The following is a 256,734-nucleotide window of genomic DNA, read 5'->3' on the forward strand; positions in this document are numbered from 1 at the left end:
ACTTTTGTGCAACCCTGAACCTTCAAGGTTGCAGAGGTTTGCACATTTTGCTTCTTGAACACTCACATCCCAGATACAGTGGTGGCAGTCCCTGAAATCTAGAATTGTGCACGGCAGGTCTATTGCCTTGGCCTCTCTCCAAGTCCAGATATATTTCTATGACAAATCTCTCCAATACTCTTAATTTGCACGATGACATACTAGTCCACATTACGTGCCTTGCCTTTTGAATATAGAGACATCACTACACTTGTTTTTTGCTGCATTTATTACCATTATAGAAAAGAAATTAACATTTTTATGATAAGATAATTGTTTTGTACTCTGAATGAAAATTGTGACATTGTTGATTTGTAACTTTCATTTACTACTTTATCTCACAGTTACATTGCATATCAAGGCTGTGTATCGTCGCCGTTTTAAAGTTTATAATCAACCATCATTCTTTTTCAGTATTTTCGGTGGTTTTTTAATAACCTTTAATTTTTGTTGTTATCGTTTTTGTCATTTCGTTTTTGTTTTTCATCTTCCAGTTACTATCGAGGAGGGAGGAATTCAGATGTATGAAAATTATGCAATACCAACTTTTGCCTATGTAGGTAGTGCTTATAGATACGGCAACTATTAGAGGCTAGTTTGGAGACTATTGTAATGCATTTATTTTGTTGATATCGTTGTTTTTGTTGTTGTTGTTGTTGTTGTTGTTGTTGTTGTTGTTGTTTTCCTTTTTTAATTGACCAAAGCGGGGACTGCTTTCTATGCAGTGTATGACAAGGTCTTTTTTAGTGTACTGAGAGATGGAGAGACATGTTTCAGTGTGTTTTGAATTCTTGGTGGGGGAGGGAGGGGGTCTTTTTTCTAACCTTACAGTTTGCCTATAAAGAATGCACCCGTTGGTCTCGTATGGCTGCAAAGTCACTGATCTGTCTACTGTGACAAAATCTACTCTTTTCTTTCAACTTCCCATCTGGGGTGCTAGCATGTGACATTGACTAAGCTCATTTTCACAGGAGAGACGGCTTGACTTGAGTGTGACAATCATTTCAACAAAAAAAAAATGTTCACATTCACCTTAATCAGACCCGCAATTTCAAACTGAAATCATACTGCGTACTTGTGAAAAGCCAACACTTTGCTCATACTACTTGTATGCAGGAAGCTATATTAGCATTAACCCTTAACAATCATCGGTGCCATTCTATCAGTCGCTGTGTGCAATTCCCAAGTAGATGCCTTAAACTATATATAAAGTTACCTGTTACACATGCGCTACAATCAACAAACCGACAAATGCTTGTGAGACCGGTCAAATCAGTCTCAAGAAAGTATTTGGAAGTAGTCAAATTTATGCACTCGATCTGTATAAATCCCAGGGATAACTCTACCCATTCGGGGGAGTTATTTTATCGCTATAGGGAGCCTTGTATTTTATCATGTAATAAGCTATGGACTACAGAGGAAGGATATCTACTATTTTCCTTGTACTCTGTAGGGCCAGAAGAATAAGAACAAAAATGGAGCCCTTGCATAGCACATGGGCATTGGTTAATCGTCTTCCCCAAGTGTGTTGTGTCAAATATATAACTCGTACATAATAAATAATATAATAAATAATAATAAAAGATAAAAAGTCGTACATATAAGAAACAAAAACAAAATCTCAGGCGTTACGGGGCATTAAGAATTCCAATGATAACTCTCCCACTTTGTAATATGAGAAACTACTTTTATAACTCAAATAGACACTATCCACAATGATGTTTTGTTACCTGTTGCGCTCCATCCCAACAATTGTGAAAGTTCTTACCTGCTTAATTCGAAGAAAGGTACTGTATTATATACCCAACACTTTTTGAGAGGCCAGAAAGCATATAAAACGCATTAAACTCAAGTCAAGCTTATTCTCTCCTCCTTCACCAAGATACTTATTCTGATATTGTGAAGAAAAAAACATTACAAAAACAAAAGCCACCCCGTTCCATGTGCACTGTTCTGCCTTTTTTGTGTGAAAACGTAAGTGCTTTGCAGCCTCTGGCCATTGGAGACCCCACTGAAGGGCATTTTCCCTGATAGAAACGTGTCAGATGCGGTGTTGATATTTTGGGTAGAAGACTGTGTGTATATAAAGGTGAATACTGTGGTGGCGTCGATAGCAGTAGTCCTTTGGGGTCAGTTTGTGAGTAATGTGTGTTTTGAGAATGTGTGAGTATGCGTGTATGTGCTTGTAAGAGAGAATGTATGAGGGATAGAGAGGATGAAACTACACAACGAGCGAAGATGAGGGTATTTCTATTGAGAAGCCTGCCTTATAGGCAGGAGTTTGTACACTGTAGTCTTTTTCAAGATTTTTCTTTGACGCCCTTGTTTGTAAATGTTTTCAAACATCTTGGGGAATATTAGTCAATTCCATTTTATGAAAAAAAGAAAAAACAATAAATTGGTTGCGGAGGCAGGACTTGAGTTACAACTCTCCAGCTTTCCCCAAATAATCGAAAATAAAAGTATTTTATCAATTTTCCATATTCCTGTATTTAGGGGAAGTATCCTATACAGAACCCTAAAATGTAAAAAAAAATATATGTTTTTTTAAATTGTGTTTAGTGCTTATAAACTTTCCATTTTGGAAACATTTCAGTAATATTTTAAATTCTTGTTTTTGTTAGTGTGGCCATAGTACAGAGTGTGATGTGATTATGTGGTTTTGAATCCATGTCGGAGAGCGAGATAAATAGAGGTTTGATTGGGGTTCTATGTTTAACGGTAGGGGATATCTATTCATGTCACTTTACAATAAAGTCACCTGATTTGAGCCTACCACCAGTGAATACCAGGGTAACGTCTTAAGTGACATCATAGGTTGTTCTACTGTGCTAAAGTGTGTTGTGTCAATCGTACGTAAGTCCTCCTTTAGAAATGTGCCGTATAGCGTTTCATTCAGAAAAATCGTAATTACAGGATGATGCAACAATCCGTGAGAAGTTTGGCGCTAGCATTTGACAATGTTTTGATATGTCTATTAGGGTTTTGGAACAGGCATGTGTATGCAACATCAAGCAAGTAGTTCCGCTGTGAGGATTGGTTGATGTAAGTCCCTTGTGGCCCCTAGGCATCACACATTTTTGCACTTTCTATAATTTAACCTACATTTGATTCAAGCCCTTCAAGTACTCGTATAGAAATTGCCCTTAGATTCTCCAGACCTTTTATATCAGTGTTTCACTCATGGTATATCTTTCATAGAAATACAGGTATTGGCAGTTTTTTTAGTTGCGCACATTTTTTAAGGTAATATTTATTTTCAAAGGGCTACTTTAATTTGATCATCTCTGGACAGTATGTACACAGGTGAAACCGTTTTCACAGAATGACATGTAGGCCTACGGATAAGAAAGGCTTGGTAGATGAGTATTATTCAATATTCAGTTATGATTGTTGAAAGCTATCCATGGTCAACCGTTCAGTTAGTACCTTATGCAAGGAGGACCAGTGGCAATCATGCAATATCTGTGTAGTTCTAGTTACTGAAGGTTTTGTGCTCTAGGGACTAAGAGGACAGATGGATGGCCGAAAACGCTTTCAGGAGGTGTGTTTTTACGCAAGCAATAGACGTGTTCCATGTATTGATTATTAACATCAGGTTGTTGTTGTAAGCAGGAAACATAAAAACCAGCATTTTATGTATTATTAATCACCAAACAAAATATATTATTAATTCAGTGCCTGTTCAAGCTCACCGTGTCAGTGGAGTGTCCATTGTTAATAAATCTGAAATCTGAAAAAGTTCAACAACTTAAAATGAAGCGGTATGTGTGGGGCGCCTTGGCGTGTTCTCCCAAATCTTTGGTTTTTGTTTGTTGTTTTGGTTTGAGCTTCATTTTTTTGTGCTTCATTCATTTGAAGGTCTTGGTCAACTGGGTGCGCACGCCTCATGCTTGCTCTTTGAGGGGAAAAAACTATGTGTACACGTCATTTGGACAGTGTATTTATTTGGATTGTCAATTGCTACATTATGTAAACTAATGTCATTTAGAAACGAATGCTTGCCAACTTCTCCGCAGGGTTGACTTCTTATGGGTCTTGTGGCACTTTTACTCCCGCTGCGCACACATTATTACGATGGCGAATCACTTCAAGGTGAATTAAAAAACACAACAACAGCAACAACACCAACGAAATAATGTAACAGTCTCCAGTAGTGAATTGTAGTAACACTGCAGGTGTGTGCAAAAGGTCTATGTATGTATTGAATGTACGTTTTAGAGAATTTTTGAAATCTTTTTGTTTATATCTTGTTATTTTACAGTTTAGGAACCACAGGTATCCATTGTGAACTGTATAGCGAAGGCCTTGATATCCCTTCTTTTTTTATTGATTTTAGAACATTAAAGCAGTAGGCAATGCCTTTGAGATGGTTACATTTGGTGCAGGGGCTAAAATTGCCACAAGATTAAAATCAATGTAAATAAGGCTCAACATTTTTTGTGATTGTTACTGTAATATCCAGCCTATACTGCTAGCAGCTGTTTTTACTGCAGTCAATTACTGGAAGTGGATATATTTCCTATGCAAAACTGTTTAAACAATAAAATGAGCTATGCTACAAAAATGGCTGTTGTATTATGTCTTCTCTGTGTCAGTTAAACATCTCAGGACTACATACTTCCATATAACTGTACATTTTTCTTTTGAAATAGTTACTTTGTTTTAAGTCAACAATTGGAGACACTCACTTTGCTAAATGACAAAACTCAAAGCGTAATAACTGTTCTGTGGTTGAGACATCAATCACAATGAATGAGATAACATGCCTAGAGCCTCAACTGACTTCATCACTGCATTCAAAAGGGTTGCAGGCATTTTTATTTTATGAAACAGGTTGAGAGCAAGGAAAGGGGGAAGATTGGCATGGAGAAGTTGTATGGTTATATTTCAAGCTAATTGTTTAACTTTGTCTACACATGGGCCTTTTAACTTGGAATATTCTGATATATGTTGAGTTGGGAGCTGACTGCAGACAGAGGAGCTAGGGATGTATTTCCCCATGTGGGTCACTATGACACGACCAGTCGTTACTCAAAAAAAGTAATATTACCTATTACTTGTTATTTCTTTCAACAATAACAAATTACTTGGCTTACTTGACTGGGAAAAGTAATTAGTTACACTAATCGTTATATTACTTTTACATTACACCCAAAATGTTGCGCGTCCTCACTCAGTAGAACAATGTCAATGTTATGTAGGCCTATACACCAACACAAGTAACCTAATAATGACAGACACAAAATATACTACACACCCAGCTACAAGCTTGTTCAGCTTTCCCTGGGTTACAGCCTTGGTTGTTTGGATGAGGTAGGCCTACAGTTATCTTCAGCAGCAGTGATCAGGGGTCTTTCGCTACGAGTTTTGTCTTGGCGTGTTACTTTTGCAGGTGCTTCAAGAGATTGGAAGTTGTGTTTCTAGCAGTGGAGAGGTGTTTCTCACCTGGGCACCGTTGTAGTTTAACAGTTATGTTCAATTTGTCTTCTTAACAAATCAAAGCAATGGGAGTACTTCCAAGCGGAGAAAATGTTTCAGACACCATTTTTTATCTCCCTTACTAAAGCAGAGTAATGCGTGCGTAAACCGGCACTTGGCGAGAGGACGTCAGACCTAGGACGAAAACAATTAGAATCTGGGGCGGGGGCGTTTTAAATATTGCACCAACAGGGAATAATAATCATCACAAATATGTATTTGGATCAATAACTGTAATAGGAAGGGAATGATAACAAAAGTAACAAAGTAACTACAGTACAACCTATCTTTGATCAGTAACTGTAATATTATTACTCAAACTGAAACAGTATTCTGTTATATTATTTGTTACAGCAAAAAGTAATATTATTATTGTAACGCATTTCCCCCAACACTGGTCATGACTATGAAACATTGAACTCCTTAGCCCTTCACACAGACCTAATGGGATTCTGGACATTGCATAAGGCACAACGCAGGAAAATACTCCAATTAACTCCTATTAAAGCCAACCGAAACACCATTGCTATGCTCTACAATATCATCTGCCATCAAAACCCCCATCGTTGTGCCCACAAGATAAGCCACTGCAAAAACAAAAATGGCTGCCGCCGCATTTCCTCTAGGACAGGACGCTGTGGAGACACACATGCCATGGTTCTGATCAAGGTGAAACTAGCACCTGGCCTTGAGCACTCATTTGGTCTATAAAAGAAGAACAACATTGTGCCGGACTGATAGAAAATTACCCCGATGTATAATAGTAATCATTATGCCATTTATCAAAATTGCCCAGTTAAAGTCAACATCTGGCTTCAATAGAGGAGCTACAGTCTGAAGGGTTTTGGTGGTTCTCGTATCCTACATATTTTCCATTCTTTTTTATCAAAGCCTGCTGTCAGTGATTTGAAGAAACTAAATAGATGGCGATTCGCTCTTATTAGGTTTCTCGGGCCTCAAGTAAAGGGGATTTCATGATTGCCTTTGTTTTTGGCCTTTTTTCTTCCGGGGTGGACCTTTGTGGAGCCTCGTGAAACATGAAGCTCTTCCCTGAGCGCTCTCAGTAAACTACTGCAGTGTAAAGAGAGAGAGAGAGGGAAGGAGGGGAGGACGGAGTTACTTCAGCAAGACAGGAACAACCAGTTCTCTAACACAGACATGTGAGTACCTACAGGAACTAAACCCTGGGTGCAGTCAAACAGAGAAATGTAAAATAATATGTTTACAGTTCATTTTGATCATACTTTCTCTGTTTTTACTAACCTTGCCTCACGGATGTATTGTTTCATCACTACTCTTACATACTGTTTGAGATGTAACTACTTGTATCATGATCTTCTTGAAAATGAGACGCTACACATCAGGACATTATTCTGCATAAATATCTAAACAGAAAGGTAAGGTTGCTAGTGAAAGTGTACACACTGTTTCTACTGATCTACACAACCTCAAATATGTATATGTTTTTTTCATTACAACTGTGAATAATTTTGATTAAGATTCTACCAACCTTGCACAACTCTTAGGGCAACATATGTCCATTGCTTTTGACAAAATTGCTCAAGCTCAGTAAATTCGTTTAGGAATCATTGATGGACAGCAATATTCAAACCTTGTCTCGGATTTTCAAGTCAGGACTAAGACTGGATCATTCAGGGACACCTCAACTTTTCCCATGGTTAGGTTTTCCGAAAACCACGGCGGGTTTTCCTTTTTACCAGGGCTTTTCTCCTTTTTCTCCTGCTGTTGACAAGCATACCCATAACATGATGCTGCCACCACAATACTTGAAAATACAGAGGATCAACAACATTGCATTCACTCCACATTACTGGCCTGTGTGACAAAGTGAAAAGATGGAAGCCGGTGTTAAACAATCCACTCCAAATCATCCATTCTGTTTACAACAAGGCCGTTAAGTAATACTGCAAGACAAGACAGCAAATAAATAAACATTTTGGCCTAAATGAAAAACTACAGGTTTTGGTCAAATCCAATCCAATCCAAAACAGAGTGAAACCCTCTCTATTGTCAAGTATTGAGGTGGCAGCATCATGTTATGGGTATGCTTGTCAACAGCAGGGATGGGGAGTTTGTCAGGATCAAAAGAAATATGAAAAGAGCAAAGCCCAAGTAAAAATTTGGGATAGAGTTGTATTTTTCACAAGAATGGCTTTCCAAGAGATGTTGAGTGTTCCTGTCCATTCTCAGTCCTGACTTAAATCTGCTTGAAAATCAGAGACACGGTTTGAAAATTGCTGTCCATCAATGATTCCCAACCGAAGTTAGCGCTTGAACAATTTTGACTAAAATAATGGATATATGTTTCCCTAAGTTATAAAAAGTAGGTTGAATCTTATTAAAAAGTATTCACAGCTGTAATGGCTGCCAAAGGTGCTCTCACCAAGTATTAACTCTGGGGTGTGAAGACAAACACAATCAAGACATCTTGTTTTTTACATCTTCTTGTTACATCTTCTTATTGGAAAATGCTTAATCATTTTATTTTACTTTGAAAATGTTGAGGGGTTGTGTAGATCTGTAGGCAACAAATAATATAGATAACAGTTTACAGCAACAAAATGTATAGACGGAGCGAGGGGTGTGTATACTTAATTAACTAGGCACTGTAAGTATTTTTTTAATCAATAAAACCAATCATAGCTTCATTATTTAAAAAAACCCACTGACAATTCCCATACAAATTGTCTTCCATTTCCTAATCAAATGTTTTTCTTTGTGGTATGACATCCACAATCAACACACTGAGGCCAATTAGTGTGGGACATATAGGTTTGAATGTTCTTCAGACCGTGGGATTTACACACATATTGATGTGTGGAATAGAAACAGGTGTTCGGCTGTGCGTGTTTGTGTGTGCTTGTGTGTGTCAGGAGGGGGTTAAATGGGGGGGTTGTATTGAAAAGTCCTCCTCTCCTAGACTCTTCAACATGGTGGATTAGCTCCACCAGTTTCCCATGGATCGTCTTGCGCAGCCCCCTGCCTATTTGCATAAGGCACAGACAAGAGAGATATGACAAACAAACCTGGCACAGAGTACCGGCTGGCTTTTTCATTAACTCCCTCCTCTCTGAAGAACCGTGCCGAACACCACACAAACACACGGTCTCTCTCAAACTGTCACACCATCGTGCATTCAGACAACAGGGGGCGCTTTAACTCAGGAGACGACAGAAGATACTGCCTGTCTGCTATAATGGGATTGGAGCATAGCTGTACAGCATGTGCCAAATGACAAAGTCCGACCACAGTAGAGACATGTAGGCCTATTCTTCATTTGATCATAGTGATTTTCTAGTGAAGGAATGTCAACAGCAGGATCCCCAGGAGGAGGTGAGACAGGTTGGTTTTCTTTGTTCTGCCATTTCCCCCAATTCCTTCTTTGTAGGAGACCTTGTCCTTATACCTCTGTACAGTACATCCTCGTTCACGGTGGTAATGTTCACCTTAAAACATCTTTACCATACAGTGTACATCACATAGCTGTGCTGCACTGCTGTCGGGCAGCCAAGTTCCTATCAAGGCCCAGATTTATGGCATGAGATGCATTCCTTGGCTGCGGCGGGGACCGTTTCGTTGAAATATGAGAGGAGATGCAGGGAACACAGTCGGAACACAAATGACAAGCTTCACTTCGACTTACCCCTTGTACTGTTACTGTAAGCCATGTACAGTATATTTTGCTATAACTGCAGCAGGCAAAAACTAAAATGTTATAGTGAGTGGAGTCAAACATGTAATATATTATAATACAGTAGTTGAATGTGTTTGGGTGAAAAACTATAGCATTTTTCTGTGTTATCGAACAATCATCTTCAGAGGAGGAACTATTTCAGCTATGTGCCGTCTGTCCACCTCATCAGCGCGGCTTGTCAGATGATAACCAAAAAAAAAGAGTAACTGTAACCCAGCTGTCATGAAAACCTTTCAAGCGACCACAAAACCCTCTTTTGTTACTGCTGACATGCAGCTTTCACCCTCCTAAATTACATTGGGATTAAATATGTTAACCAAGACTCCTTCCCTCTCCCTCTCTACTCATGTCCAGTCAAATTGGATGCAGGTGTAGGCTGCAGGAGGAGAAAAGGAAAACCAAACTTGTTTGTATTATTCTGGGGCACAAATATGGCCGACAGATATTTGATTTATTTGATTTATTTCACCTTTATTTAACCAGGTAGGCCAGTTGAGAACAAGTTCTCATTTACAACTGCGACCTGGCCAAGATAAAGTAAATAAGTGCCACACAAACAATAACACAGAGTTACACATGGAATAAACAAGCGTACAGTCAATAACACAATAGAAAAAAAGAAAGTCTATATACAGTGTGTGCAAATGGCGTGAGGAGGTAAGGCAATAAATAGGCCTTAGTAGCGAGGTAATTACAATTTAGCAAATTAACGCTGGAGTGATAGATGTGCAGATGATGATGTGCAAGTAGAAATACTGGTGTGCAAAAGAGCAGAAAAGTAAATAAAAACAATATGGGGATGCGGTCGGTAGATTGGATGGGCTATTTACAGATGGGCTATGTAAATCAAATCAAATTTATTTATATAGCCCTTCTTACATCAGCTGATATATCAAAGTGCTGTACAGAAACCCAGCCTAAAACCCCAAACAGCAAGCAATGCAGGTGTAGAAGCAGGGTGGCTAGGAAAAACTCCCTAGGAAGAAACCTAGAGAGGAACCAGGCTATGAGGGGTGGCCAGTCCTCTTCTGGCTGTGCCGGGTGGAGATTATAACAGAACATGGCCAAGATGTTCAAATGTTCATAAATGACCAGCATGGTCAAATAATAGTAATCATAGTGAACAGGTCAGGGTTCCATAGCCGCAGGCAGAACAGTTGAAACTGGAGCAGCAGCATGGCCAGGTGGACTGGGGACAACAAGGAGTCTGTACAGCTGCAGCGATCAGTTAGCTGCTCAGATATCTGATGTTTAAAATTAATGAGGGAAATATAAGTCTCCAGCTTCAGCAAAGTCATTGGCAGCAGAGAACTGGAAAGAAAGGCGGCCAAAGCAGGTGTTGGCTTTGGGGATGACCAGTGAGATATAATACCTGCTGGAGTGCGTGCTACGGGTGGGTGTTGTTATCATGACCAGTGAGCTGAGAAGGCAGAGCTTTACCTAGCATAGATTTATAGATGACCTGGCGACAAATATGTAGCGAGGGCCAGCCGACTAGAGCATACAGGTTGCAGTGGTGGATGGTATATGGGGCTTTGGTGACAAAACGCATGGCACTGTGATAGACTGCATCCAGTTTGCTGAGTAGAGTGTTGGAGGCTATTTTGTAAATGACATCGCCGAAGTCGAGGATCGGTAGGATAGTCAGTTGTACGAGGGTATGTTTGGCGTGAGAAAAGGAGGCTTTGTTGCGAACTAAGAAGCCGATTTTAGATTTTATTTTGGATTGGAGATGTTTAATATGAGTCTGGAAGGAGAGTTTACAGTCCAGCCAGACACCTAGGTATTTGTAGTTGTCCACATATTCTAAGTCAGAACCGTCCAGAGTAGTGATGCTAGTCGGGCGGGCGCGGGCAGCGAACGGTTCAAAAGCATGCATTTAGTTTTACTAGCGTTTAGGAGCAGTTGGAGGCCACTGAAGGAGTGTTGTATGGCATTGAAGCTCGTTTGGAGGTTTGTTAACACAGTGTCCAAAGAAGGGCCAGATAGAGAATGGTGTCGTCTGCATAGAGGTGGATGAGGGAATCACCCGCAGCAAGAGCGACATCGTTGATATATACAGAGAAAAGAGTCGGCCCGAGAATTGAACCCTGTGGCACCCCCATAGAGACTGCCAGAGGTCCGGACAACAGGTCCTCCGATTTGACACACTGAACTCTGTCTGAGAAGTAGTTGGTGAACCAGGGGAGGCAGTCATTTGAGAAACCAAGGCAGTTGAGTCTGCCGATAAGAATACGGTGATTGACAGAGTCGAAAGCCTTGGCCAGGTCGATGAAGACGGCTGCACAGTACTGTCTTTTATCGATGGCGGTTATGATATCGTTTCGTACCTTGAGCGTGGCTGAGGTGCACCCGTGACCAGCTCGGAAACTGGATTGCACAGCGGAGAAGGTACGGTGGGATTCGAAATGGTCAGTGATCTGTTGGTCAGATATCAAGCGCATAGATTGAAAGTGGTGGTTCAGTTGGTTGTCCCTTTTTGTGATAAAGTATGTCAAACTGCATGACCCATTCACTTTACACACTATCAAACAATTTATCTAACTGGCTTTATTTTGAATCAAAAGGTAGAGTACATAGAATGAAAGCACAACTGTAAATAAACACTTTTTCCTCTAATCGTTTTGAAGCAGGCATAATCAACCAGACATGCCTTGAAAAGACGAATAAAGACAAAAGGAGTACTCCAAGATTAAATGATTTAAAGGTATACAGGTCCATTAATACTTTCTATCCACTTTTAATCGTTCCAAGTTCTCTGAAGATGTTTTCTCATCCCCCAAAATTGTAATCCAAAGATTTAAAAAACAATCAACTAAAGCACCTATGGGCTGCCTTTCATAATAGCTTCCATATGAGTATGACTACTGTTTCTTATCATATATTAGAATCTTCGAAACACAAATAAATAGGGTCATGACCTAACAACCACAACCCCAAGCTCTTAAAGATCATCTCAATTCTGACGCATCCATAGAACTTGAGGCCAACCGTTAACAGAACAACCATAAGGATCCATATCAGAGAGGTAGAGAATGCAAACAGGTATAGAGTTTTGTTGCAGTACTCTGGGTTGGTGATGGACTGGTTGTTGCTCCCACTGCAGAAGGTATGGTTGTAGCTCTCGTTGGCAATGGTCTGGTTGGAGCTCCCGTCGCTGAGGGTCGGGTTGTAGCTTGTTGTTTGAAATACAGCGAAAACAACCCCACTACCTATAGTAGATAAAGTGGTAGGGAAATAAATGTATAAATATAATATATTTGTATTTATAATATTATTATTGACAGAGTCCAAGCCGGTGCCATAATACCACCATCAGTTGAAATTGGACTCACAGCTCTTGGATCATGGTGGATCCCTAAAACAAATTTCTTCCTTGTAAGGAGAGGAACCTATGTATCAAATTTGGAGACTCTATGAGTCTAGTGGGGTGTTTACATGCTGTTGGAGTGATTGTAAGTTTGGATTTCCGAATTGGAAATTTCACATGAATGACCCTCCAAGTCGTAATTACAAATGGGAAACTGGGAGAACTGACCTTTCACCACAGACCTTTCACCTTTTCAACCATATGGATAATGTAGCTAGCTGTACCCGATTTTCAATGTTAAGCAAGATAGCTAACTTTATTATTAGCAATGTAAGCTAGCTTATCAAATTTGTGCACAACATTTGAGAGAAATAAGCTTTTTGTGCGTATTGAACATTTCTGGGATCTTTGATTTCAGCTCATGAAAGATGGGACCAACACTTTACATGTTGCGTATATATTTTTGTTCTGTATACTGTATTTTTGTTCAGTGTATAATAAACGTGTACATACAGCTTTTCATATAATAAACTGTTATATACAAGACCCAGGTAAGGGAGTGCCATGATTGTTCCTTGAAGGAAGGGAGAAAGGATGCATTTTCAAAATAAGTTCAAACAGTGCCACATATGTCTGGACTGGGAATCTCGCTCACCAGCAAAGAGACAGAACATCAGAATGAGCAGACTGATCCTTATGACCCATGAGCAGAACCCTTGACAGTCTTTGATGGCCATAAACATAGACAGTAACACCAGGACCACATAAAAACATCCCAACCCTATCAGGTAGATAGGGATGAAGAACATAACAGGGCAGTCATTGAAGCACTCAGCACCTAAAGATAGAGAGGTAAGGGAATTTTAGAAGGGTAGCTTTTGCAATAATGTTTTTGCGAAATGGTATTTCTTCACTACTACTTACCTATGACAAAGTGGACCAAGGGGATAACTGAAACAATAATTGTAACAACACAGCGGATGATGAGAAAGATCAATGCTGGCGGAGATAAAGAACAAGGCGTATCAGAATTTTTTCCACGATGGAGATGCATTCACTATTTGTTTTTCATTATTGACATTATTTGTACAAAGTGTATTTCATTTCAAAGTAACTTCTACTTATGTAACGGTCGTCTTGTGGTGAATGAGCGGACCAAGGCGCAGCGGGTGATGAATACATAATGATTTTAATAATAATAACGAAGACGAAAATACACTTGAACAAACTACAAAACAACAAACGACGTTAAACAGACCTGAACATGAGAACTTACATAACACGAAGAACGCACGAACAGGAATAGACTAAACAAACGAAACAGTCCCGTGTGGTGACGAACACAAACACGGAAGACAATCACCCACAAACAAACAGTGAGAACAGCCTACCTTAATATGGTTCTCAATCAGAGGAAACGTCAAACACCTGCCTCTAATTGAGAACCATATCAGGCAACACATTTAACCCAACATAGAAACACATAACATAGAATGCCCACCCCAACTCACGCCCTGACCAACTCAACACATACAAAAACAATGGAAAACAGGTCAGGAACGTGACAACTTACCTATAATAATATGGGCGTAGGGGATAATTGAATAGATACTGGAAATGATAATGACACTGATCCATTCTGGGGGAATACATGACAAAACGAATTAGCATTTTCATTAGCTTTATCAGCATTTTATATAACAATACAAGATAGGTTCAAATGAAATCCCAAGTTCAAGAAACATTGGGAAATGTGATAATGCCTTCGAAGCCGGTGTTTGGAGGATATATTGGTGAAAGTAAATATATTTTTATTCATCCTAACACCATATGATATAGTCATGGCAAAAGTCAGTCGTTAGTTCTGAGATTCTGAAGTTGCTAGCCAAACATGCTGATTGCTATCCCAAAAAATGTATAATATGGTTAATGATTTTGATTTTTGCAATTTTTTTTGCAATTTTTCTAAGTCCCATCTAATGCCGGCTCCCTCCCTCTCCCGTCACTCAGTAAATGTACACACCATAAGTTCCAAACAGTCCCACACCGTTACAAGATTCAATATGCCGGCAATTAGAGCCGGGGGACAATGTTACTAGCCAACTAAAGCTAACACACAATCACAGCAAACTGTGCCTTTTCATTTGCCATTTCCTGGATACTGATAAATGAATTTGCCTGGCTCAGAGAAGCAGTCAGTCTCGTCCACACATATTCATTCTCTATGGCATGATGGAGATCGCAGAACAATAAACTGCAACATTGCTGCGCAGGTCAGAGAATCTGAGCAGCAAGGTTTGGACAAACCCCAACTGTTGCTAACCAAATGCTAGCCTAGTAGCATGGGGAAATACATTTGACATTTTCCAGGGAAGATTAAGTTTATGCATTGACTGGCTGGGTTGTGGGACAGTGAAGGCACATTGATAATTTAAATTATACTTTTAACAGCCATTACCTGGGGATTGTGGTGAATAACTCCCTGCTATCAATCAATAAGCATCCAGGATCAGAACAACCCATTTTATAATATTGTATACAATTTCTTAGCAGTGGCGAACCGTAATTATAGGACCTTCAGAGGGACAAAAAAATCTTCCAATATGAAATGTTAAAAAAATTATCTAGATAATAACATCTTAATGCGCCCAACATTAGATCTTCTGTAGTCAGACCATTCTAGTTCTAGAGAAGGAGGAGCAATTATTTATGATGACATTATGAATGAATCCGACAGGCTTGTCGACGCTTCGGGCTGGCACACACAAAGAGACAGAACCGGCATGGACACAACATGACCCACAGCATAAAATAATGCACTGTTTACACAACATATGGTAGCCAACACCACAATCAATAGCATCAACAACAGTGTCACATCAATGGTGACAGGCTCATGGTGCTGAAAGGACAGCGACTGTAATACCTGTGCACTCCATGGCGCTGAAGGAGAGACCATTTTGTTCAAACACATAGACACGGCTGATAGACAGGAGACAGCAGTCACACACAACATCAAATAATGTTAAAGAATAAGCGGCCCATTCACTCCAGTAGTCCCCATGAAGTCAGAACAATACAAAAGCACCACCATTCCATGTCCAAAATTAAATTGACAAACCAGCTAGTACTTCCATTTGCAAATATATTTGATCACTTTCATCTTTCATCTAAAGTTTAAATGCTCAAATGTTTCACAGAGATAGCTAACAGCAAGCGAACTGCAACAAAAAACAGTGCAACTCACTGGGAAGTCCTCCCTTCAGCAACAATCTCTTGGTGTCCAACCCACACTTATACATACATTTTAAAGAATGTTGTTTTGTTACAGCCTGAATTTAAAATGGATTATATCAAGATTTTTATTCACTGGCCTAAAAACAATATCCCATAATGTCAAAGAGGATTTATGTTTTTAAAAATGTATACAAATTAATAAAAAAACAAAAGTTGAAATGTCTTGAGTGAATACGTATGCAACCCCTTTGTTTAGGCAAGCCTAAATAAATTCAGGAGTAAACAGTAACATAATCATATAATAATAAGTTGCATGGATTGTGCAATAATAGTGTTTAACATGGTTTTTCAATGACTACCTCAACTCTATACCCCACACATACAATTATCTGTAAGGTCCCTCAGTTGAGCAGTACATTTCAAACACCGATTCAACCACAAAGATCACAAAGACCAAATATTCCAAAACATGCATCCTGTTTGCAACAATGCACTAAATAAAGTAATACTGCAAAAGAAATTGGCAAAGCAATTCACTTTTTGTCCTGAATAGAAAGTGTTACAATAAGTTTGGGGCAAATCCAATACGACACATTACTGACCATCACCCTCCATATTTTCAAGCATAGTGGTGGCTGCATCATGTTATGGGTATGCTTGTAATTGACTGGGGAGTTTTTCAGGATAAAAAAATAAACGGAATGGAGGTAAGCACAGGCAAAATCCTACAGGAAAACCCGCTTCTGTCTGCTTCCCACCAGCCACTGGAAGATTAATTCACCTTTCAGCAGGACAATAACCTAAAACACAAGGCAAAATATACACTGGAGTTGCTTACCAAGAAGACAGTGAATGTTGTTGCCGAGTTACAGTTTTGACTTAATTCTACTTGAAAATCTATGGAAAGACCTGAAAATGGTTGTCTAGCAATAATCAACAACACATTTGACAGAGCTTGAAGGATTTTGAAGAGAATAATGGGCAAATGTTGCACAATCCAGGTGTGGAAAGCTCTAAGAGACTTACCCAGAAAGACTCACAGCTGTAATTGCTGCCAAAAGTACTTCTGTAAAGTATTGACTCAGGGGTGTGAATACTTACAGTACCATTCAAAAGTTTGGACACACCTACTCATTCAAGGGTTTTTCTTTATTTTACTATTATCTACATTGTAGAATAATAGTGAATATATCACAACTATGAAATAACACATAGTATCCAAATGTATCCAAAAAAGTGTTAAACAAATCAAAATAGATTTTATATTTGAGATTCTTCAAAGTAGCCACCCATTGATGACAGCTTTGCACACTCTTGGCATTCTCTCAATCAGCTTCATGAGGTAGTCTAGTCACCTGTAATGCATTTCAATTAACAGGTGTGCCTTGTTAAAAGTTAATTTGTGGAATTTCTTTCCTTCTTCATGTGTTTGAGCCAATCAGTCGTGTTGTGACATGGTAGGAGTGGTATACAGAAGATAGCTCTATTTGGTAAAAGGCCCAGTCCGTATTATGGCAACAACAGCTCAAATAAGCAAAGAGAACCGACAGTCCATCATTACTTGAAAACATGAAGGTCAGTCAATCCGGATTTCAAGAACTTTGAAAGTTTCTTCAAGTGCAGTTTCAAAAACCGTCAAGCCACATGGCAAGGGTCTAGAACACAGGTACGCACCTTTAAAGTCCATTGTGAGAGAAGCACACAGACCTGAAAGAAGACACAGGCAATGTAAAATACCCATCATAGCGTATTACATACTTAAACTGCGTACTGTTTACTCATCGTCTATTAAATTTAGCACCTACTGTTAAGTAAAAAGTTAGTAGTATGCCACAGAGGCAACGCAGAAGTGCCTCTTGATTGGCTTAGGTGAGGCGGGGCCGAGTGCGGGTGGATTTTTCTTCGCATGAACCCGCATTAACCAGCCTGATTATAGCTAATTTCAAATTTGATTAATTTCTCTAAACTTTGAATAGAATAGGAATTTAGTTATAGGTCTACTCAGGCTGGTTATAGGCGGACTATCACATTTGACCTATACCGTAGTAGACCATATATCCTATTTTAAAATGACAGAAGATGACAGATATTTTAAAATGACAGAAGACAGAAACAGATACAGTACTTTGGTTCCAATATATATATATATATATTTTTGTTGTTGTTGTATTTTTCACCCCAATTTCATGGTATCCAATTGGTAGTAGTTACAGTCTTGTCTCATCGCTGCAACTCCCGTATGGCCTCGGGAGAGGTGAAGGTCAAGAGCCATGCGTCCTCCGAAACACAACCCAACCAAGCCGCACTGCTTCTTGACACAATGCCCATCCAACCCGGAAGCCAGCCGCACCAATGTGTCGGAGGAAACACCGTACACCTGGCAACCGTGTCAGCATGCACTGCGCCGGGCCCGCCACAGGAGTCAGGAGCTAGTGCACGATGAGACAAGGATATCCCTGCCGGCCAAACCCTCCCTAACCGGGACGACGCTGGGACAATTGTGCGCCGCCACATGAGCCTCCCGGTCGCGGCCGGCTGCGACAGAGCATGGGCTCGAACCCAGAATCTCTAGTGGCACAACTAGCACTGTGATGCAGTGCCTTAGACCACTGTGCCACTCGGGAGGCCGCAGTTCAACATATTTATTAGTGAAACCAAAGTGCTGTAACATACAGTACCATTCAAAAGTTTGGACACACCTACTCATTCAAGGGTTTTTCTTTATTTTTACTATTTTCTACACTGTAGAATAATAGTGAAGACATAAAAACTATGAAATAACACATATGGAATCATGTAGTAACCAAAAAGTGTTAAACCAATTAAAATATATTTTAGATTTTAGATTCTTCAAAGTAGCCACCCTTTGCCTTGATGACAGCTTTGCACACTCTTGGCATTCTCTCAACCAGCTACACCTGGAATGCTTTTCCAAGTGCTGAGCACTTGTTTGCTGCTTTTCCTTCACTCTGCAGTCCAACTCATCCCAAACCATCGCAATTGGGTTGAGGTAGAGTGATTGTGGAGGCCAGGTCATCTGATGCAGCACTCCATCACTCTCCTTCTTGGTCAAATAGCCCTTACACAGCATAGAGGTGTTTTGGGCCATTGTCCTGTTGAAAAACAAATTATAGTACCACTAAGCACAAACCAGATGGGATGGCATATTGCTGCAGAATGCTGTGGTAGCCATGCTGGTTAAGTTTGCCTTGAATTCTAAATAAATATTTGACAGTGTCATCAGCAAAGCAGCCCCACATCTCCTCCTCCATGGTTCACGGTGGGTCCTACACATGCGGAGATCATCCGTTCATCTACTCTGCGTCTCACAAAGACACGGCGGTTTGAACCAAAAATCTCAAATTAGGACTCATCAGACCAAAGGACAGATTTCCACAGGTCTAAAGTCCATTGCTCGTGTTTCTTGGCCCAATCAAGTCTCTTCTTATTATTAGTGTCCTTTAGTATTGGTTTCTTTGCAGCAATTCGACCATGAAGGCCTGATTCACGCAGTCTCCTCTGAACAGTTGATGTTGAGATGTGTCTGTTACTTGAACTCTGTGAAGCATTTATTTGGGCTGCAATTTCTGAGGCTGGTAACTCTAATGAACTTGTCCTCTGCAGCAGAGGGCCATCATAGCGCTTGATGTTTGTTGCTAGCACTGTCCATAGATCTGTCTATTTGAGAGTGGTTACATTTTTACAGCCCTATCCCTCAGCTGTTAACCAAAACAGTGGCGGGGTTCCTGGTTTGTAATTGTTTGAACTACAGATTGCCCCTTTATTGCTCCCAGTCATAAAAGTAACACTCACAGTAATAATGAATGATAGTTCCAAAGTCCTCCCAGTGTTGGTGCCACCGTTTCCATGTAATAAATCTGTGCGGCTCTCCTTTGAATTTCGAAATCTCGATGTGGCCCTCGAGACAAAAAGTTTGCCCACCCTTGGGCTAGATGCTTCACAAATTATTCATTATGTTAGTGCATTATAAATGCTTCAGGGTTTAACGCATTTTTATTCACTCTTTTAATTGACTGAATAGACAAAATAAGCTGTCTCAGAAAAAGGTCAGTTCTATCAATATGCCTTAAAGAGGCTTTTCTGCCCATATCAGATATGTCTATGTCCTGGGATATGTTTTGGTTTCTTACAACCTCATGCTAATCACATTAGCCTACGTTAGCTCAACCGTCCCGCGGACGGGACACCGATCTTGAAGAAGTTTTAATTAAAGAGGCTATACATAACTTTCCCAAGACAGGCTTGCTTTTTAACCTTCCATGTTTATCTTTAAATTAAATGTTATTGTTCATAGAATCATAGTATATGCCTAATGTGGGATAGGCGGCGATTTGAGACTGCATTTAATTCAAGTTTTACGGTAATTCAAACATTCTAGAGCGCATAAATAATTTGGTAGGTTCGGCGCTACTGTAGCTTGGGTCTCCAAATTTCACCCCTACAAGTGATAAGGACATTCAATTTAAATTCTGTATAACGGCACCGCATTTCATACTTCACTGTGGGAAAGGGGAATATACCTGTCATATTGACATGCTTTTTTGTTTGTTTCCATGACTGGTTTCACATTTGTTTCCAGCGATCATAAGGTAAAATAGATATAAAACAATTGTCATTCATATTTACAAACCCCTTATCCAAACGGATTACTAATTTACCTACAGTGCCTTCGGAAACTATTCAGACCCTTTGACTTTTTCCACATTTTGATACGTTACAGCCTTATTCTAAAATGTATTAAATTATATGTTTTCCTCATCAATCTACACTCAATATCCTAAAATGAAAACAGGTTTTAAGAAATTTGTGGAAATTTATAAAAAATAAATAAATTGAGCTCAGGTGCATCTTGTTTCCATTGATCATCCTTGAGATGTTTCTACAACTTTATTGAAGTCCACCTGTGGTAAATTGAATTGATTGGACATGATTTGGAAAGGCTATATAAGGTTATATATAAGGTTCCACAGTTGACAGTACATGCCCGAGCAAAAACCAAGCCATGAGGTTGAAGGAATTGTCCGTAGAGCTCTGAGACAGGATTGTGTCGAGGCACAAATCTGGGGAAGGGTACCAAAACATTTCTACAACGATGAAGGTCCCCAAGAACACAGTGGATGGCCCCCATTATTCTTAAATGGAAGATGTTTGGAACCACCAAGGCTCTTCCTGAAGCTGGCCGCTTCAATTGAGCAATTGGGGGAGAAGGGCCTTGGTCAGGGAGGTGACCAAGAACCCGATGTTCACTCTGATAGAGCTCCATATTTCCTCTGTGGAGATGGGAGAACCTTCCAGAAGGACAACCATCTCTGCAGCACTCCACCAATCAGGCCTTTATGGGAGTGGCCAGACGGAAGCCCCTCCTCAGTAAAAGGCACATGACAGCCCGCTTGGAGTTTGCCAAAAGGCACCTAAAGACTCTCAGACCATGAGAAACAAGATTGTCTGGTCTGATGAAACCAAGATTGAACTCTTTGGCCTGAATGCCAAGCGTCACGTCTGGAGGAAACCTGGCCCCATCCCTACGGTGAAGCATGGTGGTGGCAGCATCATAATGTGGTGATGTTTTTCAGCGGCAGGGACTGGGAGACTAGTCTGGATTGAGGAAAAGATGAACGGAGCAAAGTACAGAGAGATCATTGATGAAAACCTGCTCCAGAACCCTCAGGATCTCAGACTGGGGCAAACGTACACCTTCCAACAGTACAATGACCCTAAGCACACAGCCAAGACAACGCAGGAGTGGCTTTGGGACAAGTCTCTGAATGTCCTTGAGTGGCCCAGCCAGAGCCCGGACTTGACCCCGATCGAACATCTCTGGAGAGACCTGAAAATAGCTGTGCAGCGACGCTCCCCATCCAACCTGACAAAGCTTGAGAGGATCTGCAGAGAAGATTGGGAGAAACTCCCCAAATAAAGGTGTGCCAAGCTTGTAGCGTCATACCCAAGAAGTCTCGAGGCTGTAATCGCTGCCAAATGTGCTTCAACAAAGTATTGAGTAAAAGGTCTGAATACTTATGTAAATGTGATATTTCCATTTAAATTTTTTAAATAAACGTGTAAAAATGTATAAAAACCTGTTTTTGCATTGTCATTATGGGGTATTTGGTGTAGATTGATGAGAGAAAAAAGGCTGTAAGGTAACTAATTGTGGATAAAGTCAAGGGGTCTGAATACTTTCCCAATGCTCTATAGTTCTTATCAATAGCAATTGTCAATTTATACACTTCTGTGCATGGAGAATGGTGTTATTTCTATCTGGAGAAAAATAAATCCACTTGGAACTGGCAGGTTGCTCGACCTTATTCATGGTTTCCTCACCTGTAAAGTCAAATTCAGATTACGGTATATCTGTAGACATACATCCGCCACACCTTCATTGATTCGATCTCCACTGCCAACGAATAGCTAGTGAATAGTATGCTATTCTCATGCTTAAGTTCAAGGTCCGGAGAGAGAAAAGTGCATATTTTAACTTTCCATTTATATTTCTTGAAATCAACTTTGATTGTTGGTACATGCATAAACACCATCTGTAGTCCTCTCTTACCTGATAAAGCAACAGAATCCTTTAGGTGAAGACAGACCAAAATAACTGCTACTGAGTGCCTCTGACTGGATTGTCTGTCACGGTCTTGTACTTTTTTTGATAAAAGACTTACAGCCACGATCTTATTGGCATTTCTTAGTTTTCATTTTCATGGGGGGAACCGCCCTAGCACTCTGATTGGCTTATTTGTCTCAAAGACTTGAACTATGACTAGCCCTATCTGATTTGATGATATTTTGCCAGAGTCTGACCAGGCAACAAAGGAACGTTAGAAAAACAACCGCACCAGAAAATGTTGATGAGCAGGCAGGGCAAAAAAATAAATATATAAATAAATGGGTAGCACTTGTCGCACACACGAAGCCATCTGCCCGGTACAGCTGAAACTGGGTTTCATCCATGAAGAGCACAGCTTCCCTGAGACGGTTTCTGACAGTTTGTGCAGAAATTCTTCGGTTGTGCAAACCCACAGTTTCATCAGCTGTCCGGGTGGTTGGTCTCAGATGATCCCGCAGGTGAAGAAGCTGGATGTGGAGGTCCTGGGCTGGCATGATTACACATGGTCTGCGGTTGTTAGGCCAGTTGGACGTACTGCCAAATTCTCTAAAAATGACGTTGGAGGCGGCTTATTGTAGAGAAATGAACAATACATTCTCTGGCAACAGCTCTGGTGGACATTCCTGCAGTCAGCATGCCAATTTCACGCTCCCTCAAAACTTGATACATCTGTGGCATTGTGTTGTGTGACAAAACTGCACATTTTAGAGTGGCCATTTATTGTCCCAAGCACAATGATCATGTTGTTTAATTAGTTTCTTGATCTTGATATGCCACACCTGTCAGGTGGATGGATTATCTTGGGAAAGGAGAAATTCTCACTAATAGGTATGTAAACAAATGTGTGCACAAAATTTGAGAGAAATAAGCTTTTTGTGCATATGGAACATTCCTGGGGTCTTATATTTCCACTCATGAAACATGAGACCAACACTTTACATGTTGGGTATATATTTTTGTTCAGCATACATTGAAAATTGTACACTGTCTCCTTAAAAATGTCAGGTTTGTAATGATGACAGACAAGAGATCTGTCATGCATTGCTATGATCATTGATCTCCTGAAGAAGCTATCCCGTTTCCTTTCTTTCTGTGCCCTGAAATGTTTGGATATACTTGTAAAGTTACAAGGTTGTTAGCTAGCTAGCCAATGATGTAACATGACTGAACAAAGTGTAAACAAATGGTTAACGACACGCGAATAGTTTTTAGAACGGCCCACGACATGGTTTCTGAATGTAAAATGTGGTCCTGGAGATTCGCTAGAGGAAGAAAAATGATCTGACCCATATTACCGGAGAAACATTGTTGACCTGGTTGAGCGAGAAGCATGCCGTTTCTGCTGTAGTAGTGGTGCAACCATGACGCCAACAAATCTGCACACCCTTGTTTCTGTAGGGCACTTGGACACAACGGTACAGCGAAACCTTATCATTAAAACTTTTGAGCCCCGTGGGCAGGTGTCCCTTGGGCTGATGTCTTTCTGTCAAACACACAAAAAGATTGACATCACCAGTTTCACACACCTTTGAAAAAATTCCACAAATGGCTTTATTTGATTGAAAAGTGAATTCCTTTCTTTTTTAAAGCAGAGGTACAGTACAAAGAATAAAACCTGTAAGAAAATACTATTTCATTGCAATTTGTTGTACAATCTTTGGAATTTGGAGAGCGCAGCCTGGACAAAAGCTACATGTTGATTTGAGGCAATCTTTCTGTCACTAGATATGTTAGTAGAATGCCATTGTCATTTAGACTCTTCATGGCGTTGAGATGTACTTTTTGCTCGTAGATGTTAAAATTTAGCAGGCTCAAGTGATGAATCATGTAACCTAGTCGGACAACGCTCCACCCATGCTAGTTATTTTGTAAATTGTGCCAGAAATAATTTAACTTTCTCTGCTAGTTCTTCACTGGGCAGACGTGAGAGAGGATAGTGTTTATCATGTTCTTAATGATTGGAGGGTGCGGGTGGATATTGTGTGGGAGGTGGTGGGCAAGGGTCATCTCCCAGGCATCCACTAACTTGATATTCAGGCCCCTGAACATGGCCTTGATCACCCCGTCCAACTGAACCGAAAACCAGTCACTGACGATGAGACTCTCTTTTAGGCTTTGGGCCCGGAGGTTTGCCGAGCGCACCACTACCACAGTCCCCGGAGCCCGGTTCAGAAGCCGCACCACCGCCCTTCGAATGTGGCGGAGTCGACGAATGTAAACCTGCACAGGGAAGGTACAGAAATGGGCCCAAACACTGATGACTACAACAGTGTCTGAGCCCCCGGCCAGGCCATCCAGCTCATTAGCTACATAGCGCAGCTGACTGATGCTGAGAGGGGTCCAGGTGATGGGGGGCCCATGGCTGCGGTACTTCAGCAGAATATTGTGGGGGATGTCCACCGCCATGAAGGGCCCTGCCTTCCCCGGACTTCGAAGGTTGAAATCCTTCAACTCTGTGACAGAGAGAGAGTGAGATTAATGTTGCGAGATATATATGTGACAGAAGCCATGATTACACCTTGCATAAACATGGTTGTCGCCATCGCGATCAAGATTTGATCACTGTCTGATCGAGATTCGTTGTCTACACTTAATTAAATATGTCTCTTCTCTACCCACTTCGTCTGTATTTTGACCAGATTTCCTGGTCCCTACCTGTATGCAACTTAATCGAACCTGCCTTGGACCTCCCATTATGACACAAGCTGTGTAAATCGACAGAAAACGGCACACTTTTATAGACAATAGTTTTATACTCACATCATTACAGCCTACTTTTGTTATCCAACGATTTAAGACTGGGCGCAATAGGCTACTGTCCCGATAACCTCAACCTGTCCACAGCCATACAAATAAATATTCAGTGAATCTCTCCCATCCCTAAAAAGGTCACCACATCTGGATATGTGTATAAAATACAATTATTGCACAGTTTTTACCTCAGTAAAAACAGAAACAGGTTAAGTTAAAGAGTAGGATACAAATTGCATCTCTGAATGGCGCAACATATTATCCAAACATGTCTGGACAGGGTTGTTCTTTACGCATGGATGTTTACATACATTGTCCTTATATTATTGTAATCTTGTATTCTAAATAACCTTTAGTATAGGACAAATCATTGATCATTCGCTAATGGAACCTCAATAATTCTGATAAGCAAGATGAGTGGTCAAATTCTGAAAATGCATGGATAAAAGCAGCAATTGATAAAAAGTGCAAAGAAACATGCATGTAAGTCAAGTGGCTTTATAAAGGAATAAAGTATAAATATAAAGGTATCTTAAAGAGGCCTTCATATTGAAGCCTGCAATATATTGGATAATGGCCTCGCTCATGCTTGCTCATGCTTGCAGAAAGCTACGCGCCTTTACGCATCAGTTTGGACATCTGCTGCACTTTACTGACAGCTGGAAAATGCTCAAAGATTCACAGAATACTATAGAATATAATAGAATCGAAAAGGATTGCAATGCTAATGTATCATTTTCATATCTGATACAGCAACCGAAATAGACTAATCACCACCCATCCACCTTTCATTCTGGCTCGATCTAAAGGTAGCCTACAGGTGGAAAATTAGGCCATACGCTTGTCATGCATTTCTTCTGCAACTCCATCATACTCTGTCCCATACATTCCCAATACATTTGTAGTTCAGTTTAAACTCAGTCCTTGGCCTTTATGTAGCCTACGATGTTTTTGATTTTGCACTGGCATTGGACGTGGGAACGGGATAACTATTTTTTCTCTCATTCGGGAAGATATCTCTTCATAAATAGTTGTATCTCTATAGGCCCATTTTATTCAGGGATTGACGTGGTATGGACTGTGGCATCCGACCACATTGCCAGTAGGCACTTGGCTTCTAATGAAGACCATGATCTTCATTCAACTGGCTGGTGTGATTTATTTTGAGAGGGCGGGACAACCGTGACATTGGACAAATTACACTTTAAAGTGCTTTCAGAAAGTAACAGCAAAACACACAATAACCAATCATGTCAAAGTGGAATTATGTTTTTTAAATGTCTTGAGTCAATAGGTGAAATGAAAGGCTGACATGGCTGGAGTCAATCACTTTGTTATGGCAAGTCTAAAAAAGTTCAGCAGTACACATTTGCTTTTCAAGTCACATAATAAATTGCATGGACTCTGTGTGCAATACTAGTGTTTAACATGATTTTTGAATGACTACCTCACCTCTGTACCCCACAAATACAAATATCTGTAAGGTCCCTCAGTCAAGCAGTGCATTTCGAACACAAATTCAACCACAAAGACAAGGGAGGCTTTCCAATGCCTCGCAAAGAAGGGCACCTATTGGTAGATGAGTAAAAAAAAGCAGACATTGAATATGCCTTTGAGCATGGGGACGTTATTAATTACACTTTGATGGTGTATCAGTATCAATACACCCAGTACAATTGAAGTCATTAAAACTCATTTTTCAACCACTCCACAAATTTGTTGTTAACAAACTATAGTTTTGGCAAGTCAGTTAGGACATCTACTTCGTGCATGACACAAGTAATTTTTCCAACAATTGTTTACAGACAGATTATTTAACCTATAATTCACTGTATCACAATTACAGTGGGTCAGAAGTTTACATACACTAAGTTGACTGTGCCTTTAAACAGCTTGGAAAATTCCAGGAAATGATGTCATGGCTTTAGAAGCTTCTGATAGGCTAATTGACATAATTTGAGTCAATTGGAGGTGTACCCGTGGATGTATTTCAAGGCCTACCTTCAAACTCAGTGCCTCTTTGCTTGAAGTCATGGGAAAATCAAAAGAAATCAGCCAAAAAAAACTGTAGACCTCCACAAGTATGGTTCATCCTTGGGAGCAATTTCCAAACGCCTGAAGGTACCACGTTCATCTGTACAAACAATAGTATGGAAGTATAAACACCATGCTGCACGCAGCTGTCACACCGCTCAGGAAGGAGACATCATCTTGAATTTTCCGAGCTGTTTAAAGGCACAGTCAACTCAGTGTATTCTGACCCACTGGAATTGTGATACAGTGAATTATAAGTGAAATAATCTGTCTGTAAACAATTGTTGGAAAAATGACTTGTGTCATGCACAAAGTAGATGTTCTAACCGACTTGCCAAAACTATAGTTTGTTAATAAGAAATTTCTAGAGTGGTTGAAAAAATAGTTGTAATGACTCCAACCTAAGTGTATGTAAACTTCCAACTTCAACTGTATGTACATGAACTAGTGACTAGTCATCAGGATAGATAACAATAAGGTATTTGAGGTAGACATGTACATGAAGGCAGGGTAAAGTGACTAGTCATCAGGATAGATAATAATAAGGTATTTGAGGTAGATATGTACATGAAGGCAGGGTAAAGTGACTAGACATCAGGATAGATAATAATAAGGTATTTGAGGTAGATATGTACATGAAGGCAGGGTAAAGTGACTAGTCATCAGGATAGATAATAATAAGGTATTTGAGGTAGATATGTACATGAAGGCAGGGTAAAGTGACTAGACATCAGGATAGATAATAATAAGGTATTTGAGGTAGATATGTACATGAAGGCAGGGTAAAGTGACTAGACATCAGGATAGATAATAAGGTATTTGAGGTAGATATGTACATGAAGGAAGGGTAAAGTGACTAGGCATCAGGATAGATAATAATAAGGTATTTGAGGTAGATATGTACATGAAGGCAGGGTAAAGTGACTAGGTATCAGGATAGATAATATGAGTAAAATAAAGAACAGAGCAGCAGCAGCGAATGACGATTATGGAAAGTGTGTGTGTGTGTGTGTGTGAGTGTGTGTCTAATGTGCACGTATGTGTGTTTGTGTTATGTCGGTCTGCGTGTGTGTGTTATGTATGTGCGCATGTAGTGCATGTGAATATGTGTGGGTTTTGTTTAGGAGTGTCAATGTAGTGTTTGTGTATATATAGTCTAGTGAGTGTGTATATGGTTTGCACATATAGTCTAGTGTGTGTGCGTAGGGTTCGTGCAAAATAGAGTCAGTGCAGATAGCTAGGGCACCATTAATTGACTATTTAGCAGTCTGGCAATTTAGCAGTCTGATGACTTGGGGGTAGAAGCTGTTGGTCCGAGAGCCGATGCTCCGGTAACGTTTGCCGGATGGTAGCAGAGTGAACAGTCCATGGCTTGAGTGGTTGGAGTCTGATATAGAGGTCCTGGATGGCAGGGAGCTTGGCCACAGTGATGTACTGGGCTGTCCACATTTGCCATACCATGTGGTGTTGCAGCCAGTCAAGATGCTCTCGATGGTGCAGCTGTAGAACTTTTTGAGGATCCGAGGGCCCATGCCAAATCTTTTCAACCTCCCGAAGGGGAAGAGGTGCTGCCGTGACCTCTTCATGACTGTGCGGGTGTGTGTGGACCATGTTAGGTAATTAGTGATGTGGACGCCAAGGAACTTGAAGCTCTCGACCTGCTCCACAACAGCCCTGTATAAACGGATCTATAGAGAGAGAATTTGAACGCACCTGAAACAGCTGAGTGTGAGATGTAATAGGTTTGGCAAACAGCAGTCACCTGGCAAGAAGCTGATGAGGAACTCATAGTACTGTCTGACGGTGGAGTCTCCGTACATGTACACCACCTTGCCCTTCAAACACTGAGTAATGGCAGTTGGATCATTAAACTGGCGCATCACGACATCACCCAGGGACTGCCATGACCCTTGGAAGTAATACCCAGAGGGAGTGGTCCTGACAGGCGCTGGCTTTGCATGGCTGCTTTCCACCTCTGGTTTGTCTGAAATACGAGAGGAAACATGATGCACCAGCTACCATCACTGTACATACACTCTCCGATTTGTCTTCATACTGCAACAATTTTTCCTACCTTCCTTCTTAGGCAGCACAGTGACACTGTCAGACCCCTTAGCCTGAATATGTGTCTTGAGGTTTACACCACTAAAAAAGTAAAATAATAATTTGAAATGTTTAAAAGCAAGCAATAACAATCACCTGAACAACATTCTGTAATTGTATATTGGGAAAAAGGCTGCATAGGTCTAAGGTAAAACATACACTCATTCCCACGCACACTATTTTTTACGCCACACTAACCTCTGGAAGAGCAGTGCTTCTTTGTCGGTTATCAGATCTTTCTGGTAGCCTGCCTTGAAGTGGTTGATCCGTGTGTCACAGCTCAGCAGCTGCTTAGGCTTGTAGCAGTACCAGGGTTCACCCGTGTGGGGGTCTGTGTAATTGCACAGCGGTTCCTGGTTGGTCGGCAGACAAAGGTTACACATTGTGGTCTCAGACAGTAATCCACAACGGAACAGGCTCTTGTAAAGCACCCGGTTGGGCCGTTCTTCACGTAAGTTTCGTAGAACAGCAACTGCCTCACTAGGATGAACCAGTGTCACCTCCACTTGTACGGACCCCTCCCACAGTAACAGAAAAATGGCAGAGTAGGTCCCATTCTGGTGGTCCAACACCTGTCCTGCAACGCCTGCCCCCAGCTCTGGGGAGTGCAGCCTAGCCAGCAAGAAGTCCCCACCATGGCTCTTGGGACGTCCCTGGAAATCTTTCATAAGGACCAGAGACTCCAGCTGGTCCCCCACGTGCCACTCTCTCCCACCCACTGCTGGCAGCACTGCAAAATGGCTGTGCGCAGGGTCACTGGTCTGTTCCAGGGGTATAGACATGAGCTGGGGCGGAGGCTCTGGCCAGGCAATGGACTCCAGGAGGTAATGCTCCTCCAGAGCTTCCTCAGGTGTGCGCTCCTGGCCCAGGTGGTTACAGCTTTGATTGTGGTCCAGGGGAGTAGGGCCCTCTGAGTGGTTGCTGCATAGTTCCCAGATGCATAGGTCTAACTTCCACTGTGGATGAGAGTAGAGGTCACTGAGGGGAAGAAGGTCGTAGAGTAACACAGGTAGATTGTGATGGAAGTAAGCTTGGACTTGTACTGGGGGAAGATCACTTTCCTCCTCACCTCCAGAATGCTGATGTTGCGGAACAGGAAGAAGAAGCCTGACAGGGTCAGCAGGAGGAAGATGCAGACATATTTGGACAGGCACTTCCACATGGCCCCAGTCTCCAGTCCCCTTTATATGGACACATAGAAGCTGGTAACTGTTAACATGCTTCTCCAATTACCTTAGCTGTATTTGATATCCCAAAACACGGTGTACGTTTATCGGACCTAGACTAGACCCCATACAAATTCATGTTGATCTGGGCGAGGCACACCAGATTAAGAATTTCATCTTAATTTCATATTTTCCCATGTGACTATTGCTTTACCCATTTCGAAAGAAAGTGAGCAGAAAAAAGTTGATCTTCTTGTAAAAATACTATAACAACCTAGCCTCAACAAAAAAATTGCATTTATTGACTAATTAGGCTAATGTCTCTTCTATTCAACTTGATTGCGGATCCTGCAGCACTGACAGCTATGGATCAGGTGACAAAAGCATTTGTTTTGATTGACTGTTGCTTACAACTAGTTTCCCAAAGTAGAAGTTTTTGCAACCGGATGCAACCAAGTTGCAGAGTAATTGCTTATCAGTCGCTTGGGGTGTTACATGAAGCAATCCAAATACAACATAGTTGCAAGCAACTAAATTATCAGGAAAGCTGTAACAAATCAGATCATACACCGGTTTACTAGCTGATTAAACTTTTTTTTCTCCTACAATATTATCTTGTGATTTCACAAGCCTCTGGCTGCTGGTGGGGGAGGCTGGAGGTGTCCCAGGAAAATAATACTTGTGACGCCACATGGCAAGAGTCGAGAACACAGGTAAGCACCTTTTACAGTCCATTGTGACAGAAGCACATAGACCTGGAAGATGACACAGATTACATGGAAATAGCCATGGCACACGTCTGTAGCCATGAAGTGCTTTGAAAGGCTGGTCATGGCTAACATCAACACCATCATCCCAGAAACCCTAGACCCACTCCAATTCACATACCGCCCCAACATATCCACAGATGACGCAATCTCTATTGCACTCCACACTGCCCTTTCCCAACTGGACAAAAGGAACACCTACGTGAGAATGCTGTTCATTGACTACAGCTCAGCGTTCAACACCATAGTGCCCTCAAAGCTCATCAATAAGCTAAAGACCCTGGGACTAAACACCTCCCTTTGCAACTGGATCCTGGATTTCCTGACGGGCCGCCCAAGGTGGTAAGGGTAGACAACAACACATCTGACCCGCTGATCCTCAAAACAGAGGCCCCTCAGGGTTGTGTGCTTAGTCCCCTTGTGTACTCCCTGTTCACCCACGACTATGAGGCCAAGCCCGACTCCAACACCTTAATTAAGATAGCAGACGACACAATGGTGGTAGGCCTGAACGACAACGATGAGACAGCCTATAGGGGGGAGGTCAGAGACCTGGCAGTGTGGTGCCAGGACAACAACCTCTCCCTCAACGTGATCAAGACAAAGGAGATGATTGTGGACTACAGGAAAAGGAGGGCCGAGCACGCCCCCATTCACATGCATTAGTGCAGCAGGACAGGAGCTTCAAGTTCCTTGGTGTCCACATCACCAACAAGCTATCATGGTCCAAACCAACCAAGACAATTGTGAAGAGGGCACGACAATGCCTATTGCCCCTCAGGACACCTGATTTTGCATGGGTCCTCAGATCCTCAAACCTCTACAGCTGCACCATCGAGAGCATCCTGACTGGTTGCATCACCACCTGGTATGGCAACAGCTCGGCATTTGACCGCAAGGCGCTACAGAGGGAAGTGCGTATGGCCTAGTACATCACTGGGGCCAAGCTTCCTGCCATCCAGGACCTCTATACCAGGCGGTGTCAGAGGAAGGCCCTACAAATTGTCAAAGACTCCAGCCACCCTAGTCATAGACTGTTCTCTCTGCTACCGCACGGCAAGCAGTATCAGAGTGTCAAGTCTAGGTCCAAAAGACTCCTTAACAGCTTCTACCCTCATCCCTCAGCTTCTACCCCCTGCTGAACAGTTAATCACATTTGGTACAAATCATGCCTTAAGTTCTAGACCTCAGCTGAATCTGGTAATGAATGGTGTGGCTGTTGAACAAGTTGAGGAGACGGAGTTACCTTAGCTTCTTATGGCTGCAGGGGGCGTTACTGAGTAGCCAGCTAAATCGTGCCCATTTCAAACGGCCTCGTACTCAATTCTTGCTCGTACAATATGCATATTATTGTTATTATTGGATAGAAAACACTCTCTAGTTTCTATAGCCGTTTGAATTATGTCTCTGAGTGAAACAGAACTCATTCTACAGCACTTTTCCTCCCAGTGTGTCAGATTTCAGACATCTTGGCCTCTGGTTCCAGATCAGTTTTAAAAGTTTCTGTAAATCCTATGAGGATACAAACACTGCCCACGCCTTCCTCTAGATGTCAGTAAGTGGTGACAATTTGAATGGAGTCGATTGCGCAATCAGTGCCTCTATAAATGACCAAATACCGGAAGTAGCGTTCTTTTGGACCCTGCGCTCAACGCAAGAAGGACGTCGGACTTGGCTTTTTCCAAGCCTTTGTTTAGCCAGTAATATAGCGCCGGTCATGTTTTTACCCGTTATAGGTGTTAAAAACATCATACGTTAGTTAATTTAAACCGTTTTATAGCAATTTATATCCGTTTAGTGCGATTTTGAGGAAGTTCTATGTGATGCTCTTTGAAGCTTTGGGCACGTTTCGGGGTCCCGGTCGAACGTTAGTGGGCATTTCGACGGACAGAGGACATCTTTCGACCAAAAGAAGATTAGACCCAAGAAAGGATACATTGCCCAAGAATCTGATGGAAGATCACCTCACAGTAAGAAATATTTAATATGATAATTCGTTGTTCTGTCGAAAAATTTTAAACGCATATTCCGCCATTTTGTTTGCTATAGCTTCGCTTGGCGAACCCTGTATTGCACAGTAAGGATAATTTTAGAAATGTAAATCAGCGATTGCATAAAGAACTAATTTGTCTTTCGATTCCTGTCAACCCTGTATTTTTTAGTCAAGTATATGATTAGCTATTGATTAAACTAGATCACTCTGAAAGATGGCGACCGACATTTTCAGGCATGTTTTGCTACTATTTTCATTGTATAACCACGGTTTTTTATGGCTAAATATGCACATTTTCGAACAAACTCTATATGTATGTTGTAATATGATGTTACAGGAGTGTCATCGGAAGAATTCTGAGAAGGTTAGTGAAAAAATTAATATATTTTGGCGATGATTACGTTATCGCTCTCTTTGGCTTGAATCGATGCTCTGGTAACGTTTGCACATGTGGTATGCTAATATAACGATTTATTGTGTTTTCGCTGTAAAACACTTAGAACATCTGAAATATTGTCTGAATTCATAAGATCTGTGTCTTTCCATTGCTGTGAGTTGTGTATTTTTAAGAAATGTTTTATGATTAGTAATTAGGTAATACACGTTGCTCTGTGTATTTATTCTAGTCGAGTTGTGATGGTGGGTGCAATTGTAAACTAGGATTTCTACCTGAAATATGCACATTTTTCTAACAAAACCTATCCTATACAATAAATATGTTATCAGACTGTCATCTGATGAGGTTTTTTCTTGGTTAGTGGCTATCAATATCTTTATTTGGCCGAATTGGTGATAGCTAGTGGTGGAGAGAAAAAATGGTGGACAAAGAAAAATGGTGTATTTTGCTAACGTGGTTAGCTAATAGATTTACATATTGTGTCTTCCCTGTAAAACATTTTAAAAAACAGAAATGATGGGTTTATTCACAAGATCTGTATCTTTCATCTGGTGTCTTGGACTTGTGATTTAATGATATTTAGATGCTACTATTTAATTGTGACGATATGCTAGCGATGCTAATCAGTGTGGGGGGGGTGGGGGGATGTTGTCATAGGTGTACCGATATCGGGCTTGCAGCCATAACAGGTTATTAAATTGAAACTGTCATTGTCAATGCAGGCTCTAGTTTTGTCTAATCTTGATTATTGTCCAGTCGTGTGGTCCAGTGCTGCAACGAATGACCTAGTTAATCTGCAGCTGGCCCAGAACAGAGCGACACATTTTGCTCTTCCTTGTAATCAGAGGGCTGATATAAATACTATACATGCCAGTCTCTCTTGGCTAAGAGTTGAGGAGAGACTGACTGCATCAATTCTTATTTTTATAAGAAACAATGTTTTGAAAATCCCAAATTGTTTTCGTAGTCAATTTACACACAGCTCTGACACACACACTTATCCCACCAGACATGCCACCAGGGGTCTTTTCACAGTTCCAAAGTCCAAAACAAATTCAAGAAAGCGTACAGTATTATATAGAGCCCTTATTGCATCTCATGTTGCTCAAATAAACAGCAAACCTGGTTTCAAAAAACATATGAAGCAACACCTCACGGCACAACGCCTCTCCCCTATTGGACCTAGATAGTTTGTGTGTATGCATTGATATGTAAGCTACGTGTGCCTTTTGAAAAAATGTATGTAGTTCTGTCCTTGAGCTGTTCTTGTCTATAGATGTTCTGTATTATGTCATGTTTCATGTTTTGTGTGGACCCCAGGAAGAGTAGCTGCTGCTTTTGCAACAGCTAATGGGGATCCTAATAAAATACCAAAATACCTGGCTTATTTGCATTGACCCCCCGTTTTTTTGTTTTTACACTGCTGTTACTCACTGTTTTATCTATGCATAGTCACTTTACCCCTACCTACATGTACATATAACCTCAATTTCTTTGACTAACCTGTACCCCTTCACATTGACTTGGTACCGGTGCCCCCTGTATATAGCCTTGTTATTGCTATTTTATTGTGTTACTTTCTTTCTTTAGTTTATTTACTAAATATTTTCTTAACTCTTATTTTTCTTGACTGCATTCTTGGTTAAATCAAATCAACAGATGTAGACATTACAGTGAAATGCTTACTTACAGGCTCTAACCAACAGTGCAAAAAAGGTATTAGGTGAACAATAGGTAAGTAAAGAAATAAAACAACAGTAAAAAGACAGGTTATATACAGTAGCGAGGCTATAAAAGTAGCGAGGCTACATACAGACACTGGTTAGTCAGGCTAATTGAGGTAGTATGTACATGTAGATATGATTAAAGGGATGCATATATGATGAACAGAGAGTAGCAGCAGCGGACTTGTAAGTAAGCATTTCATGGTGAGGTCTACACCGGTTGTATTCGGTGCATGTGACAAATAATATTTGATTTGATTTATTCTCTCTTGAAATAGGAGTTCTCATTCCTTGAGTTTTTAGGCTAGGCCAGTGGTTCTCAAACTGTATAGCCCCGTAGCCCTTCAAACATTCAACCTACAACTGCGTACCCCTCTAGCACCAGGGTCAGCGTACTCTCAAATGTATTTTGCCATCATTGTAAGCCTGCCACACACACACACATTATACGATACATTTATTAAACATAAGAATGAGTGTGAGTTTTGTGACAATCCGGCATGTGGGAAGTGACAAAGAGCTGTTATAGGACCAGGGCACAAATAATAATCAATAATTTTGCTCTTTATTTTAACCATCTTACATATAAAACCTTATTTGTTCATCAAAAATGGTGAATAACTCACCACAGGTTAATGAGAAGGGTGTGCTTGAAAGGATGCAATGTTGGGTTGTATTGGAGAGAGTCTCAGTCTTAAATCATTTCCCACACACAGTCTGCGCATGTATTTAGTTTTCATGCTAGTGATGGCCGAGAATCCACTCTCACATAGGTACTTGGTTGCAAAGGGCATCAGTGTATTAACAGTGCGAATTGCCAAGGCAGGATACTCTGAGCGCAGCCCTATCCAGAAATCTGGCAGTGGCTTCTGGTTAAATGTAATTTTCACAGAACCGCTTGTTGAAATTTTGATGAGGCTCTCTTGTTCAGATATCGGAAAGTGGACTGGAGGCAGGGCATGAAAGGGATAACGAATCCAGTTGTTTGTGTAGTCCGTTTCGGGAAAGTACCTGCGTAATTGCGCAACAAACTCACTCAGGTGTTTTGTTATATCACATTTGACATTGTCCGTAAGATTGAGTTCATTTGCACACAAAAAAAATCCTACAATGATGGAAAGACCTGTGAGTTGTCCTTGTTAATGCAGACAGAGAAGAGCTCCAACTTCTTAATCATAGTCTCAATTTTGTCCCGCACATTGAATATAGTTGCGGAGAGTCCCTGTAATCCTAGATTCCTAAAAAACATCACCCAGATACGCCAGTTGTGTGAGAAACTCGTCATCATGCAAGTGGTCAGACAAGTGAAAATTATTGTTAGTAAAGAACTTTAAGCTCGTCTCTCAATTTAAAAAAAAACGTGTCAATACTTTGCCCCTTCATAACCTGCACACTTCTGAATGTTGTAAAAGTCCGTTTGATGTCACAAAGCTGTCCAGTACTTTAAAAAATATCCTCTCCTGGCTTCCAGTGGTTTTCAGAAGAGGATGTCTTCCTTAATTGACCTCCCATAAATGTAACGTACATATACCAGGAGCTGTGCCAGGCCCGCCACATCTGACTCATCCAGCTGTAACGCATAGAATTCACTGGCTTGTATGCAAAGCAGTAATTGTTTCAAAACATCTCCTGCCATGTCACTGATGAATCGTGAAGCAGTGCCGTTTGATGAAGGCATTGTCTGTGTAGTTTTATTAGCCTTTTCCCCCTGCATTGTCCCAGCCATATCTGAGGCAGCAGAAAGAATTAAGTCCTCCACAATAGTATGGGGCTTGCCTGTCCTAGCCACTCGGTAGCTTACCATGAGATGCTTCTAGCCCCTTCTTATTAATGGTATCTGTTGCTATACATGTCTTACTACTCGAAAGTCGTCTTAATTCTCGCCAAAAAAACTCCTGTTCTTTTTTTTCAAATTGGCATGTTTCGTTTCTAAATGTCTGCGCAAGAGTGAAGGTTTGCCGTGAGAAAGTAACGGATAACGTGACTGGATGTTAATTATTTGACTAGGCTACCTGTATTTGACATTGTGTTGTTATTTCGCTGAACACCTAGATGGTTTAATTTTATTTTTGGCAGTAAAACGAGGCTACTCAGGCAAGAAAAAAACATCACCCAAATGTATAGCCTTGTTGTAAAATCTAAACGGACTGTTATTATTTGGCGTACCCCCGACTACATTGCGCGTACCTCAGTTTGGGAATAGCCGGCCTAGGCTATATGCCTATGATCGAATCCAACACAGGTACAGTAGGCGGCATTGTTTTCAAATAGGACAGAGGTCAAATAAACCATAGCCTATACAGCCCAATACAATTGTTAGCCAACAACTTAACTTAGCAAAGTTGGGAAGATCATAACAATTCCTCTAATTCCCTTTCTACAAATGACCCACTCAATCTCTAGACAAGATCTGATTCACTCAATACCCATGCACTTTGTTTGAACCTTGTGATAAAATCGTCTGTAAGCAGCAACGGTAATACTGCCAAGACAAATGACATTGACAACGTGATGTAATTGTGAAACACAACCCAGTTAATAAATGTAGAATGTAGTTGCATTTATGCATTGCTACGATGTTTTTTCATGACCACTATAGCCCATACATAACGCTGGCTTGCAGTTAAACTTATCAACCCTAAAGACACTTTCTAACATGACATTTCAGAATTCCAAAGGTAACAGTGCACAATTTAAAAGCAATTTTTTACCAGCATTGCTCCCGTAGAGGTCAGACAAATAGACTTCCTAATTTGACAAGCTACAGTACAGTTGAAGTCGAAGTTTACATAGATACACCTTAGCTAAATACGTTTAAACAAATCCTGACTGTCACGCCCTGACCATAGTTTGCTTTGTATGTTTTATGTTTTGGTTGGTCAGGGTGTGATCTGTGTGGGCATTCTATGTTGTATGTCTGGTTTGTATATTTCTATGTGTTTGGCCTGATATGGTTCTCAATCAGAGACAGGTGTTTTGCGTTGTCTCTGATTGGGAACCATATTTAGGTAGCCTGTTTTGTATTGTGGGTTGTGGGTTATTGTCTATGTCATGTTGCATGTTAGCACAGTGTTTATATAGCAGTCACGTTCGTCTTATTCGTTTTGTTGTTTTTGTTTAAGTGTTCTTCATTAAAAATTGAAGAATGTATTCAAACCACGCTGTGCTTTGGTCCGATCCTTACTCCTCCTCAGACGAAGAGGATTACGACGTTCGTGACAGAATAACCCACCAAAATAGGACCAAGCAGCGTGGTAACGGGCAGGAGCAGGAGAGGCAGCGATGTCAGGAAAAATGGACTTGGGAGGAGATTCTGGACGGTAAGGGACCCTGGGCACAGGCTGGTGAATATCGCCGCCCAAAAGCTGAGCTGGAGGCAGCGAAAGGGGAGAGGCGGCGGTATGAGGAGGCTGCACGTAAGCACGTCTGGAAGCCAGAGAGGCAGCCCCAAAAATTTCTTGGGGGGGGTACACGGGGAGTGGTGTTAAGCCAGGTAGGAGACCTGAGCCAACTCCCCGTGCTTACCGTGGAGAGCGTCGTACCGGGCAGGCACCGTGTTATGCGGTGGAGCGCACAGTGTCCCCGGTGCGTGTGCATAGCCCGGTGCGGTACATTCCAGCACCTCGTACCGGCCGGGCTAGAGTGGGCATCGAGCCAGGTGCCATGAAACCGGCTCTACGCATCTGGTCACCAGTGCGTCTCATTGGGCCGGGGTACATGGCACCAGCCCTACGCATGGTGTCCCCGGTTCGCCAGCACAGCCCAGTGCGGGCTATTCCACCTCGCCGCACTGGCCAGGCTACGGGGAGCGTTCAGCCAGGTAGGGTTGGGCAGGCTCGGTGCTCGAGATCTGTAGTGCGTCTCCACGGTCCGGTATATCCGGTGCCTTCTCCATGCACCAGTCAGCCTGTGGCAGTCCCTTGCACCAGCCCAGTACCACCAGTGCCAACACCACGCACCAGGCTTCCTGTGCGTCTCCAGAGTCCAGTACGCCCTGTTCCTCCTCCCCGCACTCGCCCAGTGGTGCGTGTTCCCAGCCCGGTACCACCAGTTCCGGCACCACGCACCAGGCCTACAGTGCGCCTCGGCAAGCCTGAGCTGCCCGTCTGTCCAGCGCCGCCTGAGCTGCCCGTCTGTCCAGCGCCGCCTGAGCTGCCCGTCTGTCCAGCGCCGCCTGAGCTGCCCGTCTGCCCAGCGCCGCCTGAGCTGCCCGTCTGCCCAGCGCCGCCTGAGCTGCCCGTCTGCCCAGCGCCGCCTGAGCTGCCCGTCTGCCCAGCGCCGCCTGAGCCGCCCGTCTGCCCAGCGCCGCCTGAGCCGCCCGTCTGTCCAGCCCTGCCTGAGCCGCCCGTCTGTCCAGCGCCGCCTGAGCCGCCCGTCTGTCCAGCCCTGCCTGAGCCGCCCGTCTGTCCAGCGCCGCCTGAGCCGCCCGTCTGTCCAGCGCCGTCAGAGCCGCCCGTCTGTCCAGCGCCGTCAGAGCCGCCCATCTGTCCTGAGCCGCTAGAGCCGCCCGCCAGTCAGGAGCCGCCAGAGCCGCCCGCCAGTCAGGAGCCGCCAGAGCCGCCCGCCAATCAGGAGCCGCCAGAGCCGCCCGCCAGTCAGGAGCCGCCAGAGCCGCCCGCCAGTCAGGAGCCGCCCGCCAGTCAGGAGCTGCCAGAGCCGCCCGTCAGTCATGAGCTGCCCTTCAGTCATGAGCAGCTCTTTAGTCATGAGCTACCTCTCAGTCATGAGCTGCCCTTCAGTCATGAGCTGCCTTTCAGTCATGAGCTGCCTTTCAGTCATGAGCTGCCCTTCAGTCCGGAGCTGCCCCTCAGTCCAGTGGGGGGGGGGGGGTACTGTCACGCCCTGACCATAGTTTGCTTTGTATGTTTTATGTTTAGGTTGGTCAGGGTGTGATCTGTGTGGGCATTCTATGTTGTATGTCTGGTTTGTATATTTCTATGTGTTTGGCCTGATATGGTTCTCAATCAGAGACAGGTGTTTTGTGTTGTCTCTGATTGGGAACCATATTTAGGTAGCCTGTTTTGTATTGTGGGTTATTGTCTATGTCATGTTGCATGTTAGCACAGTGTTTATATAACAGTCACGTTCGTCTTATTCGTTTTGTTGTTTTTGTTTAAGTGTTCTTCATTAAAAATGGAAGAATGTATTCAAACCACGCTGTGCTTTGGTCCGATCCTTACTCCTCCTCAGACGAAGAGGATTACGACGTTCGTGACACTGACATTTAATGCGAGTTAAAAAAAACGTCTTAGGTCAGTTAGGATCACCACTTCATTTTAAGAATGTGAAATGTCAGAATAATAGCAGAGAGAATGATTTATTTCAGCTTTTATTTCTTTGATTACATTCCCAGTGGGTCAGAAGTTACATACACTCAATTAGTATTTGGTAGCATTGCCTTTAAATTGTTTTACTTGGCTCAAACATTCCGGGTAGCCTTCCACAAGCAATAAGTTGGGTGAATTTTGGCCCATTCCTCCTGACAGAGCTGGTGTAACAGAGTCAGGTTTGTAGGCCTCCTTGCTCGCACACGCTTTTTCAGTTCTGCCCACACATTTTCTATAGGGTTAAGGTCACGGCTTTGTGATGGCCACTCCAATTCCTTGACTTTGTTGCCCTTAAGCCATTTTGCCACAACTTTGGAAGAATGCTTGGGGTCATTGTCCATTTGGAAGACCCATTTGCGACCAAGCATTAACTTCCTGACTGATGTCTTGAGATGTTGCTTCAATATATGCACATCATTTTGCTCCCTCATGATGCCATCTATTTTGTGAAGTGTACCAGTACCTCCTGCAGCAAAGCACCCCCACAAAATGATGCTGCCACCCCCGTGCTTCACGGTTGGGATGGTGTTCTTCGGCTGGCAAGCCTCCCCATTTTTCCTCCAAACATAACGATGGTTATTATGGCCAAACAGTTCTATTTTTGTTTCATCAGATCAGAGAACATTTCTCAAAAGTACGATCTTTGTCCCCATGTGCAGTTGCAAGCCATAGTCTGGTGGTTTTATTGCGGTTTTGGAGCAGTGGCTTCTTCCTTGCTGAGCGGCCTTTCAGGTTATGTCAATATAGGATTCGTTTTACTGTGGATATGGATTCTTTTGTACCCGTTTCCTTCAGCATCTTCACAAGGTCCTTTGCTGTTGTTCTGGGATTGATTTGCACTTTTCGCATCTCTAGGAGACAGAACGCGTCTCCTTCCTGAGCAATATGATGGCTGCGTGGTCCCATGGTGTTTATACTTGCATACTATGGTTTGTACAGATGAACGTGTTTTCCTTCAGGCATTTGGAAATTGCTCCCAAGGATGAACCAGACTTGTGGAGGTCTACAAAGATTTCTCTGAGTTCTTGGCTGATTTCTTTAGATTTTCCAATAATGTCAAGTCTTGAGTTTGAAGGTAGGCCTTGAAATACATCCACAGGTACACCACCAATTGACTCAAATTATGTCAATTAGCATATCAGAAGCTTCTAAAGCCTTGACATCATTTTCTGGAATTTTCCAAGCTGTTTAAAGGCTCAGTCAAGTTAGTGTATGTAAACTTCTGACCCACTGGAATTGTGATACAGTGAATTATAAGTTAAATAATCTGTCTGTTAACAATTGTTGGAAAAAATACTTGTGTCATGCAGAAAGTAGATGTCCTAACCGACTTGCCAAAACTACAGTTTGTTAACAAGAAATGTGTGAAGTGGTTGAAAAATGAGTTTTAATGACTCCATCCTAACTGTATGTAAACTTCCGACTTCAACTGTATATTCTCGTGGCCACTGCTTTTCTCTCAATCACTGCCATGCATTCTATTTCCAGCGTAAGCACACTCGTTCACATGCAAATAAACAAACAATCATTAACAAACCAAGTTTGGTTAGACTTTGTTACCCTCTGTCTTTCAATGTGCAATTTGCAAAACAAACAAAGCTTGACCAACAGTGTATTCGGAAAGTATTCAGGCCCCTTTACTTTTTCTACATTTTGGTACATTACAAACTTATTCTGAAATGGATTAAATTGTTTCCCCCTCCCCCTCATCAATCTAAATACAATACCCCATAATGACAACGCAAAAACAGGTTTTTAGATTTTTTTGCATATGTATGTATATATATATTAAAAACGTAAATGTATATTAGTATTAAAACCCTTTACTCAGTACTTTGTTGAAGCACCTTTGGCAGCGATTACAGCCTCGTGTCTTCTTGGGTGTGACGCTACAAGCTTGACACACCTGTATGTGGGGAGTTTCTCCCATTCTTCTTTTTAGATCATCTCAAGGTCTGTCAGGTTGGATGGGAAGCGTCGCTGCGCAGCTTTTTTCAGGTCTCTCCAGAGATGTTAGATCAGGTTCAAGTCCGGGGTCTGGCTGGGCCACTCAAGGACATTCAGAGACTTGTCCCAAAGCCACTCCTGCGTTCATTGCTGTGTGCTTAGGGTCGTTGTCCTGTTGGAAGGTGAACCTTCACACCAGTCTGAGGTCTTGAGTACTCTGGAGTCGACCGATTATGATTTTTCAACACCGATACCGATTATTGGAGGACCAAAAAAGCCGATACCGATTATTGGAGGACCAAAAAAGCCGATACCGATTAATCGTCCGTTTTATTATAATTTTTTTTTTTACATTTATTTGTAATAATGACAATTACAACAATACTGAATGAACACTTATTTTAACTTAATATAATACATCAATAAAATCAATTTAGCGTCAAATAAAATTAAACATGTTCAATTTGGTTTAAATAATGCAAAAACAAAGTGTTGGAGAAGAAAATGAAAGTGCAATATCTGCCATGTAAAAAAGCTAACGTTTAAGTTCCTTGCTCAGAACATGAGAACATATGAAAGCTGGTGGTTCCTTTTAACATGAGTCTTCAATATTCCCAGGTAAGAAGTTTTAGGTTGTAGTTATTATAGGAATTATAGGACAATTTCTCTCTATACGATTTGTGTTTCATATACCTTTGACTATTGGATGTTCTTATAGGCACTTTAGTATTGCCAGTGTAACAGTATAGCTTCTGTCCCTATCCTCGCTCCTACCTGGGCTCGAACCAGGAACACATCGACAACAGCCACCCTCGAAGCAGCGTTACCCATCGCTCCACAAAAGCCACGGCCCTTGCAGGGCAAGGGGAACTGTCACGTTCCTGACCTGTTTTCCTTTGTTATGTATTTGTTTTAGTTGGTCAGGGCGTGAATTGGGTGGGTTGGTCTAGGTTTCTATTTCTATGTGGGGTTTTGTGTTCGGCCTGGTATGATTCTCAATCAGAGACAGGTGTGTATCGTTTGTCTCTGATTGAGAGTCATACTAAGGCAGCCTGGGTTTCACTTGTGTTTTGTGGGTGTTTGTTCCTGTGTCAGCGTTTGGGCCACACAGGACTGTTGCAGGTTAGTCACGTTTGTTGTTTTGTTAATTTGTAGTGTTTGTTGGTTTGCCATTAAATAATGAACACTTACCAATCCGCATCTTGGTCCGATCCATGCTCCTCCTCGTCTGAGGAGGAGAACGACATTGACAGCCGTTACAGAAACACCCACCAAACCAGGACCAAGCGGATTGGAGAAGGACGGAGAGAACAACAGCAATGGGGAAAAGAGGAATGGACTTGGGAGGAGATCCTAGACGGTAAAGGACCCTGGGCAGAGCCAGTGGAGTGTCGCCGCCCCAAAGCGGAGCTGGAGGCAGCGAAAGCGGAGAGGAGGTTGTATGAGGCTAAGGCAAGGCAGAGCGGCTGGAAGCCCGAGAGGCTCACCCAAAAATTTCTTGGGGGGGGGGGGGGGGGGGGGGCTAAAGGGGAGTGTGGCGAAGCCGGGTTGGTTACCTGAGCCAACTCCCCGGGCTTACCGTGGAGTGAGAGGGCGTCGTACTGGTCAGACACCGTGTTATGCGGTAAAGCGCACGGTGTCCCCAGTACGCGTGCTTAGCCCAGTGCGGGCTATTCCACCTTGCCGCACTGGGAGGGCTAGGTTGGGCATCGAGCCGGATGTCATGAAGCCGGCCCAACGTATCTGGCCTCCAGTACGTCTCCTCGGGCCGGCGTACATGGCACCAGCCTTACAGGTGGTGTCCCCGGTTCGCCTGCATAGCCCAGTGCGGGTTATTCCACCTCGCCGCACTGGCAGGGCTACGGGGACCATTCAACCTGGTAAGGTTGGGGAGGTTTGGTGCTCAAGAGCGCGTGTCCTCCTTCACGGTCCGGTATATCCGGCGCCACCTTCCCACCCCAGCTCAGTACCACCAGTGCCTACTCCACGCACCAGGCTTCCAGTGCGTTTCCAGAGCCCTGTTCCTCCTCCACGCACTCTCCCTATGGTGCGTGTCTCCAGCTCAGTGCCTCCAGTTCCGATACCACGCACCAGGCCTACTGTGCGCCTCAGCAGGTCAGAGTCGGCCGTCTGCCCAACGCCGCCTGCACTGCTCGTCTGTCCAGCGCCGTCTGAACTGCCTGCCTGCCCAGCACCATCTGAGCCATCCGTCTGCCCAGCGCCGTCTGAGCCATCCGTCTGCCCAGCGCCGTCTGAGCCATCCGTCTGCCCAGCGCCGTCTGAGCCATCCGTCTGCCCAGCGCCATCTGAGCCATCCGTCTGCCCAGCGCCATCTGAGCCATCCGTCTGCCACGAGCCTTCAGAGCCGCCCGTCTGTCCCGAGCCATTAGAGCCGTCCGTCAGTCAGGAGCCGCTAGAGCCGTCCGTCAGTCAGGAGCTGCCAGAGACGCCAGCCAGTCAGGAGCTGCCAGAGACGCCAGCCAGTCAGGAGCTGCCAGAGACGCCAGCCAGTCAGGAGCTGCCAGATCCGCCAGCCAGTCAGGAGCTGCCAGATCCGCCAGCCAGTCAGGAGCTGCCAGAACTGCCCTTCAGTCATGAGCTGCCCTTCAGTCATGAGCTGCCCTCCAGTCATGAGCTGCCCTCCAGTCATGAGCTGCCCTACAGTCATGAGCTGCCCTACAGTCATGAGCTGCCCTACAGTCATGAGCTGCCCTCCAGTCATGAGCTGCCCTCCAGTCATGAGCTGCCCTCCAGTCATGAGCTGCCCTACAGTCATGAGCTGCCCTACAGTCATGAGCTACCCTACAGTCATGAGCTGCCCTACAGTCATGAGCTGCCACTCAGTCCGGAGCTGCCACTCAGTCCGGAGCTGCCACTCAGTCCGGAGCTGCCCCTTATCCTGGTGCTGCCCCTTATCCTGGTGCTGCCCCTTATCCTGGTGCTGCCCCTTATCCTGGTGCTGCCCCTTATCCTGGTACTGCCCCTCAGTCAACTGCTACCCCTCAGTCTGTTACTGCCTTTTGGAATAGCGGGATTGACATGGAGGGTGAATATTGGGAGGAGGCCACGGAAGCGGGGGTTGACTATGGTGGGGTGGGGACCACGACCAGCGCCAGAGCCGCCACCGTGGACAGACGCCCACCCAGACCCTCCCCTAGACTTTGTGCTGGTGCGCCCGGAGTTCGCACCTTAAGGGGGGGGTTCTGTCACGTTCCTGACCTGTTTTCCTTTGTTATGTATTTGTTTTAGTTGGTCAGGGCGTGAATTGGGTGGGTTGGTCTAGGTTTCTATTTCTATGTGGGGTTTTGTGTTCGGCCTGGTATGATTCTCAATCAGAGACAGGTGTGTATCGTTTGTCTCTGATTGAGAGTCATACTAAGGCAGCCTGGGTTTCACTTGTGTTTTGTGGGTGTTTGTTCCTGTGTCAGCGTTTGGGCCACACAGGACTGTTGCAGGTTAGTCACGTTTGTTGTTTTGTTAATTTGTAGTGTTTGTTGGTTTGCCATTAAATAATGAACACTTACCAATCCGCATCTTGGTCCGATCCATGCTCCTCCTCGTCTGAGGAGGAGAACGACATTGACAGCCATTACAGGAACAACCACTCCAAGTCTCAGAGCGACTGACGTTTGAAACGCTATTAGCGCGCACCCCGCTAACTAGCTAGCCATTTCACATCGGTTACACCAGCCTAATCTCGGGGGTTGATAGGCTTGAAGTCATAAACAGAGCAATGCTTGAAGCACAGCGACGAGATGCTGGCAAAACGCACGAAAGTGCTGTTTGAATGAATGCTTACGAGCCTGCTGGTGCCTACCATCGCTCAGTTAGACTGCTCTATCAAATATCAAATCATAGACTTAATTATAACATAATAACACACAGAAATACAAGCCTTAGGTCATTAATATGGTCGAATACGGAAACTATCATCTCGAAAACAAGACCTTTATTCTTTCAGTGAAATACGGAACCGTTCCGTATTTTATCTAACGGGTGGCATCCATAAGTCTAAATATTCCTGTTACATTGCACAACCTTCAATGTTATCTCATAATTACGTAAAATTCTGGCAAATTAGGCGGCCCAAACTGTTGCATATACACTGACTCTGCGTGCAATGAACGCAAGAGAAGTGACACAATTTCACCTGGTTAATATTGCCTGCAAACCTGGATTTCTTTTAGCAAAATATGCAGGTTTAAAAATATATACTTCTTTGTATTGATTTTATGAAAGGCATTGATGTTTATGGTTAGGTACAGTCGTGCAACGATTGCTTTTTTCGCAAATGCGCTTTTGTTAAATCATCCCCCGTTTGGCGAAGTTGGCTGTCTTTGTTAGGAAGAAATAGTCTTCACAGAGTTTGAAACGAGCCAGGTTAGCAGGCAATATTAACTAAATATGCAGGTTTAAAAATATATACTTGTGTATTGATTTTAAGAAAGGCATTGATGTTTATGGTTAGGTACACATTGGAGCAAGACAGTCCTTTTTCGCGAATACGCACCGCATTGATTATATGCAACGCATGACACGCTAGATAAACTAGTAATATCATCAACCATGTGTAGTTAACTAGTGATTATGATTGATTAATTGTTTTTTATAAGATAAGTTTAATGCTAGCTAGCAACTTACCTTGGCTTCTTACTGCATTCGCGTAACAGGCAGTCTCCTCGTGGAGTGCAATGTAATCAGGTGGTTAGAGCGTTGGACTAGTAACTGAAAGGTTGCAAGATTGAATCCATGAGCTGACAAGGTAAAAATCTGTCATTCTGCCCCTGAACAAGGCAGTTAACCCACCGTTCCTAGGCCGTCATTGCAAATAAGAATGTGTTCTTAACTGACTTGCCTAGTTAAATAAAGGATAAATAAAGGTGTATTCGGTGTCCAAAAATACCGATTTCCGATTGTTATGAAAACTTGAAATGGGCCCTAATTAATCGGCCATTTCCGATTAATCGGTCGACCTCTACTCTGGAGCAGGTTTTCATCAAGAATCTCTCTCACTTTCCTCGATCCTGACTATTCTCCCAGTCCCTGCTGCTGAAAAACAGCCCCACAGCATGATTCTGCCACCGCCATGCTTCACTGTAGGGATGGTGCCAGGTTTCCTCAAGACGTGACTCTTGCCATTCAGGCCAAAGAGTTCAATCTTGGTTTCATCAGACCAGACAATCTTGTTTCTCATGGTCTGAGAGTCTTTTTGTGCCTTTTGTCATAATCCAAGTGGGCTGTCATGTGCCTTTTACTGAGGAGTGGCTTCCATCTGGCCACTCTATCATAATGGCCTGGTTGGTGGAGTGCTGCAGAGATGGTTGTCCTTCTGGAAGGTTCTCCCATCTCCACAGAAGAACTCTGGAGCTCAGTCAGTGACCATCGGGTTCTAGGTCCCTTCCCTAACCAAGGACCTTCTCCTCCGATTGTTCAGTTTGGCCGGGCGGCCAGCTCTAGGAAGAGTGTTGGTGGTTCCAAACTTCTTCCATTTAAGAATGATGGAGGCCGCTGTGTTCTTGGGGACCTTCAATGCTGCATAAATGTTTTGGTACCCTTCTCCAGATCTGTGCCTCTGACAGAATCCTGTCTCGGAACTCTACGGACAATTCCTTCGACCTGATGGCTTGGTTTATGCTCTGACATGCACTGTCAACTCTGCGACCTTATATAGACAGCTGTGTGCCTTTCCAAATCATGTCCAATAAATTGAATTTACCAATGGTAGACTCCAATCAAGTTGTAGAAACATCAAGGATGGTCAATGGAAACAGGATGCACCTGAGCTCAATTTCGAATCTCATAGCAAAGGGTCTGAATACTTATGTAAATGAGGTATTTCTGCTTTTTTATTTTTTATAAATTAGTAAACATTTCTAAAACCTGTTTTTGCTTTATCATTATGGGGTATTGTGTGTAGATTGATTCGTATTTTTTTGTATTTAATGCATTTTAGAATAAGGCTGTAATGTATGTGGAAAAAAGTTAAGGGGTCTGAATACTTTCCAAATGCACTATAAATTATCATTGGGTAGGATAGGCAGATAGGGTAAATTTGAGCGCAACCCTTCATGTTTCATGTTGAAATCATCTAACAATTAACATTATTGAGCAACACAATCCATTTTAGAAATGTTGGTATAATTTGGACACGAAACATGCTAATATGTGGGATACTGATTTACATTGAATTTTGGGCACACACAAATAATAAAAAGTTAACATTTGGAGATAGTGGTTTGTTTGTAATTTGGGTGACATTTTCCCTTTAAAGAGGCTATACATACAGTTACTCTATACATCATTTTTGGTTATTGAACAGATATTTCACAGCCGTTTAAATTGTACAATGATTCTCTACACTAGTTTTGTGACATAAACTGAAACCACGCAAACTGCTAATAATCCATACAACCAGGAAATGGCTGAGCAATTACTTTTGTACTTTAACTTTCCATTTATATTTCTTGAAATCAACTTGTAATGTACCATGCAATGTACCTCTGTTACCTGATTTAGCCACAGAATCCTTATAGCGAAGACGGACCAAAAGAACGCTACCGACTGACTGGGTTGTCTGCTGCAATCTTGTACTTGTTTAATTAAAATACTAATGCGGAAAGGTAATAGTAGAACAACCGAACCGGACGATGTTGATTGGAAGGTGGAAAGGCGCAATCATATCCAATGAGGTTACTAGGTAAAAGTGTGAGAGCAGGTCTCTAGACTTGAATGTAAAGATTAACTACCTGTCGATTTGGCTGTCGCCAGACTGGGCAAAGCACACACTACTGTTGTATTGTACCTGCGATCAAATCAAATGATTGAAAATACAATTTTATTGGTCACATACACATATTTAGCAGATGCTATTGTGGGTGTAGCGAAATGTTTGCGTTCCTCGCTCTTCCAGGTAAGAGTTTTTACACCCTACACGCCTCTCAGGCCAGTGTTTACAGAACATTTGGCGCTGTGTGATTAGAATATAAGGGTCTGATATAGAGAAGACGAATTAGACATATTTTCTCTGCTTCTGTGCTGAATGATATTCTCTCTGTTTGCAAAAAAACTTGTAAAGCAGGTTGATTTGATTGCCTTTATCAAAGTGCTCTCCTTTTTGGTTCACCTGGAAATTCCTGTTACACTCATGGATTTCAGTTAGTATTAACTGCTATATGAGTGTAATTAAAACTAACTTGTTGGCTTTTTTAAGGTAGTGACTGTATTGGCATTTTCTGGAACAATCTGGAATATTTTCTGCTATTCAATGTTAATTTCATCTCGTGATCTACAGCTAACCCATTTATTCTTGAAGAATAACTTATAATGCACCGCGAGCTTAATGTCTTACCCTGTCATAACCCAAAATAAGGTTCTGTCATGTCAACCGAATAGATGTTCTCATCACATTTCATTGAACATAACATGTGAATGATAATTTAGTATTGTCGTTTAGGCTCTGCTCCTTGAGGTGGTCCCAACATTAGGAAGGTGCTCAGCTAATCAAACTCAGCTTGCCAAATTATAACAGGGTTTTTTCTGGATAAAAAAAATGGGTTTAGGTGGCAGGATTTTTGAGAACATAGAGGCCCCCATGTCGTCGGTGTAGAGACATTTTAGAATTTTAAAGCTAATTTCCTGCAATTCTGCACATTTTGACATGGAGCTGAGAGAAAATGTTGAAGTTTTAAAGCAAATTTCTTGCAATTATAGAAATGTTTCCATGGTTAATGCTGTGTTCTTTTGCTCCAACATATATACATTTCAAAACCAATACTGCTAAATTCATTGTTTTTGGGAATTTTCAATTCGCCCTGTCTATCTTTTATTTTGGTGATTGTTAGTCCTCAAAGATTATTTATTTAAACATATAGGTCCATTATATTTTGTACTATCCTATATCTAGTTTAGATTGTTTAAGTTTACAGTGAAAGTGTTTTTCCATCCCGGCCTGAAAAAAATGCTTAGGTGGCCCACCCAAGGATTACAAGTGCAGAACTATCCCTGTACAGGTAGGGAGCAGAGTTTCCTGCTATCCCCGGATAGGCAGAGGAGTAGACACAAAAGCAGATGGAGACTACTGTGGTGGGCAGCAATGCGAAGGAAAATATTTGCTGAAAATCATTTGCTGACTGGTCCAACTGGATGAAGAACCATTATGTGTGTTCTATGTTGTTCTGTACAGTGCCTAGTTTCTTCTTGAGGGCAACCAGTGTCAGTGCAATCACCACAATCCACAGCACACAGGTAGTGAAAGCAAACAGGTATAGAGTTTTAAGTCGTTTGGGTTGGTAATTGTCTGGTTGTAGCTTCCGTTGGTGATGGTTTGGTTGTAGCTTGTTTTGGGAAATTAATTGAGCTTTGTAGCTTTGTAAAAAACTAAAGCTGAACAGTCCTTTTAGCCAATTATCACAGGAATGTAGAAGTCAAAGTGTTTGGAATTAAAATAAATGTATAATTAGATACATGTTTTGAATGTTATGACACAAGTAGGAGAAAGACATGGCCCTTTTCCGTCACATTAGAAATGCTTCCTTCCTTCCTTGTTGATATTTCCAATCACATACAAATCTGTGATTATCTTAATTAACAAAAATATACATTTAAAAAGTAGTTCAAAAAGGTCCACGTGTGTCTGAATTAGGGATCTCACACACCAGTTATGATCCAGCAGATCAGAACGATCACACACACCCCCATCCAGAACATGAAGCAGCAGTTTTGCTCCTCAGTTTTGGTCCTCTGCAGGAAGGCAATCATAACCAGTAACATCAGGACCAGAGCCAAACATCCGATCACTAATAGGTAGCTACTGTAGGGATAAAGGGCTGGACGGGGCTGTCAATGAAGTACAAACCACCAAGAGATAGAGAGGTGAAGGAAGTTTAGGAGAGTCGCTGTTGCATTATGGCGATGCATATTGTTTTTTGTGTATTTCATTTGGAAGTAACTTATCCATGATAATGTGGATCAAGGGGATAATTACACTGATGCTAATAATGAATCAATTCTGGGGGAAAACATGACAAGGCTTATGTTACAGGCTTTGGTTTTTCTATTTCGAGGTTGGACGCACCAATTGGTGTCACCTCGTTAGTCAGTGTGTGTTACACCTGTGCTGGCTTGTCATGTCGTTAGTCAGAAAGTGTATCACCTGTGCTGGCACAGGTAATATTTAAGAGCGGCTGACCCAGTGGGCTTGGGAGATGTGGAGGGTTAACACCTTTTAGTTGGCGCTCCCTATTTTTAATAAAAAAAATAAAAGATCCTTTATCTGATCTTCCTTTTTGTTTTGTTCTACTTGTTGCTTTGCTTCCTGCCTTTAAGGTTTATATGGGTTTTATTTAGTTTGCCTCTTCTTGGGCAAATTTAGTGGGCACTTATGGTGGGTGTCTTAGGGCCCAGTTATTGCTAGGCATCTTTCAGTGGACACCCCCCATGAGTGTTTTTCAGAACCCCACCTGTTTTGTTTTGGTTGTTAGTAACTGTTTGTTAGTTCCCCCTTGGCGTTCACGTGCCACTTCTGGGCAAGACGATTGGCCCAGTATCTCAAATTGTCGTTCCAGTCACACTTCGACAAGAGATACTGAGGTTGACTCACGACGGTAGTATGGTAGGTCAACAAGACATATGTCTGTATTTTGCGTAACTCATTTTGTCCCTGTCTGAAACAGGATGTTGAAAGGAAGCTTTTGAGACGACAAAGACCCTTTTGGTCTCTGCAGAAGATGTTGAGCAACCTGTGGGGTACTTTTCAAAGGAATTGGCCATATAAAACAACTGTACTTGACTATCGAGAAGGAAACGCTCGCTTTGGTACTGGCTCTTCAGCACGGAGGTTCATGCATCGGTCTCTACCCCTCTGGTGGTCTATCATCATAATCCTCTCATTTTCCTGCAAAAGACGAGCTCCAATAATTGCTGACTCCTTCGCTGGAGTCTCATATTGCAGGAGTTTCCCTTTGAAATCAGACATGTCCTTGGTAGGGACAACTCGGTTGCTGATTGTCTTTCAAGGGTGGGTTTTGCTTTGTTTAGCCAGACTGTAGCCCTGGCACACATTTTGTTTTGACTGCATGTTTTGCCCTATTGGAGATTAGTTGGCACTCCCTATTTTGATTTGTAAGAAACTTAATGATCTTCTTTTTTTTTTTTTTGGTTTGCCTCCTGTCTTTAAGTTTGGGGTGGGTTTTGTTTGCCCCTTGGGCAACTTTAGTGTGTGCTCATTCTGGGTGTCTTTTAGGGCCCAGTTGTTGTTGCTAGTCAAATTTCAGTGGACATCCCCATGAGTGTCTTTCAAAACCCCTCCTAGAACACCACCTGTTTTGTTTTAGTGACTATTTGTTAGTTCCCCCTTCTGTTGGGAGGACAATTTTGGGTTTCTTGCTGGGGAACGTAACAACTTATTAGCATTTTGGTAACACTTTTTACAGCATCCAGGTATGTTGTTGTACTGTCCTCCATATGCGTTAGTGTGCATATTTTGACAACAAGAAACTCCTTCACAAAAATAATCCCCAAAGCATGATCTCCATGTTCACAAGATTCATTGAGTTGAAATTGTGTGAAACTGAAACAAAGGCAATATTGTCTGCATAAGACAATGTAATCTGTCCTAAAATACAAACTAGATATGAATGTAACCTGATATTTTGCTCACACTGACAATAAGCAACAGCTAGGCTAACATACTGTAGCAATTGCTAACATACTGTAGCTAGTGCTGTCCATCTAGTCCACAAAGTAAACATACACATCCAAATTTCACAAGTAATGCTCTGAAACGAAAGATATATGCAAAAGGAATGAAAATACTCACTGACAAAGCTTCCTATGGCATACAACGTAAAGGATGGATGAAGATTGTTGGCAGACAACTGAAACAGAGCACTCTGAACTCTACATGAGGCAACAATGACCAACTTCCTCCTAACAGGTCACATGACAGGTAATTTTCTAGCTTTACATAAGTATTCAGACCCTTTGCTATGAGACTGGAAATTGAGCTCGAGTGCATCCTGTTTCCATTGATCATGCTCATTTTTTCTTCAACTTGATTGGAGTCCACCTGTCTTAAATACAATTGATTGGACATGATTTGGAAAGGCACACACCTGTCTATATAAGGTCCCACAGTTGGGGGCCTCCTGAGTGGTGCAGTGGTCTAAGCAGGGATGTCCTTGTCCCATTGCGCACTAGTGACTCGTGCGGAGGGCCGGGCGCAGTGCACGCTGACACTGTCGCCAGGTGTACGGTGTTTCCTCCGACACATTGGTGCGGCTGGCTTCCGGGTTAAGTGGGCATTGTGTCAAGAAGCAGTGCGGCTTGGTTGGGTTGTGTTTCGGTTGCAGTGATGAGACAAGACTGTAACTACCAACTGGATACCACTAAATTGGGAAGGAAAAAGGGATACAAATAAAAATAAAAATGTCCCACAGTTGACAGTGCATGTCAGAGCAAAAACCAAGTCATGAGGTCGAAGGAATTGTTCGTTGAGCTCCAAGACAGGATTGTGTCGAGGCAAGGATCTGGGGAAGGGTACCCATTTTTTTTGCAGATTAAATGTAGATGTTTTGTCACTGGCGTACACACAATACCCGATAATGTCAAGGGGGAATTCTTACAAATTACAAATGAAAAGCTGAAATGTCTTGAGTCAATAAGTGTTCAACCCCTTGGTTACGGCAAGGCTAAATAAGCTCAAAAATAAAATGTGCTTAACAAGTCACATAATACGTTGCATGGACTCTGTGTGCATGACTACCTCATCCATGTACCCCACACATACAAATATCTGTATGGTCCTTCAGTCGAGCAGTGAATTTCAAACACAGATTCAACCACAAAGACAAGGGAGGTTTTCCAATGCCTCGCAAAGAAGCGCACAGTAAACATTTAAAAAGAAGACGTGGAATATCACTTTGAGCATGGTGATGATATTAATTAAACATTGAATGGTGTATCAAAACACCCAGTAACGACAAGGATACAGTCGTCCTTCCTAACGCAGTTGCAGGAGAGGAAGGAAACCACTCAGGGCTTTCCCCATTAGGCCAATGGTGACTTTAAAACAGAGTTTAATGGCTGTGATAATAGAAAACTGAAGATGGATCAACAACATTGTGGTTACTCCACAATACTAACCTAATTGACAGAGTGCAATAAGGCACTAAAATATTACTGAAAAAAAAGAGATTTACTAAGCAAATAACTTTTTTCCTGAATACAAACTGTTATTTGGGTCAAATTCAATACAACCCATTACTCAGTACCACTCTATATTTTCAATTATAGTTGTGGCTGCATCATGTTATGGGTATTCTTGTAATCGTTAAGGACTGGGGAGTTTTTCAGGATAAAGAATAAACTGAATGGAGCTAAGCACAGGCAAATCCTAGGGGTGTAAATACTTATGTAAATGAGATATTTCTGCATTTCATTTTCAATACATTTGTTTCCTTACCTTAAATACACTCTGTGGACAAGGAGAAAGTGCAATCGGTACATTGGTTTTGTTAAACTAACCCGTGCCACCAATAGCTAACACGATCATTTACCCTTGTCTAGCAGATTATGTTGTTTGAAAAATGGAGACTCAATTCCAAACAAAGAGGAAGTACCCTAAACATGTATTTCACTCTAACCACAAATGTTCTCACATGCATAATTGTCAATATGCAATTAGCCACTTGGACTGTGGTTTATCAAGGGTGTGAGAGTGATTTGCAAACAAACCAACAAACAATATGAGTCAGCCTGAACTTGGTGAGGCATTTGCCATGAAGCAGAACCAATAGCATTTCTTAAAGGGGCGGGTATTGGTACATATCTTTTTTTTGACTTCTAAATTAATGATAGCCATTGATTCTTGACGAATAACTTATAAATGCCATATAAGATCATCTTAGTTCAACTGTCTCACTCCATCACAGGCAAGTCGAAGCTTGTTTTACTCCATTGTAATTCCAAACAAACACTTTATTTATTTTTCAAAATATGGTCCATTTATGTAGTGTTGTGTACGACCCCACAGATATCAGACAGAATTATGAGTTAGATCTGTCGTTCTCATTGAAAGCAAGTCTGATAAGCTGTAGGTACTTTCTATGTGCGCTATTTCTATTCTTAAAGGGACAATTCACCAAAATAAAATTGTCCTTAGCATTTTTGCACCATTAGTAACTTCATTGAGTTACACTATCCATTTTTACATACTATAGGGTGATTTGGACATGAAACGCAAAAATGTGATTATAGGTACCATTGTCTTGCATTGGATTTGTTCCACAAGTGCTAAAAAGTTAGCATTTGAAACAGTGGCCAGGTAAACAAAACCAAATTATCGATTGCTGTCTTACCTTGTCCATAGACTGCTTACAGGATAAAGAAACCAATATTTAAGTTTTGTTTTTATTTTCCTTTTCTTCAACAGCTGACAATTTTGGTTATTGAAAATATATTTTATGGCATTTTAGATGATTTTTGCTACACTATATATGTTGTGTCACATAAACTATTATTAGGTGGACATTTTATAATTCTTTAATCCAGGAAATGGTGGAGCTAAATTCTACATATAGCGCCTTTAACATAATGATAACATTGTCCAGATAGGGCAGTGAGATGGTGATTGCATATTGGGGCGGTATGCACATTTGAAGTGGGTCTAGGGTGTCAGGTAAGGTGGAGGTGATTATGATCCTTAACTAGCCTTTCAAAGCACTTTATGACAGAAGTGAATGAAACGGGGTGATAGTCATTTAGTTCAGCTACTTTTGCTTTCTTGGGTACAGGAACAATGATGGACATCTTGAAGCAAGTGAGGACAGCAGACTGGGATAGGGAGAGATTGAATATGTCCGTAAACACTCCAGCCAGATGGTTTGCGCATGCTCTGAGGATGTGGCTAGGGATGCCCTCTGGGCCTATATAAGACAACTGCTGGGTCTGCCCAGGCAGAGCTCCTGATTGACATGTGTACTATGGTGCATTGAGTTGGTTTAGTGGTTAATACTCTGTTTGATTTAGAAGTGTGGAGTCTTTTTATTTGGTTTTAGTGAGTTTTTCACGGGTTAGAAATGAAGATGTACACAAATGAAAGTTTATATTGTCATAGTTTTGGTGGCACATATTGTCACGTGTGGTCACCAGGCCGTTCGTTATGGAGCACACCTGTCACCATCGTTACGCACATCAGCGCATTATGACACTCACCTGGACTCCATCACCTCCTTGATTACCTGCCCTATATACATGTATGTCCCTCCCTTTGGTTCCTTCCCTAGGCATCATTGTTTCTGTTCCAGTGTCATGTCTGTGCGTTGTTTGTGTTTCTTGTTTTGTATTTAGTACATTTATTAATTAAAACACTCAGTCCCTGAACTTGCCTCCCGAATCTCAGCACACACGTTACACATATGTAAATTCTGTTGATTAGAAGACATGTACTGAAAAACCTCATGTAAACCTGATACACAACATTTTGAAATATCTTTAAATTATGTCTGAGCTCCAGGAAAACAAACACTCACTTAATAGGGCTGACTGACCTTTGACCTCTGTTCTGACTTCCTGGTGAGGCCTGATCACCCTTACTAGGAAGACAAAATACATAGCCCATAAAAAACGATCTAAAAACAAATAATTAAAAAGTTTATAATTTATCAATAGTCCTATGTGTGATTCAGACCACGAGAAGGACAGAGAGAGAAATACCTGTCTCTAGTCTATTTCACCATTACCTTATTGGATACAAGTATTTCCTTATGGAGTTATCAAGAGATAATTTGATTAGATTTATTATTCAATTTTTTTTTTTTCCTGCTTCAATAACACATCTCATTAGATTGGGCCTGCTCGATGGTTGTGATTTCTCCCTAAGGATTAGCCCTCTGACTCCCTGACCTGTAACGCCGCAATGAGATCGTCAAGATGTCAGGGGAGCCAATTTGAGGGGGGGTGTTGTCAACTGTGTGTTGTTATTCTCTAAGACATTTGTCTTAGAAGTCCGGATTTCCTGAATTACAAGTGTCCTAACTAAACTGTCTGGTCTGTCCTCTCTCAAGGTTATTGCGAGGTGACCACAGATGGTATCTAGATGCATGGAAAATAATTAGGCCGATGAACAGTGTGAACCTCAACACCCCCTCTAACCGGCTGAAAATAGTGTTCAGTATCCTTCACCACTTCTACCGTGAGACCTGAGTCTGAGGCAGCAACCTGTACACAGCAGTCGAAGCGTTCAACTGCCTTTTCTCTCATGTTTTTTCTCTCCCGAGTACACATGGGTGCATGTGGAGTGAGCATGGAGAGAGATCCAGTCCAAACTGCTCTCATGCTGCTGGAGTACTGGTAGGAAAATGGACAAAGACATAATGACTGTAAAGGAAAGGTGAGAGACATTATCAAGGGCCATCCACTTTGAACATGTGCCATTTAAAAGAACAAACTGAAACACTATCTGAAGAAAAACATGAAGAAACACCAGGAAGGATGAGTGCCAGGGACCGAGGGGGGTGGTCAACCGTGCCATAATTGATTTAGGCTTGTCCAAAAAAAAATATTTGGGGTATCTGGTTGATTGTGGAGATCTGCACACTGCATAATGTATAGTAATTTAGACTAAGAATGCATTGAAATACCAATATGTCATTACCACAAGGGATGAGAAAAGTGAGGGTCTTAAATTAAAGTGATAGAGCCAACGTGAAGCACTAAGGACTGTCATTCTAAATTTTGGGTTGGATAATATATCAATAATTATAATTATGATTTGAAAAGGCAAAGCTTCTAGAGTCCCGAGCTGTGCCCTAAAAATGTGAGGAGAGACACTAGATTGTACCTTGGGCTAACCTTGCCCCAATCTCATTCTTAGCAAGGTTGGTGTGAAACTGTTATAACATGTGTTCTCTTTCTCCTCCTTGTGAAATGTTATTAACACGCTGTAAGGAGATCTGTGCCTCTCTGGCTGATAAGATTTCAGCAGCTATCTTGTTTTCTCCTCCTCCAGAGGATGGTGAAACAGTTAGATGCCAATTCTGGATGAGCTCCCATTTCCCCTTGTAGATATGGACGATGAGTAATGATTGAAGGTTGTTGTTTGTTTTTTTACAATTTGAGATTAAGGTCATCTAAACCCTTAACCTGTTTACGTTATGTGGAACACTGAGCTGATGAGCAAGTTAAACAACTGGGTTTTGTATTTTGACTAGGTTGATGTTCCAAAGACAGTTTGTTACGCTGGTATAAATGAATCGGGAGACAGGCGCAGGAATGAGTAATCGGGTGTTTTATTACGCCACAAATTACGGCGTGCCGTGTAAAGGCATGGGGACGAAGACCAAACAAACACGTAACAAAAACACAAGGTTGAAACCCAAACAAAAGAGTGAGGAGTACCTCGAATAAATACACAATGATTAACACACGGGACGAGACCCGTAATCATCTGCACAATCCACAAGGGCACGAAAGCCCAAAACACAGCACAGGTACTCACACGCACCAAAAGACATTGTAACAATAATCGACAGCACCATGGTGAACAAAGGGCACATATATACAAATACAATCAGTGGGAATGGGGGCCAGGTGTGCGCAATAAAAGTTCCAGAGGGATCTGTGACACAGTTAGTGAAAACATAGGTCATTGCAACCCGATTGTGGTAAGAAATATAGAAATAATGGTTAAGATTGAGAGATTTATTCACCTCTGAATCTACATATCCGTTGTGTATGTGTGTGCATTTTTGATGCTCACTCCCATTAATAAAGTATAACCTTTATTATGATTAAAGTATTACCATACTATGTGGATTGTACAACCCAGAATGAAGGGTTTGAAATGATGAAGTGTCTGTTTTTTTCTGTGTTGATTTCCCTTACTTAAATAGTATATAATATTTTGATATATAAGCTAAAATCTAAATGCTTACATTAAAATGTAATGAGTATCACACAAGTGAAAAGAGGATGGAATGTAATAGATATTTTAATGTTTGTACTGTTCTATAAACCAATTTCTGTGTTCATGCAAGTGGTTGACTGAACAAATCCTTCTCAGTAGCTGCAATTTGGCATAATGCCTAGACCTTGTTTTGAGAACAAACAAAAGACATCTTAGTTTCAAGGTCTCAGCTTAGAGGAGAAGCTTCGTGAGGTGTTGGTCTGTCACATGTTATGAAACGGTATTGGTCAGTCACATGAATGAAACAAAACTGTATTGGTAAATTAATTATTCTAAATCATGCAAATATAACTTGTCTGTGTATAGCCATATATAAGACAACTGCTGGTTTTGCCCAGGGAGAGCTTCTGATTGACATGTGTACTATGGTGCATTGAGTTGGTTGGAACCTCTCCAGCGCGCTGACAAATAAACAATGAGTGTCCCTGAGTAAGAATTTTCACGACAACACGCTTAAATGTCTTACTCACGTCGGCCACAGAGAACGAGAGCCAAAAGTCCTCAGGAGTGGGCCGCGTCGTTGGCACTATGTTATCCTCAAAGTAGGCGAAGAAGGTGTTTAGCTTGTCTGGGAGCAAGACATCAGTGTCCGCGACGTAGCTGGTTTTACCTTTGTAATCCGTGATTGTCTGGAGTCCCTGCCACATACGTTTCATGTTTGAGCCGCTGAATTGCGACTCCACTTTGTCTCACAGACAGTGTGGTAACGAAGGTGCAACAGCGCCTCTTCATCCTCTGGAGGCCCCTAAGACCCTCATAAACTTTTACAGATGCACCATTGATAGCATCCTGTATGGCTGTATCACCGCCTGGTATGGCAACTGCACTGCCCGCAACCTCAGGGCTCTCCAAGAGGGTGGTGCAGTCTGCCCAACACATCACTGCCTGCACTCCAGGACACCTACAGCACCCAAGGTCACAGGAAGGCCAAAAAGATCATCAAGGACATCAACCACCCGAGCCACGGCCTGTTCACCCTGCTATCTTCCATAAGGCGAGGTCAGTATAGGTGCATCAAAGCTGGGACCTAGAGACTGAAAAACAGGCTATCTCAAGGCCATCAGACTGTTAAATAGCCATCACTAGCCGGCCTCCACCCAGGACCCTGTCCTGAACTTAGTCACTGTCACTTTTACTATTTTCTACATTATAGAATAGTAGTGAACACATCAAAACTATGAAATAACACATATGGAATCATGTAGTAACCAATAAAGTGTTAAACAAATCAAATATATTTTATATTTGAGATTCTTCAAAGTAGCCACCTTTTGCCTTGAGGACGGTTTTGCACACTATTGGCATTCTCTCAGCCAGCTTCATGAGGTAGTCACCTGGAATGCATTTCAATTAACAGGTGTGCCTTGTTAAAAGGTAATTTGTGGAATTTCTTTCCTTCTTAATATGTTTGAGCCAATCTGTTTTGTGGTGACAAGATAGGGGTAGTATACATAATGTAGCCCTATTTGGTAAAAGGCCAAGTTCATTTTATGGCAAGAATAGCTCAAATAAGCAATGAGAAATGACAGTCCATCATTACTTGAAGACATGAACGTCAGTCAATCCGGAAAATGTCAAGAACTTTGAATGTTTCTTCAAGTGCAGTTGCAAAAACCATCAAGCGCTATTATGAAACTGTCTCTAATGAGGACCATCACAGGAAAGGAAGACCCAGAGTTACCTAGAGTTAACTGCACCTCAGATTGCAGTCCAAATAAATGCTTCACAGAGTTCAAGTAAAAGACACATCTCAACATCAACTGTTCAGAGGAGACTGCGTGAATCAGGCCTTCATGGTCAATTTGCTGCAAATAAACTACTACTAAAGGACACCAATAATAAGAAGAGACTTGCCTGGGCCAAGAAACACAAGCAATTGACATTAGACCTGTGGAAATCTGTCCTTTGGTCTGATGTCTCCAAATTCAATATTTTTGGTTCCAACTGCCGTGTCTTTGTGAGACTTATAGTAGGGGAACGGGTGATCTCTGCATGTGTGGTTCCCACCGTGAACCATGGAGGAGGAGGTGTGATGGTGTGGGGGTGCTTTGCTGATGACACTGTCAATGATTTATTAGAATTCAAGGCACACTTAACAAGCATGGCTACCACAGCATTCTGCAGCAATACGCCATCCTTTCTGGTTTGCACTTGGTGGGACTATCATTTGTTTTTCAACAGGACAATGAACCAAAACACACCTCCAGGCTATGTAAGGGCTATTTGACTGAGGAGAGTGATGGAGTGCTGCATCAGATGGAGGGTTAACATCTTTAGCTGTCGCTCCCTGTTTGATTTCTAGAAAAACATTCCTTTGTCTGATCTTCATTACAGACAGACCTCTCCCCATCTTTATAATTATTTCATACAGCCAGCAGGAAAAGTCCCAGATTGTGCAGCAGTCTACAACACATGAGAAAAATCTTAGCACATGGGGAACTTGGGCTGTGGTTTATCAAGTGTGTGAGAGTGATCTGCATGTCCCACATTTTCACACAATGCTGTGCCAATAATAAACAGTTTGAGTTAGCCTGAACCTCTATAAGGCAATTGCAAACAACAAGAAGAATTTAACTGTGATTTTCTTGAAAAAATATAACGTGAGATTACACAAACCTCCATGTGAAAATAATATCGATCGCAACGAGAATAATAAACCTCGGAGATCAGAGTTGGGATCAATTCAATCAATTCAGGTGATAAACTGATATTCAGATGCAAATTAGATTTTTCCCTATTGCTTTTAAATTATCAAAATTTGCCAAAAATATCCCAGAGTGGGCCATTAATATAGCCTTAATAATCCCTTTAAGGACTACACACAGTGCCTTCAGAATGTTTTCACAACCTTTACTTTCCCCACATTTTGTTGTGTTACAAAGTGGCATTCAAATTGATTTCATTGTAATTTTTTGTCAATGATCTACACAAAATACTTTGTAATATCAAAGTGGAAGACAATTCTTTATTTTTTTATTATGAAAAATTAAACTCTCATATTTTTCTTAGATAAGAAATTCAACCCCCTGAGTCAATACATGTTAGAATCACCTTTGGCAGCGATTACAGCTGTGAGTATTTCTGGACACCTGGATTGTACAGTATTTGAATGTTTGTATTATTCAAAATCTGTTAAATTGGTTGTTTATCATCAGCCATTTTCAAGGCTTCCCATAGATTATTATTTTGTATTTTACCCCCTTTTTTCTCTCCAACTTTCAATCTTGTCTCATTGCTGCAACTCGACAACGGGCTTTGTATTCAGGGCATAAAGGTTATTTCTTTGCCACATTTATTGCTGTTTTACTTTAGTGCCTTATTGCAAACAGGATGCATGTTGTGTACAGGCTTCCTTCTTTTCACTCTGTCAATTAAGTATTGTGGAGTAACTACAATGTTTTCTCCTAGCACAGTAAAGTGTTGGTCCCATGTTTCATGAGCTAAAATAAAAGATCCCAGACATTTTCCATATGCACAAAAATCTTATTTCTCCCTGTTAGTGAGCATTTCTCCATTGCCAAGATAATCCATCCACCTGACAGGTGTGGCATATCAAGAAGCTGATTAAACAGCATGATCATTACACAGGTTCACCTTGTGCTGGGGACAATAAAAGGCCACTCTAAAATGTGCAATTTTGTCACACAACACAATGCCACAGATGTCTAAAGTTTTGAGGGAGTGTACGATTGGCATACTGACTGCAGGAATGTCCACCAGAGCTTTTGCCAGAGAATTTAATGTTAATTTCTCTACCATAAGCCGCCACGTTCTTTTAGAGAATTTGGCAGTACGTCCAAACGGCCTCACAACCGCAGACCACACCAGCCCAGGACCACCTCCAAATGTGGGATCGTCTGAGACCAGCCACCCGGACAGCTGATGAAACTGTGGGTTTGAACAACCAAATAAATGCTACACAAAATGGGAAGCTCATCTGTGTGCTCGTCGTCCTCACCAGGGTCTTGACCTGACTGTAGTTCAGTGGGAAAATGCTAACCTTCGATGACCACTGGCATGCTGGAGAAGTGTGCTCTTCATAGATGAATCGCAGCTTCAACTGTACTGGGCAGATGGCAGACAACATGTCTGGCGTTGTGTGGGCGAGTGGTTTGCTGATGTCGACTTTGTGAACAGAGTGCTCCATGGTGGCGGTGGGGTTATGGTATGGGAAGGCATAAACTACGGACAACAAACACAATTCAATATTATCGATGGAAATTTGAATGCACAGAGATACCATGACAAGACCCTGAGGCCCATTGTCGTGCCATTCATCTGCCGCCATCACCTCATGTTTCAGCATGATAATGCACGGCCCCATGTTGCAAGGATCTGTACACAATTCCTGGACACTGAAAATATCCCAGTTCTTCCATGGCCTGCATGCTCACCAGATATGTCCCCCATTGAGCATGTTTGGGATGCTCTAGATCAGGGGTGTCAAACTCATTCCACGGAGGGCCTAGTGTCTGCAGGTTTTTGGTTTTTCCTTTCAATAAAGCCCTAGACAACCAGGTGTGGGGAGTTCCTAACTAATTAGTGATGTTAATTCATCAATCAAGTACAAGGGAGGAGCGAAAACCCGCAGACACTCGGCCCCCCGTGGAATGAGTTTGACACCTGTGCTCTAGATCGACGTGTACGAAAATAGATATGTCGCGCTTCATGAAGCAAACGGTTGTCACACCAGATACTGACTGGTTTCCTGATCCTTTTTTAAAAAGTTATCTGTGACCAACTGATGCATATACAGTATATCACAAAAGTGAGTACACCCCTCACATTTTTGTAAATATTTGAGTATATCTTTTCATGTGACAACACTGAAGAAATGACACTTTGCTACAATGTAAAGTAGTGAGTGTACAGCTTGTATAACAGTGTAAATTTGCTGTCCCCTCAAAATAACTCAACACACAGCCATTAATGTCTAAACCGCTGGCAACAAAAGTGAGTACACCCCTAAGTGAAAATGTCCAAATTGGGCCCAATCAGCAATTTTCCCTCCCCGGTGTCATGTGACTCATTAGTGTTACAAGGTCTCAGGTGTGAATGGGGAGCAGGTGTGTTAAATTTGGTGTCATCGCTCTCACACTCCCTCATACTGACTGGTCACTAGAAGTTCAACATGGCACCTCATGGCAAAGAACTCTCTGAGGATCTGAAAAAAAGAATTGTTGCTCTACATAAAGATGGCCTGGGCTATAAGAAGATTGCCAAGACCCTGAAACTGAGCTGCAGCACGGTGACCAAGACCATACAGCGGTTTAACTGGACAGGTTCCACTCAGAACAGGCCTCGCCATGGTCGACCAAAGAAGTTGAGTGCACGTGCTCAGCGTCATATCCAGAGGATGTCTTTGGGAAATAGACGTATGAGTGCTGCCAGCATTGCTGCAGAGGTTGAAGGGGTCGGGGGTCAGCCTGTCAGTGCTCAGACCATACGCCGTACACTGTATCAAATTGGTCTGCATGGCTGTCGTCCCAGAAGGAAGCTTCTTCTAAAGATGATGCACAAGAAAGCCCACAAACAGTTTGCTGAAGACAAGCAGACTAAGGACATGGATTACTGGAACCATGTCCTGTGGTCTGATGAGACCAAGATAAACTTATTTGGTTCAGATGGTGTCAAGCGTGTGTGGTGGCAACCAGGTGAGGAGTACAAAGACAAGTGTGTCTTGCCTACAGTCAAGCATGGTGGAGGGAGTGTCATGGTCTGGGGCTGCATGAGTGCTGCCAGCACTACAGTTCATTGAGGGAACCATGAATGCCAACATGTACTGTGACATACTGAAGCAGAGCATGATCCCCTGCCTTCGGAAACTGGGCCGCAGGGCAGTATTCCAACATGATAACGACCCCAAACACACCTCCAAGACGACCACTGCCTTGCTAAAGAAGCTGAGGGTAAAGGTGATGGACTGGCCAAGCATGTCTCCAGACCTAAACCCTATTGAGCATCTGTGGGGCATTCTCAAACGGAAGGTGGAGGAGTGCAAGGTCTCTAACATCCACCAGCTCCGTGATGTCGTCATGGAGGAGTGGAAGAGGGACTCCAGTGGCAACCTGTGAAGCTCTGGTGAACACCATGCCCAAGAGGGTTAAGGCAGTGCTGGAAAATGATGGTGGCCACACAAAATATTGACACTTTGGGCCCAATTTGGACATTTTCACTTAGGGGTGTACTCACTTTTGTTGCCAGCGGTTTAGACATTAATGGCTGTGTGTTGAGTTATTTTGAGGGGACAGCAAATTTACACTGCTTTACAAGCTGTACACTCACTACTTTACATTGTAGCAAAGTGTCATTTCTTCAGTGTTGTCACATGAAAAGATATACTCAAATATTTACAAAAATGTGAGGGGTGTACTCACTTTTGTGATATACTGTATGTATCCCCAGTCATGTGAAATCCATAGATTATGGCCTAATTTATTTATTTAACAAGACTGCAAACATTTAATCATATTTGATAATAACTAAATGAGATCAGTCCTAACCTGTTTTCTAGGAGATGCTGATGGTTGAACAATGTGGGTAACAGTCCAAATACATGTTTGAAAAAAGGAAGTAGCGTAAACATTTGAAAGGAAGACATGGGAGTTGGCTTGTCAAGGATGTGGGAGGCCGTTTGTAAATAGGATTTGCTCCCCTCCTGCATCCTCTCTCCTCCGTCCCCTCTCGCCTCTTTTTGAAAAAGGTCAAAGTTAATCGAGGAAAGTCGGCGAGGAGAGGGACCGTGGATGGAAATGCGCTTGCTTGAAATGAGACGGTCCTTCTCCACTCGTGGGTCATTAGGCAAATTACGTTTACAGGGGTGGATCCCAAAATAAATGTGTAATGTGCTGGAAACAAATTAAGTTAGTTGTGCAATAGTTTTTATAGATAAAACAATAAGTAGTATAATGTTTTTAAAGGTGTGCATGTTTTTCTCCTCTGACAAAACAAAAGCTGATTCAGAGGGGTTGTAGCAGATTTAAAAACTTTTCCGAGGTAGGATACAAATGAGTATCCTTGATGAAAAGGTGGCTGTCAAGGACAGGAGGACACTCTTCCACTTGCCTACTAACCAATTGACACACTCCTCAACCGCTCGATCACTTATTGGTTTCCGGTCACGGAAAAGAGAGGTCGGATGACGAACTTTTGCCCAAACAAGAAATCCCTACAGCAGAGGTCTCCAAACTTTTCTTGCACGAGAGCTACTTAAAAAACAATAAACATGGTGCAAGGTAGTCATTTCTTTCTAGGTAAAAAAAAATGGCACTTTCTTTTCTTCTCCTCTAGCCTGCAACTCTTCCTTGGGTCCTTAATTTACAAGAGAAAGTAGTGCACTGTTTTCTGTCAATATACCTGGTAAAATAAAGGTTAATAAACAACTCCATGTCTTCCTATAAATCTGAGATTTTTCCCCCCAAACTCTGTTTTACTTTACCTGGTTTTGTATTGTTTTGTTTTTCACTCTCAAAATTACAATTGTTTATAGAGAAACAACAAAATAGCATGTTCTGAGTCCATGTCAATGCATACATCACATCAGATTAACTTTTGTTGGCGGTTCTGGAAGAAAACAAACATTTAAAAAAAAGTTATTCCCCTTAAATTGCACATCTAGCCCTTTAATTGAGCATCTAGCGCAATGGTACTCAATGCGTGGCGAGCCCTTAATTTGCGGCTCGTGGTATTTTCCTATTTTCCATTCATAATACATAAAAATGATACCATTTCAATTCAATGTGTTTAATGCAGGCCTGAATCACTTCATTGAATATCTATGGTTCTCTGGACGGCAGATAGATGGCAGTATAGCGCAGCTGTTGGACAGAAAGGCCGAAATAGAACGTTTGCCGAAATACAATGCAACTGCTCAGCTACAGCGACCGCCACATATCAGTTTGCATCTATCTAATTTTGCAGTCTGGTAGACATGGATCGATTTATTGTAAAAAATATACATAAATCTATTGACAATGAAAAGGAGGGGGAAGAGCTGAAGGACAACGTGACTGCTATGAATGAACAACCACTGGAGAACCAGGAAAATCAGGAAGATGGTGGCGGGGAAATGCAGCTAGCTAATGTAGCTAACGTGGCTCCGGTGAATAAGAGAAGGAAACGATCGATTCAAGAAGAACACAGAAAGTTTCAAGAGAAATGGACAGACAAGCCATTTTTTTCTACTGCGTAATGGGACTAGCTCACTTTGTTTTATTTGCCAGAAGGCAGTCAATTGTTTTAAACAAACAAATTTATAGCAACATTTCCAGTCACACCATGCCAACTTTGACAAAACATATCCACCACAAAGCAACCTCAGAAACAGCAAAATAGCACAACTCAAAGGACAGCTCAAAGGACAACAACAACAAATGATGAACAGATCTAGCATTGTTGCAGAGAAAACGACAGTGGCAACATATGGAATTTCTTGGATACTCACGAGAAACAAGAAGGCCTTCGCAGATGCGGAGATTGTCAAAGAATGTTTTTGGCCTCAGTCGAAATATTGTATGCTGATTTCACAAACAAGGAAGCTAATTTAAAGCAAATGAAGGGACTGCAACTCTCAGACTCGAACATAACAATACACAACTTGGATTAGTTAACACAACGTGCAATTGAAACACAAGAGTGATGTTTGCTGATAATGGGCCTCTGTACGCCTCTGTACGCCTCTTTTATTTCATAAAAGATTCGCCGTTTCCAGCTACAATAGTCATTTACAACATTAACAATGTCTACACTGTATTTCTGATCAATTTGATGTTATTTTAATGGAAAAATGTTTGCTTTTCTTTCAAAAACAAGGACATTTCTAAGTGACCCCAAACTTTTGAACAGTAGTGTACGTACTCATGATATACTTCTGCCAGGATAGCCTACTTTGCAGTTAACATTTAACTGAGAAGGTTTTGGGGAAAAGTATTTCTGTCAACCCACAAGACAGTTATCACATCAACTGAGTGATTGACAAACACGCGCACCACACAGACAGGCAGGGGCAATGTTGCTGGAAATTCATTGGCAGATATTGTGTTAGGTTCGGCTAAATAGTTACTTACCAGGGATGGGATAATGTAAACGTGGCGTTGATTAGGTTGTACCTGAGAGTTTGCGGTGTCTGATACTTGTAAGCTTGTTTATGACAGTTTGCGGGGCAACACTTGAAAAATGCATGTACTTTCAGAATTGTTTGGAGAGCTACTCATAGGTGGGCTGCGAGCTGGTAGCTCACGATCGACCTGTTGGAGATGCCTGCCCTAAAGTGTATGTCTGCGCATTCCTAATTTTCACAGTGCCAATATTAAACACTAGTGGTTGGTTTCCCAGGCAGAGATTAAAGCTGCAATATGTAACTTTTTGGGCAACCCACCAAATTCACATAGAACTGTATGTTATAGATCTGTCATTGTCGTTGAAAGCTGGTCTGTTCAATGTGCGCTATTTCTATGCTTCCCATTCTTAAGTTTCATTTTTGCATCTTTCTCTTTCGTTTTTTTCTACACCAGCTTCAAACAGCTGAAAAAACTATATTTTTGGTTATGGAAAATATAATTCACAGCAGTTTAGATGGTACAATGATTCTCTACACCAGTGGTTCTCAACCTTTTTCAGTTACTGTACTACCAACTGAAGTTTGCTCTGCCCAGAGTACACCTGAAGTACCCCTTCATGTGCATTCTACCAGTAGGTCTATGGTCTCATGAGTCTTCTCAAGTACCCCCTGTTGATAGGCCAAGTACCCCCAGGGGTCCTAGTACCCCTGGTTGGGAACCACTGCTCTACACTATACTTGCTTGTTTTGTCACACACTGTTATTAGGTGAACTACTAGAATTTTAGCAACCAGGAAATGGCGGAACAACTTCTGTGTAGTGCATCTTTAAGCCTAGTTCTGGACTAAAAGAGCATGCTCAATGGATATTCTCCTTTGATATACATTTTTAGTCGAAGCACTAGGCTTCACTAACCTGGTGAAACCAGTCAGTTCGCTGCTTTCACCATTATTTTCATGTATCGTGCAGTAGAAAACAAGATGTCAATTGCCTTAGTTTAATACAATGGGCTCAACAATCACGTCCAACAATTGGCCGTCACCCTATGAGTAGCGCGCACACACTCTACATCTTACTTAATAAAAGTTCGGACACAGAAATGGTTGCTCAAGAGCAGAAACGCTGATAGAAAAAGCGCCACATGTAGGAATATTCTCGTTGAATCTAGTGGCACCATTTTGTTTCCCAATGAGGTGAAAGATAACAAGGATGAGTGTATGTTGATGTGCTTGAAGCAGCAGACTCATAATTCCGTGGAGCTGTATCATTAATACTTAAGTATGTGTGCATTTTGTATGTTTATAGACAGATTTGGTTCTGTGGCACGCTGGCACCTGCACTATATTACACACAGAAGCTTGGCTAATAAGCTGCAGGTGCGAAGCTTGGCAAATGGAGAAAGGGGACGGTCATCTCCTGTTTTTTTGTTGGCGTCGGCAGTAGCAGCTATGTGATGCCATCCTGGCTGGCCCAAGCGAGCTGGCAATAGACTCCATACATACTTTGCTCCAAAACAAAAATTGCCTCATTTTGTCTCAGGAAGTGGGCTTAAAGGGACTCTATCGATAAACCCTTTTCCCTGAAACCCAATTGTTTTCTTTCTCTCTCTGGCACTGTCTCTGGTTATTAGTGTCAATTATCGTAGAATCTTTGTTGCGGTATTGGCAGGTATGCAAAGAAATGATGGGGCGAGATAAAATAACTAAAAGAGGGGGAATGGCGTCTAAACCAGGCTTTCATTTGCTGACAGCCGTGAGTTAGTGACAGTTGATGAGGAACTTGACTTCAAAATGTGATAAACAGCCCAACGTATAGCCTCTGACGCACTCATATTGCTTTGCCACTTGGGAGAAGTGTGGGGAGTCGTATCTTTGGCACATTAAAGGGTAACTCCCAACCCCAATTTCAGCCTTTGTCCAACCACTTCACATTGGAAAAAAAGGCATTCAGGTGAGAAGTTGTAGTTGGGGGGAATTGCTCATAAATATTCCTTTTGGGGGTGGGTAAACCTAGTTGTACCTTGTCCCAAAACTTTCTCACTAAAGCATACTTACCAGAAGCCCACTAGCACACTCTGATAATAAAAGTATGTGCATCGCAAGCAAATATGTCTCTGGATAGTTAACTCACAGTGGTAAGATGCCAAGTTCCTGACATCTATTGTCACTTGCGGTGTATATTAGAATACCCCACGTGGCGCAAAAAAAATATTTGAAATGTCGGCTCACATTTATTGCAGTATTGTGTTGGCAAGAAGAGTGCAATCATTGCCTTGAAAATGAAGATTAGGGGCTCAATTCAATCCAACCCGCATTGCAGTATTTATGCAGCAGCTCTTTTTCCAATGGTCAAATTAACTCATAGATTGGTCTTGGGTACTGTATAAAATCCGACAACTACTACCAGGGAAACCGCTCTTACAGGTATACTTTCACTTTTCAGAATAAGAAGTGGAGGGAGGAATATTGTAAATAAAGGATTGAAAAAAGAAGATATGTGCCCCATGTGGGATTAGATGTCACAATCGTTGAACTATGAGCCAACTGTCTTAGCGAACTGCACCACTAATCAGTCATAGTGGTTGGGGAAAAATACAACGACTTCACATGACCACCATTGTCATCTATTTCTTGTTAGGATGGATGTAGCTACGAATATATGCGTATAATCTTCATACTGTATCGTAAATCTTGAGGTGGTACCACACAGCACATCTACAAGGGAGTGTATTTTATACCAAACCCCTCCCTTGACATCGCGTAGAGGATTTCAATGGTAGAGTTGAACCGCTAGGGGCAAAAAGAGCTAACTAATAGGCCAAAAATACAGTGCCTTGCAAAAGTGTTCATCCCCCTTGGCATTTTTCCTATTTTGTTGCATTACAACCTGTAATTTGAATAGATTTTATTTGGATTTCATGTAATGGACATACACAATATAGTCCAAATTGGTGAAGTGAAGAAAAAAAAACTTGTTTCAAAAGATTATTTAAAAAAAAAACGGAAAAGTGGTGTGTGCATATGTATGCACCCCCTTTGCTATGAAGCCCCTAAATAAGATCTGGTGCAACCAATTACCTTCAGAAGTCACATAATTAGTTAAATAAAGTCCACCTGTGTGCAATCTAAGTGTCACATGATCTGTCACATGATCTCAGTCTATACACCTGTTCTGAAAGGCCCCAGAGTCTGCAACACCACTAAGCAAGGGACACCCCCAAGCAAGCGGCACCATGAAGACCAAGAAGCTCTCCAAACAGGTCAAGGACAAAGTTGTGGAGAAGTACAGATCAGGGTTGGGTTATAAAAAAAAATCTGAAAATTTGAACATCCCACGGAGCACCATTAAATCTGTTATTTAAAAAATGGAAAGAATATGACACCACAACAAACCTGCCAAGAGAGTGGCGCCCACCAAAACCCACGGACCAGGCAAGGAGGGTATTAATCAGAGAGGCAACAAAGAAACCAAAGATAACCCTGAAGGATCTGCAAAGCGCCACAGCGAAGATTGGAGTATCTGTTCATAGGACCACTTTAAGCCGTGCACTCCACAGAGATGGGCTTTGCGGAAGAGTGTCCAGAAAAAAGCCATTGCTTATAAAATAAGCAAACACGTTTGGTGTTCGCCAAAAGGCATGTGGGAGACTCCTCAAACATATGGAAGAATATACTCTGGTCAGATGAGACAAAAAATTTTGGCCATAAAGGAAAACGCTATGTCTGGCGCAAACCCAACACCTCTCATCACCCCGAGAACACCATACCCACAGTGAAGCATGGTGGTGGCAGCAACATGCTGTGGGGATGTTTTTCATTGGCAGGGACTGGGAAACTGGTCAGAATTGAAGGAATGATGGATGGCGCTAAATACAGGGAAATTCTTGAGGGAAACCTGGTTTAGTCTTCCAGAGATTTGAGACTGGGACAGAGGTTCACTTTCCAGCAGGACAATGACACTAAGCATACTGCTAAAGCAACACTCGAGTGGTTTAAGAGGAAACATTTCCATGTCTTGGAATGGCCTAGTCAAAGCCGAGACCTCAATCCAATTGAGAATCTGTGGTATGACTTAAAGATTGCTGTACACCAGCAGAACCCATCCAACTTGAAGAAGCTGGAGCTGTTTTGCCTTGAAGAATGGGCAGAAATCCCAGTGGCTAGATTTGCCAAGCTTATAGAGACATACCCCAAAAGACTTGCAGCTGTAATTGCTGCAAAAGGTGGCTCGAAAACGTATTGACTTTGGGGAGTAAATAGTTATGCACGCTCAAGTTTTCAATTTTTTTGTCTTATTTCTTGTTTGTTTCACAATAAAAAATATTTTGCATCTTCAAAGTGGTAGGCATGTTGTGTAAATCAAATGATATAAAACCCCCCAAAATCCAATTTAATTCCAGGTTGTAAGGCAACAAAATAGGAAAAATACCAAAGGGGGTGAATACTTTCGGAAGCCACTGTGTATCACTTTTGCAACAAACTGTCAAAATGAAGACCAGAATTGATGTGTTTTCACAATAACTAAGCCAAAAACATCTGGTTTTCGATTACTTTTTTTTTTCTTCAAGAAAGATACTCCTTAACAAGCTTGGGGGGGGGGGGGGTCTGTTTTGGAAAACATTTAGATTCACCCTATGCATTATTTATGTTTGCTCACATACCACTTCCCATCCTAAGGTGGTGGAACTACCCCTGGGGTGTGTTCAGGAGAAAAAGCAACTTGATGCCAAAAGAAACAACCACATAGTTTCTAAACCCAATGGCACAACATCCTGAGACTTCCGGGAACGCTTACGAAACAGACCAAACAGACTAGGCTTGGGGTTTGGGGTTTGAGAAGTCAATAAGAGAAGTGAAAAATGATTCCTTAGTTGTATATTTTTCTCAAAATCTAAAGGCACAACCTAGATTCTAACCAATGTCTTAAGTAGTTTAATATGTTATTACTCCAACCTCGTAAAAGTGACAAACTGACACGTTTTCATTTTCGTCAAAAACAACTTTATGTCGAAGGAGTGCCTTTGATTTGATGGCCTGCGCAAAATAATAATTCATTTAATTTGTAAATCGTTTTTCTCAGACACAAGCCGCAAAAAAATGAAATACTTCAACTAATAATAATAACAATCCAGAACATAGAACACAGACAACAATCAAAGCTATGTACATTTATTTTTGCTATCTCTAGATTTGATAAGAAGTAACCTAAACTTTTACAATATCCCTAACCACGATAGATAATGTTTTCGAGCAACTATTTGTGTAGAAGTATTTTTTTCTCATATCCTCAGCAGCATTATAATAATACTCACATCATGCCTCCCAGCCTTAGAGTTCTTCACCTGCTGAACATTTACTGTACCTTCTGCTGAAGCTTCACTAGGCCTAGCTCTAATGGCTTCCAGAGCTCTAGCTTAGTTCTGACTAGAGCGACTACAGCTACGAACAGAAGTGACTTTTAGTAGTTGGTTAGGAGAATTTACGCAGCAGGTTAGGATCATTAACGTGGCAGGTTAGGAGACTTAGGTTAGGGTTGGGAAAAGGGTTAGGATTGGCTAAAATGCTCTCCGAACCTGCTATGAAAAGTCACTTCCTATCCTAGCTGTACTCTCTCTAGTCACAACCCTCTAGCCTGGCTGGAGCACATCATTATGAGAGAGTGAGAATTAGCCCCTTGGCACTTTCCAACTTTATCTCTAACCCATGTCTATGAAATTAGGTTTAGGGGATGGTTACTGTGGCTGTATATATAAGTAAAATGGCATCCTGGTTGTGTGCAAAATTGGTTGAAAAGACATCAGCCTGATGTTTTGTGACATTCTGGTCAGGTCGTATTGTCACGACTCCCACCGAAGGGGGCTCCCCTGCCTGTTCGGGCGGCGCTCGGCGGTCGTCGTCGTCGCCGGTCTACTAGCCGCCACCGATCCCCTTTTCCTTTTCTGTTTGTTTGGTCTTATTGGTTGCACCTGTCTCTTATTTTGTTTTGATTCAGGACTATTTAAGCCGGTTAGGCCCGCCTGTTTTTGTGCAGGCTTGTTTCTGTTAGTCGAGGTTGTGCGTGTAGTGTTCCTGCCGTTTGTGCCCTGTGTTGGGTTGGACATTTTTTGTGATTATTTCGCCTGTTGTTTTGGGCGTTCACATTGGAAACCGAAATAAAGTCCGGTTTCTCTAGTATCCTCTGCTCTCTGGGCTCCGCACCCACCACTCCAGGCTCTGTGACACGTACGCTGGGGTAGTGCAGTAATATTTATCATATGTATGTTATACATTGCCAGAAAGTATTCATACCCCTTGACTTATTCCACATTTTGTTATTTTACAACCTGAATTCAAAATGGATTAAATACATCTAAAAAAATCACCCATCTACAGACGATACCCCATAATGACAAAGTGAAAACATGTTTTTAGAAATGTTTAAATGTATTGAAAATGAAATACAGAAATATCTCATTTACATAAGTATTCACACCCCTGAGTCAATACTTTGTGGAAGCACCTTTGGCAGCGATTACAGCTTTCTCTAAGAGTCTCTAAGAGCTTTCCACACCTGGATTGTACAACATTTGCCTATTATTCTATTCAAAATTCTTCAAGCTCTGTCAAATTGGTTGTTGATCATTGATAGGCAACTATTTTCAGGTCTTGCCATAGATTTTCAAGTAGATTTAAGTCAAAACTGTAACTCGGCCACTCAGGAACATTCACTGTCTTCTTGGTAAGCAACTACAGTGTAGATTTGCCCTTGTGTTTTAGGTTATTGTCCTGCTGAAAGGTGAATTCATCTCCCAGTGTCTGGTGGAAAGCAGAGTTTCCTCTAGGATGTGTTTAGCTCCATTCCATTACTTTTTCCCCCTTAAAAACTCCCAAGTCATTCACGATTACAAGCATACCCATAACATGGTGCAACCACCACTATAATTGAAATATGGAGAGTAGTAAACGAAACCAAGATCGACCACAGCCTCTAGTTTCAAATGGGAACAAATTAGTCATACTGGGCAAAACACGCAAGGAGGGGTGGGTAGAGCCAAGCACGAGCTAGCGAGATCCTATTGGTGTGTTCTAGCATGCATTTGCGTTATGGATTGCCTACTCTGTGAAGTGCGCATGTGCAGTAACTGAATTAGCCTTTGCACTTCTAAACAACACATTTCTTTTTAACTTTGGCTAAGGGTAAAGCCTACAAAATATAGTCCTCTCTGTTCATAAGAGATTTTAGTTTTGGGAACAAAAAACTGGATTGAGATCAAATATTTCATTAATGAGAAAATTAGCAGAATGTGGGCCAAAATCCATCACGTTCCATCTTCTCCATATTTGGTAGTGAGTGGAAACTCCTAGCGGATGCTTCACATTTATACATCCGGTGAAATATCTGTCTCATTGTTCTATCTGTTGTATTACTTTAGTGCCTTGTTGCAAACAGGATGCATGTTTTGTGATATATTTTTATTCTGTACAGGCTTTCTTCTTTTCACTCGGTCAATCAGGTTAATATTGTGGAGTAACTACAATGTTGTTGATCCATCCTCAGTTTTCTCCTATCACAGCCATTAAACTGTAACTGTTTTAAAGTCACCATTGGCCTCATGGTGAAATCACTGAGCGGTTTCCTTCCTCTCCAGCAACTGAGTTATGAAAGACGCCTGTATCTTTGTAGTGACTGGGTGTATTGATACACCATCCAAAGTGTAATTAATAACTTCACCATGCTCAAAGGGATATTCAATGCCTTTTTTAATTTACTATTTATTTATTTTATTTTTACCCATCTACCAATAGGTGTACTTTTTTGCGAGGCATTGGAAAACCTCCCTGGTCTGTGTTTGAAATTCACTGCTCGACTGAGGGGCCTTACAATTATCGGTATGTGTAGGGTAAAGAGAAGAGGTAGTCATTCCCAAAAAATTATGTTAAACACTATTTTTGCACACTGTGAGTCCATGCAACTTATAATATGACTTGTTAAGCAAGTGTTTACTCCTGAACTTATTTAGGCTTGCCATAACAAAGGGATTGAATAAATATTGACGCAAGACATTACAGCCGTTCATTTTTTATTAATTCGAAAACAAATCTTAAAACATAATTCTACTTTGACATTATGGGGTATTTTGTGTAGGCCAGTGACAAATCTTAATTTAATCCATTTTACATTCCGGCTGTAACACAACAAAATGTGGAAAAAGTCAAGGTGTGTGACTACTGTCTGAAGGCACTGCATATATACCTCACATGCGACCCGTGATATTTAACAAAGTCTATTAAATGAATTATCTGACTCCATCAAGATGATTAAAATCTATAGCATTAGGCAATAAGTTGATGTTGACTAGCAACAATTGGCCTGAGAGTGGAATACTAAAGTCAAAGCGATTTATTTACATTGTAAAATTGCACACAAGGCATAAAGCTTAACTTACAAGGCAATACTGACACTAACATAGCATTCACAATCTAGGCATACAGATCTTACGGTTACATGACAGAACATTAACAAAGAGATGCCTGTTAGGCCAGAGGCCTAGTAGCCTCGGAAATGAGAATTTCTCATACTACATTTCCGTAGAGTGCGTAGCAGGACAAAAGAGAAAAGAAAATACTTTCATTCCATTTATACCAGATCTAACTTGTTTATATTCAAAAGCAATTGTTGACCAATCCACAGACCAAACCAAAGGTAATAAAACGAAGGTATCCAATCAGATCGAACCAGCCAACGTCCTCTAGGAAGGCGGTCACATCTATGTGTGATGAGCTGAGGGGGTGGGCTGGGAGCAGTAGAGAGACAACAGCATTCCTGAGAGGACAAAAGAGATCCTTGCATACAGTGTCGTCAGGGTTCATTCTGAACGACTACAAGTAACCACAGAGATCATACATCCGTATAGATGACATCTAAGTTCTCTTCAGAGGACAAGTTTCAGATAGGTGCCGAACATGGCTGCGATAGCATCACTTACGAACATTGCAATAGTCAGTCCGCTGGATACTGTGTGAGAGAGATACATTTTGGCCCATCAACAGGGGGAGGGTTAACTAGCCCCTAAAAGTCTTGAGTCATTTGCCATGCAGCCAGAGATGACAGAGAGCACCTAGTTTAGGGCCAAGCCTACACTGATTTTTTTATTGGCAAGAAATCTACATTTTTTTTGTGGTTGTAAACTGGAATCTCTTCAACCCGAAAACCAGCTTTCAACCAGAAAATGACATCATTATGACACCCCATGCCAAATGTTGCCCACTGGGGTGTGTGCAGCCTGTATTGGACTGTATAACCTGTTCACATGCAAAAACATGCATTATTTTATGGCGCAATTGTCTAATATACAATGTTCCCTGACCCTCGCCCTCTTTCAGTACCCTGGCATATCCAGTCAAGGCAAAATAAAGCAAATGCACTAACAAGACTCTTCAAGCAGATGTTGAGCGTGACCTTCACTTATACGAGCCCTAGAGAGCGAGCTAGAGACGAGAGAGACATGATTTCTTCAGCTGCGTTTGGGAATGAGACTGAATATCCATTAGGTGCTGCTTCCATCCTCTTACTCTTCTCATCCACTCCCATATGGCAGGCGCATGGATCTGGGCATAGGGAGAGAGTGATAAAGAGGTCCCATATGTGTGTCTGTCTCTCTTTGTTAGTTCCCAAGCAAACAGAAGCCCTCTTCAGCAGATTGAGTGAAATTAATGTTGTTTTAGATGTCCAGATATGTAGCCCTCATTTGCATAAGGAGCTCAGATCACAAGCTGTAGAAATATGAAGTTAGACTCTCATATTGAGGAGTGTGCTTTAAAGGGACTTTCTGAATGCCACAACGAAAGTTCCCTCTGGCAAAAATATCTTCATTTTTTAATCATAAAGATTTACTTATGCAGGCTTTCATACGGTATATTTCAGCACATTATCTATATATTCTGTTTTATTTGTCCTTTTTTTATTATACAATGTTAAGATTTACTTTTCAAATACACAATTTTAATTTTAATATTTACATACAGGCTTTCATACAGCACACTATCTATAAAGACACTATATAATCTGTACAATGCATCACAACAACATTTCAATTACAAATATTACCATTCCATGTCAAATAAATAAATGGTAAAATGACAAAATATCAGAGTCTGAATATAAAGTTAACATGGTAAACCCCTCTTTAAACACAAACCGAAAAAAATATCTATAAAGACAATCAAAATACACATGAGAATATCTATGTTAGTTCAATGCATTCTAGGTTACAGGACATGTATAGGCTACCGATATGCAGCATCATTCCCCATAGGGACTGAATAGGTGTATAAATACTGTATCTACTGTTTACTAGGTGTAAATGTTCAGTTTAATTTGAGAGGCCCAGAGAGTCCCAGAGGCTCAAAGTTCTTGATTGACCAATGTTATTAGTTGATAGTCAAATGTTCCAGTAAGACTTCACTTGTTGTGTCTCCAGTACTTTCATCAGATAAAGAGTTGATCAGATGCAAAGCGAAGTCTGATATTTTGTCCCAATCTTTTTTAATATTGACCACCACAATTTGTTTCGTCTCATCTTCATATGTTACTTCAGAAATTGTCTCTAGATCACTTATTGCGCCTTGAACCACATACACCTTAGCTATTCTCTCTAGTTTATCTTCCATATGAATCTCTGCCTGTTCCAAAACATTCTTCTCAAACTGAGTCCTGTGAGAAGACTTTCTACAGCAGAACTCATTCCAAGGCAATACAGACAGGGTCAACAGCCCTACAATACCGAGCACCACCAGCAAGCCATATACCTCTGAATCATTTTTTAGGTCAGCTACGGTTGCTTTTTCTGTCAAATTGAGCTCACTGCCTTTCTTGCAGGCAAGTGCTCTAGAGCTGTGATTTAGGCAGCACGTGTACCAGAACCCATTGATGAGAACAGAGGCAACCCAGAGTAACCCTGTAGCAGCCGCCTTGAAAAGGAATTTGAACAGTGCCGCGCAGAAATGACCCCTGGGTTTACACTCACGTTCACATTTGCATGTAAATCGAAGGATTCTTCTGAAATGTTTATCTACAAAGAGAATCATGGAAAAAATTATCAAAGTTGGTAACGCTAAGTAGGTACCACAATGCCAAGAGCTTCTATCAGGTGAACAGGAGCATTGCAGGTGAATCTGAAATTCAAAATAGTATACTACGAGAAAAATGATGACCACATAAACCCCTGCTGACGCTGTCAGGTGTCTGAAGATCACTTTCTGTCCCGTTTTATAGCCCAGCATGTCCCACATGTTGACCGATCAGCCTGTTAGCAGATTACTCAGGGTTTATACAGTGTCCACTTCTGTCAATCTGTCTCTGTCCAGATGTATGGAGTTCCGTCTGTTTCGGATACACAGACCTCTTCTAGTCTCAGGTTGGTGGATAATTCCTGAGGGTGATGCAGAGCCACAGATGCTGCCAGTCCACTTGAGTAATACAGTTTTGTAGTATCAGTTAGAGGAGGTTCACAGCCCTAAAAATGTTCTTGGTTCTGACCATTGTTTTATAATAACCCACCCTATCCCATGACTCTACTGTGCTAGTGCTGGGAGGTGACAGACAGATTATTGGAATCTCCAAACATATACCACAATGTTAGTCACTTCCCCGTTGCCAGTGGCTCTGAGGAAGTTTGTAGGTGCAAATGGTTGTGTGTTTGGAGGAACAACTGAAAAATTGTCCTGAAACTGAAAGCACCAATATTTCAACCAAATGTCATGGGATCTTATACACATGATAAATTCTCACTTAGCCTATACAAACACAATTCGGCTTTATTAATGAAATATCAAACTCACAGGAAAACAGTGGTTTCTATAGCGTAAACGACACCCAAAGAGACCAGGGGATGTTGTGTGCTTCCAGGCCTATGACTGACAAAGTTCAATCAATTGATGACATACGACAACCCCACCACCATGCAGCCTCCCTCCCTCCACTAGCCGGTCTAGACAAAGTGTCCATTGTCCCTTTGCCCCTCAACCACCAACACTCCTAAAAGAATTTCAACATGCCGCCTCACCCACTGTAACCTTACAGCAAAACAGTAGCATGCGTGGGTAAAATTACTGAGGAAAAAAATCCATATTATAGCCTATGTTGTGATATTTACATTGTTTTCTCTATATCCCATTAGTTCATATGCCACCGTGATATACAATAAGGCCATGAGAACAAAAAGACAACAGTCACACAGAGGTGGAATAAATTAAAGTACACATATGTTTGTTTCATCACAAAACCAGAGACCAACATCTGCCCAGTGAAGTCCACAAAGCAAAAATTGCATTAACAAACCTGCAGCATGGTCAAGCAAGTTAATGTTTTTGACAGTTTACTAAACAGCTGCTGATTTAAAATCACGGAGTTACTGCAAGTCAGCACAAAGACCACAGGAACACTGCCTCCGCTATTCCAGCACCATTTCAACTTAAACATTTAAACATCATCAAATCAACAAGGCTGTATGCTTCATGTAGTACACTGAAAATTAACTTAAAGATACCAAAAACAATTTAGTCCAATCAATGTTGCTAAATATCATGTTTCTGTCCATGGTACTGATGTGTGTGTGTGTGTGTGTGTGTGTGTGTGTGTGTGTGTGTGTGTGTGTGTGTGTGTGTGTGTGTGTGTGTGTGTGTGTGTGTGTGTGTGTGTGTGTGTGTGTGTGTGTGTGTGTGTGTGTGTGTGTGTGTGTGTTGTGCAAGTAAAACCAAACTGTTGATTCACCCTACTTGTAGACTAGTTGAACGCCAATGCCATCCTCCTCTCTTCATGTTGGCAAAACAGTCCATGGCTCTGTCATACAAAGTATCACGTTTAGTTTTTGTTGTCATAGGCTACCTAGCTAAAATGTTTGCTAGACTAACTTCCTGGCATGGGCAACAATGAACCAGCTAAGTTAGCTAGTTAACGTGAGCCTACTAGGCTACATCTAGGCTACATATTGAACTTAAATCGTCTCAGGCCAGTGGCACATATTCTTTTATGGTTAGATCAGAATCGGCATCATAATCATTGGCCTGTACAGAGAATTAAGTCAAAACCACAAAGCCAAATCTCCATCTCGATCCATGGCTTAGGAAAGGGACGATTTAGCAAGATAGTTGCTGCAGGACAGACCAGAAACAGACACATATTTCTGAAAATTATGTTTTGCTTAGGAAGTGATTTGATTGGTCTGAAACCAAATCCAAACTGGCCTCCCTTGCAGGGTGTTTTGCTGCACTAGGACAACCGACAGTTGAGCTCAGCTCAATTTTTTATCAAGGGAGGCCAAATGCTTGTTGGCATCAGTCAATCAAACGCTACGGCGGCAACATGTTATACTCTTTTGGTCCAGACAGAATCAGATACATGGGCTACACATACTGAGGCAGAGGGGCACTGTTTCACTTGCTCTAATGATTTCTCCAGTGACATTCAACCAATTGTGCATTGACGGAAAATTTTGAAAACACAGCGATAAAAGATAAATTATTTTATAATTTGTATTTTTTTATTGGCCAAATATTTGTGATACACACCAGTGCAGCACAACCCTCTCTGTTATATGAAGCACACACAGGTTAAATAACTGAAATTGACTAACTTAGGTATAAACCCACATATTTTATCTTCAAATGGAATACAGTTAATACAATTCTTCCACAAGTTCTAATAAACACAAGATATATCACATTACTCAAATTTGAGCCTCCTTACATTAGCTTGCCTGTGATATTTAGAATTGATTTCAAAATGACCATTAGTCAACCAAACATAACACACTATGCACTAAATCAGAGGTACTGTACAATAGTGGCTAAACCTCCATGATACCACTATACAGTATTTCCTCCATTCCCTGGGAAGGTATCTCAGGTGTTACCCAATGCCTCAGCAGGGGTTGTTGACTGTGCCTTGACAAATCTGATAATCTCTTAACCTCATAGAGTCTGTGACCCGGTTATAAGGGGAACAAGGGCATCATGATGAGCACAGACTCATACTGCACCTGTTGACCCAAGACTGAGCAGACAGACATTCCTACAGCATACATACACTGAGTATACCAAACATTAAGAACACCTTCCTAATATTGAGTTTTGCTCTCAGAACAGCCTCAATTATTCGGGGCATGGACACTACAAGGTGTCGAAAGCGTTCCCTAGGGATGCTGGACCATGTTGACTCCAATGCTTCCCACAGCTGTGTTAAGTTGGCTGGATGTCCTTTGGGTGGTGGACCATTCTTGATATAGACGGGAAACCGTTGAGCGTGAAAAAACCCAGCAGCATTGCAGTTCTTGACACAAACAGGTGCACCACCTGGCACCTACAACCATACCCCATTCAAAGGCACTTAAATCTTTTGTCTTACCCATTCACCCTCTGAATGGCACACATACACAATCCATGTCTCAATTGTCTCAAGACTTAAAAATCCGTCTTTAACCTGTCTCCTCCCTTTCATCTACACTGATTGTTGGTAGAACATGGCACTTGCAACGCCAGGGTTCCCATGCAGGACCTGTACAAAAATGTATGAACTCATTACTGGAAGAGTACTCAGCACTGTAAGAGCACTCATTACTGTAAGAATACTCAGTACTGTAAGAGCACTCAGTACTGTAAGAGTACTCAGTACTGTAAGAGCACTCAGTACTGTAAGAGCACTCAGTACTGTACACTCAGTCTGCTAAATGTAAAAATGTAAACATTTTTTTACATGTAAAGTGCATTTAATGGTGTTCTTAATGTTTTGTATACTCAGTGAACATCCTATCTGGATTAACCATGCAGAGCCAAGAGTCTCTCACATGTTCCTTTCCCTGGCCTGCACTTCTACAACCACTTTCACAACCACCACTGTTACCCCCCCCCCCCCCCCCCCATCACCACTACCATCACCCCTACCATCATCCCTACCATAACCACTACCATCACCCTTCAGCCACCACCACAGAACGGAATAGTGCATCAGACAGAGAGTGATAGTAGCAGTAACCTCCCCCAACCCCCGAGTCATCTGATGTGAGGTAACATGTAAGGGCGAGCCTCCATCTGCCATCGACGCTAGCAGAAGGTACAGCTAATGAGGCTTGATTTGCCGCGGCACCTGCCTCCAATCTGGGGCTCTCTACCCCCTTTCTCCTTCCAGCCCAGTCCTCTTCCTCACCCTCAAGGTGTAATCATTGGTTAGTGTGTAACGGGAGAGCCCAGTCAGCCCACAGGACCTCAACCAGGGGGATTCATTAGTGGAAAGGCAAGGCTGCAAGGGAAGAAACTCTTGACCTGCCATCCACCAAACCACCAAAAGCGCCTATAGCCTCTCCTTCAGAAAGGGGGGGTGAGTTGCAGAAAGGCTTCTGTTTGGTAGGAAATGTCTTCAGGGTGAAATTTGGCATCAGTGATCAGATGTACCCTTCCCTATTACAACCAATGATATGAGGATGTGTAACAATCGATGTTTCAACGCTATAAAGCATTTTGTGTCACTTTCAAGGGGGAAGCTGAAGAACATTTGTAAAGGATAGTTGGGGAAAGCCCTTGACCTCTGGCGAGCAATCCATTTCACTTGACTGCTTAATGCAGCATGAATCGTAGCAAAGGAGGCTCATGCAAGTATTCTGCTTTGACTTTAAGTTGACTTTAACCAATCACTGTTTGGAAAAAAGTATAATATGTGTGCTGTTATTTGTCAGTAACATCCTCACCACATAAATCATAATACTGGGAAAGGTCTGAAGACTCTGGTAAATGTATGAGCCAGTTCCGTGGGAAAGGCTTTATGATATAAAACAAATCTTTCCATTGAAATACATTTGTTAACTTTTTTATTCCCTCTTTTGTTGGTTTGGAACAGTTTTTAGACTTTAGCCAGAGGCAGGCTGACGTTGTGTGGCAATTTAGTGATGTGCACTGCCCTCTTCTGGTGAAAAAGGGCTCAGGGATGCTACTGCAAAACCTCAATGGTGACGATAATGACCTAGTAACAGGGTCGGGGTCAATTCCAGGGAGAGAATTCAAATTCATTTTCAAGATCAGAAGAATCTGCTAAATAAATGCCACCTCCGACATTTTTTCATGGAATTTCAATAAAATTGTCTGAAATGAATGGAATTGACCCCAACCCTCCCCAATAACAAATACATTTTCCATTTGAAAATTGTTTGATGAAAATACTGCACTCTTCATTAAAACAAGAGAGACAAATTCAGGTAATGCAACTGAAGGCTGATTGTCAAGGTTAGATAAGACTGGCAGGATTATTCCCTCACTCATTAACTTACTCATACTGATTCCTTCCACCTTGTTTGCGAAATGCGAGACATCAACTGTTACTCAGTAACGAATCACTCAGAATGACTCAAACGAGTTAAGGCTTAACAAAGTAATTAATAAATGCTTCAACCACCATTGCGAATCATTCATTACCAAACTGGATGTTACCCATATGTCTTCTCCTTCGATAGAATGGAGCGACATCCCTGTGGTTAACGTGGGTCAGATCTTTAGGCAGCTGGTTGGAAACCTATGCAGATGGGCAGAGCGTGGAAGCTCTGGATTTGTGAGCTCCTCTTCCACGTCGAGCTGCACCAAGGGCCCTTGAATTATTACAGGGCCCCATTCATAATTAGCAGAAGCCTGGTGGGGCCTAAGCCCCTTCTAATGCCTTTGTTGGTGGCTGATCTATTCACAATAAATGAGAGAACTTATGACTGTGAGAAGCGCTCCTGCATTGAGGGCTAACGTGCCTTTAGGCAAGCTCTCAAGGAACAATCACGCATTATCTCAATAGTCCCCTCGTTACGACGAGCGTTCACACAGAGGGGTGGTTGTGTGTGTGTGTGTGTGTGAAGCTTGCACTATTTCGAAAATCTCAATTCCCACAGGACTGAATAATTTTCTGCAAAGACACGTCACTACAGCAATAATGTGAAACAACAACAACCGCTATTAGAGACAAGTGGTGGACCAGCCCATATCAAATAGGCCCACAAAAGCCATTTCATAGATCATTACTTTTAAAATAATGTAATTAATATATACAAAAATATTGCTCTGTACAAATCATTGAACAAGTTGCAGCAGCAGGCTAAACTGTGCGGACAACTTGCAAGTACACATTTTCAAATGTATAAACTTTACAAATCCACAGAAACATACAAAAGATCCCTCCGTTGCATACCAAAACAAGTGGTAGGTCTAGCATTTTGCTGAAAAACTAATCCCAGATGGTAGCTTCTCTGACTATACCACAAAGAAAGTGATCCCACGAATTGGCATGGTGGGCCATCTCTTCCTGCCCTATCGTGTCCACGTGTATGCTGGGAGTGCGGCCACAGATGGCCCATGGTACGCAACCGTACAGCACAGCTGTGGAAGCTACCTGAATTTGATTCCGTCGACTGTAGCCTAGCAACAGCAAGCACCAAACCATCACACACAGTGCTGGATGTTTCTAGTGTGGTGCCAGCAGCGGGATGGGCCCAATGGGCGCCTGGTTGCAGCTCACTGGCCGGTGACATTGAGCGAATACTGGCGTGCTGCGATTAGAGTATCAGAGTCCCACTGCTTCTCCAGGAGGAAGTCGTACCAAATGTAAAATCCAAGTAAGGAGGAGCTGGCATGTTCCTCTAGCACAAGTGGATCTGAATATCCAAAGTGCCTCAGTTTTATCTTGTTTCACAGATATCAAATGCACATAATGCATACAGTATGCTTCATGAACACACGCTGAATGTACATATTAGTGATATACAGTACATTAAACAAAACATAATCAAAAACCATGACAAAATAGTATTGCTAAAAATGACATTATTTATGGCACATTATATGATTATATGACCCACCTGATCAACACACTTCTGTTCATATTTCAATCTGTTTATTTTTAGGCTACTTACAGTAGTGATATACCCTGCGTCCCCCAACATCTCTCCTCTCATGCGCAACAGAAGCCTATCTTCAACAGCGTCTGTTCAACTCAAACACCAGACGCCTCCCGCCACATGCTCCAGCCACTTTGATTTCTTCCCCGTGCAGTTGTTCATCAGATCCGATCTGGTGTTGTTTGGCGCAACCTGTCTCCCCATGGCCGTACCTTTCATCTTCCCCTGGCTCTGGGGTGGGGGGGATGTGGCTGTCTGGAGATGTCACTTGGTGACGGGCACTGTCCAATCTGGTTTGTGTTGCGCTGGGGGCTGGATGAATGGCAGGCCACCACTTCCCATGCTTTTGATTCTCAGCCATTCTCAGTGGCGGCTCTGTTCACTTTTACTCCCTGATTATTAAGGAGTCATCTGCCCAGCTGAGTTGGAGAAGAGGGGAGAAAGAAGAAGGGGAGAGAGACAAATGAAGACATATCAATCATAAGACAAATGATTGATTACATTACAGTGTATTAGAGTTTTCCCACTTACAAATATACGCCAAAACATTCATATACAATGTTGTCAGGAAGAGACTTCGATCAGTCAAATGATAAGGTGGGTGACCCGAGGCAACACAACTGAGGATATTCCTCAGCGGTGGATCCTTCATCTCAATAACTGTATGTGGTTTCCTCAACACTCCAAAGGTCTCCTACTGGATATCAATCAGTAAGCGATTAGACAAACGTCAACTGGGATCGCTTAGCGAGCGAGCTCCCCTGCTTGAGTTTACACACAGACACACACATGCGCATGTATGTTTTACTATCCTTGTGGGGACCAAACAATTGATTCCCATTCAAAATCCTATTTTCCATAAACCTAATGCCTAACAATTTGGTAATTCAGTAGATGATCTTATCCAGAGTGATTTACAGGAGCAACTAGGGTTAAGTTCCTTGCTCAAGGGCTCGGGGATTCAAACCAGCGATCTTACCAGTTACTGGCATAACACTTAACCGCTAGGCTACCTGCCACCCTAACTCCTAACCCTTAAATCTAACCCAGGGGTTCCCAAACTTTTTTGGCCCGTGACCCCATTTTGATAACATATTTTTTTTGTGACGCCACCATGTCAAGAAGGTATGTAAAATCAACAGTCAGTGTTTACTTTTTACAATTGTGGCTATGACAGACTGTTACAAATCAGTCTGACAGGACTTTTGACAGTATTTCAATCTGAAGATATATTTTGATTTTGATTTTATTTGGATCTCTTTTAGTCCCCATTTGGACTAATCTTCCAAGAGTCCTTAAACATTAAAAAACAATTTATAATACGAACACATGAAGAAGGTATGTTTGAAGTGACAGAAATGCATCAGAAAGGTATTGGGAAGTTCAGAAGATCATCAGGCAATCATTTTGCGTGATCTTCTGCGTAGAAAAGAGCATCATTATTGATGATCTTTTTCCCCTAATCTGATTTAGTGCCAATCTGTTAGTGGCTTGTGGGCATTGTAGAGGGAAACAGAAGATATGCAGTGCATTCGGAAGTATTCAGACCCCTTTAATTTTTCCACATTTTGTTACACTACAGCCTTATTCTAAAATGTATTAAATTATTATGTTTCCTCATCAATCTACACACAATACCTCATAATGACAAAGCAAAAACAGGTTTTTAGAAATTTTGGCAAATGTAGCTCAGGTGCATCCTGTTTCCATTGATCATCCTTGAGATGTTTCTACAACATCATTGAAGTCCACCTGTGGTCAATTCAATTGATTGGACATGATTTAGAAAGGCACACACCTGTCTTAATAAGGTCCCACAGTTGACTGTGCATGTCAGAGCAAAAACACAACGCATCACCGGGGGCAAACTACCTGCCCTCCAGGACACCTACAACACCTGATGTCACAGGAAGGCCAAAAAGATCATTAAGGACAACAACCACCCGAGCCACTGCCTGTTCACCCCGCTATCATCCAGAAGGTGAGGTCAGTACAGGTGCATCAAAGCTGGGACCCGAGAGACTGAAAAACAGCTTCTATCTCAAGGCCATCAGACTGTTAAACAGCCATCACTAACACAGAGAGGCTGCTGCCTACATACAGACTCAAATCATTGGCCACTTTAAGAAATGGATCACGAGTCACTTTAAATAATGCCACTTTAAATAATGTTTACATATCTTACATTACTCGTCTCATACTGTATATACTGTATTTTATACCATCTACTGCATTTTGCCTATGCCGCTCAGCCATCGCTCATCCATATATTTATATGTACATATTCTTATTCCAGCCCTTTATATTTGTGTGTATAAGGTAGTTGTTGTGGAATTGTTAGATTACTTGTTAGATATTACTGCACTGCCGGAACTAGAATCACAAGCATTTCACTACACTCACATTAACATCTGCTAACCATGTGTATGTGACCAATACAATTTGATTTGATTTGATTTGAAAACCCAAGCCACGAGGTCGAAGGAATTGCCCGTAGAGCTCCGAAACAGGGCTGTGAGGAGGCACAGATCTGGGGAAGGGTACCAAAAAATGTCTGTATTGACAGAACAGTGGCCTCCATCATTCCTAAATGGAAGAATTTTGGAATCACCCAGATTCCTAGAGCTGGCCACCCAGCCAAACTGAGCAATCAGGGGAAAAGGGTCTTGGTCAAGGAGGTGACCAAGAACCCGATGGTTACTCTGACAAAGGTCCAGAGTTCCTCTGTGGAGATGGGAGAATCTTCCAGAAGGACAACCATCTCTGCAACATACCACCAATCAGGCCTTTATGGTACAGTGGCCAGACGGAAGCCGCTCCTCAGTAAAAGGCACATGACAGAACACTTGGAGTTTGCCAAAAGGCAGCTAAAAGACTCTCAGACCATGAGACACAAGATTCTCTGGTCTGATGAAACCAAGATTGAACTCTTTGGCCTGAATGCCAAGCGTCACGTCTGGAGGAAACCTGGCACCATCCCTACGGTGAAGCATGGTGGTGGCAGCATCATGCTGTGGGGATGGTTTTCAGTGGCAGGGACTGCGAGACTAGTCAGGATCGAGGGAAAGATGAATGGAGCAAAGAACAGAGAGATCCTTGATGAAAACCTGCTTCAGACCACTCAAGACCTCAGACTGGGGCGAAGGATCACCTTCCCGGACTTGAATCCGATCGAACATCTCTGGAGAGACCTGAAAATAGCTGTGCAGCGACGCTCCCCATCCAATCTGACAGAGCTTGAGAGGATCTGCAGAGAAGAATGGGAGAAACTCCCCAAATACAGGTGTGCCAAGCTTGTAACGTCATACCCAAGAAGACTCGAGGCTGTAATCACTGAAAAGGTGCTTCAACAAAGTACTGAGTAAAGGGTCTGAAAACTTACGTGATTGTGATATTTCAACCTGATTTTGCTTTATCATTATGGGGTATTCTGATGAAGAAAAAAACATTTGAATCCATTTTAGAATATGTGGAAATCGTCTGAATACTTTCCGAATGCGCTGTGCATGTTCCTGGGAGTCTTATACTTAAACGGTTCAGAAGATAGAGCCACATTTGTCGGAAGAAAACAGAAACCGCTCTGTTTATTACAACCACATCTAGCGGCTACTGGAGCTTATGGACCTAACCCCGGTTCTAGGAACCAAGATTAGGTGGACTTCTGGTCCCCACAAGGATGATAAAACCAAACACACACACACACACACACACACACACACACACACACACACACACACACACACACACACACACACACACACACACACACACACACACACACACACACACACACACACACACACATACACATACACATACATTAAGGCATAGAGACAGCTTGAGGAGAGAGATAGCTGGAGGACGGTGTGTGTGTGTGTATATGCCTGTGTGTTTGAGGGGGGTTGGTAGTTAGAATTCCCAATATGTGTTCTGGGAATCAGAAAAGGAGGGCCAGATGGCACAAGCCTGCCAGTCTTTGAGAACCACAGCATACGGCGGCAGGGACGCACGGCAGAAGGTAGTGGGGGAAATGGAGCCACGGATCTGGGGTCATCCGCTTGAAGTTCCTCTCTCCCTGGAGCTGTTCCATCCAATCCCTTTGAACAAGAGAGAAGGCATCTTTACATCACAACTGTGTTTGTTTCTGTTTAATGTGGCATTCACTTCAAAAGTCCTAAAGATCCCCTCCCCAACAGCCTCCTGAGTTCCTAGCATATGTTATTCGACCTGATGAAACACAGCCTGGCAATAACACTGAGCTCTCCATACGTGGACATACAGTATGTGTCTGGTTTATCATCATCTTTCATCAAGTGGGATTTCATTTCATTTCTGAAATGTACATGTGAATACTACCTCATATTGCACAGCAAGAAGCAGCACAGTTTCTTTACATTGACTTTGCAAAAATAGTTATGCCATAAATCACACCAGTATATTGCCAATTGTATCATTCATATCCATATGCCAGCTGTCAAACAAATCCTGTTTGAATGACTAAATTGAATTACCTTTTTTTTAATGTATATGAATCTTTAACCATGAAATCCTGTTTCACAGACCAGTATGATACTATGAGTAACACTTGGGGTCAAAGGGGGCTGAAGTATAACAGAGCTGGAGTACTAACGTGATGAGTAACCTTGCCTGAGACCCGAAGACTTGCGTTAGCTCCCCCAAGCAAATGATTAGGCTTTAGCTCAGCGGGCTAGCACAGTTCCAGGAGACACATATACCTACACATCCATGATAAGACCTTATCAGCTGAGTGTTCCCGCTGTTATCATCTCTTTCCACTGCGAGGGAGTCTGTTCCAATATAGGCCTTTTACAATGCAGGCCTATCCCTCACTACACATCTCCTCATTTTAATAGACTTATTGAAATAGACTGTGGCTCCCAGTAGATCGGACCTCTGCCCATCATTATAATGCCTTCATGGGCCGTATAGATCTGGCAACGTTCACAGGCTCGCCAAGACATCTGCCATCCAATATGGCAACGTGAATGGGAGGCGTTGGCTTGAGAGAGAGAGAGGGGGTCCCGTGCCTTTTGTTAGTGAGCCACCTATTATTGGTGTGTGTGTGTGTTGGGTTGCCACTGCCTCTATGGAAACTGCATAGAGGATAATGAGATGCAGTTGTTATGGTTGTCAGCTGGACGTCACAACGTGGAGACACCTCTCCGATCCTTCTGGAAGGTGTTTGTTAGGAATAGTATTCACATTGGGCCACATGTGAAAAAAATAAAAAATTATGTCTACTGTCCAGTACTGAAAACACCCATAGGCTAGCTAAACCTACAGATATTCCCTGCGGCGGTTACAATTTACTTGAAGGGTACCTACCAAAGGACTTGATAACATATTCATAATTATATCTTAATTGATTTGTTTCAAATCCAGTCGTGAGTTGTGAAATTCTGATAAGTGCAAAGAAACAGCATTTCGCTTTGAAGGATATCCAGCAATTACATGTGGCATTACTTGACACACACACCAATAGAATCTGGGGGCCAACGCTGATCCATTTATCAGCTGACGAAGCTAACCAAAGCCCCTGCCCAGCAGGTCTGGAGAAGGCTTAAACATAGACAGGAATCAGGACCGTTGCCATGTCTTCTACTATTGGCTATTGGGCTTTAATTAACCTACATAGGGCTTGACTAGAGCTGACTGCTTCAATGTGCAGTGATAGATAAGGCCCCTTGGATGATTGATTTATTTGCCGCACGTGGTTGTGATTTCCATAACATTACCGCCCCCCAATTACAAGCCATGGGAAGTCGCATTATGCAGCTCTCAATATATGCCCACACATACAACTCTCCAAAGAGCTGCGGTGAAATGTAATAAGATGTTACAGTGTGCATATGCATAACTAGGTAAGGTGGAGCCATTTTCACTTTGTTACATGTAAAGTACTCCATGATAGGTCACTTTGGCCCCTTTGAAAATACAACACTAGGGACTATAGGGAGCATGATAACAGGGTCTCAATGGATTCAAACAACCAGGAATCAAACCTTGGAATATGTTGCACTAGGGACATTACGAACTGTAGGAACTGTGATAGCCACCAGGAAATTAAAGCAGCACGAGGAACGTCCATATCCACATCAATCCACAAATCCAGGAACATTAAAAAACAACGAAAATAGCAGGCATCCATCTTGGCATATTGAAGCGGGTCCTGGCAACCATAACAGCATGCAGAAGCTAGGCCCTGGCTTTGTGATTGCAGTGCCACGTTTCCATCAGGAGATCACTAAGGTAACGGTGGGATTAAAAACGGGCACTGCTGGCACATCCAGGCAGGCAAGTTTTTTGGGGGAGGGGGGAGGTGGCAGGCATGGGGGGGAAGGGCACTGTTCCATATGCGCTCCACCTGCACCACTCTGAGGCACGCGCCAAACACACAGCCTGGCAGGCTCTGCCAATCCTTCACTGATTGGAAGTTGCCATGGCGATGACTGGGAAACTGGTAGATGAGGGAGAGGGGGTCTGTGGTTGTGATGTAAAAATTCTCAACAGTATTTTTTTAATTTAGGAAATTGGCAAAGGAAGTGTATTAAATTAATCACCATTAATAATAATTCACATATGGGACAGAACATAATTACACTGTTTTTTGGCGCTATGGGTGATAGGAGTGAGCGTAGAGCTCCCCCCCCCCCCCCCCCCCCCCCCCCCGAAAAGCTGATCTCATCAAAGGCACTTAAGCTTTCTCGGTAGTCAGAGTGAAGATACGCGTCGATCTGATAAGCGTTTTATGAACATATCTCTGAAGTTCATCGCTGAACATAGAAAGCGCTGATGAGAAGTATCCCCTGAGCCATCGTTCATCAGATCTAGATCTGTATCCATCCGCCAGTCTGTTGATTATCAACCGAACCGCCACTGGTGGATGGATACAACAAGAAATAGGCATTCTTGTCTGCTTGACAATCAGCGGTATACTATCTTCTCTCTGGGCTTGTTCGACACTCTCGCCGACAATGCAGGCGACTGCAGACTGACTGATCTACAAATAACCTTGCATCATAAATAACGACTCATTATTATTTGTAGATCAATCAGTCAGTCACAATTTACCAATGATACATTACTGTTTTGATGCTCCCAAACAGGGCCTCTGTCTCCAATACTCATGTTTATTCACAACCACAGCCACTTCCTCTTTGGATAGCCCTTCTCCTCCATTTGGTTATCGTGTTTTAGTTCAACTTAGTTAGATATTCCACCTTTCGGAAGAGTGGGGGCGATTCTGGGAGCCAGTGGAGGGAGAGAGGAGCAGGAAATCTTATGGTCCGTGCTATGCGGGATCCTTGGGACGTCCCTACCCCATTGAAGTTGACATTTTAAATGAAGGGTTAAGGTTAAGCTTATGGATAGGGCTCAGTGTAGGGATGTCCTAAGGATTCCGCATAGCACTGACCGCAATCTTACCAGTAGCTTTTGATTACAAAATGGCCTCTGTGCAACTCCAGGCAAAGGCTGCGATTGGATGATTTCCTCACCCCCTGGCACTTGGAACTGCCAGGGGGGCCGGAGCACGTGATTCAGCTGGAATCCAATGATAATCGGAATGAAGAAAGTCATTAAAATTGTTTTCCAGGCAGAAAGTCCCCTGGATAGAAATACCCGGCCCCCTTTTTTTGTTATGTTAGAAGTTCCCTTTGGATGGATTCCTGGCTTGATTCTGTAATTGGGGGATGAGTGTGTCGAGTGCTATGTGTTGGGGGGTTGATAGATTGCTTCAGGCCACAAGTGTATATACAACTGATGCTTCAGAGACCGACCACAATACTAATTGCTCACCTTGGTGATGAGTTTGTGTGAACACAGTGCTCCCCCTGGTTAAAATGCAGTCTGCATAGGCCTATGGGCAAATTTCATTCTACATATAGGCCTATGAGAAAATTGCCAGAATGTTGTTAGTCATATAAGTGACCCTTTAATCGTGATTGCGATGCTGGCAAACATCATTGCGTTTGTGTGTGTGGTGGCGTATCTATTTGATTGTTCAGCTGTGGTCTGGTGTGTACAAATAATACCCAAGTCCAAACCAGGGCTCTGGGCAGAAATCCGGGCATCCAAAGATAAACCTAAACAAACAACACACATTCAAAATGATCAACATAAAGTCCATTGCATTTGAAGTTGTTTTTCTACCACATAATTCCCACCCTCAATGTGATTGAGAAATCACCATAATCACCACATGGGCCACCATCTTGCACACGATTAGTTGGACATTGAGTCAGTACATTATTGCACGTGTGGAAGAATAATTAACGTAGTTCTTATAGAGAACCCTGCTAATGCTTGTGAGAAGCACATATGAGACGTCAATGCATTCCTTCCTTGCGATGGCAGAATTACTAACCTAATTATCCTGTCAATGCAAGGTTTTGAGCTCTTCCTCCCCAGTGTCAGGCAGTGCGGATGTGACCTTTCCACTTCATTGAAAATGCAGAGCCGGCCGCCTCAGATGAGCTGACCTGTGGTGGAATTAGCCAACCCGTCTCGTCACCAGGCCCGTCCCGTCCACCCCTGGCCTCCCCGCTACTCCAACAGCTTGAACACGCCTGGGCGCTGCTTCACAAAGGCCTCAGCAGAGGAGGAACTATTAATCTGTCCAAAGCCTCAAAAGAGAGAGCCGCTGGTGGGGCTGGTGTGAGGCCCCTGGGGCCCCTTACGGAGCGTCGAGCCCAGAGGCCCCTGATCAAACAGACGGTGGCAGGACAATGGCACATGACTATGTACCTGTGCCCTTTGGCAGATGGATGTCACTGTGTCTGCCAGGGATGAACCATGCCCTAGAGACAAGGGAGAGTTGGCATAATACAGAGGGCTGCTTGGTGGTGGGGATTCAGAAAGGCAGGGATCTAGCCGTTGACCCCCAACGAGGTAGTGTAGCTCAAAAGATAATTCCAAATTGTCAATGAGGTTGAAAAAAACATATTCTAAAACCAGATAAGTCTCTGCAGCTGTCATGAAACCCAATACGATTCACATCCAACCTAATTACAGTAGTCTACACCTGGTCCGGACAGCGACATAGACACACGACTCTTCAGTTGTACACATCTGGGGCCGGACACCTACTATTTCAAGACGCCCAAATAAACAGCACACCTCCTGACTTAAGTCTCTTCAATTTACGGTGGCTGGGGGTTACTCCATGGCTCTATCCCAAATCAAAGGCGTCACCCCGAACCGGAGATGCTGCTCAGAGCAGCTTGTTCTCTTCCTGGTAAGGGGTTCATGTATGCCGTATGTGTTGTGTGGATTAGGGGATGAAAGAATGCCACTGACTGTGAAATTGCAAGATTTTTATCAGGGTTGCAGCTGTGCTCAATCCTCAGCTTTAATCCTGCCATGGCCCAGAGAAACAACCCAAGGGGGAGTAACAGTCACAGGAAAGTGTGTGTGCGCTAAAAGTCTCACCCTATTCAGGCTAAAGTTACGGGTAAAAATGAGGTGTTGCAACATTTTTATTATTAGAGATCAAAACACTGTCACATAAACAAAATGAAAGACATTGACAGAACACAAGCTAACCTGCTCCTGGAAGAAGCTTCCTCTTTTCTAGCTGTGCAGCATGAAACATTTATGCATGATGAACCAGGGCCATCTCCACCACCATGCCCTGACAGGGAAGACCGAATGAACTATGCTCAGCAGGTGACAGACAAACATATGCCTCCGATTCCACGGGGTCCTGCAGCCTGAGCCGGATTATCTCCAAAGGGCTAACTGGCAGGACCAAGATGGAATGATGGGCTTTAATACATATTATTCACAAAGAGCATGGTTGATCAGGAGAATGGCACCCAGCGTGTACCCAGCTGCTTGGTTGGCAAACAGCTCTGACTGATGCCAGGGTTTCTAGACAAGGGAATCTAATTCAGCAGACAACCGTTGTGGAACGTTGTAATAGAAATGCAATGAATGGAACATACGTGATTCCTTATTCTACATGTCAGAGGGACATATTTGTTCTATATATTACATTTCTATCTGAACGTTACGCCTTGTTCCCTGATGAATTCGGCCCAAGCTTGAGGTTTGTGTTTTGCCCTGTATTAGTAAAATTCCCTACAAAAGACATTTTTTGTTAGACCCATTCCGGCTGCTGTATTGTGTGGCAGTGATAATGAACCAGTGCTTTGGTACAATAACGTCAGTTTTCTGTCAATAGTCACCATCACATACAATAATAAAATCCTTAAAATCTTATATGGCTCCGAGGTTTATCAGATTACCCGCCCCAAACATCTACAACTAACATGAATTATATTCAATCATAGTCTTGGACCAGTGATAAACCTGTACATCACTGCTTTGTGATGCTGCCCTCTGAAGGCAGATTCCTGTACTGCAAGCAGCTGGACGGAGGCGGTTTATTCCCTTGTATAGATGGATGACTTTGGGGTGACGTTTCCCCTAGGTACAGATCTTAGATCAGCTTCCCCTCCCCTAAAACCTTAACCATTATTTGGAGAAATGGAAAACTGACCCAAGATCAGCATCTTGGGTAACTTCACCCTACTCCAAATTAATGACTACATGTTTTATGTGATTGTTACTGTTGCCTATTTCTGCATTCATTCATTTGTGTTCAACCTGCACAAAAATATGAGAGTAGAGGAACCAGATCACATGAGCATATAGGCTCACTTTGTGATATGTACCGCCATACTAATGATACACATAGAACCTTGAAGAATATCTCTTAGAAATGCCTCAGGAGTTGAGGTCAACAGTCTGAAGGTGTAGGGTTTTTCCTTGTCCACTAGAGGGCAGAGTAGGACTTCTTATGAACTATTATGCCCTGCAAACCTAGCACAACCCATTCAACTGATTAATAAGGTACAAATCCTGAGCAAACTGTATAGTACCCTATATTATGTAGGTGAGTTGTGTTCATTTAGTATGTATGTAACACAGACAGAATGAGGAAATGACCTACCCCATACCCCTACAGTATAACCACATAGACTGTATGAGTTATACACCCCAGATACAATTGCATGACGTTGTGAAATAAAATGATTTAATTTGAACTTAATAACTTAATGAACATAGTCGTATAACGGATATGGCCATCTTTATCACGTTACATTTACCATGTATCGATATCTTATAGGGATGCAGGACATAGACATATTCATTTCTATCTATAAGAGCTTGGTTCTTCAGAATGGATGAGATTATGACAAATAACTTAAATGTCTTGTTTCTTGTTTGATGGCACCTATAAGAGTATGGAAAATCGTTAATATAAATCATATGAATAAATTAATGAAGTCATTATTTTGAGCTTGTACTACTACTAGGCGTCACTACAGTCCCTGGTTCGAATCCAGGCTGTATCACATCCGGCCGTGGTTGGGAGTCCCATAGGGCTGCGCACAATTGGCCCAGCGTCGTCCGGGTTTGGCCGGGGTAGGCCATCATTGTAAATAAGAATTTGTTCTTAACTGACTTGCCTAGTTAAATAAAGGTGACATACTGCAAAAGCTTTAGTAATTCATATGCTTAATTAACTTCACCATTTGTCTGCTTTCCAGAAGAAATTTGACTGAAAAGCAAATGTACAACACTTGGACCTTAGTTAAATCAGCCATTTTTTAAAGTTGAAAGCCATGGCTAACCATATTTTTGAGGTCCAAGTGTTGTACATTTGCTTTTCAGTCAAATTTCTTCTGGAAAACAGACAAATGGTGAAGGTAAGTAAGCATATTAATTACTAAAGCTGTTTTAGTTCTTGTTGATAGTTAAATCAGTCATTTTTTAAAGATGAAAGCCATGGCTAACCATATTTCTATCAACAAGAACTGAAAATATATAACCAAATTTCATTATGACATGTTTAAATTGTATTTATTGTTATATATTTCCTTGGAATTTCACCCTCTTTTTCTCCCCAATTTCGTGATATCCAATTGGTAGTTACGATCTTGTCTCATCGCTGCAACTCCCAATGGGCTCGGGAGGCCGCGCTGCTTCTTAGCACCTGCTCGCTTAACCCGGAAGCCAGCCGCACCAATTTGCCAGAGAAAAAACAGTGCAACTGACAACTGAAGACAGCGTGCAGACACCCGGCTCGCCACAAGGAGTTGCTAGAGCGCGATGAGCCAAGGGAATCCCTCCGGTCAAACACTCCCCTAACCCGGATGACGCTGGGCCAATTGTGAGCCGCCCTATGGGACCTCAGGTCACGGACGGCTGTGACATAGCCCGGGATCGGACATGTTGGATTTTCAACACAGACGTAAACACATGGACTGTGTGGACTCCCAAATGACATCCTATTTCCTACATAGTGGACTACTTTTGACCAGAGCCTATACAAACACATGATATACTTACATGTTGTCCTTTAAGTGGTTTGCTGTAAAAGTCAGTCTCCACCGGCTGGCTTCCTCTGCGACATTCATTCACAGTCACATCTAACCAAGAGGAAGAAGTCAACAGGGACATCATATTAAGTCCGCTGTCAGACTTTCAAAACACCAGGGTCGCGTTCAGTAGGGCGCAATGTAGAAAAAAAATGATGGTAATATGGTGAAGTGCATCCCTGTTTCACTCAGTTTCATAATGTTTTCGCCCATTTTCTGCCCACTGAACATTACCCAGCCTTCTCTCAAGCTGATCCGTTTATATTTGCACTCACGGTGATCACAGAACATGGAGGGCTTCAGAATGCAATTATAAACCAGATGTTATAAATTCGCTTTTAAGACTGAACTACTTACTAGTGGTGGTATACTTAGACAGACCATAGCAACTACAGCGAAGAAATAGATCTCAAGCAATATGGAACCTAGAACATCAAAGCCACAGCCTTGGGGACTTTACAGCCTTCTGAGCAAACTGTTCAGAAGAGTTTATCTAGCCAACTGTTCCTTTGGGACAAACATTTCACTACTGGAGAAACTGAGGCAGGGAATGAAAAGACAAACAGAAGACACCAGTCTCTCGCGCTCTCTGAATACGAAGGGTCTTCAAGGACTTACTGGGTGTGTGATGGATGATGTTGATTTTATCTGGAGAGAGAAGAGAAAGGGTTGATAAGCCTCTGTTACTGTACTGCATGTGGCTCCCTACTCTCTTTCTGCAATGTCACCTTTATCAAGAGATGTAAAAATGAACTCTGCCAAGATTCTCATTTGGAGACGAAACACCATCATCAAGATGAGCTGTGGGAATTACAACTACAAACTCTTTCTATTACAAAGGGTGGCGTCATTTGATGTGTACCCAATGGGACTTCAATTAGAAGTGTAAGGACTGCCTAATCTTCTGCAGGACTTGCAGAGACATCTCTAACGCAGGTGGCCTTCATAGCTCTTACATAATATTGTAACTCAGGCCACAAACAGTTAACTAGCTAGCTTGCCAACTAGCTTAACTAAGCAACTGTTTGTGTCAAAAGTATGTCAGATCCCTTGATATATGTTGTTCCAACGGCTTATGTAAGCTGTAAGCTCATTGCTAGACGTCAAGGTAATGATCCCATACAGTATCTATCCCCCAAGTGGGGATTGCTTTGCTCTTCTCATCAAAAAAGGAAATCCGTTTGGAACGTTACGGTCAGAATTATGTATACACTGAATACACCAAACATTAGGAACATCTTCCTAATTATGCGTAAACACCCCCCTCTCCTTTTCCCAAAGAACAGCCTCAATTCGTTGGGGTATGGACTTTACAAGGTCTCAAAACTGTTCCACGGGGTTGCTGGCGCATGTTGACTCCAATGCTTCCCAGTTGTGGCTGGATGTCCTTTGGGTGGCGGATCATTCTTGAGACACACGGGAAACTGTTGCGTGTGAAAAATCCAGTTCTTGACACAAACCGGTGCGCCTGGCACCTACTACCATACCCCGTTTAAAAGGGCACTTAAATCTCTGTCTTGCCTATTCCCAGTCTGAATGACAGACATACACAATCCATGTCTCAGTTGTCTCAAGGCTTAAAAATCCTTATTTAACCTGCCTCCTCCCCTTCATCTACACTGATTAAAGTGGATTTAACAAGTGACATCAATAAGGGATCATAGCTTCTACAGGATTCACCTGGTCAGTCTATGTCATGGAAAGAGCAGGTGTTCTTAATGTTTTGTATACTCAGTGTAGAAAACGGTTACCATAGACACTTTCATCGTCCTCTCTGTTGTTGATGATACTCGCCCTCAGCTGGCGTAGTTTCTCCTGTGGAGTTACAATCCATTAGACACAGCAGCCATGTTATAATACAACAAGGCATAGTTCAGCAATAAGGCACCTCAGGGGTTTGTGGTATATGGCCAATATACAATGGCTAAGGGCTGTATCCAGGCACTCCGCTTCGTGTCGCGTGTAAGAACAGCCCTTAGCCGTGGTACAGTGGGGCAAAAAAGTATTTAGTCAGCCACCAATTGTGCAAGTTCTCCCACTTAAAAAGATGAGAGAGGCCTGTAATTTTCATCATAGGTACACTTCAACTATGACAGACAAAATGAGAAAAAAAATCCAGAAAATCACATTGTAGGATTTTTCATGAATTTATTTGCAAATTATGGTGGAAAATAAGTATTTGGTCAATAAAAGTTTCTCAATACTTTGTTATATACCCTTTGTTGGCAATGACAGAGGTCAAACGTTTTCTGTAAGTCTTCACAAGGTTTTCACACACTGTTGCTGGTATTTTGGCCCATTCCTCCATGCAGGTCTCCTCTAGAGCAGTGATATTTTGGGGCTGTTGCTGGGCAACACGGACTTTCAATCTGGAGACTGGCTAGGCCACTCCAGGACCTTGAAATGCTTCTTACGAAGCCACTCCTTCGTTGCCCGGGCGGTGTATTTGGGATCATTGTCATGCTGAAAGACCCAGCCACGTTTCATCTTCAATGCCCTTGCTGATGGAAGGAGGTTTTCACTCAAAATCTCACGATACATGGCACCATTCATTCTTTCCTTTACACGGATCAGTCGTCCTGGTCCCTTTGCAGAAAAACAGCCCCAAAGCATGATGTTTCCACCCCCATGCTTCACAGTAGGTATGGTGTTCTTTGGATGCAACTCAGCATTCTTTGTCCTCCAAACACAACGAATTGAGTTTTTACCAAAAAGTTATATTTTGGTTTCATCTGACCATATGACATTCTCCCAATCTTCTTCTGGATCATCCAAATGCTCTCTAGCAAACTTCAGACGGGCCTGGACATATACTGGCTTAAGCAGGGGGACACGTCTGGCACTGCAGGATTTGAGTCCCTGGCGGCGTAGTGTGTTACTGATGGTAGGCTTTGTTACTTTGGTCCCAGCTCCCTGCAGGTCATTCACTAGGTCCCCCCGTGTGGTTCTGGGATTTTTGCTCACCGTTCTTGTGATCATTTTGACCCCACGGGGTGAGATCTTGCGTGGAGCCCCAGATCGAAGGAGATTATCACTGGTCTTGTATGTCTTCCATTTCCTAATAATTGCTCCCACAGTTGATTTCTTCAAACCAAGCTGCTTACCTATTGCAGATTCAGTCTTCCCAGCCTGGTGCAGGTCTACAATTTTGTTTCTGGTGTCCTTTGACAGCTCTTTGGTCTTGGCCATAGTGGAGTTTGGAGTGTGACTGTTTGAGGTTGTGGACCGGTGTTTTTTATACTGATAACAAGTTCAAACAGATGCCATTAATACAGGTAACGAGTGGAGGACAGAGGAGCCTCTTAAAGAAGAAGTTACAGGTCTGTGAGAGCCAGAAATCTTGCTTGTTTGTAGGTGACCAAATACTTATTTTCCACCATAATTTGCAAATAAATTCATAAAAAATCCTACAATGTGATTTTCTGGATTTTTTTTTCTCATTTTGTCTGTCATAGTTGAAGTGTACCTATGATGAAAATTACAGGCCTCTCTCATCTTTTTAAGTGGGAGAACTTGCACAATTGGTGGCTGACTAAATACTTTTTTGCCCCACTGTATACTGGCCATATACCGCAAACCCAAGGTGCCTTATTGCTATTATAAACTGGTTACCAACATAAATAGAACAGTAAACAAGTAGTTTTACCGTGGTATATTATCTGATATACACACGGCTGAAATGCTGTCTCAGCCAATAAGCATCCAGTACCCAAACTACCCGGGTTTGTAATGCACAACATAACACATGCCATATACTCATTAATGAGTAGTGTTCAAAGCCTATGTCACCTGTCATGTTCACATTTCACAATTTGCGCATGCTAGCTTGATGTATTATAGCACAAACAGACTGACTTTCAGGCTAAGGCATGCCCACTTTGGAAAGAGCCAATAGTTGCAGTCCTGTATTCTCCTGTTGTTGACGTCTGTAAGCGGGGAAGTTGGCCCGCTGTGTATGACTTTGTCACACTGTGTATAAGGATGTCATATTATTGAGTCTACCTTTAAGATTGATGGCACTACTCCTAGTGAGCAGGGTCTTGAAACGGCAGACTCATTTCCCCGCATTATTACCTGTTGAATGGAGTCCATTCCCTTCTGGACCCTCTGCCAGTCACTGAACCTCTCCAGAGCCTCGTCCATACTGAGAGAGCCTCTCTTCACCTTCTCCTGCAGCTCAATCAGCTGCTCCAGCCCAGGCGGCTGGTTGGGCACAAATGTGTGGTACGTGGAGGAGATGCCGTCTCGCCCGCGTGCTACAGAATAACAGAATGGCAGGGAGACTTAAATCAACCACTTTCCGCCAGATGTACAATAACAAATAATTTTCCAGTTTGACAGAAATGATCAATGGACTATACTTATGGAATGATAATTCTATCATTTTAATGGCACTAACATTGCTCCATATACTTAGCATCACTGACCTATTCAGCCGTCAATGCAGACCTACAGAAATATACTTTTTTGACTGTTGCCTGGCCTTACCTTGCTTAGTGGGTAGAGAATACAGGGTTTCAGTATCGCTCTGTGACATCTTCTTCTGGAACACTGCAAACACACACTGCCATCAGAGACAATACAGACGTGATGAACTGACACTACAAATACTAACGCTGTATTTTTCTCCACTACCTTTAACGAGTATACTATTTCACGCCATTCCACAAGATGGCGCCATTTACAAACAAATAGCACAGAGGTAGACTAGTCAATGTACACAAATAGGCTGCACAACTGCATAAAAAGTGATACGTTATAATATTTACTCTAAAGTGAACGACAGAGTAAAATACGTACTAGTATGTACATTTTATTTGAGATAAAATATCCTTCTTCCAAGGTTTGGTAAAAGACATACAGATGCATGAAGCTGAATTGAATCAGACTGAAAGATACACTCAATGCTATCGATTTGCAAGTAAGTACTTAGAATGATATGTTGCTTTATTTCGCTGAGGGAGTCACTTCTCTGCACTTATGGTGTTGACAGGGGTGATTGGTAATGGAGCGTCTTAAGGGTTCTGGCCCAGTCATCTCCTCAGATTTCAAAGCTTAATTTCCTTCCTGAAGATATACCCATCCACTTGTACACACAAACATACCCACATGTACTCTACCCACTAACACACTCATAGGTTGCAACTGAAATGGTACCCTATTTCCTATATTCTGCACTTCTTCAGAAAATAGGTTGCCATTTTAAATACAGACACTCCCTCATACACTAATTATCCTTCCTCCACATACGGACTACGATAGTCTTACCAGTCAGAACGGCAGGTAAAAATCTAAACTTTGTCCATTATTTCTAGCTGTGCAGTGCACTGAAGCAATAGGCAAAGTCCCAACCCTCCTCCAGTTTCTTTAAGTCAGGACTTTCTTTAAAGAGATTCCCTGGTAATTTGGTCAACTTTTTTTGTATACAGTAGTTCTGAAAGTTGCACTCGCGTGCCAAAAGTGGTCCCCGAAAATTGCGTACTATATCACATATGTGCACCACGACATCTGTCTCTTTCACTCAATGCGAGGGGCTGAAGCTAGAACTCAAAAATTGCTAGGGGGCTTGCCCACGTGGGAGAAAATGTAAGGAAAATGGCACGGCACAGCTTCAAGAAAAAAATACACTTTCAAACTAGAGATTTCGTGGCTAATTGAGGCAAGGCAGTAATTCTGCTCATAGATTATGCATGTATGAACTACACAGTGACACATCCAGCCCAAAGCCGGAGGTTTAAACAAATACTTTCTAATTCGCCAAAGTACCGGAACATGTCTTTAAGTCACTGTGATGCATTCATTAGTGGAGGGAGGCAATATGATCAGTGCATGGTTGAAAGACTCCACTGTATTAATGCGTGGAAATCTCTTGATCCCCCTACGCGTTCTCTCCCATCCTGTGTTGTCTCATGTCGGGGGACATGAACGATGGAAAACACGTGTAATGACCGATGCTGCTGGCTTGGCCCGAGACTGGCCCAGATTGGTTGCAGATGGCAGCCCAGGCCCAGTAGTTGGGCTTCTGTTATGGAGGCGTTTGTGATGCAGTGTAATCTGCGTTTGCTAGGCTTCAGGATCTATGGGTAGGGCTGAAAGATCGGGGAGAAGTGGTGGTTCACACAATAACATCACATTCGTTAACAAGATAAATACTTTTGGGGCTGTTCTACTGCAGATTGGCGGTTAGTGTTGCTTATGGAATCACATGTTTTCAAGAGACTTCAAGTAGAACAAATAACCCTTATAGTTGATTGGAGGACCAGCCACCGCCTGACTCCCTTACAGTGCACAACAAAGTCTAATGACCAAGACATAACATTTCCTCCTGTCCAACCCCAACCAAGTTATCACCTTTCCCACAAAGCACAGAGAGTTTAGGATCCAGTCCACAGCTCAAAGAGGGTAAAGGGAACTGGAAAGAAAGGCAATGTCTTTTTGGCAGACAAGAAAGAAAGAAATCAAGAACACATAAATTATTTATAAACCCTTAAGATCAGTAGCTTCATCCTCTTGTATTATTTACACAGCTCAATTGAACATTTAAGAATCCCATGCCAGCGAATCTGGATCTGTGTATTTGTAACAGTCAGTTCTGTCTTTGCCTTCACATGCAAGTTTCACATCTGCTACATATTCCCCTCTTGGTTGAGGAAATCTCCAGACTTCTTTGAAATATTTAGTGCATATCAGACCCAATTGTCTGGAACTAGCAACCAACTTCCCTTGAAGTTCACAAAAATAACGTGTTGCATTGCACTAGCTGAGATCTTCTACTGCTCATGCGCAATACTCGCTAGTCACAGAATAAGCATACCAGCAACCCAAGGTCAAGTTCAGTAGGGCACCATGTAGTTCAAAGTTTTGAAACGGAAAAAGACAATGACCATTCTCATTGGAAAAGATCATGTCGGATCTTCTCCATCTCAATCCGTTTTCTCCTGTTTCGTGCCTATTGAACACAACCCAGTGTTCATCGGTCTAGTCCTACCTTGAGCTATGAAGGGGGTGCTGTCCTCTTTGACGGAGGTGGTTTCGGGCCGGGGTGTGGGCGCCGGTGGTCTGTTAGCAATAACGACGGCGCTGCTGGAGGTCAAGATGGTGTCATACTCTTCATCATTTACACCTAGCGGGGCGTACAGGTCCTCCTCATCCTCCCCCACCTCATCCCCCTCTCCCTGCTGCTCTCTCTGAATGTCTGGAGCACTGGGATTCCCTGTAAGATATTTATAAACGATATTCATATGTAATATGGGGTTGAATACTACTGCTAGAGAAGCAATAGCTGCATGAGTCAGGGTCAAGCACAAACCACCCAGTATGGTGCATCCCATTTTCATCAAATTACATCCACTGAATGTAGTGGTGGATTCCCGCTTTCCAGTGTGGCAATCGTAATGGCATACTAAATCAGAAACCGCATTATGGTCAGTCACTGACCCCCTGCTAGGATGACAATCTATTGAATGAACAATATGAAAACAAAGACGGCATGCCACACATTGAGCTGGTTAAACAATCCAATGTGGTATCGTTCACCATCGTTCCTCCACTCACCTGCTGTGCACATCATCTCATAGATACTGTTGTCATCACTGTCCTTGCCCACGGTGAACATATTCTGTAACGACAGACCATAGAGACTGATTACTGCACTCTGCCAGCAATGCATTACATTAATACAACACACGTTTCAATGTCATGGAACTCCTTGTGTAAAGACGCCTTGTTATGGAAAAACAAGATTTAAAATAGTCAAATGTCACCCCCGTTCTTCTGTAAGCGCCTCCAGATTCTACTCTACTGCCTATGTTGACAGTAACGCGGAGTACAATATGTGTTTCCCCTCTGTTACTTTGTGTGTCCTGATACATTATGAAATGCTATGCTGGTTAGATGAGAGACCCAAAACAAACATCCCCTAGAGGATTCAATACAGTAAACAGTGCTAGGAATACCAGGCTGTTGTTTGTGGCCCTCTGCACAATAAGATACTCAGTGCCAGAGGGGTAATCAGACTAATCAAGCGATCACAGACAATCTACCCCTATCCATTCAAACATATCATTTAGTGGCGATTCAAGGCTCAGCGTTTGATAGGGGCTGACTGTTTTGACTGTGGTAACCAGTAGAGGTGCTATTGACGGAATGCACTTCAGACAATATGCTTATTTTCCCAGCTCGCAAGTTATCGTTTTATTTTCTTAAGTTTGAACAGGGAAAAAAGTGGGACTAGATAACAACTACGACAGGGAAAAAGTTTGCTAATTCGGTCTTTCTTGTGTGACCTGAAATCAATGCACATCTTCCAAAGATCTACTGTAACACACCCGATTCAAACGGTCAATGTCAATCCTGACGACCATGATTGGTTCATCTTTTCAACAGGTGTGTTTGTGTTGGGGTGGAAGTCAAATCGGCATAACCGGTATAGCAGCTCTCCAAGACCAGAGACTCGTTTTGTGGGAATGTTCTGAATCATACTAGTACCGATACAGAATTAGACATTTTTATGATTAACATGGAAAGCAATAACAAAAAAAATGGTGCACTCAACTCCAAGCATTTTCCATGTGCTGTTCCTAAGCAACACAGCCACTCCATTGCAATATTACACTTCTTGATATTGCATATTATGTATTTTCTATTATGAATATATTAATTCAAGAATAACAACAGGAAGCTCAACAGATAGTTGACAAAACAAGCTCATTAAACATGGACAATCTACAGAGAATTTAAAAAAATGATGCTTTGATGTTGGACAGTAGCGAAACATGTTTCCACTTGAAGACTCTAGTATTGAGGAATTGTTATCTTATTTAGATATGTGTTTTTGGACTAAGCGCTTGAGCCAGCTGTTTGATATCATGCCATCATTGCTTGCTGACTAGTGAAACTTCACTCGTACACTGAGTACTTTGTATCAGATGTAGAAAATGTCCTTCACTGTTCTGGCTATACACATCATGTATAATATTAACTTTAATAGGTCATGTTTTAGCAGCACTGGACATGTTGCCTGTTGAACAAAAGCTGAAAGAACCACAGTCACTCCCTAACAAAGACAGGGTGACCGTTTCATTCAAATGCTATGCAAATCCTGTACAAATCCTGCAGTCTGACCGTTCGCTTATGCAAATCAAGTTGGCATGCAAAAAGCATCACAGACCCAATGAAGGGGAAACACAAGACTTCTACTGCAATTTGACCGTCAACATGGTACACATCAGTGGAGTCCCTGGAGGATGTGCATTTAAAAGAAGAAAGAATCATTACTGCTTTTGCTCTGTAGGACAAGTCAATACAATCAGTGTGTCATTCCTCTCTCGTCTTTATAGAACGTTATTGACTCCACATTAACGTATAATAGGAGTGCATGGGCCAAATAACTAACAATTGTGGATGCACAGCTTCTAATTCATCGTTTTAAAGTTCCATTAAGCCAGCTAAATGCCTCTCACTGTAGCCTACCACTAAGATGTGTTTTTTCCCCCTAGTATTACATTGTTATTGATTATTGCATTGTTGGGTTTTGAGTTGGCAAGAAAATACATTTCACTGTATGTGTGCATGTGACATTAAAAATTGAAAGACAAATACATTGACTGGAGAACAAAATCTCTATGTTCAGTAGGCCTGGGCCATTTTGGCCTCCTAAAGTAGCCCCTTTCTTGTGCATGTGATACCAACTGGGTTTCACACCCAGGTCCCCTACACGCCACGATTCTGTGTTAGCCCGCGGAGTTAAATACGTTTGCTCATCACATAAGCGTGGTTACCGGAACCACCTCAGTTACACTTGGGCAATTTCATCTCAGAAATAAAATAATCTAGCATGCTGTGCAACTATAAACACTTAGGTATAAATACATTGTTTCATTTAGGAAGGAAGGCCCCAAAAGGATAGCATTAAACAGTGATTATATTATAATATTACAATTAGAAAGTCGTTACAGTTGGAGCTACTAACAACCTCTGTGGTAATGTTTGTTTCTCATCTCCCTAACCGACAGTTCACAGCTCATTACCGCTGGAGAAGTGTGGTGCCTTGGAGACCGGCAGTCCCAGATCAACAGTGATCGTTAAGTAGACCCTGTGAGTGTTATGGCCATATTCAGGGTAGAGGTGCCATTTGTCTTGACTGTATTGACAGACAGCCTCTTGGCCCCCCAAAGCACTAATACATCATAGCTTGATTCATTGGCAGAGGGAGGGGCTGACACATGGCTAGGGGTAATAAAACCACTATGCTAACTGAGCTTGGTCCACCCAATAACAGCCCTTGGTCAGCTGAAATACGCTGACCTTTTTACATAAATTACCTGAAATGTTTCATTATACAGCACATCAAAGAGGTTAAACCAGCAACCAAGATTAACCCATAGAATTGAATTTGAATCAAATTATGTACTACTCAAAACAACTGTATGTAAGAGATAATCAACGAGGGGGCTATGCATTCTATGGAAACAGACTATTGACGTGGACGGTGTGTTCCACGACATGCTAGAGGAGTGGAACTAACCTTCCACGGAGTTGCATTATTTTCCAGAGAATACATAGAGCCCCGAGTTGATTAACCCTTTTATACCATGGCTATAATTTTACGTATTTGCAGCTAGAAATGCTTTGGCTTAAAGGGCATTCTAGAGCGTGCGCTATTTCCCTATAACTCACGGTATATCAGCACAGTAGAATTCAATGAATATAGTTAATTCTGACAAGTTCTATGTTTGAGCTGCTTTTGAAAGCAAAAGTCTAATTGAAAACATTATTGGCATTGTTGAATTTTATTTTCATAACAGCAAGCTAGGACTGATGGTTTGGTCAACTACATTAGCAAGTCTGTTCTGTTTGGTTACCAAGGCAACTACTGCAGCTTGTTAACTTGCTAGCTACTGTACTTCAGTGGATGTTGAACACATTTCTACCTGCAAATTAACACATTTCTAGCAGCAATTTATAGCCATGTTAAAAAGGAATAATCAACTCCGGAAAAGAATGTAACTCAGTGGAAGGTCACCTTCCACGTTGTTCATTATTTTCCGTAGAACGCATAGCCCCTCGTTGATTATCCCTTACATAACTTTTGACCTCAGAACAGCCTCAATTCATCAAGGCATGGACACTACAAGGTGTCGAAAGCGTTCCCTAGGGATGCTGGCCCATGTTGATCCCAATGCTTCCCACAGTTGTGTCAAGTTGGCTGGATGCCCTTTGGGTGGTGGACCATTCTTCATATACATGGGAAACTGTTGAGCGTGAAAAACCCAGCAGCGTTGCAATTCTTGACAGAAACCGGTGTGCCTGGCATCTACTACCATACCCCGTTCAAAGGCACTTAAATTGTTTTTCTTGTCCATTCACACTCAATGACACATATAAACAATCCATGTCTCAATTGTCTCAAGGCTTAAAAATCCTTCTTTAACCCGTCTCCTCCCCTTCATCTACACTGATTGAAGTTGATTTAACAAGTGACATCAATAAGGGATCATAACTTTCACCTTGATTCACCTTGTCAGTCTGTCATGGAAAGAGCAGATGTTCTTAATGTTTCGTATACTCAATGTATGGTATGTTATGATTGACTATTTACTAGGGCCCGGTTGTAGAATTCGTCAGGGTGGAACATGATGGTTTGACAGCTTTTTAAACACACCTGTAGGTTACCTCATGGATTATACTGGCATTTATGAGTGGATTTCAGTTCATTTTAATTTATTCTGTGGAAAAAGACCAAGGAAACATCCGTTATTGCCGGTGCGTAACGATTCGGCAAAAAAAACATGGCCGCCAGCTGCTTACGGAATTATGCGTCTTCCCAAGGGAGTAACCTCTGTGGGACACCCGTGCCCTCCTCTTCCTCCGTCCCGCCGTCAGTTTTCCCAAAACACATCAGAGACAGTGAGTTTTTCAATGAGCTGGAGCAATCCGATCAAGGCGATCAGCCTTGGCTCCATCTGCAATCTCTCGCAATTAGCAGCATTACCAGAGGATAATACACATTCCTCAGCTGTCGTAGTGTCTAAGTCTCCCATTGGGGAATCCGCTTCTCTGTCTGGAGACACGGGGAGAAGCAGCTACACTCCTGAAAGGAATCCGGTCTGTACTAGACTAGTTGTGGTAGACAAGGATAAGGCTAGGGGAAGCATAAGGCAAGGCTGTTTTCTAGTACCGTTGACGTTCAGGAGAGGGTGGCAATTTACAGTTTCAATCAACTCCTACTATAACGGTGTACATTTAACTATTATTGTTATACTCTTGTTTTTTTTTTAAAAGTATATATCCCGGGCAGGCACAGTTGATGTGGATACAGTTGAGCATAGGTTGGGTCTCTGTTTGCTACTCACGAGCCTGTAAACACAGGCCCATCTCTACATCTCATTTCTGTTTTTCTGTTTGCCTCCTGTGTGTTGGTATTACTGGTAAGGAATTCATTATTCTGCAACGTGCTGACAATGAGAGTGAATGAATATTATAATTTGTTCAATATCAGTCATGGAATTGGTGTATAAATACTGTAGAACCCAATAGACCTTTTGAGGATAGGCTCTGCTGAAAATGCTGCATCTCTTTATTGTTTAAGATGTTGCACCATTGGGGTGCCTAATCCAGTACAGTATATTCTAAATCATTTGCTGTCTTCACTGGCTAATGTGATTTCCATTGCGGAGAGCATGCATCATAAAAAGGCAAGCTCCTCTGGGTTTAGCTAATGGACATACAGATGTACAGATGCATAGCCTACCGATTACATTTGGATTGCTTGTCATTACTGAGTAAACGGCGCATCCCCCACTCCTTTCATATCGCAGAGAGATGGGGGTTGAGCCAGGCGAGGCTCTCACCATATTATGAGAAAAAAAACATGCCATTACGCAAGAAGTTTCTGCATTAGGCATCGCATAATTGTTCTAATGTATGCCGACGACCCACACTACTCTCTCCCCGACACGCCATTGTGACTTCATGAACAAACACAGGCCTTGTAATCCTCCACCGGGGTGTTGCGACCAGAAAACTTATAGAAGGCACAGGAGTGACAGATTAGAAAAAAGAGGAGAGAGGGAGGGAGGATAAGGGGGAGCAGAAGGATGCAAATGAGCAATGTGCTTTTCCATTACCCATCAGGGGAAAAACGGTAAAAAGTGGCGTGGTTGGGGGATGAATGGATGGAGATAGTGGCGGCCCTGGAGGATGAGGTGACCCAGTACTCCTAAGGCTTCTACCAGCCTCCTTCCACCTCTACTGCCATGTTTATTATTTATGGAATGTCTCTGTACCGCCCCTGGTTAAGTGCATTCCTGAGTACACTGCTGTCTTTGTTGTTCACCTTCTTGACATGCAGGTTTTCAGCAGCTCGTCCAGTTGCAGTAGCTTTGACGAGTAGCCATCTCAGAGAAGAATTTGATGTTTCTTTCTGTTATGAAAATGGCTGTCACTAGGAAGAGAAACCCAAAGCTTGGGCTGCTGACACAGAGCCATTAGCTACTTTCAAAGTGAATAAATCATTGTAGCGATGTCGTTTTAATGTCATATGTTAAGCAATGTTGAACATAATACTGTACTGTCTATAATGCTGGACTATTATAGCTTAAATTGACTTCTCCAAGGACCCACTCTCTAGGTGATAAAAGTCTTTCCCTCACTCTCTTCTTTCCTGGACCTCTTATCCTGGACCTCTCTGCCCTGCTCTGGGATCAGCAGCTCCTCAATGAGGGCAAATAACCTCCATTTTTGCAGGCCTACCAAAGAATTAAGACTCAAAGAGTTAGTGTAGTGTAAGGAGAAAACAATCAGGGCACAGTCTCTGCAACTCAAGGAAAGAGCCAACAAACGGAGCAACAAGGGACACAACCCAAAGGAACCACCCAACTCAGAGGAGAGAAAAAGAGCAACAAGAAAAGAGACAACCATCTTCCCTTTTGCTCTTTCAATGCGGCCTGAACAACAGAGGCAACAGACTTTTCTCACAGACGGAGTAAAACATCCTTAATATTCAGGTCTTCTCTTCTCATCTTTCATTCCATTTCCCACCTTTCCATGATCATTCTCATTATGTTTTGTAAATACCTTGCCTGTAATTAAATCAAGTAGTTGTGTTGTCTTGTTATTCTGGTAAGGAACTCCAATTGATTCTTAAAATAATTCATACCTTCAGGTTAATCAATTATTACTATACTAATTTTAGTCTTCTGAGTTATGAAAAAATACATTATTGCTAAAATAAGTCTTTTTTTTCCTTCAATACTGGTCTGGTGCCCAGATGTAATAATATATAGTAATAAATCATACATCATTAAATAATTTTGTAATTTGAGAGAATGAGAATGTTATGAATCCTTGTAATGGGAGTGCATGGTACCCATTGTACTAGGCTGCCCGTGCAGGACAATAACCACACATTACAGTACAAACATGTTCCAACCACATGTTTTAGGAAAGCTGAGCCCGTATTCACAAAGCTTCTCAGAGTATGTTTTGCCTTTTAGAGAGCAACAAATAAGGTTACATGGACAGGCGGGGAACCTGTTCCTAGATCAGCACTCCTACTCAGACCCGAGGCATGTACTTACCAGGGTCTGCTGCAGCACTACATGGAGCTCATCGTGGCCATTATGTTGGGCGATCTCAGCGGGCGTCTGACCATGGCGGTTAGTTGTGCACAGAGCTCTTTTCGCCCCAGGACATTGTAGCAACACACCGGAGACGTCTTTAAACCCGTTCTGGGCTGCAAAGTGGAGAAGTGACGGCACGTCCTCTGGGAGCGTCTCTGGTTATGGTAGGAGATGTTTAAGTGGGTTAGGATTAGGTGCAGACAGAAACCATCCTAAAATGTAATCAGATAGATATTCTAGTTTGAGATGTGTATGCATATTCAAGTTTTATTTAACCTTTATTTTATCAGGGAGTCATACTGAGATCAATGTCTCTTTTACAGATGAGCCCTGAATTACATAAATTACAGAAAATACACACATCAAAATAAATACAAAATGCAAGCAGAAAGAAAAACAGTCCTAAAAAACAAACACATTAATCAGTAATAAGGTCCTCAATTGCCATAGTGGCACCAGAACATCAAATGTAAGAACATGTTGAAGATTGTTTTCTTGCACCTTATTGTGGAACAAAGCTGATTTACCTAACTCAGTAGAGACCAAAGCCCTATTACAAAAAGTCCCACTGTAACTAACATCCTTACTAAAGAGGGCCAACCAGCCAACCAGTACCTGCAAAACATCAGTCTCAACATCAACAGTGAAGAGGCAACTCCGGGATGCTGGCCTTCTAGGCAGAGTTCCAGTGTCTGTGTTCTTTTGCCCATCTTAATCTTTTCTTTTTATTAGCCAGTCTGAGATATGGCTTTGTCTTTGCAACTCTGCCTAGAAGGCCAGGATCCCGGAGTCACCTCTTCACTGTTTACGTTGAGACTGGTGTTTTGCGGGTACTATTTAATGAAGCTGCCAGTTGAGGACTTGTGAGGCATCTGTTTCTCAAACTAGACACTCTAATGTACTTGTCCTCTTGCTCAGTTGTGCACCGGGGCCTCCCACTCCTCTTTCTATTCTGGTTTGAGCCAGTTTGCACTGTTCTGTGAAGGGAGTAGTACACAACGTTGTACAAGATTCCTCGCATGGAATAGCCTTAATTTCTTAGAACAAGAATAGACTGACGAGTTTCAGAAGAAAGTTATTTGTTTCTGGCCATTTTGAGATGCTGATGCCAGTTTTATTGCTTATTTAATCAGAACAGTTTTCAGCTGTGCTTTAAATAATTACAAAAGGGTTTTCTAATGATCAATTAACCTTTTAAAATGATACACTTGGATTAGCTAACACATCGTGCCATTGGAACACAGAAGTGATGGTTGTTGATAACGAGCCTCTGTATGCCTATGTAGATATTCCATAAAATAATTAGCCGTTTCCAGCTACAATAGCCATTTACAACATTAACAATGTCTACACTGTATTTCTGATCAATTTTATGTTATTTTAAATGGACAAAAACAAGGACATTTCTAAGTGACCTCAAACTTTTGAACGGTAGTGTACAGAATGTGAGAGTGGATTCTCGGCCCTCGCTAGCATGAAAACTAAATACAGGCACAGACTCCGTGTAGAAAATGATTTAAGACTGAGACTCTCTCCAATACAACCCAACATTGCAGAGTTATGTGCATCCTTTCAAGCACATTCTTCTCATTAACCTGTGGTGAGTTATTCACAATTTTCGGTTAACAAATAAGGTTTTATATGTAAGATGGTTAAATAAATAGCAAAATGATTGATTATTATTATTTGTGCCCTGGTCCTATAAGAGGTCTTTGTCACTTCCCACAAGCCAGGTTGTGACAAAAACTCACACTCATTCTTATGTTTAATAAATGTATTGTATAGTGTGTGTGTGGAAGGCTTACAATGATGGCAAAAAACAACATTTGAGAGTGTGCTGACCCTGGTGCTAGAGGGGGTACGCAGCTGGAGGTTGAATGTTTGAAGGGGTACGGGACTATAAAAGTTTGGGAACCACTGCTCTAGAGAACATCAACTTCGTTTAACCTGCATTCAATACTAATTTCAGGTCAATTAAGTTTTTCTGTAATACAATTAAGGCAGACTGTAGTTCAGATAGTGCCTGGTCAACAGCCTACACAACAGTATTTATCACAAAGTTACTGCACAGATGTCAAGTTAGGATTCAGGATTACTTACAAACTACAGTTCAACTTCAACATTTGGTTGTCAGATTCAAAATGGGAAATACATAGACGTATTATAGAGACGTATTTACTCATATATTGATATTTAAATATCATATAACATAAAATATGAATGTCAGCAGATCATTCAATTGACTGGATTGTCGAGGGGGTACAGACAACAGAACACTTACCCCCTTCGGGTGGGTCATCTCCCTGCAGTCCCTGGAAGCCTGTGGAGGGCATGGCTTCCAACAGCATGGAGGACAGCCTTTGGTCCAGCTTCTCTACCGAGGACACCTGAAGAGACTGAGATCACAGGACAGGATGCATGAGCAAAGGGTTGCAAAATTCTGGTCACTTTCACCAAAAAGTTTTTCTGCTAATGCCTCTTGATTCTGGGAATCTTCCCACCTATATTCCTGAGTAATTTTGGGAAAGTTTCTAGCACACTGTCATAGTCAAGTAATTTCAGCTATGTCAAGTGCTAGACATGTGAATTAATATTAGGAATGTGTTCCTAATGCTTGGTATACTCAGTGTTTTCTGTTTTGAAGTGTCTAATTTTGATGCCTTCCTGATCCTAAGATTTTTTTATAAACTTTTTAATTCATTCCCTTTTTCTCAAAAAAGAAAACCCAATTTTGGCAGCTTGAACAGGACTGATTCAAAGGGTTGAAACTTCAGCAAATTAGGTCTAATCAACGTAAGTGTTCATGTGCATAATCAATTGGCTTTTTAAACTGAGTTGCAGTCAGCTGGCTTTCAAAGAGAGGAAGTAAACAACATCGTCAGCAGGAATATGCTGATTCATTCCATTAATTAGTCTCTCAAATGTGTTTAAATGAATGCATGTTGTTTACCTTACATGCTTTATGTTCCTCTCTAAACCCTTTCTGCAAATCCTCCAATGAAACGGTTCAGTCATAAATTGATAAATCATTTGAGTTGTATAGTGTGCTCTCCTGTACATTTACATTTGAGTTATTTGTACTCATCCCCACACATTTAAAAGCATTGAATTGGTGTACGCATGGGCTTCAAAATCAGTGGCGGTCGGTGCCGTTTAAGACGAGGGAGGATGATACATTTTTTCATGAGCACGGCCTTATTTCTATTAAGGCAAATTGGATGACTGTCATTCATATTCAATTCACCCAGCTCAATGTAACAGCGATAGGTTTAGGCTACTACATTATACTCAAATTTTCCCTTTACCAATCACGAATGAAAGTTTACAACGTATTTTGAGTAATCAAGGTGACAGACATTGACACATTCGATACCTCCTTGCACACGCTTTCCTGCATCTAGCTAATCTACAGTGTAATCATTAGTCCAACAGTTGGAAATTTGAGTTTCTATTGGAAAAATTCAGGTACAGTTGAAGTCGGACGTTTACATACACTTAGGTTGGAGTCATTAAATCTCGTTTTTCAACCACTCCACAAATTTCTTGCTGACAAACTATAGTTCTGGCAAGTCGGTTAGGACGTCTACTTTGTGCATGACAAGTAATTTTTCCAACAATTGTTTACAGACAGATTATTTCACTTATAATTCACTATATCCCAATTAAAGTGGGTCAGAAGTTTACGTACACTAAGTTGACTGTGCCTTTAAATATCTCAGAAAATTCCAGAAAATGGTGTCATGGCTTTAGAAGCTTCTGATAGGCTAATTTACATAATTTGAGTCAATTGGAGGAGTACCTGTGGATGTATTTCAAGGCCTACCTTCAAACTCGGTGCCTCTTTGCTTGACATCATGGGAAAATCAAAAGAAATCAGCCAAGACCTCAGAAAAAAATTGTAGACCTCCACAAGTCTGGTTCATCCTTGGGAGCAATTTCCAAATGCCTGAAGGTACCACGTTCATCTGTACAAACAATAGTACGCAAGTATAAACACCATGGGACCACGCAGCTGTCATACCGCTCAGGAAGGAGACGCGTTCTGTCTCCTAGAGATGAACGTACTTTGGTGCAAAAAGTGCGAATCAATCCCTGAACAACAGCAAAGGACCTTGTGAAGATGCTGGAGGAAACAGGTACAAAAGTATCTATATCCACAGTAAAACGAGTCCTATATCGACATAACCTGAAAGGCTGCTCAGCAAGGAAGAAGCCACTGCTCCAAAACCGCAATAAAAAAGCCAGACTACAGTTTGCAACTGCACATGGGGACAAAGATCATACTTTTTGGAGAAATGTCCTCTGGTCTGATGAAACAAAAATATAACTGTTTGGCCATAATAACCATTGTTATGTTTCGAGGAAAACGGGGGAGGCTTGCAAGCCGAAGAACACCATCCCAACCGTGAAGCACGAGGGTGGCATCATCATGTTGTTGGGGGTGCTTTGCTGCAGGAGGGACTGGTGCACTTCACAAAATAGATGGCATCATGAGGGAGGAAAATTCTGTGGATATATTGAAGCAAAATCTCAAAACATCAGTCAGGAAGTTAAAGCTTGGTCACAATGGGTCTTCCAAATGGACAATGACCCCAAGCATACTTCCAAAGTTGTGGCAAAATGGCTTAAGGACAACAAAGTCACGGTATTGGAGTGGCCATCAAAGCCCTGACCTCAATCCTATAGAAAATTTGTGGGCAGAACTGAAAAAGTGTGTGTAAGCAAGGAGGCCTATAAACCTGACTCAGTTACAACAGCTCTGTCAGGAGGAATGGGCCAAAATTCACCCAACTTATTGTGAGAAGCTTGTGTTAGGCTACCCGAAACGTTTGACCCAAGTTAAACAATTTAAAGGCAATGCTACCAAATAATTAATTAGTGTATGTAAACGTCTGACCCACTGGGAATGTGATGAAAGAAATAAAAGCTGAAATAAATCATTCTCTCTACTATTATTCTGACATTTTACATCCTTAAAATAAAGTGGTGATCCTAACTGACCTAAGACAGGGAATTTGTACGAGGATTAAATGTCAGGAATTGTGAAAAACTGAGTTTAAATGTATTTGGCTAAGGTGTATGTAAACTTCCGACTTCAACTGTACCTGGCACATGAAGTCCACAGGGTCTGCCACCCTGGTTAGAAGGCGAGCCATCTCCTCCATGCTGCTATAGTACTGCAGATGGGCCTTCCCCATCGCCACCCCACTACAGTACAGTGTTACGCCCACACTTCCTGCTTGGAAGTCTGCAACAGGAAAACAAATTATATAAACTTGTTTCATAAGCATTGCGCATCATCATTTTAGAAACCATGGTGTTTTGTTGTGTGCTCTTTGACAAGGTCATCAAGTCGCTCTAGGGTCATTCCATGTCATTTCAGCACCCATGACATCTACCCTCCCAGTGTTCTGAAATTATTTGTTGCTGGAAACAGATAAGATTAGCATTCCTGGGACATTATTTTGTTGACATTTTATTTGCTCTCCTTGTAATTAAGCTAATTGATTGCACTCAAATTGGCCCTTTTAATTTCTCAGATTCAGATATGATTCAACATAAATAGTACTCAACATCCGATTTGGACCAAACTTCTTCCTACCATTGAGTAAGACATGAGGAATCCCAAATATGAAAATAAATTCTGTGGTCAATTTAATGTAACAAATGGCAGCTCTCTGAGGGCTATCCGTATGGTGAAGGGGGTCCGTGGGAGCCCTTTGATCATTTTTGGCGATTCCTAACATCTTCCTCATTGGTAGGAAGAATTATGTTCCAAATCAGATGTTAGGTACTATATTTATTGAATATTACATGAATCCTGTTCATCTAATCTGTTTCCAATTATAGAAACGATTTCATAACAATCTGAAACGGTGAGGGTCGAAATCCTATTTCTTGTGCTTTTTGGAGGTGGAATGACTCTCTACAATAAGCATCAATGCCATTGAATTTGCACATACCTGCTGCGTTCACACAGAGGGTGTGTTTGTTCCAGTGGACAGGTTTCACTCTCACCCTCTGTTTACTCCTACTGAACTCAACCTCAGCATCTTTACTGGCCACAGTATCTTTTAAAAGAATGAACACCTCGCCTGGCGTCTACAGGAGGGAGAACACAAAACATAAACGTACTGTAACAATAGAAAAAGTACATTGGTTGACATTCTGACCATCTAAAAAGCAGCTCTACTACATGTTTAAAAAAAAAAAAAAAAACTAAACAACCAAAAACCCCAAACCAATTTGAAATGTAAAAGTATGCCTTTTGGATCTATATTGTTTGCATACATCTTGTTACAGTACATTTTATGTACGACTGGCTGAATAAGTCATGTCACTGAATGCTTTGATGTTGCCTCCTGACATGTTATTGCCTCACCCCACAGGGAACTCTGGAGGGGACCAGCAGCATGTTGTTGGGTTTGGTACTGGAGGCTCCGGTAGACTGCCTGCTCTCCAACTTTTGGTTTAACTCCAGCTTTAGATCCGGTCCTGTCAACTTCCCAGGAACAGCACTGACATTCCCTGCTGCAGCCTGGTGCCCTGTGGAAGGTCCACCGACAGTCAATCCAACTTTAAATACTTAGTGTTTCCCCTACCATCGTATTTGGTGCCAGATGGCCTTACATTTAGGCCATTTAGCAGACACTCTTTTCCAGAGCAACTTCTCTTTTTTTAACTAGGCAAGCCAGTTAAGAACAAATTCTTAGTTACAATGACGGCCTACCGGGGAGCAGTGTGTTAACTGCCTTGTTCAGGGGCAGAACAACAGATTTTTCCCTAGTCAGCTCTGGGATTTTTTTATTTATTTTTATTGAATATCCGAAACATACAATATACCTACAGTGAAGCCGCTCAACAACTACATCATACCAGTCATCCAACAGACTCCCATTCAGAGCGACACACAGAAGCATCCAGGGTCAATGCCCTGCTCAAGGGCACGTTGACAGATCCCAAACCGTCCAAGATCCCCCACAGTTCCCCAATAGCTATCCCTCAACCATTCAAGACCCCTCCCACAGTCCCCCCAATAATCTTTTCCCCCAATTAATTCCATTCCCCACCCTCAAGAACCCCCCCCAATGCACCAACAACCAAGAGAATGAACTAAAGAGAAAAAATTAAAAGAGAAGAAAACAGCAAACAATGCAAAAAATAAATAAATACACAAAAACAAAAATAAATAAAACAAAGGACATCAAGGACATTTAAAATCCTAACAGCAATGCCAACTGCCCATCTTGCTGTTGCTTTGGGCCTTTGTCTCACACCTGGAAAATGATTTTGGCTCAAGTGCTTCAATTTTGTTCGTAAATCATGAGATTCAAATATCCCAAGCAACAGTGAACATCTACATTTCTGAGTTGCTTTAAAATCTACATTTGAGTTTTACAGTAGTTTACAAAGATTATCCAGAACTGGCTGTGCGTGTCACAGCAGGATGAGACTAAGTAGGGTATATTTGGATTTGCATAAAGAGAGATAATGGCCACTGGTGATGAAAGAGGAAAGGGAGAATTTGAATGATGAGACACACCGGCAGACAAACATACCTTTTGGACTTCCCGTCCATTTTAGATCACTTAAGCAATGAGGGGGGAAAAACAATATGGATGGCAGCAGATGGTTTTGAATTTCTCAGAAAACTCTTACTGGGTAGCAGAGAGTAGAGAGTGACTCAGGAAATAATTACTGTCAAATTCCTCAGAATATGTAGTGTTCTCATGGAAACCGAGGTCAAACTGAACCCAAGCTACTGTCTAACAGAGGCAGCACTTAACTAGAGTCAGGGACATTGTGTTCCTACACTTTGTGTCCACATCTGATGCCCGGGGCAACTACCTCATTTATGTTTTGTTTTTGGGAAACAGGATTTTGAGGGGGAAAATAGCTAACTTCCTGAAATTCTACACATTTGCCATGGTGCAAAGAGAAACATGTGCAGATTTATAGCTAATCTCATGCTGGACTATCAAAATAAAGTGTGACCTACATATTGTGCCATGAGGCTGAGAGAAAAATGTACTGATTTAAAGTTAGGGTGGGCTAGAGGTCTGACCTCCCATTCTTTGCTACTTTACTAACTTGAGTGTTGACTTGAGCTACAGGTATATGCTATCTGTGATTTGACAATGCCCAGTTGTATGGAAATTGCTGTGCGGACGTAGCTTGTGCAGCAAGTCCACTAATTCGTTTCTGAGGCAATTGCTTGAAAAATCATCAAATTCAACAGATATACAGCTGAAGTCGGAAGTTTACATACACCTTAGCCAAATACATTTAAACGCAGTTTTTCACAATTCCTGACATTTAGTCCTTGCAAAGATTCCCTGTCTTAGGTCAGTTAGGATCACAATAAATTACTATTTGGTAGCATTTCCTTTAAATTGTTTAACTTGGGTCAAACGTTTCAGGTAGCCTTCCACAAGCTTCTCACAATAAGTTGGGTGAATTATGGCCCATTCCTCCTGACAGAGATGGTGTAACTGAGTCAGGTTTGTAGGCCTCCTTGATCGCACACGCGTTTTCAGTTCTGCCCACACATTTTCTATAGGATTGAGGTCAGGGTTTTGTGATGGCCACTCCAATACCTTGACTTTGTTGTCCTTAAGCCATTTTGCCACAACTTTGGATGTATGCTTGGGGTCATTGTGTCACGGCTGTCTTCGTCCTCCTCATCTGACGAGGAGAAACGAGAAGGATCGGAGGACCAATACGCAGCAAGGTAAGTGTTCGTCATTATTTAATGAAAAAAACTGAACACTACAAAAACAACAAAGAAACAACCGTGAAGCTAAATAACAATAGTGCTGACACAAACACTACACATAGACAATAACCCATAACCCACAATACCAAACAGGCTACCTAAATATGGTTCCCAATCAGAGACAACGCAAAACACCTGTCTCTGATTGAGAACCATATCAGGCCAAACACATAGAAATATACAAACCAGACATACAACATAGAATGCCCACACAGATCACACCCTGACCAACCAAAACATAAAACATACAAAGCAAACTATGGTCAGGGCGTGACAGTAGTACCCCCACCCCCCCACCCCCCCCCCCCCCCCCCCCCAAGGTGCGGGCTCCGGCCGCAAAACCTGAACCTATAGGGGAGGGTCTGGGTGGGCATCTATCCGCGGTGGCGGCTCTGGCGCTGGACGTGGCTCCCACTCCACCATAGTCAATCCCCGCTTCCGTGGCCTCCTAGGAACGGTGACCCTCCTAAATGACCCCACTCCACTGAGGGGCGCCTCTGGACTGAGGGGCAGCTCCGGACTGAGGGGCAGCTCCGGACTGAAGAGCAGCTCATGACTGAGGGGCAGCTCATGACTGAGGGGTAGCTCATGACTGAGGGGCAGCTCATGACTGAGGGGCAGCTCATGACTGAGGGGTAGCTCATGACTGAGGGGTAGCTCATGACTGAGGGGTAGCTCATGACTGAGGGGTAGCTCATGACTGAGAGGTAGCTCATGACTGACGGGCGGCTCTGGCAGCTCCTGACTGGCGGCTCTGGCAGCTCCTGACTGGCGGACGGCTCTGGCAGCTCCTGACTGGCGGACGGCTCTGGCAGCTCCTGACTGGCGGACGGCTCTGGCAGCTCCTGACTGGCGGACGGCTCAGGACAGACGGGCGGCTCAGGCGGCGCTGGACAGACGGGCAGCTCAGACGGCGCTGGACTGATGGGCAGCTCAGACGGCGCTGGGCAGACGGGCAGCTCAGACGGCGCTGGGCAGACGGGCAGCCCAGACGGAGGCGCACTCCGAGGCGCACTGTAGGCCTGGTGCGTGGTGCCGGAACTGGTGGTACCGGGCTGGGAACACGCACCACTGGGCGAGTGCGGGGAGCAGGAACATGGAATACTGGACCCTGGATACGCACAGTAAGCCTGGTGCGTGGTGCCGGAACTGGTGGTACCGGACTGGGGACACGCACCACTGGGCGAGTGCGGGGAGGAGGAACAGGGCTTACAGGGCTCTGGAGATGCACAGGAAGCCTGGTGCGTGGTGTTTGCACTGGTGGTACTGGATAGACCGGACCGCGAAGACGCACTGGAGGTCTCGAGCTAATGGCCTGCACAACCCGTCCGGGCTGGATGGTAACTCTAGATCGGCACATGCGGGGCGCAGGCACAGGACGCACTGGGCTGTGCAGACATACGGGAGACACAGTGCGCAACGCCGGTGCAGGATATCCTGGCCCGAGGAGACCCACTGGCTGTCTGGAGAGCAGGGCTGGCACCATCTTCCCTGGCTGGATCCTCACCCTAGCTCGGCAGATGCGGGGAGCTGGGATGTAGCGCACCGGGCTAAGCACGCGTACTGAAGACACCGTGCGTTCTACCGCATAACACGGTGCCTGACCAGTACGACGCTCTCTCTCTCCATAGTAAGCACGGGGAGTTGGCGCAGGTCTCTTACCTGGCTTCGCCACACTCCCCGTGTGCCTCCCCCCCCCAAGACATTTTTGGGGCTGCCTCTCGGGCTTCCTACCGCGCCGCCGTGCTCGTTTCGCCAACTCCATTCTCCTGTAAATCTCCTCGCACTGCTCCAGCGAATCCCAGGCGGGCTCCGGCACTCTCCCTGGGTCGACCGCCCACCTGTCTATCTCTTCCCAAGTTGTATAGTCCAGATTCTGCTCCCATGTCCAGAAATCCTGACATCGCTGCCTCTCCTGCTCCTGCCCGTTACCACGCTGCTTGGTCCTTTTTTGGTGGGTTATTCTGTCACGATCGTCGTAAGAAGTGGACCAAAGCGCAACGTGGTTTGAATACATATTTCTAGATTTAATGAAGAACACTTAAACAAAAACAACAAAACGAATAAGACGAACGTGACCGCTATAGAAACACTGTGCTAACATGCAACATAACATAGACAATAACCCACAACCCACAATACCAAACAGGCTACCTAAATAGGGTTCCCAATCAGAGACAATGAATGACAGCTGCCTCTGATTGAGAACCATATCAGGCCAAACGAGAAAACCCCACATAGAAACAGACAACATAGATAATACCCACCCAACTCACGTACTGACCAACTAAATAAAGACTAAACAAAGGAAATAAGGTCAGACACGTGACACATTGTCCATTTGGAAGACCCATTTGTGACCAAGCTTAAAATTCCTGACTGATGTCTTGAGATGTTGCTTCAATATATCCACATAATTTTCCTCCCTCATGATGCCATCTATTTTGTGAAGTGCACCAAATTACGTTAATCTCTAGGAGACAGCTCCTCCCTGAGCGGTATGATGGCTGCGTGGTCCCATGGTGTTTATACTTGCGTACTATTGTTTGTACAGATGAACATGGTACCTTCAGGCATTTGGAAATTGCTCCCAAGGATGAACCAGACTTGTGGAGGTCTACAATTTTTTGGGGCTGATTTCTTTTGATTTTCCCATGATGTCAAGCAGAGGCACTGAGTTTGAAGGTAGGCCTTGAAATACATCCACAAGTACATCTCCAATTGACTCAAATTATGTCAATTAGCCTATCAGAAGCTTCTAAAGCCATGACATCATTTTCTGGAATTTTCCAAGCTGTTTAAAAGGCACAGTCAACTTAGTGTATGTAAACTTCTGACCCACTGGAATTGTGATACAGTGAATTAATCTGTCTGTAAACAATTGTTGGAAAAATTACTTGTGTCATGCACAAAGTAGATGTCCTAACCGACTTGCCAAAACTATAGTTTGTTAACAAGAAATTTGTGGAGTGGTTGAAAAACGAGTTTTAATGACTCCAACCTAAGTGTATGTAAACTTCTGACTTCAACTGTAGGTAGCCACAACTTTTCACCTCGCAGCCATGTCCGGAAGCAATCAAGTCAACTAGTAGGCAACGGGAATGATCATTAAATGCTTCTCTATTTGGTTTATTTCAGTTATTACGTTACAGAACTATGACTTTTACATTCACTTGTATATCATGATCATCTGTTGGATTTAAAATCAAATCAAAGTTTATTTGTCACGTGCGCCGAATACAACATGTGTAGATCTTACAGTGAAATGCTTACTTACAGGCCAAAACCAACAGTTCAATTCTTAAGCAAAAAATAGGTATTAGGTCAACAATAGATAAGAAATAAAAGCAACAGCAAAAAGACAGTGAACAATAACGAGGCTATAACAGTAGCGAGGGGGGGGGGGGGGTTGACACACAATGCAAATAGCCTTGGTAGCCATTTGATTACCTGTTCAGGAGACTTATGGCTTGGGGGTAAAAGCTGTCGAGAAGCCTTTTGATCCTAGACTCTGGTACCGCTTGCCATGCAGTAGTAGAGAGAACAGTCTATGACTGGGGTGGCTGAGTTCTTTGACAATTTTTCGGGCCTTCCTCTGACACCGCCTGTTGTGGAGGTCCTGGATTGCAGGCAGCTTGGCCCCAGTGATGTACTGGGCTGTACGCACTACCCTCTGTAGTGCCTTGCGGTCGGAGGCCGAGCAGTTGCCGTACCAGGCAGTGATGCAACCAGTCAGGATGCTCTCGATGTTGCAGCTGTAGAACCTTTTGAGGATCTGAGGACACATGCCAAATCTTTTTAGTTTCCTGAGGTTTTGTCGTGCCCTCTTCACGACGGTCTTGGATTGTTTGGACCATTCTAGTTTGTTGGTGATGTGGACACCAAGGAACTTGAAGCTCACAACCTGCTCCACTACAGCCCCGTCAATGAAAATGGGGGTGTGCTCGGTCCTCCTTTTCCTGTAGTCCACAATCAACTCCTTAGTCTTGGTTACATTGAGGGAGAGGTTGTTATTCTGGCACCACCCGGCCAGGTCTCTGACTGCCTCCCTTAGGCTGTCTCGTCATTGTCGGTGATCATGCCTACCACTGTTGTGTCGTCTGCAAACTTAATGATGGTGTTGGAGTCGTGCCTGGCCACGTAGTCATGGGTGAACAGGGAGTACAAGAGGGGACTGAGCACGCACCCGTGAGGGGATCTAGTGTTGAGGATCAGTGTGGCAGATGTGTTGCTACCTAGCCTCACCACCTGGGGGTGGCCCGTCAGGAAGTCCAGGATCCAATTGCAGAGGGAGGTGTTTAGTCCAAGGATCCTTATCTTAGTGATGAGCTTTGAAGGTACTGTGGTGTTGAACGCTGAGCTGTCGTCAATGAATAGCATTCTCACGTAGGTGTTCCTTTTGTCCAGGTGGGAAAAGGCAGTGTGGAGTGCAATAGAGATTGCATCATCTGTGGATCTGTTTGGGCGGTGTGCAAATTGGAGTGGGTCTAGGGTTTCTGGGATAATGGTGTTAATGTGAGCCATTTACCAGCCTTTCAAAGCACTTCATGGCCATGGATGTGAGTGCTACGGGTCTGTAGTCATTTAGGCAGGTTGCCTTAGTGTTTTGGGGCACATGGACTATGGTGGTCTGCTTGAAACATGTTGGTATTACGGACTCAATCAGGGACATATTGAACATTTCCGTGAAGACACCTGCCAGTTGGTCAGCACATACCCAGAGCACACAGCCTGGTAATCCGTCTGGCCCCGCGGCCTTGTGAATGTTAACCTGTTTAAAGGTGTTTCTCACGTTTGCTACGGAGAGTGTGATCACACAGTCGTCCGGAACAGCTGATGCTCTCAATCATGCCGCAGTGTTGCTTGCCTCGAAGCGAGCATAGAAGTGATTTAGCTCGTATGGTAGGCTTGCGTCACTGGGTAGCTTGCGGCTGTGCTTCCCTTTGTAGTCTGTAATAGTTTGTATGCCCTGCCACATAAGACGAGCGTCGGAGCCAGTGTAGTACGATTCAATCTTAGCCCTGTACTGGCGCTTTGCCTGTTTGATGGTTCGTTGGAGGGCATAGCAGGATTTCTTATAAGCTTCCGGGTTAGAGTCCCGCACCTTGAAAGCGGCAGCTCTACCCTTTAGCTCAGTGTGAATGTTGCCTGTAATCCATGGTATCTGGTTGGGGTATGTACACAGTCACTGTGGGGGTGATGTCCTCGATGCACTTATTGATAAAGCCAGTGACTGATGTGGTGTACTCCTCAATGCCATCGGAAGAATCCCGGAACATATTCCAGTCTGTGATAGCAAAACAGTCCTGTAGTTTAGCATCTGCTTCATCTGACCACTTTTTTATAGACCGAGTCACTGGTGCTTCCTGCTTTAATTTTTGCTTTAAGCAGGAGGATAGAGTTGTGGTCAGATTTACCAAATGGAGGGCGAGGGAGAGCTTTGTACGCGTCTCTGTGTGGAGTACAGGTGATCTAGAATTTCTTTCCCTCTGGTTGCACATATAACAGCCATGATTCCGTGAAACATAAGATGTTACAATTTTTGATGTCCTGTTGGTAGGATATTCATGATCGTACCTCATCTAATTTATTGTCCAATGATTGTACGTTGGCAAGTAATATTGACGGGAACGGCAGCTATCCCACTCGCCATATGCGGATCCTTACGAGGCACCCCGCTCTGTGTCCTCTGTACCTGCGTCTCTTTCTCTTGCCAATGATGGGGATGTTGGCTTGTCGAGTGTCTGATGTACATCCTGTGCGTCCTGCTTGTTGAAGACAAAATCTTTGTCTAATCCGAGGTGAGTGATCACTGTCCTGATATCCAGAAGCTCTTTTTTGCCGTAAGATACGGTGGCAGAAACATTATGTACAAAATAAGTTACAAATAATGCAACAAAAAAAACATAGCACAATTTGTTAGGCGCCCGTAAAACTGCTGCCACTTCTTCCAGCGCCATTAGTCAAATTATCACATATTTACTGTGTTAATTGTGCATTCAACAATTCCAACTATGTAGCCAAAACACCCACCATATATACAGTATATACACACACTGTCACAGCCGTTGAAAAAAGAGGGCCAAGGTGCAGCGTGGTGAGTGTACATACTTTTAATAGTAGATGTCGCCAACAAAACAAAACCAAAACAAACCGTGAAGCTTAAGGCAATGTGCCATCAAACAAAGTTAACTTCCCACAAAGACCGGTGGAAAAAAGGGCTACCTAAGTATGGTTCTCAATCAGAGACAACGATAGTCAGCTGCCTCTGAGAACCACACCCGGCCAAACACAAAGAAATAGAAAACATAGAAATAAAGAAACTAGAATGCCCACCCTAGTCACACCCTGGCCTAACCAAAATAGAGAATAAAAGCCTCTCTATGGCCAGGGCGTGACATTACCCCCCCCCCCCCAAGGTGCGGACTCCGGCCGCAAAACCTGACTCTAAAGGGGAGGGTCCAGGTGGGCCTCCTTTACGGCGGCGGCTCTGGTGCGGGACGTAGACCCCCCCTCCGCCTCTGGCTCCCCCCACTTTGGTGGCGCCTCTGGTGCGGGGACCCTCGCCGCCGACCCCGGACTGGGGACCCTCGTAGCGGGCCCCGGACTGGGCACCCTCGCTGGGGGCTCCGGACTGGAGACCGTCGCTGGGGGCTCCGGACTGGAGACCGACGCTGGAGGCTCCGGACAGGGGAACGTCGCTGGAGGCTCCGGCATGGAGGCCGTCGCTGGAGGCCCCGGACTGGAGACCGTCGCTGGAGGCTCCGGACTGGAGACCGTCGCTGGAGGCACCGGACTGGAGACCGTCGCTGGAGGCCTGGTCCGTGGAGGAGGCATGGGATGAACCAGGCTGGGGAGACCTACTGGAGGCCTGGTCTGTGGAGGAGGCACAGGATGAACCAGGCTGTGGGGGAGCACTGGAGATCTGGTGCGTAGCCTTGGCACCACTCTTCCAGGCTGAATGCCCACTCTAGCCCGGCACGTGTGGGGAGCTGGAACAGGCCGCACTGGGTTCTCCTGGCGAACTGGGGAAACCGTGCGTAGAGCCGGCGCAGGACTCACCGGGCTGTGGAGGCGCACTGGAGGTCTGGAACGCCAAGCTGGCACAAGACGTGCAGGGCTGGGGAGGCGCACAGGAGGCCTGGTGCGTGGGGCTGGCACAGTCTTCACCAGGACTAGTATGAAGAGCTGACTCAGGTGACATCAACCCGAGGACACGCTCCGTAGGGCGAATGTCGTGCCTCATGCACCAACACAGCAGCTCTCTCATAGCTCTCTCCTCCAATCTCCCATCAACTCCTTCACTGTCTCTGCTTCACTACCTTCGCTCCCCTCCAAGTTCACACCGACTGGCTCTGGTTCCATCCTCGGCTCTTTTGGGGGGCTGCCTCTCCTGGCCACGCTGCTTGGTCCTTTGTTGGTGGTGGGAAGTTCTGTCACGGCCGTTGAAAAAAGAGGACCAAGGTGCAGCGTGGTGAGCGTACATACTTTTAATAGTAGATGTCGCCAACAAAACAATAAACAATACCAAAACAAACCGTGAAGCTTAAGGTAATGTGCCATCAAACAAAGTTAACTTCCCACAAAGACCGGTGGAAAAAAGGGCTACCTAAGTATGGTTCTCAATCAGAGACAACGATAGACAGCCGCCTCTGATTGAGAACCACACCCGGCCAAACACAAAGAAATAGAAAACATAGAAATAAAGAAACTAGAATGCCCACCCTAGTCACACCCTGGCCTAACCAAAATATATATATACACACACACACACACACTGAACAAAAACAGAAAACGCAACAGGTAAAGTGTTGTACCCATGTTTCATGAGCTGAAATAAAATATCCCAGAAATGTTGCATAAGCACAAAAACCATCTCTAAACTTGTGTACAAATTTGTTTAGATCCTTATGAGTGAGCATTTCCCATTTGTCAAGATAATACATCCACCTGACAGGTGTGGCATATCAAGAATCTGATTAAACATCATGATCATGACACAGGTGCACCTTCTGTTGGGGACAATAAAAGGCTACTCTAAAATGTGCAGCTTTGTCACACAACATAAGCAATTGGCATGCTGACTACAGGAATGTCCACCAGAGCTGTTGACAGAGAATTTAATGTTATTTTCTCTACCTTACCATAACCTGCCTCCAACATCATTTTAGAGAATTTGGCAGTACATCCGACCCGGCCTCACAACCGCAGACCACGTGTATGGCGTCATGTGGGCGAGAGGTTTTCTGATCTCGGCGTTGTGTACAGAGTGCCCCATGGTGGCGCTGGGGTTATGGTATGGGCAGGCATAAACTATGGACAACGAACCCGATTGCATTTTAGCAATGGAAATTTGAATGCACAGATATACTGTGATGAGATCCTGAGGCCCTTCGTCATACCATTCATCTGCCGCCATCACCTAATGTTTCAGCATGATAATGCACAGCCCTATGTCGCAAGGTTCTGTACACAATTCCTCAAACATGTCCCAGTTCTTCCATGGTCTGCATACTCACCAGAAATGTCACCCATTGAGCATGTTTGGGATGCTCTGGGTCGATGTGTACGCTCCAGAGCCCGCTAATATTCAGCAACTTCGCACAGCCATTGAAGAGGAGTGGGACAACATTCCACAGACTACAATCAACAGCCTGATCAACTTCATGCGAAGGAGATGTGTCGCGCAGCATGAGGCAAATAGTGGTAACACCAGATACTGACTGACTGGTTTTCTGATCCACGCACCTACCTCCCACTTGTTGCCTCAGGAATGAATACAATTATTATTGTATAATTCATTATTGAATAAGCATAAAATAACTATTTTGCTGACCCTCTACACTGCACCCAACCTCCCACGATCCCTCTCTCTGCCCTCCCCTTCCCCTGTACCTCTCTGCACAATATCGGTCACAGCCGACAGGTACTCATGGGCGTCTTGCTCGCTGGATATCTGCAGACACTCGTCCCCCTTGAGGGGCACCACCTCCAGGAGGGGCGCCAGGCTGTCTACCCCACACAGAAGCACCACCACGTGGGCTGCAGGCTTCAGCACCCGGGCCAGGAAGAAGCGGCGGAGCTGGCACAGGCCCTCTAGCATTCCCCTGGACAGGATTAACAGCTTGACCTTGTACTGGCCCAGTCGCAGAAAGTCCTCCCGCCGGCTGGTCACTGTGGCGATGTCGTAGCAACAGATCCCTTCCTCCCAGACGGGCCCGGCGAAGATAGAGCGCAGGTATACAGCCCACTGCTCTGCCTCCGCCTCATAGATGATGAGCAGGTCCTCGGCTAAAAGAGGATGATGGAAATAGGGAGATTTTCACAGGTGCAATGCCACTAATAAAAGCCTCATATTGCAAATCAAACCAATATGTAATATGTTGTAAATGTGTTTTATCCATCCATGTTCAAATCAGTCTCTCTATGAAAAACATGACCTTATGCTTTACGGGGCTCCATCTCCCTTGATAGATACAAGTTATTTGACTAAATGTTGCTGCTAAATAATATGACTAAAATATTACTAACACATTTCGCATTAAACTAATCAGGTAAGTAAGAGTCATCATATTGTTGAACTGATTGAATGTAGCATCTGGTAGACTGACTACGAAATTGCAAACTTTTAATTATGTATATGAAATGATAGTAATCTCTTCACAAGTTTGATATGAACATTGGTATGGTTGAATATACTTTGAATTAAGTCATCATAGTTTTCTTAAACATTTACTTGGTCATAAGAGAAGCACAATAATAGTAAGTGTACCAGATTCTTCCACATCATAATGCTAACAGTGTAGCAGATTCTTCAACGTCATAATGCACAATTACAGCTGTGAAGTATCAAATAACAATATTCCAAAAGCAATATCACAAAAAACTCAAATGTAATTGCAGAGAAGCACAAGAGACACAAAAGTCTAAGAATTTATCAAAAAGTTCAGAAGGTCTACTCACCTGAGCTCATTTTTCACCTCTGTCTGTGTGAGAGTCCTTCTCTCCGCTGTGATAAAGAAAAACAACTCGCCACACACGGGCTCTATTGTATGCAATTGGTCTGATAAGGGCAGGGAGCTTCCTGCTTGTCAAGATCAGACAGAGAGATGGGGCAGAACATGGTGGCTGGATTTCCAGATGTCTAGCCTTTACCTGATCTATGGAGGAAGGAGCATAATATAAAATAAAATAAACTGTACCCTTGATAAGAATATACGAATAATAAGAATAATTAACAAGCAAAGACAAAAAAATACTAAATGTAACTTATAGACCCATTTATAGAGAAACTTCAGAGGCAGAAATAAAAAAGATAGCAAAGTTTTTAAAGGCCCCAGGTTTAGATTTGCTCGTTTGAAACAGATTAACTTGGACCCCAAAGCCATCAAAGCCTCTAAACACATGAAACCAACTGCAAAACGAAACATCATTACAGTGGCATTACTATCTAACAATAAACATAATGAACATTGTCAAACTTAAACAAATACTGATAAGTACAATCGGCCATGGCGCAAACCTTTCTTCCCAAACAGACTGCATGGTTCTCAAAATAAGCCTACCTGGTTAAATAAAGGTGATTTTTTTATTTTTTTTAAATGGTTTCCTTCAAAGAAATACTGGCAAAACAACAGTGCAATACAACCTCTACACAATGCGACTAAGCTCTCACCTGCACAGGTCTAAGGGGTTTTGACTAGATTGCGTACAACTACGACCAGAAGTAATTTTTCATAGCAGATTAGGACAGATTTTTAGCTAACCCTAACCCTTCTCCTAACCTGCTACATAAACTTTCCTAACCTGCTGCAAAAAGTCCCTTCTGGTCACAGCTGGTCTAAGGGGTGCTTTTAGACCTTTTCACATGTTCACCACTAATTAGAGTTCCCTGGGAAACACAGACCAAAACTACGGTTCCTATATTGTCACATTAACATGAATTGGGTGATTCATGCCCATAGGGTTCACAGGGGCACGTGCCCCCTCAGATTTGTCCTGTTTAAAAAATATATATCTCCCAAAGTCATAACTAGCTACCAGTTGCCATGGCGCCGTGAGGTCGCCTAGGCAGAGAGCTCCTTTAAATGTGTAAATATTTTATTGTTTTATGTGTTTTTTTTAATATAAAATGTTTTTATCAACGTTTTATTTTGTTAGTTTAGGACCAGCAAGTTAGTTATTTTTGTCAAGATAGCTCAGAGGCTAGTGAGCCAGCCTTTGTTTTTATTTGAAACTGAAGATAACACAGGCTTGGACATCACAGATGCTCGTTGTAGGTTTGACTGGATCTCTCACTCCAAGGTGTATTATATCAATAATTGATGGGTAGTGAGCCTCTTGCGCCAGAGTGAGATCTAGCGGACCCCGGCTTCCCACAGGTGGTTGGCCTGATGATACGGACCTGTCTTACTGACCCCCCCCCCCCCCCCCACACACACACACACACACACACACTGAATGAGACCACTGATTCCCCCTTACCCAAGCCTGCTTCAGGGCATCAGAGAAGCTGAGAACAGTGTGGAGGAGGAGAGTGCTGAGAGTGGAGAGTGAAGGCTCTTGACTGACTTTCAGGAGACTGTATGTTTGGACTATGTGCAGCCCACTGGAGTAGGATGTGACCTGGACGCATGCCCCAGCCTCTGTTTCAGACTATTGTCCAGGCCAAGAACTACATATACTTTGTTTTTTGTTTTAAGCGTCTTTGAGATGATGAAATACATTTATTATTATTATTACCAAGAAGCCATTTCAGGCTATCAAGTTAGAGTAGCTAGCTTGTCTGACTATCTTAGCTGGCATGACTGCTGGCAAAGTTGGTATACTGTAGAAAAGCAAGCAATTACTAAATGTACTGAATAAGACTCACATTCCTTTCAATCTTTTACCCAGATTTTAGCAGAGATGCAGAGAAGCGTATTTAGTTTCTTTAAAAAAAGTATCACCAGCCAGGAGGATACATACCACTCAAGAGGTATGCTTAAATACGCAGACAAATAAACCGATGTTTAAGATAGAATTGTGTTTATGGCTCTAGGTTGCAGGAAAAAGCTGTTTCAGGTGTTTGAAAAATGCTACTCTCTCCAAAACCCCACCGGGCATCCTCATGTACTTTGTGCCCGCTCAGATTTTTGGGATGCATGAGGTCCCTGGGTGGATTGATCATTTCTATTCCACATAAAGAATAAAAACTTTCGCTATATGGATCCAATGCTGGAACCATATTGTAATTGGTGGGATTACTATTTTTCTGCCTTTAAAGTGGCTACAATTTTAACATGGTATAACCAGATCAATCCCAAATTGAGAGCAAATTGACTGCTATTCAATTATGGAGATCACTTGATTGGTATAAGCAATTGGTATCCACTGTTAAATCCTTCCCGACTTCCACAAGTGAGTAGGGCAAAGATAGGACCTGTATGTCGATTTGGGATTGAGCCAGTCACCAAACTAAACTGGTTGGGGTTAGTCTACTTTTCCTCTATTAGAATGTCTTTAAATGTCCACATGGTGGTGCTGTAATAACAACCGAATTGAACTGTCTCTAAACTAGTCTAGTTATAAATCCCAAAATCTGAACTGTCTATTAAAACTACTTACAACCCACCCTTTACAACCTCACTAACAGTGTTGTGAAGCGGTTATGCTGAATACATGCACCAACGTGGAGCTAAAGAATATATAGGCCTGTTGATTCACCCTGTGCGCCATGATGTGAAATCGAATTCAACTACTCTCTAGCCTCGTGGTGCTCACTCAAAACAGTTAATTTTTTGCCATCTAAATTGCATGACATTTTGCATGATGACAACTCTAAACCCTTCAAGAGAGATTGAGTGAAGTTTAGAGACTGAGATTAAGCAGAACTGGTAGGATCCAGCGCACGACTGTGGAGTTGCAGGCCAACGCTACCCATGATTGATGTTACAATGTTGCAACATACAGAAGAGGGAACTGATGTGTTACAACACTGCAAATATAACCTATAAAAACATGTTAGACATACACAGACTGAAACAAAACGAGTCCGTCTGCAAAGGGGAATATGAACACAGAGGTCTAGTCTCTGCCACCAATAGAAGAGCAAATATATATGTGGGCGTGTCTTACCAACTGCAGGCTAGGTTGCGCGCACAGCGCTGGGAGAGAGAACTTGATACAGAGTAACAGTAAATCACACGGACCTACAGTATACCAGTGTTGAAATTTGTAATCCTATTGCATGTATTTTTGGCTAGTGAAAGGAGCAAGTGAGATCACTGCGATCTCCCATTTGGATAGAGTTGATTTGTTGGGTAAGGACAACATCGGATCTTTTTCAGGCACAGTTCAAATATATTTGAATATATAGCACCATGGAAATGTCCGAAAACAAGCCGAATGATGATCCGAAGTTATCTACGACTGACAGGATGGTAAAATGTAAGTGTACAATTAATTGATGTTGATCATAAACAGTTGCTGCGTTGCTTTTTATTTTGGTCATGAAGTCACACACTGCTGCCATAGACGAATGTCTCTCCCTCTCAACACATTACAATTCTAGTCTTATTGTACCCTAATGGTCTGCTCAATTGGAAATCTGGTTATGGAGAAAAAGGGTGTTAGCCGTGAGATACGACACCGGCTAGGCAATCTGTAAAAGTAGGAAGTACGGGTGTTATTACAAGAGTTGTAGGCATTCAATGTTTGCATTTAATGTCTTGCAACATGCTTGTTGGATATGGTCCTATATTGTTTAACATCCGCACATACAATAATATATATGTTTTTTCTTCTTTTAAATTACCATAAAATACATGACTTGTAGCCACACACATCTCTTCTGTATGAACATGGACGAATCATGTAGGGCAGGCTATCCAGTGATTGTACAACTATTATTCCATGGTTAAAAGTTAGACGTTTCCCCCCCCTATTTTGGAGTCCATACATAATAGAGTGACACATGTATCTGTTTTTGGCTAGCCCCCATGTTTGATGTTTGCCCCCATGGTAGGTTACTGTAGTCTATGGTGTCTAGAAACCACATGGGGGAATGAAATCACTATTGATTTAAACACAGAGTTAGGTTTGACTCTATACTCTACACAGTGTGAAAATAGTGTGTAAATAGTTTTACATTTGCTATGAATGCTAGTAATCATCCCCTGCCACATCAAATCAAATGTTCTGTCACATGCGCCTAATACAAGAGGTGTAGACCTTACCGTGAAATCCTTACTTACTTACAAGCCCTTAACCAACAATGCAGTTCAAGAAATAGAGTTAAGAAAATATTTACTGAATAACTAAAGTCATTTTTAAAAATATAAAGTAACACAATAAAATAACAATAACGAAGCTATATACAGGGGGTACTGGTACTGAGTCAATGTGCGGTGGTAGAGATTAGTCGAGGTAATTTGTACATGTAGGTAGGGGTAAAGTGACTATGCATAGATAATAAACAGCGAGTAGCAGCAGTGTAAAAACAAAGGGGTGGGGGGGGGGGTCAATGTAAATAGTCCGGACGGCCATTTTGATGAATTGTTCAGCAGTCCTATGGCTTGGGGTAGAAGCTGAGAGGCTTGGGGTAGGAGGCTTTTGGACCTAGACTTTGCGCTCCGGTACCGCTTGCAATTCGGTAGCAGAGAGAACAGACTATGACTTGGGTGACTGGAGTGTTTGACAATTCTTTGGGCCTTCCTCTGACACCGCCTAGTATATAGGTCCTTAATGTCAGGAAGCTTGGTCCCAGTGATGTACTGGTCCGTACGCATTACCCTCTGTAGCGCCTTACGGTAGGATGCTGAGCAGTTGTCATACCAGGCAGTGATGCAACTGGTCAGGATGCTCTCGAGGGTGCAGCTGTAGAACTTTTAGAGGACCTGGGGACCCATGCCAAATCTTTTCAGTCTCCTGAAGGGGAAAAGGTGTTGATGACTGTCTTGGTGTGTTTGGACCATGATAGTTTGTTGGTGATGTGGACACCAAGGAACTTGAAACTCCCGACCCGCTCCACTACAGCCCCGTCAATGTTATTGGGGGCCTATTCGGCCCTCCTTTTCCTGTAGTACATGACCAGATCCTTTGTCTTGCTCACATTGAGGGAGAGGTTGTTGTCCTGGCACCACACTGCCAGGTATCTGACCTCCTTCCTATAGGCTGTCTCATCATTTTCGTGATCAGGCCTACCACCATTGTGTCGTCAGCAAATTTAATGATGGTGTTGGAGTCGTGCTTGGCCACGCAGTCGTGGGTGAGCAGGGAGTACAAGAGGGGACTAAGCACGCACCCCTGAGGGGCCCCAGTGTTGAGGATCAGCGTGTCAAATGTGCTGTTTCCTACCCTACCACCTGGAGGCGGCCCGTCAGGAAGTCCAGGATCCAGATGCAGAGGGAGGTGTTTAGTCCCAGGGTCTTTAGCTTAGTGATGAGCTTTGAGGGCACTATGGTGTTGAACGCTGAGCTGTAGTCAATGAACAGCATTTTCAACATAGGTGTTCCTTTTGTCCAGATGAGAAAGGGCAGTGTGGAGTGCGATTGAGATTGCGTCATCTGTGGATCTGTTGGGGCGGTATGCGAATTAGAGTGGGTCTAGGGTTTCCGGGATGATGGTATTGATTTCAGCCATGACCAGCCTTTCAAAGCACTTCATGGCTACCGACGTGAGTGCTAAGGGGCAGTAGTCATTTAGGCAGGTTATCTTCCCTTTCTTGGGCACAGGGACTATGGTGGTCTGCTTGAAACATGTAGGTGTTACAGACTTGGTCAGGGAGAGTTTCAAAATGTGAGTGAAGACACTTGCCAGTTGTCCGCGCATGCTCTGAGTACACGTCCTGGTAATCTGTCTGGCCCCGCGGCCTTGTGAATGTTGCTGACATCGGTTACGGAGAGCGTGATCACACAGTCGTTCGGATCAGCTGGTGCTCTCATGCATGCTTCAGTGTTGCTTGCCTCGAAGTGAGCATAAAAGGCATTTAGCTCATCTGGTAGGCTTGCGTCACTGGGCAGCTTGCGGCTGGGGTCCCTTTGTAGTCCGTAATAGTTTTCAAGCCCTGCCACATCCCACGAGCGTCAGAGCCGGTGTAGTAGGATTCAATCTTAGTCCTGTATTGACGCTTTTTGATGGTTCGTCTGAGGGCATAGCGGGATTTCTTATAAGCTCCTTGAAAGCGTTAGCTCTGGCCTTTAGCTGAGTGCGGATGTTGCCTGTAATCCATGGCTTCTGGTTGGGATATGTACGTACAGTCATTGTGGGGAAGACGTCGTCGATGCACTTATTAATGAAGCCAGTGACTGAGGTGGTGTACTCCTCAATGCCATTGGAAGAATCCCAGAACATATTCCAGTCTGTGCTAGCAAAACAGCCCTGTAGCGTAGAATCCGTATCATCTGACCCTTCCGTATTGAGCGAGTCACTGGTACTTCCTGCTTTCGTTTTTGCTTGTAAGCAGGAATCAGGAGGATATAAATATGGTCAGATTTGCCAAATGGAGGGCGAGGGAGAGCTTTGTATGCGTCTCTGTGTGTGGAGTAAAGGTTGTTTAGAGGGTTTTTTCTTCTCTGGTTGCTGGTAGAAATGAGGAAAAACGGATTTAAGTTTGTCTGCCTTAATGTCCCCGGCCACTAGGAGCGCCACTTCTGGATGAACATTTTCTTGCTTGCTTATGGCCCTTATACAGCTCGTTGAGTGAGGTCTTAGTGCCAGCATCAGTTTGTGGTGATAAATAGACAGCTACGAATAATATAGCTGAGAACTCTCTTGGTAGATAGTGTGGTCTACAGGTTATTGTGAGGTACTCTACCTCAGGCAATACCTCAAGACTTCTTTAATATTAACATGGAGCACCAGCTGTTATTGACAAATAGACACACACCCCCGACCCTCATCTTACCAGACGTAGCTGCTCTGTCCTGCCGATGCACGGAAAACCCAGCCAGCTCTATATTATCCGTGTTGTCGTTCAGCCACGACTCGGTGAAACATAAGATATTACAGCTTTTAATGTCCCATTGGTAGGATAATCTTGATCGTAGCTCATCCAGTTTATTTTCCAGTGATTGCACGTTGGCCAATAGGATGGATGGTAGTGGCGGTTTACCCACTCGCTGACAAATTCTCACAAAGCATGGCAATTCTTTGTTGAAATTAAAGCATAAATCAAAGCCTTTCCCTATTCCTTGTTTTTAGGATGGAAAACATTTAGATACATTTTTCAACCATTTTTTTAACGTAAATACTAGGAATAAGCATAGGCTTTGATTTCTGTTCAAACAGATGGAAAAGGGGTCTTAGACAACATCTACCAGGTATTAGAAATACATCAAAACACAATAATGTTGTGTAGTTAGTATTTAGTTATTTGCCTTTCGGAAGTTTAAGAAGCATTGCTTTGTAATACTATTAGCAAAAACCCACATATCTTTAAGTTATTTTCAGATTTCTCTCCCTCATGAGGGAAAATAATTTAAGTTGACAGAAGTAACAAGTAAAGGTAGACCTACAAATTAGTGATTGTGTTTTTATTAATAACAATGTGGCTTATGATTTTTAAGTCGTTAAAATGTGTCGTTCTGTCACCAAATCGGTAACGGAGTGACTAAAACATCTGTAACAGAATGACTGCAACTGAATTGACTACAATGGGAATTCATAGTAGTCCCAAACCACAGTTGTGTCAACTGCTACTGTCCTCCCTTCTACTGGCATACTGTTATGTTCAGCTCATTACTGTTTTCTTTCCCTTTCTGTCGAGTGGTGGTCAAAGTGAGAGTGTGAAAACAGTCTGGACAACCCCTTCCTTTCTCTCTCCCTGTTTCTCTCCTCTCTCTTTCCAGTTAATGTCACCTCTCCCAGCTCTTACTGACACCTACCCATGAGTCCCCTCTCATTCCATTTACTGTAACCAGCCCTCTCACCCACTGAACACTGATTGACACAGGACATCCATGGACATTGAAATTTGGTCAGTCCAAATCTGAACCAATCATAGATGTCTGTTTCACAAGTTTGGACTGCACTGCACAGTACTGTAGAGTAGAGTTTAGGTCAGTCAGTACAATATACCGTAGAATAGTAAGTGGTCCCGTGTGGCTCAGTTGGTAGAGCATGATGCTTGCAACGCCAGGGTTGTGGGTTCGATTCCCAGTATAAAAAAGCATGAAAATTGATGCACTCTGAACAAGAGTGTCTGGAAATGTTTTAAATAAAGTACTGTACAGTAGAGTAAAGTTTAGTTCAGTAGAGTGAAGTAAAGTTTAGTTCAGTACAGTAAAGTTCAGTAAAGTTTAGTTCAGTAGAGTGAAGTTTAGTTCAGAAAAGTTTAGTTCAGAAAGTTTAGTACAGTAAAGTTTAGTTCAGTAGAGTGAAGTTTAGTTCAGTAGAGTGAAGTTTAGTTCAGTACAGTGAAGTTTAGTTCAGTACAGTGAAGTTTAGTTTAGTACAGTAATGTTCAGTAGAGTTAAGTTTAGTTCAGTAGAGTGAAGTTTAGTTCAGTACAGTAAAGTTTAGTACAGTAGAGCACACTAGAGTTGATTAAGGCTGGGAATTGACAGGGTCCTCACGATACGATATTATCTCGATATTTAGGTGCCGATATGATACAGTATGTATTGCAAGTCCCACGTTTCACATGTGTTGTGATTCAATACTGTGATTTTTTTGTGATTCTATGTTCCAAACTTCTGCAGAAGGACAAGAGAGAGTTTTGATAGTCATGGAAATAAGTGTTGAAAACAAATTGGCTTCATATTTAAAAAGAAGATTGAGAACGCGCAACAATTATATTGCAATATTGTCAATACAATATATTGTCAAAAATAATATCCCAATATGTAACTGTATCTATTTTATTTTTTTTATCACTAGATTCGAGTACACTATAATTGATTGTATTGTACTGAACTATACTCTGCTGTTTATTTATTAGTTTATTAGGATCCCCATTAGCTTTTGCAGAAGCATCAGCTTCTCTTCCTGGGGCCCACAAAAAAAAACACAAAACATGACAAGTAACAAAACACTGATAGACAAGAACAGCCACACAAATTGAAACTACAAATATAGACAAGACAAACAATACCTCAAAAGAACAATACAACAATACAAATAAAAAGTGATGAGCGGAACCGTTCCGTATTTTATCGAACGGGTGGCAACCCTAAGTCTAAATATTGCTGTTACATTGCACAACCTTCAATGTTATGTCATAATTATGTAAAATTCTGGCAAATTAATTACGGTCTTTGTTAGGAAGAAATGGTCTTCACACAGTTCTCAACGAGCCCCTAACTGCTGCATATACCCTGACTCTGCTTGCACTGAACGCAAGAGAAGTGACACAATATACCTAGTTAATATTGCCTGCTAACATGAATTTAGAGAGAGAAAAATAGTCCTATAATTCCTATAATAACTACAACCTAAAACTTCTTAACTGGGAATATTGGAGACTCATGTTAAAATGAACCACCAGCTTTCATATGTTCTCATGTTCTGAGCAAGGAACTTAAACGTTAGCTTTCTTACATAGCACATATTGCACTTTTACTTTCTTCTCCAACACTGTGTTTTTGCATTATTTAAACCAAGTTGAACATGTTTCATTATTTATTTGAGACTAAATAGATTTTATTTATGTATTATATTAAGTTCAAATAAAAGTGTTCATTGTTCATTCAGTATTGTTGTAATATTACAAATATATATATATATATTTAAAAATCGTCCGATTAATCGGAATTGGCTTTTTTTGGTCCTCCAATAATCGGTATCGGCTTTGAAAAATCATAATCTGTCGACCTCTAGCGTATGGGACGCTGGGCTGAAGGGAGTTGTAGTTTTCATTTAGCAAACATTCAACCTAGTTCAGCGCAGAAATGTGGTAATTAACTACAATGACCATAATGCATTGTGCCTGTTCTTTTCCATCTTGGACAGAGATGGATACACTTTTATGCCTGCTATGTTAGGTAAGATACAGACAGACCACATAAACCCCCGAATGAGAGAGGAATGTACACAACACAACAACGAGCGAAGAGAGAAAGGGATAAAGACAGTTCGTGAAAGTATGCCTTATCTACTTTAAAAACGAGTAAAATGATTGTCAGACAACTCTGCAGCATGCTTATCCAGGCTAGCCTTGCTAAATAGGATGACTAAAGACAATATAGTACGGAGAGAACAGAGATAATGTTCGATGGTTGTCTGTCTGACTGGCTGCTACTGCCTAAGCAGAGATGAGATGATGACTTTAAGGAATGAAAAATGATAAAATGATAAAATAAAAAGTAATATACACTGTAATATTTTATTATTTCATAGTAATGTCCTATTTTACTATGTGGACCTTACAGAGACAATGGAATATTTTCAATGTTTTGGCAATTGAAGGTTCACTATATTTGGCTTTGGAATTTCCATTAAAAAGCTCAAATAATTTTTATGTCATTATTTCATTAAAGCACTAATCTCTCAGCACTAGAAGGTGGCAAGTCTTGTGGGGTATGTATGGGTATCTGAGTTGAATGTTATTTGATTATGCAGACAATCTGGAATTTTCATGACGTAATATTTCTCATAAAAACTAGAATAGAAGCAGTTAATCTCTGGTCAACCATCAACCAGGAAAGACTGGCCTTAACAACTAGTACAGTAAAAATAAAAACACAGGACATATATATTTTATAACAGACCATCTTCACAACAACTTTGTTAATGTGACTTGACCATGATAACTGACCATGCAATGTTATATCTAGGAGTTGAGCTTCTTCAACTTGCTCAGTGGTCACATCCTTTATACACAACTCCAGTCGAGGTTTAGGTCTTAGAGAATGTTTTAAACCAAATACAATGCTTTTAGTTGTAGATGTATTTAAGACCAGTTTATCATTAGTCACCCATGCTGATACTGACTGTAACTCCTTATTTATCATTTCAGTCAGCTCACTGGTTTTAGGTGCTGACATGTAGAGAGTGTAATCATCCGCACGCATAGTCATTCTAGCTTTGTGTAAGACCAGTGGCAAATCATTTGTACAAATAGAGAAGAGTAACAGCCCAAGAGAACTGCCCTGAGGGACACCGCACTGTACATATCTGATGTTGGAGAAGCATTCATTGAAGAACACTTTCTGGGTTCTATTGTTTAAATAACTCTGCAAACATGTGCTGGCAGGTGATGTGAAGCCATAGCAAGTGAGTTTCTTCAATAACAATTTATGATCAATAGCATCAAAGGTTCCACTCAAATCTAATAATACGGCTCCAGCTATCATCTTATTGTTAATTTCTTTCAACCAATCACCTGTCCCCTGAGTCAGTACAGTACAAGTTGAGTGCCCTTCTCTATATGCATGCTGAAAGTCAGTAGTTAACTTGTTATCTGAAAATTGTAATTTTATTTGGTCTAACACAATTCTCGCCATCAGTTTACTAAGAACAGGCAGCAAACTGATTGGGTGGCTGTTAGAGCCAGCAAAGGGTGCTTTACTATTTACTGTACTGTACTTTACTGTACTGAACTCTACTGTACTTTACTGTACTAAACTCTACTGTACTTTACTGTACTAAACTCTACTGTACTGTGCTCTACTGTCCAAAATTCTGAAACATAGACATCTATGATTGGTACAGATTTGGTCCGATCCGGACCAACCAAATTTGGTCTTGTTTGAAGGTGGAGCTCATTAGAATAATAGCCAGTGTGTAGAATAATACCCAAACATGCAAAAGAGGATATTACATTTTCTACCTTTGTGTACCTATTCAGGATACATCACCATGAACAGAATGACATTTATAGTTATGCATTTCTATATTGTACAGATAAGGGACTCATGATGTAATTCTTTTACCATCATTCTGTTACCGGGTGTTAATCCCCTTCACTTACTGTAGTTTAATAAACAAAATAGATTTTTTCAAACTCAAGGTGTCATATCAAAGACACCGCCAGCGGGTTTGGAAATAACCGGATAGATCCAGTTTTCAGGGGACATATAAAGAGCCTGACTCCCGCTTTTGGACGTTAACACAAAAACAACTAATGGAACTGTGAGGGGACACACGCACACACGAACACACTCTTAACACACACATCATTTTTCTTGTTGTATTGTTTGTAAAGTTCTTTTTTTTTGCATTTGTTGTGTATTGTTGTATTTGTAACTTGTGTGACTTACCTTGTCTATCAATGTATTAGGGTTTTGTTACTTGTCATGTTTTTTTTTGTGAACATCAGGGCGAGTAGCTTCTGCAAAAGCTAATGGGGATCCTAATAAACAAATAAACAATGTGACACTCCCATCTTAAATCCTCCTCCACATTTACTGGATTGGTTGAACAGTGCCGAAGACAACCCCCCCAACAGTAATTTTTTTCTTGTCAGTTGGCATTTATTCTTATGCCTGCTACGTTACTTTATATCATAGCTGACAGTGACACCCCATTCTTTCTGCAGACATCTTTGAATCTTAATTCAGAGTAAATATTTAACAGAGTTTTTTGAAAAAGTGGTCACATAACAAACTGAGGGAGATTTTACCGTCATTCTGATACCAACATTTACATCTGCACTGTTCTTCGAGTAAATGTGTTTTTGTACAATTTTCAGATACTCTACTCTCTGTTATTATCTATGCATAAGTCACTTTAATAACTCTACCCACATGTACATATTACATCAATTACCTTGAAACCGGTGCCCCCGTACATTGACTCTGTACCGGTACCCCCTGTATATAGCCTCGCTATTGTTATTTTACTGCTGCTGTTTAATTATTTATTACTTGATTTATTTTTTTAGGAATTTTTCTTAAAACTCCATGGTTGGTTAAGGGCTTCTACACCTGTTGTATTCGGCGCATGTGACAAATAAAATTTGATTCAATTTTTTTTCTTTGACAATTGTTAAAAGTAGTCCTTGTGCATGGAGTTGTATGGTTTGTTTAACTTTGCTATCAAAGTTTTTTTGTTTGGCATACTTTTAAAATGAAAAATCGGGAGTCTCAGCGTCATTCTGTTACTGTGGAATTGCCCTCATGCTAATGTTTACTACTCACAACCCACATCAGACAAAATCACAATTATTCTTGTCCTGAAATCGTAAAGAGGAGGATTTTAACTTAACAATATAGGGTGATTGTGGTGATGCTGTGTTAGGTTGTTGAAAGCTACCACAAACACACAAACACACACACACAAACACACACACACACAAACACACACAATGTCTATTAAACATATATAACAGCTGATTGAGTTTTCATTATTTTCCATTAATTATTTGTCCTCAAACAGCTGCTATGATATCAGACATAGAGTAGTCATTATTTCAGCTTTGTGTCAATATTATGACTGTACTCTATACAAAGCACCCCTCCAAATATCTGGAGGCAAAATGTATGTAGTAATCTGTTGCCAATCCTCCTATTTCACCCTATGGGCTGTTTCTCATCTTCAATAAAACATGCATCGCACATTTCCACCTGTTTTTGAAAACAAAGCCTATATAAAGCTGGTGGCAACCGACTGTTTCAGTAAATATCCAGGTTTGTCTTATAAAAAGAGTAACCATATTGCACTGAAGTTTGTGGAAGAGCTGTAGATTTAGATGGCTCCGTGACTGCTGCTTCCGGCTCAATAGCATGCATGGCAAGATGGCGACCATGTTAATATAAAGTGAATAGTATCAGTTGTTGTTTATGTTATTTGACTCCAGTTAGAAAGGAAAGCCTCCATAGCAGAGTATGTGTTTGCAGAGGCCTTTCTTTTGACTTGGATGGCTAATATTTGACTTTTGAGGATAGGCCCGGGCCCCTTGTTTAGACTTGTGGGGGTCTGTCACTACGGCCACTGATCCCAGCTGGATAGTTGAGTCATTTTCAGAACCTTAAGTAACGACACATACTCACCGTGGATTTATGTAATCTCCTGCCCAGAGACGCAGCTTCCCGCTGCTTTCAGGTTGGTGTGTGTGTGTGTGTGTGTGTGTGTGTGTGTGTGTGTGTGTGTGTGTGTGTGTGTGTGTGTGTGTGTGTGTGTGTGTGTGTGTGTGTGTGTGTGTGTGTGTGTGTGTGTGTGTGTGTGTGTGTGCGAGCACTTTTATTTGGCCCTCTAAGTTTTCTGAGAAATAAAAATAAATACATTTATATATTTTACATTTTTTAAATTTTCATTGTCTTTCAATACACACATACAGTACAGTATTTTAATTGTTAACAAAAGTGGTTAATTAGCTACTCACCATTTACTAGGTTGAGAGTTTAGGACTACAGTATAAAGTTCTGTCTGCAAAAAGATGATTCTGAGATAATTGTCTTTTAAAGTTCCGAACCCTCTTTGGTTTGAATGGTGTCAGCGATTTTTATTGTGTATTCTTTTGAACTTAACAACATGAATTGGGGTGTTTAGAGTATATATAGGTAGAGAACATTGAACAGAACAAGGCAATGTCTAACTTAATTTTGACAAAAATGCAGATAAATTAAGGAATATCTGATGTCTCGCAAGTGGATATAATAATGGTTTTCAAATAAACAGTCTTTGAAGGTATCAGCTGGGAAATAGCATATGAATGTGTTTTGTAGAGATGTCCAGATTTCCTTATCCTTACTTTTCCTATGTCCGACAAAAGCGGCACTAGAGGGTGGTAATTGGGAAGACGAGGATAGACAGGGGGTATGAAGAGCACCATTTGTGACCGATAACGGCAGCAGCAGAGAACATAATGGTATTATCATACATCATCGATTGTCAGCTGATAATGTAATATGGATTGGATAGAGACCATGGTAACCAAACAGAGATGTCGGTGTTCTCTACATTCAGTGCACTGTCACAAAACAGTACAAAAATGAGTGTTTCTTATGGGACTTATGGGCCCTTCCCAACCATGCAGAGAGAAAAATAGAAAAAGAATAGAAATATTTAATAGAAAGGTTGTTAAAAGCATACTGTATCTGTTTTGGTCCAAAGAGCTGCTTGCTGCCATAGCTTCTTGGATGATTGACACACATTTCCCCCTGGTTGGTTGTTGTTGGCTGCTGTACTCCATTGGAGCATTTTAGTGTCTCTCTTTTAAGTGTAACCCCAATGAAAAGAGTAGGTAAACACATGAGAGAGAGAGTGTCAACATTTACTGGGTGGTTACAAGGACAGAGGAACATGCTGAACAAATAAAGATGGAAGAAGGCATATGCTGACAGATTGTATTCATTAAACTGGCTAGCGAACCTGTTCTCTCTTTACTTTGTCATTTGAATCAGCCTCAAAATCAAATCAATTGATTGATCATTTGTTCAATTCCTCGTGGATGTATGCCCGACACAAGACTTAACAAGTCTTTTCAATCGTCCTTTGGCACCTGCCTGTTTCTTAAGACTTGTTCACACTGCAGACCCCCTAGAAATCCCCATCAAAATCCATCTAAGATAGAGATATCTGTTTTTATGCATGGGCTGCATTTCAATCCACCGCATCCACCAATGGCTGTGGAAGGTGGCTGAGCTACAGCGGCGTTTGTCAGATCTTGAGACATCCCGAGAATCAGTCATCAAACTAATATGAATCGCTCTATGGAAAGATGAGACTCGCACAATGGTGTTTTTCTATTTCTATGACCCCCACAAGCGTCACGGGACTCGTCCGAAGTCGGTACTGCTGATCCGCTAACTTCTATCTGTAGTGTCTGAACAGTTTGGGCTCTATGGAAAGGTATGACTGTCACGACCATGTACATGTCGGTTGTTTTGCTCTACAAGACTCGGTAGCCCGGTACCACAATATTTTTTTATGGAAGTAGTTTAGTGCCCCCCAAAATTTTATTCTGATCTTTCTTATATCTCTCAGATATAGGACAGACGCTTTAAAACAAACTTCCTTTTCATTTGTTTTTTGACTATCTGTTTTTCCATGTATGAATCTGTTATTCAATTTTGCCGGGCGATACCTAAAGGGGTCCTAAAATTCAAAATCAAATAGATAGTCATACCAAGGATAATTTATCTTTAAAAAAAAATTGCATATGTTAGCTTAGGAGACAAATAATAGTCTAAAAACCACTTAGGACAACTAAGTCGCATGGCCAGGAATCTGACTTCAAACCTCTTACAAAGGTGGTTTGAAATGTGGCTTGAAGTATCAGACTCCATGTGTTTTTTGGCTGTTCAGACTGCAGTAAAAAGAACAGATTTGAATCGGACATGCAAAAAAATTGGATTTGAGTGACTTCAAACTGCCAATGTGAACAAGGCTTTAGTCCTCCAGTGTCCCTTTGGCATGCGGATAGGTTCCAGAATGCTTATGGTGTGTGTGTGACTAATGACTCCGGTTAAATGGGATTGCAGGAATTGTTGAAGGTACTGTAGGATACATTATTATCAGTGATGAGATCAGAGCTTTGCCTTTCGTACTTGAAAAACGTCACATGCAGCTGTTGACTGTCTTGATGACTTGTCATGAAACTGCAAAGACTGCAATGATAGCCTCTCCATGTTGTACTGTATTGATATATACATTCTGGCATCGGGTGACATTGGTTTTTAAAGGGATGTCCCAAATGTCCATGACGTCGCGACACACACTCGGAGACTCACTACCGTTGTAAACCTGAGGGACTACTGCACCTTGGTCGCTCATTAGATTACAGAGGAATTAGTCTCTGTTGTAGATTTAGGACACAGCAAAGGGGTGGATTTGGCCAGATTCATCTCTTTGTGAAAGAGATAAAGGCAGATCTGCTCAGGGGGTGTAATCTGACTCCATGCATTAGCCTGTGATCTTGCTAATTCAGGCCGAACAAATGTAGCGAGCCTAGCGTAGATCTGGAAACAGCAATAATATAATTTGTTTGTGTACAAGTCAATGGCTTTTGAATTTCTATTGATCACATACATTTTTTTATATGACATTTTACATTTACATTTTAGTCAGCAGATGCTCTTATTCAGAGCGACTTAACAATTAGTGCATTCCTCTTAAGATAGCTGGGGCTGGATGAAGCAACCACATATCACATTAGTAGGAAGTATATTTTCCCTCGATAAAGTAGTTCTCAGCAATGTCAGTGCTAGTAGGAAGATCAAATGTTTTTATTTTTGCATTTTTGGGGGGGGGGGGGGGGCATTTAAGATATACTCTATACGAGGCCATTTATTATTCAGTAATGATTCAAATAGGGTGGGGAGGGGGTCTTTCAATCTTGACTGACTTGGCATCTCATGCGGTGTTATTACATTTCTCATTTTGAAGCAAGGCACCAGGTGCTGTGTTCTCATAATGTAAAGGTCATGGGTGCCTTCTCACCTCACTGAGGCATTTCCTTGTTCCTGAGTTGACAAACTCATCTCCGTCTAACTCCACATTAAAGAATGACATACAGGGCATTCGGAAAGTATTCAGACCCCTTGACTTTTTCCACATTTTGTTACATGACAGCCTTGTTCTAAAATGTATTCAATTGTTTTTATTCCTAAATTGATTAAATCGTTTCCCTCCCCTTATCAATCTAAACACAATCCCCCGTAATGATAAAGCAAAAACAGGTTTGTAGAAAATGTTACACATTTATAAAAAAAAATGTATAAAAAATATTACATTTACATAAGTATTCAGACCCTTTACTCAGTACTTTGTTGAAGCACCTTTGGCAGCGATTACATGCTCGAATCTTCTTGGGTATGACGCTACAAGCTTGGCACACCTGTATTTGGGGAGTTTCTCCCATTATTCTCTGCAGATCCTCTCAAGCTCGGTCAGGTTGAATGAGGAGCGTCGCTACACAGCTATTTTCAGGTCTCTCCAGTGATCTTCAATCGGGTTCAAGTCCGGGCTCTGGCTGGGTCACTCAAGGACATTCAGAGACTTGTCCCAAAGCCACTCCTGCATTGTCTTGGCTGTGTGTTTAGGTTCGTTGTCCTGTTGGAAGGTGAACCTTCGCCTCAGTCTGAGGTCCTGAGCGCTCTGGAGAAGGTTTTCATCAAGGATCTCTCTGTACTTTGCTCCATTAATCTTTCCCTCGATCCTGACTAGTCTCCCAGTCCCTGCCGCTGAAAAACATCCCCCACAGCATGATGCTGCCACCACCATGTTTCACCGTAGGGACGTTCTTCCAGACGTGATGCTTGGCATTCAGGCCAAAGAGTTCAATTTTGGTTTCATAAGACCAGAGAATCTTGTTTCTCATGATCCGAGAGTCATTTAGGTGCCTTTTGGCAAACTCCAAGCGGCTGTCATGTGACATTTACTGAGGAGTGGCTTCCGTCTCGCCACTCTACCATAAAGGCCTCATTGGTGGAGTGCTGCAGAGATGGTTGTCCTTCTGGAAGGTTCTCCCATCTCCACAGAGAAACTCTAGAGCTCCCGCGATTGCTCAGTTTGGCTGGGCGGCCAACTCTAGGAAGAGTCTTGATGGTTCCAAACTTCTTCCATTAAAGAATGATGGAGGCCGGCCTCCCGAGTGGCGCAGCGATCTAAGGCATTGCATCGCAGTTTTTGAGGCATCACTACAGACCCGGTTTCGATCCCAGGTTGTGTCACAACCGGCCGTGACTGGGAGTCCCATAGGACCGCGCACAATTGGCCTAGCGTCATCCGGGTTAGGGGAGGGTTTGGCCGGGGGGGCTTTACTTGTCTCATCGAGCTCTAGCAACTCCTTGTGGCGGGCCAGGTGCTTGCAGGTGTTTCCTCCGACACATTGGTACGGCTGGCTTCCGGGTTAAGCGGGCGAGTGTTAAGGAGCGCAGTTTTGGTGGGTCATGTTTCGGAGGACGCATGATTCGGTCTCGGAGCTCTACGACAATTCCTTCAACCTCATGACTTGGTTTTTGTTTTTTGCTCTGACATGCATTGTCAACTGTGGGACCTTATATAGAGAGGTGTGTGCCTTTCCAAATCATGTCCAATCAATTGAATTTACCACAGGTGGACTCCAATCACATTGTAGAAACATCTCGAGGATGACCAATGGAAACAGGATGTACCTGAGCTCAATTTCGAGTTTCATAGCAAAGGTTCTGAATACTTATGTAATATGGTATTTTAGTTTTTATATTTTAGAAATGTGCAAAAATGTCTAAAAACCTGTTTTCACATTGTCATTATGGGGTATTGTGTGTAGATTGAGGATTTTTTTATTGAATCCATTTTCGATTAAGGCTGTAACGTAACAAAATGTGGGAAAAGGGAAGAGGTCTGAATACTTTCCGAATGCACCGTACATAAGTACACCATACAAATGTTCCTTGTTTAAACTTAAAAAGATAAGTTACATTCATTGTAATATACACGTTTGTACAACATAACATTTTAGGTCAGTGGGGTTAACACATTTTATTGTAGTTAAAACACTACGCTTTAGCGCTGTAGATCGACATAGAAATTGAGCCCCGCAAAGTTGTCTGTGAAATTTGTACCACTCAACCAGTCGCCTGTGATAATATGCCTGTGTTCTGAGGTTTTCATGCTGATAATATTTGTACTTTTATCGATAGCTCTATTCTACCACCAAACTCCATGGAGTCGGTGACATTGGGAAAGCCCTACTGTTATGTGGGCCACATCGATTCGTTTTTTTAGCTTTTAGCTCATGTGGCTTGCCTTGCTCGTCATACCCAACAGCAGTTATCTCCCTTGCCCTGTACTTTATGCTATCGGGATGGGGGGTAAAGTCGAGTTACGTATCGCTATGTTATTTTTGATAATATCGCAATATTGTTTTTGCGCTAGTCGGCTGTACCTGCACCAAAACTCCAAGTATTTTCCCATCATAGCTTGTTTTCCATCTTATTTTTAAATAGTAAGCCATTTTGTTTTCAGCACTTTTATACCCATGATTGATCTAAACTCATTTTCTCCTGCTCTCTGTCACTCTGCAGCAGACATATAGTGAGCAATATATTTGGAACGTCGAATCGCAATAAAATTGCAGTATCGAATCACAATACATATGGAATCGTGAGAATCGCAGTACCTATTGTATCGGCACCTAAGTATCGTGATAATCTCGTATCATGAGGTCCCTGGCAATTCCCAGCTCTAGTACACTTGATGTGGTAAAGTGTCTGTCCTCTTTCTCAAACGTGCATTTAACGTCTCCAGTTACTGTGGCTGGCAGTGCTTCATGCACTCCCTTTGTTAGCCATGGGGCTAACCGCAGCAGTCAGTTTGGAGCAGCGACAGTTGCGTGTCATTAGATTTCCCTCTAGGACCGGCAGCAGTAGAGTCCCAGATCAATCAATAGGATGTCTACTACAAGTGTAAATACACAGTGGGAATGCACACACAGAAGCCTTATTGGAGCCGGAAGGGCTTCAAGCATAGGCCCCTAATGCGGCAGAGAAAAGCTGCTTTCTGTACGAGCCACCTTTCACACTCCAACACATATAGCAAGGACGTGCATGCAGTCGTAGAAGGCTGATGGACACACACACACACACACACACACACACACACACACACACACACACACACCAACACACACACACACACACACACACACACACACACACACACACACACACACACACACACACACACACACACACACACACACACACACACACACACACACACACATAGATACTGTATCTGTGCGAGTCCACATGAAAACATGCATCCCCTCTCTGCCTTATCTGGGTGGCTCAGACTGTACACACTGGACAGCATGCACACAGTACGCACACAGCAAGTCTATTCAATGCCAGCTAATGTTGTGTGCTAACCTGTGTTATTTATTAACATGTGGAAGGGCAGGGTTTACCCATTCCCCCCAGAGATACGTTTGAGTGAGCCCTGAGAATGCGTGACACAATACGAGCTGAGGTATTTGATAAACTTCCCTCTCAACACATAAGACATGTCTCTGGAGTTGGCACCATGTCCCCTTTTCATTTTCAGGGAAAATCTAATATGCTCTGAGGCCTAGGAGAACATGAGTCGTCAGTTGGCATCATGTCAGTTTGCAAAACACGCGTTTTGGCAGCAAGAGCCCCCACAGACCCCCACAAAACGAAACAATACTATTTTGGTTTCAAGGGAAATGGGGGATTCCAGACCATCTGGTGCTGCAAGCCAAGGTCTACCTCTAGGCTAACACTGCAGTGTTATCATACTCACTGTTTCTGAAGTGGGGGAATGTGTTATGTGGTAACAACATACCACTAGGTTAGACCCTGATGGATGGGACAAGCTCCTGCAGCGTAAGCGAGCATGCTTCAGCGTGTCACACACACACATACTTTAACTCACTCACTTATACACACAGACTGTACACACACACACACACACACACACACACACACACACACACACACACACACACACACACACACACACACACACACACACACACACACACACACACAGGGGTCTGCTCTGAAAGGCCGCCATTCCCGTTTTCTATTTAAATGCGAGGGACATGTGAAAAGCCAGCTGTACGCTGCCTGTAAACAGCAGAGTAGCGGAGAAAGGGAAAGCTCGACGTCAGAGAGGGATGTTGCAGGGCTTCCAGCACCATGTCGGCACGGCTGTGGAATATTAGACACAGAAGGGAGTATTCTACCTCTCATACCATATATCAATCATCAAGCCTTCCAGTAGTGTGAAGCAGAAGGTGTTGGCCTGGGAAAAAAATGTGTCTGCTAGTAACTGAGGCTTCAGGACCTGAAGAGATTGAAAACTCCCTAGTAACTAAGGCTTCAGGACCTGAAGAGATTGAAAACTCCCTAGTAACTAAGGCTTCAGGACCTGAAGAGATTGAACACTCCCTAGTAACTAAGGCTTCAGGACCTGAAGAGATTGAACACTCCCTAGTAACTAAGGCTTCAGGACCTGAAGAGATTGAACACTCCCTAGTAACTAAGGCTTCGGGACCTGAAGAGATTGAAAACTCCCTTGGCCTAGAGGAGTATGTAAGGAGTTTCCAAGGGAGGTTTCTTCCGACACTTGGGAGGTGAAGTTCAAAATGGAGGGAAAGTGTTGCATTTAATAACCTTTTACTGCAGTGGGCTAAATTAGGGTCACACAGAATGTTTCCTGGTAGTCATAAACAAATCTTTGAAACCAAAGTATACCTCTCACACACATGGTTACGGGCTTAAAAAAAGAAGACACCTGTACCATGTCAGATATAGAGTTGAAATGTATTACATTTGGAGTTTGCATCCCAATATTACACTTTATATACACCACAGGAGACTGAAATATAACAAAACTGTTTGACATAGAAACACCAGATTTTCTGCAAGTTTAAAAAAAATTATGTTGATTAATTATGAAATTAGGAAAATAACATTCCACCCATGAGGCCACTAGAGGGAGATTTGGTCATTTGATTGCAAGAAAGGCTACCTATAGTAGAACACTCATTTCAAAGTGGAATTTGTTGCCATGTCTCTCCTTTTAAAACGGGTCTCCTTTTAAAACGGATCCTTTTAAGTCATAGGGAAAGAGGCAGATGTTTAGGTTCCATGTTAGTATGCTTCCCAACTGGAAGTGGTAAAGCAGAGGGTTGTGTTGGGCGTGTCGTTAAGGCCTAGCTTTGGTACCAGAGCAATTCAAGATGGCGTCACACTCGCGCTCTACACTCTCCCGGGGTCTTCAGGCTTTAACTGGGATTGAGTTTGATGTTCTTTTACTATGTGTTTTATTTCTCCCGCGGTCACGTTCAGGTTTCCATTATGAAATAGGAGCCCTTCGAAGGCCCTGTGGGTATTTAGGCAAAGGGGAATATTCCTCTGCTAGAACTTGGTTGTCTATGGGCATAGTCATTTACTTGCCTTAGTACATGCCGGATGAGTTTGGATAGAGTCTGATAAATAGCACAATATCCACATAAATGTAAATCACAGTTCAGTTAACTTTTCCGGTAGAAAGCAATCGATAGTATCGACACAGCAACTATTCACATTTCCTTGCTCATACAAAGAGGTATTAAAGTAGTCATGGCAACGTGACTCAATACACTCTAACCCTTATTTAAACTTTATAGCCTTTCTATAAAGCATTAAACAAAGAGTTCTAGCTACATGAGTGTTTACCAAAGCTAGCTGGCCAACTAATCGATCCTGCAGTGAAACTACAGCCCAGGAAGACATTTCTCTGATGTTTTCATACTGTTCCTGGTGGGTGAACTAGCCTAGCGACTACAGCTAGCGAATCAAGGACTCTAGGTTTATTTACACACATTTACCCATGTTAATTATAGACCGCCTGGCTGAAAATGAACCCTCCACCCCATCCACAGGTGTGTTGAGCTCTACACTCCACACGCTTGACTATGCACATTTGTAGGCAGTACTTTCTGTTCATATGTTTATACTGTATTGTCATTGGAAAATATCGTTTTTTTTGTTATGTTCATTTAAAAAGGTATACGGCTAGTCTATACAAATGTCCCACATGTAACTAATTCAACATATTTTTGGGCTATTTTTCTGTTATTTCATAAAGGCTCTGGTTTTGTCTGAATCCATCAACATTTACCTGTCATTCATGTCAAAGAATCAGCTTCACAGCCATCCTTACCTCTACAGAGACAGAGCTGACCAGCGTTCAGTGACTGAACAGGCCTGGCTGTGGAAGAGAGGAGCCAGCCAGGCAGAAAGGGGTTTGAAGCTGGCCTCAGAGCTGTGGCTGCATGGCAGGCCACTCAGTCACACACGCCCACATGGAGGAGAGGGGGGGAGGGAGGCTAGCTGTCCAGACCGCTATGCTCTGCTCTGTGAAAAACCTACTGCAGAGGAGTCTGACCGGAGCCAGAGTCGTGACTGAGCACTGTTTGTTTGTGTGTGTGGCTGAGTCGGTCTGTCTGCCTGTCCGCTTATCTGCCTGTCTGTTCAAAAGCTATTGAAAGCTGGCCATTGTTTACTGGTGGTACTGTAGGGGCTCGAAGTGTCTACTCGAAGTGTCTACTCGAAGTGTCTACTCTGTAGTGTCTACTCTGTAGAGTAGTGTTTACTCTGAACGTCTCTTTTTCACAGAATCGCAGAATAGCTTTTGATACTGTGTAAAAAACAAAAAACAAAAGGTTGACTCATCTCACTGTTGGGTGTCTTCAGTCCTTGTTACATGTGCGTTGGCAGTGGTTTGTAAACAAAGATACCGCATAAACATTTCGGTAACATTTTACTCAAGGCCAACTGTTGTAACGCATGAAGATGCTGTCGCAATGCAACGTAAGACTTTAGCATGCAAGTCAAGTTGTTCTACAAATACAAGTGACCAAGCTAAAACGGTGCATAGTCAGGTGCTATCAGATCACAAACAGATGTCAATAGCTCCGGCGCTATCCACTGTTACCTAACACCGGAGGCCAGCCAGACTGTTAAAAAAGATAGCGTGTCTGTCTGTCTGACTGTGTCCCAGTTGATTTTGTGCCTGTCAGAAGAGCGACAGACTGGGGGCCATATATTTGATTGACCAATCAGCATAGCCTTTAAATCATCCTAATGCCCTGAAGGAGATCGTTAACAGGAGGGGCCGTGTGTCCTAAATCATGGGGTGTGTTCATTCGGCACCAAACAGCAGAAAACAGACTGAAACAGGGAAGGATTACCAGGACTTGTCCAATAACAAATGCTCATTTTGGTTTTCTGTTGCAAAATGTTTTCTGTTGTATGCCCTAATGAATACCACCCTAGCTGCATTTTGGTTTGTCTAGCGTGGAGCTGCCTCCCTCCCTACCACAAAGATGGCCTCCCATGTCCTGTTACGTTTTGCATTGATGATGTGTTGTAGGAACTTTAACTCAAAAGAATGCCTCCGTTGAAGAAGCGACAGTCTGTCAGTCCTAGGCCTGTAGATTTGTTTTTGTGGCTGTGTTTTTGAACATCGTTTGGGCATGTTGTTGATTTCAACATTCTGTTTCTGGGTGTGTGTGTGTCCCCCCCCCCCCCCCCCCCCCCCCCCACACACACACATGATGTATCATCATCATAAGTCTTAGATAGGTCCTCAATTAATTATCATGCATATGGCATCATTTTTGAAAACGTAATGTAAATGTAAAATGTTGTGTGACATGTAAATAGCATAATTTAAAAAACGATACGCTAAACACCAACAAACAAACCAAAGTCAAACAGTCATCAAAGTGTGGGACGTTGTAGCAGAGAAGACGAGCTTCGTTGTTTGTAATGAATTCTGCGGCACACCCTAGTTACACACGTACATGCACACTGTTTGTTGTCCTTTTTGGCAGCTCTTGTATGGCTCCACCGTATGGTGCAGCCTATCACGTTCCCCCAGCCCCCACCCAGTCTTTGGGAAGGTTGAGGGAATGGCAATGCGGCTTGTCACATATCTACTGTGAACTCGACCGACTCTCTGTGTCCTTCCCTCCGTCATCTAACTGAAGTGTGTTATCAAGCTCTCTGACATCTTTGCTAGCAACGTTGACGTTTGTATCTCTCTGTCAAACTTGCTCTCATTATGCCTCTCTGTTTCGTTTTAAGTCTGTCTCTCTATCTGCTATTTTTCTATTTGTTTTTGGTGAAGCGATTCTGTGATTATGCGGTGCCCTTGTTGAAACAGCTGAGCTGGATAATACTACTCTCTGGGTCACCATCTGCCTCTCATACTGTTGTTTTATCTTTTATTGAGTGACTTCTTTGCTCTGTGACTGAACGCTGAACTATTGTAGCCCACATGTTGCAGGGGGAAACTCCCATCCTGCCGTAGGCCTAACTCCGCGTATAGATAGATCTAGACCGCTATTCTAGCCACCATGTTGCATCAGCGGGGGAAAAATCCTCCAATGATCCCTCCCTGTATAGACCGTTACCTGATCCCTCAGGAGGAATGCTGCTGGGCCTTTTGGGAGGTCCAAATCGAGATATAAATCAGCTACTCCGTTTGGCAGATAGTATATCTCTCAAGTGCATCTGAGCCGCCATATGTGTAGGTCTGCAGAAGAGCAAATCCCCCACCACCTCCTAAACCCCTGCACGGGTATAAACTTGAAGCCCGAGCCCTACCTATGCCCGCGACGTTCAGGCCCTGTCCTACCCAGGCCCGATTTTGCTTCTGCCCAATTTAAAGCCCAGGCCCTGCCCGAAAGCCGAGATCAGAACTAACTTTCTCTGTTAGTAAATCCATTAGCTGCTCCTCTCTGTCTGCCACTCGCTCCCTGCGCACTTCTCGTTCTGCATGGGCTCTGCTCATGGCGGCTCTGTAGCGGTAAGTATCCATAGCAACGGCTCCGCTTGGGCTGCTCTGCTCATTGACGAGACATGAGAGAGCCGTTAGCTACTTTTCCTCACTCTAAACAGACAAAACTCAAGGAACATTATTATTTTCCGTGAAATTATCTCTCCTGTCTTATATTTGATAAGGTACATTTACATTACATTTAAGTCATTTAGCAGACGCTCTTATCCAGGTAGAAGCACTTCTGACACCATGTTATGATCTTAGTCAAATATCACCGTACAGTGCGGCAGAGCACAAGCAAATGTCTCAGCTTCAAAATGTTAGTGAACAATTTAGTGATACCCAAGCCCAGCCCGTACCCTAGTTGGTGATGAAAAAACAGGCCCTACCCGGCCCTAACCCTATGTATAATGTCGGAGTCTGTCGGGCTCCGGTCGGGTAGCAGACCTCTGCCACCTGCCCTCATTGCCATGTTGTTGACCCCCAGTTGTGGTCATTCTAATGGAGTGTGGAGCAGGGTATGCCAAAGGAAGCCCAGTGTTGGTGGATTACAATAATAAAGGAAGTAGTTCAAGACACATGGCTATGGCCTCTTTAAATCTTGCCTTGCGCCTCAAACCAATCCAATATCATTTTTCAAATAAAGATATTCTGAAGCAAGGTATAAATTTCAAATACAGTGACACATTTTGTGTAAACCCGGGCCACCAACAGGCACAACTTGATAAGGTACAGAGTATGCCATTTACTGGATATTGATAATCTCTGGCCCTTACTGGACACCTTCAGGCCATCATGGCAGTGTCTCTTGCTGCATGACCAATTCCCTGGCTGGCTGGCTCAGCCTCAAGTGGACCTGACCCAGCCAAATGACCTAAATAACACAGGGGGAAGGAGGGCACGGCCTGACCGGTCAACCTGCTGTCTCCTGGACCTCACTGCCCCTCACAGGGTAAGACAGCCCCCCTCCCCACACGAGATAGGGCACGTGGATAGACCTCTCGGTACAAACAGATTTCCGAATTACGCCATTTCCCACGTTTAATATCCTCGGTTGGTAAACACTCACAGATGGTGAGCTTTTATAATGTGTTACCAAGCAATTTTTTTTAAAAAGAGAGAGGGGAAGAACCGAACCGCTATTTTTACAATATGGAGGTCAGGCCTGGCGGTAAAGGCCGATGATTGATTTACAGCGATGGTCACTTTTAGCTCAAGGGGTTATAGGGGTTATATAATAACAGATACCGCAGGAGCTTCGTCACAAGCCCCCGATATGAGATACAGACCCTCCCTCAAACGGCTGGGTCTGGGAAGAGAGCAGACATAGAGGATGAGGGGGGGGGGGGGGGGGCCGTCTCTGCTGAGTCAGAATTCTCTCGCAGTCTGGGAGGCTTTCTCTTTTCATCCCTCTCTCCTTCTCACATATACTGTATCTATTATCACCGTATTGTAACAATCCTATTGATACTCTCAACTAGTCCATTTTCACCTGTGCTAATGTCAATTCAGATTACCACCCTTGCATAGATGAAATGCCTTATTTGGTCCAACTCCCCCAACCTACATAACCCCTGCCTTCAATATAGCCAAAGCGCTCCATTAAAATATAGCTAAAGCACTCCGGTATGGGACAGAACTTTAATTAATGATTAGGAATGTAATCTACAGTTCAAGCCCAGTTTTATATGGGTCAACTCACTGCACCCGTGGTATGGATAGGGATGGGGCTGTATGGGGGGGGCATAAATAGACCAGACTCATCCCCTTGGTATCTGTCTAGTAATTGCATTCTAGAAATGCCAACGTCTTGGGCTGCCAGCGAGCTGAGTGCTCCTCTCCTCGGGAGGTGCGATCAACGCGCCTGTTGAGGCATATTTTTTTCAGAAGGCAAGCTGTGAGTAAAAAAAACACGGAAAGCGGGTTAGACTTGTTTGAGCAATTTTGGCATTAGGCCTACTCATTTCAGTGTTTATACAATTGGATCAGACCTGTTCTTCTGATCAATTAGACTTGTTATGGCTTGTTATTAGGGAAAAACACACCTATAAACATTTAATTGGTTGTGCGTTGTATGCTGAGTAAAAAGGACCACCTGACTCAACACATCAATCATATGATATATTGATTCCTTTTCAAAAGATATATCACCATGTCGAGAAAGGAGAGAAAAGAGGGAGAATACCGTGTTGTTCTGTTGTGATGTATAGCCTTTGAGGTCTTCAATGATAGCATGTCATGTCAGATTTCTTTATATGGATGTGTAGACTTCAGGGTCACTCACTGGAATGCTTGGTCAAGCCTTGGGTCTGAAACCATAGTCGTGCCTGCAGCACTGCTCAAAGCATCCTCTCAGCACGCACACAGTGGCATCAATCTCAGAGAAAGTCCACGAGAAAGAATATCGAGAAAGCTATTTGACACCAAACTTTTCTAATGTTGTCGTCATTCTTCAGAGAGTTTCACAAACTCTGACTAAATGAACCAAGTAGACCCGATTTTCAAGGATTAGAAATAAAGAAATGTACGATTACAAACGTCTACAGAACCTGACAGAAATTCCAAAAATTATGATAAAAGGGATATCTTAAACCATGTTGATGAAATCAATTGATCATGAATCTTGATATAAGATACATTAAATCCAGGAGTTGTTTTAATTTTTTTTCTGGGTCAATGAAACAAGGCTCATAAATCTGGTACCCCTCCAAAATAAACACAAGACATTTCAGACTGAGTCAAGTTAACTCATCTTGACAACTTCTCTTCTAAGTGTTACTCAACACCACGCAGAAGCATCAGCAGACGATCTGCACCTTGTTCTGTGGCGAGTTGCCGTCCTTCTGAATGTCACTGTCGGCTCGTCGAACAACCCGCCAACAACAAGGGCCGCTTTGTAAAGTGGCCGTCTGGCCACAGGGGAACTCTCCAGCGGGGTTAGTGCGGACACGTGTTCTCCTCTACAGAACGGTGTCGTCAGCCTTCTCTAAACGCAGGCCGGGTCGAGTTGACAGGATGATGGAGAGTTGCAGTGGAGGGAGACAAAAGTGCTTCTTGTATGCAGGGCCCAGCCAGGTTCGAGTCGAGAGCGTTATCCGAACATTCTCTCCAGTTTCCCTCCAGTCTGGCCTTCAATGTTCACTGTCTGGTCTGGCGGGAGAGGAGAGAGGAGCAAAACATGCCCCAATAGTCCTTCAGAGGGGTGTGGTCTCAAATGAAATGACCTTGTAGATAAATTAAGGATAAATGAACAAACCAACCACTGACACCAATATACATGATTAGCGTAGCGTGGCAATATACATGATTCGCGTAGCGTAACAATATACATGTTTAGCGTAGCAATATACACGCATGTCTTTTTTATAGACTTTGTTGACATTTTATAGCATACTGTTGAACGTTGACTTCAAATCCATTTTGAAACAGAGGGTTGGAGGATATGTACATGTCTCCTTTGATAACACTGGGTTCAGAGTAAGTGTATCCTGTTATAGTAATTAGCATTAAATGCACTAGCATTTTCCAGCTGAATGTAAGCTTCCTATCCAGGCTTTAGCAGCAGTTTAGTTAAATGTGCCTCCTCCAGTAAAACCCTGTTTTCCCTGTCCTCCCAGACTCCTGCTTTGTTCCCTCTCGGCTACGCTTTGAAAGTGACTACAGTTCCCTGGCTCTAATGACAGCTAATCCTGTGTCACGGCACAGGGGGGAGGCAGGCCTCAGCCCGACACCACAACCAGGGAACTAGCATCTTCTTCAGTGGCTGTCAGTCGGCTGGCTAGGCTTTTTAGCTGAGGAGATGCTACAGTTAGGGAGACGCTACAGTGCAGGAGATCTTGCTACAGTTAGCGACTAGCAAGTTAGTTAGCCCCTGAGTCGCAATGTTATGTCGTGTTGTGGAACGATAACTAGTGTCATTGTGTGAAAGTTCTGGAGACTTTTGTGTTTGGGTTGGCACTGCACTGTAATGGGTTGCTGAAGTCATGGTAAGGGTCTTTGCGACATGCACATCTACTATCTGGGATTGATTGGTGATGTATTTGTCTCAGAGGGCTAAATGTGTAATATTTTCCCAGAACGACGGAGTAGATAGCGGTGGAATGGATTCACCATAATTTCAAGGCAGGAAACGTCAGTAAGTGTTTGTAAAGTAGGTGTCCTGTGTGTGTGTGGTGTCCTGGGGAGACTCAGGAGCACTAAGAGTAAAAGCAATGCATAGGTACGAGAGAAGTCGTGACTGCTGCATGTTTAGCTAAAGAGCAGCTCTGGTCTGGATCGCAAAGTGCTGAACCGACCATGGTAGAATCAGCCTTCAGCTCATATGTTTTAAAGGTGCAGTATGCTGAAATCGCTCCGCCATTTGCTGGTTGCTAAAAATCTCATAGTTGGCCTAATTTCAGTTTATGTGACAAAACAAGCAATTATAGTGTAGAGAATCATTGTACCATCTAAACCGCTGTCCAATACCTTTTCAATAACCCCAAAAATTATATTTTCAGTTGTTTGAAGCTGGTGTACAAAACTGAAAGTAAAAGACGCAAAAACGAAACTTAACAATGGGAAGCATAGAAATAGTGCACTTAGAACATATCTACCACTCCTTAGACTTGCTTTTAATGAGAATGACAGATCTATAACTCACATTTCTGTATGAATTTAGTCGGTTGCCCAAAAAGTTTTGCAGCTTTAAACATGATTTCAATTTATGACTTAAGAAATTGAATAACATTTTCAAAGTGGCTTTTTGAGCACACCAATGGTTATCTACAGTTCTTCACTCTCCCATTGAGGTATATCCATTGAGATGTTGAGTCACTGTATGTTAAATAATGCTTCTCATACCAGCAGTTAGTCTGTGTGAGGCAGTCTGTCATTCAGTAGTCGACAGTCACAGGGAGAGTAGGTGCTTTGACAGATTAACAGGACTACACCAGCATACTGATTTCCCAAGCCTCATTCAGTTCCCTCCATGTTCTCATTGACGTATCGTACCGTCCCTCTGATCCTCTCCGCTGGCCTTGACTCGTCATCGTCCCTGCACGGCCGCAGTCATCAGCCATCCACCATGCGCCAGGCAGCTGTGAAACGGTGGTTCAGCACTGGCCACTTGGTCTGTGTCATTGATCCTCCCCTACTGCCATCAATGGGCCGACACACGCCAACCACCAGCAGCACATTGTGGGCCTAGAGCCAAGGGAGCCAGCGCAGGAAGGGGACATCCCCGAGAGAGGGAGAGAGAGACCAACCTCCGCTTGTCAGGAATTGATTAATACACGCTTTACATACATGAAGATACCTCCTTGTGTTTTCACAGCAACTGACCCGTGTTTTGATTGCCATGTCGCCAAAGCTCCAGCGTGACCTTTTCATTCATGTCTTTTCAATCTGTCAAACGAGGACAATCATTTTGCTCATTACTCAATCTCCTACAGCCTTCAAACTGGCTCTAAACCGGCACTTTAAATGCTTATTGTCTTAGCACTGACAGCCTTGGCGACACGGACGGGCTGGATTGATGACGTTGCTTGGCTTGTTTGGGAGCCAGCTTCTGTCGCTCACTGTCCCTCTCTACACATAGCTAGTGTCATTGTCATTCAATGGAAAGAATCTCCCACACACTGCGCTTTTTAATGCTATACCATAGAACCAATATTTCCTTATGATTGCCGATGCAGGTACCACCTCACTTGTTGGTTCCTTCCCTCCGCGGTAGGTAGACCCATCTTTGGGCACATCAGTCCACACCACCATAGATTTCCCCACAATGTGTCATGCATGGCACTGTAGGAGTTCTCTATTGTTAGGAGGACCTGTAGGTGCCCCGTGTGTGTGTGTGTGTGTGTGTGTGTGTGTGTGTGTGTGTGTGTGTGTGTGTGTGTGTGTGTGTGTGTGTGTGTGTGTGTGTGTGTGTGTGTGTGTGTGTGTGTGTGTGTGTGTGTGTGTGTGTGCGCGTGTGCGTGTGTGTGTGCTTTCTAACCGCTATAGCCGTGGGCATCTCCTTCTAAAGCCAATATTTTGCTATGATGGATAAAAGATCAGACTGAGACTGTATTCTGCTCTAGTTTCCGTGGCAACCCCTTTACTCATTTTGTTTAAAAAAAAGTATATGTAATGGTTTAAAAGCCTGTTATTTTTAAAGTGTAATGATGTGTGTAAGATGGGGAGGGTAGACTGTGTACATATCATGCATTTTTTTCTGTGGGTATTAAAATATGATTTTGTGTAATTATCAATAAAAACAGACAAGAGGGAATGCCCCAGGGATGGGAAGAAATTAAATATTAAGAGAATTAAATACTGAATATGTGGAATAGTTATTGATAACAGGATCAATTAATTTGAACGCTGGGCCAATTTGTTATTGACTACAATTACCACCTGACTGTGTGCTTTTTCAAAATTGTTTTATCTGAACATTTTATGAACTGGAGTAGAAGTCACTAACCAACTACCTCGAGTCCGATTTAAATTGTGCCCTGAAAACATGATAAACTACTGATAACTTTATTGGGTAATTAATAAAGAAATATGCTTGTCCTGATGTGATGCCTTTTATAGAGGGGTTCGATTTTGACAGTGCCCATTTGGACACATTCCATCTAGCAGCTAGCAGCTCTCCTCTTTCCCCTCACTTTGCATTCTCTGCTTCCTCTGGACCAGAGTGCCAGGGGCACCAACTGTGTGTGTGTGCGCGTCTGTGCGTGTGCATTCTGTGTGTTTGTGCCTGTATTTGTGTGTGGGTGGGTGTTGTATGGCTCGGGCCTTGCTTCCTGCCCCTGGGTACACCACCAGTATATCCCCGTCTCTCCCTTGCTCTCCCTTTTTCCTCACTGCTTTTCAAATACAGGCAGCACAATGAAGGTCTGAATCTGTGGTACTAAAAGGCACTCGTTTCAAAGCCCTGTTCCGCTAAGCGTCTTGTCCAGCGCCTGCTTCACTCCTACTAATGCATGCTAAAGAGGCACACGCAAACGTCTAAATGACCCTTTGAAAAGCCGGGACCTCTCCTTTACTTAGTAGATCGAACAGAAGGCTCCTCCAACGCTGACAAGAGCACATTTGGTTGCCATGAGTGCCATTGTTGTGGTGCTTCATCTGCATATTACACAATATGCAAAACGAGAACTGTTTCCTCGTTCCCTGTAGTGGGTTTAAAAGGTTGGATGGTGTACAATGGATTCAGAGTGGATAAAATATTGTAGGCTACCTTGTAGTAGTATTGGCCAGTCTGCAGCTTCGTTAGAAAGCTTGTCCAGTCTAAGAAAATTGTGCATCGCAAGCCGCAGATCTCGATATGACTTCCTGAAAGGATGTGTGGTTGATTCAACACCAGAACAGATAACTATTCAAGAAACCCCCATGTGGGAACCACCTGAGAGAAATTAGCATATTGTTTTATTGAAAGCTGGCCAATAGAGAGGAAGCTAGAGAAAGGAGTTAGTTACTCACACTGGCTTAGTCCAGCTTCAGCCTTGTACATGCTAGAACAGTGTTTGTGAGGAAAGTGGATTTTCGGTGGGATTACTATTCCTTTCTGACTCTGGCTTTCTTTGCTTTTGAATCATCCCAAATGAAATTGGCAGCCATAAACCCTGACTTAAATGTTCTTTCAATCTCCTTTCCATATTATAATAACGCAGCGCCATGCATGCTGCAGGGGGGCACCGTAGGCGGGTTTTAAATATGGAGGGTTCACCCCAGAATTTATAACGCCTTAATTGTTTCTCAGTATTGCATCTCCTAGGCAGAGTGCTGACTTATGAATATTTGATTGGCAGCTTTGTAGCCATTTTAAATGAGAGGTAGGGTGGGAGGAGACTGAAAGCTGTATGGAGAGGTAGCGCAAATAGAGTCTGAGGTGTTCCGTATGGAAACTAGGCAAATTTATCCAGACTGCGTCCCAAATGGCACCCTATTCTCCAAATGGGTCCTGGTCAAAAGTAGTGCACTATATAGGAGATAGGGTGCCATTTGGAATGCAGGCCCAGTAGTTAAAGAAGCGCAGCACAGCGCACGACAAACAATAATGTATCGCCATTGACACACAGAGGTTACAAACTTGAGTTCTGGGTGAAGTGTTTCAACACAAGTGTCGAAAGGGATAGACTATTATTCAGCATCTTTGAATGTGTCAGACAACGTTGTCTAAAATTGACTGTATAGAAGTATTTGTTTGAACCAGAAGTTCCAGTTGGCGCTATACGTTTCTCATGGCTCTTCTATCCCTTCCGTCTTCCAAATAGCCTGACCCGTTTGAACCCTTTCAATATCCTCTGCCAATTAGCTATTACCCAGTAGCGTACTCTCTCCTCTGTCTCTTTGTGGTTATGTAATTTAATTAATAAGCCCTGAGCAGGTTGTTTGGGGAATGAGATGCACCCTCTTTGTGTCCTATTCAACACGTGGCAAATATACAGCATGGGGCTGCTTCTTCACTGAAAGATTCCCAACTGGAAGCCTAACTCTGCTGAGAGAGTTTTATGGGAATATGTTGAGAGATGGAAAGGGTTTTTTGTTGTCCCTTGATTATCCTCCTTGGAGGTAGTAGCACTGAATATAGCAATGTAACCAGGAAAGGCAATCTTTTATTTGATGAAAGGCAGTGATTTTCTCTCAGTTATTGATGATTCATGTCTTGGTTCATGACCTCCATTGTTTTTTATGTTTTTGACGAAAACTGTGAGGTTGGAACCATTCAAACAAAAGTTCAGTCATGAGTCATGATGGGTTTTAGCTAAACATTCACTGAGAGACCACTGCAACGCTTTGGTGTGGTGTGTTGGGGGTTACTGTGTTGTGCGGCGCAGGGGAGCAGCAACCACGGGTGCTTGTAGACATTTGTCCACTCACTGTGTGTGTCTTTTGGCACTTTGACAGATAGCGAAGCTCACCGCCAATGCCTGATGCCTTGGGGCGACAATCACAGAGTGAGTTCAGTTTGTTCAGTGAGTCAACTAAACCACAGCACACTGGCTCTTGTTTGGGATCTTGAAATATCTGCGTTGAAATAGACTATTGGAAGATACCAATATTGCAAAGTTTTTAGCCATTATCGTCCGATACGATATGGCGCTACAGACATCAAGGCCGATATACAATATCGGGTGCATTGTTATTGTTGTCTGTCTCTCCATCTCTATCATTTTGTCCCACCGTTTTCTTTTCTCTCCTTTTTTTTACCTCTTGTTTTTCTATCTTTCTGGTGGTCATGCAGAGGCTGGCGGCAGTGAAAAGTGCTGGCGTGGTAACTTGTCTCGGGGTGTAGATGGGAAGTGCCAGCCAAAGACTCACCCACACTCTCGGAGGGTAGCAGTTGGTGCCCTGTCAGCCATTTTCCCAGGTCAAATCCCATAGTCCATTGAAAAGGCGTTGCGCTCGACAAGATTTCATTGTGAAATCCGTGAGATGCCAAAACACTCGAATTTAGAGTATTGGTTTGAAAATGAGCCTTTGTCAATATTGTTTTCTGAGATTGTTTGTATATGAAATAGTACTTTTGATGTCAATTATGTGTACATGGTTGAGACTTCATGGAAACAACACTTTTTCATTTCTACGTATGGAGGTTCATTTTGTGGAAAGTTATATTCTTAATCAAAGTCACATGCTCTATCAGCCACGATATACAGTATAATGTGCCCATTATTATTATCCATCGTATCTTTGTGCAGCTAATCGTCTTTTTACGAAGTGACTTCTTTCTCCTCAGACACTGCACAGTCTGTGGTGAAGGCTGATTGGCTGCTCAGTCTGTGGTGAAGGCTGATTGGCTGGAGATGATAATGTGGCACAGTTATGTTGCCTGGTTTGAGACCCATAGAAAGTAGCTGCTTCCTGGGCTGGTGGCTGGCTGTAAGCTGTAATGTGATTGACACTTCCAGAGAGTCAGCGTTCCCAGGTCAATAGCAATGGGAGCATTCATTCCCCCCCCCCCCCCCCCCCCCCCTGACACTCGCTCATGTTACTTGCGCAACGAGGGTACAGAGTAAAATGGTGACTTCATATATACACACACTGCCTAAATACATGGGTGTTATGGTGGATGAGAGAAGTGGGTCTGTGCAGTGGTTGAAATGGGCATTCCTATCAAAAGGACCTACGTGCTGAACAATGCAGTGACGACAACGACTCCCTATGCTATGCTTCACGATCTTCCGGAGTGCTCTGTTGATTCTGTATCTTTTGAGTTTGAGATAAGCCCTTACCATAGAATCGAATAGACACGATCCTTTTTATGATGGGATAAAGGTCAGCCATTTTGGTCAGGGAGTTTGTCAACCATGGTTTGCCAGTGCTGTGATAAGAGATTGTGTAAAATATCTAGCCAGACAGTATTAGAGGAAGGATTCCATAAATGTTTCAAATGAACTGCCAATATGGCAACATTCCATTCAAACAACGCAGTCAATCCACAGTCATACACTGGCTGAAGTCAGTAGATGATAGGACTTAGACAAGTTGTAAATGCAACAAGTACTGATATTGTATCATATAATAGCACTCCTATAAAACAGCTTTCCAAATAGCTTTCCAAGAAAACAAAAATGTTGGCATATACAGTACCTTGCAAAAGTATTCAGACCCCTTGGAGTTCTATTGTGCTACAAAGTGGAATTAAACATTGATTACATTTTTTTTGTTGTCAACAATCTACACAAAATACTCAAAAAATTTGATTAAAAAAAAAGATACATTAGATAACTAAAATATAGTCGTTGCGTAAGTATTTACTCCCTGAGTAAATGTTTGAAACACCTTTACAGCTGTGAGTCTTCTTGGGTAAGTAGGCTATACAAGCGCTTTGCACACTTGTATGGTGCAATATTTGCATATTTATTTTTTCAAAATTCTTCAAGCTCTGTCAAGATGTTGATTTGTCTCAAACATACGTCTTTGCATTTAGGCCAAAAAGTGTATTCCTTTGCTCAGTCTTTTGTAATATTGAACTTTTTTGGGAATCTTTTTGGGAATATTCTTCTTTTCACATCTTTTAGGTCATTATTGTGGAGTCACTGTAGCTGTTTTAAAATCGACATTGTCCTCATAGTAACATCCCTGAGCAGTTTCATTCCTGTTCTGAAGCTCAGTTCAGAAGGACGACAGTATCTTTGATGTGTCTTGGTGGTTTAATACATAATCCACAGCATAATTATTAACTTGACCATGCTAAAATAGATATTTAATCTCTTATTTGTTATTGTTACTCATCTACCAATCACTGCCCTTCTTTATGAGGCGTTCAAAAAGCTTCCTGGCCTTTGTTGTTGAATCTGTGCTTGAAATTCAATACTTGACTGAGGGAAGTTACAGGTGATGTATGGGGGACAGAGGAATTGTTAGTCATTAAAGAATCTTGTCAACCTCTATTATTTCATGTAATTTATGTGATTTGTTAAGCCACATTTTACTCCTGAACCAATTTAGGCTTGCCTAAACTTAGGGGCTGAATACTTATGCAGCGACTATATTTTAGTTATGAAATGTGTATTTTAATTAAATCAATTTTAATCCCTCTTTCTAACACAATAAAATGTGAAGAAATCCAAGGGGTCTGAATTATTTTGCAAGGCACTGTATTTTAGAGGCATTTATACAGAACATGTGTATAAAACCTGTATAAACTGTATAATTATTTGACAGTATTTTAGGTTGACAATAATTTCATTACACAATTTCTGATAAATCACATGCCTTACTTGTATTTTCCTGCGTAAGTCAAATCTGAATTATGCCTCTACTGCCAATTATTCCAATTAGATTGGTTTGGATTTCTCCCTGACCAATATGACTGGCATTTTCACCCACATTCTAGAACCTGGAGGGTTTATGACATAGCCCCTCTAGTAAATGAATAGGATCTCTAAGGGCATAACATATTGCCTACTGCATACAGCTTTCAGTCAGATGTCAACCACAAGGGAGTGAGAGGGGAGGAAGGTGTAGACACCTGGACCATGTTCAGTAGGGCATAACGTTCTTATTGGACAAGTTTAGATAGTTCTTCCCCATTACACTCTGTTTCAAAATGTTTGTTTTCCCCTTCTTTCTGTGTCTAGCACTGAGCATGAATCCTGTACTGAACGTTGCTCATTGTTCATTTCAAGTACTGACATACCCATTGCTTAGTTTGATCATATCAGAAGCTAAAAAGCATTCTTTGTACATACAAGACATACTGTTACGCCCCAATAATTTGTTTGCTATGTACAATATAGTACTGTATGCCTCCCATATGAATGACGTGCTGTATGGTAATCCTCACGGGTCTCTCCTTATGAGGCTCTTGTTGCTGAGTCGCATGCTTCGGGGAAAATTAATCTGGGTGAGATATGGCTCCGTGGGAAATCTGTTTTTCTTTGCAATGACTGAGTCCCACTACAGTATGTTATGTTGATTAAGACTCTCCTACCCAAGACGTGTAATGTATGTTGTGTGTATGTATATTGTGCATCTCACTGTGTGCAGTGAAATGTGGTGAACTTGGATACGGTCCAAGTTCACCACATTTATTGAACTGAGTCATGTGGGCTACTTGGATAGAGCTCCTTTCATTCTCTTCCCAAGATGGCATAGCAGTCAGACGTTCTTTGTCCTCGTCTTGTCGTGTCCCGTATATATATATTTACACCTTTCTTCGCATATCTTTTATATATTGATATTTTGATATATATATATATATATATATATATATATATATATATATGATATTATATGATATAAATATATGATATTTTCTTTTCCAAAAACTCAACTTCAAAACACTCTCCTGCAACCCGCCTCACCAATTAAAAAAATAAAATATTATTTACCTCAAATCTGAAATCCATAATAGAAGCTAGCCAGAAGCTAACCAGAAGCTAACCAGAAGCTAGCCAGAAGCTAACCAGAAGCTAACCAGAAGCTAGCCAGTTTACTGGCTAACTTTAGTATTCAGCTAACCACGGTTTGTGGTCATCAGCTATTCCTTTAGCTCGAAAATCTATCGCCAGTTTTGTACAACGCGACTCAGACCAGAACCTACCGGACCTATTTTTTTCTCCATATTCCCAGATTTCAACCGCAAGCTCTGAACATTTACACCTGGATTTCGCAGCTAGCTAGCTGCTATCCGTGTGACTATTGGCTTACGTCGATCCCGGCGCAAACATCAATTATTCCAGAGCTAGCCAGCTGAAGAGTTCCATCAGCCACTCCTGGGCTACAATCACCTATCCGGACCCGTTTTACTGCCAATGCGGAGCCCCACCGGGCCTTCACGACTGGACTACCGACGTTATCTGCCCGAGGGAGTTATCCAACTGGCCCCTCCGTCGCGACGTTACCTGAATGCCCATCTGCGGCCCGCTAATCGTTAGCTGTCTTATCGGCTGCTATCTGAATAAGTCTATCGGACAATTTTTCTTGGGTCACTATAACTATATCTATTTTGCCAATTGGATTGATCCCCTCTACCACACGGAACCCCACTAATCTACCGACAGAAACGCACGAGGTGGCTAAAAACAGACCTCCATCCTATGCTAGCTTGCTACCGATGGCCCGGCTAGCTGTCTGAATCGCCGTGACCCCAACCAACCTCTACTCACTGGACCCTTATGATCACTCGACTAAGCATGCCTCTCCTTAATGTCAATATGCCTTGTCCATTGCTGTTCTGGTTTGTGTTTATTGGCTTATTTCACTGTAGAGCCTCTAGCCCTGCTCACTATACCTTATCCAACCTTTCAGTTCCACCACCCACACATGCGATGACATCACCTGGTTTCAATGATGTTTCTAGAGACAATATCTCTCTCATCATCACTCAATACCTAGGTTTACCTTCACTGTATTCACATCCTACCATACCTTTGTCTTTACATTATACCTTGAAGCTATTTTATTGCCCCCAGAAACCTCCTTTTACTCTCTGTTCCAGACGTTCTAGACGACCAATTCTCATAGCTTTTAGCCGTACCCTTATCCTACTCCTCCTCTGTTCCTCTGGTGATGTAGAGGTGAATCCAGGCCCTGCAGTGCCTAGCTCCACTCCTATTCCCCAGGCGCTCTCTTTTGATGACTTCTGTAACCGTAATAGCCTTGGTTTCATGCATGTTAACATTAGAAGCCTCCTCCCTAAGTTTGTTTTATTCACTGCTTTAGCACACTCTGCCAACCCGGATGTTCTAGCCGTGTCTGAATCCTGGCTTAGGAAGACCACCAAAAATTCTGAAAGAACGGCCAAAGGGGGCGGTCTTGCAATCTACTGCAAAGATAGCCTGCAGAGTTCTGTCCTACTATCCAGGTCTGTACCCAAACAATTTGAACTTCTACTTTTAAAAATCCACCTCTCTAAAAACAAGTCTCTCACCGTTGCCGCCTGCTATAGACCACCCTCTGCCCCCAGCTGTGCTCTGGACACCATATGTGAACTGATTGCCCCCCATCTATCTTCAGAGCTCGTGCTGCTAGGCTACCTAAACTGGAACATGCTTAACACCCCGGCCATCCTACAATCTAAGCTTGATGCCCTCAATCTCACACAAATTATCAATGAACCTACCAGGTACCACCCCAAAGCCGTAAACACGGGCACCCTCATAGATATCATCCTAACCAACTTGCCCTCTAAATACACCTCTGCTGTTTTCAACCAAGATCTCAGCGATCACTGCCTCATTGCCTGCATCCGTAATAGGTCAGCGGTCAAACGACCTCCACTCATCACTGTCAAACGCTCCTTGAAACACTTCAGCGAGAAGGCCTTACTAATTGACTTGGCCGGGGTATCCTGGAAGGATATTGATCTCATCCCGTCAGTAGAGGATGCCTGGTTATTTTTTGAAATGCCTTTCTCACCATCTTAAATAAGCATGCCCCATTCAAGAAATTTAGAACCAGGAACAGATATAGCCCTTGGTTCTCTCCAGACCTGACTGCCCTTAACCAACACAAAAACATCCTATGGCGTTCTGCATTAGCATCGAACAGCCCCCGTGATATGCAACTTTTCAAGGAAGCTAGAAACCAATATACACAGGCAGTTAGAAAAGCCAAGGCTAGCTTTTTCAAGCAGAAATTTGCTTCCTGCAACACAAACTCAAAAAAGTTCTGGGACACTAAAGTCCATGGAGAATAAGAACACCTCCTCCCAGCTGCCCACTGCACTGAAGATAGGAAACACTGTCACCACCGATAAATCCACTATAATTGAGAATTTCAATAAGCATTTTTCTACGGCTGGCCATGCTTTCCACCTGGCTACCCCTACCCTGGTCAACAGCTCTGCACCCCCCACAGCTACTCGCCCAAGCCTTCCCCATTTCTCCTTCTCCCAAATCCAGTCAGCTGATGTTCTGAAAGAGCTGCAAAATCTGGACCCCTACAAATCAGCCGGGCTAGATAATCTGGACCCTTTCTTTCTAAAATTATCTGCTGAAATTGTTGCCACCCCTATTACTAGCCTGTTCAACCTCTCTTTCGTGTCGTCTGAGATTCCCAAAGATTGGAAAGCAGCTGCGGTCATCCCCCTCTTCAAAGGGGGGGACACTCTTGACCCAAACTGCTACAGACCTATATCTATCCTACCCTGCCTTTCTAAGGTCTTCGAAAGCCAAGTCAACAAACAGATTACCGACCATTTCGAATCCCACCATACCTTCTCCGCTATGCAATCTTGTTTCAGAGCTGGTCATGGGTGCACCTCAGCCACGCTCAAGGTCCTAAACGATATCTTAACCGCCATCGATTAGAAACAATACTGTGCAGCCGTATTCATTGACCTGGCCATTCATTGAACATCCTCATCGGCAGACTCGACAGCCTTGGTTTCTCAAATGATTGCCTCGCCTGGTTCACCAACTACATCTCTGATAGAGTTCAGTGTGTCAAATTGGAGGGTCTGTTGTCCGGGCCTCTGGCAGTCTCTATGGGGGTGCCACAGGGTTCAATTCTTGGACCGACTCTCTTCTCTGTATACATCAATGATGTCGCTCTTGCTGCTGGTGAGTCTCTGATCCACCTCTACGCAGACGACACCATTCTGTATACTTCTGGCCCTTCTTTGGACACTGTGTTAACAACCCTCCAGGCGAGCTTCAATGCCATACAACTCTCCTTCCGTGGACTCCAATTGCTCTTAAATACAAGTAAAACCAAATGCATGCTCTTCAACCGATCGCTGCCTGCACCTGCCCGCCTGTCCAACATCACTACTCTGGACGACTCTGACTTAGAATATGTGGACAACTATAAATACCTAGGTGTCTGGTTAGACTGTAAACTCTTCTTCCAGACTCACATCAAACATCTCCAATCCAAAGTTAAATCTAGAATTGGCTTCCTATTCCGCAACAAAGCATCCTTCACTCATGCTGCCAAACATACCCTTGTAAAACTGACCATCCTACCAATCGTCGACTTCGGCGATGTCATTTACAAAATAGCCTCCAATACCCTACTCAATAAATTGGATGCAGTCTATCACAGTGCCATCCGTTTTGTCACCAAAGCCCCATATACTACCCACCACTGCGACCTGTACGCTCTCGTAGGATGGCCCTCGCTTCATACTCGTCGCCAAACCCACTGGCTCCAGGTCATCTACAAGACCCTGCTAGGTAAAGTCCCCCCTTATCTCAGCTCGCTGGTCACCATAGCAGCACCCACCTGTAACACGCGCTCCAGCAGGTATATCTCTCTGGTCACCCCCAAAACCAATTCTTCCTTTGGCCGCCTCTCCTTACAGTTCTCTGCTGCCAATGACTGGAACGAACTACAAAAATCTCTGAAACTGGAAACACTTATCTCCCTCACTAGCTTTAAGCACCAGCTGTCAGAGCAGCTCACATATTACTGCACTTGTACATAGCCCATCTATAATTTAGCCCAAACAACTACCTCTTTCCCTGCTGTATTTATTTATTTATTTTGCTCCTTTGCACCTAATTATTTCTATCTCTACTTTGCACATTCTTCCACTGCAAATCAACCATTCCAGTGTTTTACTTGCTATATTGTATTTACTTCGCCACCATGGCCTTTTTTTTGCCTTCACCTCCCTTATCTCACCTCACTTGCTCACATTGTATATAGACTTATTTTTCTACTGTATTATTGACCGTATGTTTGTTTTACTCCATGTGTAACTCTGTGTTGTTGTATGTGTCGAACTGCTTTGCTTTATCTTGGCCAGGTCGCAATTGTAAATGAGAACTTGTTCTCAACTTGCCTACCTGGTTAAATAAAGGTGAAATGAAATAAAAATAAAAATAAATCACATTCTATATGTAATTATATGGCTACGTACACCAATGTATATAGTAAAGGATAGGGATTCAGAAGAAGAAAGCTATTTGACCAGCTAGGGATGTTGAGATATTATTATTTATTAATTTTTTACCTTTATTTAACTAGGCAAGTCAGTTAAGTACAAATTCTTATTTACAATGACGGCCTACCGATAGGTCTCCTGCGGGGACGGGGGCTGTAATTAAAAATAAAACATCTACATAAAGAGGGACCTAAGACAACAACATAGCATGGCAACAACACATGACAACAGAGCATAGTAGCAACACAAGATGACGACAAGATGGTAGCAGCACAAAACATGGTACAAACATCATTGGGCAAAGACAACAGCACAAAGGGCAAGAAGGTAGAGACAACAATACATCAGGCGAAGCAGCCACAACTGTCAGTAAGAGTGTCCATGATTGAGTCTTTGAATGAAGAGATGGAGATAAAACTGTCCAGTTTGAGTGTTTGTTGCAGCTCGTTCCAGTCGCTTGCTGCAGCGAACTGAAAGTAGGAGCAACCCAGGGATGTGTGTGCTTTGGGGACCTTTAACAGAATGTGACTGGCAGAACGGGTGTTGTATGTGGAGGATGAGGGCTGCGGTAGGTATCTCAGATAGGGGGGCGTGAGGGTTTTATAAAGGGTTTTATAAATAAGCATCAACCAGTGGGTCTTGCAATGGGTATACAGAGATGACCAGTTTACAGAGGAGTATAGAGTGCAGTGATGGGGGCATTGGTGGCAAATCTGATGGACGAATGGTAAAGAACATCTAGCAGCTCGAGAGCACCCTTACCTGCTGATCTATAAATTACATCTCTGTAATCTAGCATGGGTAGTTAGGATGGTCATCTGAATCAGGGTTAGTTTGGCAGCTGGGGTGAAAGAGGAGCGATTACGATAGAGGAAACCAAGTCTAGATTTAACTTTAGCCTGCAGCTTTGATATGTGCTGAGAGAAGGACAGTGTACAATCTAGCCATACTCCCAAGTACTTGTATGAGGTGACTACCTCAAGCTCTACACCCTCAGAGGTAGTAATCACACCGGTGGGGACAGGGGCATTCTTCTTACCAAACAACATTACCTTTGTTTTGAAGGTGTTCAGAACAAGGTTAAAGGCAGAGAAAGCTTGTTGGACACGAAGAAAGCTTTGTTATATTTGTTATATTATATTTGTTATATTCTAGAAACAACCACATGTCCAGCATCTTGTAATTGGAGAATACGCGGCTTACAAGGTAGTTGGAGAGCAGTACTTTAGTATGTTAATGTAGTGAAAGTAGCAGAAAGGTAATGTTGTGAAAGTAGCAGAGAGGTAATGGTGCGAAAGTAGCAGAAAGGTAATGTAGTGAAAATAGCAGAGAGGTATGGTAAAGTAGCAGAAAGGTAATGAAAATAGCAAAGAGGTAATCAGTGAACGTAGCAGAGAGGTAATGTAGTGAACGTAGCAGAGAGGTAATGTAGTGAAAATAGCAGAGAGGTATGGTAGTGAACGTAGCAGAAAGGTAATGTAGTGAAAGTAGCATAGATGCAATGTTGTGAAAGTAGCAGAAAGGTAATGGTGTGAAAGTAGCATAAAGGTAATGTTGTGAAAGTAGCAGAGAAGTAATGTTGCGAAAGTAGCAGAGAGGTAATGTAGTGAAAGTAGCAGAAAGGTAATGTAGTGAAAATAGCAGAGATATATGGTAGTGAAAGTAGCAGAAAGGTAATGTAGTGAAAGTAGCAGAGAGGTAATGTCAACAACTAATGTTGTTTTAAAGCTCTAGACAAGATTCTTGCAGCTGTGAGTTTTTAATTGGCCAAACATGTCAATTAATCTTTTGTACTGTCGTATAATAAGGCATTGCAGTTTCCATGTGCTGAAATCTGTCTGGTATCTTTCGCCTGACTTTTGAGATGCACCCCAAGTGTCATGCTTGGTCGCACAGTATCTCACCATTAATCCACCAGTAACCCACCCTTCTTCCATCCTTTCTTTTGATTCTGAACATTCATAATGGCAACGTCATTATACTCCTACCTTGGAGCTGAAGTAATTGTTACACAACGTTAAAAGTGTCGACCTCCAGTATGACCAACAAGGTTTCCTGTAATCAGCCTTTTGAATGATACTTTTAATCTGTGAAAAGGAATTACTTGTCGTTCCCTGGAGTGCTTCAAATAATGCATGAGTGGGAGATAGATAATGCATTCAAAATAAATGAGGGGGAGTTGTTTGAATAATGCATAGTATTAATTTGCTATGCAACGGGAGATGGACAGTGTTTCTAGCTAATGGTGGAAATGGCTCTAATTGGAGTGATGGCTCTTAACCATGCCTGTTGCTTTCCTGAGTTGAAACTCTTATTGGCCTTTTTACCAATTAAGCGTCTACTTTTTCACTGATTGCCAAAAGCCATTTTCTACTCCCACAGTGATGGGAGAAATATAAATCAGGAGAAAAGAGATTCATAACACTTATCAGGTATATGAGATCTGACGGCAACTACAGTATTGCACTCCAGAGCAACAGACTACGCACTGGGCACACACTGGTTGAATCAACGTTGTTTCCACATCATTTCAATGAAATTACGTTGAACAAACATGGAATAGACGTTGAATTGACGTCTACGCCCAGTGGGTTGTCTCATTTAATACAGGACATTGAATCCTGGGGTTGGTCTATTTTGTCTATTTGTATGAGGGTTTAAAAAGGGGGCACGACACGTTTGGTAGGGTGGGGTGGTTGGTTCCGGAGAGATGAGCTGTGATCCTTGGTCTTTCACTGAATGAATGAATAAATTAAGGAATTCATTACTGTACCTTTAGGCACAAAATATAATGATCAGTTGTTCTGTCAAATTCCCCTTTAAGTCGTGGTAAATGAGAAGGGAATGATCAGACTATATAAATGCAGACCAATTTCTCTCCTTCTAGATTGTAGCCTGCGGAGCATCAATTGACTGGTTACATGGCGGGGGGCAGTTATGATGAAATTAATGAAAGCTATCAGCTAATGGAGCCCAGCTTTGAGTCATCCTGAGTAATCAGCCAGGCGGCAAGGCAGGCAACCAGGCAGGCGGGCAACCAGGCAGGCGGGCAGGCTCATCAAACCTCTGCCTGCTGCACTCTCACAGTTCTTAAGTGCTGGAAAGCATGGGCGTGTGCCATTCTAAATGTCAGTCTTCAAAATTGAAATATATTGCGAATAACTTCCAAAATCAATTATTGATGATTAATTAGAATGGATAAAGTAAGGACAGGATTGAGAAATAGAAATTAAGGCAATACATGAAAGACAAAGACTTGAATATCAATTATCCATAAAGTATGTCAAAGGGGTAAGGCCTACAGTATATCAATCACAATAGCCAATGTGTGTTTGGAATTGCTGTGGTTTTGCCATTTCTGAAGCTAACATACTTTTGCCATCTTTGCATTGCAAAAATTAACAAGCCAACTAGACTACACCTTCTCAAATGACATGAACAAACCAACTACCCTACACCTTCTCAAATGACATGAACAAACCAACTACCCTACACCTTCTCAAATGACATGAACAAACCAACTACCCTACACCTTCTCAAATGACATGAACAAACCAACTACCCTACACCTTCTCAAATGACATTAACAAACCAACTACCCTACACCTTCTCAAATGACATGAACAAACCAACTACCCTACACCTTCTCAAATGACATGAACAAACCAACTACCCTACACCTTCTCAAATGACATTAACAACACAGATATGCCAACTAGTAGTCTATGCTAACTCTCTTTTATTCACTCGCATGCATAACACATTGTTCAACAGTCTGCTAAGCAACTGGATATCAGCAACCTGAGAGCATCACTTGCAGCCAGGAGTATCCAACAATACTGATACTCATCCTACTACAGGCACGGAATAAAATACTAGGAGCACTTGATTTAGCTCACTCAGCGTTGCCAGGTAGGCAACAGGTGTTTTCCTGTTTGGAACACTTACATTGGTCCTTAGGTGCAAGCTTCACCCAGAAGCCTTTGCTCTGCTTACATTTTGTTTGCACATTCACACTTTGTGTGCGTAAAACTTGAAAGAATGGAATATTTTCAATACCACTGAAATTCGTCACTGTCATCGACCCCAGCATGTTGGTGATGTCAAATGAATGTAGCGATATCCTGACACACAGTAAGTGTCAGTAATGAGATGCCTGTAAGATTGGAGACAACACATCAGGCTCTGTGTGTAGTTGCACTGATGAGTACACACAGACACACACACACACACACACACACACACACACACACACACACACACACACACACACACACACACACACACACACACACACACACACACACACACACACACACACACACACTGTTCCCAGGAATCAGCATACAGAGGCTTCCCCCACCCCTGATGATATGAGTAGCACTGTGTGACAGACGTGGTGGAAGGCTGGGGGGGAGCCTGTGTTCAACAGCTCAACATGAGAGACGGGAGGCTGCATGAAGACAGACTGTCATTTTAAGCTCGGGGCTAGAGTTGCAGAACAGGTGCTGAGAAGTGACCCAGCCAGGGGGCCTTTGGTAACCATATCTGGGGCACTGGCTGGGGTTTAAAGCACACCAACACAGATGAGTGTTCACTGTACAGGGATGTAGGCTATGTGAAGTTGTTTGGTAGGAATAGTTTGGCTGACTTGTCAATTGTTTCAGTCATCATCCATGTTGGGTGTCTGAATTGAAGCTGAGTGAGGTACTGAAAGAGAAGGTTAACTTTGCAAGCCATATTTGCAATCTCGAGCTAGCTCTGCTTTCTTGTATCATACGAATGTCTGTTGAGAGAGACTATTGAAAGTGAAGTAGAACTCTATGGCTGTACTCCACGCTTCTCCCAAAATGTGCACTTGCACTTTCCTTGTCATGGATTTAAAGAATTTGGATTGGTGTAAGCATTGGCTGGAGGGAGTTTACACCATGGCGGGAAGTGTTCAAGTGCACACTTCAGGAGATCTGTGCAGTTTTGGCAGCATACATGGTAGATAAAATTAAGCCCCATAATTATAATGACCTTTTTCTATTATTTTATTCATTACAGTGTGACATGGAGGTGTGCTGGATTTCTGATTACAGATGATGTCACCTAAGTGAAATCGTTGCCTCGGTCTGTGAGATCCCCTCTCCACTCAATGACGCTGGTCCTGTAATGGCTAATGGCACAGCACATTCCTCTGTCGTTAGCAGTGATGCTGCTCTGGGATGTTAATTAGGACGATTTCCTCGTTTCTGATGGTGTGAAAATGCTGAGTTAGTGAATCCACTTCATATTTTCATAAAGTTCTGGTGGCTAATTTGCAATTAACTATCAGGGAGGTGAACCTTCTTTGTACTGTACAGCTGTGTGTAAATCATATTATGGCTATTACTGTGTATTATATAATATGATGGCTATTACTGTGTATTATATAATATGATGGCTATTACTGTGCATTATATAATATGATGGCTATTACTGTGCATTATATAATATGATGGCTATTACTGTGCATTATATAATAGGATGGCTATTACTGTGCATTATATAATATGATGGCTATTACTGTGCATTATATAATATGATGGCTATTACTGTGCATTATATAATATGATGGCTATTACTGTGCATTATATAATAGGATGGCTATTACTGTGCATTATATAATATGATGGCTATTACTGTGCATTATATAATATGATGGCTATTACTGTGCATTATATAATAGGATGGCTATTACTGTGCCATTATATAATATGATGCTATTACTGTGAATTATATAATAGGATGGCTATTACTGTGTATTATATAATATGATGGCTATTACTGTGCATTATATAAAAGGATGGCTATTACTGTGTATTATATAATAGGATGGCTATTACTGTGTATTATATAATAGGATGGCTATTGCTGTGCATTATATAAAAGGATGGCTATTACTGTGTATTATATAATAGGATGCTATTACTGTGCATTATATAAAAGGATGGCTATTACTGTGTATTATATAATAGGATGGCTATTACTGTGTATTATATAATAGGATGGCTATTACTGTGCATTATATAAAAGGATGGCTATTACTGTGTATTATATAATATGATGGCTATTACTGTGTATTATATAATATGATGGCTATTACTGTGTATTATATAAAAGGATGGCTATTACTGTGTATTATATAATAGGATGGCTATTACTGTGTATTATATAATAGGGTGGCTATTACTGTGTATTATATAATAGGGTGGCTATTACTGTGTATTATATAATAGGGTGGCTATTACTGTGTATTATATAATAGGATGGCTATTACTGTGCATTATATAATAGGATGGCTATTACTGTGTATTATGTAATAGGGTGGCTATTACTGTGTATTATATAATAGGGTGGCTATTACTGTGTATTATATAATAGGGTGGCTATTACTGTGTATTATATAATAGGGTGGCTATTACTGTGTATGATATAATAGGGTGGCTATTACTGTGTATTATATAATAGGGTGGCTATTACTGTGTATTATATAATAGGGTGGCTATTACTGTGTATTATATAATAGGGTGGCTATTACTGTGTATTATGTAATAGGGTGGCTATTACTGTGTATTATATAATAGGGTGGCTATTACTGTGTATTATATAATAGGGTGGCTATTACTGTGTATTATATAATAGGGTGGCTATTACTGTGCATTATATAGTAGGGTGGCTATTACTGTGTATTATATAATTGGGTGGCTATTACTGTGTATTATATAATAGGGTGGCTATTACTGTGCATTATATAATAGGGTGGCTGTTACTGTGTATTATATAATAGGGTGGCTATTACTGTGTATGATATAATAGGGTGGCTATTACTGTGTATTATATAATATGGTGGCTATTACTGTGTATTATATAATAGGGTGGCTGTTACTGTGTATTATATAATAGGATGGCTATTACTGTGTATTATATAATAGGGTGGCTGTTACTGTGTATTATATAATAGGATGGCTATTACTGTGTATTATATAAAAGGGTGGCTGTTACTGTGTATTATATAATAGGGTGGCTATTACATTGTGTGGAAACAAGAAAGCTTTGACTGCGTCATGATTGAAACAAATTCCACCGAAATGAATGCCTTGTTTCTGCTGTTCTGCTTTCCTCAAATGAAGGATATTGTTGTGGATGACTGTAATTAGTCAATAATTAAGATGGCCGTAAGGCCAGGACAGTGAGCATTTGAGAGGATTTGGTGTAGGCGGCAGCAGTAACACACAGTTCTGCTAGCTACAGGCTATCAAATATTAGCTGTGATAATTCTTGTCATTTCAACGGCGTCATTAGTATATGCTAAACCGGCAGTTGGTTTTCTGTTTGATAATTGCTGACATCAGAGTGCAACTTTGTTTACTATTTGAATAAATCCTATATAGATGTATTCACACATTTAGTTCAAATCTAGAAATGTGTTTTGTTGCATTCAATGAGAGGTGCATATTTCCCTTAACACCTTTTCTCTGGACAGATATGTGGCAAAGATATTTCCTCCAAAGACTTCAACTTGCTCAGTGATTCAACTGTAGCTTTGACTTATTTGACTCAGTCCTCTTGGGAGCATAGAGTCTCCAAGATGGCTCTCCTTCTCACTCTTTACTGTGTGAGGGCTTTTGTACCTGTGGGTTTGTAGGAACTAACTCTCCTCCTCTTCCTTCTCCTTCAGCTGTCCCGTTCCCGCCAAGTCACCGACTCACAGCCAAGGAGGTGTTTGACAGCGATGGGAAGCCCAAAGTGGACGTGCTCAAAGGCCACCTGACCAAGGAGGGCCGCGTGGAGGAGAGCGTGGCCCTCAGGCTCATCGGAGAGGGAGCAGCCATCTTGAGGGCTGAGAAGAACCTGCTGGACATAGAGGCCCCCGTGACAGGTTAGTGAGTAAAACACACACGGACATAGATATACACAGACGAAACTAATGCCTGCACACACACACTTCTTGTTCCCGAAATCTAGAAGTTTCTACCTATGAGGGGAGTCTACCTGGTTGTGTGTGGTGGCAAAATTGTACAATACCCAAAGTCATTCTGTAGCCTAAATACTGCAATGCGTGTTTGTTTGAACTTCTCCCTCCCTCCCTCTCTCTGTCTGGGGCGCCCTTATACAACCTTCTGACTTTTCCCACTTCCCCTGAGTATGTGAGTCACCGCCTGGCTTTGAAGGACGTGCGTGGGCTCTGCTGCCCATCACCAGAACGCTGTAACAAGCAAAGGGCAGAGGGACATTTTAAACTGGTTCACACAGTCTGACCAACCAAGGCGATGCTAATTGTTCAAATGCCTTTCTGGTACATATAGACTTGAAAAGGAAAATGACTCTGACACACACATAGACGTATTTGCCCTCGTGGAGAGGTGAATAGAGTATTTTTCTCTTCGTGTCACATAACATATTGTGTGAGCCAGTGAAATGGATTGAAATGTAATCCGCTTCCTAACCATTCGTTAGAAGATGCACTAAACCTTGGTCAAATTTTTAAGGTTGCTCGTTTAGTTGAATCTTACATTTTTACGCGTGCTGTCATTTTTGTGTGATTCCTGACACTTTGATAAGAACTAGTCCGATTCAAACCTATGCAAACGTATTGTTCTCTCTCTCTCTCGCCATTAAGTCAAGTGTCTCAGTCATAACCCAATTAGACTTCCTAATGAGCTTCTTTGATGAGGGCTTAATGAGAGGCAGGGGGCCAGTCTTAGGAACGAATGGCAATAGATCACATCCATGAAGAGTTCTAAGAGAAATCTCCTTTATATGTTTTGTTTCAGACTCTGTTGTGCAGCTTACAAGGAAATATAGCATTTGAGACTCTCTTTCTCTCTAAAGTCTCTACACTAGAAACCAAGTCATTGCTCTCCAGTTTGGCCCTGGCTAATGCAAATGTGACTGACTGTGTTTGAATCTGTGTCTACTGTGCACAGCAAATATCTGTTAGTCCCTTGAGCTAAAGCTTAGGTATTAGCTTGGGTATGGCTGACTGGGCTCCTTACATGAGACTCAAACCCATGGAACTCAAACCCATGGCCTTAAGGTGATGATGGAAGATGGCAGGGTGCCTAGGTGCTGTGCTGCTGTCCCTCTATTTGTGGCTGAGTGTTGCACAATGTGCTGTAAATTATGTCTCCACTGTCTCTGCCATGATCACAAATCATAGAGCCATGTGCAGTCTTCACAGTATATAATAAGGGAGCGTTAGGGCACTGGTTGCTATGTGTTAGCATAAGTTTTAAGACAAAATGGTTTTGTCATACCACCAAAGTTGGTGCAATCATGTCGATGTGGTTGTTTATTTGAATTAATTCATTAATTTTGTTCTTTCTCTGAAACGTGGGTGTTAAAAAAGTTTTTTTATTCTGAATGTCTAAACATCTTTGCTTTTTTAGTTTCAATTACCATAATATTTTAACAATAACTATATGTTAAACTAATGGAAAGATGGCAAACTGCCCAGCTAGCACATTTGGTTCTTTGGAAGTTGTGGGGACGTACGTTTTTGGTTTCCCATTGGTTCTGGGAATGAAGCCATAAGTTTCCTGACTGGTAAAACAGAATGTTTTTTCAATGGAAATGAGAGAAAGGGGAATACCTAGTCAGTTGCACAACTGAATGTATTCAACCTAAATGCGTCTTCTGCATTTAACCCAACCCCTAAGAATCAAAGAGGTGCGGGGGGCTGCCTTAATCGACATCCACATCATCAACGCCCAGGGAGCAGTTGTTGTTGGGGGTTAACTACCTTACTGAAGGGCAGAACGGCATATTTTCTACCTTGCCAGCTCGGGATTCGAACCAGCCACCTTTCGGTTACGCTCTTAACCGCCACCCCCAAATTACTAGATTATTTAAAAGTAATTAAATAATGTTCTGAGAACATGTTCCAATAAGACTTTTAATAACACTATTAGCTTGTTTTTTTCTTCATTTAAACGTGAACCTTTATTTAACTAGGCAAGTCAGTTAAAAAAAAATCTTATTTACAATGACGGCCTACCCCGGATGACGCTGGGCCAATTGTGCACCACACTATGGGACTCCCAATCACAGCCGGATGTGATACAGCCTGGATTCGAACCGGGGACTTTAGTGACACCTCGTGCACTGAGATGCAGTGCCTTAGACCGCTGCACCACTCTGGAGTTTGGGTTAACGGTTTTGAACTCCAGCACCGATAGGACACATGGAATCCATCAATCACACAAACGCATGTATTTTTTATTGTGGCATGGCATCAGTGAGATTCTAACCTATGATCTTCTTTTCTCTATCAATGGAATTAGTCCACTGCACTGCATAGATGGAGCTACTGTAGTATACATACCATGTTATTATTTTTATACAAATCTGTTAATTTTAGTCTATTCAAACAGACCCCATTTTAAAGGAAACAAGTACTCATTAAGATCAGGTGTGGCCAATTAGTGGGCACAGCCAACACACCTGAACATACTTAACAAGATAGAGAATAAAACAGGCATGTGTTTTTAAATAAAATTCTTTGAATGTTAATTTGAACGTTACTAAAGTTTTCTTGTGTTGTTTATGGAAAGTTTTCTTAACGTTTTTAGAACAATTTGAGGAAACCTGTATGAAAAGTAATGCTGAAGTACTGAAATTCCCACAGAAGAACGTTGTTTCTTAATGTTCTCTGAACTATTTGAGAACATTCCCAATGTCCAACCAGTTGGAGAACATTCCTAGAACATTACCTGCACCATTTCCAGAAAGTTGTGGGAAGGTTGTATGCAAAATAACCATAGGACAACACGCGCTCACCAAGCTTTGAGAAACATATGGTTCTCAGAACGTTATGTGCTAGCTGGGAGTATTGCATAATTGCATTATTTCGAAAAATGATGCTTGGAGAATAAGTTTGGTAGCTCCATAATGCTGTATGTGTGGTCCCTATCTCATTCTCTGCAGATCATATTGTGTAAGTGTAACAGTATAACTTTAAACCGTCCCCTCGCCCCGACACGGGCGCGAACCAGGGACCTTCTGCACACATCAACAACGGTCGCCCACGAAGCATCGTTACCCATCGCGCCACAAAGGCGCCACAAAGGCCGCGGCCCTTGCAGAGCAAGGTGCAACATTACTTCTAGGTATCAGAGCAAGTGACGTAACTGATTGAAACGCTAGTAGCGCGTACCCGCTAACTAGCTAGCCATTTCACATCTGTTACACTCACCCCCCTTTCAACCTCCTTCTTTTCCGCAGCAACCAGTGATCCGGGTCAACAGCATCAATGTAACAGTATAACTTTAAACCGTCCCCTCGCCCCGACACGGGCGCGAACCAGGGACCCTCTGCACACATCAACAACGGTCGCCCACGAAGCATCGTTAACCATCGCTCCACAAAGGCCACGGCCCTTGCAGAGCAAGGTGCAACATTACTTCTAGGTATCAGAGCAAGTGACGTAACTGATTGAAACGCTAGTAGCGCGTACCCGCTAACTAGCTAGCCATTTCACATCCGTTACATAAGCAATACCTCTCATTCTGTAGTAAAGAAAAAAGCCTGGACCTGCAATTCATCATTGCTATCTTCCAGAGAAATCATTTGAATGTGATTGGTTCTAAAGTGTATCGGAGAGTGAGTGAAAAGGCTTGGTTGTGTGTTGGTTGTGAATCTGCCTGTGGGATAGTAGAGTCAGAGGTAGGGGTTAACATTAGCTACTTCTACTTCTACTCCCACTCCTACACCCATCCCCCGCCCCTCTCCTACTCAACAGTCCTATTCTACGGCAATGATACACATGTATACACACACACAAACACCCATCCACACACACACACACACACACTGACAGTCTCACAAGGCCACATTTTCTGTTGGAAAGAATACATCTTTTTTTCTCACTCATACTCTACAAACAAAACACGCTGCGTTTTCTCCACCTCATTCTACCATCTCCTCCGTCTATGTGATGTGTCTTGGCTGAATGGCCCTCCTGAGACAAACAACACACACACTCTCTTCCTGGTTGTGCCAGATGGCATCTGGGCTTTTATGGAGGAACCAGGCCACATTGTTAGTCCATCAGGCCCAAACTGCTCTCGACACAGCTCTCTGCTGTATCCTTCAGTACAACAACCTGTGGCTACGTTCTGCTATTGCAAAAAAACTGCAGTAATGACTTAACTATACAACCAGCGAGAGAAAAGAGCATTTTTCTCTACCAGACCTTCACATCCCGGTCTCTCACATATAACACATGAATACTGAACAGATCGCGAGCTGCATTCCATATACACTACTACTTCACTCCAGGCTGGAACTCTTCCCAGAGACTCGGCGTTGATCTCCGAGGTATTACCGATCTGCTCAATCAAAAGAGGATTTTGCACCGTCTGCCTTCCCCGGTGGATCTCACCAACTCAATGAGCTTGCCTCTGGAGTGGCCTGTGTAGGTTATTGAGCCACACTAGATTGCGTAAGTCAGCCACCCACACACACACTGCTGTTGCTGTTCTCTATCGCGCGGGTTGGCGAGAACAAATCCTAGCTCACTTGAGATAATGTACTCCCACCTGCTCATCTCATATGTGTGTCGTGATTGCCTGTGCACATCTGTGTGTGCTAATAACAAAGCCCAGAGGAAAGCCGTTGTATCTGCTATGAATACTGCCTACTACCCATTGTGTCCAGCTGACTACAACATTTACATCTTAGGCATTTAGCAGATGCCCTTATCCAGAGCAACTTACAGTAGTGAATGCATATATTTTCATACTGGTCCCCCATGGGAACCAAACCCACAACCCTTGGCGTTGCACGTGCAATGCTCTACCAACTGAGCTACACGGGACTACAACTCACTGTGGCCTGGCTGCCTATTCATCAGGTCGTCACCTTGACCCCTAGGTCACTCTGACTATTCCAGTGTGACCCCACAGCCACTTCTGTCACCATGGCGTTATCACAGAGAAAAAACGACACAGGTTGGCTTTGTCGAGGTCTTCAGATCCACCCACACACACACACACACAGAGAGCACATCCTCGGCACTGGAGCGCTTAGTGTAACCTTTTGTTGCTTCATCATGTCCCTCTATGCCCTTTGTGTTCTTGGATTGTTTGTTGTTCTTCTCCTTTTATGTCTCGTTCCAGTGTGATGTTGAGTAAGTCATTTTAATTGAGTTCATCCCAGCTTTTGACAGAACGATGTTTTGTTCTGGTATGCATTCATGCTTCATTGACCAGAAATGAACCAGAAATGTGCTATCATATAGACCAGGGCTCTCCAAACCTGTTCCTGGAGAGCTACCATCCTGTAGGTTTTCACTCCAACCCTAATCTAGCACACCTGATTCGAATAATTAGCTCGTTGATAAACTGAACCAGGTTAGTTACAACTGGGGTTGGAGCGAAAACCTACAGGAAGGTACAGTAGCTCTCCAGGAACAGGGTTGGACACCCCTGGTATAGACTTTGCTTGCATTGATTTACAGTTAGTATTGCTTACAACATGCAGTTAAATCCTGGTCACGAGATTGATCTGAAATCACACATTATAAAACTGAATAGTCGTTACTTGTTATGGCACAAAGTGTTAGCATGTTGTGGTTAGCAGCCATGTGAAAAGTCCTTTGTATTTAACAGTTGAGTTGGTGTGAAAAGCCTCTGAAAGTTACTCCAGTGTATGAACATATTCTTTCATTGTAGGGTTGTTTCCATTTCAATAAGAGAGGTTTCCATAGTGATCATGGTCAGCTTTGGCGTACAGTGCTGGCTGAGAAACCAATGAGCGAGAGGGATTTTCACTTTCTATAATTCCATCATTTCCTTTAATGACATATGATTAGGGGATCGATGCTGCCTTACAAATATCTATATTTTTGTAGTAAGCGAGATTGAACATCCACTTTGCACAGTGAGCTGCTTCTCAGACAGCGTGAATTGAATATCATTTGTAACACCATACTGTTGACTCTGAGGGAGCGCATTAGAAATGATAACCCTTTAAGTCTAAATCCAGAAATGAAACCAGTTGCAAAGAGTGGGGATTCTCCAAAGACAAAATGACAAAATGAGAGTTTACGATGCATATGCGGAGGAGAAATTCTCTCTTCTTTTCCTCGTGCCTCAGGGGGTTTGCAACTCGAGCTAATGGCTTTTCTCCAACAGATGATAATTGGAACTGTGGTCGATACATTTCTACGGGCTTACTCTCGAAATCTTTAGATGCATGCTTAAAGACAGACATGCAACAAATCAGAGGATGGTTTTGATATTCATTGCCAAGGACCCAATTAATATCAGTGCTATAGCAACTGTGTTTCAGGCAGAGTACTGTAGTTGGCTGGCTTTGTCTTTTGCTACTGTATATCAGTGTCAATTGTTAACATGAACGTTCATGTTTTTTAGCATTTTCTCACTGAAATGTAAGGTTAGACAAATGGAGAGGGAAGTATCGACCAATGTTTGTGAATAGCACACACACTCAGAATATAAATACAGTTTTTTATTTTTTGTTAAAACCAATCAGGGAATTCTTTGTATGATACTATAAACTATGATTGGCTGGTCGTGAAGGTTGACTGGCAGCTGGATATGACACTCTACTCCGACCACTGCACTGCAATGGGTCTACAAAGAAATGACTGGGTTGTTCCTGGCTGGTCTGGGTTCCGTAATCACAGTCCCAGCATGCTTGCTGTCAGTGTGTGGCCAGCGGGTGACAAACATCGGAAGGCCCTGTGGGCTGTGGCTCTTTGGCTCTCCGGGGAGCAGTGGTGAACGTGGTCAGAGGGGCAATGGAAAACCAATCCTATTTGACTGAGTGGCGAATGGAGTGATCATGGAGTGATTGAGTCAGGCCAGTCACAGTGTGGGTCATGTTGGGTTGTTGACTAGAGTGATTGAGTCAGGCCAGTCACAGTGTGGGTCATGTTGGGTTGTTGACTAGAGTGATTGAGTCAGGCCAGTCACAGTGTGGGTCATGTTGGGTTGTTGACTGGAGCGATTGAGTCAGGCCAGTCACAGTGTGGGTCATGTTGGGTTGTTGACTAGAGTGATTGAGTCAGGCCAGTCACAGTGTGGGTCATGTTGGGTTGTTGACTGGAGCGATTGAGTCAGGCCAGTCACAGTGTGGGTCATGTTGGGTTGTTGACTGGAGCGATTGAGTCAGGCCAGTCACAGTGTGAGTCATGTTGGGTTGTTGACTGGAGCGATTGAGTCAGGCCAGTCACAGTGTGGGTCATGTTGGGTTGTTGACTGGAGCGATTGATTGATGGGTGAGGTGGGGATGTGATTAACATCAAAGTTGTCACATTAGTGTAAAGTAGACCAACGGGACTAAATAAGTTAATGCCCCATCACTCTGTTATTAAGAGTGGAGAGAGGGAGAGTACAGTAGATTTTTCGACACTGCATTTTACCATACAATTGCAGACAAGAACAACACTCTATAGTTGAGATCTAAACAGGCATTAGGATACATTTTATTCCTCCATAATAGCATAATTTTGTTCCTTAATAATAATAGGCTGTGCAAGTGATGTTCCATTCATAGATTTCAGTCAGTATTCTATGAATAAAAAGCACAGGGAAGTGACTCATGTCATAGCGAGACAGACATATTTTATTCTATTAAAGATGCCACCCGGAGTCTGAGGAAGAGGGAAATGTTGGCGCTTCCATAATGTAAATGTTGATAGGAGCTATGGCTGAATGACAGCGTTATTGATTCATTTGTCATGTTATCTCATTATACTCTCACTAACATTATACCCTCACTAACAATGGGGTATCAATGTACAGCTCTTTCCAGTGGTGCTTGTAAGAGTGAAAGGGCCAATTCAAAAGGTTATTGGGTTATTGAAGAACGAGTCCCACACTACTCATATACTGAGTATAAAGCATTTTTTTACTGTGATGTTTGTTTGTTGATAGGTAGTCTTGCTATATCTCCCTTCACAGTTACAGTAGTCCTTCTTGGTTTGAGTAAGGTCCAACGCGACAGACATTCTGTAAAGGTGTTGCATTTATCTCGAGAGAGAAAAAAACAGGAACTTGACACAACGTCGAGGGTTTGGCAAACTCAAATGTTTTTAATGCTAAGAAATGAAGTCAGATATAGTATAAGAGTAGGTTAGGTCATGTTGATTGGTGGCGCAGGTTAGTCAAAGCAGAGCTCACTATGTAATGCAGCACTAAGTCGCTTGGTTTTCATGTTTTATGCATGATGCATGTATTATGAAAGGATACAGGCGAGACAACACCTTTTTGTACCAGTTGGTTCAGGTTCAATTGGCTGGCAACATACAGTACAGAAACAGAAGACACTTCACGCTTGCAAATCCTATCTAGGAAAATTGTATGAAACATGTTTGGAATTGAAGCCTTTCTGTTTGTCAGGTGAGAGAAGTAGTTGCATTGTGTATTGGAACTGGGTATATATGAACTAATAATTGCCCCTGTAAATAAAAGCTATTGTGCCTCTTGGGATCAGAGAGTGGCTTATGATAATGATAAACGTGACTATGATGTTTATGTATTAGGAGGAACACTTGCCCAAAACACTCTTTTTGTCCTGGGTCCATGTAATTCTTCTTAACATGTACATGAATCATGATACCACAAACAAAATCCCTCAAAGGGTATACATAAGTGTAATTAGAAAGCCTATGAATTTTTACTGCACAGGAAAACTGCACTTTTAAAGAGGACGAAGCAAATGTTTCGAATATGTGACCCACCCCCTGGATTCGGTCCTATGTAGCAACATTTTAAATAGTTTTTTTTTTTTTTACATTGGATAAAAATACAGACTCAGAGCTAGAAAAGTATCTTGTGACCCCACTTTTGAGAAAATGAGCCTTGAATGTTTTTTTACACCTACTGGAGAGCTCTTCTTTGTCTACACCCATTCAGCATCGTTCACACCCTCTTAAGCCTTAGCCCCACCCATCTCTTTAAGGATTCACGTGAGGCCATGTGCTAAACAGTGAGTAGTTTAGTAAACAACCAAAGATTTCAAGACTAAAAGTGGTAAAAGTAGTAGCCTACAAAAAGGAAAAACTCCAAAAACTCTGGACACTTTAGCCTATATCCTAATCTGACTTTGTTTCAGGTCATGTTGTTCTTCATGTTATTGTCTGTGGTAAACACACACCATATCAAATAAAATCAAAGTTTGTCACATGCACAGGATACAGAAGGTGTAAACGGTACAGTGAAATGGTTACTTGGATATTTGCATAGTAGAAATATCAAAAACAGAAAGTGTCCAGATAAAAATATTTTGTAAATATTTTATAATTTTTAGATGACGCTTACCCAGACACACTTGTCTAAATTGATGGGTCATGTGAAAATGCTATAACCACCCCCCAGCCATGTCTAGCTAAGTGGATGGGTCACTATTGTCTATACATGTACATATGTTCATGAAATTAACTAGATGGCCGTAATCACCCCAAGACACACCTGACTAACTTGATGGGTCATGTAATCACCTGGGGAAGTGAAGTATTTTGTTTAGACATGTATCTAGCTAGCTAGATACGAATAATTACTAATGTGACACAGATCATACACGTAACGTTAGCTAGCGAGCCAGAAAGCTAATGTTTGCTAGCTACAGTAGCTAACAGTATGCTTTCATTTGCAATGAAAACAACTTTCTAACTAAATTAGAAACGTATCATATCTGAAAATGGAGCTAGACTCTTACCCGTTTACATGGATTAATGCTTCATGGCAGACTGGAACCATTGAACTCTGTTTTGTTTGACCAGCGTTGTGTCAAGTACCTCCGGTTCACACTGACCGTGGTGTGTGCAGAAGGTAGCTCATCACAACTTTTTCCAACTGTTCTGTCGATAGCATCTGCTAAATTCAGGGCATCAATGTTGTTGAGAGAAGTAGCAAAACGTTTGTAGTTCTCGATGGCTAACGTTATATCGTTCAAAAAAGCCGCTGTAGAAATGATTTTCACCACATACTGAGCAGCTCACGTTATAGACAGAAGCATGCTACATGGCAGACCAATTCAAACTCATCTCCCGGCATGTCCAGCCCATCCATTATCTTAGCCAACCATGCCTAGCGAGAAGGTTGTCTTTTTCTGTGGCTAAACCAACTAGGCTCGGTATTGAACAATTGTATTCATATTTACAGATGGAATACAAGGCACATGAAAGTTTAAAAAAACAAATTTTGATCTAAATAAATAACAAAAGACGTTCAAATGCCTCTCCTGTGAAGTAGTGACATGCAACATACTCCTAGCTTCCTGAAACGGGTCACATAAAAGTGAAGAATTGTAAGATTTGTTGTTTCTGATTTCCTCCCATGTGTGTTTCCTGTAGTTTGCGGAGACATCCATGGCCAGTTCTTTGACCTGATGAAGCTGTTTGAAGTAGGAGGGTCACCAGCTAGCACTCGATACCTTTTCCTGGGCGACTACGTCGACAGAGGATATTTCAGTATCGAAGTAAGTGTTTCGCCTGTTCTAAGAACATTAAGTTAAAGAAGGAAATGGTTGATGCTTTTGCGTTTGTACTTCTGAAACTACTGTTGGTTATACTGTATTATAAAAATATGTTCTCAAAAAATATGCTAATTCATTCCCAATCTCTTTATTGTTCTCTTTCAGTGTGTGCTGTACTTGTGGGCCTTAAAGATCCTATACCCCAAAACACTCTTTTTGCTTCGTGGGAACCACGAATGTAGACATTTGACAGAGTATTTCACATTTAAGCAGGAATGTAAGTATGGTTTGAGTTTTTCATTCTAAAGCATTTTACATTCAACCCGACGCTTAACTTTCAAGCGTTCACACAGAAAAGTGCTTCTTGGCATAGTATGAAATCAGATATTTGCTCTCTCCTTGATAGGTATTTACATATGTCAGAACTATTGCTGTTGTGTTCAGAGTCTAAATAAAATACCAAGGGCAGAGTGAAATTATGCTGGAGTATTTTATGTCCTTTGGAGGTTTTCTGACACTTTTTAAATACTTTCCGACCAAGGCCCAGCACACTGCCCTAGTGTGTAAGAGCTAGGGGTGTTTGGCCTGGCAACACTCACTCCCTGCCCTATTTCCACCTTGACAGGTAGAATTAAGTATTCGGAGCGGGTGTACGATGCGTGTATGGACGCCTTCGACTGCCTTCCTCTGGCCGCCCTTATGAACCAGCAGTTCCTGTGCGTACACGGAGGACTGTCCCCAGAAATCACAAATCTTGACGACATCAGGAAAGTACGTGTCCTCCCGAACCACGTTCCCTGCATGACCATGCAATATGCTTGTAATTTCAGCTGCTACACTATCATTCAGAATGATCTCCTATTTTACTGTTGATAAAGTATTAAATTCATGGATACATTGGATATTGTACTGTTTCTATGCTGTATGAATATATTGCATGTATGGTTTTAACGAGGTTTCAAGCATAATGGGTGTTCAGTATAAGTAAGATAATCAATTTTCCCTTGTAACAAACATTCACATGGATTTTATTCTAATGGAATTTATCATGTGAAAGGCAGTTAAATTAGGATACAGATATGTTTACACAGAGCATTGTGCAAACTGTTTCTTTCCCCATTTTGCTGTTCAAGAAAATTAAGACTTTACCATTTCCCTTGAAATATTTCCTTTGAAAATAATGACCTTGATAATAATAATACAACATGGACTACCTCTCTCTCAATTCGCTCTCAAACGATGCCCCAAGCTAACAGGAGAGTTACATTCGGGCAGAGTCTGGACCGCTCTGATTAAAAATGTTGAAGAGTCGGATCCTGCTTTCTCTCAAATTCAATAACGACAATTGGATTTTGTGGCTGCAATCAGAGGGTCTCTGTAATCCAATCTGCACTATTGAAGTGTCCATTATGCTACAGTGTATACTTTCTCTGGAGAAATCGATATGGTTTCTCTGAATGACTGTCATGAGCTTTTGGCTGATCACATCCATTTGTACCTTTTTCATCCCATTTCTGAGGAGGAAGTATTAGTATGGTCAAGATTGAATATACCTATTCATGTTTTCTACTCATAATAGACACACATTGTCATCCAGTCCACATGTTGTGGGTGTCTTTCACTCAAACATGATGTACCGTTGTAAAACAGAGACCCTACCGAGAGTTTTTATTTTAACCACAGTTCAATGTAGCAAGACTAATTGTTAAATCAAGATCCAGCTCAAGTCTTTTACAATGACAAAAACAACCACTTTTCCATAGGTATCACTTGATCAACACCAACCCATTGAGGAAGCTAAACTGACTGAGTTTCCTCATAGATTAGACATTTTCCTGACTGCTTGACATTGTCTTTCCCTGTCTCTCCTAACTCTGTGTCCCCCTCTCTTTGCAGTTAGACAGATTCAAAGAGCCCCCTGCGTACGGGCCCATGTGTGACCTGCTGTGGTCGGACCCCCTGGAAGACTTTGGGAATGAGAAAAGCCAAGAGCACTTCACACACAACACAGTGAGAGGCTGCTCCTATTTCTACAGGTGGGCCATCAACAGCATCGCCTCCTTCACAAGCTGCGTAGTGTGAAAAAGGCTGTGAATGTATTCATTTATTCATGTGCACTTTACAGCGCACATTATTAAGGTTGCACTATGTAAGAAGTGCTACGCCATTTCCTGGTTGCTAAAATTTGAATAGTTCGCCTAATTTCAGTTTATGTGATAAAACAAGCAACTATAGTGTAGAGAATCATTGTACCATCTAAACCGCTGTGAAATATATTTTCCATAACCAGAAATATTGTATTTTCGGCTGTTTGACGCTGGTTTATAAAACCAAAAGTAAAAGACGCAAAAAACGAAACTTAAGACCAGGAAGCCTAGAAATAGCGCACATAGAACAGATCTACCGCTTCTTAAACTTGCTTTCAATGAGAATGACAGAGCTATAACTTACATTTCTATGTGAATTTGGTTGGTCACCCAAAAAGTTACACATTGCATCTTTAAGAATGCTATTTTCACGTCAATGTAGAAATGCTGGTGTGTGTGTGTGTGTGTGTGTGTGCGTGTGTGCGTGTGTGTGTGTAGTTGGCCGTATCCTCCTTTGTTACCATTGTGGATGTATCATACAACGGACTTGACATTGATCTTAGTGCAACACCTCTGGGCTCTACAGTAATATAACCATTCCAATAGAACAGAATCCCGGTACCATTGAAGCATCACTGAACCTTCCTTTGCCAAATCCTTCCAACCCAAGTTCTTCTGCCAAATGTTCATCTTCATTCAGTCCCCTTCCAACTCCCTCAGTCTGTTTTCTATTGTCTGTAAGTACACATACACACCTTCTGTGGATATGACAGTCACTGTATAACCTGCATTTGTCATCGTCCCAGAGAAACTGGCTTCTCTCTCATTACTCTGTCGCAAGTGTTTATGGAGCACACATATTAACTCCCCTTAAACAGGTCCCAGTCGCAGGTAAAGCAAACAAAGGAATGGCTAGAAGCACGGAGTGAGCTCACTCTGTCCTGAATATAATGAACAGGGCCACAGTTCTCTCCAAATGTGTCTTCTAGTGCTCTAGTGTCCAGTCATTACAGGTGGATAAACACTCTTTGGCCCTGGCATGCCAGTGGTAAAGCCAGCCTTAAGCAGCACAAGCAATCAAATGTTGTGTCTCCTTGAGTGTGCTACACACTGATTTGCAGATAATAAAAATTAAAAAAACATTATTATTGCATTATAGTTTGTATCATGGTCAAAAGGTATTTGAACCTTTTTGAATGGTTCTGTGTTCATTTCACACGTATGCTAAACTAAGTGGCTAGAGTTAGGAAATCCATGGGAAGCCTCAAAGGTGCATGAGTGCATTCAGACACCCAAAGAGCTCTATCTAGAAATGTTTCCAGTTTGTAAATTGATGTCATTTGAAAAGAGACTGCATATCATCTTTGGTAGAGACTTTACCCATAATGCAGGCCTATTTCAAAGTCCTCCTATTTGAGGAGTATACCAGCACAATATTTGCTCTTTGGACCCTGGGAAGACTTGTGGTCTCTAAGGCACCAGCTAAAGGGGATTCAATAAAGAATAAAGAATGTACACTGAGTGTACAACACATCTTTCCATGACATAGACTGACCTGGTGAATCAAGGTGAAAGCTATGATCCCTTATTGATGTCACTTGTTCAATCCACGTCAATCAGTGTAGATGAAGGGGATGGGAGACAGGTTACAGATTTTTATGTCTTGAGACAATTGAGACTTGGATTGTGTTTGTGTGCCATTCAGAGGGTGAATGGGCAAGACAAAAGATTGAAGTGCCTTTGAACGGGGTATGGTAGTAGGTGCCAGGCGCACCAGTTTGTGTCAAGAACTGCAACACTGCTGGGTTTTTCATGTTCAACAGTTTCCCGTGTATATCAGGAATGGTCCACCACCCGAAGGACATCCAGCCAACTTGACACAACTGTGGGAAGCATTGGAATCAAGATGGGCCATCTTCCCTGTGGAATGCTTTCGACACCTTCAAGAGTCCATGCCCCAACGAGGCTGTTCTGAGGGCAAAAAAGGGGGGGGGGGGGGGGTTCAACTCAGTATTAGGAATATGTTCCTAGTGTTTGTTATACTCACTGTATAGTGTTTTATGTGGGAACAATAATGGTTATTTGCATTCAAAATATTATTTTGGTCAGGGCTGTGAGATAGATTTGTAGATGAACCAACAGTTTGCTGTAAATGGTCTCGCTTGACTATCTGCTAGACAACACATGCCCGGTCAGGGCGAGAAATGTCACCCCTGTCACTTGAGAGAGGGTAAGAGAGTAGTGTTGATGCTCTCGGGTTCTGCCAGTGATATTTCCATGGTATGGCCCTGCCATCGCAGAGATATCTCTGATATCTGAGTGATAGGGATCCAGTATACTACATCGAGTAGTACCGACTATCGAAAGAAAGACAGTGATTTGACAGTGATAGACCCTGTTCGAATACTCCTAATGTATCTTTCCTTCCTCGCTTCCTTGAAGTAATCACTAACCAGACATTGCTAGATGGGTTTTTAGCAAACTTGCCATCGCTTTCAACAGTTATGGCATGTCAGATCAGTGATTACTTCAGGGAAGCGAGGAATAAAGGAGGCATTTTAAGAGTATATGAACAGATAATTGCTGTTGTGGTATAAACACTTCAGCATTTCAAACAGGATGGTACAGTAAAACTCCAGTCCAGGTTAGCTGCTTCCTCTTGTACCTCTATCCCAACAGCCCCCTGTGTCTTCTTGGCTTGGCTTACATTCCTCTGTGGCTTTGGGCTTGCATTCCAAGTGGCACTCTATTTCCTACATAGTGCACTACTTTTGGTCAAGAGTAGTGCACTATATCGGGAATAGAGTGCCATTTGAAACATAGCCTTGTTGTTTTTCCCAGTGTCGTCGTTTGGATCTGCCTGCAGGGCTCATTGTAATTGCCAGCACACTGGCATGCTGCGTTTATGTGCCAGCTTCAAGCTCCAGACTGAAAGGAGAACAATTCGCCAATCTGAGAGAAAATACTCAGTTTGGTGCTTTTTCCTGGCTTCTGGCAACTGTTTTACCCCAGCACCATAGGCCCCCTCATAACTGTTTTACCCCAGCACCATAGGCCCCCTCATAACTGGTTTACACACTACTGAGGCATGAAATTGCACATGAATACAGGCCCCATCTTTTCAAGCCTAGCACAGACACTGTACTGTGTGGTCGACTGTTTTTGAGTAGCCTAAACAGGGAATTACATGGTATTTTAGATGCTTTATGCAAATAGCCCTTGAATCGATTTTGTCTGTTCAGATGATGCACAGAGTATACTGTCAGGTTTGAAGTAGACAGGATGTGAATTTGTTTGTTTATTTGTCAGGGACTTTCACAACTGTTTGGGATGGATCACATCTGCACTCCATCCCAAAACAGATGTCAATTGCGTTCAGCACTAAATGTCTTTAGTCTTCTGAGCAATACCTACAGTAGCAACAGCATCTGCTGATGCCTGGAGAAACAAATATGAATGAAAATAATGAATTAAGATGGATATTAGCTACTTTTTTATTTACCTCGAAGCGATGCTATCACACCATAAAGAAACCATGCGCACTTCCGCTTCCGTTCCGCTGTCGTTCCGCTGTCGGGCGTACTTTCTCTCCTCGGGGCATCAGTAGCAGAACAAGGAATGTGACACCTAGACCTATTTCTAGGTGTAAGTCCACCTGGAGTGACAAAGCAAAGTAGGCCTCTCAGCTAGGAAGCCTGCAGTGTAACTGTGCCCCTCAAAGCATACCCTCTTACCCGTCTGACAAGGAAATGCAAATTGAGACCGATCTGTTCACTTTTGTTCAAGTTAAGAGTATACTGTACACATTCTCTTGTCTACTTTCTATTCTGGATATTAACAGGAGGAGGAGGACTATGGATGTTACGAGGTGGCCCGAAGTGCAAGGCCATCTACCTACCACACAAAGCAGTGAGCTACCCTTTAGCTCCAAAAGCTTTCAGCAATGGAGAACCGCATTGATTAAAGGGCACAACCATTGTTAGACTAATTAGCAATATCCAGAAACAAACACTTGAGTTTAGCCTTCAGCCCTGCACTTAATTATCAAACACACGCGTCACATTATTTCCAAATGACAGCTGAAGTGTCGTTTTGTCAATGGGAAAATGCGTTGCCTGTTGTGACCTAGAATTAAATAAACATGAGTCGGTTCCACGGTGAGTTTGGTTCTTTGAACAATGATTGCTTTCATGTTTCATCAGGTTCATTGAATAACCTTCTAAAGTTGTTGTGGTGGGGAGTTCTGAAATGATTTTGACACACAGCTCTGTTGTGTTTCCACAAGGTCTGGAAGTTCATGTGCACTCACTTACTTACTTAACGTTCCTTCTCCGGGAGTTTTCAACGTAACTGGCTTCTAGGGGGTTGTTGGCTGGCTGGCTGGCTAGTGTGACTAGGGCCTACCTCACTGAGTGCAAAATCACATTTTGGGTTCTTTGGGAATGAAAGGTTATGGCATGGAAAATCCTGAAACTTTACTAAATTGTAATTGCTGGCAGTTTATTTTGGCCACCTCAATGTCAGACTGATCAGAGCTGCATGAGTACGCAAAAGCTACACAAACACACACACACACACACACACACACACACTGAATACTTATAGAAACCCCGAGGTTGAGATGTTATGCTGGATCCTTTGTTTGCCCTTTCCAATGGTTACATGGTGAAGGTGCCTGCTATTAAAATACACTTGAATGAATATCTATTTTAAGTGTCAACCCACTGGGCACACACTGGTTGAATCAGCGTAGTTTCCACATCATTTTAATGAAATTACGTTGAACCAACGTGGAATAGAAGTTGATTTGACGTCCGTGCCCAGTGGGAAAGAAATCTAATCACTGCTTTTTGATCAAATTAGACCCGTTAATCAAGCATGTGTCGTCTTGTCTTTCAACAGTTATCCCGCTGTCTGCGACTTTCTACAACACAATAACTTATTATCGGTCATTCGAGCCCATGAAGCACAGGACGCTGGGTAAGTGCCCTCTTTTTTTCCCCACCGCTAACTGTTACAGCCGTTCACCTTGGACAACTATGTTGCTTGAGCCTACCCAGGAAACATCCTGTGCTTGCAAAAGAAATTGTGTTGAATTCAACTTTATTGAGTTTGGTCGTCAGTTCCCCCTCAAAGGACCGTCACACCCTTGGTAGCAAGCATGTCAAAACATTGGAGAAAAGGGCCGATGAGGCAGAGGGTCCTCCTCAAACTGACAGAAGGCATGTCGCCCTGTTTGTTTACTGCTCCTCCACGAAGACTGTCTGGCCCACTCAAAGAGAAAAAACAGCTTGACATACTAGCCAGCCTTAGGCACAGATCTAGGATCAGATAACCCTTCCCAAATTGATTTCATTATTCCTCAGGCCATCGTGGACTTCATACACATGCATACAATAATAATGTGTTACATCCACTGTACAGAATCTAGCAGACACTTTTATCCCGAACAGTTATGCATGCATACATTTTATATACAGATGGTCCTGGGAATCAAACCCACTATCCTGGCATTGCAAGCACCGTGCTCTACCAACTGAGCTACAGAGGACCACGCTGTGCTGCAGAAGACCACAAGTACAGTTTTAGGTAGTGTTCTTATAACAGTGATGGTGATGATGTTGTCTCTCCATCTAGGTACCGCATGTACAGGAAGAGCCAGACGACAGGGTTTCCTTCTCTCATCACCATCTTCTCAGCACCCAACTACCTAGACGTCTACAACAACAAAGGCAAGCACAGAGTGAATCGTACTCATTACCTCATTCATTCGTTTATTTGTTATGGATTATTTACCACTTGCCAGTGGAGGCTGGTGGGGGGGACTATAGGAGGACGGGCTCATTGTAATGGCTGGAAAGGAAAACATGGAACCGAGTCAAACATGTGGTTTCCATATGTTTGATATGTGTAATACAGCTCCGTTCATTCCATTCCAGCCATTACAATGAGCCCGTCCTCCTATAGCTTCTCCTACCAGCCTCCTCTGTTGTATGCTGCCCTAGAGTTAGCATCGGACTGTCAGGCTTCGCTCAGTCAATGAGATAAGATTTGGCCTCGCGAGACATCCCGACTCTATTGAAGTAGTTTACGGTTGAGGTTGTCAGACACGGATGTTCATACAACATCACAAAAGTACATCTCTTTTTAAAGTGCATTTTAAATCACAACACACTTTACAGTGAAACAAAAAAGTAAAGAGAACAAAGAAAAACAGTGCAGAGAATCCACAATTGAGTCATACTGTACTTGACACAGTGTGATCAGATCAAATGTATGCTTCCTCTACATTATAAACAGAGAGAGAAAGGGAGAGAGAGCAAAAGGGAGAGAGAGCAAAAGGGAGAGAGAAAGGGGGAGAGAGAGAAAGAGGGAGAGAGAGAAAGGCTGAGAGAGAGAAAGAGGGAGAGAGAGAGGCTGAGAGAGAGAAAGGCTGAGAGAGAGAAAGGGAGAGAGAGAAAGGGAGAGAGAGAAAGGCTGAGAGAGAGAAAGGGAGAGAGAGAATGTGGGACAGTGAGAAAGGGAGAGAGAGAAAGGCTGAGAGAGAGAAAGGCTGAGAGAGAGAAAGGGAGAGAGAGAAAGGCTGAGAGAGAGAAAGGGAGAGAGAGAAAGGCTGAGAGAGAGAAAGGGAGAGAGAGAAAGGCTGAGAGAGAGAAATGGAGAGAGAGAAAGGCTGAGAGAGAGAAAGGGAGAGAGAGAAAGGCTGAGAGAGAGAAAGGGAGAGAGAGAAAGGCTGAGAGAGAGAAAGGCTGAGAGAGAGAAAGGGAGAGAGAGAAAGGCTGAGAGAGAGAAAGGGAGAGAGAGAAAGGCTGAGAGAGAGAAAGGCTGAGAGAGAGAAAGGCTGAGAGAGAGAAAGGCTGAGAGAGAGAAAGGCTGAGAGAGAGAAAGGCTGAGAGAGAGAAAGGCTGAGAGAGAGAAAGGCTGAGAGAGAGAAAGGGAGAGAGAGAAAGGCTGAGAGAGAGAAAGGGAGAGAGAGAAAGGCTGAGAGAGAGAAAGGCTGAGAGAGAGAAAGGCTGAGAGAGAGAAAGGGGGAGAGAGAAAGGCTGAGAGAGAGAAAGGCTGAGAGAGAGAAAGGCTGAGAGAGAGAAAGGCTGAGAGAGAGAAAGGGAGAGAGAGAAAGGCTGAGAGAGAGAAAGGGAGAGAGAGAAAGGCTGAGAGAGAGAAAGGGAGAGAGAGAAAGGCTGAGAGAGAGAAAGGGAGAGAGAGAAAGGCTGAGAGAGAGAAAGGGAGAGAGAGAAAGGCTGAGAGAGAGAAAGGCTGAGAGAGAGAAAGGCTGAGAGAGAGAAAGGCTGAGAGAGAGAAAGGGAGAGAGCACGCACACAGTGCCGTGGTTCCAAAACGTTTCACGCGTCTCTTGGGTTGGGTGGGGATGGGATGGACTGGCTGTGGTCCATTTGGCATGCAGTGTCCCAGCACACTCTGGAGGAGGCTGGACACACAGACAGACCTTTATGAAGTGAGTCAGCACAAAAAGTCCAAGAGCGACTCTTTTTGTCCAATCGGGGAACCACAGGGGAATTTAGGGAGAGAAAGGGAGAAGGGAAATGGGGCTGTTTTTGACACACACACTCATGGGGGCATATTTTCGCATAGGTGTGAATTGGGGCGAAGCCGGTGATGAGTTTCCTTGCGGGCATGTGTCAGGATGGTATGTAGTAGGATTTACTGCAAGGACATCTACAGAAGGAGAGCGGTTTGGAGTTTTTTTGTGAGCCTTACAATGGCTGATGTTCACAGCCCCGCCCAGGTTGTTTTTGTTTTTGCTTTGATGTTCCCTAATCTCAGCCCACCTTGATATCTGATCCCAGCTTTGCCAACTCAAAGGTAAAGAGCTTTAAATAACTGACCTTGTGAAGCACATTCAGGAACGCATGCCATTACTCAGCCCGGGCTCCTGCACAACTAGACCCCCCCCCCCCCCCCCATCCCACTCTTTTAGTTTTATTGTGCATTTAACACCGGTTGCGTATTTCTTCAGAGTTTTAATGTTATTTAATAGGGTGCTCAGTTTTCTAGGATTCTTTTCTTTTCTCTTGAAACAACATGGGATTCTTCACCCTATAGTCCTATAGACGTTCTAACTAAGGAGTTAAGAGGAGTACATTATATCATTTGTTATTTCTGTGATGAACTGCCCAATGAGGCGTATAATATGGTTCGAATGGGGCAGGGCGCCCGATTGAAATGCAAGTGACCGTAATAGATTGAACTTCTCTCGTCTTGGACTGGGATCTCGGCTGTGAGTGCCGCGGTCTCGTGATTGATGGCCAATCGATGGCAGCTGTAAATCTAAAAGGGGCAAGTCAGCTAAGCCCGTCAGTCTTTGCAGAGAGGGGGGGGGGGGTTCCAGAATCAGATTAACCAGCCTCCTCCAAATCAGTCTGCGGTCAGTGTAACCTCGATCAGAGTGGGGATTTGGCAACCCTGACAAAGGCAGGAAACCCCCAGCCGGTGGTCTCGCAGGCAAATAAATACAATAAAAAACACAAAGGCCACCGCTGCCGAGTCGACATAATCTAACAGCCAAATAACTCTTTAAAACATTTTTTTTTAATAGGATTAGATCAATCGTGAAATCAGATGGTTCCGTCACCGAGCTACTCGGGTGGCTAGTCTACACGGTCTCATGTCAAGTTGTCTGTAGCCACATAAACTGGAGCTGAGTGGTCACTCGGGCCAATGTGTTCTCCGTCCCCCCCCGCCCCCCCCCCCCCCCCTCTCACTGACCTGTAAACATGAAAACTGTCTGCTGAAAAACAATATGGCGGGGCAAGTTTAGTCGCTGGTGTCAGACAGCTTGGGTTTCTCCAGTCAAGAAGACGGGGAATGACACCGCTCCCCAAGTCTATTTCGGAGCGGCAGAGGATTGTCACGTAGTGAAACGAGAACTGAGGGGTCCTCCCCCATCGGAGACAGTAGCTCCTCATACCCCAGAATCCCCTTGTCACTTGAATCCCCAAGACATGTGACTGGGGACTTAGTCGCCGTTCCCATCTGGAATTTGGGAGGTGGAGTTTGGTTTTATTTGAGGAGAAGAGGGTTAAAGCTAGTGTGGTGTGATACTGTTGTGATGTAAGACATACTTATGGCAGCTGTTTATACTTCTAGTACTGTTTATCAGACCTGGCAAGCTGCTCAACTAAAACCACCCAGCTCAACAAGACCCTTCGCTGGGCCTGCCTCTTGGACAGCAGTTACGCAGATCCAAACATGGCACACATAGTATCAGACGTTTACCGGATTTTCCCCTGCCATATGTTGTTGATTGAGTTTAGACAGTTGGAAATGTGACTGGGAGACAGATGGGAATAGATGGACGATTTGAAAGTGTCAGACGGGGGATTCAGGCTTGGGTGTTGCGAAGTTGGCTGTGTTGATCACCAGGTCAAACATTTAGCCTACCTGCCTCCTAGACAGTCACATAGTTCCCCCTCTCTCCTGCTATTCATTGATAGAATGAAAATAGTGATGGAGATGGATGGAGATGTGCTGTTGCTCTAGAGAGGGCTGGCTCAGAGATATGGCCGAGGTCAGAGTTTAGACTCTGTTTCCTGTGGGATTGGCATGTGGCCACGTGATTGGTGCTGAGCGTGGAGTAAATAGCAGGATGGCATTCCCGGCGCAGGAATGACTACAGGGAACAAGGGAATTCTCCGCCTCGTCACAGTCGACAGCGTGGGGACCTTTTCTGGTAATTCTCCAGGGACCCCCCCCCCCCCCCCCCTCTCCCCTCCCCCCATACAGTCAGAGCAAGTCTGAGCATAAACGGGTATGTCCTCTCTGGATTTCTGGTTGGGTAGCTGGATGGGAATCTTGGCATGAGAGGACCAGTTAACCAATAAACATTCCTAGTCCATCATTATCATTTACTTACCATCCTTCTGTGATGTATCTGATTTCTTAGAACTGCAGTTATGATCAAGACCTCAATTATTATTGGTCAATGACATTGACAACTCAATCTGCTTTGTTACTCTAACACTGTACTGTGTAGCCTACTGTATTGTCCCACTGCAACAGGGATTTGACATGGCAAAAAAAAAAAAGAAACTGGATTAAATATGTGTGGGATGATAAATTCATAAAAGTCGACCGTAGTGAAAAAAATGTAAAACAGACAATTTCCCTCTATTTCCTGTCTACAGCTGTTACATGAGTGGAATACAGAGAAAGTTAGATAGAAGATGGAGAAAAAGAGAGTAGGGCAGTCAGCTTGACAGACAGACAGTGGAGGAAGCAGTAAGCCAGAGGAAGGAACTCTCAAACTTCCACCCCTCATCCCTCCAGACAGAGGGGATCAGAGAGCCGTCCTCGTTAAGAAGCGAGGAAAACCCTTCTCGGCAGGCACTCGTCTGTGAATAATGTATGAGAGGGCAGACAGGCGGGCGTCGCCATTACCATATTAGTGGGTTTTCCTGTTAGAGCAACCCCACGGATGGTCTGGTCTTCCCCCAAGAAGCACTACAGTAGTAGTTAGCGTTATTAGAGCAACAGAGATGCCCGGTGGTTGTCTGAGGAACTGCAACCAGACTTAAATTAGTTTGAAAATATATATTCTCGTTTGTGAGTGTTTTATTTAATTTATTAAAAGCAAGATAGCTAGCACATAAGTTATGAATATATGGTCCCTTCAGGAATCAAACCCAGAATGCTGGTGTTGCAAACAATAATCAACTGAGCTTAATGCTTCCTCCACTGTCTGTCTGTCAGGCTGACTGCACTACTCTCCTTTTTCTCCATCTTCTATCTATCTTCTATCTATTAGCCGGCTACCACGCGGTTACTCAACCCTGCACCTTAGAGGCTGCTGCCCTATATACATAGACATGGAATCACTAGTCACTTTAATAGTGGAACCCTAGTCACTTTAATAATGTTTACATACTGCTTTACTCATTTCATATGTATATACTGCGTTCTATTCTACTGTATTTTAGTCAATGCCACTCCGACATTGCTCTTCCTAACATTTATGTATTTCTTAATTCCGTTATTTTACTTTAGATTCGTGTGTATTGTTGTGAATTGTTAGATTCTACTACATTGTTGGGAGCTAGGAACACAAGCATTTTGCTACACCTGCAATAACATCTGCTAAATATTTGTGTGACCAACAAAATTTGATTTGATTTTGAGCCATGTAGAATTGGTGGTTGCTTGGTAATGATGTAAGAGGGAAAAGTACACTGCTCAAAAAAATAAAGGGAACACTAAAATAACACATCCTAGATCTGAATGAATGAACTATTCTTATTAAATACTTTTTTCTTTACATAGTTGAATGTGCTGACAACAAAATCACACAAAAATGATCAATGGAAATCAAATTTATCAACCCATGGAGGTCTGGATTTGGAGTCACACTCAAAATTAAAGTGGAAAACCACACTACAGACTGATCCAACTTTGATGTAATGTCCTTAAAACAAGTCAAAATGAGGCTCAGTAGTGTGTGTGGCCTCCACGTGCCTGTATGACCTCCCTACAACGCCTGGGCATGCTCCTGATGAGGTGGCGGATGGTCTCCTGAGGGATCTCCTCCCAGACCTGGACTAAAGCATCCACCAACTCCTGGACAGTCTGTGGTGCAACGTGGCGTTGGTGGATGGAGCGAGACATGATGTCCCAGATGTGCTCAATTGGATTCAGGTCTGGGGAATGGGCGGGCCAATCCATAGCATCAATGCCTTCCTCTTGCAGGAACTGCTGACACACTCCAGCCACATGAGGTCTAGCATTGTCTTGCATTAGGAGGAACCCAGGGCCAACCGCACCAGCATATGGTCTCACAAGGGGTCTGAGGATCTCATCTCGGTACCTAATGGCAGTCAGGCTACCTCTGGCGAGCCCATGGAGGGCTGTGCGGCCCCCCAAAGAAATGCCACCCCACACCATGACTGACCCACCGCCAAACCGGTCATGCTGGAGGATGTTGCAGGCAGCAGAACGTTCTCCACGGCGTCTCCAGACTGTCACGTCTGTCACATGTGCTCAGTGTGAACCTGCTTTCATCTGTGAAGAGCACAGGGCGCCAGTGGCGAATTTGCCAATCTTGGTGTTCTCTGGCAAATGCCAAACGTCCTGCACGGTGTTGGGCTGTAAGCACAACCCCCAACTGTAGACGTCGGGCCCTCATACCACCCTCATGGAGTCTGTTTCTGACCGTTTGAGCAGACACATGCACATTTGTGGCCTGCTGGAGGTCATTTTGCAGGGCTCTGGCAGTGCTCCTCCTTGCACAAAGGCGGAGGTAGCGGTCCTGCTGCTGGGTTGTTGCCCTCCTACGGCCTCCTCCACGTCTCCTGATGTACTGGCCTGTCTCCTGGCAGCGCCTCCATGCTCTGGACACTACGCTGACAGACACAGCAAACCTTCTTGCCACAGCTCGCATTGATGTGCCATCCTGGATGAGCTGCACTACCTGAGCCACTTGTGTGGGTTGTAGACTCCGTCTCATGCTACCACTAGAGTGAAAGCACCTCCAGCATTCAAAAGTGACCAAAACATCAGCCAGGAAGCATAGGAACTGAGAAGTGGTCTGTGGTCACCACCTGCAGAACCACTCCTTTATTGGGGGTGTCTTGCTAATTGCCTATAATTTCCACCTGTTGTCTATTCCATTTGCACAACAGCATGTGAAATGTATTGTCAATCAGTGTTGCTTCCTAAGTGGACAGTTTGATTTCACAGAAGTGTGATTGACTTGGAGTTACATTGTGTTGTTTAAGTGTTCCCTTTATTTTTTTGAGCAGTGTATATTTATATACCACTAACTGTGTAGATACACTATATATACATAACTATGTGGACAGCCGTTCAAATTAGTGGATTCAGCTATTTCAGCTACACATGTTGCTGACAGGTGTATAAAATCGAGCACACAGCCAAGCAATCTCCATAGACAAACATTGGCAGTACAATGGCCCATATTGAAGAGCTCAGTGACTTTCAACGTGGCACCATCTTAGGATACCACCTTTCCAACAAGTAATTTTTTCAAATTTCTGCCCTGCTAGAGCTGCCCTGGTCAACTGTAAGTGCTGTTATTGTGAAGTGGAAACGTCTGGGAGCAACAACGGCTCAGTCGCGAAGTGGTAGGCCACACAAGCTCACAGAACAGGACCGCCGAGTGCTGAAGCATGTAGGGCATAAAAATCACCTGTCCTCGGTTGCAACACTCACTACGGAATTCCAAACTGCCTCTGGAAGCAACGTCAGCACAATAACTGTTCGTCGGGAGCTTCATGAAGTTGGTTTCCATGGCCGAGCAGCAATGGAAGATCACCATCCCAAGATCACCAATGCCAAGCGTTGGCTGAGTGGTGTAAAGTTAATCGCCATTGTACTTTGGAGCAGTGGAAACGCCTTCTCTGGATTGATGAATCATGCTACGCCATCTGGCAGTCCGACGGACGAATCTGGGTTTGGCGGATGACAGGACAACGCTACCTGCCCCAATGCATAGTGCCAACTGTAAAGTTTGGTGGAGGACGACTAGTGGTCTGGGGCTGTTTTTCATGGTTTGGACTAGACCCCTTAGTTCCAGTGAAGGGAAATCTTAACGCTACAGCGTACAATAACATTCTAGACGATTCTGTGCTTCCTTTGTGGCAACAGTTTGGGTAAGGCCCTTTCCTGTTTCAGTATGACAATGCCCCCATGCACAAAGCGAGGTCCATACAGAAATGGTTTGTCGAGATCGGTGTGGAAGAACTTGACTGGCCTGCACAGAGCCCTGACCTCAAACCCATCGAACACCTTTCGGATGAATTGGATAACAGACTGCGAGCCAGGCCTAATCGCCCAACATCAGTGCCCAACCTCACTAATGCCCTTGTGGCTGAATGGAAGCAAGTCCCAGCAGAAATGTTCCAACATCTAGTGGAAAGCCTTCCCAGAAGAGTGGAGGCTGTTATACCAGCAAAGGGGGGACCAACTCCATATTAATACCCATGATTTTGGAATGAGCTGTTCGACTAGCAGGTGTCCACATACTTTTTGTCATGTAGTGTACTACAATTCAGGTGGATTTGTGCTTTCAGAGTTTGTGTGTGTATCTAAGAGAAGGCACAGTAGCCCATAACAATGGCTGTTGATACTGAGGGCTGCAACACTTACTTGCTCCAACACCCGCTCGTCTCACCACTGTCTCACCACTACCACGCAACCCCACCCCTCACCAAGCCCAGTGAATGTTAGTCTGTCTATCTGTAGCTGTACAGACTCATGACATGCAGATGGCTGGCATGCCGCGTTTGATGACTTGCTATTCTCAAACCCAGCCAGGAGACGCACTGAGGCAGGAAAGTCCCCCACCGGGGCCAAACCTCGGTGTCAGCTTTCCCCCCTCCGAATCAGGCCACACTGGCTGGGTGTTGGGGGTGGAGGTGGGAAGGAGAGCAGAGGGCTGTATAAAGGGGATGAGGCAACACTGTCTGTCTGTGTGGTTCCCTGGCCTGTTGCAATGTGATAACACACTTTGACTTATTTAGACAGACTAGGTCAAGGTTCCCCAACTGGTTTTATTTGGCCCCCCCAAGTTTTCAAGTAAATTTTGGAATTTTCATTGTTGGACATAAGACTGTAAACACCAGGAAATCAGCTCCGAGTGATTTTAATTTATGAAATCTGTTCCCAAGTATTCCCGTGCATAATAGAGAGACACAACGTGATCGTATACAAATGTAAGCAAGGTTTGATATGATTACGTTTTAGTCAAACATTATATCTCTTTGTGCTTCTCGCGGTCAATTTGCAGTCTCCAAATTATTTGTAATTATGTTCTGGCCCCCCGACCATTCTCTTAAGAAAAAATCAGCCCGCTGCTGAATCTGGAAAAGTTCATTGGCTCAGGTCTAGGTCAGATCCTAGTGGAACCGCAATGTGAGCCAATATAGCAAAATGTCATATAGTTTGTTAAGTCATACATATCATCATGTATGATGATATGTATGCAGCATACCAGCCAGCAGCATACCACCCTGCATACCACTGCTGGCTTGCTTCTGAAGCTAAGCAGGGTTGGTCCTGGTCAGTCCCTGGATGAGAGACCAGATGCTGCTGGAAGTTGTGTTGGAGGGCCAGTAGGAGGCACTCTTTCCTCTGGTCTAAAATATATCCCAATGCCCCAGGGCAGTGATTGGGGACGCTGCCCTGTGTAGGGTGCTGTCTTTCAGATGGGATGTTAAATTGGTGTCCTGTCTCTCTGAGGTCATTAAAGATCCCATGGCACTTATCGTAAGAGTAGGGGTGTTAACCCTGGTGTCCTGGCTAAATTCCCAATCTGTCCCTAAAACCATCATGGTCAGCTAATAATCCCCAGTTTACAATTGGCTCATTCATCCCCCTGTAACTATTCCCCAGGTCTTTGCTGAGAATGTGTTCTCAGTCAACTTACCTGGTAAAATAATAGAAAAAATTATTAAAGTAATAATTTTGAAATGGTTTTTCATGATCATTCTAAAACATCCATAAGAATATATAGATTTTTCATAATACAAAAAACTATTGGATTTGTTTGTTCGTGATTATACTGTATGTGTTTTTCTCGTAAACAGTCTAACAGTTTCTGATCCCATTTTTGGTACGTTGCAATTGCCTCCCAGAGAATTCAGCCTTTTCATGCATGTTGGCACAGAAAAAGCTTGATGTATGCACATTCTTATGGACCTTTGGAGCGGTATTGCATACTGTGGATAATGTGGTCAACCAAAGCACTCCTCCTGGTTCCCCAATAAACTATTTCCCTTCTTTTATCTCATGTGGATCTTACAAGTAGATTTGCTGTGTATCTCAAAATGTTTCTGCCTCAACTTTTCCTATCAACATGCCAATAGGGATCTCCAATCTGTCTCTCTGTCTCTGTATCCCCCATCTTCCCTCTCCAATGATCTCTCTCCCTTTCTCTTGCTCTCTCCTTTCACCCTCTCCCTCCATCCATCCATCGTCAGAAATGTATGTTTTCTCACTAAGGAATGGAGGCGATCAGTCCATCAAGCCCATATGCTGAGCGAGTTGTTTTTCCTGGTTTTATTCATGTTTAAATTCATGTAAATTATGCTGGGACTGTTGTGGTGGGGGCTTGGAATCAATGTGAAATAACATTGAAATCAAATCCAATCAAATTGTATTTGTCAGATGCACCTTACTGTGAAATTCTTACTTACAAGCCCTTAACCAACAATGCAGTTAAGAAAAATAAGAGTTAAGAAAAATATTTACTAGATAAACTGAAGTAAAAAATAAAAGAGCAACAATAAAATAACAATAACGAGGCGATATACAGTGATAGATAATAAACAGTGAGTAGCAGCAGTATAAAAAAAGGGGGGGTGGGGGGGGGTCAATGCAAATAGTCTGGGTAGCCATTTGATTAGCTGTTCAGTAGTCTTATGGCTTGGGGTTAGAAGCTGTTAAGAAGCCTTTTGGACCTAGACTTGGTGCTCCGGTACCGCTTGCCGTGCAGTAGCAGAGAGAACAGTCTATAACTAGGGTGGCTGGAGTCTTTGGCAATTTTTAGGGCCTTCCTCTGACACCGCCTGGGATAGAGGTCCTGAATGGCAGGAAGCTTGGCCCCAGTGATGTACTGGGCCATACCCTCTGTTGCGCCTTGCGGTTGGAGGCCGAGCCGATTCCATACCAGGCAGTGATGCAACCAGTCAAGATGCTCTCGATGGTGCAACTTTAGAACTGAGGATCTGAGGACCCATGCCACATCTTTTCAGTCTCCTGAGGGGGAATAGGCGACTGTCTTGGTGTGTTTGGACCATGATAGTTTGTTGGTGAGGTGGACAATAAGGAACTTGAAACTCTTAACCTGCTCCACTACAGCCCCATCGATGAGAATGGAGGCGTGCTCGGCCCTCCTTTTTCTGGAAGCGCAGAGGATGGGTTTAAAAGGCCAGCCGTGAGGAACAGGCACATGATGCCTGTTTATATTTTCACTTAATAACGCTGTTTTAATTGCTAGTTAGAACGTCCCTCGTGGTATAAAACTGACAGCTTTTGGGGGGTTTTATGAGATGGATTTACGGTTTTATGGACAGTTTTATAATACACAATATGGATGTTTTAGAATAGAAGGCATTCTAAATGCATTCATAATTCATTTGTAGACCAGTGATTTGATCAACGTGTTACAGTAGATATTGGGTTAACACTATACTTAATGCATGCAGGTATAATTCATTATGATGCAGTTACAATGCATCGTCAGACTTGTCATGAACATGTACAGTATTACCCCATTATAACGTCTTGTAATAATCTCATAATGATCCGGACAAAATAACAGCCAGTTTGAGACCCTTGGAAACGATGCACAGAGAGACATAACATACTATAAGCCTTGTTCTAAAGCAAGTTATAATGCATTATACCTGGATGCGTTTAATTGTCAGATGTCTCATACACACCCCCTCTCTCCATGAGGCTGTTCAGGAGGATGTAATCTCTCATGGACAGACTATGCAAACATAAACGGTACCGTAGCATCTGTCAACAGATTGTGGGATCCAAAGGCTAATGAGTAATTTTGTTCCGGTGTGCAGATTTTATCACAGGTCATTTGGACAAATCGTGATTTTTGCAGGTTTTAGCATCTTTCAGAAGGTGAGGGGACATTTGGCCCATATACTTGCCCGTAAGTTGCGAAGAGAGAGGGTATCACGGCTCAGGAGAAGACCCAGATGCAGACAGTTTTGAAATAACAATGGTTTATTACAAAAACAGGGGGGCAGGCAAACGACAGTGTAACGGCGTTCCTCCTCCTCTTCATCCGAAGAGGAGGAGCAGGGATTAAACCAAAATGCAGCGTCTTGATATGACATGATTTATTTAAGTAAAGACGAAAACACGAACTTCACTTGAAACTAAACAAAACAACAAACGGAGTAGACGAACCTGAACATAAGAACTTACATAACACGAAGAACTCACGAACAGGAAAATGACTACACAAAACGACGAACGAACGAAACAGTCCCGTATGGTGCAAACAAACACAGACACAGGAGACAACCACCCACAACCAACAAAGTGAAAACACCTACCTTAATATGATTCTCAATCAGAGGAGATGAAAACCACCTGCCTCTAATTGAGAACCATATCAGGTACCCAAAACCAACATAGAAACAGAAAACATAGACTGCCCACCCAAACTCACGTCCTGACCAACTAACACATACAAAAACTAACAGAAAACAGGTCAGGAACGTGACATAACCCCCCCCTTAAGGTGCGAACTCCGGGCGCACCAGCACAAAGTTTAGGGGAGGGTCTGGGTGGGCATCTGACCACAGTGGTGGCTCAGGCTCTGGGCGAGGTCCCCACCCCACCATAGTCAATCCCAGCTTACGTTTCCCCCTACGACTGACCACCCTCCTATTCCACCCACTTAATTTTTTGGGTAACATCGAGACAAGGGGCAGCACCGGGACAAGGGACAGCACCGGGATAGAGAGATAGCTCAAAACAAAGAGGTAGGTCAGGATAGAGAGGTAGCTCAGGATAGAGGGGCAACTCCGGACTGAAGGGCAGCTCCGGACAGAGAGACAGCTCTGGACTGAGGGGCAGTTCTGGATTACTGGCAGCTCTGGGCTGGCTGACGGCTCTGGACGCTCGTGGCTGGCTGACGGCTCTGGACGCTCGTGGCTGGCTGACGGCTCTGGACGCTCATGGCTGGCTGACGGCTCTAGACGCTCATGGCTGGCTGACGGCTCTGGACGCTCATGGCTGGCTGACGGCTCTGGACGCTCATGGCTGGCTGACGGCTCTGGACGCTCATGGCTGGCTGACGGCTCTCGACGCTCATGGCTGGCTGACGGCTCTCGACGCTCATGGCTGGCTGACGGCTCTGGACGTTCATGGCTAGCTGGCGGCTCTGGACGCTCATGGCTCGCTGGCGGCTCTGGCAGATCCTGTCTGGTTGGTGGCTCTGGCAGATCCTGTCTGGTTGGCGGCTCTGGCAGATCCTGTCTGGTTGGCGGCTCTGGCAGATCCTGTCTGGTTGGCGGCTCTGGCAGATCCTGTCTGGTGAATGGCTCTAGCGGCTCCTGACTGACTAACGGCTCTGACGGCTCGGGACAGACGGGCGGCTCTAATGGCTCGGGACAGACGGATGGCTCAGACGGCACTGGGCAGACGGATGGCTCAGATAGCGCTGGGGAGACGGATGGCTCAGATGGCGCTGGGGAGACGGATGGCTCAGATGGCGCTGGGGAGACGGATGGCTCAGATGGCGCTGGGGAGACGGATGGCTCAGATGGCGCTGAGGAGACGGATGGCTCTGGCCGGATGAGGCGCACTGTAGGCCTGGTGCGTGGTGCCGGAACTGGAGGCACTGGGCTGGAGACACGCACCATAGGGAGAGTGCGTGGAGGAGGAACAGGGCTCTGGAAACACACTGGAAGCCTGGTGCGTGGAGTAGGCACTGGTGGTACTGGGCTGGGGCGGGGAGGTGGCGCCGGAAATACCGGACCGTGCAGGCGTACTGGCTCCCTTGAGCACTGAGCCTGCCCAACCTTACCTGGTTGAATGCTCCCCGTCGCCCGACCAGTGCGGGGAGGTGGAATAACCCGCACCGGGCTATGTAGACGAACCGGGGACACCATGCGTAAGGCTGGTGCCATGTAAGCCGGCCCGAGGAGACGTACTGGAGGCCAGATATGTAGGGCCGGCTTCATGACATCCGGCTCAATGCTCAATCTAGCCCTACCAGTGCGGGGAGGTGGAATAACCCGCACCGGGCTATGCACACGTACAGGAGACACCGTGCGCTCTACTGCGTAACACGGTGTCTGCCCGTACTCCCGCTCTCCACGCTCCCCAAGAAATTTTTGGGGTTTCTTCTCGGGCTTCCTTGCTAGCCGCGTACCTTCATATCTCCGGTCTTGAGCTTGATTCTCCGGCTTCCAGCCTTGCTTCCTTGCTGCCTCCTCATATCGCCGCCTCTCTGCTTTCGCTGCCTCCAGCTCAGCTTTGGGGCGGCGATATTCTCCTGGTTGAGCCCAAGGTCCTTTTCCATCCAGCTCGTCCTCCCAAGTCCAGTAGTCCTGTGTATTCCACTGCTCGAACATCTGCTGCTTGGTTCTGATTTGGTGGGTGGTTCTGTAACGGCGTTCCTCCTCCTCTTCATTCGAAGAGGAGGAGCAGGGATTAAACCAAAATGCAGCGTCTTGATATGACATGATTTATTTAAGTAAAGACGAAAACACGAACTTCACTTGAAACTAAACAAAACAACAAACGGAGTAGACGAACCTGAACATAAGAACTTACATAACACGAAGAACTCACGAACAGGAAAATGACTACACAAAACGACGAACGAACGAAACAGTCCCGTATGGTGCAAACAAACACAGACACAGGAGACAACCACCCACAACCAACAAAGTGAAAACACCTACCTTAATATGATTCTCAATCAGAGGAGATGAAAACCACCTGCCTCTAATTGAGAACCATATCAGGTACCCAAAACCAACATAGAAACAGAAAACATAGACTGCCCACCCAAACTCACGTCCTGACCAACTAACACATACAAAAACTAACAGAAAACAGGTCAGGAACGTGACAGACAGGTCAAGAGCAGGCAGAGGTCAGTAATCCAGAACAGAGTCCAAAAGGTACAGAACGGCAGGCAGGCTCAGGGTCAGGTCAGGCAGAATGGTCAAAACCGGGAACTAGAAAAACAGGAACTAGAGTAAAACAGTAGTACGGGAAAAACGCTGGTAGGTTTGACGAGACAAGACAAACTGGCAACAGACAAACAGAGAACACAGGTATAATGGGATAATGGGGAAGATGGGCGACACCTGGAGGGGGATGGAGACAAGCACAAAGACAGGTGAAACAGATCAGGGTGTGACAGAGTGTAGAGTTCCTCGTTCCGGGTCCGCTCCTCGTTCCAGCATCTCTTCTATCACGCCCTGCCCCAGAACTTAATTGAGCATCAGACCGCAAGGGATTTTAGTTCTGGGTTAACCGAGATTAAGAGGATATAACTTTACAGAAAGAAATGTATTGTGTAGAACATAAATGATTGTCTGACACATAGAACAGGTCATCATGTCAGCTCTATTCATTCTATTTCTGTCTGCAACATACAGAGCATTTCCTGTCCTTGAATTCATACTTACAGAAATATATGTTTTTTTAGTAAGGAAACTTAAATGGCTGAAGTACATATTTATTCAAATTAATCTAACTTGTGTTTTGTCTGTTCCCTATAGCTGCAGTGCTGAAGTATGAGAACAACGTGATGAACATCAGGCAGTTCAACTGCTCCCCTCACCCCTACTGGCTGCCCAACTTCATGGACGTCTTCACCTGGTCCCTGCCCTTTGTTGGGGAGAAAGGTGAACGGGACACACGCATGCACGCACGCACGCACGCACGCACGCACGCACGCACGTACGCACGCACGCACACACACACACACACACACACACACACACTATTCCTCCAGGTCAAGTTCATTTAATTCATTCATATGATGGCAGAATACATTTAGGGAACTGCTGTTGTGGCTGTTATTAGTACTCAAATGCAGTCACATGCATCGGTATATGTGGATATAGTCATGCCTAACAATACAACAACCAGAAATAACAATTGAGATGACCAATTATCACGCCCAGTGGTATGTGTGGCTGTAGTCATGCCTAACCTACAGTATCAACCAAAAATATCAAATGAGATGTGTCCATAACAATTATCGGTCCTGTTTTATTTGATGTTCATCTTATGAAGGCTTTATAAAGCCTTTACATAGGCTTCAGAAGCGCAACATAGATGCTTCACAAATCATCTATAACCGTATATCATGCTCTTTAAAGATTCATAATGTGGCATAACTGTGTGACATAAGCATCAATTTAGTTGTTCACATTTATCTTTTATAGAGCATGAAATACGGTTATAGATGATTTGTGAACCATTTATGCAGCGCTTATGACGCCTATATGAATGTGTTATGAAGTCTTCATAAGATACACTTCAAATATAGCGGGACCAAATTATCACATCAAATGTCATTCAGCTTAACGCCGTAGGGTTGTCTCTCTCTCATTCTCCCTCCCTCCCTCCCTCCCTCCCTCCCTCCCTCCCTCCCTCCCTCCCTCCCTCCCTCCCTCCCTCCCTCCCTCATTCTCCCTCCCTCCCTTCCCCCCCTCTCTCTCTCTCTCTCATTCTCCCTCCCTTCCCCTCTCTCTCTCTCTCTCTCTCTCTCTCTCTCTCTCTTCCTCTCTTCCATCTTCTCTCGCTCTCTCTCCCCCTTCCTTCCTCTCTCTCCATCCATCCATCCCTCCCCCTCTCTCTCTCTCTCTCTCTCAAATTCGAATTCAAATTGCTTTATTGGCGTGAGAAACATTGCATAAAAATTGTCAATGCATTAATGTATACATCATAAAAATGTTTTATGGAAAATAAATACAATTGTAAATAATAATTAAATAAGATAGTAATAATAACAGAAGAATAATAATGTAACGGCTTTTGTCCTCTTCGTCTGAGGAGGAGTAGGAAATATCGGACCAATGTGCAGCGTGGCACGTATCCATAATATATTTTAATAGAATGAATACAAAATACAAAAAGAACAAGAGAATCAAAATGAAAACCGAAACAGTCCCGAATGGTGAAAACACTGAAACGGAAACATAACTACCCACACCCCATAGTGGGAAAACAGGCTACCTAAGTATGATTCTCAATCAGAGACAACGATCGACACCTGCCTCTGATTGAGAACCATACTAGGCCAAACACATAGAAATATAACATACAGAACAAAACATAGAAAAACAACATAGAATGCCCACCCCAACTCACACCCTGACCAAACTAAAATAAAGACATAAAAAAGGAACTAAGGTCAGAACGTGACAAATAATAACAACAATAGAATCACAACAGTGGACAGTAAAACAAACATAGGATAAATAATGAGGACAGTAATATGCTAAACATGTTAAATAACGGCAGATAGCCTAGCGGTTAATAGCGTTGGGCCAGTAACGGAAAGGTTGCTGGTTTGAATCCCCGAGCTAACAAGGTGGGAAAAATCGGCAATTATGCCTTTGAGCAAGGCAGTTAACACCCAACGACAACTGCTCCCCGGGCGCCGGTGAAGTCGATTAAGGCAGCCCCCTCGCAACTCTGATTAAGAGGGGTTGGGTTAAATGCAGAAGACACCTTTCGGTTGAATGCATTCACTTGTGCAACTAACTAGGTATTCCCTTTCCCTATTACTACTCAAATGAATGATACCACCACCACTGTTATTTACACCAATACCACAACCATCCCTACCATTACCATTACTATCTATCATTACTACCACCAATATTTCAACCTACTACCTACTAAGACTATTACTACTATTATCATCACCGCTATATTACTACTACCACGACCATCATCATTACTACATCTTCTAGCACCACTACCACCACCACCATTAGACTACTACCATTACCCCTACTACCACCATTAAACTACTACCATTACCCCTACTACCACCACTACCACTACCGCCATTAAACTACTACCATTACCTCTACCACCACCATTAAACTACTACCATTACCCCTACTACCACCATTAAACTACTACCATTACCCCTACTACCACCATTAAACTACTACCATTACCCCTACTACCACCATTAAACTACTACCATTACCCCTACTACCCCTACCACTACCATTTGGAATAATAATAACAACAATAATAACAACAATAACAACAATAATAATAAGCGTCACTGCTTATTGGTACAGATTTAGTTACTCAGTGTCAGTGTTGTCACGATACCAGAATTTGGACTTCAATACTGATACCAGGTTTAGTATCATAAAACTCGATACCATCATGATTCTCGATATCAAAACAATACTAAAACGATACCACAGCAAAAAAAGAAGGTGCATTTGGAAAGTAATCAGACCCCTTGACTTTTTCCACGTTTTGTTACGTTATAGCCTTTTATTCTAAAATGGATTAAATATAATTGTTTTCATCAATCTACACACAATACCCCATAATGACAAGCAATTATTTTATTTTTTTTAAACATTTTAGCAAATGTATTAAAAATAAAAAGAATAAATACCTTATTTACATAAGTATTCAGACCCTTTGCCCTGAGACATAAAATTGAGCTCAGGTACATCCTGTTTCCAATGATCATCATTGAGATTCAATTGATTGGACAATTCAATTGATTGGACATGATTTGGAAAGGCACACACCTGTTTATATAAGGTCCCGCTGTTGACAGTGCATGTCAGAGCAAAAACCAAGCCATGAAGTCGAAGGAACTTGGAGACAGGATTGTGTCGAGGCACAGATCTGGGGAAGGGTACCAAAACATTTCTAACGCATTGAAGGTCCCCAAGAACACAGTGGCCTCCATCATTCTTAAATGGAAGAAGGTTGGAACCACCAAGACTCTTCCTAGAGCTGGCCACCCGGCCAAACTGAGCAATCAAGGAGGTGACCAAGAACCCGATGGTCACTCTGACAGAGTTCCAGAGTTCCTCTGTGGAGATGAGAGAAACTTCCAGAAGGACAACCATCTCTGCAGAACTCCACCAATCAGGCCTTTGTGGTAGTCTAGCCAGACAGAACCAGTCCTCAGTAAAAGGCACATGACAGCTTGCTTGGAGTTTGCCAAAAGGCACCTAAAGAGTCTCAGACCATGAGAAACAAGATTCTCTAGATTCTCTGGTCTGATGAAACCAAGATTGAACTCTTTGGACAAGCTTCTGGAGGAAACCTGGCACCATCCCTACGGTAAGGCATGGTGGTGGCAGCATCATGGTGGTGGCAGCATCATGCTGTGGGGATGTTTTTCAGAGGCAGGGACTGGGAGACTAGTCAGGATCAAGGGAAAGATGAATGGAGCAAAGTACAGAGCGATCCTTGATGAAAACCTGCTCCAGAGCGCTCAGGACCTCAGACTGGGGCAAAGGTTCACCATCCAACAGGACAACGACCATAAGCACACGGCCAAGACAATGCAGGAGTGGCTTCGAGACAAGTCTCTGAATATCCTTGAGTGGCCCAGCCAGAGCCTGAACTTGAACCCGATCAAACATCTCTGGAGAGCTGAAAATAGCTGTGCAGCGACGCTCCCCATCCAACCTGACAGAGCTTGAGAGGATCTGCAGAGAAGAATGGGAGAAACTCCCCAAATACAGGTGTGCCAAGCCTGTAGCATCATACCCAAGAGGACTCGAGGCTGTATTCGCTGCCAAAGGTGCTTCAACAAAGTACTGAGTAAAGGGTGTGAATACTTATGTAAATGTGATATTTATGGGCGTTTTATTTGTAATAAACTTGCAAAACTTTCTAAAAACCTGTTTTTGCTTTGTCATTATGGAGTATTGTGTGTGGATTGATGACGAAAAAAAGCTATTTAATACATTTTAGAATAAGGCTGTAATGTAACAAAATTTGGAAAAAGTCAAGGGATCTGCTTACTTTCCTAATGCACTGTAATCCATCATGCCAAATGGAATCAAAAACATTCTTAAAATCAACATATCATGCAAATACTTTCCCTCTGTTTTTCTGATGAACATGCTGGTTTATTAACATGTGTAATGTGTATGCGGTCTGTTGTTCTGTGTTTGGGTAGACAACCAATTCGTTTTTTTGCTGAGAACTCTCTCTCTCTCTCTCTCTCTCTGCAGTCACTGAGATGCTGGTCAACGTGTTAAGCATCTGCTCCAATGATGAGCTGACGACTGACGAAGAGATCGATGGTAAGTCTGTGTTCACAGCAGGGGCGCAACTTTCACTGAAATAAAAAATGTTCCCTCCCTCCAGTTATATCATTGGAATGTGATACAAAACGAGGCAACGGTGTGCTTTAGGACCATGCGTACGCCTCCTAGCGATCGGGTAGACTGTGTTTATCCGACTGGATAACAAAAATGTAAAATAAGTTATGTCCCCCCCACTTATAAAACCAAAGTTGCATTTCCTGTTTCACAGGGTGGTGTGCCCTCGTTGCCACGATAGGTTAGACACACCCAATTCCCTTTCTCCTTTTTACATGCAGGTGCTCCACTTTCTCAGCTCCACTCTAAACCATTGATAAGTATGCAAATGTAATTTAAGCAAAAACTCAAATGCAATTGCTAATGACATGACATTGCTAACTCCCCTCTGAGTGTTGGAATGACCCTTGGGATGGTGAAATGAATATGTGGAAGTAAATGAGTGGAAGGAGCAACTGTATAGAAACGGAGAATGGGGAATTGGGCATGGAAGGACAAAGATCATTATGGGGTTGTGTCTCTCGGTGTTTGACTTGACTTCCACTAGAGGGCAGCCTCGACCGATGGAACATTCATCAGCTCAACAAGCATACATTTCACATTTACTTTCTTTGGATCCGCAGTAGAACTTGACAGTGCAAGAAGCCCGCATGGATTCGCACGCCTTTTTATCCTATGTTGGGGAATAGCTATTAGCTACTATGTAACACAGTTTGTTACAAAAGTCAACACGTGCCACAATTCTCTTCAGGTTGCGTATCTATGGGTGGAACACACCGTGTTCCTGGTATTCAATGCCTCCTGATTTCTCATTCCATTCATTCCTTATCTTACAGCTCATTCAAATGGGTTCCATTTAACACTAGTAGGCTCCATTGTACAACATAATGGCCAGACGCATTCTCTAGGTAGAGATGGTTTGGAACACCCATTCCTAGAAAAGCCCTTTAGATACTCCATCGTGCCTCTTACTTACCAAGTCACACACGTCACCATAACTCTATAGTGAGGGGGAAGGAATGCTTAGGTCATATCCTGTTCCTGTATGGCAGGAAGTGGTGTGGTGTAGAACATGGATTCTAACCCTTGACCCTAACGTTACTAGTTGACAGACACTCCTTAGTCACTTACAACCTTGGTGACTTAGTCGCTAACATCTCATAATTTCCTAATTTTCTTTTCTTAAAAGACTTTCTTCAATAGTTCAATATCCATTGTGTCGATGTTCATATTCTCTGCATTATGTATTTCTGTTTCTCTTCTCTCGCTCTCTCATGTATCCCTCTTCTCTTCATCTCTGTCTGACTCTCATTCTGTCTCTCTTTCATTTCTCGCTCTCTCTTTCATTTCTCGCTCTCTCTTTCATTTCTCGCTCTCTCCTTCTCCCCGATGCTGGGATTATTTCACACCTCATTTAATGTGTCTTCCTTCTTTTCTGTTCTTCTAGTTTTGTTTTAATAATCCATTGCTTTTCTTTATGCCGCCTCTTTTTCTCTTTCCTCTCCGCCTCTTCCTCCTCATTGTCCTTCTCATTCGCTTTTTCTGTAATTCTTCAGCCGTCCATCCACTGATCTGTCATCTTTTCTTTTCTCTTCTGGGGGTGTTCTTGAGAAGGACATCTAATATATGCCCCCAAGAAAGGTACAACCCTCAGCTCTACTGTCGTGTGCCAATATACCTTTTTTTGGTGGTGCTTGCTCAGGCACGTGCACTTTGGGAACCAAATGACTAACACAATACATAAATGTGTTGTAACATTTATGCTCAGTTTGGTTACTGATGTTGATATTGATCAGTAAAAATGTCAAATGTATTGATCAAAAAAATAATAATTTTACAGACATACCCCAATTCAATCAATCGCAGATAACTGTGCTGTAGGTTCACTCAGAATGTTGACACTATACAGTTTTTTTAACGGAGAGGTATAGTTTTGCGTGTTAAACAGCTTGCATGGTGTGTTGGTTTTAATACGGTTAACTTAAACATAGCTTTCCTGCAGTACGGTTATCTGCACTTGATTGAATTAAAGCTAGCCTATAGCTTCAATAGAAACAGTGTAGTGTTGTCAGTCCTAACACACCATATAGACCAGTGGTCACCAACCGGTTGATCACGATCGACTGGTCGATCTCCAAGCCATTCCTAGTCGATCGCCAAAGAGTTCTGTAAAAAAAAACAACGATAAAGCCTTGCGTTCCTATTTTCGTTTCACACTGTTGACGGTAGGTGCACTTCATTCAGAAGCCCTAGCGCTGGGAAGGCAAAGTGTTCTCATTTTGAACCATTTTATGTGTGTGAAGGTAGAACTCTGCTTACCCGTCAGGCCCAGAGAGCAAATCAAGTGCACCTATAGGCCTATCTCTGGCCAATCAGATAGCTCAGATCACTGTATCTGCACAGTTTCCTTGCGCCATGGACTGTAAAAAGAAGCCCTGAACGCACAGCAAAGTTGATCATGTGATATTTAAAAACTTTTAAAACCATGAATAGAGAGAGACTCAACAAATACACCAAAGAACTGCTGTTTTTATGAGTAAGTTTATGTTTAAGCTGTTATTCAGCACTGTCAAAACTTTGTTCAACAGTTTTATAAGCCATAACATGCGCATTTCAATAAGCTTGCATTGTTATTATTTGCAACTTGTGTCTTTTTTAATATCAAGGATTATTGAACTTCCTCTGATCATAGGAGTAACAGCATGAATTGGTGCATGAGGCAGAAGTAATGCAGTGCGACTTAAGTTTCGCCATCAGCTGGAAGACGGTGTCCCCTTTTCTCAGAGGAGGGCGGGAGAGAGGAGAGAGGAGGGGCGGTGTGTCGGGTGAGAGGCAGCCTCACCGGTGCTCCCTCCCTCCGCTCAGACTGACTATCAGATGCAGGCCATCAATCCAGTAATAAAAAGCTAATTATTATGCTCACTCAGTTGTGCCTCACAAGTTATACAACAAATGATGTATTACCAGTTTGATCATATACCTAACATTTAGAAATATAATTTCAAAATGGTCAGAGAAGAACAACATTGGCAGGGCAATTCAAGTGTAGCCAATATGCAGCGATAATGTATTGAGCCTATAGCCTACTGCACAAAACTGATTGCTACAGAACTGTTTTTAATTGGTTAATGTTGCATAGGCTTATGTTTTTTTTAAGTCATGTAATAAAAACTCAGAAAGTGATCTTGACTCAGAAAAGGTTGGTGACCACTGATATAGACCATTCTTTGTGCCCAAACTTCTAGCTAGCTATACTGAACAAAAATCTAAACGCAACATGTAAAGTGTTGGACCCATGTTTCATGAGATGAAATAAAAGATCCTAGGAATTTTCCATACGCAGAAAGAACTTATTTCGCTAAAATTGTGTGCACAAATTGGTTTACATCCCTGGCAGTGAGCATTTCTCTTTTACAAAGATACTCCATCCACCTGACAGGTGTGGCATATCAAGAAGCTGATTAAACAGCATGATCATTACACAGATGCACTTTGTGCTGGGGACAATAAAAGGCCACTCTAAAATGTGCAGTTATTATTATTATTATTTTACTTTTTACCCATTTTTCTCCCCAATTGATAGTTACAGTCTTGTCCCATTGCTGCAACTCCCGTATGGACTCGGGAGAGGCGAATGTCGAGAGCCATGCGTCTTCCGAAACACGACCCACACCGCTTCTTGACACAATGCCCACTTAACCCGGAAGCCAGCCGCATCAATGTGTCGGAGGAACCACCGTGCACCTGGCGACCGAGTCAGCGTGCACTGCGCCCGGCCCGCCACAGGAGTCGCTAGTGTACGATGGGACAAGGACATCCCTGCCGGCCAAACCTTCCCCTAACCCGGGCGACTCTGGGCCAATTGTGCGCCGCCCCATGGGTCTCTCGGTCGCAGCCGGCAGCTACAGAGCATGGACTCGAACCCAGAAACTCTAGTGGCACAGCTAGCACTGCGATGCAGTGCCTTAGACCACTGCTCCACTCGGGAGTTCCTAAAACGTGCAGTTTTATTTACACAACACAATGCCACAGATGTCTCAAGTTTTGAGGGAGTGTGCAGTTGCCATGCTGACTGCAGGAATGTCCACCAGAGCTGTTGCCAGATCATTTATTTACCATAAGCCGCCTCCAACGTCATTTTAGAGAATTTGGCAGTACGTCCAACCGGCCTCACAACCGCAGAAGACGTGTAACCACGCCAGCCCAGGACCTCCACATTCGGCTTCTTCACCTGCGAGATCATCTGGGACCGGCCACCCAGACAGCTGATGAAGCTATTGGTTTGCACAACCAAAGAATTTCTGCACAAACTGTCAGAAACCAGAGGAGCTCATCTGCGTGCTCGTCGTCCTCACCAGGGTCTTGACCTGACTGCTGTTCGGCGTCGTAACCGACTTCTTCAATGGGCAAATGCTCACCTTCGATGGCCACTGGCACACTGGAGAAGAGTAGACAGTATGACGTCGTGTTGGCGAGCAGTTTACCCCATGGTGGCAGTGGGTTTATGGTATTGGAAGGCATAAGCTACGGACAACGAACACAATTGCATTTTTTCTATGGCAATTTGAATGCACAGAGATACCGTGTCGGGATCCTGAGGCCCATTGTCGTGCCATTCATCTGCCGCCATCACCTCATGTTTCAGCATGATAATGCACGGCCCCATGTCGCAAGGATCTGTACACAATTCCTGGAAGCTGAAACGTCCCAGTTCTTCCATGGCCTGCAAACTCACCAGACATGTCACCCATTGAGCATGTTTGGGATGTTCTGGATCGACATTGTGCGACAGTGAGTTGCAGTTCCCACCAGACATCCAGCAACTTCACACAGCCATTGAAGAGGAATGGGACATTCCACAGGCCACAATCAACAGCCTGATCAACTCTATGTGAAGGAGATGTGTCACGCTGCATGAGGCAAATGGTGGTCACACCAGATACTGACTGGTTTTCTGATCCACGCCACTATCTTTTTTTTAAAGGTATCTGTGACCAACAGATGCATATCTGTATTCCCAGTCATTTGAAATCCACAGATTAGGGCCTAATGAATTTATTTTTTATGATTTGTTTCCTTATATGAACTGTAACTCAGTAAAATCTTTGAAATTGTTGCATGTTGCGTTTATATTTTTGTTCAGTGTATATCTTAACAAGAAAAGACATCACCCATGCGCAGGGATACTCAATACTCCCCCTAGTGGTCCGTTCAAAGGAACACACTCCACTAGAGTCTTTCACTGTTCTCTGCATACTCTCTCTCTCTCTCTCCATATATTTCTAAGCACTCGTGTTAATTTCCATCTCTCACACTCCACCTGTATTTTGATGTAGTATAATTTTCTTATGTGGTATGATTTTGTTGTGAGGCCCACATTTACTATAAATAACTCCTGTGCTAAACACATCTGCTCAATGATTCAAGTGTCAAATAAATGTTACATAAACATTTAGGGTAGGATTCCTTTCTATCGGTAGTAGTCACTCACACACATACGTAGACAAAAAGCACAACTTAGTGTTAGGTTTTACCAGCTCATGTATGGTAGTGAAGACACCTTAAAGAAAATGCCTCACCCAGATAAGCAGTGATGGTTGGAAACGGCCTGAATGTCTGACCCTGACAACTGTGTGTGTGTGTGTGTTTGTGTGTGTTTTAGGTGCCACAGCCTCTGCACGCAAGGAAGTAATCCGGAACAAGATCCGTGCCATTGGCAAGATGGCCAGGGTATTCTCTGTCCTCAGGTATTTATTGGGAATCATCGATGCATGTCTAGGTGTGCAGTTCCTGTCTACCTACAGTGCATTCGGGAAAGTATTCAGCCTTATTCTAAAATGTATTAAATTAATTAATCAGTCTACATACAATATCCCATTATGACAAAGCGAGAAAAAAAGTTACTTTCTTTACATAAGTATTCAGATGTTTTGCTATAAGACTCAAAATTGAGCTCAGGTGGATCCTGTTTCCATTGATCGTCCTTGATGTTTCTACAACTTGATTGGAGTCCACCTGTGGTAAATTCAATTGATTTGACATGATTTGGAAAGGCACACACCTGTCTATATAAGGTCCCACAGTTGACAGTGCATATCAGCCAAAAACAAGCCATGAGGTTGAAGGAATTGTCCGTAGAGCTCCGAGACAGGATTGTGTCGAGGCACAGATCTGGGGAAGGATACCAAAAAACATTGCAGCATTGAAGGTCCCCAAGAACGCAGTGGCCTCCATCGTTCTTAAATGGAAGAAGTTTGGAACCACCAAGACTCTTCCTAGAGCTGGCCACCCGGCCAAACTGAGCAATCGGGGGAGAAGGGCCTTGGTCAGGGAGGTGACCAGGAACCAGATGGTCACTCTGACAGAGCTCCAGAGTTCCTCTGTGGAGATGGGAGAATCTTCCAGAACAACAACCATCTCTGCAGCACTCCACCAATCAGGCCTTTATGGTAGTGGCCAGACGGAAGCAAGTCCTCAGTAAAAGGCACATGACAGCCCGCTTGGAGTTTATCAAAAGGCACGTAAAGACTCTCAGATCTTGAGAAACAAGATTCTCTGGTTTGATGAAACCAAGATTGAACTCTTTGGCCTGAATGCCAAGCGTCACATCTGGAGAAAACCTGGTACCATCCCTACGGTGAAGTATGGTGGTGGCAGAATCATGCTGTGGGGATGTTTTTCAGCGGCATGGACTGGGAGACTAGTCAGGATCGAGGGAAAGATGAACGGAGCAAAGTACAGAGCGATCCTTGATGAAAACCTGCTCCAGAGCACTCAGGACTTCAGACTGGGGCGAAGGTGTACCTTCCAATGTGACAATGACTCCAAGCACACGGCCAAGACAACGCAGGAGTGGCTTCAGGACAAGTCTCTGAATGTCCTTGAGTGGCCCAGCCAGAGCCCGGACTTGAACCTGATCTAACATCTCTGGAGAGACCTGAAAATAGCTGTGCAGCGATGCTCCCCATCCAATCTGACAGAGCTTGAAAGGATCTGCAGAGAAGAATGGGAGAAACTCTCCAAATACAGGTGTGCCAAGTTTGTAGCCAAGAAGACCCAAGAAGACTCAAGGTTGTAATCGCTGCCAAAGGTGCTTCAACAAAGTACTGAGTAAAGGGTGTGAATACTTATGTAAATGTGATATTTCATATTTTTGAAAACATTTCTAAAAATCTGTTTTTGCTTTGTCATTATGGGGTATTGTTTGTAGATTGATGAGGGAAAAAAGCTATTGAATCAATTTTAGAATAAGGCTGTAACATAACAAAATGTGGAAAAAGTCAAAGGGTCTGAATACTTTACAAATGCACTGTATGTTTATGTATTTTATAATATGTGCCCAGTTACATGATCGTAGGCAGAAGTCAGCACATTGTACTTGACAGGATAGCTATTTGAAAGTTCAAAATCATGTGACTTAATAACAAACTCACAACTAGAAGAATACCAGACGAGCTAAATGCCTTTTATGCTCGCTTTGAGGCATGAAATACTGAAGCATGCATGAGAGCACCAGCTGTTCCGGACAACTGTGAGATCACGCTCTCCGTAGCCGATGTGAGCAAGACCTTTAAACAGGTCAACATTTACAATGCCGTGGGGCCAGATGGATTACCAGGACATGTACTCATAGCATGCCTGGACCAACTGGCAAGTGTCTTCACTGACATTTTCAACCTCTCCCTGACCAAGTCTGTAATACCTACATATTTTAAACAGACCACCATAGTCCCTGTGCCCATAATAGCAAAGGTAACCTGCCTAAGTGATTACCGCCCCGTAGCACTCAAGTCGGTAGCCATGAAGTGCTTTGAAAGGATGGTCATGACTCACATCAACACCATCATGCCAGACACCCTAGACCCACTCCAATTCGCATACCACCCCAACAAATCCACAGATGACGCAATCTCAATCGCACTCCACACTGCCCTTTCCCACCTGGACAAAAGGAACACCTATGTGAGAATGCTGTTCATTGACTACAGATCAGCGTTCAACACCATAGTGCCCACAAAGCTCATCACCAAGCTAAGGACCCTGGGACTAAAAACCTCCCTCTGCAACTGAATCCTGGACTTCCTGACGGGCTGCCCCCAGGTGGTAAGGGTAGGCAACAACACATATGCAACAAAACTGGGGCCCCTCAGGGGTGCATGCTTAATACCCTCCTGAACTCCCTGGTCACCCATCATTGAGTTTGCTAACGACCCAACAGTGGTAGTCCTGATTACTGACAACGATGAGACAGCCTATAGGGAGGAGGTCAGAGACAACCTTTCAATGTGAGCAAGACAAAGGAGCTGATCGTGGACTGGCCGAACACGCCTCAATTAACATCGACGGGACTGAAGTGGAGTGGGTCGAGAGTTTCAAGTTCCTTGGTGTCCACATCACCAACAAACTATCATGGTCCAAACACACCAAGAAAGTTATGAAGAGGGCACGACAACACCTCTTCCCCCTCAGGAGACTGAAAAGATTTGGCATGGGTCCCCAGATCCTCAAAAGGTTCTACAGCCTCACCAGCGAGAGCATCCTGACTGGTTGCATTACCGCCTGGTATGGCAACTGCTCAGCATCTGACCGGAAGGCGCTACAGAGGTACTGGGCCGTACGCACTACCATCACTGGGGCCAAGCTTCCTGACATCCAGGACCTACAGTTGAAGTCGGAAGTTTACATACACTTATGTTGGAGTCATTAAAACTCGTTTTTCAACCACTCCACAAATTTCTTGTTAACAAACTATAGTTTTGGCAAGTCGGTTAGGACATCTAGTAATTCTTCCAACAATTGTTTACAGACAGATTATTTCACTTATAATTCACTGTCTCACAATTCCAGTGGGTCAGAAGTTGACATACACTAAGTTGACTGTGCCTTTAAACAGCTTGAAAAATTCCAGAAAATTATGTCATGGCTTTAGAAGCTTCTGATAGGCTAATTGACATAATTTGTGTCAATTGGAGGTGTACCTGTGGATGTATTTCAAGGCCTAGTGTCAAACTCAGTGCCTCTTTGCTTGACATCATGGGAAAATCAAAAGAAATAAGCCAAGACCTCAGAGAAAGAATTGTAGACCTCCACAAGTCTGGTTCATCCTTGGGAGCAATTTGCAAACGCCTGAAGGTACCACGTTCATCTGCACAAACAATAGTACCAAGAAAAGACACAATGGGACCACGCAGCCGTCATACCGCTCAGGAAGGAGACGCGTTCTGTCTCCTAGAGATGAACGTACTTTGGTGCGAAATGTGCAAATCAACCCCAGAACAACAGCAAAGGACGTTGTGAAGAAGCTGGAGGAAACAGGTACAAAGTGATCTATATCCACAGTAAAACGAGTCCTATATCGACATAACCTGAAAGGCCGCTCAGCAAGGAAGAAGCCACTGCTCCAAAACCATCATAAAAAAGCCAGACTACGGTTTGCAACTGCACATGGGGACAAAGATCATACTTTTTGGAGAAATGTCCTCTGGTCTGGTGAAGGAAAAATAGAACTGTTTCACCATAATGCCATCGTTATGTTTGGAGGAAAAAGGGGGAGGCTTGCAAGCTGAAGAACACCATCCCAACCGTGAAGAACGGGCGTGGCAGCATCATGTTGTGGGGGTGCTTTGCTGCAGGAGGGACTGGTGCACTTCACAAAATAGATGGTATCATGAGGGCGGAAAATTATGTGGATATATTGAAGCAACATCTCAAGACATCAGTCAGGAAGTTAAAGCTTGGTCACAAATGGGTCTTCCAAATGGACAATGACCCCAAGCATATTTCCAAAGTTGTGGCAAAATGGCTTAAGGACAACAAAGTCAAGGTATTGGAGTGGCCATCACAATGCCCTGACCTCAATCCTACAGAAAATGTGTGGGCAGAACTGAAAAAGCGTGTGCGAGCAAGGAGGCCTACAAACCTGACTCAGTTACACCAGCTCTGTCAGGAGGAATGGGCCAAAATTCACCCAACTTAATGTGGGAAGCTTGCGGAGGCTACCCGACACGTTTAACTTGGGTCAAACATTTTAAAGGCAATGCTACCAAATACTAATTGAGTGTATGTTAACTTCTGACCAACTGGGAATGTGATGAAGAAAATAAAAGCTGAAATAAATCACTACTATTAGAAACATTTCACATTCTTAAAATAAAGTGTTGATCCTAACTGACCTAAGACAGGGAATTTTTACTAGGATTAAATGTCAGGAATTGTGAAAAACTGAGTTTAAATGTATTTGGCTAAGGCGTATGTAAACTTCCGACTTCAACTGTATATACTAGGCGGTGTCAGAGGAAGGCCCAACAAATTGTCAAAGACTCCAGTCACCCAAGTCATAGACTGTTCTCTCTGCTACCAAGTGGTACCGGAGTGCCAAGTCTAGGACCAAAGGCTCCTTAACAGCTTCCACCCCCAAGCCATAAAACTGCTGAACAACTAAACTAATCAAATGGCCACCCGGACTATTTACATTGAACCCTACCCCCTTTTGTTTTTATACTGCTGCTACTCGCTGTTTATTATCTAAGCATAGTCACTATTTAGTAAATATTTTATTAACTCTATTTCTTGAACTGCATTGTTGGTTAAGGGCTTGTAAGTAAGAATTTCACGTTAAGGTTGTATTTGGCTCATGTGACAAATACAATTGGATTTGATTTGAATTAGGCTTCAATGAAAACCTTTTACCGTAGGCCAAAATTCTTTATGTATTACTAATTAACGTATACTGTATTTGATTAAATACTTATTTTTGGCATGGCGCGTCGACCAACCTCGTCCCCAATTATCTCTTAAAGTAACTGTCCAGGGAAATTCTCACTTTTAAAAGTTAATATTCTGTTGTTGACTCATCCTATGCACGTATTTGTGGCCAAAGCCTAAATTGGAGAAGAAACACCTCAAACTTGTTGTCACGAACATCAAAGGAAGTAGACCAAAGCGCAGCGTGGTGAGCGTACATATTCCTTTTTATTGATGACGTCGACAAAAACAATAAATAATACAAAAACGACCGTGACGCTTAAGGTTATAGTGCCACAAACAAAGACAACTTCCCACACTGAAAGGAGGGAAAAGGGCTACCTAAGTATGGTTCCCAATCAGAGACAACGATAGACAGCTGTCCCTGATTGAGAACCATACCCGGCCAAAACATAGAAATACAAAAACATAGAATGCCCACCCCAAATCACACCCTGACCAAACCAAATAGAGACATAAAAAGGCTCTCTAAGGTCAGGGTGTGACACTTGTATCTCAAACAGACTGTTTCAAACATGATGTCATGTTGGCTCATTGGCTGAGCTGGCCAATCAGCAGTCTACTCGAATGAATATTTTTGAATGACTGGTATACGCCCACACCATTCTGTTGTTGGGGCACGACTACATTATTCAAACACAGGAAATATGCTTTTTAACAAACTTAATTACCATTTTTTGTAAGGAAAACTATTTCACTCAAATTTTTATTTATTATAGGTCATATTTCATAGAAATCTTGAAACACTGGACAGTTACTTTTTAAATAGTGAAAAGCTCTTCCTGTGTCTCAACTCTTCCTGTTCAGTGCTCCTTTTCTGTTTAAACTCTCACTTCCGGGTTCAACTCCCAATAGATAATAATAATAATTTATTAAACTTTTATAGCACTATTCATTAAATAAAGACATTTCAAAGTGATGTCAAGCAATAACAACAGCAAAAAAACAAGCAATTTAAAAACAACATCCTGAATCATCGTGGTCAAGAGACTGAAGAAGAAAGTTCATGGCTTGATTGTCATTTCATACAGCTGAAGCAATAGGAGCAAGAACTTTCATAAACATTGAGCTAATAAACAGCTTCATGGTTAGTTGAATCCAGTTCCATTTCTTTGTTTGTTGTCCCTGTAGGGAGGAGAGTGAGAGTGTGTTGACACTGAAAGGGCTGACCCCCACCGGCATGCTGCCCAGTGGAGTGCTGTCCGGAGGCAAGGAGAAGCTCCAGAATGGTACGCCCCACAACACACACGCTGGACCTCCATGCCTAGCCCACAACACCCCTCACACTCCCCAGGCCACCGTGTTCCGCCCCCATCAATACACACTTATACAAATATTTAATTAGCAACGCATCTACCTCAAAGACAAGCAGTTACCTGATACTTATTTCGCACATTTTTTTTCTCTCAGGACATTTTCTCTTAATTAAACCCGGTATATTTCTTTACGACTTTTATGTCATAGAACACAGTTGCAGCAGTGGGAAATACAATGTAACTATCTGTATTCAATATAAACATTACTGCAGCAAAGTTACCCTAGAATAAGCTAATATCTAAGTACTGCAAAGCTTTGTCCCTTTCTCTGATGTTGGTTTTAGATAATACCGTCATAAAATGTTAGAAGTTTTTCGCCATTGTCTCTTAATGCTGTCTTGCTTTCCTTACCCCCCCCCCCCTCTCTCTCTCCACCTTTCTCTCTGAAATCTACTGGTTATATCTCAAATATTGTCTCTGTCTTCTTCTTTCTCCTCTTTCCCTAGAAACCACAGGTATAATCTGTTGTGCAAGTATTGTGTCAGCAGTGTTTTGTGAGAATATTGTAGAATTCACCCTCCTATGTTGAATTCCAAACACTCCCAAAAACAGTCTGACGATCGATCTCCTTTACGTGACAGACTAGCATTATAAGATGCTTTTCCACAGGGAAGACATTTCTTCCAAAGATGACAAGTGGAATTGAATAATCTACCGACGGAATCAGGCTATAACATAGACAATTTAGAATTTGAATTTATTTTAAATAGAACAAAATCATGTCCTTTGATTTGACAAATTTGAAGTGATTTTTAAGATGTCAGGGAAGGCTAGGTACCGAGTAAGATGCAAAGGATGAATTGGAATTGACATAAACAACCGTGTATGAAAGGGGATACATATTATCTACCTTGTCACCCACAAACAAGGCAGAAATCCAAAGAACTTCATTCTCCTCTCTTTGGTTCTCTTGGTCAGTTTAAGTCTCCTCTATCAGTTGTTTTAGAATGTAGGCCTACAGTGAATTTAAGTCATGTTTTCGAGCCTCTTCTGCTCTCAACCGTCGACATCTATTTCTGGGTTCACTTCTCCCGAAGTTTACCACAGAAATGCTACATGTTTGCCCTATAAACAGTAGTCTATAACTTTATCTCAAGCACACACACCCACACGCACACACACACACACACACAAATATACTCACACACATACACACAAACCACACATTGTTGATTCCGACTGCATAGGGGCAACCATGTACAGTAGTTCCCAGTGATGCAACGATGGGCCAAAGCCATCCAATGGAGATGCAGTAGCGAGGAGGAGCCATGTTGGGAGGCAGAGTGACGTTCAAAGAGATTTTCTGTCGCAGCATTGGTAGAATCACAGCTCGCCATAGGCTCCTATTGTTCAGACAGTCTCCAATGTGCTTCTACCGCAATGTTGTGCAATCCATCAACCACTTGGTTTCTTTTGGACCTCCTTATAGCTTTCCTGTGTGTGTACGTCGCTCTTGTGCATTATGTATCGTACCTCCATAGCCACATCGACCTGTTCAAGTGTAGAACTGTAGCCGCTAAGTATTATTTGCAGTCCCACCCGAGCCCATTTCTTTTTCTCTGTGTGCACCACCTGAGTACAGAGTCATTTCCGTATTTCTGGTGATAAGTGTTTGATGATAAGTATTGCTAAAAAACAGAAGGAGTTGTACGGTAAGTGGTAAGTGCATCAAAATATTCCCATGATGTGTTTTTTAAAGGTGCATCTGCTCTTTCGACGGTTCATGTCCAAAGACGCGGCTGCGCTACAGTTCATGATAGCTAGTAGCCTATGTTTCTGAGAACATTTTGAATTCTTCTTCTCTTTTATCTGGTCTCGGCTGTTCAGTTGCAGCCGCGTTTATGACTTTGGCAGAGTTGTTTCTGTTCTCACTCACACGTCTACATGTACTGTAACCTAACTCCTGTTAAACACCGATCATATGTCACCCCCCCCTCAACCCTGCTCCAGTGTGTAGTTTGTTGAGTGAGGATACATCAGACAGATATTCACATTCACCCCTTTGATAATCATCAACCTTCTCCAGTCCTACTTGTCACGACATCCCCCTTGCCGACATCCATTTTCTATAGCCGTCCAGCACCGCTTCTTGTCCCTTTTACAAAGCTCAAAATACCAGCGCACCACACATGTGTCTACAATGGGTATTTGACTGGCTCCATTCCGTCTGTCACCTTTTTGGTTAACTACCCCCTTCCTTCTTTGTCTGTCTTAACACACCCGCTTGATTCCTGCTTCTCCTCCCATGAGTGTCCTCTGTCCGAAAAACACAGAGTTTTTTTTAACATTGTTGTCTTTGCATTGGCTCTCTCTTTTTGCTGCTCATTGACCGGTTCCTGGGAAAAACCAAATGAATTCCTCGCTGGTCACCCTTCTTCTCATTCGTTTTGCAACCCCCGTCTTCTTCTCTTCAGCTACTATTGAGGCTATTGAGGCAGACGAAGGTAACTAGGCCGGCGGCCCTCTCTGTTGCTTCTTACCGCAATAGACAGGGGCCCCCGCCTGCTGTGTTTTCATCCATCTCGCCGTAGCTTGTTACAGAGTGTGTTGGGTGTTTGCGCTAACAAATTGTGGCATAATAATTAACCCCCCCCCCCAAAAAAAGAGGGGGGGGGAGTATAGAAAAGCCACACTTGTTTCAAAGGGGAACAAAGATCATATCACTGTTGAACAAAGATCATACTAGGCGGAGAGTATTAAATGCATTACTTTTCTTTTCACCTGCTAGGATATAGCCACCCTCCCCTCCCTCCCACCTACAAGGTTTTCAGCTTAGTCTGTATGTACATTGTTTTGCAGTATCCCCTCCACTAAGTAGTGTCCACTCATACGTTTCTCTGAAAAACAACAGCACTCAGCAGGATATTATGTCACACCTGTGACTTCATACAACGCCCCATGCCCCTACACCAACTCATCCACCCACTCAGTCTTCCTATGAAAGACCGATCTGATTGTCCCCCTTTGAAACAACTAATACAGTTGTGCTTTGTCTTTGCACTAATATACGTTAGATATAAACAAATCAGAACAAAATTTGCTTTTCCAACAGAGGCTTTGAAAGCCAAATTGGACTCCAACTCCAAAAACAAAATGGGCAAACAAAGCCACGCAACAAAGAACAAGCTCAACTACGCACTAAATAGTGATTTGCTAGCTAGCTGCTATATATGTTGGAATTGTTCAGCGACTCCTCATAAGCACCCCCTAGAGGATGACGTGCATCAGTGACCAGACTCTTTTAGCTTATTTTTTCCATGTGGTTCCTCTGTGGCCCTGCTGTGTCCTGTTCTCTTTGTTTAACTGCTAATAACCTGTGTCTGACCTGTACTATGCAGCAACACAGCTGCAAGACCCATCAGCCCCCTCTCCCACACACATAATTTAATAATATCGCTAATTACTCCCAAATTTTTCCTCCTGATCCAGAAAAAGGATATCCTGAAAATGTAACTGCTGACTACCATTATAGCCCCCTTGTCCCTTAGTAATTTGCTGCATGTTCTGAGCAGGCTTAACAAGTGGTTAGCAACAAGTACCTTTTGTAGTAGTGTCTATGCATGTGAGCGTAGTCTCACTGTTGTAGTACTTTTCTGTGGTATACTGTATGTTTCAGTGTATGTGGGCCCCACTCTCTATTTACCATTCATTTTTCTCTTTTCCATTTCCTTGGTCCTTTTGTTTTGTTTGTGTAGTACAGTGGTGGGGTGGTCTGGTCCTGGGGGTCCTCAGGTGTTTTCAGTTGTGCCTTTTTGAAATATGCAGTCAAGTATCTTCAGGTTTATTTTTTGATAGAGCATCAGTTGCAAAATGTTGTTTTGACAGATTTTTTTTTTTTTTTACACTATTTACTTCCACGTTCACTTTCACACTGAATCATTTGCAGATGTATTTTCCCCAAAATGCTTCATTTCATCTCATAATTGACTTACATACACTACTGGTCAAAAGTTTTAGAACACCTACTCATTCAAGGGTTTTTCTTAATTTTTTTTTACTATTTTCTACATTGTAGAATAATAGTGAAGACATCAAAACTATGAAATAACACATATGGAATCATGTAGTAATCAAAAAAGTGTTAAACAAATCCAAATATATTTTATATTTGAGATTCTTCAAATAGCCACCCTTTGCCTTGTTGACAGCTTTGCACACTCTTGGCACTATCTCAACCAGCTTCATGAGGTAGTCACCTGGAATGCATTTCAATTAACAGGTGTGCCTTCTTAAAAGTTAATTTGTTGAATTTATTTCCTTCTTAATGCGTTTGAGCCTATCAGTTGTGTTGTGACAAGGTGGGGGGGGGGGGGGGGGGGGGGGATACAGAAGATAGCCCTATTTCGTAAAAGACCAAATCCATATTATGGCAAGAACAGCTCAAATAAGCGAAGAGAAACGACAGTCCATCATTACTTTAAGACATGAATGTCAGTCAATATGGAAAATTTCAAGAACGTTGAAAGTTTCTTCAAGTGCAGTCGCAAAAACCATCAAGCGCTGTGATGAAACTGGCTCTCATGAGGACCGCCACTGGAATGGACGACCCAGAGTTACCTCTGCTGCAGAGGATAAGTTCATTAGAGTTACCAGCCTCAGAAATTGCAGCCCAAATAAATGGTTCACAGAGTTCAAGTAACAGACACATCTCAACATCAACTTTCACAGGAGACTGTGAATCAGGCCTTCATGGTTGAATTGCTGCAAAGAAACCACTACTAAAGAACACCAATAAGAAGAAGAGACTTGCTTGGGCCAAGAAACACGAGCAATGGACATTAGATCGGTGGAAATTTGTCCTTTGGTTTGGTCCAAATTTGAGATTTTTGGTTCCAACCGCCGTATCTTTGTGAGACGCGGTGTGGGTGAACGGATGATCTCCGCATGTGTATTTCCCACCGTAAAGCATGGAGGAAAAAGTGTTATGTGGGGGTGCTTTGCTGGTGACACTGTCTGTCATTTTATTTAGAATTCAAGGCACACTTAACCAGCATGGCTACCACAGCTTTCTGCAGTGATACGCCATCCCATCTGGTTTGCGCTTAGTGGGGCTATCCTTTGTTTTTCAACAGAACCATGACTCAACACACCTCCAGGCTGTATAAGGGCTATTTGACCAAGAAGTAGAGTGATGGAGTGCTGCATCAGATGACCTGGCCTCCACAATCCCCCGACCTCAACCAAATTGAGATGGTTTGGGATGAGTTGGACTGCAGAGTGAAGGAAAAGCAGCCAACCAGTGCTTGGCATATATGGGAACTCCTTCAAGACTGTTGGAAAAGCATTCCAGGTGAAGCTGGTTGAAAGAATGCCAAGAGTGTGCAAAGCTGTCATCAAGGCAAAGGGTGGCTATTTGAAGAATCTCAAATATAAAATATATTTTGATTTGTTTAACACTTTTTTGGTTACTACATGATTCCATGTGTTATTTCATAGTTTGATGTCTTCATTATTATTCTACAATGTAGAAAATAGTGAAAATAAAGAAAAACCCTTGAATGAGTAGGTGTTCTAAAACTTTTGACCAGTAGTGTACATACTTTTCTGCTTGTGAGTTAATTATGTGATATATCAGCAGTGTTTTTACTTTTGTAAATATTTCCTGGTACAATGAAAACCTATTTACCTCCAGCACCAGACATACCCTCTTCAGTAGGTTTATGTTCAGTAGGATTATGTAATCCATTTGTCTTTCGGGTTAAATAATTACGATAATATGGTAATTGGTGTTGATATTGATATTGTGTTGTCATTTACTCTGTTGAATTGTTCATATTGATTGTATTATAGTTCTCTAATGTCTTCAAAAGGCAGAATGAACACTGCATGGGATGGTTTATACCTATGATATTACAAGATGAGAATAAAAATAGATAGAATTGATCATTTAAGTGTTCAAGTGTCTCTGCATTAAGAAGTTAAGTTATATACATACTTATAAATACACACACCCAACGTGTATTCTTACTGCAGTTGTTTCTATGAAAACACTAAGCAGATGAAATGCACATTGGCGTAATACTATTGAGAGAAGTATAGTATAGAAATATATTTTTCTCACAAATAACTATGTTGTTAAAATGTCGATGCCGTGGTTTCTGTGGGTTGGCCTACTAAGCCTCTGCTCTGCTAACAACCATCAAGTGATTTTTCCATTCAGGTGCAATGGTTTATATAGTCAACCATTTCAGAAAAAATTGATTTTTATTCGTTGTATGGAATTCATTATTTTGTCATCACATGACTTGATTCCTATCACAATTAATTATTGACTCTGAACAAAACCAAAGACAACCCAAACACACTGATGTGTGTTTGTGCTTCTGAACCAGAAATAAGTAACCTTATTAAATATTGTACATGTCTTCTCTACTTCTCTCCTCTAAATCACCCATTCCCTCCATTTTCTCCTCTCCATCCCTCCATCCTCCAGCCATCAAGGGCTTCTCGCCCCAGCACAAAATCACCAGCTTTGCGGAGGCCAAGGGCCTGGACCGCATCAATGAGCGGATGCCCCCGAGGCGGGACGGCCTCCCCTCCGACGCCAGCCTCAACTCCCTCAACAAGGCTCTGTCCTCGGAGACCAATGGCACGGACGCCAAGGACAGCAGCAACATCCAGTGAAGGGGCACGCTCCACCACGGCTGGTGGTGGCAGCCTGTGGCGACCAGGGTGGGTCGAACTACGGAAAGTTATCGCTCGTTCACTTTTTCAGGCCCTTGGCCTCCTCGAAGCTGGTGATGACGTGCTTGATTCTGAGACGAGAGAGAGAGAGAGCAAGAGAGAGCAAGAGAGAGCGAGAGAGAGAGCGAGAGAGAGCGAGAGAGAGCGAGCGAGAGCGAGAGAGAGAGCGAGAGAGAGAGAGAGATTTTATGAAAGCCCCTAGCTCATTTTACTGCAGGGCTCGCCAACCCTGTTCCTGAAAAGCTACCCTCCTGTAGATTTTCGCTCCAACCCCAGTTATAACTACTGTAACCTGATTCAGCTTATCAACCAGCTAATTATTAGAATCAGGTACGCTTGATTAGGGGTGCAGTGAAAACCTACAGGACGGTTGCTCTCCGGGAACAGGGTTGGAGAGCCTGGTTTTACTGGATATGGCAATTTTGTGTAACTTCTTACTAACTATTGTACGTTTACAAAATACAGCACTAAAAATGGCAAAACATAAAAAACATGTTTTTAACATATAAGGGTGTACAAACTTAGTAAGGACTATTTATTGATAACTTTTTTTGCTACTCTTATAAAATAGCTCTGAAATAAATTAGGCAGTCTTAAAAAGAATGTTGCAACATTGTTTAAATGCCCCCAAAAATTTAAGTTTTATGGTTTTGTACAGATTATGCTTACCTCAGGTTCATTTGGTGTGTGCTTTTGACCCAGATTTCTGGAAAATGGCAAATTATTACCTTGGTGATGAATACCTATTTTTTGGGAGTTTCATAACTGGAATTTACATTTATATATTATTTGCAAATATGTTTTTGTTGTTTTTTGGGAATATAGATTTTATTGTGGCTTGCTGGAATTCTGTGAGTGTTCATTTTTCTCTTTTTAAAGTATTGCGAACAAAGTAAACATAAAGAACCTATATTGTGTAAAAAAAACAATCAACTGAAAGTGTCTGCCTATGCATGTTTTATAAAATGAAACAAAGGAATGGATAAATGAATTGAATGCCTTGGCTACGGAGGCCTGTTTTTAAATGTAGTGCGCTTAGTGAATATATACTGGAAATGTATATCGGCATTCATTAAATTAACGCCATGATAATGCTTTATATGGCTTCAACTTCTTTTATAATTGAAACATTTAACTATCTGAGATGGAAAAGGAATCATATTTTTAACATGTGCTTGAAAGTGCTCACAGTCGGATTTAGCATGTTTGACAATTCTTGTGAGGTTTGTGGTTACATGTGGAACTCAAAATGCATGATAACTGTTAGTGCCATATAACGGTTTAGAAATGTTTGTTCTGTTTTGTAAACGTGCCACAGAAAGTGTAATTTGATTACTATTATTATTAATGTTATTATTATTTGGAACTCTGCTTTGTATATCAGTTACAGGTTTGTTACTGCTTAATACTTTAAGATAAAACAAAACAACTTTTCTTTTTTTTTAAACTGCTTAAGTGCCCAAGTAATTCACTACACGACATAAAGCCTTGCTTTTGTAATTTAACTTCAAACCAGTTGGCAGATGAAGCATGCACTCAACTATGAAAAAGTATTTTATATTACTGTTCAATAAAAAATGTGCATGTATTTCAACTTAAATGAAACTGTTTATTTGTGTGTGGTATATTCCTATTCTCAGATTTCAAGTCAATGTAAACATAAAAAATAAAAAATGTATTACATCCTAAATATATACACTTTTGGAAATGTTTTAATGATGACTGAATGATGATTACATGGTGTACGCCAAAACATTCATAATGAGCTCTTCATAAATTATTATCTATAGCACACTTATTTCATAAATTGGATTTCATAGCTGCCTCCCAAAAAGTATGTATCTCTCTAGTCACTGGAACTTAAGAGACTTGGCTTAAAGGAGAATTCTGCTTTTTACAACCAAATCTACATTTTTGATGTAAATGGCATGTTATGGAAGGGTCCAGACACGTTTTTTGCAATTTCACTTGTTTTTGAGAAACTTAACCCAACCAGCAATTCACTTTCTCATACTCGTTGTGCAGTACGTGGCTCTAAACAAACATAGATAAATGTACAAAAAATACCCTTAATACATCCTTTTAGAAACTGAAAAGCTATCAGTCTAATAATGCAGGTCTTTAGATTTAGTACACATGAAATTGTGTCATTCCAAACTTTATCCGCAACGTTATATTCCATTTTGTGCAACTTGAGCTGTTTCCCCTTTCCAGCTGTTCCATTCTCCATCCAGCTTGCTGCTAGAATGGATGGAGAGGTATTTCTCGAGTCGCAACCAAATGGAATATAACGTTGCAGATAAAGTTCGGAATGACAAACTTGGGTGTTTTTGGGGAATTTGTTACAACTTTTTTCAGATCCCCCATACTGCACAACGAAGATGAGGAAGTGACTCGCTGGTTGGGGTAAGTTTTTCAAAAACATGTGAAATCACAAAAAAAGTGTCTGGACCATTTTTATAACATACCATTTACATAAAACATAGAGATTTAGTTGTAAAAAAAAAGAAAATAAGCTAAATTCTCCTTTTAAGGCTGTGAAAAACTGTCACGATCGTCTTTAGGTGAAAGAGAGGACCAAGGCACAGCGTGATATAAATACATCTTCTATTTACTTGAAGATGAAACGAACACTAATACAAACTAGACAAAAACAACAAACGACCGTGAAGCTAACAAACGACCGTGAAGCTAACAAACGACCGTGAAGCTAACAAACGACCGTGAAGCTAACAAACGACCGTGCAGACACACGCTACTAACGTCTAACATATACAATTACCCACAACCTACCTAATGCCTATGGCTGCCTAAATATGACTCTCAATCAGAGACAACGATAGACAGCTGTCTCTAATTGAGAACCAATCCAGGCAACCATAGACTTACATAAACACCTACACTGAACACAACCCCATGAACTCTACCAAAACCCCCTAGACAATACACACACCCTAGACTAGACAAAAAACACACAAACATCCCCCATGTCACACCCTGACCTAACTAAAATAATAAAGAAAACAAAGATAACTAAGGCCAGGGCGTGACAAAAACAGTGGCGGTCGGTGTTGTTTAAGGTGAGGGAGGATGATTCGTTTTTTTATAAACATTGCCTTATTTCTATTACAGCATATTGTATGACTGTCCTTCATATTTCATTCACCCAGCTCAATGTAACATCGATGGGTTTAGGCTACTACATGATGCTCGAATTTTCCCTGTAGCCATCATGAGGTTGCTACAACCTTGCCTATGAATAAAAAACTAATGTTTTTAGTTGTAGTTTTTTAGGGGATCAGCTTTAATATTGCAGATAGATTGTGGTTCCCATCAATGTAATTGTCTGCATCATTTCCAATCACCCATATATATATATTTTTAATTACTTTAAATTATTATTATTATTTACCCCTAACCCTACCACCCCTTCCCTAATTGGAGTAAACTAATGGACAAAAACACTTAGGCTTCTACTTCCAGTTTATACATACTTTATACATTTTACGGACACAATATATTTTACAATAGTTCTATTTTGTTTGTTTTTATTCCCATCCTTCAGCTACCTTCAACCCCTCCCATCTATCTCTGAAGACAATCCAGTTTTGATCTATTTTTGCCATATATTTTTCAACTGTGCTGTTTCACAAAGGTTCAGAACCTATCTACATTTTACTGACTCAGTATATTTTACATTACTTATCTTGTTATTTTTCGTTCCCCCCTTTTCCCCCCCTTTACCCCCACTCAACCCCTCCCATCTGTCTTTGTACACCATCCAGTTTTGATTTCCATTTGTCATATATTTTTCAACTGTGCTGTGATGTTTCACAAAGGTTCTGAACCATTCTATTCTCATAGTTTCTACAGATGTAAATTAAAGATAAACATTTTTGCTAAGATTATTATTATATTATTGATTGATTGACTATGACTTTTTAAATCCCCCAGCAGTGCTGTTTTCAGAGTTACCTCCAGGTAAATGTTACAATGCTACATACGGACACTACCAAAACAAAATATCTAATGATTCTGTCTCATCGCAGCAAAATCTGGAGAGCTGGGATGGTGTTATCCCCATATAACATTCTATTGGTTACAAGAATTTTGTATATTCATTTAAATGGAAAAACTTTTGAGTCCAGAGTCATTTTGTGTATCAGTTCATAAACCATGTGCCATGGAATCGGTACATCAAAAATCTCTTCCCAACTATTTTGTAATCTACATATATATGGCTCAAATGTCAATATTTTGATCCTTAAATTAAACTGGTATACTTTTTTATTCATCACAATTTTATCTAACCAATTTTGGTCTTTAATGCAGGGCCAACAGACAAGCTCCTTACTTTCTCCCGCTTCCATTTGCCTCTTCCATTTTTGCAGTAATGCTGTAATTAGTTGGTTGTAATTTTGAGTAGAGCAGACATTTCCATATATTTTTGTTAGCTGCATGTGTGACAACTCCACCAGTCCTATTTATGATATCATTTACAAAGATTATACTTTTTTCTTTTCTTTTTAAATATATATTTCAATTTTTGCCTAAATGACATACCCAAATCTAACTGCCTGCAGCAAGGATATGCATATTCTTGGTACCATTTGAAAGAAAACACATTGAAGTTTGTGGAAATGTGAATTGAATGTAGGAGAATATAACACAATAGATCTGGTAGAAGAAAATACAAAGAAAAAAAACAACCGTTTTTTTTCTACCACCATCTTTGAAATGCAACAGAAAGGTCCCTATTCCAGCCATCACTCTGGTTGTAATTCCAATGGTGTCCACAAGATGGCAGCAGTGTATGTGCAACGTTTCAGACGGATAACCTGAAGTATGAGCGAACCACATGACATTTAGTGTGAAGTCACCCAGGTAGATTTGGGCAAATCGTGAAGGAGACATTTGCATTCATATTACATTTTTCTGCAAGAATATCAGCAAATCTGTATACTTGGACTTTGATTTAGCTTTTCCATTATTAGTAGCCATATTATAAGTTCAACATTTGCAAAACAACCAGTTTTCATAACTCTGAATATTCTTATAATTTCTGTCCAAAAGGAAAAGGCATGCTGCCACAATAGGTTAGCACCTATAAGCACCAACATATACAGGGTTTCCGGATACTCCCGTAAAGCCCAGCTCATTGGCTATCTAGCTAGCTTGACCCCGATTGGTGCTTATTTGACAAAGCTACAGTCGATCAAATGAAGACCGGCCGCGTCATCGGCGTGCCATGAAGGCGTTGCTCTCTTACCAAATTTGGTGTCCTATAGGATATACTACACCCCTAATGATATAGTGAAGTCTGGTTACGTTCTAGGATCTCTGAGGAATACACACGAACGTGATTTGACTGGTTGAAACAACGTTTAGGGTTAGATTTTCACAGATTCCTTTCTTTGCAAATTGAACGAGTGGAAATACAAAATCAATTGTGCTTGCTATATTGACCTTTTTAGGATATGAAAAATAATTTTATCTAACAAAACGACACTTCATTTAATCTCTGGGACCCTTTGGATGATAAATCAGAACAAGATTTCAGAATGTAAGTACACATTTCACCTTCAGAGGTGAATTTATCAAACCTATTGCGGTGAAAAAAGTGTTTTGTTGTTAGGAGCTCTCCTCAAACAATAGTATGGCATTTTATCACAGTAATAGCTACTGTAAATTGGACAGTGCAGTTATATTATCAAGAATTCAAGCTTTCAGCCGATATAAGACACTTATATGTACTGTGGTAAACCGTGGGGTGTTGGGTTGAGCGTGCAGAGATTAACACAGAGACATGGAGGTTTTAGTCCGCAAACTCAACTTTACTAGGCCATGAAATAAACATAACAAAGAAAATCACGTAGCTTTGGCTCTGTGTCGGTCTCTTCCGGTCCTCTCCCGCGATGTGCCACAGTGCTCCTTTTATGTGGCCTCCACAGGTGGTTGGCACTTTCCCCTAATTACCTCTACTTGGAGCTATCCGTGTCGAGGTGCCCAGCTCGTGTACTCCCAGCAGAGGGAGCCAACGTCGCATCACGTACCTCCCCTCTATTACCACCCCCCGGGTTAGACCTCCTGGGATACCACAGTACCGACATTTGTTGTTTCTCTAAAATCTGCGATGGTGACATAAGGCGCTGCATGATTTACAAATGTCCCGTTAACGGGACGCCTATCCCTAAGAATCAATTAGTATATTTGAGTTTAACCATAATATTTGTTGTAATATTTGTTCTGTCTTTTCTGGTGGATTAAACTGAAATTGCAACCAACTTTCTATGGCTTGTTTTAAAAATAGCGATATTTTGGAGATTATTTCATCTTCAAATAATCGAAAGTGAGAGGTTGTAATCTGAATAAAGGGAAAAAGGCCATTCTTGAACATAGGGTGAGACATTCGTACTAATCTGCTAGAGAACCAGTTTGGATTTAAGTATAACTTTTGTATGACTGAAGCCTTTAGTGAGATGTCTAATGCTTTAATATTTAATAATTTCTGACCTCCGAATTCATATTGATTACAGTGCATTTGGAAAGTATTCAGACCCCTTGACTTTTTCCACATTTTGTTACCTTACAGCCAATACCACCATTAAACTACTACCATTACCCATACTACCTCTACCATTACCATTTTGAATAATAATCACTGCAATAATAACAACAATAATAACAATAATAATAATAATAATAGCAAGCGTTACTGCTTATTGGTAAAGATTTAGTTACTCAGTGTCAGTGTTTTGACTTCTATACTGATATCAGGTTTAGTATCACAATACTCGATACCATCACAATAATTGATACCGAAACGATACCAAAACGATACCACAGAAAAAAAGAAAGCATACAGTGCATTCAGAAAGTATTCAGACCCCTTACCCTTATTCTAAAAAAGTATTTGTATTTTTATCTCAGCAATCTACACACAATACCCCAAAATGACAAAGCATAACAAGTTTTTATAAATTTTAGCAAATGTATAAAAAAATGTAAAACAGGAATACCTTATTTACATAAGTGTTCAGACCTTTTGCTAGGAAACTCAAAATTGAGCTCAGGTCCATCCTGTGTCCGTTGATCATCCTTGAGATGTTTCTTGATTGGAGTCCACTTGTGGTAAATTCAATTGATTGGACATGATTTGGAAAGGCACACACCTGTCTATATAAGGTCTCACAGTTGACAGTGCATGTCAGAGAAAAAACCAAGTGAAGGAATTGTCCATAGAGCTCCAAGACAGGATTGTGTCGAGGCACAGATCTGGGGAAGGGTAGCAAAACATTTCTGCAGCATTGAAGGTCTCCAAGAACACAGTGGCCTCCATCATTCTTAAATGGAAGAAGTATGAAACCCCCAAGACCCTTCCTAGAGCTGGCCGCCCGGCCAAACTGAGCAATCGGGGCAGAAGGGCCTTGGTCAGGGAGTTGATCAAATCAAATCAAAGTGTATTTGTCACATGCGCCGAATACAACAGGTGTAGACCTTACAGTGAAATACTTACTTACAGGCTCTAATCAATAGTGCATTAGGTGAACAATAGGTGAGTAAAGAAATAAAAACAACAGTAAAAAGACAGTGAAAAATAACAGTAGCGAGGCTATATACAGTAGCGAGGCTATAAAAGTAGCAAGGCTACATACAGACACCAGTTAGTCGGGCTGATTGAGGTAGTATGTACATGTAGATCTGGTTAAAGTGACTATGCATATATGATGAACAGAGAGTAGCAGTAGCGTAAAAGAGCGGTTGGCGGGTGGTGGGTGGCGGGACACAATTCAGATAGCCTGGTTAGCCAATGTGCGGGAGCACTGGTTGGTCGGGCCAATTGAGGTAGTATGTACATGAATGTATAGTTAAAGTGACTATGCATATATGATAAACAGAGAGTAGCAGCAGCGTAAAAGAGGGGTTGGGGGGGGGCACACAGTGCAAATAGTCCGGGTAGCCATTTGATTACCTGTTCAGGAGTCTTATGGCTTGGGGGTAAAAACTGTTGAGGAGCCTTTTTGTCCTAGACTTGGCACTCTGGTACTGCTTGCCATGCGGTAGTAGAGGGAACAGTCTATGCCTGGAGTGGCTGGGGTCTTTGACAATTTGGGGCTGGGGTCTTTGACACCACCTGGTGTAGAGGTCCTGGATGGCAGGCAGCTTAGCCCCAGTGATGTACTGGGCCGTACGCACTACCCTCTGTAGTGCCTTGCGGTCGGAGGCCAAGCAATTGCCGTACCAGGCAGTGATGCAACCAGTCAGGATGCTCTCGATGTTGCAGCTGTAGAACCTTTTGAGGATCTCAGGACCCATGCCAAATCTTTTTAGTTTTCTGAGGGGGAATAGGCTTTGTCGTACCCTATTCACGACTGTCTTGGTGTGTTTGGACCGTTCTAGTTTGTTGGTGATGTGGACACCAAGGAACTTGAAGCTCTCAACCTGCTCCACTACAGCCCCATCAATGAAATGGGGGCGTGCTCGGGCCTCTTTTTCCTGTAGTCCACAATCAACTCCTTAGTCTTGGTTACGTTGAGGGATAGGCTGTTATTCTGGCACCATCCGGCCAGGTCTCTGACCTTCTCCCTATAGGCTGTCTCGTCGTTGTCGGTAATCAGGCCTACCACTGTTGTGTCATCTGCAAACTTAATGATGGTGTTGGAGTCATGCCTGGCCATGCAGTCGTGGGTGAACAGGGAGTACAGGAGGGGACTGAGCACGCACCCATGGGGGCTCCAGTTTTGCGGATCAGCATAGCAGATGTGTTGCTACTTACCCTCACCACCTGGGGGCGGCGCGTCAGGAAGTCCAGGATCCAGTTGCAGAGGGAGGTGTTTAGTCCCAGGATTTTTAGCTTAGTGATGAGCTTTGAGGGTACTATGGTGTTGAATGCTGAGCTGTAGTCAATGAATAGCATTCTCACATAGGTGTTCCTTTTGTCCAGGTGGGAAAGGGCAGTGTAATAGAGCAATAGAGATTGCCTCATCTGTGGATCTGTTTGGGCTGTATGCAAATTGGAGTGGGTCTAGGGTTTCTGGGATAATGGTGTTGATGTGAGCCATTACCAGCCTTTCAAAGCATTTCATGGCTACGGACGTGAGTGCTACAGGTCTGTAGTCATTTAGGGAGGCTGCCTCCGTGTTCTTGGGACAGGGACTATGGTGGTCTGCTTGAAAGATGTTGGTATGACAGACTCAATCAGGGACATGTTGAAAATGTCAGTGAAGACACCTGCCACGTCCTGGTAATCCGTCTGGCCCCGCAGCCTTGTGAATGTTGACCTGTTTAAAGCTTTTACTCATGCCGGCTACGGAGAGCGTGATCACACAGTCGTCCGGAACAGCTGATGCTCTCATGCATGCCTCAGTGTTGCTTGCCTCGAAGCGTGCATAGAAGTGATTTAGCTTATCTGGTAGACTCGTGTCGCTGGGCAGCTCACGGCTGTGCTTCCCTTTGTAGTCTGTAATAGTTGGCAAGCCCTGCCACATAAGACAAGTTTCGGAGCGAGTGTAGTATGATTCAATCTTAGCCCTGTATTGACGCTTTCGCTGTTTGATGCTTCGTCGCAGGGCATAGCAGGATTTCTTATAAGCTTCCGGGTTAGAGTCCCGCACCTTGAAAGCGGCAGCTCTACCCTTTAGCTCAGTGCGAATGTTGCCTGTAATCCATGGCTTCTGGTTGGGGTATGTACGTACAGTCACTGTGGGGATGAAGTCCTCAATGCACTTATTGATAAAGCCAGTGACTGATGTGGTGTACTCCTCAATGCAATCGGAAGAATCCCGGAACATGTTCCAGTCTGTGATAGCAAAACAGTCCTGTAGTTAAGCATCTGCTTCATCTGACCACTTTTTTGGCCACTCTGACAGAGCTCCTCTGTGGAGATGGGAGAACCTTCCAGAAGGACAACCATCTCTGCAGCACTCCACCAATCAGGCCTTAATGGTAGAGTGGCCAGACGGAAACCACTCATGAGTAAAAGGCATATGACAGCCCTAAGTTTGCCAAAAGGCACCTAAAGGACTCTCAGACCATGAGAAACAAGATTCTCAAGTCGGATGAAACCAAGATTGAACTCTTTGGCCTGAATGCCCAGCGTCACATCTGGAGGAAACCTGGCTCCATCCCTAAGGTGAAGCATGGTGGTGGCAGCATCATGCTGTGGGGAGGTTTTTCAGCGGCAGGGACTGGGAGACTAGTGAGGATCGATGGAAAGATGATCTGAGCAAAGTACAGAGATCCTTGATGAAAGCCTGGTCCAGAACGCTCAGGACCTTAGAATGGGGCAAAGCTTCACCTTCCAACAGGACAACGACCCTAAGCACACTACCAAGACAACGCAGGAGAGGCTTCGGGACAAGTCTCTGAATGTCCTTGAGTGGCCCAGCCAGACCCCGGACTTGAACCTGATCTAACATCTCTGAAGAGACCTGAAAATAGCTGTGCAGTGACGCTCCCCATCCAACCTGACAGAGCTTGAGAGGATCTGCAGAGAAGAATGGGAGAATCTCCCCAAATACAGGTGTGCCAAGCTTGTAGCGTCATTCCCAAGAAGACCCGAGGCTGTAATCTCTGCCAAAGGTGCTTCAACAAAGTACTGAGTAAAGGGTCTGAATACATATGTAAATGTGATATTTCCGTTTTTTTTATTTTTATACATTTGCAAAAATGTATAAAAACCTGTTTTAACTTTGTCATTATGGGGTATTGGGTGTAGGTTGATGAGGGAAAAAAAACATTTCATCCATTTTAAAACAAGGCTGTAACATAACAAAATGTGGAAAAAGTCAAGGGTTCTGAATACTTTCCTTTAAGATGAGTAATGCCTGGGATGCTTTAGATATTTCCTTAACAAACACATTCCCACCCTGATTCTGACCTTTGATCAATAGCTGTATTCCCACAGAGCAGAGTGAAACAGATGATTATTTATTGGACCATAATAATAGTAACAACAATGATAATGGTCATTGATAGTGATTCGTCAAGATTAAACCCCAGCTAATTCAATAAATTAGAAAGTGTCTCACCCACTGTTAGCTTTTTAAAGCTACACTCTGCAAGATGTACATATCATCAAAAAGTAGGCCAGTGCCACCAACATTTAAGACTGGTTTGGTGGGGCTCTGACAGTGTCACGAGCGTGAGGTAGAGCTGCAGCCAGATGTTAACAGACATGGAGTCCCTCCCAGTGGCCCTTGTCAGACTTGTTCAGTTGTACATGAGAAACAATGCACAATTGAAGGAAGCAGGTTCTAACATCCTGTTTAGGGAAGGCCAGAGTCTTGACTTTGGAATGGAGCAAAGTAATACACCTCACAGGTAAAGCTCAAAGTTAATCTGATTGCGCTTTGTCGGCTATGCACCTTTAAAAAGGCAATGTTCCTGCCTTCGCGGAGACCATATTCACGGTAAACACTGCATATGTCGGTGCATAGCTGCAAAGCCCAATTGGATTGAATCCTGGCCCTACACTTTTTAAAGTGAGGATTCACTGATATGATATCATTTGTTGACATTTTCTAAAATTGTTCGAATTCCACAGTGCACTGTGTGTGCACATTTTTTACATGATTTGCATGAAGATGCAAGTAACGACTATTGCGTCAAATCCTCTAGCAAGCACATATCTGGATTTAGAATGCTAATTCAGTAGATCTATCCAGAAGTTCTTTAGATCGGTTTTTCAATCTGCTAGGGGCTCACATTCTTCATACGGGGGAAGTGAATGTCTGCAACCTCAATACTATAACAACAACATTCTCAAGCAACCAGTGTAAGGTCATCTGGGTGCGTGACACTCGTATGAAAACAAAGAAGAATGGAAGACGTCATCAATAGCATTCTAGCTGCTTTACACTCATCCGCTTCATTCTTTTTCTTCCACAATGAGCTGACATCACCAATCCCATAGAAAAAAAGCAATAATGAGCGTATTTGAATACGGTTGAAGTCGGAAGTTTACATACAAATCAAATCAAAGTTTATTTGTCACGTGCGCCGAATACAACAGGTGTAGACCTTACAGTGAAATGCTTACTTACAGGCTCTAACCAATAGTGCAAAAAAGGTGTTAGTGATCTAGAATTTTTTTCCCTCTGGTTGCACATTTAACATGTTGATAGAAATTTGGTAGAACTGATTTAAGTTTCCCTGCATTAAAGTCTCCGGCCACTAGGAGCGCCATCTTTGCGTGAGGGGTTTCCTGTTTGCTTATTTCCTTATACAGCTAACTGGGTGCGGTCTTAGTGCCAGCATCTGTCTGTGGTGGTAAATAAACAGCCACGAAAAGTATAGATGAAAACTCTCTAGGCAAGTAGTGTGGCCTGCAATTTATCACAATATACTCTACTTCATGCGAGCAAAATCTAGAGACTTCCTTAGATTTCGTGCACCAGCTGTTTACAAATATGCACAGACCGCCCCCCCTCGTCTTACCGGAGTGTGCTGTTCTATCTTGCCGGTGCAGCGTATATCCCGCTAGCTGAATATCCATGTCGTCATTCAGCCATGATTCCGTGAAACAGGATACTACAGTTTATGATGTCCCGTTGGTAGGATATTTGTGACCGTACCTCGTCTAATTTATTGTCCAATGATTGCACGTTGGCGAGTAGTATTGACGGTAACGTTAGCTTTCCCAGTCTCCTTCTCCGGGTCCTGACCAGGCATCTGGCTCTTTGTCCTCTGTACCTTCCTCGCTTCCTCTTGTAAATAACGGGGATGTCGGTCCTGTGGGGTGTTTGGAGAATGTCTTGTACGCACAAGACATTCTCCAGATGCTGACAGATGCTGGCACGTCTTTGTAGCAGAAAAAATCTTTGTCTAATCCGAGGTGAGTGATCGCTGTCCTGATATCCAGAAGCTCTTTTTTTCCGTAAGATACGGTTGCAGAAACATTATGTACAAAATAAGTTACAAATAACGTGAAAAATAACACATAGCACAATTGGTTGGGCGTCCGTAAAACTACTGCCATTTCTTCCGGCACCTTAGCCAAATACATTTAAACTATTTCTTTTCATAATTCCTGACATTTAATTCTAGTAACAATTCCCTGTCTTAGGTCAGTTAGGATCACCACTTTATTTTAAGAATGTGAAATGTCAGAATAATAGTACAGAGATGTCACGTTCTGACCTTAGTTCCTTTTTTATGTCTTTATTTTGGTTTGGTCAGGGCGTGAGTTGGGGTGGGCATTCTATGTCTGGTGTTCTATGTTGTCTATTTCTTTGTGTTTGGCCGTGTGTGGTTCTCAATCAGAGGTAGCTGTCTATCGTTGTCTCTGATTGAGAACCATACTTAGGTAGCCTGTTCCCACCTGAGTTTGTGGGTAGTTGTTTCCTGTTTTGTGTTTGTTTTCACCATTCAGGACTGTTTCGATTTTCGTTGTTATTTCACTTTGTTATTTTTGTATTTTCGTGTTCTGTTCTATTAAAGTAACATGGACACTTACCACGCTGCATTTTGGTCCGATCTTTCTTACTCCTCGTCAGAAGAGGAAGATAATCGTTACAAGATAATTATTTCTTTCAGCTTTTATTTCTTTCATTACATTCCCTGTGGGTCAGAAGTTTACATACACTCAATTAGTATTTGGTAGCATTGCCTTTAAATTGTTTAACTTGGGTCAAACGTTTTGGGTAGCCTTCCACAAGCTTCCCACAATAAGTTGGGTGAATTTGGGCCCATTCCTCCTGACAGAGCTGGTGTAACTGAGTCAGGTTTATAGGCCTCCTTGCTCGCACACGCTTTTTCAGTTCTGCCCACAAATGTTCTATAGGACTGAGGTCAGGGTTTTGTGATGGCCACTCCAATACCTTGACTTTGTTGTCCTTAAGCCATTTTGCCACAACTTTGGAAGTATGCTTGGGGTCATTGTCCATTTGGAAGACCCATTTGCAACCAAGCTTTAACTTCCTGACTGATGTCTTGAGATGTTGCGTCAATATATCCACATAATTTTCCGCCCTCATGATGCCATCTTTTTTTGTGAAGTGCACCAGTCCATTCTGCAGCAAAGCATCCCCACAACATGATGCTGCCACCCCCGTGCTTCACGGTTGGGATGGTGTTCTTCAGCTTGCAAGCGTCCCCCGTTTTCCTCCAAACATAACGATGGGCATTGTGGCCAAACAGTTATATTTTTGTTTCATCAGACCAGAGGACATTTCTCCAAAAAGCACGATCTTTGTCCCCATGTGCAGTTGCAAACCGTAGTCTGGCTTTTTTTATGGCGGTTTTGGAGCAGTGGCTTCTTCCTTGCTGAGCGGCCTTTCAGGTTATGTTGATATAGGACTCGTTTTACTGTGGATATAGATACTTGTGTACCTGTTTCCTCCAGCATCTTCACAACGTCCTTTGCTGTTGTTCTGGGATTGATTTTCTCTTTTCACACCCACCTTCCTGAGTGGTATGATGGCTGCGTGGTCCCATGGTGTTTATACTTGCGTACTATTATTTGTACAGATGAACGTGGTACCTTCAGGCATTTGGAAATTGCTCCCAAGGATGAACCAGACTTGTGGAGGTCTACAATTCTTTTCTGAGGTCTTGGCTTATTTCTTTTGATTTCCCCATGACGTCAAGCAAAGAGGCACTGAGTTTGAAGGTAAGCCTTGAAATACATCCACAGTTACACCTCCAATTGACTCAAATGATGTCAATTAGCCTATCAGAAGCTTCTAAAGCCATGCCATCATGTTCTGGAATTTTCCAAGCTATATAAAGGCACAGTCAACTTAGTGTATTTAAACTTCTGACCCACTGGAATTGTGATACAGTGAATTATAAGTGACGTAATCTGTCTGTAAACAATTGTTGGAAAAATTACTTGTGTCATGCACAAATGACTACAACCTAAGTGTATGCAAACTTCTGACTTCAACTGTATATGAAAAATGCATAGTACTTGGTAAAAAAATATATATTTGGAATTTATTCCATTTTTCATTGCTTTCCAAGAATGAGATCCCTTCTGAAAGATGTGCGCTGCTTCTGCTCATAATTTATATTTTTTTAAATAATTAATTGAAATTATTAATAATCAAATTGATGGCTTTAAGTTGCTATAGGCAGTGATTTGTACACCCTTTTTTGCATGTAACACTTCACACACAAAAATGGACACTCAGTCCATTATATTTATTTATCAAACAGTATTGACTTTATTTTCATTGCAAATATATTTTGTTACATGATTACATAATACATCTAATAATTGGGTTTACAGTGTATTTTTTAAAACATTTTTTTTGCCCTTATTATAAGCTGGCACATTCTCATTTATAACGACTTAGGGAAGATTTACAGAGAACTGTAAATTAAAGTGTTGCCAATATACCGTAATTTGTGCAACCAACAAATTGCTCAGAATTGAGGCATGGTGGGAGAACAATGCTGATCCTAGAGGTCAGGGAGGGAGCAAGACTGGCCTGATTACTGACGGAAGGGCTGATTAAAACGTATCATCCCACCACCCTCCCTGCAGCTATGCAAATGTAGATCTGTAGCTCGAGAAGTTATCTGAGGAACTCACATTAATCACCAATGGGTATGGCTCACAGTTAACTGTTCATTAAAAGAAACTGGAACAAAGATGATGGGGTGTGCCTTTCACCATCTCAGTAGATTTTGGTGCCAAGTCCTGCAACACAAACTCAAAAAAGTTCTGGGACACTGTAAAGTCCATGGAGAATAAGAACATCTCCTCCCAGCTGCCCACTGCACTGAAGATAGGAAACACTGTCACCACCGACAAATAACTATAATTGAGAATTTCAATAAGCATTTTTCTACGGCTGGCCATGCTTTCCACC

The 256,734-nt window shown here is 42.6% G+C and overlaps 4 protein-coding genes across 6 annotated transcripts in view; 2 read left to right on the forward strand and 2 right to left on the reverse strand.

The window, feature by feature from the left end:
• LOC120030638 (nuclear factor 1 B-type-like) overlaps positions 1 to 4,608 on the forward strand; it is an 84,283-nt gene extending 79,675 nt beyond the window's left edge. For all 3 annotated transcript variants that reach the window (XM_038976075.1, XM_038976074.1, XM_038976077.1), the window contains one exon: positions 1 to 4,608. This exon is cut by the window's left edge and continues 1,466 nt beyond it. The gene's annotated coding sequence lies outside the window, so the exon portion shown is untranslated.
• Positions 4,609 to 23,933: 19,325 nt separating this feature from the next.
• LOC120030397 (NXPE family member 3-like) lies at positions 23,934 to 49,343 on the reverse strand. The gene is made up of 6 exons (XM_038975787.1): positions 49,127 to 49,343; positions 30,368 to 30,479; positions 29,497 to 30,254; positions 29,270 to 29,340; positions 28,958 to 29,179; positions 23,934 to 24,863 (listed from the first exon to the last, which is right to left on the reverse strand). Exons 2-6 carry the CDS (start codon positions 30,458 to 30,460, stop codon positions 24,313 to 24,315), a joined length of 1,695 nt encoding a protein of 564 aa, XP_038831715.1. The 5' UTR covers positions 30,461 to 30,479; positions 49,127 to 49,343; the 3' UTR covers positions 23,934 to 24,312.
• Positions 49,344 to 95,185: 45,842 nt separating this feature from the next.
• LOC120030227 (B-cell scaffold protein with ankyrin repeats-like) lies at positions 95,186 to 132,316 on the reverse strand. The gene is made up of 13 exons (XM_038975572.1): positions 132,307 to 132,316; positions 131,239 to 131,634; positions 119,950 to 120,113; positions 119,531 to 119,669; positions 118,673 to 118,815; positions 115,849 to 115,963; positions 113,526 to 113,722; positions 106,501 to 106,564; positions 105,935 to 106,159; positions 103,435 to 103,497; positions 103,021 to 103,202; positions 100,698 to 100,761; positions 95,186 to 95,358 (listed from the first exon to the last, which is right to left on the reverse strand). Exons 1-13 carry the CDS (start codon positions 132,314 to 132,316, stop codon positions 95,186 to 95,188), a joined length of 1,935 nt encoding a protein of 644 aa, XP_038831500.1.
• Positions 132,317 to 135,477: 3,161 nt separating this feature from the next.
• On the forward strand, positions 135,478 to 242,608 carry LOC120030311 (serine/threonine-protein phosphatase 2B catalytic subunit alpha isoform-like). Its single transcript, XM_038975664.1, has 13 exons — positions 135,478 to 135,771; positions 183,504 to 183,704; positions 194,148 to 194,272; positions 194,435 to 194,546; positions 194,895 to 195,040; positions 196,166 to 196,305; positions 201,259 to 201,336; positions 201,994 to 202,088; positions 217,596 to 217,721; positions 222,063 to 222,134; positions 227,815 to 227,899; positions 234,048 to 234,145; positions 240,666 to 242,608. Exons 1-13 carry the CDS (start codon positions 135,705 to 135,707, stop codon positions 240,854 to 240,856), a joined length of 1,536 nt encoding a protein of 511 aa, XP_038831592.1. The 5' UTR covers positions 135,478 to 135,704; the 3' UTR covers positions 240,857 to 242,608.
• The last annotated feature ends 14,126 nt before the right edge of the window (positions 242,609 to 256,734 follow it).

Source organism: Salvelinus namaycush, chromosome 36, assembly GCF_016432855.1.
Source record: "Salvelinus namaycush isolate Seneca chromosome 36, SaNama_1.0, whole genome shotgun sequence".
Lineage (NCBI taxonomy): Eukaryota > Metazoa > Chordata > Actinopteri > Salmoniformes > Salmonidae > Salvelinus > Salvelinus namaycush.

Bases quoted from the DNA above. Each gene is read 5' to 3' on its own strand.
- LOC120030397 (XM_038975787.1), bottom strand. From the start codon at position 30,460: ATGTGGAAGTGCCTGTCCAAATATGTCTGCATCTTCCTCCTGCTGACC. The intron at 29,341-29,496 runs GTTAGTGTGGCG...TTACTTTTTTAG, and splicing joins GAAGCACTGCTCTTCCAGAG to TGGTGTAAACCTCAAGACAC. The intron at 29,180-29,269 runs GTAGGAAAAATT...CTCGTATTTCAG, and splicing joins TGTGCTGCCTAAGAAGGAAG to ACAAACCAGAGGTGGAAAGC.
- LOC120030227 (XM_038975572.1), bottom strand. The intron at 103,498-105,934 runs GTAGGACTAGAC...GTGTGTTTGCAG, and splicing joins CACCCCCTTCATAGCTCAAG to TGTTCCAGAAGAAGATGTCA. The intron at 95,359-100,697 runs GTAACCGTTTTC...CCTTGTCTCTAG, and splicing joins GGACGATGAAAGTGTCTATG to GGCATGGTTCATCCCTGGCA.
- LOC120030311 (XM_038975664.1), top strand. From the start codon at position 135,705: ATGGAAATGTCCGAAAACAAGCCGAATGATGATCCGAAGTTATCTACG. The intron at 217,722-222,062 runs GTGAACGGGACA...CTCTCTCTGCAG, and splicing joins GCCCTTTGTTGGGGAGAAAG to TCACTGAGATGCTGGTCAAC. The intron at 222,135-227,814 runs GTAAGTCTGTGT...TGTGTGTTTTAG, and splicing joins GACTGACGAAGAGATCGATG to GTGCCACAGCCTCTGCACGC.